Source organism: Nannobrachium achirus (genome assembly GCF_963921795.1).
Source record: "Nannobrachium achirus genome assembly, chromosome: 4".
Classification (NCBI taxonomy): Eukaryota; Metazoa; Chordata; class Actinopteri; order Myctophiformes; family Myctophidae; genus Nannobrachium; species Nannobrachium achirus.
In genome coordinates this window covers 15,580,718-15,869,075 of record NC_137813.1, presented here as the reverse complement: position 1 = coordinate 15,869,075, position 288,358 = coordinate 15,580,718, and the positions used below count along the sequence as shown (strand labels likewise).

The 288,358-nt window shown below is 42.3% G+C and overlaps 12 protein-coding genes across 15 annotated transcripts; 4 read left to right on the top strand and 8 right to left on the bottom strand.

The window, feature by feature from the left end:
- Positions 1-27,530: 27,530 nt before the first annotated feature.
- Positions 27,531-28,940, top strand: LOC308282685 (E3 ubiquitin-protein ligase TRIM39-like; the record flags this gene model as incomplete). The annotated part of the gene is made up of 1 exon (XM_080723075.1): positions 27,531-28,940. One exon carries the CDS (start codon positions 27,531-27,533, stop codon positions 28,938-28,940), a length of 1,410 nt encoding a protein of 469 aa, XP_080579201.1.
- Positions 28,941-44,365: 15,425 nt separating this feature from the next.
- LOC308282684 (nuclear factor 7, ovary-like) lies at positions 44,366-45,721 on the top strand (the record flags this gene model as incomplete). Its single annotated transcript, XM_080723074.1, has 1 exon — positions 44,366-45,721. The coding sequence occupies one exon, from the start codon at positions 44,366-44,368 to the stop codon at positions 45,719-45,721; it is 1,356 nt and encodes a 451-aa protein (XP_080579200.1).
- Positions 45,722-56,516: 10,795 nt separating this feature from the next.
- On the bottom strand, positions 56,517-84,314 carry mvp (major vault protein). 2 transcript variants are annotated; one of them, XM_080725004.1, is made up of 17 exons: positions 84,105-84,314; positions 79,704-79,864; positions 78,668-78,863; positions 77,253-77,373; positions 76,803-76,934; positions 74,692-74,786; positions 73,452-73,688; positions 70,428-70,553; positions 67,286-67,516; positions 66,651-66,886; positions 65,697-65,894; positions 64,742-64,883; positions 64,211-64,422; positions 62,228-62,344; positions 60,971-61,097; positions 57,857-58,045; positions 56,517-56,989 (listed from the first exon to the last, which is right to left on the bottom strand). In XM_080725004.1, the coding sequence occupies exons 2-17, from the start codon at positions 79,862-79,864 to the stop codon at positions 56,870-56,872; spliced, it is 2,640 nt and encodes an 879-aa protein (XP_080581130.1). In that variant the 5' UTR covers positions 84,105-84,314; the 3' UTR covers positions 56,517-56,869. The 2 variants fall into 2 exon arrangements, with proteins under 2 accessions (XP_080581130.1, XP_080581129.1); XM_080725003.1 differs by having other exon boundaries at positions 84,118-84,314.
- A 6,049-nt stretch (positions 84,315-90,363) lies between these two features.
- LOC308282683 (ceramide synthase-like) lies at positions 90,364-107,774 on the bottom strand (the record flags this gene model as incomplete). The annotated part of the gene is made up of 6 exons (XM_080723073.1): positions 90,364-90,613; positions 95,269-95,378; positions 95,984-96,079; positions 97,116-97,350; positions 101,023-101,106; positions 107,656-107,774. The coding sequence occupies 6 exons, from the start codon at positions 107,772-107,774 to the stop codon at positions 90,364-90,366; spliced, it is 894 nt and encodes a 297-aa protein (XP_080579199.1).
- Positions 107,775-125,077: 17,303 nt separating this feature from the next.
- On the bottom strand, positions 125,078-140,087 carry nlk1 (nemo-like kinase, type 1). Its single transcript, XM_080724381.1, has 11 exons — positions 138,666-140,087; positions 136,916-137,045; positions 136,754-136,809; positions 135,773-135,879; positions 134,344-134,429; positions 133,641-133,850; positions 131,523-131,624; positions 129,834-129,920; positions 127,494-127,692; positions 126,689-126,782; positions 125,078-125,209 (listed from the first exon to the last, which is right to left on the bottom strand). Exons 1-11 carry the CDS (start codon positions 138,986-138,988, stop codon positions 125,161-125,163), a joined length of 1,443 nt encoding a protein of 480 aa, XP_080580507.1. The 5' UTR covers positions 138,989-140,087; the 3' UTR covers positions 125,078-125,160.
- A 4,821-nt stretch (positions 140,088-144,908) lies between these two features.
- On the bottom strand, positions 144,909-161,502 carry LOC308283449 (vascular endothelial zinc finger 1-like). 2 transcript variants are annotated; one of them, XM_080723883.1, is made up of 7 exons: positions 160,366-161,502; positions 157,525-157,651; positions 153,985-154,487; positions 150,651-150,901; positions 149,696-149,759; positions 149,004-149,175; positions 144,909-146,705 (listed from the first exon to the last, which is right to left on the bottom strand). In XM_080723883.1, the coding sequence occupies exons 1-7, from the start codon at positions 160,396-160,398 to the stop codon at positions 146,377-146,379; spliced, it is 1,479 nt and encodes a 492-aa protein (XP_080580009.1). In that variant the 5' UTR covers positions 160,399-161,502; the 3' UTR covers positions 144,909-146,376. The 2 variants fall into 2 exon arrangements, with proteins under 2 accessions (XP_080580009.1, XP_080580010.1); XM_080723884.1 differs by having other exon boundaries at positions 154,024-154,487.
- Positions 161,503-164,753: 3,251 nt separating this feature from the next.
- cdipt (CDP-diacylglycerol--inositol 3-phosphatidyltransferase (phosphatidylinositol synthase)) lies at positions 164,754-172,244 on the bottom strand. Its single transcript, XM_080723823.1, has 6 exons — positions 172,059-172,244; positions 171,528-171,662; positions 170,149-170,302; positions 168,476-168,557; positions 167,996-168,077; positions 164,754-166,655 (listed from the first exon to the last, which is right to left on the bottom strand). The coding sequence occupies exons 1-6, from the start codon at positions 172,099-172,101 to the stop codon at positions 166,510-166,512; spliced, it is 642 nt and encodes a 213-aa protein (XP_080579949.1). The 5' UTR covers positions 172,102-172,244; the 3' UTR covers positions 164,754-166,509.
- A 1,114-nt stretch (positions 172,245-173,358) lies between these two features.
- On the bottom strand, positions 173,359-182,040 carry jmjd8 (jumonji domain containing 8). Its single transcript, XM_080723591.1, has 9 exons — positions 181,794-182,040; positions 181,193-181,291; positions 180,356-180,404; positions 179,064-179,160; positions 178,244-178,312; positions 177,660-177,779; positions 177,395-177,462; positions 176,838-176,972; positions 173,359-175,561 (listed from the first exon to the last, which is right to left on the bottom strand). Exons 1-9 carry the CDS (start codon positions 181,919-181,921, stop codon positions 175,481-175,483), a joined length of 846 nt encoding a protein of 281 aa, XP_080579717.1. The 5' UTR covers positions 181,922-182,040; the 3' UTR covers positions 173,359-175,480.
- Positions 182,041-183,669: 1,629 nt separating this feature from the next.
- Positions 183,670-217,970, bottom strand: taok2a (TAO kinase 2a). Of its 2 annotated transcripts, none has more exons than XM_080724232.1 (21): positions 217,239-217,970; positions 209,585-209,732; positions 207,794-207,865; positions 205,999-206,100; positions 205,338-205,383; positions 204,229-204,325; positions 203,930-204,043; positions 203,484-203,575; positions 201,791-201,884; positions 201,420-201,501; positions 200,433-200,603; positions 197,601-197,810; positions 196,854-196,982; positions 196,022-196,258; positions 195,421-195,549; positions 194,836-195,039; positions 191,841-192,080; positions 191,104-191,316; positions 190,229-190,411; positions 189,316-189,622; positions 183,670-188,397 (listed from the first exon to the last, which is right to left on the bottom strand). In XM_080724232.1, the coding sequence occupies exons 2-21, from the start codon at positions 209,717-209,719 to the stop codon at positions 187,658-187,660; spliced, it is 3,597 nt and encodes a 1,198-aa protein (XP_080580358.1). In that variant the 5' UTR covers positions 209,720-209,732; positions 217,239-217,970; the 3' UTR covers positions 183,670-187,657. The 2 variants fall into 2 exon arrangements, with proteins under 2 accessions (XP_080580358.1, XP_080580357.1); XM_080724231.1 differs by having other exon boundaries at positions 209,585-209,728.
- Positions 217,971-223,189: 5,219 nt separating this feature from the next.
- LOC308282682 (transmembrane protease serine 9-like) lies at positions 223,190-251,070 on the top strand (the record flags this gene model as incomplete). Its single annotated transcript, XM_080723072.1, has 14 exons — positions 223,190-223,244; positions 230,789-230,951; positions 232,140-232,417; positions 233,890-234,029; positions 234,753-234,960; positions 239,407-239,572; positions 240,412-240,689; positions 241,848-241,999; positions 243,518-243,722; positions 244,928-245,090; positions 245,637-245,917; positions 247,098-247,183; positions 247,815-248,010; positions 251,048-251,070. The coding sequence occupies 14 exons, from the start codon at positions 223,190-223,192 to the stop codon at positions 251,068-251,070; spliced, it is 2,394 nt and encodes a 797-aa protein (XP_080579198.1).
- A 3,195-nt stretch (positions 251,071-254,265) lies between these two features.
- On the bottom strand, positions 254,266-271,449 carry LOC308283874 (E3 ubiquitin-protein ligase CHIP-like). Its single transcript, XM_080724390.1, has 8 exons — positions 271,334-271,449; positions 268,980-269,215; positions 267,747-267,945; positions 266,517-266,682; positions 263,699-263,786; positions 261,609-261,665; positions 259,697-259,813; positions 254,266-258,829 (listed from the first exon to the last, which is right to left on the bottom strand). Exons 2-8 carry the CDS (start codon positions 269,097-269,099, stop codon positions 258,704-258,706), a joined length of 873 nt encoding a protein of 290 aa, XP_080580516.1. The 5' UTR covers positions 269,100-269,215; positions 271,334-271,449; the 3' UTR covers positions 254,266-258,703.
- A 12,484-nt stretch (positions 271,450-283,933) lies between these two features.
- Positions 283,934-285,643, top strand: LOC308282681 (serine/threonine-protein kinase RIO3-like; the record flags this gene model as incomplete). Its single annotated transcript, XM_080723071.1, has 1 exon — positions 283,934-285,643. The coding sequence occupies one exon, from the start codon at positions 283,934-283,936 to the stop codon at positions 285,641-285,643; it is 1,710 nt and encodes a 569-aa protein (XP_080579197.1).
- Between the last annotated feature and the right edge of the window lie 2,715 nt (positions 285,644-288,358).

Genomic DNA, 288,358 nt, shown 5'->3' with positions numbered 1-288,358 from the left:
AAACAGACAATAATATATTGTATGTTTAAAGTGGTTCAACTGATTGTAATGCTATATTAACTCATTTAGCTTGGGAGTGGGGACTTACCGGAGCACCACCAAGTACCCCTGGGGGTCCCCGGACCGCATTTTGAGAACAACCACCGCTCTGGGGCACCGCAAAACTGCTGAATCCTCAGGTATGTTTACTGTCTTTCTAAACAGAGGAAAAAAATAGAAAGAGAAGGGATTTGCTGCAGTGGCCCCCATACTCTGATGCTGGTCATCTGAAACCACTGAGAATATGAGACGAGGGGGGGGGGGAAGCAATCGAACGAGATCCAATACTGAACTAGAAAGATGTAATTGGAAATTACAAGTGTGGTTGCTGCATGTGAATAAAGTCGGAAAGTACTATTAGTCTGGTCGCCCTTTGAGGGCAACCACACTAATTAGTATTTCATGGCATACGCTCAAGAGTATATATACAGTAGGCAGTGCAGATGGACATTAACAAAGTACATTTACTTGAGTACTCGAGTACATTTTTGAGTATCTACTTATCTACACGGGTCACACAGTTGCATGGCGCATACATTATCCAGTCAGCTAAAGAGCCAGGGCTCGCTAGCGAGTGGTAATGTAACACCGTACATTGCGTACAAGCATACAGTCGTATTTTTGTATACTCGTGACTTTCACTCCACAACAATTCAAAGGCAACTATTGTACTAAAAGTGCAATATGTACTCCACTGCTGTACATGTCTAAGATGGGCAAAGGTACCCCAAAGGGCTTAAGATAACCACTTGACACCCTATTTCAAAAATAGTGAAAGATTTTGGAGTGGAAATTTCAAAATTTGAATACAGCAATGTATCACTATCAGCATTAAAAATAAAATGCTCTTTCTAATTTGTACTTTTGAATACTAATGCAAGTTCTCCGGTACTCTTAACTCAAGTAAATCTTTTATGGAGCAACTTTCATTTCATCACTGTCGGGCAGAGGCCTTCAATTGTATCTCCGAGTTTCACATTTTCGTAAAGTAAAGCCCTGCTTCATCATACAAGACTGTCGCTCAAAACTAGTGCAAATAGCAGATATAGCGATGCGAGGCGTTGTGTGCTTGTACTTGTAGATCAGCAATTTTCACTGGTTTCAATCTTTTTTTAAATGATAAATACAAATTGAACGGTTTTGGACATACAAGGTTTCCACCGGACAACAATGTTTTGTTGTTGAGTGATATTTGGCCAGAGTATGAAATATTTGACTCACATACTGGGGTTGAGTACAGTTTGTCCACCTGACAGTACAGTAAGTGCGTGGCTGTTGGTGAAAACACGTTGCTCCTGAATGTGTATTTTTGCGAGGCTGTACAGCTATGCGGGAGGTCGTCTATTTGCACCTCTGTAAACAGCGTTTAGATAGTGAATTAGAGCGGACGCGAGAGAAAGGCCATAAACTGCTGGCCCGGAGCGCTGCAGCCAAGTCTACAGGCTCATAAATTCTTCTATTATACTATTATGAAGCAATAGAATGCTGAGCCAAAGACTTCCTCACACATAAGATTAGGTCTCTCGCTCGCAGCCTACTGTATGTATGTTAAGTCCAAGATAGCAAAGGATGTGGTTGGATTACATTCAGGGACTGCGTGGAATTGAACAGTACGGTGGAATAAGTACTCACAATGCTGCAAGTAAAAGACCTGGATTCCGTATAGTGAGAGTACAAAAGTTTTTTTTAAATATAGGTAGGTCTAGGTACATTGTGATTTATGGAGGTATGCAACACTTATTTGCAAATATTTGATCATATTGACATCAAAACGCGACTTACTGAAAAATCGTGGTCACAGTCTTCAATTAAAGTGGCTCAGGAGGCACAATAATTGCAACTCTTTCACTCCATTTTGTTACAGTATATTCTTCAAAAGAGGGCTGGTCATTTATTCATATCATCCTATACTATTATACTAGCTGTGGCTTCCTCAAATGGGGTCTTCTCATTTCTAATCAAAATTTAGTAAAAGGAAGTAGGATTCAGATATCAGGGAAAGCAGCACTGAAGCCAAACAAGTTTGAGAACCACTGCTGGGCATTCCAAAGTGTGAGCATCAACATTGCTATTGACCATTGTCAGATAGCATTTGGTATGATAACACAGCATCATCGCATGTTTACGTTCCTATATGCAGAGGTCTACACAGTATCTCACACAAATAGAAAGGGCTCTGTAAGTCCTGGATGTGTATGTAGCCTGATCTCAGACTCATACTGTATGTGTACTTTAGCCGAGCTGGCGGCAGAGGGCAGCCTTATGCAAAGAATTAATGTGAATTGGGCCGCTCCGCTTGCCATCCATTCAGAGCATAGAAATGCATTTTCTAGATCAGATCCACAGAAAACAGCCAGGAAGTGATTTGGGACTCCATTATTGTGCAGTGAATTTTTGAGAGCAGCGTTACGGGAGATGTTTTTACTGTACACGTCACGGCGGCGCGACCCCTCATCAGCTTACAGTCATCAGACAAGGTAAAAAGAGCGAGCCGTATTGGCAGCGCGCTTGGGTCAAAATTGGGGCGAACGGGAACGTCCGAAGCAGTAAAAGAGTTAATACGAAACATTCAAAAATTACAAAAACAAATATGTTATGCTACATTCCCATTGAAATGCATTGGCAGAATCCACTTATCAGTTGGCAACCATACTGCAAACTACCTATGAGAGTGGATTCCCGATTCCGCCAATGTATTTCAATGGGAATGGAGCGGTTTCCTGCCAGTATGAGGAGAAAAAAAAAAAAAAACGCTCCATTCTCATTGAAATGCATTGGCGGAATCGGGAATCCAGTCTTTAGGTAGGTGTGATCGTACCCTAACAGAGAATTTCTACATTGTGATATTGATGCTTCTAAGTAAAAAATACATTTTACTTTTTTGCACCACTGCTCCTGACTAACCCTCACCCTAACCTTAACCTCCGTGGAGTGAGTCGCTAACGCTCCGGTCGAAATGATGGGTGTTCGGTTGTTCGCAAAAGCGAGATTTCCCCACACTTTCAAACTTTTACAACATTTTGAATCACAGACTTTTACTTGTAACAGAGTACTTCAATATTGCAGTATACTTTTACTTAAAGGAGTAGTTCACCACTTTTCAACCTGTCTTCATATAATAGGTCCTCACTAATGTTCATGATAAAATATCACAATTTTTTTCTACTCAGTCCAAGTCTCCTAGGAGAGCTGTGGGAAGTTCAGAATCCATCGTCTTGTGACATCATCATTTTCCAAAAAAAAACTTTAATCAAATATTTGAAAAAAATATTTAGATTTTTAATATCGCGAGAACAATGGCTTCCACTTTAAAATTGCAACTTTTCAGGAATAGAAAGCCTGCAGTTTCTATAAGCTGGATTGGTAATCGATGATGTCACAAGACTATGGGTTTCTGACCAGCCCACAGCCCTCCTCTGAGAAAAAAAAAAAAAAAAAAAAAAAGGTATTTTTGAGTGAGGACCAATTATATGAACATAGGTTGAAAAGTGGTGGAGTGCCCCTTTAAGTAAAACATTTGAGTACTTTTTCCACCACTGTCCGAGAGCCTATGAGAGGAATTCGCTTCTTTAAAGCCCTCTGACTTTAAACTTCATCGTAGGACGACGACGCGTGCCAAGAACAACCGATGCGGTGTGTCAGGAGCTATTTTCAGCACGACACGCCAGCGTATGTCAAAGTGTGAATGAGGCATGCATGCACGAGGAGGAGGACGCTGGGAAGAAAACACTGTTGTCACAACCACTGGGCTGAACATCACCAGGCTGCCAAGAGACACAATTAATGACTTGTGGCATAATGAGTGCCCGCGAGGACAGGCAGCCATTATGTTCCCCACGCCGTAATTTCTCCGCTAAGACGACAGCAAACAGGAGGTAAAGCCCCGACAGGAGTTTGTGTGCTGTAGTAATTAAAAGGTGTGTGGAGAAGAAATGAACACAAAGTCTTAAGCTAAGATGTGAAATAGGGCTGAAGGGTGGCGGTGACTGTTATGAGTGACTCCCAAAGCAATTAACCTGCACTCCTTCTGTACCACCTCTCTGTGTCACTGGTGTCAATTGGAGCCTTGTATTAGAGAGTTACGGCAACACGGAAAACAGCGCCGGTCACGTGGTTCATGTAACTCAAAATAGGGACAACCGCTCATAGACACTGCATTCCATAAACTTCCGGTTCAGCACTATGTCAATATTCACCAAAAGAAGGCAATGTAGAAGAACTGGCCCGATGAAGTCAACAGAGTCAACGGAGGTGATGCAACTGTGCTTAAATGGCTATGGTATCGACCAAAGACAGCAATTTTAGATTGAGGTCCAGAGGGCGCTTGAGGTATAAGATTAGAGCGTGAATCCCACATAAATGGCTAAAACAAGTCATAAAAAGCATCTGTCGGTGAATTACCACCCCCACACTAGTTCACGTGAACGATATCTATGTCACTAAGATATTCGATTGGGTACATATATTTTATATGCGCAGAATTACAATTAAAATACGTTGTATGTTGAAGCTACTTCCTGGTCAGTGCGAGGCTGTGCGAGGCAGTGCGAGGGACGCTTGAGGTATAATATTAGAGGGTGAACGCCACAAAAATGGCTAAAACAAGTCATAAAAAGCGTCTGACAATATTATTTTTGGCCCAGGCGTGAGTGAACACAAGAGTTGTATGATGTTCTATTAATAAGCCTCTGTGCTTTAATGTTCCCATGGATACGTTATGGTCTGTAACAACCCAGAGCCCAGGGGGTCTTAAACCACCCTTGCATTTTACTCCATGCATTGAGTCCCTAATAGACATAATTAACCAGAAATCACCAATTGATATTGCCTCTCCTATCTTTCCTTTTTGGCTGAAATGGGGTAAATTAAGTCATATGATTCTGGGCATATCATAACAGGTGAACATTCGAACTTTAGGCGAAAGTCACTGATGTCCAGGCTCACTACATGTTGAGTCGATAGATCGCTTTCTTTTTTTTTCCTTTTCTTCTTTTTTTAAGCAAAGAGATTTGGCATAATAGAGGGACAAATGGTGAGGGACCAGCCAACAGCTGCAGTACGTGTTTTTTGTTGAGTGGTGTAAAGTAACTACTGTAAGTACATTTACTCAAGTATTGTACTTAAAGACAATTATGAGCTATTTTTTACTTTCTTCAGTATTTCCAATTTTCAATACTTTTACTTTTACTCCACTACATCTCAGAGGCAAATGTTGTAATTTTTACTACAATTATTTGACAGCTATAATAGTTAGTTACTTAGCACATTTTGATTATTATAACAAAACAAAAAATTAACTTATAACCTAACCAGACCTATATTTCAGCCTTTTGAAAATAGCCAATCTACAAGCTCACAATGCACCGTGATGCATATTTGTGACTTTTGTACTTTTGTACTCAAGTACATTTTGAATTCTGGACTTTGACTTATAAGGGTGCCCTCACACCAAAATACCTAGAGTGGAATCCGCCAATGCATTTCAATGAGAATGGAGCGTTTTTTTGCAGAAATCCTCTACTGGCAAAAAAAAACGCTCCATTCTCATTGAAATGCATTGGCGGATTCCACTCTAGGTATTTTGGTGTGAGGGCACCCTAACAGAGTATGTCTACATTGCAGTGTTGGCACTTTTACTTAAGTAAAACATCACAACATCAGTGGTTTTGTTGAGCAGTCAGTGTGTCAGCGGTGTCCTGTGTCACATTCATAAACATGCACACAGTTGCACCTGGGAAGGACACGGTCACTGTACGTCCAGCCTGTGTCCTGTTGTCCAGACAGATTGCTCAAGGGCACTGCGTCACCGAGGGAGGAAACCTTCCCGAGACAAACTTTTCCCAGGATCTCCACTGGGGACATATGGCAGGGGTTTTCAAACTTTTTTTGACTCAGGGCACCCCTGCAAACAGGGACGTGCTTGGGCCCCTGATTCAGCCCGGGAAAAAGAGTTGCAGAGGCCCTCATTGCGCGCTGCTGCTACTCAAAGATTTGCCATTTCAGATCATGACAAGTGACAAGCCAGTGGGCCAATTACATGAGTTATATGTCGTCGTTGTTGGGTGGAAACCAAAACCGTTTGTTTATCATTTTAAAATGATTTAAACTAGTGAAAACAGCCGATCTACAAGCACACAACGCCTCGCACCACGAGGCGTTGTGTGCTTGTAGATCTGCTGTTTTCACTACTTTTGTGCGACGGCCTTGTCTGATGAAGCAGGGCTTTACTTTGCGAAAAAATGTACAAATTTGAAACTTGGATGACGTTTCTGACAGACAGTGACGATTTACTTTGTTGGCCGCCCAGCCCCCAAAATGGAACGAAGGCCGACATTTTATTTTTAGTTTTTTCCTAATGGCCGGCCTGGACCGGCCGGGAATGAACCGGCCGTTCGGGAGTTGTCCCGCTTTTCCCAATGGCCAGCACGTCCCTGGACTCAGGGCACCCCTGCAAATAACGTTTTCATCCACGGCACCCCTGAATTATACTGTTATTCTTTAGAATCTTACATCATATTGGAGAAATCAGAACTGAGTGAAAATAACTTTATACTTGACGTTTAACCACTTGAACCCCAGCATTCCTATTCTGGGGGGGAATACAAGCTCACAACGCATCACAGAGCTTGCAGATCTGCCATTTTTGATGAAGAGAGTTGCTGTAAATGGAAAAAGACCTCATCAACAAATGCCAAATATTATCAAATTATTTGCAGCACCCCTGGACTGGCATCACAGCACCCATCACAGATCTACAAGCACCCATCACAGATCTACAAGCACACAACGCCTCACGGTGCGAGGCGTTGTGTGCTTGTAGATCGGCTGTTTTCACTAGTTTAAATCATTTTTAAAATGATAAATACAAAACAAACGGCTTTGGACATACAATGGTTTCCACCCGACAACGACGAAATATAACTCATGTAATTGGCCCACTGGCTTGTCACTTTGTCACAAATCTTTGAGTATCAGCAGCGCTATAGAGAGAGATCTCTCTCTATAGCGCACAATGAGGGCCTCTCCAACTCTTTTTTTCCCGGGCTGAATCAGGGGCCCAGCACGTCCCTGATGGAGGATGTCACGCAAACATCCGTCTCCATGCACCTGGCCAATCCCTCAAATGCTTCAGTCACGTACAGTACGACTTCTCCACAATTCAAAATGGCAAAATGGACTGCAGACAGATTTGAGTCTTTTACCGTTCCCCGTGGTGTGATTAAGTCGACTTCAACAAGCCACAAGATTGATCCCTGTCTCTGACACTGATAGTTATTCACGGAAAGAGCTACCGCTGTAGTTAAGTCATAGCAGCTTCAACAGGCCAAGTTCACAATTCACACGAAACAGAAAGACATCCTTTCTGATTCCGTTGAGGGGGAGTTGCAATCTAATTACTTTTTGGATGTCTCATGTCTTTGCCTGCAGAATATTAAGTTAAACATTGTCACACTTCATAAAAAGAACGAAAAAAAGGCTGACTATGTAGTTTGTGTCCATAAAGTGACAAATTGATTTTGCTACCGTTAAAACGCTTTTCAATTCAATAAGTTCAGGCACTTCCTCAGTGGTTCAAGTAAGGAGATGTCTGCGCACTTCAGCCAACAGTCGGTAGAAGGACTCGTCGGGGCTCATCAAGGACAAACTGTATCAAAAAGCATACTACCTGGGCTCTTCATAAATGCAAAAAAAAAAGAAAAGAAAAAGAAAACGACCCAAATAAAAGAATGGAGCACTCGACTGGTCTGCACATTGTTTTGACCATGTACAGTGTGTATGTATCATATCGTCGTTGTCGGGTGGAAACCTTGTGTATGTCCAAAACCTTCCTTTTTTTGTTATTATTTTAAAAACGATTTAAAGTAGTGAAAATAGACGATCTACGTAGCTCTGCTATTTTCACTACTTTTGTGGAACACTCTTCTATGAAGAAGCAGGGCTTTACGTTATAAACATTTTTTTACAAATGTGATACTTTACAACATGGGTCTTCAACAGGGGGTCCGGGACCCCTAGGGGGTCCTCAGAGTTACTACAGGGGGTCCTCCAAATCTTTGAGTGATAGAAACTTTTTTCTCCTTTTTTATATTAACCACTTGAATCCTTGCATCCATATAAAAATAGCAGATCTACAAGCTCACAACGCCTCGCAGCACGAGGTGTTGTGAGCTTGTAGATCGGCTATTTTTAGCAAAAAGGTTTGGTGAATAGGGGAAAAAGAGCAGACTAAGTACAGAGTGAAAGGCCAAGTTTATTAAGTATTGACGGTTCAAATGGTTAAATATCTGAAAACGCAAATTGACATGAATCCAAAATACAATGTGCTGTCAAACAATGAAACTATATGGAATCTATGAAAAGGTTGTGGGGATCCCTGCTTCATCTCTCTCTCAACTAAGGGGTCCTTGGCCTGAAAATGTTGAAGACCCCTGCATTACAAAGTTTCTGCCCGACAGTGACGATATCATTCATGTTTCTATTCTGAGCGGGGGAACGGTTGAAGGTTGTCCCTCTCTCTGTACATAGTACATACATATAGCTACCTGTCTCTAGGGCAGGAGTATTTTCAGGCCAAGGACCCCTTAGTTGAGAGAGAGAGATGAAGCAGGGACCCCCACAAACTTTCCATAGATTCCATATAGTTTCATCGACAGCACAATCATCAGTGTATTTTGGATTCATGACAATTTGTGTTTTCAGATATCTAACCACTTGAACTGTCAATATTGAATAAACTTGACCTTTCACTCTATACTTAGTCTGCTCTTTTTTCCCCCTACACCAAACCTCTTTGCCGAAAATAGCCGATTTACAAGCTTGTAGATCTGCTATTTTTTGGCTAAAGTTCTCTGAATATGGACGCTAGGGTTCAAGTGGTTAATATAAAAAAGGAGAAAAAAAAGTTTCTATAACACAAAGAATTGGAGGACCCCCTAGGGGTCCCGGACCCCCTGTTGAATACCCCTGCTCTAGGGGAACTATTCTGTCTCTCTATAGTTTCAAGCAAAAATCATATTAAACCTAGTGATTTGTTGATATTCAATCTAGGAAAGCACCTGTGTCATTTTACTATATATGCAGCAAACTGTTAGGACTTACCCTACATTTTAACAGTGGGCAACAGCCGGCGACTCTGGGCGATGTCTCCAAAAGCAGGGACAACCAAAGTGTGTAAACTGTGAAGGGAACCGTCACACAGGAGAAATGCATCACCAAATGGTAGGAGCAGATGAAAAGATTGGGAAGAAGTACAGTCCATCACAGAGACAAGTACGAGTTTAGGAGGAGGAGGAGTACAGTCCATCGATGGGAGGAAATGAAATAGTTCGGGAGGAGGGGTACAATCCATCGCCGGAAGACGTAACCGAGGAGTGTGGTACTATAATGGAAGTGGCGTTGGAGCCAGACAGCGCAGTCCAAAAAGAGCGATATTCAAGAGGGCTGGGAAAGAAAAGGAGGAGAAACAATAGAACAATAGATCAAGCTCAGAAAGTGATTGCAGGGGAGAGGAAACATTCGTGGTTGGAATGAAATCTGAGGGTCTAAACGACGGGGTCTTCAGAGATCCTCACGGGGTAGGCAAGTATATTAGGAAAAGTTGGAAGAGTAAGTAAAGTAAGGGTAACACGGAGTGGACTGGTCATAATCAAGCTTAAAACAGAGCAGCAAACGGAAGAGATCTTGGGGATCACAGAACGTCACAGTGAAGGGTTTTAGACCTCCGCGTCATCAGCAACCATACTCTAGGTGGGGTTGGCAAAAGGGCCTTTCTGTGTGGAGTTTGCATGTTCTCCCTGTGTCTCCTAGAGTAGATACCCTCACAAAAACATGCAGTAATCCTGGTCTCTATAGTGCCTCCCCCTGGCCAGCCGGGGCGCCTGATGGAGGGCAAAGGAACTGGTTGGAATAACGTGTTCCTTCCACGCGTTACGTCCAACGGGGTAAACTCCCCCCTTCAGGTCGAAAGAAGTGGCCTGCTCACTCCTCATGCACTGAAGGAAGCATGAGCTCAGTTCGGGGCTCTCCCCAGGCATGGCAGAGGGAGAGCAGAGCCCAGGATTACAGCTTAGGCAATTGGCACCGGGTGAAAAAATGGGTTGCAAAAATTGTGGGAACCAGGGAAGAGGGGGGTGATCAGTGGGGTGCCACTGGAATTAGAGAGTGGGCACTTTCTTCACTTTGAAGGTGTATGTGAAGCTAGGAGGATGGAACGGAGCAGAAAGATTGGGGGGAGAAGTACAGTAAAGTCCATCACCGGGAGAAGTACCAATGTTTCCTGTTGAGATTGGCACATTTCACCCAGGTTTTTTCATCTCACTCACGTCACTTTGTCTGCTGACCTCACTCAGCAACGAAATAAACAGAAAATAAACAAAATAAAATAAAACAAGGAGGGAAGCAGTGATCACCCCATGATATGCACTGCAATGTAGTTTCAAATACACTACATTGCAGGCGCTTTTTGAGAGTGAAAAAATAAGAAGACACGTGTGACATGTGTGATCTGGGCAGCTTGCCCCAAGAAATGTGCCTCAACAACGGCACTTGCATGCTCTGCTGGCGCACAAGTAGGCCATACCGCATGGCTACGATTGCACAAGGCACAAAATGACACCTCGACAGAGTGCAGTCTAGTTTTATCTATTTTTGCGCAACACTCTATGGCAAAGTATAAACAATAGGGCTGAAGTGGGTAATCTGACTTTTTCCGCATCGATTTTTTATTTAATTATTGGATAACCTTTTCATCGCTAAGGAAATAATCGAAAGAGGCAGCACTACAGTCGCCAGTCTTCCCCCACCAGTCACGAGAGAAGCCAACGAGGCAGAGGAGTCAGTATGCTACTACCAGTGCGGAGAACTGGGACATGCCCGGCCAGCCCTGACCCCTCCGAGTACACAGCCATTGCCGCTCTCCCTCGCGGGAACACAGACTCGGTCTGATTAGCTATATCTGGACTGCGATCTAAGCCTTTATCAGCGCGGGATCTTCCCTCTACCTGGTCCGCCAAGGCGGTGATTCTGAATCTTTTCTTTTCCAGGACCCCCTGGTTCATATGCATTAGGATCCCCATGCACAGACCCCCCTCTCCCCACATTTTATATCTCTGGGACCCCAATCTTCCTACAGTCAAATCCTCACCGTTGATTTAGATCTGAGAGCGTACAAATCCAACCAAATGGACCCGTAGCGGTCTGATTTGTTTCATGTGTATATGCTCTCAGCTACTGACCTGTAGAGGTCCATTTGGTTCCTGTATATCAATCATTTACGGTAGCTGTCGACTCAGCCACCACTCAAGGACCCCAGGGGGGACCCAGACCCCATGTTGAGAGCCACAGCACCAAGTAACCCTGCCTTACACACACACACTCACAAATCCAACGTCTGTTTTCAGATTTTAGAATATTATTGTTATCTATAACTTTTTTACCTAAATATTTTATGTTCCCAAACCTTTTAGCTCAAGACCCAAAAGAGAGATTAGACTTATGCCCGGGACCCAAACTAGTGTAAATAGCAGATCTACAAGTGCACAAGCTTCAAGCTGCATTGTGAGCTTGTAGATCGGCAGTTTTTGTTCTTGATTAGAAAGCACTTTGGGCCAACTTCTGTTGTGTTTACTTCAAATATGCTGTACAAATAAAGATGACTTGACTTGACTTGAAGCCAGTCAACACCCCGCTAAGGTCCGCAGTAGCAACCTTGGATAAAGACAGTTATGCTGCGTTCACATTAGCGGTGACTAATCTGCAAAACGCGGCCAAGCGAGACCAGCCACATTGCTGCCAAGTCGCCATATAGGTGATGCTCAAGCAGTGTCGACTTAAAACTACGACAAAAAATGTTCGTCGACTCACTTGACGAAAACGAAATAGAAACTAAGCTATGATGACTAAATCTGAGACTACATATACTGACAATTTCGTCAACAAATAGAAACTAGAAAAATATTGTTCCTTCGAAACAATTGTGGGCTCGCTTCAAGCCAGAAAACAATGGCTATAAAAGTACAAAATGTCAAGATCGCAGGCAGTGCTCTCTTTGACGTTACTGACGTCAAAGATTGGTCCATTTTGTTCCAAAAATGTGTTGTGCAAAAGTTGACCCGCTGGTGGCGCTATAACAGGCCAATGTGAGAAGGTTGGTATCTGTTCCTTGACCTATTGGGAATGTGCTTGCAAGATTTCACGCACATCCCAGGCTGTGTTCATGATTTGAGGTGTTTTTGGCTTTGGACACTTTATCGCTGCTTGCAGCTATATTTATTATTATTATTTTATAATTTTTTTGTGTGCACTTCATAGGCATGTTAGATAAAGGTCCTTAGATTGTGTGTAGAATGTTTCATGCAAATTGCAAAAAAAATCCTAGAATAAAAACGGGTTTAAGCGTTTTACAAACTGCTCAAAATTATATAGCGCCCCCCTTTGGCCATTTGGGGTAAGATTGGTTTCAGTGATATTTGAACTAACCCTCTACACTATTTTGTCATGAAAATGTGACTTTGCTTGTATGTTTTAGAGGCAGAAGAATAATTTGCATAAAAATGCAATATTGTTTGAATTATTTAAAAAAGCATGTTTCAATGTTAAAGAAATCCGATCTGACAGATCTTTAGATATCGGTCCAAAGTTCACGTAAAAAAAGTTTTGTGCACGTGACGCGAAAATTCCAGAATAAAAGCGGGTTTACGCGTTTTACAAACTGCTCAAAGTGGCGGAAAATCGAAGGGCGGAGCTTACTTAACAACGACACAGATGTCTTCCGCTTGAGTCAAAGCACGCGTGTAACAAGTTGCATGTCTTCAAACGAAACGAGTCATGACTTATGCCCGTTTGAAGTTTGAATTTTCAGACGCTTCGTATAGCGCCCCCCTTTGGCCGATTGGAATAAAATTGGTTTCAGTGATACCTTGACTAACCCTCTACATCTTTGCCAAATGCCATGAACGTGTAACTTTGCATGTATGATTTAGAGGCCGAAGAATAATTTGCATAAAACTGCAATATTTATTGAATTATTAAAAAATTATATTTCACTTTAAAAGAAATCCGCCGAGATTAGTTTGACCGTATTGGTCCAAAGTTCATGTGAAAAAAGTTTTGTGCGCGTATCGAAAAAAACCCAGGAGGAGATAGATTTTTACTGTTTTTCATATAATTCCGAATTGTGGGAGATCTAAAGGTCAGAGGTCAAAAGTCAGAGGCTAAAAGTTGTTCGGCATGAGGAGACGCATACGTGTATACAGGTTTCATGCCTGTACCTCAAACACAGCATGAGCTATACCTGTTCAAAGTTCGCACTTTCGAAGGCTTCCTACAGCGCCACCATTTGGCCGATTGCTGTAAAAAGTAATAGCACACTTCGCCACTGTAAACTGAACACATTGATGTTTTTATTTTCATTTTCTCACTAAGTATGTAGGAGTAGAAAGGAACCGAAAATCCCGTCTACTTACTAGATAAACAAATAAATAAATAAATAAATAATGACAATATCTAAAGTGTGCTCGCCAGGTACTGGCGAGCCCACAACTAGACTAAAATGGAGAAGAGATCCAGCAGAACTAAAAGACAAGTAATCTGGTAGAGCAAGCTCACAATGCACCCCGCTGCGACGCGCTGTGAGCTTGGAGATCGGCTATTTTCAGCACGCAACCAAGTGTAAAATCACGCCATTAGTCTTTGCAACGCCATCAAGGCCCGCCAAAATAAAAATGTGTCAACATAAATCAACTGTAGATTTAGTCTACTAAAATAGCATGATATTTAGTCAACTAAAACTAAAACATTTCAGATGACTAAAACCTGACTTAAACTAAATGTAATTTTATTAAAAAGAATATGACTAAAACGTTGCCGCCAAAACACTGTGCGCAATCCACGCCACAGTACGTAAACAAAAAGACTTAAATGACTGGTTAATGGCAAGAACAAGGTCCTCGTCCATTTAGGAAATGAGGTGTGAGGCGAGAGAAGGAAGGAAGAGTGGAGACGGCAAAACGAAACGGTGATTGATGTTTGACGCTTTGTAAGCATGTCTGTCAGGTGTCACTCTGTAGCTTCATGGTCACTGCAGGCTTCCATTGAAATGCTGCCTGTCTGTCACTTGGTTGTCCCTGGTGTGAACGCCATGCATTTGTGTGTTATTATTCCTAGTGGGACAGCCAGGGGTGTCGCACCAAATTCTGGGCCCTGGGTACAAGGGTTCACTGTGGGGCCCCTGTGCTTTAACTATTGAAAAATAGCAGATATACAAGCTCACAGCGCGGCACCGAGTGCCGCGCTGCGAGCTTGTAGATCTTCTATTTTTGAAAAATCATGAAAATCTTTGAATATTTCAAATCCTTCTAAGGTTTTTTTTTAAAACCTATGTTTCGATGTCAGTGGAGCTCAAACCTTTTCATGTGCAGGACCCCCAAAATGGTATGTATTTCACGGACCCCCATCTCAAAATATTTAGTTCCAGGGACTCCCCCAGAAGCAAAATTTGAGTTACAAATGTTCACTTAAAAAAACACATATATTCAAAGATTTTCGCGCATTTTCACGACTTTTCAAAAATAGCAGATCTACAAGCTCGCAGCGCGGCACTCGGTGCCGCGCTGTGAGCTTGTATATCTGCTATTTTTCAATAGCTAAAGTTACTAGGGCCCCTCCACCTTGGGCCCTAGTAACTCAGTCCCACTTTCCTACCCCTTGTGACGCCCCTGCTTGGTTGTCCCTGGTGTGAACGCCATGCATTTGTGTGCTATTATTCTCAGTGGGACAGCCTCGCTGACTGTAATGGACGGCCTGCTGCGCGGAAGTAACAGCTAGGGATGGGACGATATCAAATATCAAGATTATTGCGACAAAATAAATCGCGATTTACGATATTATCGCAATAATCAAAATCCATTATCCTGGGGCGGCTATTTTTTGGCTTAGACATTTGATAGAGAGTATAATAATACAGTAAGAAGTTAGGGCCTGGGTTTGATGCCTGGGGATCTCCATATATGGGCATAAGGGGGTACCCAAACAGGGCATCATCTGGGAATGCCCATACTGTATATGGACATATTATTTCATCCTTTATTAATTTATATCCATATACATATATGGACTTAATATTAACGTTTTCGGGGAAGGTATAGGGTGTAAGTCAGAGTAAAGCAGGCTCTTGGGCCTGGGATTGATGACATCAGAAATCTCCATATATGGGCATAAAAGGGATTTTGTTTATGGGAATGACCATATATGGACTTTTTATTTTATTTTATCCTCTATTAATAATAATATGTATCCATATACATACAATATATGTTATGCCCATACATGGAGATCCCTATCTGAACCAGCCACACAGATATGGGCCATGCCTTTGCCATCTGGCCAGTGATGTATATATCGATGACATCAGGGATCTTCATATATGGGCATAAAAGTGATATCACCCATGTAAAAGTCCATATGGGTATCCTTTGATATCACCTGTGATGTCACAAAGACATTGATGAGGTGATGTCACGTGACATCACTTCCTGTACGGACGCACTTCCTGTGCGGACAGGCCACGACATTTCAATATAATGATTATACTTTTACCAACGCCCCCTTGACAAGCGTGGCAGAAACGGGACTGTGACTAGTAGTACCGATGACAGGGGGAGAACACGCAGGGGCATCACATCTAATTCTGGGCCCTGGGTACAAGGATTCACTGCGGGCCCCCCATGAATGTTAGCTAGCAAAATAGCAGATATACAAGCTCACAGCGCGGCACCGAGTGCCGCGCTGCGAGCTTGTATATCTGCTAATTTGGAAAAATCGTGAAAATGTGTGCAAGAAACCTATGTCAAGGACCCCCAAGATGATATGTATTTGGTCACGGACCCCGATCTCAAAATATTTCGTTCCAGGGACCCCCAGAAGCAAAATTTGAGTTAGAAATGTTCGCTTAAAAAATAAATATATAAGATTTTCACACATTTTCACAACTTTTCAAAAATAGCAGATCTACAAGCTGTGAGCTTGTATATCTGCTATTTTTCAATAGATAAAGTTATTAGGGCCCCTCCACCTTGGGCCCCAGTAACTCAGTCCCACTTTCCTACCCCTTGTGACGCCCCTGGTAGCTACAGTACACACTGCAGCCTCCTTTCTGTGCCCTTGGAGTTGAGTTGGTCTGGTCTGCTTGTTGTGCTGCTGTGTTGTGTGTTGCAAATATAAAGCGTTATAAAAAGTTGTTGTCCTGGCTACGCCTTTGCATCAGCAAGCCAGCGGTGATAACATCAATCTACTGTATGTCTGGGGTCGGTTTGACCTCGGACCGAAACAAAATGTTTTAAAAATACAAAGACAAAGGCAGCAAAGGACAATGGATCTATTCATGGACTTGTGTCGCCCTGACTACGCCTTTGCATCAGCAACCCAGGAACACTCACGTCAAAGTAGATTTAACCATTTATTGCAACAAAATGGAATACAGTTAAACTTGCTGTCAAAGGCTCCGCTTTCTGAGATGTTCCCTGAATTTTGTCCAAGCTTCTTGCTAAGCAAAATTTGCTTGAATCAGCAGATAAATAAAATCACAAGTATTTGAGCCTATCCACGAGTTTCCAACGCCCCATAGTGCATTGCGCAAACGTCTGCATCGAGGTTCCGCCGCCGATTTACAAGCTCACAACGGGTTGCATCTGCGACGCGACGTGAGCTTGTATGTCTGCTGTTAAACCCGGAAGTTTGGTCCTGATAGTCTCCAGTAAACCCCCGGGGAAACTTGTGGATATGGCAGACTCGGATCAAAAGGTGGAGGCTGGGGTGGAGGAGGCAGCTAAGCATCAGCTGATCCGAAGCTTCGGATCCAAGACAAGCAGAGCTATAGTGAATGCAAGCCGTATTTAAAGGACCCTCCCTTATAGAGTGCATGTGACGTGAGGAATAGGAATAGGCGTGCTTCATGGTCTGTCTGGGGTCGTTTGGACCTCAGACTGAACAAAGCGTTTTATAAATACAAAGACAAAGGCAAAAAAGGACAATGGTTCTGTTCGGCAACTTGTCCCAACAACTACGTATGAATGTACAGTAACAGCCCATTCCCTCCCAGACCACCATTCCCCATAGTGTTTCCCTAAAGCGTTTCTCAAAATCTTTCACGTCAAGGAAAATATTTTGTACCAGGGACCCCCACAGAGGTATTTGTATTGATCATTTCTTGCAGATCTACAAGCTCACAATGTGTTGCGAGCCTGTAGATTGTCTATTTTCAAATCCGATACAGTATATTGGGTTCAAGGGGTTAAAACCCCTCATTAATTTAGCTGGGATCCCCCATCAAGGACCCCAGGCAGAACCACTGTCCTCTAGCACCCTGGCACAAGATGCTTGAGGTCTCTAGCCCTGCAAGACGCAAAGCTGGGGGAGTGGGGGGTGGGGGTCATATTATTCAGGATCTCTGCAAGAGAGAGAGAGAGAGAGAGAGAGAGAGAGAGAGAGAGAGAGAGAGAGAGAGAGAGAGAGAGAGAGAGAGAGAGAGAGAGACAGACAGAGAGAGAGAGAGAGAGAGAGACTCTCTCTGAGAGAGAGACAGAGAGAGAGAGAGAGTGTGTGTAGGGGGGCTGTTTATGTGTGCATGTACATTAATCTGTGCACGTGAGAGTGAGTGAGTGAGTGAGTGAGTGAGTGAGTGCGTGTGTGTGCGCTTGTGCGTGTGTGTGTGTGCATGCATGTTTGTTGCCTGAAATATTTTAATCAATGTTATTTTATTGGCTCACTCATTAGGTTCCTCCACATTACGTGTGCAACATTAAAGTCTCTAACCCAGTGGGAAGGGTTATACATTAGCAGCATATTGGTGATGCTGCCTGAATAGAAGGGTTATACATTACCAGCATCTTGGTGATGCCTGAAGGGTTATACATTACCAGCATCTTGGTGATGCTGCCTGAACAAATCCTCCTACTGGCTTTACTGTAAGATGACTAAAGCGGCCACATTCTGCTAGATAAACCTTTCCTGATCTCCGTGGGGACATCCAGGTGTCATAGCAGCAACAGCAGCAGTGGTGTTAAACACAGCAGAGCTAACAGGACAGGTAAGGTTAGTATAAGTGTGTGTGTTTGTCTATTTCCCTTGGGTGAGTGTGTTTGAAGGCAAGTGATACAAAGACAAAAGGAGAGGTCTCTTGGTTCTCAACCTTTTTCATGTCGAGGACCCCCAAATTGACACGTATTAGCCCGCGGACCCCCATTTGAAAAGAAATGCCATGCAGGGACCCCCATAAGAGAAGATTTTTTATGGCTCTAGCAGTGATTCTCCCCCATTTTAATTTCAAGGACCCCCAGTTTGACATGCATTAGGGCTACAGACCCCCATTTAATGGCATTTCTATATCTGAGACCCCGATTTATACTGTAAAATCAATGTTATTTTAACTCTGAGAGTGTATAATGGACCTATAGGGTCCATTTGGTTCCGTTTGTACACTCTCAGAGTATCAGATCCATTTGGTTCCATTTGTACAGTACACTCTCATAGTTACATATCCATACGGTCCATTTGGTTCCTAACTATCATTTAACTGGGGGCCCATTGGGGGTCCCCGGACCCCACTGTGAGAACCAATGCAATATAGAATAGGAAAAAAGGAAAAAACAGCAGGAGAGCTGCGTTGGGTTTTGAAGAAACGCGGCCACTGGAGCAATAAGCAGCACAGCCCAGACAGAATATAGGTTAGAACTCCATGAATGTTACATGGGAGCATGTCTCTCCAACCAACATTTTATACATAATTCAAACAACCCAAATGGACACGCGCGCGCGCACACACACACGCACACAGCCTACAACCGCACCACCACCACTATAACATCATCAGCGAGGGGGGAAATCCATGTGAACTCCATCAGTCATAAGTCATAAGTGAACCCACACACACACATACACACACACACAGGGGACTGACACTGACACACCCACTCGGTCCATCAGCCCACTCCACATGCTGTCTCTCCGCCACAGAGAACCAAACTAACGAACGAACGGAATAATGGGAAACGTGTTGGTCGTTAACACGCAAAATGATCCCCAAGCATATAGCCTAATAATAGCCGATTAACACTTACCTGGTCTTAGAATATGTGATGTAACGCGATCATATGCATTTTGTAGTTGTTGTTGATGTTTTTTAAGCAGCAGGAAAAATCCAGCACTTTCTACAGAGACAGAGTAGTATCAGCAGAGGCAATAGTAAAGGACATGCTAATACACGGCGTTAACTGGCGCAAATACTATAGCCTATACACTCAGTTTGGGCTGCGCTTTCACTTTGCCTGTTTGTATGCTTATGTCGTCCGATGGCGCAAAGACAACGCTGTGATGTTCCCAATGCACTACTCCTACCATCTCCTCTCTCTCTCTCTCTCTCTCTCTCTCTCTCTCTCTCTCTCTCTCTCTCTCTCTCTCTCTCTCTCTCTCTCTGCCGTGATAGAAGAGGGAGAGGTGGGGCTGGAGTAGGAGGAGGAGAAGGGAGAACCTTTCCTATAGTAGGAAGCCCCCCCCCCCCCCCCCCCCTCACCCCACCCTGCCTGCTTCAGGCGGTCTCTCTCTCTCTCTCTCTCCTTCCCTCTCCGCCTCTCTCTCCCTCTCCCTCCCTCTCTCACTCTCACTCTCTCTTTATGCTGACGACGCACAATCAGCAATGCGCCAGCAGCAAGACACCCCCCCCCCCCCCCTCCCTTTATTGGCGTTCCCCAGTAGGCCTACACTACACTGCACTCCACTACGGTGTCGCTTGTCCTTCTCGGCATACGACACCAGTCCCAGTAGGGATTTTACGCATTGAAGGACCAATGGTCCAATCGGACAAACCACAATCAATCAATCAAAAATGAATGCAGCGTTTCGGCTGTTGCCTAGTGGATGCACAGCACGGACCCGCATCCTCATGGGTGGCAGCAAAGAATAATGCATTGTGTGTTTAATTCATTGCCTTTCTCTCGCTGCATTACAAGTGCAATCATATTATGACACGCACCCACCTCTTCTTTTTTATGACTAAAGACCTCAGTCCTCCTCCTCTCCCCATCGCTTCCCTGGTGTGATTCTGGTCCAGGATGCTCAAATAGCTGTGGCTCCATACGGTGGAGGGAAACTGTCATTACAACCCATAGCAATAAGAGGTGGACATAATGGCATAATAGTTATTATTACACCTTATCTCATCGAGATGTACAACAACCTTGAATTGCGGGGTTTATTGTTGAATAAATACTGGAAATACTGAAGTCAGAATGTGTTGTACATTCAGCGCCATGGATAGCGCTCTGACAAGTTAAGGAGAAAACTATCAGATTTCAGGACCAAGGATAGCGCTGTGAAAAGTTAAAGGAATAGTCTACTTAATTATACTTCACCAAAGACATTTCTAATGTTCTGTGATGTATTTGACTCACAGAGAATTTCCTTTTGTAAAACATTGTTTAACGGTGAATGGAGAATCCCAAAATTAAGAAAAAACATGATGAATGGAATCAACCAGAGACCAGAGAGGTATAGGGATCAAATATCAAATATCCATTCATAAACTTCAAAAACACAAATCATGTAGGGCTCTGTTCATTGCTTTAAAAAAAGAAAATTAAAAGAAGAAAATAAACCTTTCCGGATTTTTTTGATATAGCTTTGCTGTTGTTAAATTCGGTATTTTTTTTCCCCCCTTTATTTTTGGATTCTTCATTCACCTTTAAAGAATCTAGGCCTATTACACGAAAAGTCTCTGCATCACCGGGTGGTTAAACGATAGAAAGACATTTCTTGGGTGAAGTATAGCGCTGCTGTGACAGTTATAGCTGCAGTCTGCACTCTGCAGATGAGACTGCAGCTATAACTGCAGTTTTCTTTTTTTGAATATAGGTTAATTAAACAATTGTACTCCAATATTAATGTTAAAACTCATTGTATGCATGATTATTTATACGATTACAGTGCCTATCTAAATTAAATGCCTGGAAGTGTGTTTTAACACTAAACATTTTAAAACATAATTGTTTACATGGTTACAGTGGATATATAAATGAATCATAATTCATAATTCATGACGCAACACCCTGTAGGCCCCCCATTTGTGCCACACTAGATTTTCCTCCTTTCAGCATTTTCTTCAAAACTCACTTTTTGCTACCACACATTGATATATATTCATAACAACTATTCTCTTATTTTTTCGAGGTCTACATGTAATCAAGAGTTCAGTGATCTTACTTTGTGGGTGAAGGTCCAGGTTCAGCTCCACAAGTCAGGAGGTCTTTCTCTTGACCATGCAGGAGGTGGTCTCTCCACAGCTGTCGGTTGGAGACTCATGATAATGACCTCTGCAAGATTCAAGAACGGTTTCCCCCCTAAAACAAGATCATCAGGTATTATGATTATACTTAAAGGAAGATTTATTTCAAAAATGTTTCCAGAAAGTGTTAAAATTGTGTTTTTATGTGGCCACACCCACGTGTTCATTAAGTACCTGGTTTTCAGGTGGGTGGTGACCCAGCTGAAGTTAGCCACACCCACAGCTGCTGCTGTATGGTAAAAAAAAAGGAGGTTATGATTTTATCATTAAAGTGGTGTATTTCAATCTTTGTGTCATTTATCAACAACGTCCATCCGACCAAATCAACTGCCTTGGACAGGTGACCTGACATGGTTCAGTTAGTTATGTTGGGGCAACAAAACAAAAGACTTTGCAGACGACAGTGTTACTTGCGGACAGGAGATCAAGTTCGACCAACTAAACTAGTTTTTGGATGAGCAAGGTTCTTATGTTTTTTATCAAGGTGAACAGGTATTCCATATCTCTGGTCACTCGGTCTCTACCTCTGTCAGGTTGTGAGTCAGGTGTGGACCCAGACAAGTAGACAGGCAGAAAAGGTCAAGTCCAGTAATATTTATTCAACAAATGCTTACACAAAGGACAGGACAGCAAGACAGAACAGACAAAGAACACATCCACAAGTTTTCCCAACAAGCTTAAAATGGGGAGTGTATGTGGGCTTCACTTCCTTCACACAGCTGATACAAATCACTTAACAAGCACCATGTAATCACCATGCAGAGATTCAGGTGTCACAGGCTCACAGACAGCAGCAACAGCAACCAGTCAGAATGAAACAGCTCCAACAGGAAGGGGCTCCTGTCCTTGGACACAGGAACCTTGTGGATAGGATGTAGCAGAGAGCGTTGAGCGAGTGGTATTCAATTCATCAACATATAAAGTAGCATCAAAAACATTCAATATCATCACAAGTGGGCCTATAAAACACTATGTACAGAGTAGGGGGAAAAGGTGGGGGTGGGGGTAAAGAAAGGGGGGGGTGATCACTTCTCACCTTTCTAAGGGAGAAGTGATAACTACCTCCGCCTTTGGCCTCCTGAAAGGTGAAGTTTCAGGGCAGTTTTGAAGGAAGCCAGTGAACTACATGTTTTAAGGGAAGGGGGGTCAAGGAATTCCATTCTTGGGTGGCAGTGCTGCAGAAGGAGAATTGTCCCATATTTGAATTATGGGTGCATGGGTTTTACGAGATCATTGTTAGCACTCCCTCTAGTATTGTGGCTGTCGCACATTTTTTGGAAGTGCTTTTTTTCTTTTTTTTTCCAGATATGTGGGTATTGAGGGATTGAAGGGTCACATTAACTATTTTGAAGGCAGATCCCATTTTTTTGTCTTACCCTGAGCCCTTAGGCTAGCAAAATGTGTATGGAAAAGGTGGGTCATGGGCCCCAGGTCGAGAAGTAGTAGTCAAATTTGAACAACTCTTAGATTATTATTATTATTATTTTAAATCAAACATTTTTAACATAAATCTTTGCTTCTGGGAGGTCCCTGGCTCAAAACATTTTCAGATGGCGGTCAACAACCAAATACATTTAGTCCTAGACATGACAAAGTTTGAGAACCACGTATGGTGTCATTGCCATGGTCAGTATCATGATCAGTGTGTGTGTGTGTGTGTGTGTGTGTGTGTGTGTGTGTGTGTGTGTGTGTGTGTGTGTGTGTGTGTGTGTGTGTGTGTGTGTGTGCGTGCGTGTGCGTGTGTGTGTGCGTGCGCGTACGTGGTGGTTTCTTTCCTCAGTGTGATGCGCAAAATCATTTTACAAAAAGAAACATGTGGTTCAATATAGTTCTGCTGTATGACTCAATGACCAAATACACCTCATTCAAGAATTCAAGATTCTGTAACTTTGTAAATACTGTATACTGCTATGCTACAACTGGACAACTGCATTTCCCCCTTGGGATAATAAAGGTATCTATCTATCTATCTATCTATCTATCTATCTATCTAGATGTGACCAAACACCTGGACAACCTGACCTTCAGAGTCTGGAACAAGATGAAGGACATTGTCTCCTACACTCCTGTCATTCTGGACCCCAACACGGCCCATCCAGAAAATATTCTGTCTGATGATCTGACCAGTGTGAGACATGGAAAGAGACAGCAGCTTCCAGACAACCCAGAGAGATTTGACTGGTACACCCGTGTCCTGGGTTCTGAGGGCTTTAACTCAGGGTCTCACAGCTGGGATGTTGAGCTTGGAGACAATACAGACTGGTCAGTAGGTGTGTCAGCAGAGTCTTGCCAGAGAAAGGGAGAGAGAGGGGATCGATCTTGGAGAATAAGGCTCTATGGCGGTAAACACAGAGCAGAATCCTCATCGGGGTCAGACACTGATCTCTCAGTGAAGCAGAACCTCCAGAGGATCAGAGTCCAGCTGGACTGGAACGAAGGAAAGCTGTCATTCTCTGATCCTGATACTGACACACACATACACACCTTCACACACACTTTCACTGAAACACTCTTTCCATACTTTAACACTCGTCATAGTCTGAAGATTTTACCAGGGAAAGTCAGTGTAACTCTTGAATAATGTCATTAGACTTGGGGGTGATGATGATGATAACAAACCGTTTGTCCCATTTAGACCGGGAACCCCTAAACGTTAACTATATCTTTTAATCTGGGAATGTACAGTTGCTATGTACAGTATAGCAACATCATTTGTTTTGTTATTTATTTGTATTAAATATTTGAGGTTTTTCAGAAAACAGGATTCAGATGTTTTTAGATCTTCAGCTCTAAATGGCTTTAAGGGAACCCAGTTAAGTCTATAATCAATATGGATGTGTTGTGTCATTCAACATGAACAAGTGTCTCTTAAAGCAACAGTCTGATCTGTGGCTCTTATCATTATGGTTCTTATCTAAGATCTAGTCAATAATTCATAATTACAAAGCTATTGGTCACATCTGGTGCCCACTGTCTATTATACATGTTATGTGTAATAATATCAGTTATAGTATCTAACAATAATTCTAATATATATTTTTTTATTTGTGTTAATTATTGTTGTGTGTAGAGACTGAGACATGATCCACTCTGTGATTATTCACCAACCAGTAACTATTCATCAATTATTCAGTTCATGTCAGTGTGATGGTCACTATTCAAAAGAAATTAGGTTTTGTTTATGGCACTGCTAGAAAATGCCTTTCATAAATCTTTTGCTCTTACGAGAAGAAATAATAATTTCGCTCTGTGAGTTCTAATGAAATTAGATTTGAAAATAAATGTCTACCACACTTGAGTTCAGTTGCATCAAATAACAAATATCTGTTCCACATGTGTGCATTATAAAGTATGACATTTTATATGATGGTTATCAGAGGTCAGTATTTTAAACATTACAGTTTATGAAACTACAAGGAGTGAAATAGGCTAGGAAGTAGAAACCCTGCAGGACACATTGACAACACATTATGACCTGTCAGAGAGATATGATCCCTGCCTGCTAAATATCTATTTTGTCATATCAGATTAACATATCATATGAAGATGTTTTATTTTGTCATTATGACAGGAATAATAGCTGGGGTGTCTGCACTAACAAGGACGAAGTCCATGCAATAATCATAAAGTGATAGCTTTGTGTTCACCAAATTCACTTAGACAAAACCTTTCTGTGTCTTTCTGTCACACTCCCTGGGTGGGTTACATCTTAAAGTGCCGCTGACACGCCCCGCTACGGGGAGCCGGGCGGGAAAAGGTGGCAAGCCCCCCGCTTTTAGAGCCCCGCTGCCCGGTGAGAGGCAACATCCCCTCCCGGTGAATTTTAGCGAATCTGCCACTTCAACAAATAAATATAAACAAACATATTCTCATGAACAATGGGAATGTAACAACCAGATTTGTGTGGAAATATAATTTTTATATGCACAGATTTATATACATTTTGTGTCTTTAGCTTTAGTGCTAGTCCAGTATCCCTGTGGGAGGAAGTTGCTTTCTGTGGGCTGCGAGTGCGACCCTTTGGGCGATGGGAAGAGAATGTACATTGTAGGTACAGCACATTATAACTCTATAGTACAGTACGGGCGCACCGTGACGCGTCAACAATTTTAGTGACATGCCCACTTTAAATGTACATGACAGTATCAGTATGACAGTAGTACAGGGCCTTTGGACAGACAGATTACATTGTCTCACAAATGTTTATTTGATCTCCTTGCTGAATGCCTCAATGATGGACTTGACTCAAGACCATCACCGAGGCATTCAGCAAGGATACCTTGCTTGCTGTCAAGTCACTTGAGGACCTGGTCGTGTGTCCGGGCATAGCACTTCTCACCCAGTGCCTTTTGGAGGAGCTGCTGGAGATGTGCTTGAGAGACCCTGTCTTGTTCAAACAGAAGGAACACCTTTTTACACATTCCCATAACTCATGCTAGCCAACAAGAGACATCTCAACCACAACCAGTTCATGTCAGTGTGATGGTCACTATTCAAAAGAAATACAGTAGGTTTTGTTTATAGATACTGCTAGAAAATGTTTGGTTTTCGTAAATAGCATGCATATCTAAAAGCTCACGTGACACAATGCGACACTTGCAGATGTGCTATTTTTACACCATTGTACGACAAAGTACAAAATGGTATAACGGCTCTCATGGATATCATAGTAGTAATGGCTTCTATGGTGGGAAAGAAAGGTTCTGTTCAGGTACAGTTCCAAACTATAACCCTTTGAATTTTTTCATTTGAAATATTAAACAGTTGAGTTGAACCTACCTACCTTGAACTAGAAGCAATTGACTGCTGTAGAAAATATAAGTATTACAGTATACCATCACAAAGTGAACAAGGCTGGAAGTGGAAAAGACTGGTTAGTTAGGAATTAAACCACCTTCTTACAGTACATCCTTTCCATGAAATCAGGAAGAAAATGCAATAGAAAGTGCAATAGAATCTAAACAAGGTCAAGTATGTGAATGAATGTGCATCAAAATGAACATTAAGCTAGAAATCTCAATACAAATCCGGCTAAAGATATTGGACTGTCATAGAACCCATCTCCCTCTATGATTGCAAGATCTGGGGACCTCTTGCCAACCAAGAACCTGGGAAATGGGAAAACACAAAACTGAGACTGCATGCAGAACTATGGAAATCCATTCTCCGCACCCATGGAAAACATCAAACAATTCATGCAGGGAAGAATTAGGATGATAGAGTCAATAACATTTTAAAACCACCTAAAAGAAAGCAACCCAGAGACGCTCCATAACATAGCCCTCAACCATAGAGAAAACCCCCCTTATTATTTTTTTTTACATTTGTTTTTATTTGTTCTGACCTGATTAGTAGTAACATATTAATTTTCTTATTGATGTTTGTATGGTTTTAGAGTATAGATTTACCATTGTAAATAGAATAAAATAAAAAGTGATATGATGTATTTTAGTAGACTATATGTGTAGGTTACTAGAAGCATCTTGAACAAGACAGCCAGACAGGTGACTTGCATGTTGTCTGTGTGAAATGGGAGAGGTGTACAGTACAGTACTTGTGAAGCAATTGTATTTGAACTGCCCTCTGAGACAATAAAATACATACCATTCCATGTTGTCTTAAATGAAAATATACCTAAATGTGTACACGCACGTGCTTGAGTCTGTGTGTGTGTGTGTGTGTGTGTGTGTGTGTGTGTGTGTGTGTGCGTGCGTGCGTGCGTGCGTGCGTGCGTGCGTGCGCGCGTGCGTGCGTGCGTGCGTGCGTGTGCGCGCGTGTATGTGTGCGTGCGTGCGTGTGTGCGTTTGAATTTGTAACAGCTTTGTGGTGTATCAAAGCTCCACCTCCCTTTCCAGACTATATTGAGTCAAAGTGAAACCTTGAGTGAAACCAGAAAACATTCAGTTCCTCACTAACGAAACACCGCGGTAGAAAGCTTGGTGACACAAGGTTAACACGCGTCCGATAGACGATCAGATTTACCATCAGATCAAACACTCAACTACAGGAGGGAATTCTGACCCAGACCACAGGAACCTGTTGCTGACTCTGTCATCTGAATGGACTTTAACAAGAACCACGATTGAAGGTGAAGTAAACGTCAGGGAACATTCTAGAAGAGGGACCGCTAGCACGACCGATTGCTTCACTCAGAGATAAAATGGCTTCCAGGTCGTCTCACCCAGAAGAGGATTATTCCTGTCCTGTGTGTCGTGACATCTTTAAAGATCCTGTTCTCCTGCCATGTAGCCACAGCTTCTGTAAAGCCTGTCTGCAGATATGGTGGAGACAGAAGGTAATAAAGGAATGTCCAGTTTGTAAGGAGAGACATTCAGTGGATCCACCCAGAAACCTGGCTCTGAAGAACCTGTGTGAGGCCTTCATATGGGAGAGACAACAGAGCGCTTCAACCTCAAGGCCTGAGGTTCTCTGCAGTCAGCATGGTGAGAGACTCAAACTGTTCTGTCTGGAATGTCAACAGACAGTGTGTGTTGTGTGTCGAGATTCTAAAAAACACACCAACCACAGATTTAGACCCATCGATGAAGCTGCACTGGATCACAAGGAGGAAGTCCAGAAATCACTGAAGTCTTTACACAAGAAACTGGAGGTCTTCAATAAATGTAAAACAAACTATGATCAAATAGTAGGACACATTAAGGTCCAGACCAGGCGCTCAGAGATGCAGATGAAGGAACAGTTTACGAAGCTTCATCAGTTTCTACAAGAGGAAGAAAAGACCATGATCAAAGCACTGAGGGAGGAAGAGCAGCAGAAGAGTCAGATGATGAGGATGAAGATTGAGGGTCTGAACAGAGACATATCAACCCTTTTACACAAAATCAGAGTCATAGAGAAGGAGCTGAGAGTTGAACACATCTCATTCCTGCAGAACTACAAGACCACAATGCAAATAGTCCAGTTCACACTGCAGGACCCACAGCCGGTCTCAGGAGCACTGATAGACGAGGCCAAACACCTGGACAACCTGACCTTCAGAGTCTGGTACAAGATGAAGGACATTGTCTCCTACACTCCTGTGACTCTCGACCCCAACACTGCCCATCCACAATACACCCTGTCTGCTGATCTGACCAGTGTGAAATGGGGAGGGAGACGGCAGCTTCCTGACAACCCAGAAAGGTTTGACTACTATGGCCGTGTTCTGGGTTCTGAGGGCTTTAAACCGAAATCAGGAACTCACAGCTGGGATGTTGAGGTTGGAAGCAGTCCATCCTGGGGTGTAGGTGTGTTAGCAAGGTCTTACCAGAGGAAGGGAGAAGGATCTGGACAATTCTGGAGAATAGGGTTAGATAAAGGTAAATATTATTCACACACCTCATCAGAGAAAGTCACACTTCACATCTCTGTGAAGCAGAAACTCCAGAGGATCAGAGTCCAGCTGGACTTGAACAGAGGAATGCTGACATTCTCTGATCCTGATACTAACTCACACATACACACCTTCACACACTATTTCACTGACACACTCTTTCCATACTTTAACACTTGCCATACTCTGAGGATTGCACCAAGGAAATTCAGTGTAACTCTTGAACAATGCAGTTAGACGTGATGATGATGATGATGTTAATTTTAGAACGATTGTTGTGGTCGAGGACATTCAACATGAACAAGTGTCAGTTGTAAAGTAACAGTCTGATCTGTGTGTGATGTCATGTCATCAATATACAGGTAGATGTTGATGATGTCAAGTTATGGATCTTAATATAAAGGTCTAGTAAATAATCAATAATTATAAAGCTGTTGATCATATCTAGCGTCCACTGTCTATTTGATGTGTAATAATATCAGTAATAGTCATTCAATAATATCATGGTTATTTTAATGATGTTAGTGTGGTAATATTATTCAAAGAGTCTCCATTGAGTCTCTGCCGGTTATCAAATTATTGGCTTAGGAATGGAAAAAGAAATGAAAAAAAAAGAAAAAAAAAAGGCTTCATGGGGTTTGTAAAATAAGTATTTTTTGGGGTGAACTACTCCTTTAAGGTATAAATTTAATTGAAGAGTCTAAAACTTTACAATTGTATTAAATGTATCAGACGAATATGATATTTTTACTCCTGTACTTCTACACAGTTTTCTTATAAAATGGAATCCCTTTTTTTTATTAATCTCAAAATGCTTTTAATGCTTTCAATTATGTTAGTCAAATAAATAAAAGTCTATCACACTATATTTTGTATGATTCGAGTTCAGTTGCATCAAATAACAAATATCTGTTCCACATGTATGACATTATAAAGTACGTCATTTTGATGGTTACCATCATCATAGGTCACAGGTCAGTATTCTAAACATTAACGTTTATGATACCACAAGGGGGAACTGTATATTATGTGAATGTACAAATCAACAACAGATATGTTTAGAATGTGTTGGTGTGAAAGAAGAATGTGTATGCATATTATTTCATATGCTTCTTGAATCCAAAATTAAATAAATGAATCGCTGTCGCATTCAGAGTTGCTGAATGGTATAATTCAGAGAAGCAGTTGGTTTTTGAGATGCAGCTGTCTGCAGCAGGATGTGTGTGGTTTCCTCTGTGTTTCTCAGTGAGTGAAAAGCAAAGTGAACTGAAGTGGGGAACCTGTTTCCTTTGCATCAAGATAGAATTGACCGAGACAGTGACAACTGAATTTATAGGTTCAGGCATCAAGGGGTTTGTAATTGATGGAAAATAAGTAATTTTTGGTATAAATTATATTGAAGAGTCTAATACTTTACTACAGGGGTCTTCAACGTTTTCAGGCAAAGGACCCCTTAGTTGAGAGAGAGATGAAGCAGGGACCCCCACAACCTTTTCATAGATTCCATATAGTTTCATTGTTTGACAGCACAATCATCAGTGTATTTAGGAATCATGTCAATTTGTGTTTTCAGATATTTAACCACTTGAGCCGTCATTACCTAATAAACTTGACCTTTTACTCTGTACTTAGTTTGCTTGTTTTCCCCTCTAGGCCTCTACACCAAACCTCTTTGCCAAAAACAGCCGATCTACAAGCTCACAACGCCTTGCAGCTCGAGGCATTGTGAGCTTGTAGATTGGCTATTTTTGGCTACAGTTCTCAGAATATGGACACTATGGTTCAAATTGTTAATATAAAAAGGATTGGAAGTTTTGGAGGACCCCCTGTCATAACTCTGAGGACCCCCTAGGGGTCCCGGACCCCGTGTTGAAGACCCCTGCTTTACTATTAAAATGTATCAGACGAATATGATATTTTTACTCCTGTACTCGCTCCTTCTACACAGTTTTGGAATCCCTTTTTTTATTCATCTCAAAATGCTTTTACTGATTTTTGTATTATTATTTAGTGGTAGAGAGACAAGAACTGAGGGTAGACAGACATGCAACAACTTGACTCATACTGGAGACAATGTAACCATATGGTCCACTCTTTGACGGTTCACCAACTAGTAACTATTCATCAACTATCTTTCAAATATTCTTTACGAAATAAAACTCTATAACTCATCTATTTTGCTTTATTTTTGCTCTATTTTGAGTTTTAATGAAATTGTAGATTTGAAAATAAATGTGTAAATTAAAGCTATACTGTGTAAGATGCCCAACTAGTGGTCATTAGCCCTATAGCAAACCGCGGTCGCGTCCGCGTCTTTCGGCCGTTTTTCGTACCTTCAGACCCCCGCGTCTGCCTCCACCTCGCTGAGATCTATCTTTTGAGGGGTCCCTTGTTCCTGTGCGTTCAGTAATTCCAGAGATACGGACTCCTTCACCCTGCCTGGTAGGCGAAATTACCTAGAGAAGGGATGGTACAAACGGGCGACAACAAATATGGCTGCCATAGCGACCCCACTTCAAGATGCGCTGTGATTGGCCGGCAGTTGTATAACCCTCGCTGTGATTGGCCGGTAGTGTGATGACGCAATTTTGGCGCGAGATCCGGTCCCCGGCAAGGATCGCAGTTTACATATAGAGAAGGCTTTACAGGCTGAAATTCACGGAGTGGGTGTTCTAAAACTTTAGCGATTTAACAGTTAGGACAATTTTAAGATTTGTTTTATAAAAAAAGTTACATGGTACAACTTTAAGGAATTATGTAAGTCAAATAAATAAAAGTATATCACACAACATTTTGTATGATTAGAGTTCAGTTGCATCAAATAACAATTATCTGTTCCACATGTATGACATTATAAAGTGTAATGTGATGTCATTTTGATGGTTACTATCATAGGTCACAAGTCAGTAAACATTTTAAACATTACAGTTTATGATACCACGAGGGGTGAAGTAGACTAGGAATGCTGGAGTCACTTGACTCACTGATAATACAATGATAACACCTAAATACTAAAACGGGTTACTTGGGATAACAGGACCCTTTTGAAATGTCACGTTATTGTTTTAAATCAAAGTTTTTTTTTAATGATATTCAGCTGAGATAACATCCTTTTCTCCCATGTGGAACCTGATAAATACATAGGAATAACAGCAGGGGAACGTTTTATACGTTATACTTAATAATTATTTAGTTAACGTTTATATTGATATAATCGGATCCAGCAAGTACAAAAATATAATCTTTGAATTCACTGATGTCAGTTTAAGGCTGCCGGACACATTCTATGACCTGTCAGAGAGATATGATCCCTACCTGCTGAATATCTATCAGATTTAGATATCATATAAAGATGTTAGCTATAATATAATAGCTAGTACAGTATTGCTTTCAAGTAGAACAGGATACGTTGTTAAATAAAGCACATGATTATGAAAAGTTGTTTTGATTGATTGATTGAAGACTTTATTAGAAGTTTGCATAGGAAAAGGTACAGTTTCATGACGGTACAGTTCACTGGTACAAGGTCAACTAAAAGGAGATCCTAGAAAAGACTAAGCTTATTTCCACAGGAAACCATTAAAGTATCTCATATAACATTGAATGACAGACGAATAGAACACAGTAGGCTATGCAGTAGATATAGTCAGTAACACAACTAATCATAATAATGATAATTATCAAGTAACCTTTTTTTTTTATTGTAGGCCTACTTAAAGGATGGAAACGTGGGACAATCTCTTATGGCCAATGGAAGGTTATTCCATGCTGAACAACCCTGTACTGAGAGGACATTTTGTCAGAATGTGGTTTGCATGTGCTGCATGCATTTCACAATCCGCTCTAGTGGATTCCTCTATCAGGCGTCCTCTTTATGAATTTCCTGAGGGGCGGTGGGCACAGACCATATAAGATCTTGTAAAACATTGACACTGAGTTAGTGTGTGTGCCAGTTCATGCGGGTTCATGTGGATGCATGAGTGTGCATGTGAAAGCTGGTTAAAACCAACCTGCAGTGTAATCTACAGGAAGTGATTCTGAAACTGTAGGCCTATGTGTCTAACTGTCTATATGTGATTTGTGAATGTACAAAGCAACAACAGATAGGCCTATGTTTAGAATGTGTTGGTGTGAAAGAAGAATGTGTATGCATAAATATTTCATATGCTTCTTAAATTCAACATTAAATAAATTAATCACTGTTGCATTCAAAGTTGCTGAATGGTATAATTCAGAGAAGCAGTTGGTTTTTGAGATGCAGCTGTCTGCAGCAGGATGTTTGTGGTTTCCTCTGTGTTCCTTAGTGAGTGATAAGCCAAGTGAAGTCATGGGGTTGACAGATTTAAGAGGCTAAAAACCCACTGATCTCACTTTTAACAATTTTTTCTTCTAGTTAAACTTATTACATTGTTTTAACCTGTGTTGAATGTAAAGCACTTTCAACAGCATTTATGTCTGAAATGTGATCTATAAATATAGATATTATTATTATGTTCACCCTGTTGTCATACATGACCAGACAAGTGACGGGTGCTCAAAGACTGGACCTTGCAAAAGAGGGAAAAGTAAGAGCATCGGTGCTGCACTGGCTGATTAAGCTATAATATTCTTCAAGGCTTTAAATCTGATTGGAAAACCGTGTGTTATTGTCCTTATTTCTGTGGACGTATTGACCTTGGCCTGTCAAAGGTTGAGCCAATCTGAGGTTGAAGTTTACAATGTCCAACCACAAGAAAACTGTGTAACACACATGAATGAATGGTTATATGGGGAGAAATGAGCATCTATCTGTGTTCCTTTTCTTGCACAATCTGTCTGTGGTTCCATGAATCTGTTGACTCCAAGTACAGAAACTACTGCAGTTCAGCAGTCGAACCTAGAAGACAAGGGTGGCAAGGAACCTATAGGGGGGTAGGCCTACCGCATTTCCTACTTCAATTGTAACTATGCCAAATGGTGCTGAATGTTGTAATGATGTAATGTAGATGTACTCTGTTACAAGTAAAAGTCCGTAATTCAAAATGTACTTGAGTAAAAGTATGAAAGTATTGGCATCAACAAGTAGGTCTACTTAAAGTACCAAAAGTAAAAGTACAAAAGGTTTGAAAATAGCAGATGTAAGCTCACAAGGCGTCGCATCGCGACGCGTTGCGAGCTTGTAGATTGGCTATTTTCAGGCTATTTTCAAATAGCCAAGGTATAAAACAGGGCTAAAGTGGTTAATGTACGTTTTATAATATTATGCCTATCTGCGAAAGAAACTAGTAACTAAAGTTTTCAAATAAATAGTGGAGTAAAAGTACAATATTTGGATTCGAGATGTATAGTGGAGTAGAAGTAAAAGTATTGGAAATCTGAAACACTCAAGTAAAGTACAAATACCTCAAAAGTGTACTTAAGTACAGTACTTAAGTAAATATACTTGGTTACTTTACACCTCTGCTGTGATCCGCCCTGCACAGAATCTGAAATATAAGAACCTTGTGCAAACACTAAAAACAATCAATGGCACATAGGCTAACTGGGTGGGTGTGTTCAACGGTTTTTTGCAACAGTTATGTGGTTTGAAAGCTCCATCCTGTGTTTCCTCCGAGGTGGAAAGTCTGGTGATGGAGGTGTTGCATAATACAAATGAATTCAAACATTGCCATTTGAAACATTTTACAGAGTAGCGCTAAACCTATAACTACCTTGAACAAGAAGCAATTGACTGCTGTAGAAAATATAAGTAGGCCTATTGCAGTGTACAGTATAGAACCATTCCTAGCATTAAACAGAAATGATAGGGCCATTGGGCCAAAGAGCAGAGTCAAAACCCCCATGTGAATCACATGGTCAAAGTGAACAGGGCTGGAACAGTCTGGTTAGAAAATTAAAATTCCTTCTTGCATCCTAGAAAATGGAAAATGGAGAAGTGCAATAGAATCTAAACACAGCCAGCCACACAATCTCCTATGAAGAGAAGTGAAGAGACTCATTGAGTCCTCATTGCCCCCGGTGGGCAGCGCCCCCAGGAGGCCATTGGCGGTGGTGAACAAGTTTAGACTTCAGGGTTCAGCCCTAAAGACTATGTCTGTCTGTCTGTCTGTCTGTCTGTCTGTCCGTCCGTCCGTCCGTCCGTCCGTCCGTCCATCCATCCATCCATCATCCACCCATCTAACCTGATTCTTCTCAGTAATCATGGTGTGTGTGGGCATGTCAAACAAAGCCATTGTTGTATTTTTTAGTGGGATTATATTGAGTTTCTGTATGGGTGGGTTATTACAACTTATAAGAATAATAAGAATCATACGTGATAAATGTAAAAACACAAATACATTCAAGTGAACACACACACACACACACACACACACACACACACACACACACACACACACACACACACACACACACACACACACAAAAGGGCCATCTCAGGGCCAGCCCATCTCCTTAATGGTATCACTGCACAGACTGTCCACCATCTGTTTGAAACGCTGGCTTGACCATACGACGCCTGGTATTCTTTTAAACAGAGAATTTTTTTTGTCGTTTTTGAAAATCTCTGCATCTACACAAAGACAAATCTCTCTGACCACATGACAATAGAACGTCGCTCATCAATCCAAAGCACAGAAGTTGATCATCAATCATCATCCATGGGGAGTTTAGCAATCTCAAGCTCATGAGACAAGCTATGAGATCTGTGTGAGAGGACTTGTTTTCAAGCCTGTACTCGTAAATGAATACATCCCTGACAGCCTCTAACTCATCTACTATGGATACCTTTTGGGTTGGTCTTAGAATCTTTGAGTGTGACGTCTGTCTGATGCTTGACCATTACTGTACATGTTCATGATGTCTTTTACACCATTTTGACTTTATAGCTAACACATTTTGACATATTTCACTTTCTGCATTTTCACAGAAAAACATTTGTAGGCCTACGCTAGATATTGACCCATAGGAGTCTAACTAAATGAGCTCAGAGTTAGGCTAAAATGTTATAATAGTTTCTACAATCTGAGGATGAAAAGTCTCTTCCACTGTCATGTTGGTGTAATATCTGCTGGTCTTTCTCTTACAGTATAGAAGCTGGCTGTGTGTTTCCCACTGACATTTAGCCACGCCCACCAACACTACACCACTGATGTCATGGCGATGCGTACATTGTAATCGGTCAAAGTTCAGTCCGAGATCATAAACCTTGTTCATGCCGTTCTCTCTATTGTTCCCTGTCTATATAAGTGTGTGTGTGTGTGTGTGTGTGTGTGTGTGTGTGTGTGTGTGTGTGTGTGTGTGTGTGTGTGTGCGCGTGCGCATGCGTGCAAACATTAGTTCTGTAGTGTCAAAACTCCACCTCTTATAAGCCTACCAGGTGCTGAGATAATCATTTTGAGCTTTCACCTTCAGATCAAACACACAACTTCCAGTGAGGGAGGACAGACTGTCTTTCCACAGAGGGAACAATGACCCAGACCACAGGAAACTGCTGCTGACACACCTGAATGGACTTGAACAAGAACCGGGATTAAAAGTCAAAGTAAACTTTATGGAACATTGTAGAAGAAGTGTTACCACGACTCACTGATTGAATTCCTGTCTTGAGCAGAGTGTTTCATTTCATTTGAAAAGACAAAATGGGTACCTCAGACAGCCGACCTCGCAGACCTCGCAGACCAGGTGCCTCGTCCTCCCATTTAGTCGGTCACAGTGGCGCTTCGTCCTCCCATCACGCCGTTCAGAGTGACGCCACGCCCTCCCATCACGCTGATGAAAGTGACGCTGATGACAGTGACGGCGATCACAGTGACGCCGATCACAGCCAACCTCGCAGACCAAGTCCCCCCCTGTGTCCTGTGTGTGATAACATCTGTACAGATCCTGTTATCCTGTCATGTGACCACGTGTTCTGTAAAGCCTGTGTGGAGACATGGTGGAGAGAAAAGCAAATAAAGGAATGCCCAGTGTGCAAGAGGAGACAGTCACAGGATCCACCTGCCAACTTCCAAAGATAACAGGTGTGAGAGACATAACTTCAACAGGGTCTGATGTTCTCTGCATTCTGCATGCTGAGAAACTGAGGATCACTGCACTGAGGGAGGGAAGAGCAGCAGAAGAGTCAGATGATAAAGGAGAAGCTTGAGGGTTTGAACAGAGACATATGAACCCTTTCAGACACAATCAGAGCCATAGAGGAGGAGCTGAGAGCTGAACACATCTCATTCCTGCAGAACTACAAGACAATATGGAAATACTCCAGTTCACAATACAAGATCCTCACGTGGTCGTCTTGGGAGCACTGATAGCTGAGGTCAAACACCCGGGCAACCTTCAGAGTGTGGGACAAGATAAAGGACATTGTCTCCTAATACACTCCTGTCATTCTGGACCCCAACACTGCCCATTCAAATCTCATCCTCTTTGATGATCTGACCAGTGTGAGACTTGCAGAGAGGCGTCAGCTTCCTGACAACCCAGAGAGTTTTGACAAGTTTGAATATATCCTGGGTTCTGAGGGCTTGCCTTTAACTCATGGGACTCACAGCTGCGACGTTGAGGTTGGAGACGATACGGACTGGTCACTGTGTGTGTTAGCACAGTGGTTCTCAACCTGAGGGTCGGGACCCCCAGGGGGAGTCCCCAAATTATTTTAGGGGGTCCCCAGATGTTTAGCTAAATGCTAACATTGTTTTCTCACTCAACAGTAAACAGACCAACATACAGTTTAAGTGTATACAGGGTATCTGCACATTTCTAAAGTGACAATTTAAGGACTTTAAAAGCCTTTTTAGTACCTTTGGTCAAACAATGGTAAAATTGTCAAATATTAGAGGCAGATAGAAATTGTGAAAATAGCAGATCTACATGCTCACCACGCCTCACATTTTCATAATGCAATAGATCGAGTCAAACTAAATGTAATGCCAACTCCTACAATTCCAAGTGCTTGTGCAGGGTGGGGGTCTCCAGTTCAAATATGATTATTTGGCGGGTCGTGGCCTGAAAAGGTTGAGAACCACTGTGTTAGCAGAGTGTTTTCAGAGGAAGGGAAGAAGATGGGGTTAGATGTGGAGCATATGGTTAGACAAAGGTAAATAGGACAGACTGTCTTTCCACAGCTACAGGAGGGAATACTGACCCCAGTGTTGTTTTTGACAGCAATTTTTTATTTAGTTTTAGTCATAGTCTTTTGAATACAATGTCATTTGGTTTTAGTCATAATTTAGTCACCTGTAAAGTTTTAGTTTTAGTCAAATTTTAGTCTACTATATACAGTATCATAAGATTTTAGGCGACTAAATCTACAGTTGATCAAGTTAATTTTGGCGTGCCTTGAGGGCATCCTAATGACTGATTTTACCCATGGTTGTGTGCTGAAAATAGCAGATCTACAAGCTCACAACGCGTTGTGAGCTTGTAGATCTGCTATTTTCAGCACCCAACTCGAGAGCAACCAAAGATAAAATGATTCTCTTCTCCACTAGTCCCTCCCTAACGTTTTAGTCTGGTATTTATTTTGTTGACGAAATTGTCAATATATTTATTCTTAGTTTTAGTCATCACATGCAGCTTAGTTTTTATTTAGTTTTCATTAGTGAAAAAAACGCAGTCGACAAACATTTTTCGTCATAGTTTTAGTCGACGAAATCAACACTGACTGACCCAGACCACTGGAACCTGCTGTGCTGCCGATTCGGACATTAGCGTCAACATGTCAGTCTTTAACTTTTTGTACGAGCACCTGAATAAAAGGCTTGAATTGTCTGAGCTGCTCCATTGTCACTCTCCCCTGCTGCTGCCGACTGTCACCCCAAATGGACTTTAACAAGAACCAGGATTCACAGTGAAAGTAAACGTAGGGAACATTCTAGAATACGGTATGGAGTGAGTGTTACCATGACTCACATCATGGACTGAATTCATGTCCTGAGCAGAGTGTTAGTCATTAATTCTTATTACCGCACAAAGCTATTGATCTAGTGCCCACTGTCTATTATACAATAATATACATGTTATGTGTGTAATAACATCAGTAACAGTAATTCTAACAATAATAACATGGTTATTTTAATGACGTTAGAGAGGTCATATAATATTTTGATTCTTATGTATGAATTATGTTGAAGAGTCTGGATACTTAGTATAATATTTATCAGACTAATATGATATTTTTACTCCTGTATGTCTACAGTTTTCATACACGTTATAATAGAATCACCATTTTTGATTAATCTCTAACTACTTTTACTGAATAATTTCATAATTATGGTTTTGTGTGTCAATTGTTTTATTTAGTGTTTAGAGAGACAAGAAACTGAGGGTACATGCAACAATGACTATTAAGGCCTCTCCATACTTCGACCGAAATGTTCGGTGAGTTGTGTTTTCCGACATGCAAATTTCCGAACTCTCGTTCGGTCCAATGCTTTTCAGAAGTCCCGAGGGATATAATTTTATGGTAGAAAAGGACCTTTTGCGTTTCGGTCGAAGTATGGAGAGGCCTTTAGAATCAAACTGTAGACATTGTAACATATGGTTCACTCTGTGATTATTCACCAACCAGCAACTATTCAACAAACTATCTTTTGAAATATTCTTATGGCATTAAATAATTCAGCAATATGACTGCTCTAATTTGAAAATAGATGTGTAAATTTAGGAATCATATAAGTCAAGTAAATGTCTACCACAAATCTTTTGTATGAGTTCAGGCGCATCAAATAACAAATATCTGTTCCACATGTGTGCATTTTAAAGTATGACATTTTATATGATGGTTATCAGAGGTCAATATTTTAAATATAACAGTTTATGAAACTAGAGTGAAGTAGACTCGGAAGTACTGTAGAAACCCTGCAGGGAAATGTGGTATCACTTGACCTCCTGATAATACAATGATAACACTATAAGTATAATAAAATAATAAAACAGCTTACTTGGGATAGACTTCAGGGGTATTGTGGGTCCAAAGGTTAATACACGGGTATACAATGACTCTTTTGAAATGTCACGTTATTTAAATCAACAGGTTTTTACTGATATTCAGCTGTAACTACCACATTTTCTTCCACGAGAAACCTGATAAATACATTGGAATAACAGCAGGGGAACATTTACAATGATATCAATGGATCTCGCAAGTACAATTTTCAGTTTAAGGCTACAGGACATATTGACAACACAGTATATCAACTGTCAGAGAGATATGATATATAAATATAATAGCTGAGGTGTCCGCACCATCAAGGACAAAGTCCATACAATAATCATAAAGTAATAGGCAGCTTTGTGTTATTCAAATTCACTGAGAGACAAAACCTTTCTGTGCCATTTTGTCACACTCCCCGGGCTACAGGGATACATCTTAAATGTCATGTACAGTATGACAGTAGACAGTACAGGGCCTTTGGCTAGACAGATTACATTGTCTCACACATGTTGTGTGTCCAGTGATAGCACTTCTCACTCAGTGCCTTAGAGCAGCTGCTCGGGATGTGCTTGACAGTACCTGTCTTGTTCAAACAGAAGGAACACCTACATCCCCATAACTCATGCTAGCCAACAACTAGTTCATGGCAATGTGTGATGGTGCTCACTCATCTATTCAAAATAAATAAGGGTTTGGGACACTGCAGTTGTTTCTACTTTGCTCCATGGAGGTAAACAGGTAAGGTTGGATTTTCATAAATAGCATCTAAAAGCTCACGTGTCACAATGTGACAATTCTAGCTTTTGCTATTTTCACCACAGTACATCATCATACGACAAAGTGCAAAATAAGTCTTAAAGTGGTTAAACAACTCTCTTGGATATCCTATTAGTATTAGGCTTCGATGGTGGGACAGAAAACTTCTGTCAAGGTACAGTTCCAAACTATAACTTTGATCGCCACCTCTATTCAGACTGACAGAACATCTCTTTGATTTGTTGACAAAAATAGGAGCATCAGTGGTCTTTATATCACTTAAATCCAAGAGACAGGTTATGAAAAAATCATAAATGAGAGACAAGACATGTGAACCGGCCAGTTAGTCTATAGTATAAGCCTTGCTGAGCCATGTGGTTCATAGGACAATTTATCATCACACTAAATTAGCTAATTGCCTCATTGGTAATGCTCTTTGACCAGTATTATTGTCACTATAGGAAGGAACAAGTAAAAAAAAAACGGGCCTGTTCATACAAAATTCAGTTTTCTTTATATATATTATACATCTGTAACATTATAGGCCTACAGTAGAGTTGAACCTAGGTATACAGTAGGTTTTACAGTATCGAAACCAGAGAGCCAATGAGAAGATTCAAAAAGCCCTCATGAATCACATGGTCATAGTGAACGAGGTGCACAAAACACAGGCAGCCACACAATCTCCTGAAGAGAGAAGAGGATGATGAGGTGACTCATTCATTCATTCCTCATTGTCCCTGGGTGGGCAGCGCCCCCAGGAGGCCATTGGCGGTGGTGAACAAGTTGTGTATTGGGGAGTGACAGTGATAGAAGAAGTTGTTATTATATGTTCAGATTGGTCTCTCCATGTCAACTGGGTAATAAGAAAAGCCATTTAAAGGTGATACACCACGCATTTAAAAAGTATTTATGTCATATTGTTTATGTCCCAAAAACGTTTTTCAAAAGGTTTGAGGCTAAATTACCACTCCTGAATAGAGAGCATCTCTCATTTTTGAATGGCTCTCAGGGACCCCAAAAAAAGGTTTTAAAATAGGAAAAGTGAAATTTCATGGTGTAGCCTATCACCTTTAATAACAGTCCTGAGCACCATCAGCTGCTAGACTAGACTTATACACTTATGAATTGGACTACTACAGTCGTTAGGCTATATTACCAAATCGCTCGCTCGCTCGCACGCAGGCACGCACGCAAATTCAGCACCATATGGATAGAGCTCTGACATGTTGTAATGTAAACAATCGGTCAGTCAAATCAAAAAGTCAACTAAGCAACCCAGGGACGTTTTCTTCTTTCTTTTCTCTTTTTGCTAAACTTGTTTTTTTATTTTTCTATATTTTTATCCCACGGTTTTTGCAACCCATTTTTCTCACCCGGTGCCAACTACCTAACCTGTTGTCCTGGTTCCCTCGCTCTCCCACTGCCGCGCGCCAGGGAGGTTGGGGAGCACCTGGCTGGCTAGGGGGAGGTGGTATATTAGAAACCAGGACTACTGCATGTTTTTGTGAGGGCCTATACCCAAGGAGCCTTCGAGATCACTGATTCCACAAAATGTTGGTATATAAATAATACGTTATAGGTCAGTGGTTCGTTTTCATTTCAAGGACCTCCAAATTGACACTTATTAGCCCGCGGGCCCCCATTTGAAAAGATATGCCAGGGGGACCCCCATAACAGAAGGCTACGGACACCCATTTATTGCCATTTCTATCTCAGAGACGCCAATTTATATAGTAAAATCAATGTTAATTCAACTCAAAAAGTGTACAAATGGAACCAAATGGACCCATTTGGTTCCATTTTGTATACTCTCTGAGTTAGAGACCCATAATGGTCCATTTGGTTCCTAACTATCATTTAGCTGGGGACCCCCTGGAACTCCCTCAAGGACCCCTGGGGGTCCCCAGACCCCACTTTGAGAACCAATGTGTTAGGCCATGTCACCCAGACCACTGGAATCTGTTGCTGACTCACCTGAACCTTAAACATGTGAGAGAGACATAACTTCAACAGGGTCCGAGATGAGGTTCTGTGCATTCTGCATGCCGAGGAACCTGTTCTGTTCTGTCTGGAATGTCAACTGGAATGACAAGAAACCCGTACAGTCAACTGACTGGAAAGGCAACTCACAGACAAAAAAGAAAGACAACAAAAGGTCAAGCACAGTCTCGGACCCATTGATGAATCTGCACTGCATCACAAGTTGGACACAGTACACCATGGCAGCTGTGTGTGTTAGCAGAGTCTTACTAGAAGAAGACAGACAGAGAGGGTCGGTTCTGGAGAATAGGGTTATGTGAAGGTACTGTTAATCCACAGCAAGTTTCCTCACGAGGATCAACCACTGATCTTTCAGTGAAGCATGAGTCCAGCTGGACTAAAATGAAGGGAAACACATTTGTTTTATAGTTGGTGTGAACTCTGCCATCCACTTAACTTGGAACGAACAATGACGAACAAATCATAACATTATTTAATATTAGTTTAATTGTGTTAATGTTAATATTACAATATTGGAGTTTTAATGTATACATTAAATCAGTAGAAGTTGAGGAAATACTTTTACTACAGTTTCCATAAAATATAAAAAAACACTTCAGTGAATCCTAAAACATTTTATTGAACAATTTCATTCATTATGTTTTAGTTTCTTTGTAAACATGTAGTCCACTATTCACCAACCAGTGAACACCCATTCATTACCTTGGCTTTTAACATATTTTGTCGCACAAAAAAGTCAAAGTGGAATGAAGAAACTGACAAAGCGCGAGCGCAAACACACAAATGAGAGACACTGGATGGATGACCTGCATCAGGAGCTAGGCCATTTAAACTTTAAAAACAAAATGTATGGATGCATACATTTATTACTGATAGTGTCTTAACTTGTCAAATATCACACCTGTTGGGCTTAGAAATGTTGTGATGTGTTACTTTAAAACAAGCTTTGTTTTAAGGCCTACAGATGTCCTCATCTATCTGTATCTGGTGAAAAACACTACGAACTGCTTCTAATGACAGTATAGACTGTATTGTTCTAAATATTATAACTAATAAACCCTCTTTGATGATTGATTGATTGAAGAATTTATTAGAAGTTTGCAATAGAAAAAAGTACAGTTTCATGACAGTACAAATCACTGGTACATGGTCAACTAAAAGGAGATCCTAGAAAGCCGAGGCTTATTTCCACAGGAACCACACTTTAAGTATATCATATAACATTGAAAGGCAGACGGATAGAACATAGTACTTTATCTAGGATAATATCAGTTTCAAAAGCATAACATCAAATACAAAGGCAGAAAAAAAAGAAAGGGGGGGGAGCAGCAACTGCAGCATGGGGGCTTAGTCTATTTACAAGTCACGGGTAGCAGTTGTCTGAAGGTGACCTTTCATACCAATTTTGAAGGAGGCTAGGGATTTGCTCTCCTTTAAGGCTTGTGGAAGGGCGTTCCACATGTTGATGGTATAGCAGGAGAACGAGTTATTAAGCAATTAATTCAACCAATTTATTTTAGATTCAGGTTGAGTGAGTGAGTGAGTGAGTGAGTGAGTGAGTGAGTGTGTGTGTGTGTGTGTGTGTGTGTGTGTGCGAACTACTGTATGCAACAATTCTGTCATCTGATAACTCCACCCCTTGTCAGACTCACTTGACAGAAACCAGGTTACTTACACTACCCACTTATGGCACACACGCAGAGAGACACAACTTCCAGTGAGGGAGGACAGACTGTCTTTACACAGCTACACAAGAGAATACTGACCCAGACCACTGGAACCTGCTGCTGAAATCAAATCAATGAATCAAAACACTGTCTTGGTTAAGATAAAGCAGCGCTTGTTTTTGGTGGAGATGACAGAGGCGCGCCCAATGGACTTTAACAAGAATCAGGATTCAAAGTGAAGGTAAACTTCAGGGAACATTCTAGAAGAAGGACTGTTACCACCACTGACTGGCTGATTACCTAGCAAAGTGTTTGTAGTTCAAATGGCTTCCACATCGTCTCGCCCAGAAGAGGATTATTCCTGTCCTGTGTGTTGCGATATCTTTAAAGATCCTGTTCTCCTGTCCTGCAGCCACAGCTTCTGTAAAGCCTGTCTGCAGGAATGGTGGAGAGAGAAGGTAATAAAGGAATGTCCAGTTTGTAAGGAGAGACATTCAGTGGATCCACCCAGAAACCTGGCTCTGAAGAACCTGTGTGAGGCCTTCGTAAAGGAGAGACATCAGAGAGCATCAACAAGGTCTGAGGTTCTCTGCAGTCTGCATGCTGAGAAACTCAAACTGTTCTGTCTGAAATGTCAACAGCCAGCGTGTGTTGTGTGTCGAGATTCTAAGAAACACACCAACCACAGTTTCAGACCCATCGATGAAGCTGCACTGGATCACAAGGCGGAAGTCCAGAAATCACTGAAACCTTTACAGGAGAAACTGGAGGTCTTTAATAAAGTTAAAACAAACTATGGTCAAACAGCAGAACACATTAAGTTCCAGACCAGGCGCTCAGAGATGCAGATGAAGGAACAGTTTAAGAAGCTTCATAAGTTTCTAGAAGAGGAAGAGGAAGCCAGGATCACTGCACTGAGGGAGGAAGAGCAGCAGAAGAGTCAGATGATGAAGGATAAGATTGACTGTCTGAACAGAGATATATCAACCCTTTCAGACACAATCAGAGCCATAGAGGAGGAGCTGAGAGCTACTATGGAAAGACTCCAGTTCACACTGCAGGACCCACAGCTGATCTCCGGAGCGCTGATAGATGTGACCAAACACCTGGACAACCTGACCTTCAGAGTCTGGGAAAAGATGAAGGACATCGTCTCCTACACTCCCGTGACTCTGGACCCCAACACTGCCCATTCAGAATACACACTGTCTGCTGATCTGACCAGTTTGAGACGAGAGAAACAGCCACTTCCTGACAACCCAGAGAGGTTTGACCACTGGTCCCGTGTCCTGGGTTCGGAGGGCTTTAACTCAGGGACTCACAGCTGGGATGTTGAGGTTGGAGACAGCACATACTGGACAGTAGGTGTGTTAGCAGAGTCATCTCACAGGAAGGGAAACAGACGGGGTCAATCATGGAGCATAAGATCACGTGAGGGTAAATTCACAGCAGAATGCTCAGCGTCAGTCAAGCTCTCAGTGAAGCAGAAACTCCAGAGGATCAGAGTCCAGCTGGACTGGAACAGAGGAGAGCTGTCCTTCTCTGATCTTAAAACTAACACATGCATACATACCTTCACACACACTTTCACTGAAACACTCTTTCCATACTTTAACACTCGTCATAGTCTGAGGATTTTACCTCGGAAAGTCAGTGTAACGCTTGAACAATGCTGTTAAACGTGGTGATGATGATCACAACGACAAACTATTTTGTCTTAAAGAGAACCCAGTTAATTTTAGAGATCATTGTGATGTGTTTGAGGAGATTCAACATAAACGGGTGTCAGTTGTAAAGTAACAGTCTGATCTGGATCTTATCTAAGGTTTATTCAATAATCAATAATTATAAAGCTGTTGATCAATATCAATAGATACTGTGAGTGCACGAACTGTACCTAAACTGAGAAGTTGAAATATACTAACCTGTTGCACATAGAACACACTGTGAATGTGAAGTTGTTTACAAAAAGTTAAGTACAGTAGCAACTACTGGGGGAAAAAATGCTGTTGGTGTCAATATACCAAAATGTATGCACATGTACATTTGAGGATTTATTCTCTCTTCGCTCTTTTGCACTCTTTTCCCAAATCTTTCTAAGTCATTATCATTATTATTACTCTTTTTTGTTGTGTTGTTTGCTGTTATATTGTTTGCTGTTATTATATATACCACTGCATTGTCTGAAGGAAGCCAAACAAAATACATCTTACTCTTATGTACCTGTACAAAAGATAATAAAGTACAACCTTGAACCTTGATTATACAGTACATGCTGTATGTGTAATAATATCAGTAATAGTCATTCTAACAATTATGATTATAGTCTTCCTCTATATATGGGCAATGGGCATTCCCATTTGAAGTCCTGTTAGATATGGGCTTAATATTGATGACATCGGGGATCTCCATATATGGGCATACAAGGGATTCAGTTAGAGTGGTTCCCATGACATCACAACATATAATATCTTTTATGCCCATATATGGAGAACCCTATCTGAACAAGCCACACTGATATGGGCCATGTCTTGGCCATCTGGCCAGTGATATATCGAAGACATCAGGGATCTTCATACATGGGCATAAAAGGGATTCTGGGGAATACCCATATATGGACTTTTAAATAGGTGATGTCACCTGTGATATCACCTGTGATGTCACAGTGATGTGTCAAGGGAACCAGTGTCAGGCGTGACCTTCAGAGATAAACGCATACGTGGACAAGATGTGTCGGACATCACAGTGACATCAGAGCATGATGTCAGAGCGGCAAACCCATAGACTGTAAAAATGTGTACACGTCTACACACAGACAAGCTGTGACATGTCTCATGGTAAACTGCGACCTTCGGTTGCAAAAAAAAGAAAAAGGTGTTAAAAAAAGCTAACATTTTCACGAAATAGTTTAAATCAAATGTTTAAAGAAGTAGTGAAAATAGCCAATCTACAAGCCACAAAGCGGCGTGAAGCGACGAGTTGAGAGCTTGTAGATCTGCTATTTTCACTACTTTGTTAGTTTGTGTCCCAGGCAAACTTCTTTGTCTAATTTGTCTTTTGGATCACAGGCTAAAAGCTTTGGGAACCACTGCTCTATTAAACGCTCCCTAACACGCAAAGACAAATTGGGCTTGATTGGATTCAATGGCATTGATCCCCTTCCCTCCCTGTACTTTTTGACACCAAGGAAATGGCATGGAATACCAATTATGAAATGGTATGGAATATCAAAGTCCTTTTATTATAATTGTCTAGTCTGAACATGAAGCACATTTTTAGCGTGCCTTGGGATGTTCAGATAACGGAATAGAATAGAAATCTATTCTGGTACAGGTGTCCCACAACTGCAGTTGATTCAGAACACTACTGCCCAAGTCCTTACCAAGAATGTGGACCATATCTCAGTCCAATTAGATCTTTACAATGCCTCCCTGTCTGTCAAATAATTGATTAAAAAAGATACTAGCCTATAAGTACAAATAAAAATAAAGAAAGCAAAAGGAGCGGGGACCCTCCAAGCTACAAGCACTTGGAATTGTAAGAGTTGAGGCATTACATTTAGTTTGACTTCGTTCCACAGATTACATTATCTTTCATTTAAGCCTTTTTCACAATCTGGACAAGTAAATGGCTTTTCCCTTGTGCGAGTCCTCATGTCTATTTTCAACCGTAGAGTTTCGTTAAAGCTTTGACTACAAACTGAACAAACATGGCCTTTCCCCTGTATGAGTCCTCATATGCATTTTCAGACCTCCTGCTTGGTTAAAGCTTTTGCTGCAAACTGAACACATAAACAGCTTTTCCATGTATGAGCCTCATGTGACATTTCAGATTTGAAGCTTGGTTAAAAGTAAAACCTTTGTTGCAAACCGAACAAGCAAATGGCCTTTTCCTGGCTGTATGAATCCTCAGGTGTGTTATCAAATATTGAATTTGGTTAAAGCTCTTACTACAAACTGAACAAGCAAATGGCATTTCCCTGGCTGTATGAATCCTCAGGTGTGTTTTCAAATATTGAATTTGGTTAAAGCTCTTACTTCAAACTGAACAAGCAAATGGCCTTTCCCCTGTATGAATCCTCATGTGTGTTATCAGATTCTCTGCTCTGGTCAAACCTTTGCTGCAAACTGAACAAGCAAATGGCTTTTCCCTGGTATGAGTCTGCTTGCCTTCAGTGTCAGATTCAGAACAGTGTGAAGGCCAGTCATCACTGTCCTCAGTAACGTCAGATTCAGAACTGTGAGAAGAGAGGAGCTGGTCGTCACCAGGTGGTTGTGTTGTTCCACAGTCCTCTACATCAGCTCGTGTTTTCATGTTTTCAGTTGAGCTGCTGGCTAGAGGCTCTGTCTCTCCGTTTTCACCATCATCTTCACTTTCCACTGCTCGTAATGTCAATGATGACCCTGCAGCCTCCTCTGGTCTTAGAAGTAACACCTGTTCCTCTTTAATCTGTGGAGGTTCTAGTTTCACCTGGACCAGACTGATACTAGTCTCCTGCTGTTCCTCTTTAATTTGTGGAGGTTCTAGTTTCACCTGGACCAGACAGGGACTCCCCTCCGGCGGCTCTTCTTTAATCTTTAGAGGTTCTAGTTTCAGCTGGACCAGACTAGGACTCCGCTCCGGCGGCTTTTCTTTAACTTTAAAGGTTCTAGTTTCACCTGGACCAGACCGGGACCCCGCTCCGGCTGTTCAGGGGAAACCTCCACTTTACACACAGGAAGGAGTGAGGGATCTGAGGAGGAGAGAACAACTCAATGTCAGATTTATACTTCAACTGATTGAATTGTTTTGTATTGGTCATTTAATTTACGGTACTTTAAAAAATACATGTGGATCACCACACAGCAAAGCAAATAGCCTCAGGAAACATTGATTCCTGAGACATGTGGGCCATGTGGCAGGAGCCTATCTGTAGCGTGAGGCCGTTTGATGTACAAGTTGATCCCTCGACCATGTACAAGAACACTGCTGGTCAACATGTTTTATGGCATCCTTGACTTGAGTGCAGACTTCACATACAGTAGATGTACTCTGCTCTTGACGAAGTCAGGATTACATTTTACGAGCCCTGAAGAAGCCAAGTGTGAGCGTGTGTGTGTGTGTGTGTGTGTGTGTGTGTGTGTGTGTGTGTGTGTGTGTGTGTGTGACTCACAGCTTGTCTCAGCATCAGAGCAGTAGATGGCAGTCATGCAGGGGACAGCAGAGCTCAGGTCCTGACTCAGGGCTGCTGAGTCATAGGAATTCATGCGATTCTGAGGCCACATATTGTGACTGGATAGATGGACATCACTGATAGACACCTGCTTTATACAGCACACACACACACACACACACACACACACACACACACACACACACACACACACACACACACACACACACACACACACACACACACACACACACACAGTACAAAACAAGTGATTATTCCATTTAGACTAGAGATACTTCTCCGTCAGTTGATGCTTCACATCCATACGAGTAAAACCGCAAGGCTGATGTGATGGGAAAAAAATCTTTTATGACGCAAACCAAGATAACCCTATGGGATTTTTGATCAAAATAACTCTGGGAGCCAGGGGGATAGCTGCCTCTAGCGGCAGTGATGTCAGACTTATGTTCCCTATATCATAATTGAAATACATTTAGTTGCACAGTCAAACACTGAAGAGGAAACAAATATATTCAATTAAACACTTTCACGCGGCATTACAGGTGAACCTTTCCAAAAGGAAGGAGATCACATTGAATGGAACTAACCTCTGTTTCACTGGGATGTCCAGCCACTGTGCCATCACTGTGATCCTCCAGGACATGGAGGCTGATAGGTTCTCCTCCGGTGCTGATGCAACACACTGTGAACGTCTCCAGACCAGTCTGTCTGGTCTCCACAGCCCCACAATGCATCCATGCAGCTCCTTCCATCTTGTCAAGCAGCTGACAATGTTACGCCCTGAAAAGAGGAGACATCAATGCACTTGCTGCCTTTCTCTCTGGCAGCTTTATAGAGCAGGGCAGGGATGGCCAACGGTTAACCGTTACCGGTAAACCGATAAGAAATTGGTTACCGGTAAGCACTAACGGTCAATTTTGACCGATAAAAAAGAAAAGAAAAAGGAAATCAACCCATGTGTCACACCAAAAGCCCCGTACACCAATATCTACGCAACATCAAGTCATCAACCATGCAACTATATATATACACGCGCTGTGGTCACACATTTCTGGGACACCAATATCTGTGTAACATCCATGCATTCACGCAACTGGGAGTGTGCGACGCTGCTTGATTTTGGAGTCGTACACGCTGACTTGTTCAACACATGCTCCGTCGTCGTACAAAACAGACCCCCGTCAGCGTCACATTGAATCCCGTTAAGAAGAGCTTAAAAAAACACAACTTTCTAATGTTACATGTTTACGACGTGAGGAGCGCTAAAGTCGTCTTGGTTACAGAGAGTTGCCTAGGATATGCGAAAATAACACAGCTCAGAGTCGCAAATTCAATGATCGCTGCATCAGCACACACAAAACACGGTCGAGAGAGAAGAAAATGAATGAAATGGACATCACGTTTAGCCGATTCAACCATTCCAAATGTCATACGATTGAAAGTTATTGCTCTACATGCGAGCATCTCGTTGCTGCTGTTTTTAGGCGAGAGCCAGGGAGTGCACAGAATTTTAGAGAGGCATGGGCTGAAGGGCCTTTTGGTGGACAATTCTGTTGATAAAAGTTAAGGGCTCCAGCCCCCTTTGCTGTATGTGCGCACGTGCCTGGCGGAAGCGCATCACATTACAGATTGATCATTTCAATCCCACGGTTTCTTTGCAAAAACACATTTCTTTTAGAAAACATTTGTATTCTTGTTTCTCCTAGTTTTATTGTTTGTAATGTGTAAATATGGCACTTTATTATGGGGAAAAACGGGTGTATTTTCCTTTTTTTTTAAATCGCAAAAATAGCGCATTTTTGAACACATTTCCTTAACGGTTAACGGTTAATTAACTGATAAGGCCTTTCGGTTATTGGTTAAGAAAAAATCTCCATTTGGCCATCCCTAAGCAGGGGTCTTCAACGTTTTCAGGCCAAGGACCCCTTAGCTGAGAGAGAGATGAAGCAGGGACCCCCTCTACAAATTGTATAAATGTGTGATGGAGATTCTTATCGATTTCATAGATAGATTCATAGACTAGAGTTTGACACTTAACCACTTAAAATCTTCCATACTTAGTAAACTTGACCTTTCACTCTGTACTTGGTCTGCTCTTTTTTATCCCTACACCAAACCTATAAGCAAAAAATAGCATTGTAGATCTGCTATTTTTGGCTAAAGTTCTCCTCAGAGTATAGGGATGCGAGGGTACATGTTGTTCATTTAAAATAATTATCCTATCACACAAGGATTTTACAGCCCCCCTGTTCTAACTCTGAGAACCCCCTAGGTTCAGAAATGTACACAGGTAGATTAAGATACCCCAGATGATTACCTTAATGTGCAACATTGTTTTCTCTCACTCAACAGTAAATAAACTAGTCCGGGAAAAATGGGGGTGAACGTGGATTTGCCTGTAAAAGTTTTTTTCTCAACTGATTCTTGTAGCTTGGGGTCACCTCTTAAGGATTCAAGAGGATGACCAGTGATATCCATTGAGCATTTTTTATTATTAACCCCTTAATGCCTGAAACATGGGCTCCCATTGACTTTCTATACAGGAGGAAAATACCCAGAAAAAGATAATTTTTCTGGGTATTTAAGGAGGATCTTAGGGGTCTAACTAGGGGTTTGTCATGATGCTGAATCCATTGCAGGCATTTGTTTTGCACAAAAAACATTCCGTGGGCTAGAAATAGCCTCAGAAAACAATACACGTATGGGTGAGTATTCATGTTAGTCGGAGGCCTTAGGGTTTTTTTTTCTCGTGCTAATCAGTCTAAAAGTGCAAAATTTTGCACAGATGTAGCTCAGGGCTTGCTCTAATGATTTAGCTAGGGCGCCCGAGTCTGCGACATTCGGGGTCGCCACAGCGGCCAAATCAAGTTGGGCTTCCATCGACTTTAGTGATGAAAAGTGATGAGTCATCACTAGCTAAATCATTAGAGCAAGCCCTGAGCTACATCTGTGCAAAATGTTGCACTTTTAGACTGATTAGCACGAGAAAAAAAACCCTAAGGCCTCCGACTAACATGAATACTCACCCATACGTGTATTGTTTTCTGAGGCTATTTCTAGCCCACGGAATTTTTTTGTGCAAAACAAATGCCTGCAATGGATTCAGCATCATGACAAACCCCTAGTTAGACCCCTCAGATCCTCCTTAAATACCCCGAAAAATTATCTTTTTCTGGGTATTTTCCTCCTGTATAGAAAGTCAATGGAAGCCCATGTTTCAGGCATTAAGGGGTTAATAATAAAAAATGCTCAATGGATATCACTGGTCATCTTCTTGAATCCTTAAGAGGTGACCCCAAGCTACAAGAATCAGTTGAGAAAAAAACTTTTACAGGCGAATCCACGTTCAGCCAAAAATCACCCTTTTTTTCCCGGACTAAACCAACATATAGCATACATGTATACAGGGTATCTGCACATTGAGCCAGCCTGAAAATAGTCAGGCTACATGCTGCAAGTTCAACGGATAGGATAGCCTAATTATAAGATGTATCTGTGGAATCGAGTCAAACTACATGAAAAGCCTCCAAGTGCTTGTGCCCAGTTCAAATATTCTGTAGCCTATTTATTTTGAGAGGTTGTGACATGAAAAGGTTGAGAACCACTGCATTTACGTATAAATCTTAATTAATAAACATACATACATAAAAATAGTCAAATTAAAATAAATTGTTAATAAACTAAGACATTGGTAACCATCTTTGTCATGTCAATGTTATATTCAAAGCTTGGATGCGACTTGTTGTGAGCTTGTAGATCTGCTCATTTCAAAACAAATATTGGGAGGGGGGGAAAAGAGAACGTTTTGTATATTTACAAGGGGGTCCTTGACAAGAAAATGTTAAGACAACCACTGTTTAAACAACATTAGCAAGAAAGCCCAAATAACTACTACACTTCAGAGACAACAAGTCAAAAGACACAATCTGCAACTAACTAACATCTACAAGCTACTTTAGAGAAAAACAAGCCCAAAGTAACAACACTATGACAGCTTCATACATAGTGTGTTCATGGAATCCACCCATACAAACATAAACAAACGCCATTGTAAAGATAGCATTGTTGTAACGTGTGTTTTGCAGCACAGTGCAGTAGAATAGTTATAGAAGCTGATGATAAAGTGGGACAAGCTTTTATTTGGCTCTCCGGTCTCCACAAGTGTTGTTTGATTTATAAAAGCTAGCCAGACTTGCCAGCTACCGTTAGCATAGCTGCCAGACGCGTTATTGGAAATGACACCCGGGCTCCAGACGGAGCCGCTCGATTGTCCACGACCGCGTGTTACCTGAGACCAGACCAGACCGTTGTAGCTACTAGCTAACAGGAAGCAGCAATATTAAATCATGTATTAAATACAGCAACGACCATAATTATCAACCAATGAACAGCAGTTCCGCGGACAATAATACACACCCTTTTGACTCACCAAATGAAGATAATAGTCAACACAACAACGTTACGCAACGTAAACAAAGTTGCAAACGAGATGTCTCGGATGGACCAATCAGAAATTCAGAATTGACCACGTGATATGGGTCACGTCAAAGTGACACGTCACGTGTCATTTTTGTTGACAGTTGCGCGCGCAGCGCTCCAGCCCATAGCAACGCGACCACGACGTGGCAACAGCAGCGACTCTGTGATTGGCTGATCTCCTGGATAAAAGGCCTGTCAGATCAACATGAGTGTCAGTGTGTTTAGAAGCCACATCATTGTTTGTTCCGTCATGGTGCCATCAGGTGTGTCTTCTTCTCCAATGAATACTAAGAGCGTGAGGTCCAGAGTGGCTGCTTTCTTCAGGTTCTGCAAGATCCATCTGTGCTCGCCTGACACCAGGCTCAGCGCGCTGATCCGACGGGTGGCGAGGGAGGAGCTGCTCATGCAGAGGTCCGTGGTGGTCAGACCCGCGGAGCAGTGTGTGGTGTGCCTGGAAGCCTCGCCTCAGGTCATCTTCCTGCCGTGTGGACACGCGTGCTGCTGTCACAGCTGTGCCGAGATGCTGGCAGTCGTGGCTGAGGCAGACCGCCTGCCACATGAGTGTGGTTCTGTAGTAATGACACAATGTCCTCTGTGCAAGAGCACCATCTGCAAGAAGATAGTGCTCTACTAACGGTCATTTAACCCCCCAACGGCCCTTTTAAGGACCACCTTCCTCTCCTTTTGCTGTGACCTTGTCGTGGTGGAGAGGCTTTAGTGACTCCATGACCCTGATTGATTGGTCCTTTATGCTGGTGGCAGGTTGCTTCAGCCTCACCGGATTGGTCCACACGGGAGAGAGTCCAAACTAACGACAGCAAACTTTTATTTTTTATTTTTCACATGGGGCGATTTTTGCAAAGCAAATCTGTGGACAGTACTTAGTACTACAGATTTTGTCCAAAACTCACCCGACATATGGATCTGTCCGATTAAGCCTTATTCACGGCCCGCCCACTCAGCAAATTTCTCAGCATCCCCCGGGTGCTGACATCAATTTAGAAGGGGAAACTATAACAGAAATATAGCCGCAAATTGCAACACTAGATTTTTTTATACTCGTATGAATCTAGGGTTGCAATACCTCCCATAGGGATCCAATGCATGAAAACAGTTTTTTGCTATCTGATTGTATTAAACGACTTCAAACTCACCAATATTGTAGCTCTATGGAAAGCTTGGAATTTACTCTTGCTATCTGCAAAGTGTTTGTTTCTGAAAATTCCACCGTGGAATTGTTATGATTTATTTTCTGTCAATAAAATCCGAGCAGCCATGTTTTTTTTCTAAGTCTTGAACTTAAGAAGCGCTCGTCTTCTATAACACCATGCCCGCTGCCTCCTGCATTAGGCTATGTGACAGAACCAGCTGGTACACAGGACTGCTGAGTGACTTCCCACGAGCGCTTCCAAACTCCAGCACTTAGAAAAAATAATCACCCGAACAGAAAATAAAATCATAACAATTCCACGGTGGATTTTTCAGAAACAAACACTTTGCAGATAGCAAGAGTAAATTCCAAGCTTTCCATAGAGCCACAATATTGGTGAGTTTGAAGTCGTTTAATACAATCAGATAGCAAAAAACTGTTTTCATGCATTGGATCCCTATGGGAGGTATTGCAACCCTAGATTCATACGAGTATAAAAAAATCTAGTGTTGCAATTTGCGGCTAACAGAAATAGCTGGACTTAAAGCCAACAAATCATTATTTCGAACGGTAAAGTAAATTATAATGCTTTGTGCCTTTTACTATCTTGTGTTCTTGATCATGCTAGCTGTATTTTATACTTTACTATTCGGAAATTGCATTAAATTTGCGATTTCTGTGTTAACTCTAGGCTATAGTAGGATTTTCCCCTTCAAAATGTGACTTCAGCATCCAGAGGATGCTGAGTGGGTGGGCCGTGAATAAGGCTAGTTTTGGACAAAACTCATACCATGCACACAGCGTGCACTTTTGATGAAATTGTGCACAAACATTCCCACTAGGCCAAGGAAGAACTGTCACTTAAAAATGTTCAAATAAGCCTCATGGTGGCGCTATAACAGGCAGATTTGTGTTTTTACCTAGAACTCCACCAATCAGTGTAAAACTATGTATGCGCACTCCGTAGAGGCCAAGGAAAAACCTTTGCCCTGCATTTTGCACATCTGCCTTTTAGAGCGCCACCAGGAGGTCGATTTATGTAAAACATTGCTGCTCTCGATTGGAGCAAAGGAGACCAGAGAATTAAAAACCTGACAGTGTCCCATTGTACCAATTCCATACCTTTTGTTAAAAGCTCTCAATATCAGTGGCAGTTTTTTTATTAACAGCCTTTTTTTCTACCTTCCCAGTTGGGTCTGGTTATATGGAAACGTAAGCAGAAAGTAGTTCCAAACAAGCCCACATGACACAATGCGACACTTACTATTTTCACCGCAGTACACCGTCGTAAACGACTCTTGGATATCAGCAATAATGGCTTTGATGGTGGGACAGATACAGTTCCAAACTAGAACCCTTTGATCACCACCTCTATTCAGACTGACAAAACATCTGTTTTGTTGACAAAAACTAGGACAAAAAGAGCATATCAGTGATATATCACTTAAAGAGACGAGATATAAATTATATATAAGTATAAGTTATAAATGATCATAAAAGAGACAGACAAGACATGTCAACTGACCAGTTAGTCTGTCTCTGTTGAAGTAGGAGTAGTGTAAGCCTTGCCGAGGAACCAGTATTATTGTATCACTATAGGAAGGAACAAGTCTAAAACAGTTATGCAATTTTCTTGTATTCATTAAAACAAAAAAGTCAAGGTGTAGGCAGATTCCAATTTTATTCAAAACATTGCCATTTGAATCATTACACAGTAGAGTTGAACCTATACCTACCTTGAACAAGAAGCAATTGACTGCTGTAGAAAATATAAGTATTACAGTATGCAGTATAGAACCAGAAGTGAACAAAGCTGGAACAGACTGGTTAGAAAATTAAACTTCCTTCTTGCATCCTGTCCATGAAATCAGGAAAAAAATGCATAAGTGCAAAAATATAAGTATTACAGTATGCAGAACCATCACAAAGTGAACAAGGCTGGAACAGACTGGTTAGAAAATTAAGTGCAATAGAATCTAAACGCTGCCAGCCACACAATCTCCTGGCAGGCGACTCATTCAGTCCTCATTGTCCCCCGGTGGGCAGCGCCCCCAGGAGGCCATTGGCAGTGGTGAACAAGTTGATGGGCGAAGAGCCATCTGTGATCAAGGTCGACTTCAGCCCCAAAGACTGAAGGAGTTTGACCTGGAGGATGGAGGGATAATAAAGAGGTGTGTTGGGGGGACAGGGAGGAGGGATATAAACTTATGATTGGACGGTAACAACAAGGTCTAACCATGTCAACTGGGAAATTCTAGAACAGTGGTTCTCAAAGTGGATTCCAGGGACTGTGGGTTTCTTTAGGGCAGTGGTCTTCAACAGGGGGTCCGGGACCCCTAGGGGGTCCTCAGAGTTACTACAGGAGGTCCTCCAAATCTTTGTGTGATAGCGTCACATTTTATATGAACCACTTGAGCCCTAACGTCAATATTCGGAGAACTTTAGCCAAAAATAGCAGATCTACAAGCAGATCTACCGAGCTTGTAGATCGGCTATTTTTGGCAAAGAGGTTTGGTGTAGAGGGGGAAAAGACCACACTAAGTACAGAGTGAAGGGTCAAGTTTATTAAGTATTGACGGTTCAAGTGGTTAAATATCTGAAAACACGACATGAATCCAAAATACACTGATGATTTTGCTGTCAAATGATGAAACTATATGGAATCTATGAAAAGGTTGTGGGGGTCCTTGCTTCATCTCTCTCTCAGCTAAGGGATCCTTGCCCTGAAAACATTGAAGACCCCTGCTTTAGGGGGATCTAAATTGACCCATACAAGTCTGTAACTCTGACAGTGTACAAATGTCAAGAGTTAAGGAGAGACCTTTTGAGAAACGCTGTTCTAGAACAGTCCTAACCTGATTCTTCTAAGCAACCAGGCCGCTTGAAGCACGTAAACAAAGCCAATGTTGTCTATTTGGTGGGATCTTTTATATTTTGTGTATGGGCAGGTTACATAGACTACTTCATACATGATGAATGTAAAAACACAAGTAAATTCAAGTCAGTCTGTACCTGCATCTCAGGCCCTGCCTGGGCCATTGCCTTAATGGTGTCGCTGCCCAGACAGTCAACCATCTGTTTGAACCGCTGGCTCTCAATCTCTGCCAGTTTGTGCTGTTTGTCCACCTCCAGATTGTTCACTTCCTTCTTGTAGTTCAGCTCCTGTTCCCGAGCCTTGGCAAGGCGCTGCAGCTCTGCCTCCTGCACACACACACACACACACACACACACACACACACACACACACACACACACACACACACACACACACACACACACACACACACACACACACACACACACACACACACACACACACACACACACACACACACACACACACACACACACACACACACACCAACTAAGATTAATTAGGTTATTACTTTACTTCCCAAAAGCTCCTTGCAGTTCCCAAAGCAAGCCTTAAAGGAGTAGTTCACCCCCAAAATGACTTTTTTTCTATTGATTACGCATGCCATGGAGAGTAGAGTTCAATAATATTTTTTGGTTTTTGTCACATTCCTAAGACAAAAATTTGATTCGAGTAAATTTACCCCATTGATTCCGGATGGGGACCCGTTTCGAAACGGGTCCCCATCCGGAACGAATGGGGGGTATATTTATTGTTATCACATTTTTGTCTTAGGAATGTGACAAAAAACAAAAAATATTATTGAACTCTACTCTCCATGGCGTGCGTAATCAATAGAAAAAAAGTCATTTTGGGGGTGAACTACTAATGGTGACCGGGCCCTTTCTCTATTGCCCTCACACACTCGGGAACAATCTTCCATTGCACACTAAATACAAAAACATAAAAAAAGAGAGAGAGTTATACAACAGTTCCAACCAAGTAATTTACTTGACATGAGTGCTGACTACTCGAGTATGACAGCACTGGATGCATTACCAAGCCCCCAGAACCCTGGGGGCGCCCTGAAACCAAATGGACATGGTAGCCGTTTTGAGGTACTGCAGTTGGGTCTACTCACATGAACACGCGTCTAGGCTTCTTTGTATTGACGCGCGTTCATACTGGAAGTGCTCGTTCATGAAAGCGCATCCATGAACACAAATTAGGACGCAAAACGCGTCACAGTAGACCCACTACGTCACGGTTTTACTAACCGGAAGGAGGGGTGAAAACGCCTCATGCGCTGGGTGAGCAACTCAATGCAAGTGGACGGGCGGGGATATCTGGTGTCCTCTCTATTCTTATTATAACTCTATGTGCATTACTCTTGTCCCAGTGTTCCAATAAACGGTATATCCATCTTAATCAAGCTGTGATGTCAGTGTTGTCGTGTTGCGAGCTTGTAGATCCGACTATTTCTGGTGAATGCTCCCCGCAGAGTAGGGGGCACTAGGGTTCAAGTCAGGTGGTTCAAATTGGAAAAAAATGGGCAGGGCAAACACATTTTCAACCACACATAGCACAGAATAAGCCTTCAACGAATCCTTTTTTATTTTATTTGAAACGAAAGTCTGGCTTTTCATATTTCTGTTAATAAACGACCCGAAAAGATATAACGAATGTGCGTGCGTTGTAACACCATCAATGTGTCCATCAACAGACTCTTATTTCAGCGGTTGCACACTCATACAGACATGGCATGCACATGAAACAGAGTAGCCGGCCGGCCTTCGATAATGAAAATGTTTGTTGCTTGGCAAAAGTCCAGTCCCAGTCGGAGAAATACTTCAGCTGTCTGAAATGATTAAATAAACAAACATATCATAAACTGTTAACTAATACATGGAGCTTGTAGAACGGTTGTAGAAAAGCAATATCACACTGGAGGTAGCATGTCTGTCTCTATTGTTGGCACTGTGCCTACGACTCATTCACAACTGATGTCGTTGCTGTCGGGAAGGAAACCTTGTCCAAAACCTTTCCTTTTTTATTATTATTATTATTTTAAAACATGTAACAATGTTAAAATGCAGATCTACACAATCACAACGTGTCGCTTCGTGTAGCTTTGTGAGCTTGAAGATTTTCACTACTTGTGTGTGATAATTGTGAATTTACAAAAATAATATTTCTGTTTCTGCCCAACAGCGACGATATACAATGCACAACCTCTAGTCTAGTGTTATATACAGTACAAGACTCCCTCTCGTGATATTTTTTGTAAGTGGCATCACTGAGCAACTATTGATCATAGCGATTATTCACCATCAATAATCACACTTCTTGAAAAATCAAGAAGGGTAATCAACAAATTCATTATAATACTAATATTTATTTTAGAATCACACGATCGACAGTCGCAATGCGACATGTTGTGAGCTCGCAATGCGACATGTTGTGAGCTCGTAGATCGTCTATTGTTTGTATTGCGTAATAAAATCACAATGAAATGTTCGATTCAATTCCATGCATCAGTGAAGATCATCAATCTCACTTTAAGGTCACATCCTTATTTCAATGTCATATTGATTTCCTGCTTGCTCAAGCAGTGGCTGCCAAGGACTGCTCTTTTTACTGATGTTCCATTGTCTGTCTGTCTGTCTGTCTGTCTGTCTGTTTGTCTGTCTCTCTCTGTCTGTCTTCTCTGTCTCTCTCTTTAAGCAATGTAAATAAGCATTAGAGTACGTTCTTGTATATGCATTTTTGGTGATTAAAATGTCAAAATGTCAAGCTGGTGTAGCGCCTAGGCCACAAGGTAGCCTGACAGCACGTCACAGGTTCTCGTCCCAATCCCGATGGCCTTCGCTTCGTGTAACCCCCCCATCTCTCTCTCCCTGTTCCCTGTCAGCCTACTGGCCTATACAGTATGTGGACCCCAGGAAGACTAGCTGGTTGCTATGGCATCAGCTAATGGGGATTCGTAATAAAAATAAAATCAATCCATAATAAAAACATCCACATAGTTACACAATCTCGCACGCACGCACAGTTTGATTGATTGACAGTGGTTCTCAAAGTGGATTCCAGGGACTAAATTGACCCATACAAGTCTGTAACTCTGACAGTGTACGCCGGGTCCAATTGGTTCCATTTGTACACTGTCAGAGTTAAGGGGAGACCTTGGAATAGGTCTCTCTCTCTCGCACGCACGCACGCACACGCACACACGCGCACACACACACACACACACACACAGGTACTGTACGTACAGCCTCAATCCTCTGGGCCTCTGCCTTCAGTTTAGCCTCGTTAACAGCAGCTTCTCCATGGATACGAGCTGCCTCCGCTCTGGACTGAGCTTCAGCCTTGGCAGCACCTGTGCTCTCCACCGCCGCACTGGAAAACAAACACGCACGCACGCACACACGCGCGCACACACACACACACACACACACACACACGGAGAGTCATACTTCCGTAACTCTCATTACGCCTGTTAGAGAACTGAAATCAATAATGTAATCCACTGACACCATTTTCAGCAATTTACAGGTTACTTTGCCACCACAAACAGAAAATGCTGAGAAAAAAGCATTTGTGCATTTTTAATGCATGAATGGAAAGCTGGTGCATACTGTAAACATAGCCAATAAGAACAGTTAAAGCATTACATTTGGGACTGAAAACAATTTGAATGTTTAGGCGTAGGCTATAAAAAAAACCATCTTGCATAAGGGGATTAACTGCATTCGGTTACAACCACGCATAATGATTTCTCAACAGCATGTTGCATCATTGGTTTCATGCCAACATGTTCTGCAGAATAATGAGCAATAAAAGTTGAGTCTGCCCAAATCTTTCAAACAGTTGTATTGATTTATGAAAAAATAGGCCACTCACAGGTATGGTCAAGTGGATAGCAGTGGCCATATTCTTTTATTAATCACTCAGCATGAACTATTATTGAACTAAACCCACAATTAGTATGTCTTTTTTATTTGAATAACTTAATAAATAGCTGCTCTTTTAATCCATTTAGGACGGGGACCCCTTTTGGGGTTTTTACCTTTCAAGACTGCTATGTACTGTACTGCTATGTACAGCAGTGCTTCACAAACATTTCAGGTCGAGACCCAAAAGAGAAACCAGACATTTGCCCGGGACCCAAACTAGTGACAACAGCAGATCTCTGGCGTTGTGAACTTGTAGATCAGCTATTTCCACTACTTTTTAAATGTTTTTTTTTTCTTTTTCTAATTTATGGAATTTCTTATTTCTGTGCCAGCTAACAGCAGCTTATTAAAAAAATATACTGTATGTTTATTAGCACACAAATGATATTCAATTCAAACCATGTATATGGAGTGTGTGATGAGATGTTAGCGTGGCATTAAGTGACGTGCTGTGAGCTTGTGTATCTGCTATCTTTGAATAGCCAAAGTATGAAATAGTGGTTAAAATCTAAAATGACAGATGCTTTCCCGCTCCTCATGAGTTAAAACAACACTATGAGAGGCTGTGTTCACCTGAGAGCCTCCAGCTCCAGTAGTTCCTTCCTGGCTTTCTCTGCCTCCGCCTGGTCTGTGATCTTCTGTCTCTCCAGTTTACCCCGCGCCTCCTGCTCCAGACGCTCTGCCTCGTGGCTGCACGCACGCACACACACACACACACACACACACACACACACACACACACGCACAAATTATATATTAATAACACTAATGGTGATCTACGCCAAACCCTGATTTTCAGTGAATGCACTAGAGGGCTCTCTATGCCAACGTATGAATGGTGCCAAGTTGCTAAGAGACGGATACAACTGGAGATGACGTCATCCCAAAATCTATCAGTACAGGCTCTATGTTATCAGATTTAGAAAAATCCATTCATCTCAGAGTATTTTTTCCCAGGAGCTTCCTGACTGGACCACACAGAGACATAGAAAGGTAGACGCCTCCATCGGCTCTGGGGCATATGCATCGAGGGACGAGGGAATCTGCATCGCTTCCACGTGCGTCACAGAAACTAAGTTGGTAGGCCAATCTGAGGCAGGTTGGGGCGGGTTTTTTTCCGTACACAGCCTCTAAGAACAGCTGAGCCTCGCAACATCAGGAACTGGATGCCAATAAAGCTTTGTTGAATTGAATTGATGAGTCCCGGAAAAGACACGCTGTGATTGGCCAGTACTAGTCACTTTGACTGGCAGCTTTCGCTCAGTTTTTGCGGACGTCAGGCCTCCAGTTTGTTACACGTCGCTCCAATGAACTGCAGCGGCGGATGAGGTAAAAAAAAAAAAAAGACTGTATCAGGTACGTTATTTACAGGTCAGTTTTTACCAAGTATGGAGGGTTTGTATAAATCTCACTGAATGCCACCCTTTATTAAAAATCTACAAAACTGGTGCCAGCCATTTTGTTTAATTTCAACTTTTTATGGGGGCCAAAATCATATTTTGTACTTAAATTACATATATAAATCTATGCTTCTATCGAAAGCCACACTACCCCTCTTACAAAGGAAAAAATGTATATTTATATATCATATCATTAGATTTGGGCTTCAATAGAACATGTGTAAGATGACCTAGATCATTATGATATATACTGTTATTATGACTGTGTGTGTGTGTGTGTGTGTGTGTGTGTGTGTGTGTGTGTGTTCTAGAGTGCAATGGCCATTGAAAACCACCAGGTGGTGGTCTCCTACTATCTGATCACCATTTAGAAGACACGAAATTTTGAAATTAAAATTAGGTTATGAAAGATAAAACATTTGATTAATTAAAAAGACGTAAAGTGCGTATATGGCACTACAGATCAAAGACGTATAGTACGTTTATAGCATAATATGAGTAAAGAGGTACTGGATATGCAGCTCGGACAATAAAACGTGAATTGATGACAGAGGATCATTTCACGATAAATGTAATCTCCATGATACGATTATTATGATTTTTTTTTAATGTTTTTTTTTAATTACCATAAACCAGGGGTTCCCAAACTTTTTTGCACCCCATAAATATGTTTTTTAATCCGAGGCACCCCTACATTATAATTTTCACTCCCAGCATCTTATATTTATAGCATATCGTTGTCATCTATAAATTGTACTAAACTAGTGAAAACAGCAGATCTACAAGCACAAATCAATCCAATTGTAGATCGGCTGTTTTCACTAGTTTTGTGCGACAGACTTGTATGATGAATCAGGGCTTTGCTTTAACAAAATACGTACACATTTGAAACTTGGAGATACGAGGCTTCTGCCCGACAGTGACGATATTTTAGTGATTATGTTGTGAGGAAAACGTTGAGATGATAGCCATTTTGGTTAGAACTGACTGGAAATAAGTGTCCAAATAAATTCCAAATATTATCAAATGATCTCACGGCACCCCTGGACTGCCGTCGCGGCACCCCAGGGTGCCCCGTCACCCACTTTGAAAACCCCTGCCATAAACGATGATAGCGCGCTCCCTAGTGTGTCGTGTGCGTGTCTGTGCGTGGTACCGTGCGGCAGCCTCCTGGGAGTTGGTGGTGATCTCGATGGCCAGCTGGACGCTCTTCTGCAGGGCGTCGCGTGTCCTCTGGTCCACGGGCTCCACAGACTGGATGTCCACGCTGCTGATGACCAGGTTGTTCTGGTTGAAGCGCAGGCTGGAACGCACCGCCAGCTTCTCATCGAAGCCGAAAACGGCGGAGCAGATGATGCGGTTGGAGTTCTGCGACCAAATGCATAGGAAAAAGGTCTTTAGATGCCGTTTAGAAGCACACCATACATACTGGGCTGGAGCTTACATTTTTGATGCACAGGTTTGTGCATGAAGAATTCAATGGTTAACAGATGAACCATCAGGACACATTGTTGATATAGTATAAATTATGGATACATGTGCAATTTATTGTTTGTGTGTGCGGACAAAGTACCAAACGTTAAGCTAAGATAGCATTGGACGATCACTTTGGAAGGTGGGATTTAGCCTGTAGCATGCCATTATTAAACTTGTGTGTTGCTTTTCAACGCTCCAGGAGGAGGCAGACCTTGTGGAAATCGTCAAACTGCACAGAGGCGACGGCTCCTCTGATGCGGGAGGCGATGGCCTTGGAGGCGTCGCCCACAAAGTCAGGCACTGAGAACAGAGCGGCTGCATCTCCTTCTGAACGGCTCTTCACTTCAAAATGCCTGAGACACAGAGGATGGGTGGGGGGGGGGAGAAAGAGAGAGAGAGAAATATTTACATTAAGACCACCTACTCTAAGAGAAGCATTCAACATACTCAACATGCTGGCCTCTCATCTAGGGCACTGGTTCTCAAACAGGTTCATGTCAACGACCCACAACTTGATAGGTGTTAAGTTGCAAACCCCCCATTTGAAAATGGGGGGGTTGTGCTAGGGACGAATACAAGAACGCTCGCACAGGGTCAAATGCATCGACACCAGGTATTCCTAAACGTGATCTCAGTAAATCTGTGCCTAAATCTAACCTTATTCTGTGTCTAAATCTGTGAGCATGCGAAATGGCATGTAAACAAAGAGCTGAAAGTTGTGTATGTGTAGGCATCGTTTGTGTTGACAAAATGTGGAGGTCATTGTCTCACCAACTGCCCTATTTTGGAACATGCGTCCTTAGTGTCAACTAGGGTCCTAGAAATGCAAGCTTTTGTACTGAAGGAACTCAGTATAGCAAACACGGCAGGGTTTGAGTTGAACAAAAAGCATGGCACACAAACACTAAACCTAATCTGCGCAGGTCTTAACAATATTTATTAGAAGGAGAAACCCCTTGAGCTGCATCTATTTTTCGAGATGATGAAACATTGTACGAAAATAGGCAAACATGGTGAAAATAGCAGATCTACAAAAGGAGGTAACCAAGAACAGACTTCCGGGGGACCCTGGTTAATGAAGCATATAGGGTTTAAATGGTTAATCTGGCGTCTTTAGCCAACTATTAAATCCATTGCTGTACCAAAACATGGGCGTTGTGTTTTACCAGTTGTAGCTCAGTTGGAGCTGCAGGCGGGCGTGGTCTGCCGTCTCGATGACGATGATGTCAGTGAAGAAGTCGGGTCCCAGCAGCAGACACACGGCCTTGATGACGTTGGCCCTCTTGGGTTTGTCCCCGGACAGCGACAGCACCGTGAACTGCTCGTCTGGTCCCAGCATCACCATCTCTGGGCCGAACACCACCCTGTCAGCGCACACAGAGACACAGGTCATGATCTTCAACTTCATGGTGCTCTATGTCAATGCTTCTCAGCCTTTTCAGGCTGTGACCCCCAAATATAATCTGGGGACCCCCCATCCTGACAAGCACTTGGAATATAGGAGTTGAGCATTACATTTATTTATTTTTTGACTCGATCGGTTCCATAGATAAATATTGTGGAAAATAGCGGTTCTACAACTCACACAACACCTCACTTTGTGTTGTAGATTTTTGTCCTCTGACAATTTGGCCAATGTTTTTCAATTCTTTTGTATAGTTTGTTGATTACTTTTGATGCAGTCATGGCTTTTTTCTTTTCTTAAAAAAGTCCTCAAATTGTCACTTCACTGTCAACTGGGGACCCCCTTAAAATCATTTGGGCTGCAGAGGAGACCTTTTGTCACAACTTGAGCATTGGACAGTACCAGTATTTAATTAGTTTATCTTTCTAAATAGTAAAATTAACACTCAATATATTATCTAGGGGTGAATGTGTTTTCATCTTGGCTAAAATAGGCAATGTAAAAGCTTACCCCATGATTTGAGCTTCTAGACTTACTATTTTCATCTGACAACACTATATGATGAACTATAAAATAGGGCTTACAGTAAGTGGTTAATCAGTCTCATCAATTTAGTTTATAATTAAAATTGTAGAATGGGAAATACTCATTCTAATTGATAAACAAAGTAAACACTTAGAACATATACTTTACTTCCCACCAGTGCAGTGCATACCTGGCCTTCTTCTCCCTGTAGTCGTAGACCTGCACAGCAGCGTTGTGAGGCACTCTGTACGACACCACCCTGGTCTTGTCCCGGGGCCTCCCGCCTGCCCCGTCGCTCCGGTCAGAGCGGTCCGCCAGGGGGTCTTTGGTGGACAGGAGCAGGGCCTCCACCTTCTGGGGCAGCTCCTTCTCCCACAGCTCCTCGTCGTGGGTCAGCATGTAGCTGTGGCCGATCACCGCGCGCACCTGCAGAGTTTGAGAGACGCCAATGCGAACGCTGCGATTGGTCAGACTCTGGATGTGCTTGTGATTTACATGGCAATCTACACACTTTCCCCACTGTGTCTGTCGCCGGAAGTGGCAAAATCACAGCGGCAAAATGATGCCTGCGGAGATCCATTGTAAAAATGTACCCAGCTCTGCGCCTTGCTCAAAGGCAAGTACGAGGCCCATCTGTGGTCATATGGGTCTGTAACTTAACTTCATGGGTCAATTTGCACATTCTCAGTTAACACTTAAGATTTTACGTCGATTCATTGTCCAAAAATGGTCATCAAATGTGGGTCACCCTGGGGAAGTGATGCAAATGAAATGAAAAGGTTTGGGAATGGCTGCACTCGCCACCCTTTTGAAACTGGTCATCACCTTTCCGGTCTTGATGTCTCTGACGTAGATGCCCTCGTTCTCGTCCAGAGGGATGGCCTTGCGTTTCACCAGCACCTCCACGGTGGCGGGGGGGACGTACTCGATGGGACCCCGCAGCATCCAGCGGTCCCCGGGCCGACGCAGGACTCCGCTCCGGCGTGAGCGCTTGGCCCTCTCTGCTGCCAGCTCCTCCTCGTCCTTCTCCTCCTCCTCATCCTCCTCTTCCTCACCCTGGCAGAGAGAACGGGGGAGAGACGTGAGGAGCGAGAGAAGGGTTAGCGTGGCAATGCACCGGAGGGAGGGAGGGGAGGCCGGGCAGGGAGGAGGAGTGGGGATGGGAGACATGCACTGAGGGAACGCAGGACGACAGCAGGAAAGAACAAGAATGAAGGGATATAAAAAGAAGAATATGAAAACAAAAGTCCAGACGAGTAGGATAGGCAAAGTGTCAGAGATAAAGTAGAGGATGGAGAGAACCAGAAGGGGAGGAGTGGAATGATGGGGTTTCAGAAAAGGGAAGAAAGGAAGAGAAGAGGAGAACAGGAGTGCGATTTATCAGTCAAGTTAGGAAAGGGAAGAAGCTGGCCTGGAGCCAAGGATAGAAGAGATCATTGTGCATTAGAGTGGATAGGTTATGGTTAGCAGGACACCAGGACAGTACCATGCATGCATGCATTGTCTCTCAGTTACTAAAGCCTCGATCCCACACCAAACATAATATGTCAAATAATGATAACAAAACTTCAGCATGTTTAAACCAAATATATACACACACAGAGAGAGTGAGAGATATTTGTCCTTTACATTCTTGGTACATCCAAAATTCCATACTACCAGAGTATTTAGTAATTATTATTTATTAAATAAATAAATGCATCTAGATGGAATGTACAGTAGTCAATGGTTGAAAAGGAGTGCAAATGTTTAACTGTTATACACACAGCTGCTATACATGAAACCAGATGGCCACCAGATGGGGCACTTTCCTAAGATTCCATGTGGATAGTTGCCAGGTAATTATGTCTGAAATGAAACATACCAATACTCTGTGTATGCACTCAAAAAGTATGCTGGAAAAATAGCATCCTGATTAGTATGTAGCATATCGTTGCAGAAACCAGCCATCTCCATTTTCCCTTTTTTTAAAGGACAACTTTAGTTTTTTACAACAAGGGTTCATATTTCAGATTGTAATAAGAGAAAAGAAAAAGTGAGTGTTAAAATGTTTTCATTTGCTTCGTTCTATTGTTTTATCGCGTTTACCGTGCTAAAATGTTGGGCATGCGTACGCATGGGGGCATGCGTACAAGTGGCTAAATATGTATTTTTAGACACAATAAGCCTGCAGTTTCTTTATTGCTATTTACAGTAACACTTCTAGCACCCATAAGTCACATCCAACCATGAAAGGTTGCGTTGTATCTTGGGAATGGGCTTATTCTATGTAAAATTACATATTTAGCCACTTGTACGCATGCCCCCAACCACTGAAATAAGAATCTCTAAAACAATAGAAAGAAGTAAATGAAAACATTTTAACACTCATCTTTTATATTCTTTAATTACAATCTAAAATATGAACCCTTGTTGTAAAAAACAACTTTAAATGTCAATTAGTGCTATTGAACACGCTTTACGTCTGTGTGTTGGTTAAAAAGATATTGAACCAATGATTGAAAAGTATTAAAAAAGCACTTCTGACTCCGTTGGATCCTCAAACTCCAACCTTTTTCCATCATTGATTATCATTTATGGCAAGGGTCTTCAACAGGGGTTCTGGGACCCCTAGGGGGTCCTCAGAGTTACTACAGGGAGTCCTCCAAATCTTTGTATGATAGAAACTTTTTTTATATTAACCACTTGAACCCTAGCATCCATATTCTGAGAACTTTAGCCAAAAAAAGCAGATCTACAAGCTTGTAGATCGGCTATTTTTGGCAAAGCGGTTTGGTGTAGAGGGGGGAAAAAACAGACTAAGTACAGAGTGAAAGGTCAAGTTTATTAAGTATTGACGGTTCAAGTGGTTAAATATCTGAAAACACACATTGACATGAATCCAAAATACACTGATGATTGTGCTGTCAAACGATGAAAATATATGGAATCTATGAAAAATCTCTGTGGGGATCCCTGCTTCAGCTCTCGCTCAACTAAGGGGTCCTTGGCCTGAAAACGTTGAAGACCCTTGATTTATGGTCCAAAACCTCCTAAATCCACTTGAGCTGTATTTGGGTAAAGTGATAATATAGAGAGTAGGGACACATTCAAGTGTCTGACAATGCATAAAGTCACCATGGCAACATTGATGGTATTGTTCTAAGAACCGTTTTTCCCCCTGAAAAGTTAATATTTTGGACCTAGCTTGTTTCTGCCCGACATCAGAGATATACTATGTGATTTTGTTCACAGCCCCTGTGTCTCTATGACCACTGCTGTTTCTCACCATAAATGCATGTTTCTTTGACATGTATGTATTAAAGTTGTGTGATGAATGGAGCATTCTGTTCCTTTACACAACCAGTTTTACCAGAATGGCCATTCAAACCAGCAAAGAGTACAACTATGTTTGTTCAAACAAACTGCTTTTTCCCCAGCAACCATTTATCATTCTCTACATGCCTGTAATGTCCACACCATAGAGATAGAGGGAGAGGACAAGAGCAGGTGTAAAGAAAGCAAACAAAGGATTAAAGTAGGACGAAATGAAATTACAAAAACCAAGAGGGCGTGGCAAGGGGTGTCACAAAGGGTTGGGGAGTGGGACTGAGCTACTAGGGCCCCAAGGTAATTATAAGGTAATTGGAACAAAATATTTTGAGATGGGGGTCCGTGGCCAAATACATATAATTTTGGGGGTCCTTCACATGAAACAGTTTGAGCACCACTGACATAGAAACATAGGTTTTTCAAAAAACCTTAGAAGGATTTGAAATATTCAAAGACGCGGCTGTGAGCTTGTATATCTGCTATTTTTCAAGAGTTAAAGCACAAATTGTGCGTTCCTAGTCAAAATGGGTTAAACCCCCTCCGCTTAAGAAGAACATTCATGGGGGACCCCGCAGTGAATCCTTGTACCCAGGGCCCAGACACTCCTGTTTCCAGGTTCAGTGTTGAGGAACCACAGCTCTCCACCTCTCCTCACCTGCTCGGCGTCAGTGAAGGCCTCCACGGCTCGGAGGACCAGGCCCTCCTCTTCAGACAGCACGTGCACGTCCTGGATGCCCTGCTCCAGGTGCTCGCCAGGCTGCAGGAAGAAGGAGCGCTCGCCCTGAGGACACCGCAGGAAGACAGCAGAGAGAGGGGGGGGTGAGATTCACTAGCCCATTTAGGGCCTAGAATTATTGAATGCTTTAACCAGTGAAAAATAGCAGATATACAAGCTCACAGCGCGGCACCGAGTGCCGCGCTGCGAGCTTGTAGATCTGCTATTTTTGAAAAAGTATTTTCAAAGCGAACGTTTGTAACTCAAATTTTGCTTCTGGGTGGTCCCTGGAACTAGATATTTTGAAATGGGGGTCCATGGCCAGATAAATATCATTTTGGGGGTCCTTCACATGAAAAGGTTTGAGCACCACTGACATAGTAGTCTCTCAAGAACAGACTAACTGAGCTCCAGTTAAGTGAAAAGGACCTTTTCTTTGACGATGGCTGGCCAGATTGCTGACATAGAAAAATAGTTTTTTTCCAAAAACCTTAGGATACAAAAGACACTTATAGAATCGGGTCAAAATTCTAATTTTCACGATTTTTCAAAAATAGCAGATCTACAAGCTCGCAGCGCGGCACTCGGTGCCGCGCTGTGAGCTTGTATATCTGCTATTTTTTTTATATTTAAAGCATAAAATATTGCGTCATAATGTGTTCAGGCCAAAATGGGCTAGGCTTCAAGGAGAATGAGAGATGAGACTGGAACCAGTTCAAACACAGGGGGAAGCTTTTCTTTTGTTGTATGGTTCATCTAAAAAACATGAGTACGTGTGCGGATGTTTCATTTCATTTCATGGAGGGATACTAGTGTCTCAATGTATGGAGGCATTGTAGAAAATATCAAAGCATACCCGTGAGGCAAAGAATGACAATTAGGGAAACGGCCAGCTTATCCTTTTTATATATATATATATTCTTTTTGGTAGTCTTTTTCTGCCTACACAGTAGGGCTGACCTTCGATTACTTTTTTCATAATTGAAGCTTAATCGAAGCTTTCTTTCGAACTTCGAAGCTTCGATGACGGCGACCGGGGGGTGGGTGGTAGGGAGCAAAAGTTTATCGGTTACATAAGTGATAACCGTTAAGGAAATGTGTTTAAAAATGCGCGATTTACACAATTTTAAAAGGGAAAACACACCAGTTTTTTCCTCATAATAATGCTCCTTATTTTCATTAAATAGTACAACAATACAACGAGGAAGAAGAAGATACGAATGTTTTCTACATTAAAGAAAGGTGTTTTTGCAGGACAAGTAGGATTGACATAATCACATCACGTCAGTAATGTAACAAAGCGCGGCTGCAACAGCAAACACTGCAGCGCGACTCGAGCCCTATATAACAAACAGATTAACTCCCAAGTCCCAAGGTGTTGTACACGCTAATGTAATAGTAGATTTTATAGTAAATAATTGCACTGCACTGTGTCTGAATTAAAGTTCCACACTCATCAACCGAAAGCTGATGGTCAGGCTCAGACAACGTAGCCTACTCTATGCGGGCGCGAGCCGCGCGACTATTGAGCTTGCAGCAGATCCGATATAAACTTCATCAACACCACGACAACGTAACCCTAGCAAGTTGGGTTTTAAGCTATTTTTTCCTCTTTAAAACGGGATCGACGCTGACGGGGTCCGTTTTGTAAAATCCAATTTTCGCTGTTTGTTTCCTTGCGTTGAGTTGTGTGTCTGTCAGCGAGTGGAAGACAGCAAACGCATGCATGATCATGTTACACCGACAATGGTTTGATAACGAAATGTGTGACTGCATCGCATAGTTGCATTGGGTGATGTTACTCAGACATTGGTTTCACACATTTCGGTGCCAAACGAGAGGAGGAGGGGGTGACGCTATCACGCTAGAGTGGAGCGAGGCGCATGCAAGCTAAGGCACGCGGCCCCCCCAAAGGACAAACGGCCGCGGCCGATTATTCGAATTTATTTTTCAAATTCGAATACCGTGCCTTCGAACGAAGCTTCGAATATTCGAATTTTTTTGGTCAGCCCTACTACACAGGGAGAGAGAGACACGCAGCAAAGATCGTTGGGAGCGGGACTCGAACTGGGGACTACACAGAGCCTATGTGGTATGCACCTGGACCACTAGGCCAGCGGGCACCCCTCGGCCACCTTATCCTGACTACCGTATTATGTTCAAGCCCCCGACTGAACCAAATGGACCCTTAGAGGTCTGTTACTATTAGAGTGTTCAAATTGAACCAAAATGGTCTGGAAGTCTGGAATTATGAAGAAACAGTGAAGAAGTTGCCAGCACACAAGGAATCTCCTTTTCACATGATTTATTTACCTCTGTGGACAGAGGCGACAAACGTACGTTTCGACCCCCCAGAGATGTAGTGGACTAGAAGTAAAAGTATTGAAAATTGGAAATAATGTTAAGTAAAAAAATTGCACATATAAGTACAGTGTTTGAATACATGTACTTGGTTACTTTACACCACTGCCCTTGACACAGTGCTCCTCCCAAGGCCTGTCACAATTATTACATAATCGTCTAATCTGCAATTATTTGACATAATCATAATCGTTTCTATGTTGAAAAATGTTCATATATTTTCAAACATTTTCAAAAATAGTAAAATAAAAGCTCAAATCTACAAGTGTGAAGTGAAGGTCTACAAGCTCATCTACATCTACAAGCTCATCTACAAGCTGCGACCCGTTGTGAGCTTGTAGATTGGTATTCCAATCGCCAAAATAAAAGCCTGGGTTCCAGAGGCTAGTAGATCGGCTATTTCCACTACCAATGTTCTTTAGTATAAAGTTGTCAAATGTGTCATTCATTTCTTTGTATATTTAGGTTGGTGTCATATCGGCCATGTGCAACTTCAAACACTACAAGCCAAACAGAAATGTAATTGTCAACGTCCAAAAACACAATTAAATCGTTAATCGCAATTACTTGAGTAAAATGTCATAATAATGGTGACGGCCCTACCTTCACCACTCTCTTCTGTCCCAGCTGGGGCTTGCCGTCGGCGCCCACGGGGTCCAGGATGACGCAGTACTGCCTGCTGGTCAGCGTGGTGACGTGGACCACGCCCACCACCTCCTCCGCCACCGAGGGGATGTGTGCCTCCCGGTCCGCCATGGTGACCAGCCACTCCTCGCCCGTGTGGCGGTCCCGCCCGCCCGCATCCCGGAAGGGCCGCAGAGCACGCACGTGAAGCGCTTTCTAAAAGGGGAACGAGGAGACGGGAGAGAGGGAAAGAGACATCTCGCTGTCAGGCTACTTAACACTTAAGTTGCAATGATTTTTTCTCTTCAATGTCCTGCGATGCCATGGTCTCCATAGACTTCCATGTAATTTATAGTGCACGGATCGTGAACGCCCATGCCTAGATGACGCACCACGTGTGTGCACACTGTTCACAGCTTTCAAACAAAAAAATCCACTTGGACAGGCATTCATGATTTATTAGCCATTATGTTTTCTACAGATGTAAACAAACATGGCTGCCATGTTTGAAAGAATGGGTTGGTATGGGGGTTAAACATGCAATTTCGCGATTGCGATCATGCCTAATATATTTCTGGAGGTCCAAAAAACATTTTTGGAAAAAAGAAAATTGAAAAAAAAAAAAAAAAAAAAAATCTTCAAAAACGGCCCAAACTCGGGGTTGGCACCAGATGTGTTAATAAAGCAGTGGTGGTTCTCAAACCAGCGGTCTGGGGACCACCAGTGGGGGTCCTTGAAGGGGTTCCAGGTGGTCCCCAGCTAAATAACGGAGAGTTGGTAACCAAATGGACCCTTATAGATCTTTAGCTCTTGAGTGTAAAATGAAACCAAATGTTACAGATCCATTTGGTTTCATTTTACACTCGCAAGAGCTAAATTATAGTTAAACACATGCTTACTTAATTTACAAGATGTTTACACAATTAGAGAATGTAGAAGAATTGTTATTATGATCAATGTTTGCCTTTTAGTCCTATGATACCACATCATCAATACAGAATGGAATAGGATCAAATCCTAGCAAACGATAACAAAATGGTACAATAGTCTATTTAAGTTTTGGGTCTGAGAGGCTAAATCTCATCAAATGGTAGTCCATGGCTCAAATACAGAATAAATAAATGGACCTTGACATAAAAAAGGTTGAAAACCACTGTAATAAAACATATCTTAGACTCTAAGATTTGTTTTATTTAAGAGAGACAGACACTGCGCTTACCTTGTCAGTGAGGATGAAAGCATTGACAATGTCAATAACTTCTTCATGGGCTCCGGGTAAGTATGCTCCGACCTTCCTCACCAGCCATTCCTCCCCTAACACACACATTTGGGGAAGAGATTCCAAAAAGGTTTTAAAAAAATAACAGAAATGGTGATCTACAAGCTCACAATGCATCACTGTGTTAGGCGTTGTGAGCTTCTACGTCTGCTATTTTTGCTAAGTACATGGGGCTTAAGTGGTTAAAGAATATTTCAGTCTTCTGACAATGCAGCGCCGCCGCTACTATGAAACGCATGATGCAGTGAGCGTCAGGCATCACGTTGCCAAAAGGTACCAAAAAATGAGAGAGAAAAGAAAAAAAGAAGAGCCAAACCGATCCATTTGATCAACAGCCTGTTGTGAGTCAGGCACCAAAAGGGCTTGTGGCGCCCCTGCGACAATGATAGCAGTATTTCCCGTTACTATTTGGCAGGTGGTGAAGGAATGTTGTCTTCTGTTTGAAATTCTAGAGTGCAGGTATAGTATGTTATTATAATACTCTGAATCACTGTGGTACTTAGGGATGTTTTAAACCTTTCACAGCCTTCCATTACAAATACAAAACACATGCTTGCCAGTTTCACTATGGCAAGTAATTATCAAATCAAATGTATTTACATAGCACATTTAAAAACAACTCTCATTGTACTAAAGTGATTTACATATCAATAAAAGATATTTTTGGGGGGGCTTTTTATGCCTTTATTGATAGGTTTACAGTAGGTTGACAGGAAATGAGGAGAGAGATGGAGGATGACACGGTTTACAGTAGGTTGACAGGAAATGAGGAGAGAGATGGAGGATGACACGCAGCAAACATCAGGACTCGAACCCGCGACACGTTTCAGGCCGGATTACCAGTCTAGGTGCCTGGAACACTACGTCAGTGGCCCAGTGCAGATCAGGATAAACAACAAAACAGACTTTAACCGCATCCTGCACTGAGTCACCTTATGCATTATGATATAGGCGCAAGTGTGTAATATCATACTAGCCTTAATTCAACTCTGGGAGGGCTTTTCACATTGGATCAGATGACGTGCTATTCAGTTCTATTCATGGAAGAAGAGGAAGTCTGCACACTGTTCCAGGGCTCCAGCAAATTTTATTACATAGATACAATGTTTCAATCCCTACGGGTCTTCATCAGGTATGATCTCAAAACAGACAGTAGGCGTGTTAAATAGGGATGAGTCTCAAAACAGCAACAGCTGTGTTTCAATTCGGGACCAATGAGGGGAAGGGCTGTAATTTGTCAGACAGTATGATATAATAGTTAGATAATAGTAGGTTTAAATAATGACAAACAGTTTTTAAGAGGCAATGAAGCCAATGCATTAGTCACAAGGCAATCAAGGGTTTTTAGATTCTAAAAAACACACAATAGGAGTAGAAAAATAAAATGAATCTGTAAACTCCTAATAAAGATAACTCATCAAGGGCCTAGATGTAAGGACCAAAATACAAGTGATTAAAAAAGTAGGTACAGAAATTCAGTACAAAACAAAAGATAAGGCATAAACAGATAAGGCATAAACAGAAAGAATATACACTAGTACAATAAGACATATTGTCTTATTGTAGGTCTACTATATACTTGTCTTTTTGTTTACAGATTAGTTTTATTAATTTTATACTCCTATTGTGTGTTTTTTGGATCCTAAAAACCATTGATTGCCTTGAGACTAATGCATTGGCTTCATTGCCTCTTAAAAACTGTTTATGTCATTATTTAAATCTATACTGTCTGACAAATTACATCCCTTCCCCTATAGAGGTTCGGTGTGTCACTGATCCCGAATTGAAACACAGCTGTTACTGATTTGAGACTCATCCCTATTTAACACGCTTAATGTCTGTATCGAGATCATACCAATAAATAGGGGTTGAAATGTTGTATATATCTAATAAAATGTGCTGGAGCTCTGGAACAGTGTGCAGACTTCCTCTTCTTCCATTGTTTGTATTTTTGGTTCAGTACTTTGGAGATGTGCGTGCTTCCCTTTTTGCTCTTAATTCAGTTCTATTCAACATTGGCGTTGGTGTTGTGTAGCTGTAGCACACAGTACCAGTGACCCTGCGCACTCCGCTTCGGTCCACGCCCTCCTTCCGAGCCCTCAGCCGGATGGCCTGGTTCTCTCTGATGACCGTGGCCTTGATGGTCTCCAGCACCGCAACCTCCTTCCTGGGGATGTAGGTCCCTGTGGCAGAGCGGGGCTCACATCAACTGCGCTCACATACACCATACACGGGCAACTGGCAGCCCGGGGGGGCCACATGCACCACCTTCACTTCACACAAGTTAATATCAGAATACTGATATATTATTGATTTCAGCTCTTACAATTCCAAGCGTGCAAATATGAGCCGCGTTAATTACTTCTCTATATTAATATTAGTCTAGATTAGTAGCTTAATGACTAGAATTAAAATTGTATTATCTTCTTTTGTGTCCAATGTATTAGTATTTAAGTTCATACAGTTACAGTAACATAAGTATAACTTTGCAAAGTCCATACCTGGACCTTCGAAGAGCCACTCGTCTCCTGCCACCCTCTTCTCTGCTCCATCCTTAAAGTCCAGCAGAGCCTGCAGCCTCAGTGCAGTGTCAGGATACACTATCTGAAGAGGAGTTACGTCCTGAAAGACACAAGATTTCACGTCACACACTATCACAGACCCCAATCTGCAAAGCCTGGTTTATACTTTGCTGTAAGATGGTGACATGTCCTTTTGCTCATTTTGAATTTGAATCTTAAAAAGGTCACAGTTCTGGAGATAGGCGGTTTCCACCCAACAGAGACGATATAGTACTTGAATATGAACTTTATATACTACTAGTCCTTGCTCGTGGTTGTGTACTGAGGTGAAAGTATTGGCTCGTAGGATAGTAGGATTCAAGACGTATCAGTGATGTCAGTTATCTCCAAATTTGGGCACTGTTTCACCCGTTTAAGTTAGTAGTAGATTATTTAATGGCTTTGTTGTGTTGCTCAATTCTGATTGATCATTGAGGGCAATCTGTCGTTGCTAGTTAACAAAAGCAATTAACTGAGCCACGAAACTGTGCTAAAATATTGTATGTGCTTGTGGATACTTAATTATGTCACTCTGTCAATTTGTCCACCAGAGCGTTCTGAAGTGGCTCAATTGTGCACGCATCTAAATGAAATCAATATTTTGTGTCAACCGTATGTAGTCATGATTTTAAAGGATGATGTAAGATGGAATTCTGTTACTTACAGTACCTTCCCCTGTCTTATCAGTAGGTATGGCTTTGTGCCCATACTGGCTACCTCATAAAATGTGTTATAAATGTCTCTAATCTGTGTGTGCACATGGAAGTTTGAATGAGCACTTCAGTTTTTTCACCTCTAGATGCACACCTGGAGTTGTACATGTGTACATTATCTACCCAGGTCACCCACCCGTCACGAAAAAATGAAACAAATATCAGCCGAACAGGGCGCGGCCATTACAAAGCGTGAGGCTGTAGAGTAAGCCTCGTTTGCAACCGTTGTAGACATAGACATAGAGAAGGTAGATCCAGGGCTGAAACAACGAACAGACAGGTGATCCCGCTGCCATTGTTGTTTACGTCTGCTCAATATTTCAGAGCATCACTGCTGCTGCTGCTACTGCTGCAGACAACCCCCCTCTCCCCCCATGGCGGCATGGGAAAAATGACGAGTTCTCGTCAAGGCAGTAAAAGAGTTAATAGTTAAAGCATAAAATAATGGTTAAAGTGGTTAAAATCTAGAGTGACACAGATGCGTTGCAGGACTTAATGGATTAACTGGACGAGGACAAGACCTTGTCCCACTCCATGATGGTAGTACAGTAAATTGGTTGGGGGTTCGTGGATAAGATAATATTTGTGTCCCAGTGCTAAACCAGCAAGGAACTATTTCTTTAGGGCCTGCCCTGCACCCACCTGTTGGATCTCCTCTCCTGGGTAGAGGGGGAAGGGGTCCTGGGTCAGACGGATCTCCAGGTCAGCATGGCGGAGTTTAGCCTGACCTGCCTGGTCAAACAGGACCTGACCGTTGTCGTCGCGAGCTACAGGGTTGATGATAACGCAGTAGTGGCGCGGTGGAACCATGGTCATGCGAACGGGACAGAACAGCACCCTGGGAATGGAACACACACATAGTATTCACTTAACACTACACTCTGCTTGTCGGGAGACCTGTTGCCTTGTGGCCAATTTAGCTGAACAGCGTTCTTGTTGGTGTGTGCCAATAACAAAGTGGAAATGTGAGTACATTGTCCTCCACTGATTTAATGTTTTGGATGTGGTAACTTTTTGGAATTTGTAATTCCTACTTTTTATGTCAGCTGAACAATGCTCCGTCTCATTAAGAATGAAGCTTCCCATTATGTGGTATTGAGTTCCTTATTATTAAGTCCTGGTTTTGACCAAAGGTTACATGAATTGAAACAACCTAGAATGGTAGTTGGGTGTCATGTAACAAAAGTAAAAATCACTCCGCCTCCAGTGACAACAGATATCAATGAACTGACTGACATAGACAGACATACAATTAAACCATAACTTGCATTTTATAACACAAATAACCACATGTCTTGTGGGATATCCTATCCTCTGTAATTTTGACAAATCAGCATACGCAACTAGGATGCATCTATTTACAGTGTAAATTGGTGTCCTCCTCGTCCAGTGGATTTGGGACAGTCCTCTCCAGGAGCTGGCATTGGTCGGGGCCACTCTCCATTCCGACGTGCTGCCATTCAGACATTGACTTCTAATTGTCTGAGTGGCATCACTTCCATAGAGGTTAGGGTTAGGAACTGTATAGGGTTAGTGTCAGAATGGGGGGATGTCTGAATGGCAGCATGTTGGAATGGGGGGATGCACCCCGTATGCTGATCACATGGGCTCACCTAAGTTCCCCACAGAGCTGTGGGGAATGAAAGTGCCAGGCTACCTTATGCACCCTGGCCCTCACCTCTCATTGTCCTGGCGGATGTAGGTGAGTGGTCCGATCTCCACGCGGGCGATGTTGGTGTTCTGGTCCAGCACGTGGATGTAGTGGTGAGGCGGGATGCGGATGATTGAGCCCTCCACGTCAACCTCCGGCCCTCGGTTTCCTGACTTCTTGGACGCCATCTAGAGGACAGAAGAGATGTTGCAGTCACAGGTAATAAACTGCATTCATCGCTGTCGGGTGGTAACGTTCCACCAATGTTCCACCCCAGGATAATGGATGTTGGGGGATATTTTGATTATCGCGATAAAGTCGCAATTTCTTTGGTGACAATAATCATGACATAACATTTTCATATCGTCCCATCCCTACTCTCTTCTCGCTATTGTTAATACTTTTCATTGGTTAAATATGCATAAAACACACAGGTTTAACTACTTTTTTGGGTATGTCATTATAGGCAAAGTGTAGTGATTTGTGAGCTTGTAGATCAGTTTAGGATTAAGAAGGTCCACTTTGTAAAGGACAAACTGTCCTTAACAGTCTGGGTGTGGTACTGATGTAATTTGTGTTAATCCATCATTTGTGTTAAAAGGATGCATTTTGTACAAAGCTCATGTCAAAATACTGTAGATGACAAACAAAGTGCAATCCCTCTTGTAATCCTACATTTGCACTGGAAACCACGGTATTTGACCAGAGTGAGGAATGCTTTGAAGGACACTCCCTTTAGGTATGAATATACCAAAGGGAGGCAGAGGAGTGGTGGAGGTGGAGATGAAGTACAAGGCTCATGGTTAACCTCGCCCACCCCCTCCAGGAGAAAATAGTGCCAGCAGCATACGAAGATTCCTTAACACACACGAACACACAAATATGTGATGTGAGCCTTGCTCCGCGAGGCCGAGGACTTGTGTCTGCATTTTCGAGCGCTTCCCTAGTATTTACGTCACTTCAGCACAGTTCTCGGCAAAGGCATTGAGCTGGGTGGCTTTCACCAACCCAGCTAAATATCAAAATGAGAGGACAAACTACTTTAAGTCACTTAAAAACTGAGATATTATTAGGAAAATACAGTACATACAACAAGGCATGGACTCTTTTCATGGTGGCCATTTGACATATGACATGAAACCTAGCATCTCTATATCTGCAATCGCACAATTCACAACGTGTATCAAATACATTTGGTGTAGAGGGAAAAAAGAAGGGGACCAGTCGACCAGATATAGAACCCTGGGGAACTCCGGTCAACAAATTACAATATATATAGGGTTCAAGTCAAGTGGTTAAACACGGCAGAGAGAGCTGGCGGTTTTACACTGATGAAGAGTGGTTGGTCGTAGAGAAGGACACAGGTGCACTCCACTAAATGCTCCTTTACCTTTAACACAAATGATGGACACACCCTTAGGGATGAACATACTGTACCGCACAAACACGCCTTCTGCTCAAACAAATCTGAGCTTTACATAAACATTACACACCACCTAATGAGGAGATCTACCTCCATCACCACAGCGCACACACACCCAGACAGGGCTGTCCCTTAAGTAGTACTTGCTTAAACAGAAACTATTGTGGTGCTACCGGTGTGTGATGGGAGTGTCAGTACACCTTTAGCCTGTTCACTGAAGATACTGTACAATATCTGGGCTACTGACATGAAACGATCATAGATACATAAATAGAATTAAAGGACAATACTTGTCAGATACATGATCCTTGTAGTATATATTATAATTGAGGTGGGTAATTGTCTTCCTGGGGCTGTGCGAAAAACATTCCTACCTCATTTTTAAACCAAATTTCTAGATGATTGAATATGACTATGGGTTCACACCTATTTTATATTTTTAAGTGTAGCAACAGTGAAAACAGCTCATTATATCTGGTGTATTGTTTATAGCCGGTTGTGTCCCTGCTCAAACAAGCACTTGCCTGGTTGGGCAACCTGAAAGTAAACTCCACCTGCCCTAAAGTTGTATTTACCTGCAGCAGGTGGGCAAGCCTTAGTGTCAATGTCTGTCATGCTTCTTTCAGTGCATGAGGAGTGAGCAGGCCGCTTCTTTTCACCTGATAGGGGGGAGCTTCCCCGGTTGGACGTAGCATGTGGAAGGAACACGTTATTCCAACCAGTTCCTTTCCCCTCCATCAGGCGCCCCGCGGCCCCGGCTGGCCAGGGGGAGGCATCATTAGAGACCAGGATTGATTGATTGATTGAAGACTTTATTAGAAGTTTGCATAGGAAAAGGTACAGTTTCATGACGGTACAGTTCACTGGTACAAGGTCTACTACTGCATGTTTTTGTGAGGGCATCAACCCTAGGAGACACAGGGAGAACATGCAAACTCCACACAGAAAGGCCCTTTTGCCAACCCCACATAGGTTGTGCCCGCTGATGACGCAGAGGAGGGAACACGCTCCCAGCGCCCCCCACTGGGAATCGAACCCAGGACCTTCCAGCTGTGAGGCGACAGCACTACCGACTGCACCACCGTGCCCCCTAACTGGATGATTTCTCAATGTAGCTGTTCAACCACCTCAAACTAAATCCAAAATGTATACTTTGGTATAAGAATGCCAAACATACTAAGTACTGTATTACCACATTATTTGCAATTAAATTATCTGCTAACTTGTCCTTAACACTACAACTCTCAACACAAACCAATAGTGCCGTTTTAGGATAGTATGTGAAGGAAAGCTCATCTTTTGAAGGCAAAGCAGGCCAGGCATTGTCAGCCCAGCCCAGCACTGCAATACGACGCCTGCATACAGGGCTAACCTGTTTTTTAAGTTTGTTTGATTTAAAACAAATACTTTCATCGTTTTCCATGATTAGAATTTGAGTTTTTTCAAGTTCAAGTACTGACAAAATTCAAATCTCAGCATGCTTACTTAACAAAGGTTATTTGAATGATTTGTGCATTTCATCTATAACTGAATAGAGCAGTGAGTCAAAATTTGAGTAACTATTGACCTCTTTCTACTTCAGGGGGAGTTCAGCGTGGTAAACCAAACCATGTCAGTTATTCAAATGTAACTGCCCCCTCAGAAGCAACATTTCCACCCTGCTGTGGTATTTCTTTTGTATGTTTTGTGAAGCAAAATTGCAAAGAAAAAAATCTACTCTGTCCAAGTCTCTTAGGAGAGCTGTGGGAAGTTCAGAAATGGATACATATTATTATTAATAAAGGATAAAATCAAATAAAAAGTCCATATATGGTCATTCCCAGAAAAAAAATGAGAATGTTAGCATTATACTTACGTACGTTTTATGCCCATATATGGAGATTCCTATATTGTCAATATTAAGGACATTAATAAGGATATTATGTTAGCAATATTAAGGACATATATGGGCGGCGTGTTCCTTCCTCCACGTCATGGTAGGTGGGGTGGGGTTGGCGATAGGGCCTTTCTGTGTGGAGTTTGCATGTTCTCCCCGTGTCTCCTAGGGTTGATACCCTCACAAAAAGATGAACAAACTCCCCCCAGATTGACAACAACTAGAATCGTCAGAGAAACGCTGTGGTTGGCCAGATGGCCAACAATTGGCACGAAAGCACGACCCACCCTGAGGCGTCTTACTAGTTATAATACTAAAACACAGGATGTTTTCACATGTTTTGCCATCTTCTGTTAGGTATCAATATTATCACTACAGATATGCTCTAAATGTGTGAAAAACATATTTCTATGAGAAATATGTTTTTCACAGAGATCTACAGTATGAGAGTACAGTAACGCGGTGGTTCTCTTTTTTCACAATTTCTGCCTCTAATATTTGATAATTTGGCCAATGTTTAATTTGTCATTTAAGAGGTATTCAAAAGGAATACCTTAAAAAGTCCTTAAATTGTCACTTTAGAAATGTGTAGATACCCTCTACAGTATGTTGGTTTGTTTACTGTTGAGTGAGAAAACAATGTTGCACATTAAGTTAATCATCTGGGGACCCCCAACAAAATGTGGGGAATGGGGACCCCACTGGGGGTCCCGACCCACAGGTTGAGAACCACTGCAGTGCCATCATAACCAGGGCGGGGGGGTTCAAAGTGCGTCAGCTCTGCCCAGCCCATAATAAGACACTACAGTACTGCTTTATTACACAGATAGATACCGATCCGGAGCGGACAATATCAAACATAATACATTTCAGAACATTGCGTTCTCGGTGTAACCCATAGAATCTCTCAATTTAACGAGTTTAGATGCATTCGTAAATCTTCAATTCAAGCTGTAATAGCCTACTTTAGACCAGGGTATAGGGATTCTGTCAAATGCGAAGTTTTAGACATGTGTAACATTATTCGCATAATACAAACGCCGAGTTAATTCACTTTATGTTATGATAAACAAGATGCCCCTTTAGTTGCGTGACTTGCAACTACTTTCGTTTCCAGTCCCCTCGTTACCTTGTTGTGTTACCTTGTTGGTGTTGCTCAGCAGAGAAGACAAACAGTTGTGGAGCAGGTCCTGTGGTCCACAGTCAGACGGTGCTCTTCTGACTGTGATAGAAGTAGAATAGTGTTCCTCCTTTTTAAACACAACAACCACATGTACAGTACAGAACAGTACCCTACGGTCTGCTGATGAATGAGGAAGGAACAGCTGAGCCTGGAGGAGTGGAGGGGCGTGTCGTGTCAGATTCCAGGAAGAAGGAGAACCAGTCAACAGTCACGTGCAAATCGGTGTCCCCTTAAAGGAGTAATTCACCCCCAAAATGACTTTTTTTTTTCTTCTATTGATTAGGCTACTCGTGCCATGGAGACTTGAGTTCAATAAAAAAATGTATTTGTAGCATTCCTAAGACAAGGATTTGGATATAGTAAATTTACCCCCATTGATTCCGAATGGGGACCCAAATGCATTCGGGTCCCCATCCAGAATCAATGGGGGTACATTTATTGTAATTAAATTATTGTCTTATGAGACAAAAAACTAAAAATATTATTGAACTCAAGTCTCCATGGCAAGAGTAATCGATAAGAAAAAAAAAATCATTTGGGGGTGAACTACTCCTTTAAGGCAGTGGTTCTCAACCTGTGGTTCAGGACCCCCAGGGAGGTCCCCAAATCATTTTGGGGGGTGTAGTTTAGCTTAATGTTAACATTGTTTTCTCACTCAGTAAACAGACCAACACACACAGTGGCAGTGGTTTCTGCACATTTCTAAAGTGTCAAATTAAGGACTTTTAAGACCTTTTTAGGGTCACCAGCACTTTCGCCTATAACATATTCGCCTACACGCATTTGGTCCTTTCGCCTGGCATTTTCGCCTTGGAGGAGAGTCTTTTCACCTACCTGTCTGAGCCATTTCGCCTACCCTCAATTCTGCTGTCAGACTGTCCATGTTTGCAAATTATCTCTTTGTCATTTAAATATTATAGTGACTGTGACAGTGGTGTCAAGTGAATCTAACAGTTTACTTGACATTTATTAGTTACATCACATTTTATTCCTAAAAAATGGCAAAATAGTTTTTTATGCCTGTTGACAGGCAAGGTTGATTCTATAGGCTATTTAGGTGTAGCATATCTTATATAGACCTATATAGGCTAATAGCCTACATATATATTTTGTATAGCCTAATGTTAAAACAATATAGGCCTACAATACTGTTCATTTTACAATACTGTTCAATACTGCACCAAAGAATGTATAGTATCGGGACATGGATTAATTAATTATTTGGGCGCACCTGATTCCAATAGCTCTGTATTTATGTGATTACTATGGAGTGCATAGGATAGCCGTGTGTAGGTTTGACATGTAACACCACTGTCACAGTCACTATAATATTTAAATGACAAAGAGATAATATGAAAACATGGACAGTCTGACAGCAGAATTGAGGGTAGGCGAAATGGCTCAGACAGGTAGGTGAAAAGACTCTCCTCCACGGCAAAAGTGCCCCGCGAAAAGACCTGGCGAAAATGTTATAGGCGATTATGCCTGACACCCCTTTTTAGTACCTCTGGTTAAAGAAAATAGCAGATCTATATGCTCACACCGCCTCGCAATTTTGCAGATCTGCTATTGAACAGATGGCGTCAAACTAATTTAATGCCAACTCCTACAATGCCTGTCAGGGTCCCCAGTTGAAATATGACTATTTGATCATTTGGGTATATTATGGTAATGGATAGGCTACTTACTGTATGTGCACATATTTTAAATCATGATATATTTTTTTCTTTCTGTATGATAACTATATCTTAAACAGGTAGAGTTGTTTGTCACAGTTGTTTCAAACTGTGACTTGATGATGTGATAAACAACTTGTTTGTCACATCATCAAGTCTCGTCTTGTGATGCCTGGGACACACGCGCCAACACAAATTCATAACCAAAACATGATGGCAAACACTAGCTGATTGGCCCCTGCTTTGACGTCAATGTACTCCGGCACTCCGCATGCCTTTACACTTAATTATGGGTTACTTCATGACATGCAAACGCACAACAGAACTGTTCAAAACATAGACCCTGCCCCAGGAACAAAACATCAATTAAACCATTAAATGTAGCCTAATCCTTTTCGAACTTTAGAATGTAGCTCAACTGGGTAGCTATCAGAACAATGTCCAAGCTGTGAAGATCAATCATAGATGATAAAATATGACTCAGGGCCTTGATTCATATGACTTTCACAGACTTTTAAAAGATTATTAATAGTTTGGATGAGCTCCTGCACATGACCAAGTCTGAAACATGTTTTCTCCTACACCCTATGATCCCAGCACCATACCCTGGAAATTAATCTTGCTTTCTCACCAATTGATATGATTAGCTGTTTTGTTATGGTTATAATGGCTACTGTTAAGTACATGGAACGATGTCACCCAGAATAAGGCACTAATGTCCCTTTTCTGGGGCTAACATTTGGCAAAATAGCAGATCCGCGTTGGATTGGCTGTTTTCGACTAAAGGGATTTGTGTATAGGGAAATACAAATGTACAAATGTACCTCGGTTAAGTAGTTGGGGTTTAAGACCAGAAAGTTCAGAGCATTATTTGATAGTAACAATAAAATAAAAAAAGTACCCTATAAAGTGAACAGTCTCTGGAAGACAAATTGCCTTTTCTTTTCTGTACGAGCCAGGGCATGGTTTATTCATCAATTGTCAAACCGAAGGGAAAATAAAAATCGCTTGCTACATTTGAAGAGAATCAGACAACCCTGTAAACATGCACAAAGCTATATAACAGATTTGTGAAAATCGGTAGCCTAGCTTTTAAATGCTTGTCAACACCTGTTTCCCTCCCTCGTCCTCCTGTGATGTGATGCCATAAGAGTTCAGTAGAACCAGCAGTTCTCAACCTCTTCTGGATCAAGGGCCCACTTGAACACCTCGAAAGCGTTCCCGCCTTCCGGCCCACCCATCTGACCTCTTAACACTGCAATAACCATACCTTCGGTGGTCAGAAGAGCGGGCCGATCAGTCAGTCGATTGTGTTCCGTCTCCCAATATACTGGTATCACAATGAAAAATAAAGTTTTAAACAGGTTTTAACCCATTTGGACCTGGAAAGCATCTGTGTCACTTTAGATTTGAACCACTTTAACCATTATTTTATACTTCAAAAATAGCAGATCTACAGGCTCGACTAGATCCCAGAGTGCACATAGTGCTGCGCTATGAGCTTGTAGCTCTGCTATTTTTGAGAATTCATTAATATTTGTGCAAATCTTTGAATATTTATATATATTATTTTTAAAGCAAACTTTTGTAACTCAAATCTTTGCTTTTGTCCCTGGGACAACATATTTTGAGATGGGGGCAAAATATATATAATTTTGGGGGTCCTTGACATGAAAAAGTTTGAGAACCACAGATCATAGAAACATACGTGTTTTTTTTTTTAAACTGTAGAAGGATTTATAAGACATTTTGTAGAATCGGGTCCTCAGGTCTATTTTATTAATATTTATTAATATTTTAGTAGTAGTAGTATTGCCAATTATTTGGAGGCCCACTTGCAATATACTCACAGCCCACCAGTGGGCCCCAGCAGAATCGCTGTGGTAGAGTAGCCTACTCTCTGACTTGTAGTCCTCATTGTACAGCCAGCGATATTAAGGTTGCACCACATCACCTTTCCAGTGTCGACGGCATTCCTAGTGCTTTAGTTTAACTACCGAGGCCATTCTCGTTTATTACGTTGGATGAACAGCAGGATATAGAGCACGTAAGCTTGAGATCTTTGGGCTAAAGAATATAGTGAGAGGATGATATTTTTATTTTCTCCCATATACTGTATAACTGTAATGTCACTAATGTATTTGTACAGGTAGGCCTATATGGGCACTTTGCTAAGGCTTGTGGACCTGGGTTATTTATACTTAGGTGAGTGCCGAATTGCGCACCGAAAACAGCCAATCTACAAGCCGTGAGCTTTTAGAGCTGCTATTTTCAGTGTGCAGTTAGTGCAGCACACACAGAAGTATAACACAGGCTTTATACAGTAGTCTTTGTGGCTCTTAGCAATAGAATTCTCTATTTAGCTGTATCCTATTTTTGACTGGTATCATAATTTGATACTATAATGTATCCGTTTTTGCAATGTACTGTGAACTTTAGTTCAATTCTGCTGTCTTAGTCCAGGCACCATACTGAGTGCTAGGGTGCCTGTTCGATGTACATACTGCTTTTAGCAACACTATGAAGTAGCACCCAGTCCACTTCTCCATATAACCACATGAACCCTAGCGTCCCTATATCTGGGCATAATAGGTGAACATTCTGCGAAAAATAAGAGAACATTCGGTGAAAATATGCGAACATTCGACGAAAATATTGGATATACAAGCTCACAACGTTGCATTGCAACATGTTGTGAGTTTGTAGATTGCCTATTATCGCTATTAGACATACAACTAAGTATATAGGATTTAAGTGGTTAATATTCATGTCTATATAGGTAACTGAGCAAAGTTGCATAATTATTTCCCATCATTTTCCTTTTTTCTTAATTGTAAAGTACATGTCATTAAAAAAAACAAAAAAACAATCCAAGCACAAAGAATATTAAAAATTAACAAAATAAATAAAATAAAACGACAACATCAGAATATAAGGGTGGGTGGGAAAAAACATAAACCAACTATAATTTTTTAACACTTCTCTCAGAGAAGCCAGGCAAGTTCAAGTGGTCACGGTAAAACTATAGGCCCATGCCACAAATTGGTTCACAATTAAACTTTAGTTAATCGTCTTCAAAATAAAACATTAAGTTCTGGGGGGCAAACCTTTCACCGACATCACTCTCGTAAGAGCGTCCCACCTGTTTAAATAAATAAAAGCTATACTGAATTCTGATATCTATATCCTAAACCACTTCACGTCCTCGGGCAGTTTTCCCTTCAAGGGACTGCAAAGCTCTTCCTGAGAGCTTCGGCGCTCTCTCTTATACACACAAACACACAAACACACACACACACACACACACACACACACAGACGCAAGCACGTAAGCGCACACGCACGCATGCACGCACGCACACACACACACACACCCTGTCACAAAGGACTTCTAAGGCTCTTATGATGTTCTTAACCCATTTAGGCCTAGAATTATTGAATGCTTTAACCAGTGAAAAATAGCAGATATACAAGCTCACAGCACGGCACCGAGTGCCGCGCTGCGAGCTTGTAGATCTGCTATTTTTGAAAAAGTCGTGAAAATTTGTGCAAATCTTTGACTATATGTATTTTCAAAGCGAACTTTTGTAACTCATATTTTGCTTCTGGGGGGTCCCTGGAACTAAATATTTTGAGATGCGGGTCCGTGGCCAAATGCATGTCATTTTGGGGGTCCTTCACGTGAAAAGGTTTGAGAACCACTGACATAGTAGTCTCTCAAGAACAGACCAACTGAGCTCCATTTAAGTGAAAAGGACCTTTTCTTTGACGATGGCTATAGCCAGATTGCTGACATAGAAACATAGGTTTTTCAATAAACCTTAAGAAGGATTCAAAAGACACTTAGAATTGGGTCAAAATTCTAATTTTCAAGATTTTTCAAAAATAGCAGACCTACAAGCTCGCAGCGCGGCACTCGTGCCGCGCTGTGAGCTTGTGTATGTACTATTTTTTCAATAGTTAAAGCATAAAATAATGATACACAATAATGTGTACCCATTCTAAATGGGTTTTTAATACATTAGTCCAACCCCTCCTCCTCGTACTAAAGACAGTTTGTCGTTGTCTCTCGTTAAAAGTGTCCATCTCTCCCTCTTCTTTGACTCTCTCTCTCTCCTCCCTCTCTTCCTATCTCACTGTCTGTCTTCTCTGTGGAATAAGAGGGAGCCAGGAGAAGGAAGTGAGCCACGCCTGCCCGCCAGTGTCTCGTGTCATAGTGGACAGAACCAGTCAGTGCTTGAACATTTCGCCATGTCCTTCAATTTCGTTTCACCCCACAGACCAACACTTAATACACTGTATGCTCCATTGCGCGACAAGCGCCGCAAACAGAAAATAGCAGACCTATAAGCTCTCAGCGGCACGCTTAAAGCTTATAAATCAGCTCCTTTTTTTGGGGCGCACAGCACCGCCACAACGTGAAGCCTGGCTTTAAGCCCTTGTTTGTCCGTCTCTCCCTGAAACTGTCCTGTCCTACTGACTGTCCTGCTGCGCTCTCCCTTCCGCCTGACCCCCCGCCACCACCCACCCTCAGTGCATTTCAGTCTCTCTCTCCGATCCTCCGTGTGCGTTGTAGCCATTGGCCGGGGTCAGGTGGCAGTCCGCACCGCCTGCGCCCTTGGCGGAGGGCGAGGAGCGCGACGTCCTGGTGAAAAGACGGAAAGCGCCCCTGCAGATGAGGCCAAACCAGTAGAGCTGCAGAGCCATGAGGAAGGCAGAGCCCAGGTTGCACTGCCACGGCGCCACCAAGGGGACAGAGTAGAAGGGAATGGAGGCGTACCTGCAACAAAGAGGCCAGAAGGGGGTGCTGTTGTTAAAACCAAGTGCAAGTAACCTGACCGAGCTGCCACTCCACAAATCATATAAAACATGTATAATCACCAGCAACGCTAATCACTTACCTTTAGTCAGCAGTGTTTCCCATACTCAACATTGTGGTGGTCCAGGGGGAAATTCATTATATCTAGACTATGTTTTTGTTATAATATTTTAATATTCTTAAAAAAGAAAAAGAAATATATATATTACCCTATATCCTACTAATAAACGACAGAATTTCTGTCCAGTGCCCACATTTGGAGATAACGGACATCACTGACACCGCCGCCTGTACTGCACATGCGTCGCCGCCAAGGTTTGGATAGACAATCTACAGTACAAGCTCACAAGATGCGACGCCTTGTGAGCTTGTAGATCTACTATTTTCAAAGAACTTTAATACATTTTAAAACATGTGAAACGGGACATTCTACGTAACGAGTACTTTTACTTTTGAACTTTAAGTAGATTTTGATACCAATAATTTTGTACTTTTAGTAAGTAAATATAAAATTCTGAACGTTTACTTGAAACAGAGTATTTTCTGCATTGCAGTATTGGCACTTGTAGGCTACTTATGTAAAATATTTTAGGAATTCTTTCACCACGGCACATGACCAACATACAGTATGAGTGAATTGCATGTTTGACACCCTTACCTGACGTAATCAACTGAAAAAGCAGAACAGTACTTTGTAACTATAATCCATTTACAGTTTTGTCATTTAGCAGACACTCTTATCCAGAGCAAGAAAGTGCAAGTAAAGGTCAGAAGTGCGAGTAAATGAATCCCCTAGTCAACAAACAGCAGGGTAAATGGTCTCTATAAGGTGCCGGGCCTGCCGGCTACACGGAGCTGGAAATTTCTGAAGATAGACATTTTTTTATGCTGTTGGGGCTTGCAGCCACACAAAGCTGGATATTTTTGCCGCGAAGCTGGATATTTTTTAAACAGGATAAATAAGTGGAGACATTGAAAAATATCTGGATATCTGGATCCGTGTATACATGGAACCCGGATATCTCTGACGACTTAACTGTGTGTGTGCTTGTCCCCCTAGTGGAGGTCTGGGGACTCAGATTATTTTAGACCTAGATATCTTTGCCATGTGGACCTAGATATTTCTCTATCTGAAAAACCGGGATATATGAAAAATCCAGCTCCGTGTAGCCTAGGCCTTAACCCAAAGACCTGAGGCTTCCGATTCTACAAATGCCTTGTAAAGCACACAAGTTCTCACACTTTGTCTTGCCAGGGACCCTCAAATTGAGTTTAGAAGAAAATGCAAAATGGTGGGAAATCTGTGAGTCAAAACATATATATATATTTGTCAGTATAAAAAATAGCACATGTACAAGCTCGCAGCATGGCACGAAGTGACACGCTGTGAGCTTGTAGATCTGCTATTTTTTAATAGCCGACGCCGGAATCTAAAATGATACAGATACTTTCCCGGTTTAAATGGGTTAAGTGGAGTTCAAAGAAAATGTATTAACAAGGATTCCAGGTAACAAACGCTCCTTCTATCTGTCAAAACAACATGCTACATTATCAGTATTAAATATATATAATATAAGTGACTCTGGGCTTGTTTTCCTATAAAGTCGCTTCAGTTTAACTACGGCGCATATTCAAACAAAACCATAGCAACTAATTAGGCTTAACGTCCTCTGATCAGATCAAAGCGTATCACCTCAGACCTCTGGTAAAAGTTGCAAGAAAATAAAAACAGGATTCAATGTTAGGTAAGGTCAGAACAACAGCCACCCTGTATGCAATCATTCTGATCCAATCACTGTTGTGATCAAAGAAGACCCCAAGAAGAAAGAAGCACTGTAACTGTGGTACAAATGAGGACAAATCATAGCCGAGAGAAGACAAAGAGAAGCTGATTAACTGAGCAAATAAAAACTCAGAAAGTACTGCTCAGGCTGACACGACCAGTGACCACCACACCATCTAAGAAGTCGAACCACGGTCCTCTGGGCTCAAACAAGCACCAACTCTCTTTGGATTTAGATCTCTTTACAGGTTGCCGGGATCAAGACCACCTTACACTCTGTTGTGTCTTTGTGTCTGAAAAAGGTGAGTTATATTAAAGGAGTAGTTCACCCTCAAAATGATTTTTTTTCCTATTGATTACTCACGCCATGGAGAGTAGAGATCAATAATATTTTTTTGGTTTTTGTCACATTCCTAGGACAAAAATTTTATTCGAGTAAATTTACCCCCATTGATTCCGGATGATGACCCGTTTCGAAACGGGTCCCCATCCGGAATGAATGGGGGTACATTTATTGTTATCACATTTTTGTCTTAGGAATGCGACAAAAAACTAAAAATATTATTGAACTCTACTCTCCATGGCGTGAGTAATCAATAGAAAAAAAAGTCATTTTGGGGGTGAACTACTCCTTTAATGCTATTTGTTGTAGCAGCACATTCATCCATCCATTTGATACCGTACAGATACTGTGAAAAAGCAATGTGGTAGCCGGTCTTCCATTCAAATATATCCTTGTCTGTGCCGACCATTGAAAAAGTAATGCCATAACTTAACATTTAACTCAACAAATCAAGAGTTCTGGTAGTCCTGAGCCAGAGGGATGAGTTTAATGTTTTAGGTCCAGTGAATATTCCAAAGAAAATGTTAAAAGTTATCACCTGTATCACACAATACTTATTTGATTAAATTAAAATGGCTCAAACAATTTGTGTAAAATCACCACTGGCCACTGTTATCATTAGGAAAACAATCGATACAAGCTATCGCGTGGTGAGTGTGGTGAGCTTGTGGATCTGCTATTTCTGCTAAATGTTTGCAAATGTTATGGCATAATGCAAATGTTTATGCTGCTGTTCAAGTGGTAAAAGAATGGATAGCACATTTAATGAACATTCTTCTCCACAGCCTGACACGTATCCTGCAGTCCCTGCACCACAGCTGTGAAGATGAAACTTCGCACCTGCAGTATAGAGATTCACAACAACATATCTGGGCCCTACGCCCTTGCCAACCCAAGGTAACGTATCATGTCTGTTGTCTAAGTAAATGTCTGTGGGCCTTTTGTATCATATATTAATCATTCTGTATCTCTGAAACTCCAAAATGTACATTTTTCAGGAATTGAAAAAAAAAAAAAAAAAAAAACATCTAGCTCAAGTGGAGTTAGGAGGTAAAAAAAAATTAAAAAAAAAACATCTAGCTCAAGTGGAGTTTTGGCCGAAGCGTTTTCTTTCTTTTTTAAGATTTGTTTTTAGGCTTTTTATGCCTTTATTTGATAGGATAGTAGACTGACAGAAAATGGGGAGAGAGATGGGGAATGACATGTAGCAAAGGTCGTCGGGATCGGGAATCGAACCGGCGACACCAGCAGGCATCATAGCCTGGTATGTGGTATGTGCCTTGACCCTAGACCAACGGGCTCCCCTGGCCGAAGCATTTTGACTACTTTTCAATATGTTTTTAACCAATACACCAACATAAAGGGTGTTCAATAGCACTGATTTTTGAAGAAAAAAAAAGTTAGCTGGTTTCTGCCGGACAGCGACGATATAAATAATTCATGATATATACGTACATCGTGGTACATAATATATTCATTATAAATGAACACTTCTACTGGTTACTTCATGAAGGACTTACTATAAGGAATGGCATCGATCTGTCCTGTGGACATGAATCCTTTTCTGCATGCTAGGGAAAATGTTAGCTTATTATTGCAGCAGAGCTGTAAATAAGATCTCTGCCAATATTCTTTGGGCACAAAATCAATAATCTGTTCTGCACAGTGAAATCCTGAACTGAGAGTATACACCAAATGGACCCATAAGGTTCCATTTGGTGCAGAGGTAAAAAATAAAAAAAGCGAACCAAGTACAGAGCTGAAGTATTTGGTTGACCAGAAAATATTAAAATATAAAAATGTATCTCACGTATGTCCAGTGGCGTAAAGTAACTAAGTATTTCTGCATTGCAGTATTGGTAATTTCACTAAAACGTTTGACTACTTTTTTCCCCATCACTTGTGTACGCTATGTCCACTCAGGGTGTTCATAGAGAAAGGCTTCTGCGGGGTGCCACTGCCACCGGCCGTGGGTCCCTGTTCGACGGGCAGCGCCTTTTTCAACAAGGCGGCGGGCATGGCCGGCTGCGCGGGCGTCTTCACCTACGACCTGGTCAACCCCGAGGACCCCGGCGGCCGCGCCGACGTCCTGGCCGCCATGTTCTCCGTGCCCTACGACCGCAAGCTCTACTCCAACTGGTTCGCGGTGGGCATCTTCGGCGGAGACGCGCCGTGCGACGGCATCCTCTACGATATCATGTACGACGGCGCGCCGGGCAACGACTTTCTCCGGCGGAAGGCGGGCGGCTCCTGCACCATTGAGTATTCAGGGGATTACGTCACCACAGGGGCCTACATGACGGATTCGGGCGAGGCCGAGTTGAGGGTAGTCGTCAACAACACTGGCTTTAACGTTTAAAGCAGACACACACACACACACACACACACACACACACACACACACACACACACACACACACACACACACACACACACACACACACACACACACACACACACACAGTAGAGGGAGGGGGCCAGAGGACATACCTGCCGTACGCGTAGTAGAGGTAAGGGAAGAGCAGCACTCGGCAACTGAAGAAAGTGACCAGCATGACGGCTCCGTTCACTTTGTGGAGGAGAGTGTTCTGCTTCTTATACTGACCAGAGGAGTACACCATGTGGAGAGAGAGAGAGAGAGAGAGAGAGAGAGAGAGAGAGAGAGAGAGAGAGAGAGAGAGAGAGATACATGGCGCATGTGAGAGAGAATTCACACTCATTCGTTTTTTCTGTCTTAGTTTTGCTGTTTTCGTTTCACACTGCTGGTCCCCTTTGTAAGCTTGCATTATTTTGCATCGTTCTTATTGATCTTTTAATGTATGTTAACAATCTCTTTCGATTCTAAATGTGTTTCTTTCTTTTCTTGCACAATACGTTGTTTTCTTTAGATATGTATTGCTTCACTTCCCAATGTATGAATGAATGGACCATTGTAAAGCAGTTTGAGTTTGCAACTTTGCAAACTTTTTTGTTGTTTGTTTGGCTTGATAACTTTTTGATCATCTCTCGTTAGTAACTAAAACTAAGGGAGGGTACTACGTTGATGATAGATTTTGTTGCTGTATGATTTCATTGACACTGTGAAGATGATGAAATAAACTAAACTAAACTAAAACTAAATCAAAATGTGTCGTCTAAACCGACGCTGCTGTATGAATGGGAGAGTGAGACGTAAGGGGGCGGGGCTGCCATGTGGACACATTACCTGGATCAGGACTTTGCCAAGACACACGGACGGCGTACTGAGTTCAGCCAGGAACAAGACACCCTGGAAGTAGTCTCCTCTTCCCTGCCTCAAGAACTGAAGGGAGAGAGAGAGAGAGAGAGAGAGAGACAGACAGACAGACAGACAGACAGACAGACAGACAGACAGACAGACAGACAGACAGACAGACAGACAGACAGACAGACAGACAGACAGACAGAGTAATTAACCACGGGAATAGCAGATCTACACGCTCAGAACTTGTCACACCTTAAATTGTTTTTGGTAAAAAAGTTAAAGCTCATTGGTAATCAGAAAACGTTTTTTCTTTCTTTTCTTTTTTTTCAAATGTAATAAATATTCTAAGTTTTGGTTCTGACAGGATAAAACAAATGGTGGTGTACGGCTCAAAAAGGGTTGAAAACCACTGCCCTGAAGTAAACTTTAAAGGAAAACATTTAGGAATTGGACCACTAAAGGGAAACACACGTAGATCTGCTATTTTAGAAGTGTCTTTGAATATTTTTGATCCGATTCTACAAATGTCTTCTAAATCCTTCTAGGGTTTCGATCATCAGCGCTTCTCAAACTTTTTCATGCCCCCAAAATTACATGTATTTGGCCGCGGACCCCCATCTCAAAATAAGTTGTTCCAGGGACCCCCAGAAGCAGAGATTTGAGTACAAAAGTTTGCTGTGAAAAATACATATTCAAAGATTTGCAAAAAAAAAAACACGATTTTTCAAAAATAGCAGATTTACAAGCTCGGTGAGCTTGTAAATCTGCTATTTTATAATTCCAGGATTGTGGAAAAAACCCAAAAGGTTCCCATGCAGCCCTAGTAGTATATCGTCACTGTCGGGCAGAAACCTCGTATCTCCAAGTTTCAAATTTGTACGTTCTTTCCCAAAGTAAAGCCCTGCTTCATCATACAAGGCCGTCGCACAAAAGTAGTGAAAACAGCAGATCTACAAGCACACAACGCCTCGCGGTGCGAGGCGTTGTGTGCTTGTAGATCGGCTGTTTTCACTAGTTTAAGTCATTTTTAAAATGATAATGCGAAACGAACAGTTTTGGACATACAAGGTTTTCACCAGACAACGACGATATGTACGGTTGACCCCACACTGACCACAGAAGCAGGGAAGCATCCGGCCACCATGAAGACGTGGTGCAGCACCATGAGCAGCTCGCGCCGCAGGTAGCCCGGCACGGCGGCGCCCATGGAGCCGCCGCGGGCGCCGCCACCGTCCTCCCCGCCGTGCCCCTTGACCTGCAGCTTGTGCCAGTAGCACAGGAACATGGCGTAGATGTCGTAGGCGAAGTAGGGCGTGGCGAACAGGATGTAGCCGTTGGCCAGCCAGTGGCTGAGGAGGAGGAGGAGGAAGGGAGAAAAAGAGAAGGGAAAGTTTTGACTTTGCCGGTCATCTCCTCCTGCGTTATTGCCTAATACTGTCTTGCCTCAACAGCACCCCCCTCTGGCATGTCTCCGAAATGGGTTCTTAAATGTGGTTCTTAAAAAGGATCCTGGCTAATAAGCCTTATGGGTTATAATCAGGCTTGTCAATGCTCCTGGATTCCCCAGGAGTCTCCTGGATTTTGACCCCATCTCCTGGGAATCTCCTGGATTGGCAAATCTCATGGATTTCTCCTGGATTTGGTATCAAACTTATTCACCAGAACACAGTAAATTACATCTACTATGTTCATTTATTTATGGGGGAGGACCCCCAGACCCCCCGCTTTAGGGGTAGGGCCAATGCATGCAAGAAAAATCATACAGATATTCACCTAGATGAAAAGTCATTATTAAAGATGTCTTACTTTGCTTATGTATCAAATCTATACACCTACATTTGGCATTTTAAGGCTGAAATTGTACCCATGCTAGTAAAGCAAGCCTGATAAATGTATCAAACATGCACAAAATTCAACAAAACACAGAAAAATATATCTATTAATACGTTTTGGGGAGAGGACCCCCAGAACCAGGTTGGGGAGTCCTTTGCACCCCCCAAAAAATAAATCTCCTGGATTCTGACAGTCCAATGTTGACAACCCTGATTATAATTGCCCTACAATTCAAAACACATTACATTTATTTCACTCAATCCAATCCAATGTATTTATATAGCACATTTTACAAACACAGGGTTACCAAAGTGCAAAAAATAGAAAATACATAAAACAATCAAGAAAAGTAATATCTGTAGATAGTAAGAATTTTGATAAAAATAAAGTAAGATAAATACAATTATAATAAAAAACATAAACATAAAAAACATTAAAAAAGTAAATAAAAGCATCAGCTATCAGCAGGAAACATCAGTTCAAGCTGGATTAAAAGCCAAAGTAAAAAGATGGGACTTAAGGCGGCATTTAAAAGTTTCAACAGCCGTTTTGATATGGAAAGATAGCAAATGTAGGGCTTCAACAGAAAAGGCGCGGTCCCCTTTAGTTTCCAACTTTGTCTTTGGGACAATAAGTGAACTTATTTCTGAGTTGCAGATCTTACGGCCCTAGACGTAAGAGGTCAGAGAGGTACTGGGGTGCCAGCCTGCTTAAAAGCAAACAGTAACATATTTAGATTAATTCTAAGACTAACAGGAAGCCAATGGAGAGCGGCCAGGACTGGAGTGATGTGATCATACTCTCCGGTTCCCGGTTAAAAGGCGTGCTGCAGCATTTTGGACAAACCGCAATCGTGAGATAGAGGCCTGGTTTGCACCCACATAGAGAGCATTGCAGTAGTCCAAACGGGTTGAGATAAAAGCATGTATAACTCGCTCTAGATCCTTAAAAAACAAAACAGATTTAATTTGAGATAAAAGCCTCAAATGATAAAAAACTAGATCTAACCACAGCGTTTATCTGCTTATCAAGTTTAAAAGGATTATCCATTTTTACTACCAGGTTTGAGACCACAGTACCACGTAGGGTTGCAGTGGACCCAGGTCTAAGGCCGAACTCAGACATACGCGTGAGACATCTTCTCTGTATCGTTTGAGAATGAGGGGGGAGGGGAAAGTCCAATGCATTTTCTATCTAAGTCACGTGGTTTCATGTCGTTGCCATGTCTCTTGCTCAACCGAAGGCTGTCTTTTGGCCAAGAGACACGGCAACAACAACAAAAAACACGTGACCTTCATTGACGATGAATTGGGCCCCCTCCCCCACTCATTCTCAGACACTCATTCTCAGACGATACGGACACGATAGCTGTCGCAACTGTCTGTAGCGCGCCTAAGGGGGGAGCATTGGAGATGGCACCTGGCCCAAACCCAGCATGTTGTTTTGTTTAGATTTGTGAAGTGTCAAATGGCAATAGAAATCATAAAAAGGAATGTCTCCTAGATCAAACTCAGGTCAATGCAATCAATGTTAGTGTCACACACACGCACGCACGCACGCACGCACGCACGCACGCACGCACGCACGCACGCACGCACGCACGCACGCACGCACAGCACGCACGCACGCACGCACGCACGCACGCACGCACGCACACACACACACACACACACACACACACACACACACACACACACACACACACACACACACACACACACACACACACACACACACACACACACAACGTAGCGTAGTACACAACATGCAGCACAGAATATGAACGAAGGATGTATTCCACAGGTTTCAAAACGTGACCAGGGAGTTCGTTCTTCGTAATAAGATGCAGTGATTTGTTAATCAAATGGGGCTCCAGCTCCAGTCAGTCCTCTCCGTTTTGACTGGGAAATGAGAGGCCCGGCAGCCCCCCCCCCCCCCCCCCCCCCAACCCCCGCCGCCCCCCCCCCCCCCCCCCCCCCCCCCCCCCCCGCCCAACCTCGTTAGCCATGGGGCCCATCAATCGTCCTCCCCTCACTCGGTCTATCGCTTACAGTTTTGGGACTTTGGTCCTGTACGTACTCATTGCTTTTGACAGACTAGAGTCTCCCCTTCGCTCTCTGGCCATCTTAGAGGCACTAAAATAGCCCTTGTCACTGCTGGCTAATTAGGCTGAGATCTGAATTAGATTAGGTGGGAGGGGACTGTGTAAGCCACGAGAGGCTACGGCGACTTCGTTCATGGGCACAAGCTTGCGTGTGGCCACATGCTGCGCAAAGTAAACAAGCCCAAAGAGCTGCAGAGAGAGAGAGAGAGAGAGAGATACTCTCCTGGCGCTCTCTCTCTCTAAGTAGCTCTGACATTACAAGCATTAACATTTGAAGAAATATAAATCATGATTTGTACTCAGTGTTTGTGTCAGTGTCAGGCGCTGAACAGATATATAAGCGATATACAATGCGATCAGCATTCTTTCTGTGCTAACAGCAAAGTGAGAGAAAACAGGTTGGCCCAAGCAACATGGGACCAACGGTTTTAACCTTTTTTTTTTTCTTTGTGTATTTTATTATTATAAGAAAAGAAAGTTGATTTCTGTCTATTCCCCCTGAAAAGCAAGTTAAATCACTTAGAAAAGCACTATATAAATCTGAGTATTGTTGTTGTTATTATTATCATCATTAGCACTTTTTTTAATATATATTTATGGGACTTGTCTGCCTTTTATTACAGTGGAGATGGACAGGAAACGGGGAGAGAGATGCAGTAAAGATCGTCTGGAACGGGACTCGAACCCGTGATGCACTGAAGTCAGACTACCTTAGAGCCTAGGTGCCCGGACCGCCAAGTCGTGATCCGGGCCCTGACTAGGCCTGTCACAATTATTACATGTTGAAAAATGTTCATATATTTTCAAACATGTTCAAAAATAGTGGAAATAGCAGATCTACAAGCTCACAACGCGTCATGATGCGACACGTAGATCTGCTATTTCCACGATCAATGTTCTTTTTTAAGTATAAACTTTGTATATTTAGGTTTATGTGTCATATCTGCCATGTGCAACTTCAAATCCTAAAAGACAGAAATGTAATTGTCACCGACACAAAAACACAATTAAATCGTTAGTCGCAATTAATTCAGTGATAATTAATCGTCATGTAAAATGCATGTAGAGGAACTTTCATACTTACTGGTCGTTCATGACATCCTTACAGGAAGACATGATGATGCAACCTGCTGAGGAGGCCATCACAGCCTGGATGGAAGACACCACTCTGACAAGAAGAAAACGTTTTGTTTAGTTTTAGTCATGGTCTTTAGAATGAAATTGCATTTAGTTTCACTCCTAGTTTGGTCATCTGGAATGTTTTGGTTTTAGTCCACTGAATATGAATTTTCAATTCAAATGAGCTTTGTTGGCATGAGAAAACATACGTCTTCATTGCTAAAGCAAGTGTCCAAAATACAATAAAAACAGTTGAAAATGGTGTGCGTATAATTATATACAGTTGGATGGGGTACAGCATTGTGTAAACAGAGCTATGTCACATTGTGTCATTACATAAATATATACAGGGTATAAACAAAGCTTTTTGAAACAAATGGCAGCATTTATTTTATCATACGATTTTAGTCGACTAAATATACAGTTTATTTTGTTGACAAAAATGTATTTTGGGGGGACTTGAAGGCATCGTAATGCCTGACACTTGGTTGTATTCTTGATTATCTATTCAGTATGTATTTTCCTTGCAATGTATGTAGCATTCTGACATTCACTGAATGGAAAGTGCAATAGGCCTAAAAAAAATATTATTAATATTATTAGTATGCTGAAAATACAGCACAACACTGCTGGCACAACCAAACTTGTCTTTTTAGCGGGGCAGTTAAGGAGAACAATACTTCAGTTCTGGAAAGAAGCACCAAAATTTTACAGAGTGTACCTCTTGGGTCATTCTTTAGAAAAATCACATTAGACACTTAATTTTCAAAATGGCCGCCAGTTTTAAAGATGGCCGCCTTTTCGGATATGTTTTACAGGACGCCAGCCAGTTAATATCGAATTTTCATAATATTAAAGTTGTTTTGTAGGTTTTAAAACATCCAGAGTTCATTTATTACACTTTTAAAGCAGCCAGAATAACCTTTCTGACTTTTGGTTGGGGTCTTTCCTCACCTGGGACCACCTGGACAGACCCCTGAGCCTATTTCAGTAATCGCTCTGCTCCTGCTCCAGAACAATGTTAAATTAGATCTGAAATATGCTCTGAAATAAAAAAATGACTGGTAGCAAATAACAGAGGTCTTCCACGGGGGGTCCGGGACCCCTGGGGGGGATCCTCAGATCTACTACAGGGGGCCTGCCAAATCTGAATTTATTTTTGAAACTTCGAATGTTTTTATGTATCCTGGTTTTATGTATTGTACTTTGATGGTTTATTACTATTCTCAGTATTATTTATAATGTTTTTTTGTGTTAAACAGTTATGGTTGACAGCTGTTACTGCAGGGATTGCAATAATGAAGGTATTGCAACTTTTCACTTTGGGTGCAGAACATTATTTCCATTTATTGCACTGCACTCACACTGACCACACACACACACACACACACACACACACACACACACACACACACACACACACACACACACACACACACACACACACACACACACCTCTTTGTTATTGTCACCCCAAAACCCTCACCTTATTAGAGCCCATGGTCAATTACGCCCAAAGAGATTCACTACAATACAGTAATTTCAGACATGCAGGATATATTCGTCTTCATCATCATCATCTTCAATGTCCAACCTAATAGTGTTGACACAGTCTCCACCATAGCATAGAGTGAAAGGCAGGTTATTTGAGCAGCTGCACCGTCCCTTACAACCTGCTTTGCAGACACATTTGATGAGCTCAAGTACTGCCTTTGGAGCAGGGAGAGCAAGAAACCTGACTGGAATATACCCTACACTCTCTGAATTCCATCTATTTTCTTCGATTGGTGGAAGCACAGGGTATGGTATGGTCAGGTATGATTTATCCTGCACAGAGTTGGCGCGGAGGTAATGTGGTAGCAGTGCAGCACGAGTTGGAGGTAGCATCTCACCCTCCAAGTTCTTTGACAGAAATAGTTCCCATCTGAGTAATCCCAGGGTTGTTGGACCTTTTGAACTGTAAACATGGCATGCAAAATGTTCCGACTGCAATGTTGCAATCTTTTTGGTGATTCCAACAAATGTTCTTCCCCAGTCAGCACCTGAAAAACTATGTACGCAAAGGAACCCTTGACATTTGTAACATCCAATAACTTGAACTCACTCAAATATATAAATTTCCTTTTTTTGTACCGGAGGCAAGGACTTGATAAGGAATCGGGGTATCAGCCTCTTCATGTGTTTGCACTTCCTCAAAATCATGTCCCTTGATGAAGGTATCCTATTATGATGCCTACTTTGTCATACCTGACAAATTGCCCTGAGCTTCCATCAATTGAAAAAAATAGATGGAATTCAGAGAGTGGAGGGTATGTCCAGTCAGGTTTCTTGCCCTCCCTGCTGCAAAGGCAGTACTTGAGCTCATCAAATGTGGCTGCAAAGCAGGTTACAAGGGACGGTGCAGCTGCTCAAACAATAACCTGCCTTGCACTCTCCTCCCTGCAAATGCTATAGTGGAAACTGTCAACACTATTAGGGAGGACATGTATAGTAGTGAATTTCTTTACAACAACAAAGAGGTGTGTGTGTGTGTTGTGTTGTCAGTGTGAGTGCAGTGCAATAAATGGACATGTTAGACTGCGCGCCCAAAGTGAGAAGTTGCAATACCTTAATTCTTGCAATCCCTGCAGTAACACCTGTGAACCTGTCTAACACACAAAAATGTAATAAATAATACTGAGAATACTAATAAAAACAGTTAAAAAAAGAAAAGAACTTCCCCATCAAGATACGGCAGGCCCCCTGTAGTAACTCTGAGGACCCCCTAGGGGTCCCGGACCCCCTGTGGAAGACCCCTGGGTATTTGCTACTACTCATTTTTGCTTTCAGAGCCCAGTTACAACAAATTTAATGCTTCAGTTATGATCTAATTTAACATTGCTCTGGAGCAGGAGCAATGCGATTACTGAAATAGGCTCAGGGGTCTGTTTGGGGGGTCCCAGGTGAGGAAAGACCCCAACCAAAAGTCAGAAAGGTTATTCTGGCTGCTTTAAAAGTGTAATAAATGAACTCAGGATGTTTTAAAACCTACAAAACAACTCTAATATTATGAACATCGGACATTAACTGGCTGGGGTACTGTTCAGAGGCAGCCATCTTGGAAACATGGCAGCCATTTTGATTTTTCAGTGTCTAATGTGTTTTATCATAGGAACAACCCCTAAGGAGTACTTGTGAAAAGTTTTAGGTTTCTTTCCACTTCTGAAGTATTTTAGTGCAAAAATGCATTTATCTGCCCCGCTATTTAGTTGAACTGGATCTCTTCTCCACTAGACCCTACCTAACATTTCAGTCTAGTTTTTATTTGTTGACAAAATTGTCAATATATTTAGTCTTAGTTTTAGTAGCTAAGAAGCTTAGTTACTATTTATTTTTAACTTGGTTTTCGTCAGTGGAAAAAAGGTAGTCGACGGACATTTTTCGTCATACAGTTCTAGTAGAGGGAAATTTAACACTGCACAGCATCATGTCTACTGTTGTCTGCTAGTAGTGGCATGAAGCCTCAGGGCCTGGGCGCAGGGATACCCCTGGTAGCCTCGCAACGGCCAGACTCTCCCAGGGGAGAAAGGAAGCACATTGGTGATGACGTAGCTCGGGATGGCCTGCGAGGCTATGCCCCTGGGGCCCGCCAATTATTACAGTGTCCAACATCGCAACATGCATTACTATTATTATGCTTAATTTACATCACTGCATGAACCGAAATGAAGTCTTAGAGCAAACATTTTCATTGTCAAGGACACTACCCCCCAAATTGATACCTATTTGCCCATTTGATCACTAATAACCAACAGCATCGAGGAACATTTCGCCAATATAATATAATAGTATAAATAGAAGATCTACAAGCTGTCCCTTGCGTGTCGCAACTTGTCGCAACGTGAGGAAAAACGTAAAAGAAGTATAAAATAGGGTTAAAGTGGTTGAAGACTTCCACGGAACCCACTTTGAGAACCATCTATACTATAATTTTGCGAATGTCTGAGTGAGTGTCTGAGTGAGTGTCTGAGTGTCTGTCACAGCGTTTCTCCTCAGTGGCTGGAGCAATTGATCTGAAATCGCATCACCATAAGCATATGAACACACCTGACATAACTGTGAAGCCCGTTTGTCACTTTCACAAATCATATGCTGTATATTAGCATTTTTATGGTGTATCTACTATCCATTCTGCATCTAGCTTGAGGCACACATCTATTCTGCATCTAGCATGAGGCAAAATGTTTAACCAGCTCTGTGTGTGTGTGTGTGTGTGTGTGTGTGTGTGTGTGTGTGTGTGTGTGTGTGTGTGTGCAGGCAGGCGGGTGTGTGTGCAGGCGGGTGGGCGGGCGGCCTGGGGGGGGGGACAGTATCTCTGTAGCCATTAAACGAAACGGGTTTCTTGCACGGTGTGATACGGTGTGATACGGTGTGCACGGGGCTAACATTGATGCTCCTACAGTACATCATGCAAGCACCAGTTAAAGTTACTTTCCATCCCTCATATACTGCGTGCACAGTGCACATCCCATAACCCACACACTGCACATCATTTTGGAGCTCATATCTTTGAACGGGTAAGGGCTAGTTATTATAAAGCAGTGGTTCTAAACCTTTTCAGGCCGCAACCCCCAAAATAATCATATTTTAATTGGGGACCCCACATCCCCCACCCGTGACGAGCACTAAGAGTTGAGGCATTACATTTCACGGTTCTATTGTGAAAATAGCAGATATACATGCTCACAACGCCTTGAGTTGCGAGCCGTTGTGAGCATGTAGATCAGCTATTTTCGTTTATTTTTGCAATTTCTGCCTCTAATTATTGCCCATTTTGACCAATTTTAGAGGTATTAAAATGTCCTTAAATTGTCGCTTTGGAAATGGCCATGGCCACCCTGTATACACTTAAAATCTATGATGGTTTGTTTACTGTTGAGTGAGAGGACCATGCATGCCGTTGCCGTTGGGGCATTTCGCTAGTTGGCTATGATTCACTTCCGTACCTGACGTTAACTGCCAACCACTTTGCAAATCATAGCATTGTTTTCTCTTACGGGGAGCCATCCATTCATTTAAGTACAGTATAGAAATCACCCTAAAGAGCCTTTAAACAAGCTTGAGATGGTATTTTCTCTCCCTGCTATTCTAATAAAACATTTTGATCGTGTCAAAGGTCATGTCTCACCTGGACACAGGATCTGACACAAATGTTGACCTGATGGTCAAGATTCAATTTATCCCCTGAGCAAGCAAGCATTAGATCAATGATCACGAGGAACGTTACTTAAGGCTGCTTTAAAGGAGCTATAGTCAACTTTTTCATTGTAGGGCCGACTTTGTTTACATCCCTTATCAATCCATAGAAGAGGAATGTAAACAAAGTCAGTCTGACATGGCCAAAATGATTATTTTATCATTATGTTACGCTTTTTGTGGTCATTTTTTAATAGAAACACATGTGTGAAGCTTATTTTTTTATAAAACATTTTCGAAACATTATTTTTATTTTAGCATCCGTTTTTCAAGAAAAAGTTGACTATAGCTCCTTTAACTATTTGTATTTATGATATATATAGTCAATTACAGAGATCTTCTCTGTAGTTACTGCAATTCAGTGCTTTCTCTACAGACAATAAAATAAAATGAAAACATAATACCCTACATGAAGTTAAAATATAGTGGAACCATGCTGTTTGTTTGCAGAAAGGTGCAAGATGCATGAATGATGGTGACCAAAACAAAAGGTTGGCAGCAACCAATATTATAAACTCTTCAAGGTGCTAAAAGAAAAAAAAAATACCATGACTTTTAGTTTTTGCATAATCCTTTTAAAGTATGAATGTTACGTTATCATTCAAATCGTAGGTTTTGTATTTACAATTATTAGGGGACCCACTTGCAATCTCATCATGGGCCCAGCAGTGGGCACTGGCCCACAGGTTGCGAATCACTGGCATAATGCATAGTTTGTATTCTCTATATCAGGGGTTTTCAAATTGGCACCCTGGGGTGCCGCGACAGCAGTCCAGGGGTGCCGCGGGATAATTTGATAATATTTAGAATTTATATGGACACTTAAAACATATATTTAGTATAATTTTATACTTGAAGTACAAAGTTATTTTCTGTCAGTTCTAACCAAAATGGCTATTATTTCAATGTTTTCCTCGCAACATAATCACTAAAATATGCTATAAATATAAGGTGCTAGGAGTGAAAATGATGAATATAATGTAGGGGTGCCTCGGATGAAAAATATTTATAGGGGTGCCCTGAGCCAAAAAGGTTTGAGAACCCCTGCTCTATATCACTGGTTCCCAAACAGTGGGTCGGGATCCATTTGTGGGTCGCGTACACATTGTCATGGGTCACGAGTAAATGTCAAAACATGAAAATAAAAACATATATAGATATAATAATAAAAATCGCTGGCATGAAAAGAGCAAGGCCAAACAACCCTCTAAATATTGATCTGCTTCAGCAGTTATAGGCAGTTTGTCTGTGTGGAGGAGAAGGCTCCATGTGTATCTTTAGGTGTCCATGGACTATCAAGCCTTTTTTTCCAAAATGAATCATAATTTGTGGATTCAAACAAAGAATTAAAACACGGTCTTACCTTGCAGACACAGTGGCGGCATCTCCCTCGCTCCATCCCAGCACGCGCTTCAGGCTGTGCTTAGACAGCAAGAACAGGCCGGGGAAGAAGACGGAACCGGCAGTCATAAGGGCCAACATGGTACCTGTGTGTGTGTGTGTGTGTGTGTGTGTGTGTGTGCGTGATATGTGTACGTGTACGTATGTGTGGTGTTCAGGGTCTCACGCACACGGCGCGACGTGCTGGGAGCACTGCATTACGCGCCAAGCGGCTGGCGTCTGAGCAGAGAGATCCCAGCTTGACTGAAAGGCTCAGCGGGGCGTGGCATGCTGCCATGTGACACAGCCGTGGTGGGGGAGGGACCTGAGCTGTTATCCGCTCGGTGGGGGGGCAGCCGCGCTGTCCAGGATTCTGCCAACGGAAACCAAGCAGAGCGAGGGCTCAACACCGCCGCCACCGGCTGCCTTGAAGACACCGAGCAGTCAGGAGGATGGCTGCGGCCGGAGGGCCAGGCTGGGGAGATCTGAGGTGGAAGCAGGGAGTAGGGATTCAATAAGTGGTGTTACACTCAGTGGTGTGAATTAATTAAGTGCATTTGCTCAAGTGCCGTGCTTAAAGGACAACTTTGGTTTCTTACAACAAGGGTTCATATTTTAGATAGTCATTAGAGAAAATAAAAGATGAGTGTTAGAATGTTTTCATTTACTTCTTTCTATCGTCTTAGTGATTTTAACGAGCAGAAATTGAACATTGTTCTGACAAAATTGTCAATGCTGCTCTCAGAGCACCTTAAATTATATGCTTGTTCAATTTCTGCTCAGGGGCTGCATGCACATCAAAATCGTTAAAATCACTAAAACAATAGAAAGAAGTAAATGAAAACATTTTAACACTCATCTTTTATTTTCTCTATCTAAAATATGAAACCTTGTTGTCCTTTAAGTACAATTTTTAGGTACTTTTACTTTACTGGAGTATTTCCAATTTCCAGTACTTCTACCTCTAGTCCACTACATCTCAGAGGTGAATATTGTATTTTGACTCCACTACAATTATTTGAAAACTTTAGTTACAGGTTACATAGTAGATTTAGGGCCCTATTTTCGTCCGTGCCTTACCCCTAAACTTCTTTGCCCTTTTTTACTATTTTGAAAAAACATTTAAAAAATAATTTAACTAGCCGATCTACATCGACATGTTGTGAGCTTGTACAACGGCTATTTGAAGTATTATAAAATGTTTTTCAAAATAGTAAAAAAGGGCAAAGACGTTTAAGGATAAGGGGTAAGGGTTTACAAAACATGGAGAAGAGGACGTTAAGTTAAACCAAAGTTTATTCTATAAAAATTGCCAACGTGTTTCGACCAGTAAACTGACAAACATACAGTCTCATTAAATAGTGTCTGTTCACATGCAATTACAAGTGAACGGGCAATTGGTGAGTAGTCAAATTAGTGAGCACTGCTTTGCTTGATAACTACACAGCCATACAGTAGCTTGGGCCGGCCATAGCTGAATGGTTAGTGAGCCTGCCTGGGACTCCGGAGGTCCCAGAAGTCCCAGGTACGATTCCAGCTCCAACTATGTGTCGAAGTATCCATGAGCAAGACGCGTAACCCCTAACTGCTCCCCTCCCCCGCGCTCCTTGTGGGCAGCACTAAGCCGGGTTAAGTTGAAACTGAATTTCCCCCGTGGGAGAATATAGGTAATTAATTACACAAGCCTGCAAGCAAGGGACTTCAATCCCTAGTCCCTTTTTACCATAATTGAATATTACTGTATTGGATGTGGGGTTTTAATGCAGTTCTATTACCTTCTTTTTTAAACCTGTGCAAACTTCTACTTTTGAAAAGTGCCATACGTTGTGAATAATCGTATTACTGTCGCGTAATATTGTGACTCAAGTTCTTGATGTGATTGTACTGTGAGCGAGTGGTTTCCGAGAAGTGAATGAACGTTACCTCTGAGTGTTGAGCAGGGTGTGTAGAGCAACGACGAGTCTGGCTTTCCCTTTAGTGCGGTTAGTCGGCTGGTTGGTAGGCAGGTTGGTAGGCTGGCTGGCTGGCTGGTTGGTTCGTTGGGGGGGAGGACATGCAATAGTATAAAGGCTGCAGGCTAATTTGGGATGGTTCCGTGGGAGTAGAACAAGGCTGCCGCCGGGGTTTTAGGTTACACTACATGTGCTGAGAGTATGCTATGTACACAGAGGGATGCTGTGACTGACAAGCCTCCTGCGTCGGCGGTGTTTCCTACACCAGGTGAGGCCGTCTCGCCGCCACCGGACACTAGAGGGAGAGAGAGAAGCAGAGAGACCCACCTGGTCAGCATGGTGGGAAAAGTACTCATATTTGTTGCTCCCATTTAGGCCTAGAATTATTGAATGCTTTAACCAGTGAAAAATAGCAGATATACAAGCTCACAGCGCGGCACCGAGTGCCGCGCTGCGAGCTTGTAGATCTGCTATTTTTGAAAAATCATGCAAATTAGAATTTTGACCCGATTCCATAAGTGTCTTTTGAATCCTTCTAAGGTTTTGTGAAAAACCTATGTTTCTATGTCAGCAATCTGGCCGGCCATCGTCAAAGAAAAGGTCCTCTTCACTTAACTGGAGCTCAGTTAGTCTGTTCTTGAGAGACTACTGTGTCAGTGGTTCTCAAACCTTTTCATGTGAAGGACCCCCAAAATGATATTTATTTGGCCACGGACCCTCATCTCAAAATATTTCGTTCCAGGGACTCCCAGAAATAACATTTGAGTTACGAATGGTCGCTTTGAAAATATATATAGTGAAAGATTTGCACGCATTTCACGACTTTTTCAAAAATAGCAGATCTACAAGCTCCTCGCAGCGCGGCACTCGGTGCCGCGCTGTGAGCTTGTATATCTGCTATTTTTCACTGGTTAAAGCATTCAATAATTCTAGGCCTAAATGGGTTAAAGTAAAAGTATTAACTCATATAGTGCCAATCCCGCGAAGACTCGTGAAAAGTACTCGAGTACCCGGAGTGCCAATCCCGAGTATACTCGTGAAAAGAAATATATTACTGTAACGGCGGATACATTACCGAGTACAATGGCCGGAGGTCCGGAGACGAAATCCGTCGCTGATTTCGCATCATCACGGCTCCACGAGCACAAAATAGTCATCCCATAACATTGAGGTGGACGGGCGATCTCATCTTTAATGTCCATTATCTCAAAACTACCCTTTAGAAGCGAAGATGGAGGCAGATGCTCGCTTATGTTACACATGTATAAAAGCTCTGGTCCGCCATTACACAACTCCACGTGGACAAAGATCGGTTCCGGCGCAGGACGCGATGTTTTAACTCATTTAGTGCCCATGAAATTAACGGATTATAAAGTCCACGATGCCAGTCTCAGGTTGGCATCACCCCCGTTATCTTATTTTGAAGGCCAGAAGTCCACAGCGCAAACACTTCCGGTCTGACGTCATCGCGTCCTGCGCCGGAACCGATCGTAGATAAACCCCCGGAGATAAAGATCAGGGACACCTCTTGGCCGCAGCTGAATAAAAGTCCTGAAATATGAAAATGAGTGATAGTGATCCACAGATAAGCCCTAATCATTTTGATAGTTTAATCTGTTAAAAAGCCTGTGAAAAGAACCTACAGTAGCAAGTTCACACTTTTGAGTGTTACTTGCATAATATCCTATGTAAACCACACTTCACAGAAGTTCACATCCAATTATGTCTGAGAAATGTTAACATTTCCTTCTTCTGCTGCATGGTTTTAAAAGTGTTGCATAGCTAATAGCCTTCTGAAAACTTAATTTGATATTTTCATGCCCTCTGGTTTTAACAAGAAACATGGAGACTGCCATGCTCGACTAAAACGTTTTCAGACTTAAGGCCTATTCCCACTGGGCCAGTTAAACAGATTTTTATCTGTATCTCACCATCCACTTGAGTGGAGAAAGATATTTTTGTATCTGTTTATCTGGCCCAGTGGGAATGGGCCTTTATCAGGATGAGAAAGAAAAGCAACCTAACCTACAGACATTGTATTGAATGAGAGCAGGGTGGAGAGCAACTGTGGTTCAACAAGACCGACATAGATTTATTTTTTTATTATTATGCATTGTAATGTATTTATTTACATGTTTTTATAGGATATTTGTATGTATCTTATATGGACCCCTGGAAGATTAGCTATCACTCCGATGTCAGCTAATGGGGATCCATTAAATCCCCTGCAATATGTGTGCACCTGCACCTGATGGAGGCAATGCATGCTGCACAGGTCACAGGTTAAACTGCATGCTACACAGGGACTATATAGGGAGTCGGTTGCTGCAAAAGACATTAGTGCTGAATTGTCAGATGTCATGAAAGCTGTGAAGAAGCTGTGAAGAACACACTGCTCTACTTCTACTGAGGCTTGATGGATTTTACATTGTCACGCATTTTAATGTTATGTATCTCGTCAGGAGTTTTTACTTCTCCTAATTAACTGCACAGAGCTGGCTGACAATTTCAATGACAATGTCTGGGTTGTGAGCTGCACAGAATGTTAAGGTTCTATGCAAGGCTACAATGCAAGCACCATTCACGTTTCTGTATGACAGAATGGAAAGCATTCTAACAAATACAAATATACAGGGTATATTTGCGAAGCAACACGTTTCGAGCTTGTAGATCAGCAACTTTTGCAATTTTTTTAAAATTGATGTTGGAAATGAACAGTTTTGGACATATGAGGTTTCAACAAAAGGCAGCAGTTTCTTCCCTAACTTTCTTCCCAGTTCCCAGCCATTCATTACACAATAAGACTGTAGTTTACTCTACGCAACATAAAAAGACATAGGTCTAATCTTCACGCCTTAATGGTACACATGTGAGCTACCTCTCCCATGAAGTCATTAATGTTCCTGTAATCCCACTATCAATTTAATACGGCATTCAAACAAAACAAAACAAACCCACGGGTCAACATTGTGAGTAAGACAGACAAAATGGGCTAAAAGAGGAAGGCATGAATTAAGTCGATGCTAGTAGTTAGGCTACTAATCCATTCAGGGTCTGGCGGTGTCCCACCCTGAACATTTCTGACAATGCACTCGCCATATATAATAAGGCCTGTCTTTCTGTCAATTATTTACGTGTTAAATTTTTCATAGAGTGTGCGAACAGTGAGGCGAGGGCTGATTGGGACTTGTCGCAGCTTCATCCTCACTGAGAGCCATGTGTCTGATCAGGAGCCTAAAAGCTCTTTACTTTGGAAGGGATTAGAAAAGAAGAAAAAAAAAAAACGAAAAAACAACAACAACTGAGGGATTAAGATAGATTACAGTAGAGAGAGAGAGAGAGAGAGAGAGAGAGAGAGAGAGAGAGAGAGAGAGACAGAGAGACAGAGAGACAGAGATAAGAGTGGGGTGGGGGTGAGGCTGGGGCCTGGGGGGATTTTAGGCCAGAATGGTAGGCCTTTAAAAATACTAAAAATCTCTAATTTTATACTCCACCATACGACGGTGCCCTGCGCCAAAAATAGCTAACTTACAAAGCGTCACATCAACGTGTGTGACGGGGCTGCCTGTGTCGTTCAGCTCTTTTCGTGTGCAGGGCAAGGTCGTGCGGCTAAGTATAAATACGGCTTAACAGATGAGTACAATGAATGCAAACAGAAGAGGGGGCAGGCAGGCAGTGTGACGGGGTGGGGTTTGGGTGGGGTGGGTGATGTATGTGGGTGATGTGGAGGTCTATTGTTCCAGCCAGCGTGTCCTGGTCTGTTTATATTCCATGAGTCCCCTCCTGGCTGCAACTAGGGCTGTCATTGTGACATTTTACATGACCATTAACTGTCACTCAAATAATTGCGAATAACGATTGAATTGTTGTGGGGGTTTTTTTTGTCGTTGACAATTACATTTCTGTTTGGCTTGTAGGCTTTGAAGTTGAAGCACATGCATGGCAGATATGACACATGACCTAAATATGCAAAGAAATGACTGACATATTTGACAATTTTATACTTTAAAAAGGACATTGATAGTGGAAATAGCAGATCAACAAGCTCACAAGACGTACCTTTGCCTTGTGAGCTTGTAGATATGCTATTTTCACTATTTTTTAAAATGTTTGAAAATATATGAATGTTTTTCAACAAGGAAAATGTATTATGACGATTATGACAAAATAATTGCGATTATGTCAAATAATTACGATTAGACGATTATGTAATAGGCTAATTGTGACAGGTCACAGGCCTAGCTGCAAAAAAGTAAAATAATAATAAGTCCAGTTTATCAATATGATGTGTGGTGCAATATGTGTCCCATTTGGTTCCATTTGCACCCTAGTTGGCATTCAACAAATTAAACTGAGGATTTTTGCTGTCTGTGAGAAATTGGGAGGCAAAATGGGGTGTGGATGACTGGATGTGATTGATGTACATCTAACTTATTTGAACCTATCATGTTGGTCCTATCATGTTTGTTCCATTGAAAACTATAGTCATATTAGAGAATGCATGGGCTGGCACTATAGGCTTATAGACTACTGTACTGCCTATAGATGTGAGCCCAAATGAAGGCGTTCTACACCACAACACCGTCCCTTTGGTGGTGGCAATCAATCAATTAATCAATCAATCAATCAGAGAGCGCAGAGCCTCTCTAAAAATGCATTAACCAATTAATATTTAGCACAGCAGTTACCAGACAGTTTACAATTAATTTAATTTGCTCCCTATGGCACAGTTCTCCAAACCGCAACATGTTTACAATTTCCACTGCGACTGTCGCTTGATCGCGTCCGTCCGTCCGTCCGTCCGGCCTGCACGCACACACACACGCGCACGAAAACCCCTCAGCGTTAATATTATGTATCCATTTCCAACTCTGAGGGACTGAGAGAGCGTAACCAAATGGATGATGCGGGTCCATTTGGTCACGCTCTCTCTCAGGAGTTAAATTGACAGCAAATTGACGGGCGATCCGGCGATGACAATTAAACATGCAAAGCGAAATGAACTGTAAATGGATTATAGCAGGCATGTTTTAGGATAAAGTTTGCGAGGGAGGGTGGGAGGGGGGGTATTTAAGCAGCAGAGAGACATTTACATTTTGGGATCAGATGTCGCAGCGTTCCCTCTCCTCTCGTCCTCTCTTCTCTCCTCTCCTCTCCTCGGTCAGATCAGATCAGATGATGGTCAGTGGCTTCTTCTTTGACGATCGGCCAGATGATGATCAATGGCGTTGATGGGTTTCCCAAACGTCCCCTGAAAGGCAGTGCATGTCCAAAACGCATCGTTGGGTTCTGTTGTCACTGGATGTAGATATCATCATCATCATCATCATCATCATCATCATCATCATCATCATCACCAGTAGCTCCGTCGACGCGTCGTCCCCGGGTGGTGAATGATGCTGCTGCTGCTGCTGCTGCTGCATGCTGCCCATATGCCTCATCATCGAGCGTTACGCACGCATCTATGTCCTATCGAAATCTGCGACTCCAGCTGTAGACCTTTTTTTTGCCATTGTTTATCAGGCACTTGCACACAGACATCAAAGAGGGCTTGAGCCCCTGTGCCCTTATATTGTTCTGTAAAAAAAAGTGCCCTCTCCAGACCATGAATGCAGTTTTTACTATGGTGAAAGAAATGCAAATAGGCCTACTTGAAGGCAGCATTTAAGTGAATTACCTCTCCAAACTCTCATGAACGTGAATGCAGCATTTTATGTTCAAAGAATTGCCCTCTCTGTGTATAAATCTATGCCATTACTCCACATATTCACTTATCATACTTAGTTTAATGTGGTTTCAAGTAGGACCGAAAATAGCCAACGTCCAAGCTCACAACGGTCAGCTATTTTCGATATTTCCACCAAAAGGCCCTTTTAGAAATGTCAGCCCCTGCCTCTCAAACATTCTCTGCACGTCCCTGTTGTTTAATATATTCAGGAGGACACACCTTCTGATGTAACGTGTTTCCAGACCATTTCTGCTAAAACGCCAGGGTGGGGTGTCGATTTCTTCCCACCCCCGCGGCTACAATCTAAAGCGCTGGCTATAAAAATGTGTAAGGATTCTATCAGTTGATATCTATTCCTCCATTGTGCTAATAGGCTATGCTGATGCATGATGCTCCCGGTCCCGGACAGTGAATGTGCAGATATTGCAAAACAGCGACCTCTGCTCAAAGTCACCAATGTCGGTGTGACGTTGGGCCGGGGTGTTGCAGGTGGTTCCGATGGCTCTCTGCAGTCTGCAGTAGCTACACTGTGCACTGCTGGCCAGCGGTGTGCATGTACACCTACACTAAGCATCACACTAACCAAATTCTGGGCTCTGGGTACTAGGATTCACTGTGGGGCCCCATGTGCTTTAACTATTGAAAAATAGCAGATATACAAGCTCACAGCGCGGCACCGAGTGCCGCGCTGCAAGCTTGTAGATCTGCTATTTTTGAAAAATTATGAAAATCTTTGAATATTTCAAATCCTTCTAAGGGTTTTTAAAAAGAAAAAAAAAAAAAAAAAAACTATGTTTCTATGTCAGTGGAGCTCAAACCTTTTCATGTGCAGGACCCCCAAAATGGTATGTATTTGGCCACGGCCCCCCATCTCAAAATATTTAATTCCAGGGGCCCCCCCAGAAGCAAAATTTGAGTTACAAATGTTCGCTTAAAAAATACATACATATATTCAAAGATTTGCACACATTTCACAACTTTTCAAAAATAGCAGATCTACAAGCTCGCAGCGCGGCACTCGGTGCCGCGCTGTGAGCTTGTATATCTGCAATTTTTCAATAGCTAAAGTATAAAATAATTAAGGCCCCTCCAACACCTTGGGCCCTAGTAACTCAGTCCCACTTTCCTACCCCTTGTGACGCCCCTGAGTGCATATATGAACTGATTGGATTTGCATAGCATAGTCTGACTGTAGATCTATGTAGTGATTTGATTCTGAGTAAAGTTCGTATAGGCTATGGATGGGCTATAGTGATTTGATTTAGTGTGCATAGTCTGTGAGGCTATACATTTATTTCATTTCACACACTGTATAGTGATTTGATTTACAGTAGTTTATTACCATGTATTAGGGATTTGTTTTACAGTCTACATGTGTGGTTTGATTTATAGTCCACAGAGTAGGCTATAGATATAGGGCCTAGATAAAGCGTTATATTTTATATAGTGTTATATATGTTATATTTAGCCCTACTTGTATAATGCACACATGATGTAATAGAAAAAATATATTAGACTACTGGTGCAGGGCAAGTGTATAAATGCAATTTGTGTCAGAGAGTGTGTGTGTGTGTGTGTGTGTGTGTGTGTGTGTGTGTGTGTGTGTGTGTGTGTGTGTGTGTGTGTGTGTGTGTGTGTGCGTGCATGCGTGCGTGCTGTTTCTGAATCACACTACCACCACAGGGAATTAACTGTTCAAGTTGTGCAAGAACAAGGTTATTATAAGAACCCCTCGAAATCTCGATAAAGATACATACAGTATATATATAGCCTATTATAGATTTTCTATAGTCTGTTATGTTTTGATAAATGATGGATGATACTGTTTTTGATATACGGCTCGCTGAAGGGTGAGACCCAGTGCCACCGTAGCATTATAGTTTCAATACATATAGAAAACAACTTCTTGTTTTTGTTGAACCTGAAGGTGAAAAATGGTTAAAGGGGCACTCCACCACTTTTCAACCTATGTTCATATAATTGGTCCTCACTCAAAAATAGCTTTTTTTTTTTTTTTTCTCAGAGGAGGGCTGTGGGCAGGTCAGAAACCTTGTGACATCATCGATTGCCAATCCAGCTTATAGAAACCGCAGGCTTTCTATTCCTGAAAAGTTGCAATTTTAAAGTGGAAGCCATTGTTCTCGCGATAATACAAATCTAAATATTTTTTTCAAAAATATTGATAACATTTTTTGGGGGAAAATGATGATGTCACAAGACGATGGATTCTGAACTTCCCACAGCTCTCCTAGGAGACTTGGACTGAGTAGAAAGAAATTGTGATATTTTATCATGAACATTAGTGAGGACCTATATAGGTTGAAAAGTGGTGAACTACTCCTTTAAGGGGAGGTGGGGAGGAGAAGATGGGTGGAAAATAAGAGAAAGGAAGGTGATGTGTTAATGTTTAAAATGCACTTTTTTGTTACTTGTTAACTTTAATGTTTACAAGTCATTGTTTACAGAATGCACTGGCTGCCATTGTTTTCAGAATGCAGCACAATCTGTCACTTTATTATTATACTCTCCCAGCAAGATTTACAGAGCGTGTGCATTACATTAACCCATTCATACACATTGATACACCAATGGCAGAGGAAACCATGCAAAGCACCAACATGTTCACTGGAAGCAACTAGGGGTTCAGAGTCTTGCTCAAGGACTCTTCGACACCAACTCTGGGGGAGCCTGGGATCAAACTGGGAACCCTCCGTGTTCTGATGACGGTATCTCTACGCCTGAGCCACTGCGGTCCCTGATGCATCACATCAGTTTGGAAACCAACCGTGGACCTATAAGACGTGTGTTTGGTGGGGATCTTTTAAGTTTAATAATTCAAATTATGTATAACGTGAGGTTGGCTTTGCACAGAAACATCCGGTAAAAATGCTTTTTACTTTTCAAAGCCTGTACTTTTTACTTGAGTAATAAGCCTTATTCACGGCCCGCCCACTCAGCAAATTTCTCAGCATCCCCCGGGTGCTGACATCAATTTAGAAGGGGAAACTATAACAGAAATAGCTGGACTTAAACAAATCATTATTTCGAACGGTAAAGTAAATTATAATACTTTGTGCCTTTTACTATCTTGTGTTCTTGATCATGCTAGCCGTATTTTATACTTTACTATTCGGAAATTGCATTAAATTTGCGATTTCTGTGTTAACTCTATAGGCTATAGTAGGATTTTCCCCTTCAAAATGTGACTTCAGCACCCGGGGGATGCTGAGTGGGTGGGCCGTGAATAAGGCTAATTAGTTGAATGAGTACTTTTACCAAAGTATTTTTCACAACTACTGAATGCGAGTACTTCTCCCATCTCTGGTCATCTTTTCACAGCTCATCAATGTGCACGGCTCATCGCCAGATGACCAGACAAGCTTTCCAATGCAATTAGTCTCATTTCAAGTTCATTCAATTCCCCTCCTTAACCTTTGACCACCAAATTGTGATACATTTCAAATATTGAGTTACAGGTCTAAGATGAAAAGGTCTTGTGTTGTGATTTGATGAGGATACAGTGTAGTGACTCATACTGCATTCAAATATGGCTGTCCCTCATATGGACAAGAACACATTTTTGTGCTTTTACACCTCAGGCCGGGAACACATTTTTGTGTAGTACAGTACATACTGTGTACAGTATATGTAAAAACAAACTTTTCGAATAATATTTGAAATATTTGAAATTAGGTCAGGCTTTAGAATCGGTCTCAGGCCTAAATGGGTTACACCAAACATCTACTGCTCATCAAAGTTAAATCTTGATCTCCTGAACCAAGGGCATAGGCCAGGGCTATTAAGATTCATCAGAAATTAAATTAGAAAATTGGTCTTAAATTGCCCGAATATCACATATATTCAATTATTATTAATTCAATTTTATTTTAATATATATATTTTTAACATTGTTTATTTGACAGGGACATTATAAGTTTATAAAAAATATTGGATCGACACGCTTACAACACCTCGCTGCCTAAGCCTGTCGATCTGCCATTTCCTGCGAAAGCTTTCCCTACAATACGGATGCTAGGGTTTAAATTTAGGCCTAGAATTATTGAATGCTTTAACCAGTGAAAAATAGCAGATATACAAGCTCACAGCGCGGCACCGAGTGCCTTGTAGATGATCTGCTATTTTTGAAAAAGTTGTGGAAAACTTGTGCAAATCTTTGAATATATGTATTTTCAAAGCGAACGTTTTTAACTCAAATTTTGCTTCTGGGTGGTCCCTGGAACTAGATATTTTGAGATGCGGGTCCGTGGCCAAATACATATCATTTTGGGGGTCCTCAACACGAAAAGGTTTGAGAACCACTGACATACAGTAGTCTCTGGTAATACTGTCTGGTAATACCATAGACTGTATAAAAGATAGGGGGTAATACACACAATGTTACAAAAATGAGCACACAGGGCAAGATTATTTTATCCAGTGTCTATTCTTTTATTCATCATTCACTAATTAAACTCTAAACCTTTTTTGTTTTTTAAGAAATTCAAGTATTTGTTGGGAACGAGTCAAAAAAAGAAATCCTCTTGCTAAAACGTTATGACAAAACAGAACATTGGTATTCATATATTCATAAAACACAAATATCAAGTTTTCCTTCTCGTTATCTGAAATAATAAAAAATAAAAACAAAACGTCTACCGTAGATGACCGAGTGGCCTGTCCACCCTGCTCCACACAGTTCACACCACTTCAATATCTATTGGAAAACTGAACAGACAAGAAGTGAAAAGAGAGAAATATGCACTTGGCTTTTTTTATACTTAGTCACGCGATGGTGTCCTGCGCCGACAATAGCCGATCTACAAGCTCTCCGCATTGGGAGTAGTAGAGTGTACAAATGGAGTAGATTATAAAAAAGTAACTGAATGGTTGATTTGTAGAGTACGCTCTCAGAGTTATGGTGGTCCTTGGGTGGTCCTTGAAATTAAAGGGATATTTCACTTTTATTTCACTTTCAAAAACATTTTTGGTTATTTTATAGTCTAATCATGCAGGCTTTTATGAACACCCGGAACAGATTTTAATTTCCTTCATTCAATATTTAGATATTTGATGTAAATGTTATCAGTCCTCCTCCAGGAGGGCCCCATACACACCCATTGTAACTTCAAACTCCATTTTAACCATGATAGATTCATTAAAAACACCCTTTATCTTTTCTAGCGACTCATAATACCATCCTAATACGTGAGCAGGCCGTGTTTTTTGATAACCTTTTTTAATTTATTTTTAATAATTTCTTATTGTGTTTTTCTTTTCAATTTTCCCAAAGAATTATTTAAAATAACTGAAAAAAAAAGTTATATAAAAAAAACACAGTCTGCTCACGTATTAGGGTGTTTTTAATGAAGTGAAGAAATCTCCATACAAGTTGAAACCTGTTGCGAGGCATGGTCTTGCTGAAGAAGGGGGTATTTAGTGTACCAACTTACACACTTTAATAAAAGTGCCTTAAATGACAGTTCCGCGAGTGCTGGTATTCTATTTTAGAGATGCTCTTGCTCAAAGTATTTAGTGTAGGCCAGTACATTCCTAGCTCAGGCTTATGAATGAGACCAGTGAGAAAAAAAAACAGCCCTAGGAAGCTTTTTAGTTCTGGAACGGTGAGAGCTTTCCAGTATTTCGTTCTAGAATATGTCTGGTTAATAGTTTTAATGCACTGCTCTGCACAAGTTACGATCAACAATATCCTGGAGCAAGCTCATCAGTAAGGAATAGCTCAATAAAGTCAACTGGTTGATCTGAATCAAGATCAGCAGCACCATTGATAGTTTCTTTTTTTTTCTTTTTCTTTTTTTAATGGAGTTTGAAGTTACAATGGGTTTGTATAGGAATGGGCCTTGGATGGGGAGTGTTTTTTTTTAGTTTTTTTTTTTAAGTGAAATATCCCTTAAGAAAAAGGTTTTAGAACCACTGGTAAGTATTGTAATTGTATGATTCTAGAAGACGTGAAGTCCCAATACCAGCTCGGACAGTGTAGATAAAAGCTGTTTCAGAAACAGTTCCAAAATGTGATGGAAACTATTCTGGTTCCTCAACGTTGGATCCGGTTCCTTTGGTTCCCAACGTGATAGTTGTGAGCTTGTAGATCGTCTATTTTTGCCGCGGGAGTGAAAGTCAGTCAGTTGAATGTTTGGATGCTAAGTGCAAAGGAGGGAGCGAGAAAGAGAGAGAGAGAGAGAGAGAGAGAAGGGGTGAAGACCAAATTCAGGCTATCTATATTAAAACTTTACGAGCCTGAATCGTGTTCTACTAACAAATAAAAACAACAGCTGAAGGGATAAAAAAGGAAAAAAAAAAACTAAAAACTAAAAACGGGATCACATCAAACATCAAAAAAAGCTCCAGAATAAACTCATTTCCTAAAAATAATTAAATAAAATTACCACAAAATGCACATTTCTTTTTTGTTAGTTTTCTTTTTCTTTTTTGTAATTTTTCGTCAACGTCGACAAACTCGACCATTGCACAGCATTCAAACCCAACCGCTCTTTGTGGGATAATAAATACACACATGCAGATATACAAAGTTAAGTATTCTGGCAGTCCCTATAGTGTCATCTAGTGTTGGGGATGACGGCGCTTGCAGTCTGCAATGAATCGCTGACCTATATACGTATTAATATTTTTTCATACTGTAGCAGTATTGTGTGAGGTTTCAAGGGTTTAAGAATCAACAGATCCAATTCCGTTCTGTCAGACAAGAGGTGTGAATGCCCGCCATCCTTCCTTTTTGCACTCAGAGATGCACGGATACAGATCAAGTCACTCCGCAATAGACTATTTGGGAAGATGGACACAAAAAAAAAATCTATATATTCCTTTCTCCTCCATTATATAGAGATCCAAGATCCTTCCGTGTGCGCGAAAGCTGATTAACACAGCTGGGACACATTCCCTGGATATATTTGGAATGAATGTGTGTCTATTGTTGGCATTAAAGTATATCCAACTAGAACACAAAGCCATTCTTAATTTGTTAGCCTTACTCTCTGCCTGATATACCATGACAGGATCAATACCGGTGCATCCCTGTCTGAGGTTTTCACCATGGCGCCGGCAAGCAAGCGGCCATTGAGGCATACAAAATGCCAAATCCCGGACAGTCATGGACGAACTGCGAACGGCGCATGCACGAAAGGCTGACTGGCAAAACACCAGTGTGCCATGGACTTCAATCATGTACTCGTGCGGTTAGAATTCATAGTCTGCAATTGGGACACCTGAGCGAACAGGAACTCAACAAAACAAAACATATCAAAACAAAACAAAAACAGCAGCAATTTTTACACCGACACGGATCCCCTACAGCTCTGCATCTCCCCCGTAGCAAGACTCGTCCAGTGGGGTGAAAGCTTAGGAGAGCCAGAGGTAAAGAACGAAGTCGACGAGTCCAAAGGAATGACGTCACGTTGCAGTGAAGATAAAAGGGTTTGTGTGTTTTTTCAGTCCGTAGATATGTCCACAAAGTCCCATGTGCACTCCAGACTAACCCTCTTTTTTTGCCCTTTATTGGTTTTGAGGTATCGAGATCTCAGAGCAAAGGGCTGCATTTTCTAGCTTTTTACAAGATAAGACAGAAGGACAGATGCGCACGCACGCACACACACATTTCCACAAACAGTCAATAAATTAGGAAATAAAATAGGAAAACCATGGTATGCGCAATGCCCCGCCTTGTATCTAATAATAATCCTTGTTCACAACCTTCATGGTCGGAGGCCGACTTCTTTTTTTTCCCCCCATTGGTTGAGATTGGTCAGAACAATGTAGTACAAAAGATGGACTAATATGTTTGCGGGGAGTGTGGGGGTGTTTGTGTTAAGAGGGTGAAAAGAGCAAAGCGGTAAGTGTTAACCTGAGCCTTCTCTACTTAGTGGCTGGAACACTGCAACACAAAGCCATGTTGGCTCAATATTAGGGATGAACTGACACCAATGCTACGCTGTCCATACTGCCCCAAGTGATCAATCCATTTCCTTCAGTTCAGACATCACCACAGTTTCAACACTTGACTTATTTCAACAACTAATGTGTGCTTGTTGGGTCAGATTTAGCTGATTTGATGATATCCGGTTCCATGAACTACAACCAAAATGCAGTGTGGAGCAGTGTCAGTAGCTCTCTCTGACTTCATGTGGCGAACCTGTAACGTCAGTCATCCATGTCGTCTGAGACATATCTATGACATATGGCTAATACAAATGTTCAGTCCGATCAGAGCCTTGCAGAGCCCCATTGAAATTATTAATTCAATAAATTAATCGTTAATCATTTAAAAAGTATAAAACGTGTGAGTGGAGGTACAGTCCTGTGGCCTACTGGCAGTGGGCCACAGGACAGACCGAACGCCCCACTGATAAGACGGCTCGACTCCTGCAGAGCCACACCGTTAAAAATGGATGTCATGATCTAAACAAATACTTGGCTTGGATGGAACTCAACAAGCAGGGGACAAGGATGTATATTTTCCCTGCTTAGTGCTTCCTCTCCCCATGCTGTGTACTGGTGTCAGTGCATCCCTGTCAAACCTTCACCCACTTCCGCAATACATTCCCAGACTGTACATACATGGTCTTTGATGTTTTGAGGAGGAAAAGTCGGAATTATGCCCGGACAATACTTAAGTCGCGTGCCAGTGTCGCGCAGCGGAAACAGCTAGTCTCTGCTCCATTTTCGGCACACAACGTACCGCGCGACCATGTGTAAATCAGGGATTTTACGGTTAACCGGACCTGGTCGCTGCGACTCGGGTTATGCTGAGGGGACAAAGTGAGGGATGGATGCTCTGCTTTCACCCAGGGACTCGGCGCCCCCGCGGTAGAAACAGCTACATCTTGGGTCTATTGCATCGCCGTGCCCGTTGGACACTTCAGACGGGGCATCCGGCAGGGAAGGCCGAGCTGGAGGAAACACAGTGTCACATGCGTGATGTGCGCCGCCGCGATCGGTGCTGCATATACATACAGCGGTGACTAATCAGCGGGCATCAGCAGCGGGAAGAAGAAAATAATCCAGAGGAGATAACATTGCCCCGGATGGGGACTCCGGTGAGATGGGGAGTGAGAGCAGGCGATGCGGTGATCTGACATGCATCCGGTTGCTGTTGGGAAGATTTGGTTTGCGAGCGCACTGGAAAAAGTGTCGACTTCTATGGTGGGTTTTCTGGGAGAACCTACTCCAGTATGTGGATAACCTTTTGTGTGTTTATATTTTTTAAACCATATTGCACATGGCTGGAATGACTTCAAAAATCAACTAGGCAAACATTATTCTACTTAAAACAATTAAAAGTTCCTTTAACGTCGCCAATATCAACAAAGTGTGAAATGTGAAACCAGTCTAGCACTGGTTTCAGGGATGTTCCTGGCTTTGCGCAATTTCTCTTCCTTATCCAACCTCCAGAGCTTCAGCAGCATTGTTGTTGTTGTTCAGCACCAGAAACAACTATGGCATCGGCTGTAACCCATAGTTTTCATACTTGGATTGTTGGGGGTGGGGCGGCTTGTCTTTTGTAGATCTCACTTCTCGTTCAAAAGAAAAAAACAACTTCCCTAACTTTCTAAGAGAGGAGGAGGAGCACAGAAGGGTAAGCAGAATTCCACTATGGGCCAGCTTGTACAATGTCTCTCCTCCATCACCTGAACCCCACCCCCCACCCCCCTCCCAATGTTGCAAAAGACCCCCCCCCCCCAAAAAAAATGTACTTCCTCTGGAGCGTTTCTGTGGCCAATAAATCCTTTGTGAAACCTGCCGTTGCTCCTCTGGACACCCAACACAGTATGTTCCTTCATCTCTCCTCCTTCCTGGACACCTTGGAGGAATGCCACGCCGTGGACCTGCGGAGAGGAGGGTGGAGGAGGGAGAGCTGATGGGTTTTGGGTGGTTGGAGACTAGGGCATTCACAGAATATTCAAATATCAAAGTCACTATTCAACGTTGTTCACCAAAGTCGAATATTCGCTTTTTTTTTTTGTTTTGTTTTGTTTTCTCTTTAAAAAATATATAGTTTATAAAGCTTGGCTAGATAGGAAGTCATAAGAATGAGTTGTTAATGCCCCTGGTGGATGAATTTGTTAATGCTCTATACCAGGGGTTCTCAAACCTTTTTAGGCTGTGACCCCCAAAATAAACATATATGAACTGGTGACCCCCACCCTGACAAGCTGTTGGAATTGTAGGTATTACATTTAATGTGACTTGGTTCTGCAGATAAATATTGTGAAAATAGTAGATCTGATATGATGATGGGCGTTCGCAAAAGCGAGATTTACACGATGGGTTTTGGGCAGGTGGAGACTAGGGCATTCACGGAATATCCGAATATCAAAGTCACTATTCAACGTTTTTTTTTCTTCGCTCTCTTTAAATGGTTTATACAGCTTGGCTAGATAGGAAGTCATAAGAATGAGTGGTCAATGAACCGGGTGGATGAATTGGTTAATGCTCTATCTATACTGATGTCATGCATCACGTTTCCTCTCCCGGACATAATTACCAGTGGGAAGAACGGCGGCCAAGCAGCAAACTCGCTGTCACAATGTAGGAAGAGCCAGCTAATGCAGCTGTCACTACTAGACCGAGCATTGCTCGTTTTTATTGGATGCAAAAAAAGATATATATATATATATTTCCTGTAGAATATTTGACTATTCGAATACTTCGAGGTTGAATAATTCGAATACTAAAAATCACTATTCGTGAATGCCCTAGTGGAGACTCTTATTGGAGCTCACACACAGCAGCACACGAGTGCTTATTCTACAATTAGCCCTATGAAGGTGTCACACGTCAGAAATGGCGGTCTGCTTGAAAATAGCTGATCTACAAGCTCACAATGTGTGGTGAGCTTGTAGATCAGCTGTAGATGGGCTATTTTCTAAACATTTCTTTTTAATACATATTCAACTTTTTAATAAATTTTTTATCGGACAATCTGAATAATTAGTACTTTTATACTTTTGTAATTTTGATTACCGGACTTTTTTAAAGATTTGTTCTTGGGCTTTTTGCCTTTATTGGATAGGACAGTAGACTGACAGGAAATGGGGGAGACAGGGAGTGACATGCGGCAAAGGTCGCCCGGATCGGGAATTGAACCGACGACGCCGACAGGCATTGATGCCAAAATGGCAATGCCTATACTGTATGGTATGCGCCTGGTCCACTAGGCCACCAGGCGCCCCTGATTACCGGACTTTTAACCGAGTGTTTTTACATTGCAGTATCGATACTTTTACCTAAGGAAAAATAAACAAGAGTACTTTTTCCCCACCACTGCTCATTTGTGGCAGCTGAGACCAAGTCTGTCCCCTCACCTGATGAAGGTCTTGAAGGCAGCGCTCTGAGGGTTGATGCAGAGCGGCACTCGTTTGCCCTGCTGGTGCTCCGTGATGAAGCGATGGATCAGCTCTGATGAAAGCATGGAAAGGTACAAAGTTACCTCGCAGTCTTGTTAAAGCCCAGAACATAAATGACGTCAAACAATAGATACCATAACAAATCTGTCTCCTGTGTCCTAGACAGTGTTGGGCGGTAACTAGAAGTAATGTTCCCCTGGAACAACACATTTTGAGATGGGGGGTCCGCGGTCAATTTTACATATAATTGACATGAAAATGTTTGAGCACCACAGATAAAAAAAAACATACGTTTTCCAGAAAACCATTAGAATTTAGAAGACTTTTTCTTCTCCTTCAGGTCGTTATTTTTTAACTTATTATATTATGTTTTTGTATGTATAGCAAACAGGTCATCTTGGGCAGCAGAGTTACTTTTCCTTCAAGTCTTAATGGGATAAATCCATAGAGTATATATAAAATAGAGAGCGGACGAGCCCCGCCCCCACTATCATTTCAATGCAAGTGCTCAGTGGCGTTTTGAAGCAACGGCTACGTGCTAGCATGTAGCTAATCCAGGTGCATTCTGGGGAATGGCTCCACTACGCAGTGGAGCCAAACGTCACGAATGACGTCACGAACGACGTCGACGTCCATTGAACCCTATTGTAGACCCCCGCCTGAAATTCCAGCTTTGGCCAGTAGGGCGGCTGCTTCAATATTTACAAGCCGTTCTGGGGGCTTGGATAAATCCCATCAGACTTATTGCATGTGTCTCTCCTACCTTTGCCCTGCCACACGGACAGCAGGCTGTTCTCGTAGCTGTGGCTGAACGGCCGCTCGGCCGGAGGCTCGAAGTCCCGCGTGTACACGCGCCCGCTGGGCACCGAGTAGCAGCACTGGCACATGCAGGTGTGGTAGCGCAGGCGCCCCTCGTCCAGGTAGGGGTGAGAGAGGGCATCGCTGCCAGAGATCCGCTTGGCCTGTGGGCACCGCCAGAACAAAGAGGGTCACAACAGGTCTGCCGCAAAAGCACTGTGTGTGTGGTCTGCTTTCTTTCTTTTTTTAAACTTAATTTTTATTTGCAGATTATCACAAGCGTCACAGTACAATCTTTGTGTGATAGATACATTGTTGTATCATTTTAAATGTCTAATTTCAGTCCATTTCAAAGTTCGTTATCGGTGGTTTCATCCTGTTGGGTGTTATACACAGTAAATGTTTCCCATTTCTCCAGGAACAGCTCTTCTTGCAACCTGAGTTTGTGGATAAATCTCTCCATCATATATATTTCCACCACAATGCACAGCCACTGCTCACAAGTTGGAGGGTCACTTTTATAATAAATCTTGTGATTGCTTTTTTGCTGGCTGCCAGCAGCACCTTGAACAGATACATATCATCTCTATGCATGTTGTGTGTGGTCTGCTTTCCAAGCCAGTGTTTCTCAAACTTTCACATTTCAATGTCTCCCCTCAACTATGACAGTGTACAAATGGAACCAAATGAACCCGTTAGGGTTCATTTGGTTCCATTTGTACACTATCAGCTTTGAGAACCACTGTTCTAAGCCCTACATATGACACTAAGGTCACCATTTCCACACAACCAAGCACTTGAGCCTAAAATAAATCAAAGTCATAATGGCCAATTTGTAAAACAAATCGGAAGCAGCAATAGATTGTCTGTGTCCTGTGCAGCAAATTGTCTCTGTCGGGTGGAAACCTAAACATGTCTAAAAGACTGCACAAAGGAAACTCATATTGTTTCATTTGAATGTTGTGTATCGTCGTTGTCGGGTGGAAACCCTGTATCTCCAAAACCGTTCGTTTTGCATTTATCATTTTAAAAATGATCTAACCTAGTGAGAGCAGCCGATCTACAAGCACACAACGCCTCGCGTAGATCTGCTGTTTTCACTAGTCTTGTGCGACAGTCTTGTATGATGAAGCAGGGCTTTGCTTCATGACAAAACGCACACATTTGAAACTTGGAGATACAAGGTTTCTGCCCGACAGTGACGGTATGCTGCTGCCAGCTTTCTCGTACTTCATGAGACGTCGCCTGATGGGAGGCGGACAAGTTAGAGAAAGTACATTTTGTATAGAAGCATTTCTAGTATTCGTCCAAACATAATGTGAAAGGGATCCGACATTTCTGTTTGAGAATACACTTTTACAGATCTGCTAGTTACATTCATAATGCACATACAGTACGTACGTGAAATGTGCTCTGCATTTTCCCCATCCTCACTAATGAGGATGAGTAGTGGATGCTAATAATACAGTGCCAAGGGAGCAGATAGGGGCTAAGTGTCTTGCTCAAGGACACATTAACAATAGGCTAGGCGAACCAGTGACCTTCTGATTCCCAAGTGGCCTCTCCCTCCATCCACTCAGCTACTGTTGCCATCGTTAAGTAGGAGAATGTCGTTGAAACCTCTTATCTCCATATTCTACCTTTTTATTTTGTGATCCGGTCAAGCTTGTAGATCTGCTACTGAGACGATATAGTGCTTTAAAACCCATTTAGAACAGGTACACATTATTGTGTATCATTATTTTATGCTTTAACTATTGAAAAACAGCAGATATACAAGCTCACAGCGCGGCTGCGAGCTTGTAGATCTGCTATTTTTGAAAAATCGTGAAAATTAGAATTTTGACCCGATTCTATAAGTGCCTTTTGAATCCTTCTAAGGTTTTTTGAAAAACCTATGTTTCTATGTCAGCAATCTGGCCAGCCATCGTCAAAGAAAAGGTCCTTTTCACTTAACTGGAGGTCAGTTAGGTCTGTTCTTGAGAGACTACTATGTCAGAGGTTCTCAAACCTTTTCATGTGAAGGACCCCCAAACTGATATTTATTTGGCCACGGACCCCCATCTCAAAATATCTAGTTCCAGGGACGCCCCAGAAGCGAAATTTGAGTTACAAACGTTCGCTTTCACGACTTTAAAAAAAATAGCAGATCTACAAGCTTGTAGTGGTTATACTGGTTGTACTGGTTAAAGCATTCAATAATTCTAGGCCTAAATGAGTTAAGTGGTTACACAGTCAGTGCTGGAACTCTTCCCAGCATCGAGCAGCAACAATGTACCAAACGGTTAGTTCTGTGAGCACTCACCGGGTCAAAGACCAGCATGCGACACAGCAAGTGAACGGCCTCGTGTGTGGCACCGTCAGAGAGCATGTAGAGCACCGACAGCGACGGCTGGGAGGAAGACAAAGAGAAAAAGAACGTCAATTGATTGTTTTCCGCAATCAGTAACTTTTAAGGTCACGGTTCGAAAAGCAATTTGCCAATTCTAAACCTACCTCCTGGCTTTAGCAGGATAGGAATCTCAGGCTGTTGTAAACTAAAGTACCCTTCTCTTCACATCATTCAAACTCTTGATGGCAATTTGACATAGTTTCCATTTTGAGGTCACAGATTTGATTTAGATTTTTGACATTTTGTTCATTTATGCATTTCATGTACAGTATATGTTGAATGGCAAGCTATTTATCCATTAGGCAGGCATATGCCTGACCTTATGGAATTCTGTTGCTCTGCTGCAAACTGTGCTGCTTCTGCTTTTAATTGTAATGTTGTATCAACTGTTGTTTTTAAATTGTTGTTTTAAATTGTTGTTTAGCGACCCCGAGTGTCTTGAAAGGCACCTTATAAATAAAATGTATTATTATTATTAATCTATTAATCACAGCCATTTATTTCTTGCCCACCTTTGCCGTTACATCATGGCAAGGCAACTACACAACCCAAACCTTAACCAAAGTGTCCTACTCCTAGCCCTTTAACACAACTAGTGCCTCTTAATCTGAAGGTTGCTTGGTGCCTCGGAACCACGCAGTTTCCTCCATAGGCCGCCGCTATTATTTTGAAGGGCTGGAAGGGGGTTGTTTTTGTTTTTTTGGATTATCACTTGACGGCAACGATTACGTCATCTAGTCACATGACAGTCTGGGACAAGAAGAGGAAGATGGCTGCGCCCTGCCTTGTGCCTTGTTTACATTTAGATCTGCTGCAAAATGTCTCAAAATGGCTATTTTGTTTAAATGAAGTTTCTTTATGGGCCTCTCCATTGACTTAACATTGAGGAGCTTCACTTCGCGTGCACGCCCAACGTGCGTTGTAAACAAATCGCCGACATTACCGATGCGGGCGGGACCGGAGCGACGTACAGTAAGTAATCATATCTTTACTGTATATACAGTAAGATTCACAGTCCTCACCGTCAACGGCGCCATGGTATTAACCCTTTCAATGACGGTGAGGACTGTCAACGGCAGCAGAACAGTTAAGCCCAAATTTCTAAACAAATCCACAAGCTTGTAGATCGTTTTTCTTTTTTGACATACCCAAAATAGAGACACCACAGCTTTGTTTTTTACAACAAGGGTTCATATTTTAGATTGTAATTAGAGAAAAGAAAAGATTGTAATTAGAGAAAAGAAAAGATGAGTGTTAAAATGTTTTCATCTACTGCTTTCTATTATTTTAGCGATTTTAGTTATTTTGATTTCATTGGGTGGGAGCATGCGTACAAGTGGCTAAATATGTATTTTTAGACACAATAAGCTCATTACCAAGATGCACCGCAATCTTTCATGGGCAGATGTGACTCAAGGCGACCAGACTTAAGGGGGCTAGTAGTGTTACCGCAAATAGTGATAAAGAAATCGCACAAGTGGCTAAATACATATTTAGCCACTTGTACACATGCCCCCACCCACTGAAATAAAGATTGCTCTAATTAAAAAAAAAACAAAGTTGTCCTTTAAAGTGGATGAAAACATTGTTTGCAGGACCTACCGGTTTGTGAGGTCCCCTTAGGATGTGGGCCCTGGCCCCCTCACAGGCTGAGGCCATGGCGGAGAGAGGAGGGGTGCCCAGCAGGTCTGTGATCAGGTCCAACTACAACAGCAGGGAGGACAACAACATCCAAATGAAAAGCCGCCAACAGTGTCAAGCTGCTTTAGCACGCTCTGGTGGACACATTTACACACATAATATTAATACTATAATAGTGCCATACAAAGGTCGACTTCCCTCTCAAAAATACTGTATATACCGGTATATTAAGGTTTTCAATTACTTTTGTGTTTTAGATTGAAGATTGGATTTGTCAAAGCCACTACACATATGATTCTCAATTATTGGGTGCATAATCTCAATACAATTCAACAACAATACAGTCCATACAGTACACGGGGATGCACACTGGTAAGCTTGTGTAATAGGAACTGGCAGCCACTCTCTAGATTTTGAGAAACCTCACTGACAACTTTAGTTATGACCATGAAAATCAATTTTGCAGATTGCTAAATAAATTCTGCCATGGCGCATTGCTGATCTGGCACAACTGTGCCTGTGTGTAGATCTGCAGTAAGGGTGACATTAGCCCATTTAGAACGGGTACACATTATTGTGTATCATTATTTTATGCTTTAGCTATTGAAAAATAGCAGATATACAAGCTCACAGCGCGGCAGAGCTCTGCTATTTTTTTTAATTATAAAAATTCGAATTTGGACCCGATTCTATAAGTGTCTTTTGAATCCTTCTAAGGTTTTTTTGAAAAACCTATGTTTCTATGTCAGCAATCTGGCCAGCCATCGTCAAAGAAAAGGTCCTTTTCACTTAACTGGAGCTCAGTTAGTCTGTTCTTGAGAGAACTACTACGTCAGTGGTGCTCAAAACGATATTTATTTGGCCACCCCCATCTCCAAATATTTAGTTCCAGGGACCACCCAGAAGCAAAATTTGAGTTAAAAGCGTTCGCTTTGAAAATGCATATATATTCAAAGATTTGCACACATTTTCACAACTTTTTCAAAAATAGCAGATCTACAAGCTCGCAGCGCGGCACTCGGTGCCACGCTCGCGCGCTGTGAGCTTGTATATCTGCTATCTATTTTTCACTGGTTAAAGCATTCAATAATTCTAGCCCTAAATGGGTTAAAGGAGAGCACATGGGGTCACCAAAATCAGCGAGGTTTCATCCTCTTTGGAGCAATAATGTGGTTCAGCATGTTCATGGCAGCCAGTGCCTTAGGGTTAGTCAAGATATCTTGTGTGGAAATAAGACATTTTTTCCCCTAAGGGTGGCACTAAAGGAAAGGTCGTGAGGTTACCAACATCAATACAAATCAATACCCTCCAGGGAGCATGAAGGCGCACTGAGAATTCCTCAGCAATTATATCTTGTTTGTGTTGGATGGATGGACGGGCAGACAGACGGACTGACCAACTGTCATTGCCATCCTCAGAGTGCCACCACAAGCAAGGCTAAGAATTGGCATCTGATGACAGACTAAACTATGCATTGGCAACACTAGAGGATCCTTAAGTACTTTATGACAGGGGTCTTCAACAGGGGGTCCGGGACCCCTAGGGGGTCCTCAGAGTTACTACAGGGGGTCCTCCAAATCTTTGTGTGATAGACTTTTTCTCCTTTTTTATATTAACCATTTGAATCCTAGTGTCCATATTGGGAGAACTTTAGGCAAAGAAATAGCAGATCTACAAGCTCACAAGATGGTAGATCGGCTATTTTCAGCAAAGAGCTTTGGTGTAGAGGGGGAAAAGAGCAGACAAAGTAGAGTGAAAGGTCAGGTTTATAAGTATTGACGGTTCAAGTGGTTAAATATCCGAAAACACAAATTGACATTAATCCAAAACACACTGACGATTGTGCTGTCAAGCGATGACACTATATGGAATCTATGAAAAAAAGGTTGTGGGGGTCCCTGCTTCATCTCTCTCTCAATTAAGGGGACTTGGCCTGAAAACGTTGAAGACCCCTGCTTTATGAGTATCATGTCCATCTACAAGCTCAGGGGACACGTTGTGAGCTTGTAGATTGGCCATTTTCGGTAATAAATCAGGCTTCACACCACATGCCGTCTCTGTCCCCTTTGGCCCCCTTACCTGCTGGATGGGGCTCTGGGCCTGGAAGAGTATCCGCCGGCCAAGCAACTCAGCGAAAATGCAGCCCACCGACCACACGTCGATGGCGGACCCGTAATGTCGGCTGCCCATCAGCACCTCGGGGGCGCGGTAGTACTGCGTCACCACCTCCTGGGTCATGTGCCGCGACGGGTCGGGCTCCTCCACACGGGCCAGCCCAAAGTCACAGATCTGCTCACACAGCAAGACAGACGTTAACAACACTTAGGAGGGTTAAGATGTCTCTGGTAGCCTACAGAGCATGGTGGCCACGGACCCCATTTGATACCAGTGTTCATTTTGACAGCAGTTTTTTGATTCAGTGATAGTCTTTTGGATAACATTTTACTTAGTTTTAGTCATAACCATTCATCTGGAATGTTTTGGTCGACTAAGTGTACAATTTATTTTGTCAACAAAAACATATTTTGGCGGGCCTTGATGGCGATGGCGTCGTAATGCTTGGTTGTATGCTGAAAATAGTCGATCTACAAGCTCACAACTTTGGGAGGTTGTAGATCGGCTATTTTCAGGGCGCAACACCGGAGGGCGAAACCTAAAATGAATTGTCTTTGAGCACACATTAAGAACCACTGCTATAAATCATGAGGACTTTACCGAATGACTTCTACTAACTTAGGGATCCAAAATATGAAACAAATATACACGCAAGAACAACGGTTACCTTGAGCAGGCAGTTGCTGTTGACCAACAGGTTTCCAGGTTTGATGTCCCTGTGCAGGATCCCAGCAGAATGAAGGTACTTCAAGCCTGATCCAGAAAGTAAATTAAATTATATAAATGTGTATCTAATCTCACCACATCACATTCACATCATGCACATAGGGCTAGGCGATAGGGTGATAATTATCCTTGAGACGATACAATGTCTCCACGATATGCCTTTTCAGAGATATCGTATATATTGTGATACAATTGAGGGAGCCTTGTAAAAAATCCTGTTTAAGCGTTAATACAGAGATTCGTTGCAGAATTCAATTTAAACCTGCATTTTGGTCTAAATCAGTAGTTCTCAAACTTTAAAATATCAAGGTTTCCACTCTGACAGTATACAAATGAAACCAAATGGACCCGTAAGGGTCCATTTGATTTCATTTGTATACTGTCAGTTACATACTTGTAAAGTTCATGTAGACCTCCCAAAAGGAACCTAGAGAGTCTATATTTTGTCAAGTAACTTGAAAAATAACCATAAAAACCAACGCGAAAAAGAATCGTGATAAAATCGTGTATCGTGATACAGCTTGGGAAAATATCATGATATTGTATTTTTCCATATCGCCCACCCCTACATGCACACATTATTGGAATAGCACAGCGACCATGAGAATTCCTCAGTTGGGATCATAGAAAAACCACCATGAAATTTAAGTCTTGTCATAAGCCATGCCTTAATTTCAATATTTAGGAACAAGGAGTGCTTCTCCAGAAGGCAGCCAGCTGTTTCTTGCCGACACAGAACAGGTTTGTTTTGCGTCTGCAACATAATCCACTAAATACTTTCTTTCACAACCAGAGATAATTCATCTCAAATGAGACAACGTGTGCAATCATTTGGTTTCCTTATCTCACGTTATTGCTTAATTCTAAGTCTTAAAAGCTTCCCATAATTTGGATGTTGACATTTGTTATTCTCTGCACTTTTATCACACATCTGTTTTGTATGCTCTTTGATTTATTATCATCATGATGCAGCAATGATTTGGGAGGTGCACTGCATAGTGATACAAAAGTACGGATGGGACGATAAACAGTATTGTTTATCATGATAAAAAACACTCACGATAATCGTATCGTGGATATGTAATTTATCGTGATATCGTCCTGCTTCATGCACTGGGATCAATTCGCCTTTTATTTGAGCTGCATATGCTGTATGACTTAAAACCTCTATAACTGGTAAAATACATACTTGACGCAACGCAGTGTGAGCTTTTGGCAAATATTCTGCCTCAGGATAATGGATTTTGATTATCGCCAAAATATCATAAATCACGATTTCTTTTGTCACAATAATCGTGATATGAAATGTTCATATTGTCCCATCCCTACCCAAGTGTTTTGACTCTGGGTCACTACACTTGGCCACTCACCTCGAAGGATCTGATAGAGGAAGACCTTGATGTGATCGGTGGTGAGAGGCTGTGGAGACACGATCACCTTGTGCAGGTCACTCTGCATCAGCTCTGTAATCACGTAGCTGTGGGGTTTCAACGGTCAAGGACAAATCTCTGACACGCCGATGGATTCATCTCCAGACTACGATAAGATTCCTAATCAAACTAAATAGATTTTTTCCACTTCATTGATGAATAAATAAATGACAGCTTGACAACTATTTCCCCCCACTGAGGACTGACTACTGAGTCTATGGATTCTAGAGTCTGTCAGCTCTATTCTAAATATTTCATGATTTAAAAAAACAATCAATAGTCATCTTAAAAGAAAAGAAAAAAAGACTCAAGTGCCACGCACGTAGCACAAATCAATTTGAACATCAATCATAATGTAGGGCTTTACCAAAAACAGCATAACTGCAACACAATGATAAATTAAGCTATGAACTTAAGTAACATTACAATTGTATTTGACACAACAGAAGTGTCGGGTCAATCTCATATTCAGTGGCCAGTCTCAGACCGCAGTGATGTACTGAATATAGACTAGCGACAAGCAGCTAAATTAAACTAAGGTGATAAAAAGGACATGACAGGGGAAATTAATGAAACGAAACTGGGACGAGGCGTGAGTGAGTGAGGAATCTAAGGTGAGCCTAAAGTCTGACTTATACTTTTGTTGTATGAGAGTGTCGCATGGCAAAAAATAACTCATCTACAAGCTCACAACATGGTGTGAGCTTGTAGATCTGCCATGTTCTGCATTAAAGGGTTCTGGTGGTAAATGCAAAACAGTCCTAATGGACAAACAAGTACCATGCTCAGTCTGTGGATAACATGTCAAAGTAACACACAGCACAATCTTCACTAAAGAGAGAGTGTGTGTGTGTGTGTGTGTGTGTGTGTGTGTGTGTGTGTGTGTGTGTGTGTGTGTTCATGTGCATATTTATAGGATACATCTCCTCGAAGCAATCAATCTGTGGAGGCTGCAAAATGTCCAAGGCTGACAGCACCTGAAAAGATATAAAGAACAATCACCAATTATGCCAACTAAACCCTATGTTTCATCTAATGCAACTCCCCCCAGCTCCTACTTCCTACTGTGTTGTGGGATATTACATTGTCGTGTTTGAAGAAGCACAGCATCCTCAGTTCCCTGAAGACCCTTTTGCAGGAGACCAGGTTCTGGAAGACATTGGGCATCTTCTTCAGGGCCACTTTGCGGCCATCTCTGGGGTCTGTAACTGACCTGTGGGACATTTGAGAACGGGTCAAAACACAGCATTATCAAACAGCTTCGCGTTCAAGGAGAGCAGTTAGCTGTGTCTGTGCTAGGGACGGGACGATACGAAAACGTCATATCACGATTATTGTGACAAAACAAATCGTGATTTACGATATTATCGCGATAATCAAAACCCATTATCCTGAGGCGGAACATTTGCCAAAAAATAGCAGATCAACGAGCTCACAACGCATCGCAACATGACACGTTGTGAGCTTGTATCAAGTCTGTATCAAGTACATATATTATAAAAGTACCTTTTACAAATTATAGAGGGTTTTAAGTAGTACCGGATATGCAGCTCGGCAAATCAAAGGTGAATTGTTCCCAGTGCATGACGGAGGACGATATCACGATAAATTAAATCTCCACAATACGATTATCTAGATTGTTTTTAATCACAATAAACGATAATATCGCTTATCGTCCCATCCCTAGGCTGTGCATTAGAGAGGTTTTACTCTAATGGATATAGGGGTGCAGATTCTACTACAAAGTAAAATCCTCAGAGTCCCTTTAGTCAGCATTCTGGTTGGTCCCTGACTGACCAACCAGTGGGCTCTTTCTGCAATGTTCTCCGCCTTTTATGGTTGAATTTGCTAAAAACATAATATTATGCCAAGTGTCACAATAATACACCTGAGATCTTCCTTTTTACTGACCTCAAGTTTAAAATGAGAATTGAATACACAGAATATCAATATGAAGCAACTGAAAAACATGTTATTTCAATGGTAGTGGATGGAGAGAAATAATTGTTGTCCAATCAAGAAGAAACCAAAACCAATGGGTGCGAAGAGGGGCATAACCACAGGAGGGACTTGATAATAGCTTTTATGAGCTACCCAGGATTCAAACCCGGGTTACCCACATATAAGATAGAAAATGTCCAAAGCTCACTCAAGAGCCAATCCCTGCTAGGCCATGGGAAATGTTGTTTATGAGATTCAGGCAACACTACTTGTCTAAAATGCTAACATACAGTTCTTGATTAATTGGCTTTACGTGTTATCCTTTATGCATTGTTGTAGAAGTCTACCTCTGTACTTTTTAAAAGTATTCAATCAATCAATCAATCAATCAATCAATCACCACATGGGTCAACATTTTTTTATAAGACCGTCTTGATCCAAAGCTACATCCAATTATAACAAATTGGGTCATTGGATTCTGGACACCAAAATATTATGCTTGATCTCATTTTTAGGTATTTGTACTTTACTTGAGTACTTCCAATTTCAAAACTTTTACTTCTACTCCATTAGAACTTGGATCCCAAAATTGTACTTTTAATCCACTACAATAATTGTAAAACTTTAGTTACTAGTTACTTTGCAGGTATACATTATACATTTTATAATATTATAAAAACATGCATAAACAACTTTAGCCCTATTTTATCTAGAAGCGATCTTCACTTTTGGTACTTTAAGTACATTTTGATGCCAACACGTTCATACTTTTACTCAAGTACATTGTGAATTCCGGACTTTCACTTGTAAAAGAGTATATCTTTATTCCAGTACTGATACTTTTAATTAAGTAAAATGTGTGAGTACTTTTTGCAACACTGATCGCACTTACCACACGACACCAAACGCGCCGTAGCCGATGGGTCGATCGGGCTCCATCTCGGCCGGGCTCGGCACCTCGCTGGCCGGGTTGCTGTACGGCTGGGGCACCGCAGCCCCGCCGCCGGCGCTGCCCCCGAGAGCGGTCGGGTGGCGAGGCGTCCCCGCCGGGGCCGTGGGTCCGGTCAGACACGGTGTCGCACTGAGGCCCGTGGAAGGCGTTCCAGAGTTCGTGTTGACACAGAAATACTTGTGGCCCCCCAGCTCAGCGGAGCCGCCGGGGAACAAGCTGCCGCACACCGCCTGTCGGCCCGCACCGCCACCGTGGAACGCCATTCTACTTTTTTAAAACAAAAAGTCAAAAATAAATAAAACCTCTCCGTCCGTCAGCCACGCCGAGCTACTCGTTTAATCGCGAATGGGATGCATTTCTCTGATGGTGATCAGATACGATGCTGTGCGTGCATGCATGCCTGGAAGTGTGGCGACATCCACCCGGTGTAAACAACAACCCGACGGAGGAGGAGGAGGAGGAGAGCTGCGATCCACAGATGATCTGAGCTCCAACCACCAAGCACATCATCCAGTCCACTAGTAGTTACTCAAAGATACCCCTTTGGCCCGGGTCTTATTAGGAGGAGGAACCGGGCAGACTTGCTCCAAGAACCGGGGGATCTTTAATAGCAGTTCACTTCAGTGAGTCACTTCCAGACTGTTGTTGATGAACAGAATGAACCATCCAATCCATCCCCCCTGCGCTGACATTTAGTAGCAAAAACACACAGTCTCGAACAAAAGTTGGGCAATCACCGCTGCGAGTCGGCGTAAATAAACAACAAAAAAAGTGTCGTTCGCTTTAGACGTTAGCTCCCATGCTAACCAGCTGTTCCCTCAGGCTAACGGCCAACAAACGAACGACCAGCCTCAGCTGACCCACATATAGCGGCTAACGGTTAGCTCTAATGCCGCTGGTACTGTGACCTAGATATTCCCCCGGAGAACAGGCGTTAGGCTCGGGGAAGAAAAGGCCGGGGTTGACATGGCACGGTGCCGAAGCGAGGAGGAGGCGAGCTACGGCGAAAAAACAACAAAAAACAACCTAAAAAGAAGTGGAAGCTTCGTGTTGTTGTGTTGTAGTCTTATTAGTCCGTCGCCGCGGAGCTCCTGCAGCAACAGCTAAACGGCTAGCTTCTTTAGCTTCAAGGCTAGCACGGTTTAATGAAGAAGGACCCAACTAGCGCTCTCTGTTAGCTCCGTGGTTGCTCGCTGCTAGCCTGTAGCTGCCTGGCCATTGTGTCGTACCCGTCCACTGCACTTTTATGTCCCGCAAATACACGGTCTCTTCGCCCCGGAGAGTCGTGTAAAGTGTCCCAGTGGAGGCCCCGCTGTCCTGTCTTCTTTGGGGGTTCTTTCTTTTTGTTGCGCGCTGTGTTAAAGCTGTAACTCTATGTAATGTAATGTGGTACAGTCAGTCAGTGTACACAGTGTTGGTGGCTGTAGCTTCACTCTGAGTTCGGTTTCCCAAACAGTGGGTCGGGGCCCATTTGTGGGTCGCGGGCAGATTTTTTTATGGGCCCTTTTAATTAAAAAAAAAAAGAGTTATATTTTATTTCTTCATGAAATGAATGAAGAAAATAATTTGTTTTTGGATTTATGTGGGGAAAAATGCCTTTTCTGGATTATAATAATAGTATATATATTTTAAACATTTTAAAATATATCATTTTATTTTTAGGAAATACATTTAAACAAACAAACAAACAAACAAACACAAATAATTCCATAAATACAATATAATAATTTTCAAGCTTGTTTGAGTGAGTCCCTAGGGAATATTTGGGAAGCAGTAGTAGTCTAACCTCGCCTACTAGTAGTCTAGTCTGCAGGACTAGCAGCTAGTATAGTTATCAGAATACCTGTCAAAGCTCCATTGGAGGTGGGCTCAGGTCTGCAGCAATGTCAAAGCTGGGAATAAATTCCTTACCAAACAATTTCTTCACCAATGTGTTCGTAAAGGTGTCTAGTAACATATCTAACAAAGATTGAAATTCAACATCCCTAGGAGAATCTTTGAGAGTTAGGGTAATTCTGGGTCTCATCACTTACTATACACTATACTATAAGGGAAAAAATGACTCCCACAAAATATGCTTTAAGTAGCATGTGAGGGGTCTAACTAGGTGTTTTTAATTATTCTGAATCCATTGCAAGCATTTGTTTTGCACGAAAAACATTCCTTGGGACCAAAAATGGACCCCATACAATTGTGAAAAGTGATGACTCATCAGTAAACCATCGTTTTTTTGGGGCTGTTTTTAACCCAAGGAATGTTTTTTTTGATTGATTGAAGACTTTATTAGAAGTTTGCATAGAAAAAGGTACAGTTTCATGATGGTACAGTTCACTGGTGCAAGGTCTACTAAAAGGTCTACTTTTCGTGTCAAAGATTCTCCTAGGGATGTTGAATTTCAATCTTTGTTAGAAGATATGTTACAACTAGACACCTTTACGAACACATTGGTGAAGAAATTGTTTGGTAAGGAATTTATTCCCAGGTTTTATTAATATCCCCTGACTATAGTAGCAGTACCTGTTGCTGCTTCAGTAGGAGGAGTTGAGGAGAGCCGAGTGGGGGATGGTTGGATGGATGGATGGATGCTTCCCTTGGATGGGTCCATTATTATAAAAAAATGCCATTATTAAACACAGGCCAGTGGTTCTCAAACGTCATTTCAATGAACATAACATAACTCTGAGAGCCATTTTTATCCTGTAAAAACTAAAGTAAGTGCCCTCTCCAGACCATGAATGCAGTTTTCACTGCGGTGAAAGAAATGCAAATGCCCTCTTCCCATGCCATAACTGAAGGCAGCATTCAAAAGAATTGCCTCGTCCAAACCCTCCTGAACTTGAATGCTGCATCTTATGTTGAAAGAATTGCCCTCTTTGTGTATAATCCATGCCCTTAGACCTCATCTCCTGTATTCACTTGACTATGCTCAGTTCAGTGGTAACACACACTGAAAATAGCCATCCTCCAGGCTATTTCTCCTCCTTGTAGGTCTGCTATTTTCAATATTTCCACCAAAAGGCCCTTTTAAAAATGTCAGCCCCTGCCTCTAAGTCTGCACATCCCTGGCATGCATCATATCTTCTATGCAATGACTCAGAGAATGGTACAAAAATCAGTCCTTGTTAAATCCACACATGCATTCACTGCCTTTTAATACAGTAGTAACGAGGCGCTATGCACTATGCATCATCACATACAGTCAATATGCACAGCCACAGAAATTGTGTCACCAACATAGCTACACATTACATGGCAATTTAAACTTTTCAAGAATTACAAATCAGCATCCAGATTAAGAACAAAGATCATTATGAAGCAAAGAGGTTATGCACATTCAATGTCCATGGGGAATATACACAAACAAACAATTCTTTCATCTTTTATCAGTTCTATAAAAAAAATGTATGTACATATTAATGGGCAATCTTCAATAGTTGGTTTGTCCCATGTCATTCCATGGTTCCCTGCTCTGGACATAGTCTCATCTGACAAAAGGCAAACTAGGAAACCATTTCAAAAACATCCTGGGAGATAAACTGAGATAGCCATGTTATCATTAGAGTATATTATGTTTTTTCTTTTGTGTAGATTTCCCACCAAAAACCAAACATTGATATAACATGAAATAATTATCTACAAAACAGCAATTGCTTTAAGAAATCGATATAAGCGGTGTAATTAATATAAAATAAAAACAAAACAGAAGCTATAAACCAAACTACTCGTAATTGTATTTTTTTTAATAACTATCATGGCAAATTGAAACAGCAAATCCACATGAATAAAAATACACATAACTTTTGCTCATTTAAGGTCACAAGCCACAGTTCCCCTACAGTCTCTTCCCCCCCAGAGGTGTCGCACCAAATTCTGGGCCCTGGGTATACAAGGATTCACTGGGGGGCCCTGTGCTTTAACTATTGAAAAATAGCAGATATGCAAGCTCACAGCGCGGCACCGAGTGCCGCGCTGCGAGCTTGTAGATCTGCTATTTTTGAAAAGTCATGAAAATCTTTGAATATTTCAAATCCTTCTGAGTTTTTTTTTTTTTTAAACCTATGTTTCTAACGGAACCCCATCTCAAAATATTTAGTTCCAGGGACCCCCCAGAAGCAAAATTTGAGTTACAAATGTTCGCTTAAAAAATACATATATTCAAAGATTTGCACACATTTTCACGACTTTTCAAAAATAGCAGATCTACAAGCTCGCAGCGCGGCACTCGGTGCCGCGCTGTGAGCTTGTAGAGCTTTTCAATAGCTAAAGTATGAAATAATGAAGGCCCCTCCACCACATTGGGCCCCAGTAACTCAGTCCCACTTTCCTAACCCTTGTGACGCCCCTGTTCCCCCCCCTTGGCTTTGACTCATATTTTGTGATACAGTATCTGAAAATCTCTCCATGGGAAATAATACATATGTTCTGTATGTGTTCTTAAAAGGATCCCTGGCTCATAAGCCTTATATGCCTTAATACATTATTATTGCCCTATGTACTGTAACTAAAAAAAAAAGAAAGAAAGAAAAAAGAAACTTAAATATTTTATCAAGTATGTCTTTCAACCAATAGTGACCAATCGCGTCGCAGGTTAATGATGTCATTTGTCCATGTGTGGACCAGCCCTATGGAATGTATCAAATGCATGTGCAAAAACAAAACAAAAACATAATACTTCCTACAGTTAACATGAGCATCAAAGCAATATATATATATGTTACAGTATGTTCAAGAAACCAGTAAAAGTTGTCAAGGAGCACTCGTTTTGACGTTCACCACACACTAATCACCACCAGATGGCGACGTCAGCCACTGCTCTGCCATTCACCAGAGTGTATATAAGAGAGTTACGTCACGCTTTGAACTCGCCGCAGACCGGAAGTGTTTACTCTTTATTTACTAGCCTAGCCTAGCCTAGCCTAGCCTAGCCTAGCCATTAGCTCCATTGTAGTCACTTGGACAGGGCGTTTAACGTGCGCTTGCCCAGGCCATAAATATAACGATTGCATTCACCACGGCTTCGTAACTCGCGCGGCGCTCCGCCGGCCGCGCGGCCCTGGCCCGCTCTTCGCGGCCACTCGCGCCTGCGGCGCTCGGGGGCGAAGAGCAGGACCAAGGTCCGCTGGCCTTCGCGCCGCTTGGGGCTTCGTGGACCCAGGGGGGCCTCGTAACTCGTTTGGGCTTCGTGGATACAGGGGGGCTTCGGTAGCCGCTCGCAGTGTCGTGGACAATAGAGCGGCGCACCGCCTGGAGTACGTTGTTGTGGCGACCGCTTGCTCCGCCCCGTGCCGCACCACGAGTGCTCCGCGTCTCGAATGTGCTGTTTCTCTAATATACTATGACATATATATATATATATATATATATATATATATATATACTGTATATATATATACTGTATATATATATTTCTTTTTTATCCCACGATTTTGTAACCCATTTTTCACCCAGTGCCAATTGCCTAAGCTGTAATCCTGGGCGCTACCTTCTCTCTGACAACCTGGGAAGAGCCCCGAACTGAGCTCATGCTTCCTTCAGTGCATGAGGAGTGAACAAGCCGCTTCTTATCACCTGACATGGGGGATCTGCCCAGGTAGGACGTAGCGCGTGGAAGGAACACATTATTCCAATCAGTTCCTTTCCCCTCCATCAGGCGCCCTGGCTGGCCAGGGGGAGGCATTATAGAGACCAGGGTTACTGCATGTTTTTGTGAGGGTACCTACCTACCCTAGGGGACACGGGGAGAACATGCAAACTCAGCACAGAAAGGCCCTTTCGCCAACCCCACAGAGCGACTCGCAGCAGGAATCGAACACGGAACCTTCTAGCTTCTAGTGAGGTGACAACGCTACCGACTGCACCACTTTGCCACCGTATTAAAGCAATAATGGACACATGGCATCACCTACTTGCGACGGGAGTTGTCCCTATTGAGTGAAGGATGAACTATTTCTGAAACAAATAAAATATCGAATGTGTTTTTATTTAAAATGTAAGTTATAGAGGGCAGTTATAATGTATCAAGGCAGTGGTTCTCAAAGTGGATTTCAGGGGCTCTCTAGGTTCCTTTATGGGGGTATAAATTGACCCTTACAAGTCTGTAACTTTGACAGTGTACAAATGGAACCAAATGAACCCTAACGGGTCCATTTGGTTCCATTTGTACACTGTCAAAGTTAAGGGGAGACCTTCAAATTTCAAAGTTTGAGAACCACAGGTATTAAGGCATATAAGGCATATTAGCCAGGGATCCTTTCAAACGAGCGCTGCAAGTCAGCATGTCTAACATGGCTGATGGAGGCAGCCAGGGCTCATTGAGCGATGTGAAGGTTCAAACGGGACACTGTCCCAAAGTCAGGCTGAACTTTTGTCGTCTGGTTCCACTTCTTTTTTGGCAGTTGATGAAGAATTTATTTGTGGAAATGATGGAAATAAAAACAGAGGAGTAATTGATTAACTAAGACGCCATGCAGGCAGTACAAAACATATACACTATAAAATCCTCTCAGTGTTTAAAGGTAGAGTAAGTTATATTCTTTTGGTTCGAAACTAAAAGGGGTTTATAAAAAAAACTCTATCCACGAGTTTCCTACGCCCCATAGTGCATTGCGCAAACGTCTGCACCGAGGTTCCGCCGCCGATTTACAAGCTCACAACGGGTTGCATCTGCGACGCGACGTGAGCTTGTATGTCTGCTGTTAAACCCGGAAGTTTGGTCCTGATAGTCTCCAGTAAACTCCCGCGGAAACTTGTGGATAGTCTTTCTGATAGTAATCATTGCTATAGTTTGTTCAGTAAGAGTAGTCTTTCCATCTCTCCAGCTCTTCAGTAAACACAAAATACATTTCATTCAGATTGAATCCACAGAGAAAGTTTCACATTTTGTCACGGGGTGTGTGGAGCCCATGTTTGGGTCGCGTACCAATTGTTATGGGTCATGAGTAAATATTCCCTTTTTCATTTATATCAGAATTTCTGGTGGCAGGTCCCATGTTTAATGCCTTTGAAGACACTGCACCGATACGTTACATGCTTAGTGTACTGAGAGCTGCTCAGGGTAGCATAGCATCTACTAAAATGTAAAAAATTACAGGTTCAAGTATATTCGCTTTTGAATAGATTAAGACATTTGAATTAATTACTGTCCCCCCTTTTTCTTTTACAATAGAAGACAAATGTTTTAGTTTTCTGTGAGACTCAAATTGAATGTGCCAACCTGACACAATGTATTTTCTTTTTACTAAAGCCCTGGAGAGACAGAGAGACCCCCTGTTTACTGAACACTATAGCATTGATTACTTTCGAAATACACACATATTCAACCGTATGTCTTTATGAGCAGTGATAGCTGAGTGGTTAGTGTCCATACCTAGGACTCCAGAGATCGCAGGTACGATTCCCCGCTGCAGCTATCACTGCTCCCCTTCCCTCGTGCTCCTTGTGGGCAGCACTGGGTTCAGCTGGGTTAAGCTGAAAACTGAATTTTCCTTGTGGGATGATGTAGGTAAATTCTTTTCTTCTAACACTTACTTTAACCAACAAAATGTAACTTACAGCACCTTTAAATGAACCCTCTGGACTTCACAGTGCACACATCTGTCCGTGCACACCTGTCCTGGCTGCTGGCTCGCCGCCCACCCAACCCCACAGGGTGCTAGCTGTGGGGCTGCGGGGCGATGCTGGAACAGTCGGTCACCAGCAGTCCAACCGTGCCAGCGCTCGACACGGTGACCGGTGCCACGCTGGTGGTCCCCGCGGGACTCTCGCTGGTGGGGCCGGGGTCGTCCGCCTGATGGCCGGCGTGCGTGCCCATGTGCCCCTGCAGCTGGGTGGCCGTCTTGCACTGCACCCCGCACAGCTGGCAGAGCAGCACGCCTCCGGCCCCCGTGCCGCCGAAGCCGCCCCGCGCGCCGCCGCTGTCCTTCCACTCCTGGCCGTGGTGCTTCTGGGCGTGGACCCGCAGGTAGGTGAGGGTGGTGAAACCTGGAGCGGGCAAAGAGCGGGAAGAAGGGAGAGGATTTGAGAACGTGTATGAAAGCTGACACGTAGGGCTGTCAAGATTATTACATAAATCGTGATTATTTGACATTATCGCAATTATTTTGTCATAATCGTCATAATCATGAATGTTGAAAAATTTCAGAAATAGTGGAAATAGCAGATCTACAAAGTTGTGAGCTTGTAGATCGGCTATTTCCACTATCAATGTTATTTTTTAAGTAGTAAGTCGTCAAATATGTCAGTCATTTATTTGTGTGTTTAGGTTATGTATCATATCTGCCATGTGCAACTTCAAAGCCTAAAAGCCAAACAGAAATGTAATTATCAACGACAAAAACCCAATTAAATCGTTAATCACCAATTATTTGAACTAGAAGCTTTCGGGCGGCCCAGCGTCTAGTCGGCGACCTGGCCAACTCGGAACAATGTAAATAGGGAATGAATGCCCCGCCCTTTAATGCAAACCCCATTATACCTGTTTTCATAGGACCCATTTTGACCATTTGTCTGCCTGTGTCCATTTATGCCCATATATGGAGATATCTGTATCTGTCTGTCTGTCGGTGTCCATTTTATGTCCATATATGGAGATCACTGCAGTTATAGTTCTGGGTCCATTTTATGCCCATATATGCCCATATATGGAGATATCTGTCTATCTGCGTCCATTTTATGCCCATATATGGAGATCTCTGTATCTGTCTGTCTCTGTCCCTTTTATGCCCGTATATGGAGATCTTTGTGATTCTGCATCCATTGTATGCCCATATATGCCATATATGGAGATATCTGTTTATCTGCGTCCATTTTATGCCCATATATGAGATTTCTGTCGCTTTTTCAAACAGATGGTCAAAACGGGTCCTATGACAACAGGTATAATGGGGTTTGCATTAAAGGGGGAACCGGCACTGTGTCTGCAACACAGTCGGAGGCACAGACAGATACAGAGATCTCCATAATGGGAATAAAGGGACACAGACAAACAGATGGAGGAGGAGACAAACTTAATGCAAACCCCATTATACCTGTTGTCATAGGACCCGTTTTGACCATCTGTTTGCCTGTGTCCATTTATGCCCATATATGGAGATATCTGTATCTGTCTGTCTGCATCCACTTTATGCCCATATATGGAGATCTTTGACCATCTGTTTGCCTGTGTCCATTTATGCCCATATATGGAGATATCTGTATTTGTCTGTCTGCATCCATTTTATGCCCATATATGGAGATCTATGCAGACACAGTGCCAGTTCCGGAAAATCCTGATGTCAGACATCAGAATCCGAACCTTTCGTGCTGGTTCCAGAAAATCGTGTATCGGGTCGGGTCGAGGCCGAGCACTGCACTACCTGCTGCGGTGGGGAACGCACGTGCCGAATTTGAAATAGGGAATGAATGCCCCACCCTTTAATGCAAACCCCACTTATGCCCATATATGAAGATCTCTGCACACACAGTACCGGTTGCGGAAAACTCTGATGTCAGACTTTATGCCCATATCTGGAGAACGCGCGTGCCGGTGGGAAGAAGGGTTCTCGAGATACACGGATTACATACATACATACACATTCACAGAGATTTTGTGTTGACTCATGTGGCGTACGTGATGTCAGAGCCTTTTATGAAGTGATGTCACAATGACTCAGCGCTTGCGCCGATTTCCTCCGGAACAGCCTGATGTCAACAATCAGCTCCGCATAAGGAGATTCCGAACGTTTCGCGCCGGTTTCGGAAAACCGCGAGTCGGGTCGGGTCGAGGCCCGGCACTGCACTCCGCGCGGCGGCGGGGAACGTGCGTGCCGAATCTGAAGCCGGTGGGATGAACGGTTCTCGAGATACGTGGATTACAAACAAACAAACAGACAGACAGACAGAGATTTGTCGCATTTATAGATAGATGACAATTAATCGTCATGTAAAATGTCATATCGTGACAGCCCTACTGACACGTCGACTGCCCGTTTACCCGTTTAGGCCTGAAAAATACACAGTTTTCTGAAAAAATTATGTTTCTATGATCAATGGTGCTCAAACTTTTTAATTTCAACAACCCCTAGAAGTATGTGTATTTGACCGCTGACCCCATCTCAAAATATTTTGTTCCACCCCCCCCCCCCCCCCCAGAAGCAAAGATTTACAAAAGTTTGCTTTAAACATTCCCCCGAAATTTCATTGAAAGAATATAAACAAATGCTTTTTTTTTCTCCTTTTTTTTTGCAAATATTTTTTCCTTTATGCACAAGCCTCGCTCTCTTTCCTGTCTGTCAAACTTACTGCGGTTACAGAGGTGGCAGGCGTGATGCTGTGATTGGTTGTGGACCCTCATGTGATCGGTGATGTAAGCGGCAGACAGCAGCTTCCCACAGATGTGACACGGCACCTTCTCCTCGTGGCGGATCAGGTGGGCGCGGAGGCGGTCCCTCGTGGCGAACGCAGACGTGCAGGTCTACGAAAGACATCGGCATGTAAACAAACTGTATGTGTGTCGTAGGGATGGGACGATAATTATCATGTATCGCAATAAAAAAAAACACTCACGATAATCGTATCGTGGAGATTTCAATTATAGTGAAATCGTCTGGGATGCACTGGGATCAATTCACCTTTTATTTGCCGAGCTTCATATCCGGTACCACTGTACCCTCTATAATTGGTAAAACATTATTTTTTTTCTCACTCTCTACCAAATATCTTTACGATATTATCGCAATAATTAAAATGTCCCCAACATCCATTATCTTGGGGCGGAACATTTGCCAAAAAATAGCAGATCTACAAGCTGCTATTTTTTGGCAAATGTTCCGCCCCAAGATAATGGATGTTGGGGACATTTTAATTATTGCGATAATATCGTAAATCGCATATTTTTTTGGTCACAATAATCGTGACATGACATTTTCATATCGTCCCATCCCTAGTGAGTCGATGCAAAGCAAAAATCTGGTTAGGTAGAAGGGGGTCGTTACCGTGCATTTGAAGGGTCTCTCTGTCGAATGCACCTGTCTAACATGACTGTTGAGATGGTCAGGTCTGAAATAAACACCAGACATACATTAAGAAAAGAGTCTGTAAGAAGTACAAAACAATATGTGAAAGGAGACTCTGGAGATTAGAGTGACCCAAAAAGACATTCCTTTCTAGCTTTATGAATGAGTCATTCATTTTTCCAAATATGATCCCCACGTTAGTGTGAGTTTGGGCCTTAAAGAGGTGGTGCCATAGTTTTAGAATCGGGTCAAAAATATTCAAAGACTTCAAAGACAAATGTTCATGATTTTTCAAAAATAGAGGATCTACAAGCTCGCAGTGCGGCACTGAACTTGTATATCTGCTCTATGTTTTAATAGCTGAAGCATAAAATAATGGTTAGAGTAATTTACTGTGGGCAAAGTGCTGGAGTAGGGCATTAGCGAAAAAGTCGACTAGTCGACTCAGTCGACTTCATTACACAAGTCGACTCCCACCAGAGAAAGTAAAAAGTCGAAGTAAAAAAAGAAAAAAAAGACTTTCTATTGTGAAAATAGCAGATCTACATGCTCACCACGCCTCGCGTTGCGAGGCGTTGTGAGCATGTAGATCGGCTATTTTAACAATTTCTGCCTCTATATATATTTGACAATTTGGTCAATGTTTAATTTATCATTTTAGAGGTATTAAAAAGTCCTTAAATTGGCACTTATAAAATGTGAAGAGACCCTCTATACACTTAAACTTTATGTTGGTTTGTTTACAGTTGAGTCAGAAAGTAATGTTTCACGTTAAGTTAATCATCTGGGGACCCCCCAAAATAATTGGGGGGACGTGTGTGATGTGATGACGTCATCAAACGATAAAGTCGACTTCAACTCAACTTTTAACTGAGTCGAGTCGACTTGCAAAAATCACAAGTCGTTAATGCCCTATGCTGGAGAACCCACGCACCGCGAGAAGGCTTTGGCGCAGTGAGGGCAGATGTAAGGCTTCTCCACGCTGCCTTGGTGCGAGCGCACGTGGTAGCTCATGCGGTCTTTCCTCTTGAAGCGCTGCTGGCAGATGGGGCAGAAGTAGGGCTTCTCGTCCGAGTGGGACAGGCGGTGGCGGTTCAGGTGGTACACGTCCCTGAAGGCCTTGCCGCACGCCTCACACGCGTGGTTCTTACGAACCTGGTTGGAGTTGGGGTTGGGATTGGGGTTCTGCAGGAGAGAAAGATTGAAGGATTTATTAGGAGGTTGCATAGGAAAAAGGTACAGTTTCATTACAGTACAAATCAAGGTCTAAGAAAAGGAGATCCTAGTATGCTTTTCTGCTTATTTACGTAGGAACCACTTCATGTATCTCATATAGCATTGAAAGTCAGACGGATAGAACACAGTACTTTGCATAGTATAACATCAATAACAAAAAGGGAAAAAGCATTAAAAAATAAGGAAAAAAGGAAAAGAAAACGAAAAGAAAAGGGATATATTTACAGTGGAAAAGGGGAGGCAAGTATGGGCTTAAACTATTACAAGTTTCGAGTAGCAGTCTGTAGGTGACTTTTCATACCGATTTTGAAGGAGGTTAGGGAGGTTTAGGGCTTGCGCTAGGACGTTCCACATGTCAGTGGTATAGCAAGATGCCAGGGGTCATCAATAAGTCCATATACGAAACGTGACCGTGGCAAGCAGTGGTGCTTTGGGATTTTCTTTTCAGGGCGGAGGGGTATTTATTGACGTCACTCTCTACACTCTAGAGGCTATTTAGAAAGAACGGATGTCCGCAGATCTAATGGTACAAACAATGTTTTCTAGTCTTAATTATATCATTGTTACTTAGGATTTTACTTTCTAGTTCAATTAGAAAATACAGCGCTACAGTAGAGAAACAAAGTTTGCTTTGAACAAATCTCAAACAGTAGCCTACATACCACAGTAATGGAGCCATGCATGAGGATCACACACATTTACATGCAGTCACGCTGGAAACTTTAGGTGTTAAAGTAAGTATACATATAGAGTAGCCTGGGCTTGTGACTGCACCCCACTCACTGGTAAACCTGGTAAACGTGTTATGCAAATAGCCATGTCATTAGATAGGTTATATGGCGCGCCGTCACTGAAATCTATGGGGACGCATTCTAGCATGCAAAGCGCAAGCACTGTTCCGTGCCGTCCTTGTGCGTGGCATGTGGGAAATACGTATATTGGCCACACGGCGTCCGGTCACGTCCGGCCTCGAAAGTGCTACTGGTGGCAAGACTAGGTTTTGTCTGTGGTAATGTTCTTTTTTACACACCATTATAATATTCTTATTTTCATCATAAGACACAATTACTGAATGTCTACTGAAAGGCTTCAGGTTTTCTTCAGAATATATATGACACTTATTTACTTATGACACTTATGGCATATTAAGAGTCCAACTAGTACTAGTGGTTCTCAAATGTTATATTTGCAAGGACCCCCATAACACTGAGAGTGTACAAATGTACACTCTCAGTGTTACAGACCTGTTATGGTCATGCTTCATGGCTATCTCTTTGTGTTTCTGGTAATATTATTGTCTTCTCATTTTGCATGTCCGTGACAAAAATTATATTTTCACAAACATGTCCACCACAAACTAACATGGTGATGATCCCTGAAGATAACAATTCAGGAAGTGAACTGACTTTGTTAAGCTCTGCCAACAATTTCAGAGATCTTATCCCAATACCACACTAAAAACAGGGCTATCAGTATGAGAAAAGGTCCCTAAAACTGAACCTCATTGAGAATATGGGTTTAGATTAAAACTTAAATAAAATGAATTCCATGCAGTGTTGATTTCATCGACTAAAACTATGATGAAAAATGTGTGGCGACTGCGTTTATTTCACTGACGAAAACGAAATAAAACAAAATAAAAACTAAGCTGTGATGACTAAAACTAAATATATTGGCAATTTCGTCAACAAAGTAAAAACTAGACTAAAACGTTAGGGAGGGACTAGTGGAGAGTTATTTTATGTTTGTTTGCTCTCAGGTGTTGTGTGTTGAAAATAGCAGATCTACAAGCTCACAACGTGTCAACCAAGTGTAAAATCAGTGGCATCAGTTAAATGCCATCAAGGCCCGCCAAAATACATTTCAGTTGACTAAATCAACTGTAGATTTAGTCGCCTAAAATCTTATGATATTTAGACGACTAAAATTAGACTAAAACTAAATGACATTTTATTCAAAAGACTATGACTAAAACTAAATCAAAATTTGCTGTCAAAAACAACACTGATTCCATGTTATATCCGTTTATAAACTGAAGGTAAACCTTTGGATGATAGCCTTGGTGCGAGCGCACGTGGTAGCTCATGCGGTCTTTCCTCTTGAAGCGCTGCTGGCAGATGGGGCAGAAGTAGGGCCTCTCGTCCGAGTGGGACAGGCGGTGGCGGTTCAGGTGGTACACGTCCTTGAAGGCCTTGCCGCACGCCTCACACGCATGGTTCTTACGAACCTGGTTGGAGTTGGAGTTGGGATTCGGGTTCTGCAGGATAAGAAAGATGTGAAGAAAGACCCCAACTCCAACCAGGTTCGTAAGAAGTACCACCTGAACCGCCATCTGCCAGCAGCGCTTCAAGAGAAAAGACTGCATGAGCCACCACGTGCGCTCGCACCAAGGCTATCTTCCAAAGGTTTACCTTCAGTTTATAAACGGATATAATATGGAATCCATTTTATTTTATTTTAATCTAAACCAATATTCTCAATGAGATTCAGTTTAGGGACCTTTTCTCATACTGATAGCCCTGTTTTTTAGTGTGCTATTGGGATAAGATCTCTGAAATCTTTGGCAGAGCTTAACAAAGTTGGAAGATACTTTCACTAAAATGGCTGGGGAAAACAAACACAATGAACATTTTTCTGACTAATGACTCATGCATTATGTTTTTTGAAGAATTTCGCCTAATCACCACATGTCTGAAATGGGATTGATTTTCAATATTTCATCTTAAATTTTCAATTAAATCGATTAATTTGATTATGGGGTGGCAGTGGCTCAGGGGTAGAGTGGCCGGTGGATCTGCCAGATGGAGAACCGCAAGGTTCCCGGTTCAATCCCGAGCTCCACCAGAGTTAGTGTCAAAGTGTCCTTGAGCAAGACTCTGAAGTCTGAACTCTGAACCCCTAATTGCTCCTGATGAGCAGGTTGGTGCCTTGCATGGTTTCCTCCGCTATCGGTGTATGCGTGGGTGAATGTAATGCACAATCTACCAAATATACCAATAAAGCGCTACATAAATGCACCATTTAACATTTACCGTTAATTGTAGCGAAACAGAACTCCACAAAGAGCCCACCTGTTCCATCGACCCCACGACGACGACGGCAGCCTGCATGGGCTGGGGTGGCGGCGCGGCCATGGTCATGGTGACAGTGGCCGGGGCGACGGACACAGCGATGGGCTGGCTCCCCTGGTTGGCGTGCTGCTGCTGCTGCTGCGGCGCGGCCTGGGGGAGGTGCTCTGTGACGACGACGGCGGGTGGGGGTGGCTCCGGGGGAGGGGGGGCCTGCGGAAGAGGAGGAGGGGGCAGCGAGAGGTGGAGGAGGGAGAGAGGCACCGTCTGCCGCTCCAGCCGCCCTCCTCCTCCTCCGCCCCCCTTCCCCCCTCCGTCCTCCCTCTCGCGGGCGGCGTGGCTCTTCATCTTGATGCCCGTGTGCACGGACTGGTGGCGCCGCAAGTTGTAGCTGTTCTTGAACTGCTTGTTGCACGTGGCGCAGATGTGGGCCGGTCGGCCCGGTTTGGCGACGACGACTGGCTTCACTGGAAAGAAAGAGAACGAAAGGTGGATTCAAAATCGAGCCCCCGCCTCAGAACCACGGTAGAGCCCTGTTTCCCCAACAGTGAGTGGGTCGGCGGGACCCATTTGTGGGTCGCGGACCAATTTTCATGGGTTGTGAGTGAATGAATACCTCTTTATTAATTGTTATTTCATTTCTCAAGGTATTGTGTAAGCAATTTCATGAATAGATAATAAATAAAAACAAAGAAATTCCATAAATTAGAAGATTAGTTTTTTATGAAGTAGTGAAAATAGCAGATCTATAAGCTTGTAACGCAGTGCAAATCGACACGTTGTGAACTTGTAGGTCTGCTGTTTTCACTGGTTTGGGTCCCGGGTAGGGATGGGACGATAAGCGATATTATCGTTTATCGTGATAAAAAACACGCACGATAATCGTATCGTGGAGATTTAATATATCGTGATATCGTCCTCCGTCATGCACTGGCATCAATTCACCTTTTATTTGCCAAGCTGCATATCCGGTATAACTTAAACCTTCCATAATTGGTAAAAGGTACTTATAATATACGTACTTGACACAGTCTTTTTTCACTCTCTATCAAATGTCTTTTTGCGATTTCTTTTGTCACAATAATCGTGATATGACATTTTCATATTGTCCCATCCCTAGTCCCGGGCAAACATCAAGTTTCAAGTTTGAAAACCACTGCGGTGGAGCAGTGAAGCGGCCGTAGCTACTGCACGTGCTTCTATAATCTGAAACGCCAGCTATTGGCTAAGAGTTAATGGCCTCAATATTGAGGCCAACTCCTTATTTGGGGCACTTCCGGCAGTCTTTCCTGGGTGCTTCATAAACAAACGCCACTGAGCAACTTTCATCGAAGTGAATTGCTGGGGGGCGGGGCGGTCCGTCCTCTAGTTTTTATATAACTCTATGATTTAAAATGTAGCCTGACGCTCTTATCCAGAGCCGTTTCCAGAGGCGTCTAACTAGACATGTCATTACAGGCGAAAACTCGAGGGAAAATAGAAAATCTACACGCTCACAACACAATGTGTCACGAAATGTGTCATGAGCTCCACAAAGCTACGACGCTATCGCCGAATTTTCGACACAATGCAAAGGGCGGGCCGTGCGCGAAATTAGCGGCAATTTAGAGAGAGAGAGAGAGCGAGAGAGAGAGAGAGAGAGAGAGAGAGAGAGAGAGAGAGAGAGAGAGAGAGAGAGAGAGAGAGAGAGAGGAATAATGAGTGGATTGTGGGAAGACTGTAGCAAACCATGTGTTTACCTAGCCTGGGGCCAGCCTAGATACTAATGCATCTAGCTAACTAACTGCAGTATCTATCCCTACCTTGTTTTAACATGGCTGGGGTGTCTAGCTCAGCTAGGCTAGTGTTTACCCACTGGTGGCCCGGAAGTTGGAACCAAGGCTGTGTCACTTGTGGTTAAGCACACCCTGGCCACAATATAACTTCCGGTTGATTCTAGCGGAAGTGGCGGAAGTGCTGTGTTTAAACGGACATTACGTCATTAGTTGCAGTCTTCCGGTGAAATTCTCACGGCGGAAGTTGAGCGGTCTCTGCCTGATATTGTCACCAGGCTTTTCTGAGATGAGTAAGCCTGGCTACGTGAGGCTAGGTTAAGCATGGTGATGAGAAAGAATGGCTTAAATAAAATCTGGGCCTACGGGTCCACAGGACATCTCTGTGGCTCAGCCTCAGCTGTCCTACTGTATGTGTATTGGTGGTGCGGCATGTTGGGTGTGTTGTCATGTGGTGTTACATCCCCCATCCCCCGTTGTGCGCCCTGCCCTCTTTTCTCTCTCGGCCGTGAAAAACACATGCAGATTACAGGCTGCTAAGCAGGGAAGCACGCAAGGCCATTGATGCACCCTGAAAAAGAAACAGCAGTCTTCAGAGTGCTCTGTTGGGGGGACTTCTAGCTTTGATATGCAAAGAAAGAGGAACAAAAGTGCTTAAAAATAGGCTCATCAAACTGCCCTTATGACCTCACCTCAGCCAATGCTGCTGCTTAGTATATACTGTATTGGCACAGCCAAGCGCACATTGGAACCTAAATACATTTGATCAATTCTGTTTGGTTGTTTGAACTTGAAGCTAAAGACATTTTTTGTTTAATTTATGTTGACAAGCCATTATTCCATCATTCATTATTTCACCATTCATTCATCTTTCCAATTTAACTAACTAGCCTACAGCCCCTTGGTGTGAAGCAGACAGACGCTTGTTGACGCCCATTTGTGATGTAAATCGCATCACAGGACAAAGCCGCCTACAGGCCAAAATTTGGGGAAATATTTTAAACATTTGGGGATTATGAGAAGTAGAGACACATTTGAAGGTGATAAAGTTGATGTTGGGCAAGGTACATGCATTATTGATTTTTGTATTATGTTTTTTAGACAATTGAACAACTGCTGAACGTGGAGTTACAGATGGAAACACACACAAACACACAAACACACGGGGCGATTCTAATTAAGGTTGTGGGATACCTGATCTACAAGCTCACAACTTGTCGCATCGTGATGCATGGTGTGCTTGCAGATCGACTATTTTCGATGAAATAAAAAAAGAAATTACATTAACGTTTTTGTTAGACTTGGCCAAAACAGAGAGGCCAGGTTGAAAGTGGTAAACGTTCTAGTCACTTTGAACTGTATGCAAATTCCTCCATCAATATCACCAAGATAAAACCTCAGACGCAAGACAGATTCTCACATCCCCACTCATGAACATCCATCAGTACTTGGAGTGCAGATAACCAATACTAGTGGGCATCATGATGAGGTTTGTCCTAAATCTTAGAATTATCTCTGACGGAATGCAAGCCAATGAAGCCAATGAGAAGCTGTGTTGTTAACATTGGTATCAGAACAGCATTTGGTGTCAGCAGATACTCAAGTTGACAGGCTAATAGGTTTGGAACGAGTCATTCAGCCCACGATTCGATTACGATACTGGGTTGATGATTTTTTGGTACAAAATGAGATTCCAGAGAGATTCCAGACCCCCCCCCCCCCCCTTGCTCACCAGGTAAAGGCTCTTCATTGAGGGCAGCTGTGTCCACGGTGGAGGGGTGCTCTTCCTGGGGACTCTGGGAGGAGCCGGTCAGCTCTGGCAGCAGCTCTGCTTCAGGCTGGCTCTGTGTGGACGGGGTCTGAGACAACACAGGAAAACAATGCTTCATTAATGACATTCACAATGATTACTTGAGCAGGACATTTTTAAAGGTGTCCATTCCATTCATTCCCAAGTCACCAATGGACGATACATTTTGGATATTTGAATATGCAGATTGTGTGTAGGCCTACGTGATTAATTTACCGTACCAGTGTTAATCTCTTAAACCCTATAGAATGAGTTGTGTCACGGATAGCAAAGGTTCCCAATACTACTCACGTGAGTAGTATTGGGAACCTTTAGGGTTTTTTTAACGATCCAGTTCCTCAACGATTCCCTCAGTCCGATTCCATTTAACTCAGGCTCACCTCACCACTACTCATCAGTCAAGCGTACTCAAGCGTGGGGTTGCTCAGAGTAGATGACAGAGTACAGCATCTTGCAATGGACCTGGTGTACAAGATACACTACACCACTAAGATACCCATGTACCTTACAAAATACTTTGAAAACGTCATGGATGTCCACAATTACAACACCAGAGGCAGCGCCACAGATCACGTTCAACCCAGAGTCAACTCAAACAAAGGGTCAAAAGGTGGATTCCTCTGGTTCCGGTTAGAAAGGTGCAGTTCTGGAAATTTGCAAGTGTGGTTGCCCTGACTCAAGTTGCGAGGAATCCTCTGGGAACTGAATTCCCTCTTAACATTTATATTCAGTTTTCAGCATCATCACCCAGCTGATGACCGTTCAGAGGGAGCAGTTTAGAGGTGTCTTGCTCATGGACACCTCAACACATACACTCATACAGTAGCTGCATGGGGCTGGGCATGGAACCTGCCTGGCACCCTCTCTGCCCACTCAACTATGGCAGCCCAGCAAGGAATTACCAGGAGGACCATGGGATGTGAAGCCTTGGACATTCTGTTTCAAGAAGATTGTGATCAAAGGAATCATCACCTTGATAACACGGCGTGAAGTGACGTGTTGTGAGCTTGTAGATTGGCTATTTTCACTAGTTTGGGAGCAAACGTCTAATTTTTGAATTGCACTTGAATTGAACATGGTCTGTTTCCTAATATTCAAACAGGAACTATAGTTTTCCAGAGTGACCTTATCAGCATAAGTAGGCCAACACTAACATCTTCTGACTGTAACTCAGAGTACAAATGAAACCAATAACCAATAAACGGCTCCATCCCATAATGCGAAATTAACATTCAGGATTTTACAGTGTAAACCAGTGGTTCTCAATGTGGGGTCCAGGGACCCCCTGCACGGGTGATTGATTGACAGTTAATCTTCAGGAATTCAGGAATGGCAAACCCTATATCAGACAGAAAATTAGAATCAGATCGATTGCATTCAATGTGTGGCCTATAAATGCATAATGCATTGAATTGGATGTCCTTGAAATTAAAAAGGTTGATGAGGAAGACTCATTGGTGTGCAGACAACTGGATTGATTGATTGATTGTTTGTTTGATTGATTGAATACTTTATTAGAAGCTCGCATAGGAAAAGGGACAGGACATACAGTATACAGTTCACTGATACAAGGTCAACTAAAAGGATTGAAAACCACAAGAATGCTGTTAGGCTTGTTTGCTTTGGGGTCCCTTTGTACCGATTCATACACTTTGGATAAGAAGGCCCAACACTGATGCCCTGACCCCACTCACTGAACTCTGACCTCCCCCCTACCCTACCCTACACGCACGCACGCACGCACGCACGCACGCACGCACGCACGCACGCACGCACGCACACACACACACACACACACACACACACACACACACACACACACACACATACACACACACACACACACACACACACACACACACACACACACACACACACACACACACACACACACACACACACACACACACCACATCATGACAGCCTAGACCAGGGGTCTTCAATCTTTTTCAGGCCAAGGACCCGTTAGTTTAGTTGAGAGAGAGATGATGAAGCAGGGACCCCCACAACCTTGTCATAGATTCCATATAGTTTCATTGTTTGACAGCACAATCATCAGTGTATTTTGGATTCACCACTTTCACTCTGTACTTGGTCTGCTCTTTCCCCCCCCTCTACACCAAACCTTTGCCAAAGAGGCGTTGTGAGCTTGTAGATCTGCTATTGTTGGCTAAAGTTCTCAGAATATGGACACTAGGGTTCAAGTGGTTCATATAACAAAGGGGGGAACAAAAGTTTCTATCACACAAGGATTTGGAGGACCCCCTGTTGAAGACCCCTGGCCTAGACCAGTGGTTCTCAACATGTGGGTCACCCCCAGAGGGGGTCCCCAAATTATTTTGGGGAGTCCCCAGATTTTAGCTAAATGTTAATTAACATTGTTTTCTCACTCAACAGTAAACAGACCAACATACAGTATACAGGTAAGTGTATGTAGGGTATCTGCACATTACTAAAGTGACAATTTAAGGACTTTAAAGACCTTTGTAGTAGCTCTGGTAAAACATTGGTCAAAATGCCAATTAGAGGCAGAAAATAGCTGATCTACATGCTGAGCATGTAGATCTGCTATTTTCACAATGGACGTGATCCAGTCAAACTAAATGTAATGCCAACTCCTAAAGTTCCATGTGCTTGTCAGGGTGGGGGTCTCCAGTTCAAATATGATTATTTTGGGGGTCACGGCCAGAAAAGGTTGAGAACCCCTGGCCTAGACAGTCACATGCAGTCAAACGTGCAGGTTTGATCACACATCAGACTCACCTGAAATAGAAAGTTGCTCCAGGAGGTATCCATGGTGGCCAGGTTGGTTGGAGTGGGGAGCCACTCAGCTTAGATCAGCCTGGGAGCAGTGATCAGGGGTCTGGAAGGGAGGGAGGGGGCGAGGATGGGAGCCAGGCAGGCAGGCAGGGAGGGAGGCAGGGAGGGAGGGAGGGGGCACAACCCAGCGGTGCCAATCTGCTCTGCTATGAAAACACAATCTGAGGCCCGTACGTGTTGTCACACTGTTTCAGTGTCAATAGTTGTTGTTCTGCGCCTGTTTAAAGTCAGTGGAGGCTGGTGATTATTGTTGTCCAGTAGTAGCGATGTTCGGTAGGTACTGACAACCCTAGCACTGTGTTAAGACGTTGTATCTGTGATCAGCCTTGTTATATTAAGAGTTTTGATTTCATATAATAATAATCATAATCATAATAATCTGTTGGCAGTCTACAGGCACTGACGATATGCTTTGTAAACGCGACAAAATGGTTGGTAGTAGTGCCATGCTTTTGTTTCTTAATGGTGCATTTGAATATAGAGTTGCTTATGTTTTGCATCTATGTTATCTATTGTAACAAGATTCGGTGCAAAAGTGCATGCAACAAAAAAACTAAACCATAAGGCTATATCACACAGAAACACATGAATAATAACATGTAGTCATAACAACGTAATAATAATCATATAGTCGGCAGCTGTTGCTGATCATTGCGTGGGGGAAAGGAGTCATTTATTTTTGTTCGATGATAAGCAGCTCCAGAAAGGCCGGGGGGGAGAGAGAAAAAAAAACGCCGGATCCCCCACAAAAGCCTCGGTGTTGCGTGAACCGCGTACCCGGACTAGAGCGCTCCTCGTCGGCCGCGATCCGTGGCTCCGCCTCGGCGTTTCAATCCAGAGGATGACATCTTTCTCTTTTTTTCAGATTCTCTCCCTCGATCTCTCCCCTCTCCCTCTCTCTCTCTCTCCCTCCCACCCTCACTGTCTTTCTTCCCTTTCTTTTTTTTCGTATCTCTTCTCCTCCTCTCCCCCCTCTCTCTGAGTGTGTGTGTGTGTGTGTGTGTGTGTGATCCCCCGCCGCTGTCCCCCTTAGTTTAAAGGGAAAGTGTTTTTGTGTATGTATGGTATGGACCCCCGTCCTCCTCTGCCTCCTCCTCCGCCTCCTCGGATCGTGCCGTCCCGTCCCCCCCTTCCTTCGCCCCCGCCCCGCCGGTCGACCCGCTCCGCTCCTGTATAGGCCGACAAATAATCTTTAAGTCCCCGGTCGGTCGGTCGGTCGGTCGGTGGTCCCCCGGTCGGTCGTGCCCGCTGGCCCCGCTTTACGAAGCCGACGCACCGCGCGGAACCGCCGTCATAATCAGGCGATGATCCACAATCTAAGATGGTGGTGTGTGTGAGTGTGTGTCGGTTTAAAACAAAGCAACAATGTCCCGTTCGATCTTAAAGGTAAAGATGCGCGCAAGTGCAACAGCTGGATATGGCTGCAATGACGACATTAGTGGACCCCCCCAACCCCTCCCTTTACATTCACAAATGTATTTATAGTCCAGTGTTTCTCAAACTTTCAAATTTCAAAATATCCCTGACAGTGTAGGCCTACAAATGGAACCAAATGGGTAAATTTAGAGTTACACCCTCCTAAAGGAACCCAGAGTCCCCGGAATCCACATTTTATAATGCAGTGATTCTCACTTCTCATATGTTTTCATGTGCAGTAGGAGGAGGACCCCCCAGGGACTCCCAAATTGCAGCAGACCCACATCTGGAAGACTGGGACAGATGTTGTACGACCACCAGCCAGGGACCCCCCCATAAGAGAAGTGTTGTGTTGTTAAAATATTTCAAAATGATTCCAAATGTTTCACAATCAAATACCCCCCCCCCCCCCTCCTTCTATAAATAGCAGATCTACAAATGACTTGTGGATCGGTTTAATTGTTGTGAACTATAAAATATGAACTAGGGTTTAAGTGGTTAACCTCCTGGGGATCGTAACCCCTCGAGGACCCCTGGTGGTCCATGAGAGGAGAACCAGTGTTCTAAAGTTGTGATTCGAGGGTTACTTGACCTCCACTCCAGTATATCTACCTGTCTGTTACTACCTGCTTCAACACTGGTATACTTATGTGATTAAACCGAATGACCGTAATAAAGTGGAAAAAATAAAAATCCAATATATTAGAACAAAAGTAACGCCTAGCTGTCATGTGTGTCAAGAAAGAAATGCTCTAGTAAGCTATTAGGACAAGACCTTATCAGCTTAATCAAAACATAAAAGCTATTACAATTGTGAGACTGTGCTCCAATTTGGATGTTTTCACTTAAAGGAGTAGTTCACCCACAAATTGACTGTTTTTCTGACTTGAGTTCAATAATATATTTTTCATTTTTGTTGCATTCCTAAGAAAGAAATTTGATTATCATAAATGTACCCCCATTGATTCCGGATGGGGACCCAAATGCATTCGGGTCCCCATCCGGAATCAATGGGGGTCTTAGGAATGCAACAAATACAAAAAAAATATTATTGAACTCAGCATGAGTAGTCAATAGGGAAAAAAAGGCATTTTGGGGGTGAACTACTCCCACACATTCACATCCACAGACTGTAGAAAGGAAGCATTATTCACAATTTGGTTCCAACACCTTTATTGTGTACCTCCTGTCAGGTGAACGCAACACTGAGGGGACTGCATGGGAAGTGATGGCCTGAATATTTCAATACAATCATTTGAAGATATGGCAAGATATACCATCTTTTAGATGATATGTGTGTGTGTGTGTGTGTGTGGCTTTTAACTATATTCTTGGTGTTGGGATGTAGAACATTTTACAGTACATTTTCAGCAAGAGTTCACCAAAAACAAATGGAAGAGGCTAATATTCATAATTCGGCTTATCACAGAATTATGTACCGCAGTGGTTCTCAAAGTAGGGTCCGGGGACCCCCAGAGGTCCTTTAGGGCAGTGGTTACCAAACCTTTTAGCTCAAGACCCAAAAGAGAAATTAGACATTTGCCCAGACCCCAAACTAGTGAAAACAGCAGATCCACAAGTCGCTTTGCGCCGCATTGTGAGCTTGTAGATCGGCTTTTTTACTACTTCTTAAACATTTGTTTTCTAACTAATGGAGTTTATTTTATTTATTGTATTGATGTTATTACTATCATGGAAATCTTCGCTTTTTGGGGAATGTTTTTTGAAAATGTTTTGAAATAATAATTAAAAACCAAATAAAGGAAACGAAAAAAAAAAAAAAAACTATAAATAAGGTACACATGAAAATATCCGCGACCCACAAATGGGTCCCGACCCAGTGTTTGGGAACCAGTGCTTTAGGGGGTCCTCTGCTAAATCACAGATAGTTAGGAACCAAATCGACCCAAGGAGAGTTTGTCTAAATGGATCCATTTGTACACTCTCAGAGTTAGGGCCTAATGAAAGTAAAAATCATTTTGAGAACCACTACTGTACAGAACTTAATCTAAAAATCAATCAGCAGCACGGCGCACATAGCACCTACACTCATACAGTATATACTCACGGTCAGACAGTGATGAAAAGAAAGAAAACACAAGTCAAATGATCACGAATGATACAAAACCACAAACTAATACTCAGCTGCTGTCCTTCATATGAGGTAAGAATTGTGCCCTATACAACATACTTGGTTGGAATATAAATAGCAAAAAAAAAAAAAACATCTCTTCTATCACTCCTACCACAGTTGGAAAACAAAACATCTACATCATAAAATATCATTTAACGATGTATAGTCAACAGTGCAACAAGTTCAACCTATAACACCCAACTATACTAATATATATATATATATATCATTATTAATCTTCGTAAAGTAAAATTTAAGAGCTTTGTAGATAGTGGCTCGGATCTTAAGAGCTAGGAACATATACTCATATCCTTTGTAATAAAGTCAACTTACAGTGAAAGAAAGGTATAAGCATAATGTGAATAAAAACAAAAACAAGGTATAGCAAATAAAAACAACAAAAAGCATCAGATTGTTGACATTGGAAAGGGTTAGCAAGACGCTAACATGTGCCATTTGTATTTGTTGGCCTGTATTGTTTTTTAGTTGATTTCATGAATGACACATTTCTTATTACTCGCTCAATTTTACATACAACAAATGTCTGGAAAGAGACGTTTACCATCTCCAAAGTCATCGCAATAGCTGGTGTCAATCCCTTTTTAAATGTTTTAACAGCGTGCTCATGTGAGCTCATTAGGTAATCCTATAGATCAGTGTTAGTTTTCTGTGTGGTTGTTGTGTTGCGTGTGTATAAGTGGGGTTAGGAAAATCAATAAATAACGGGGTTTTTTTTTTGGGGGGGGGGGGGGGGGGGGGGGGGGGGAATGGATCCGAGTCTAAAAAAACATACATTTCTAACATAAATCACATTGTATGAAGTTCAACGGTGGTCAATATTTAGTCAAGTAAATGTCCAAAAAGAAATGGCAAGATGTCACAATGGACAGACTGCCTGAATTAATAGAAGTATCTAAGCACACCCTACAGTACAGTAGAATCCAATACAATCCGCTAATTATTGTACTTTTGAAATCAATCCCCCTAGCCAAGGGGTCCCGCGCTCTGTATTTCTCTGACTTTGCTTAAGTTCTCCAAAAATGACTTGAACATTAAAAGGCAGAAGTCACTTAAGCCCTAAATATGTATTTGCACGACAAATAGCAAATAAAGAAAATAAAGTGATCTACCAGCTTGTAGATCCATTCTGGGCACGCCATATAGGCGACAATCTTCAAAAAATTTCCAAAATACTGAAAATATCAGAATCAGATTACTATGATCTGCTATGTTTTGCATTGTGACAACACCTACTTAACAGTTTCCCAGGCGCTGTATTAATACCACCTACATAACATACTTAAATGCAGAGGACACATTCCACGCATGTGCAGATGTACAGATGACAAATACCCGCAGCAACAACAACTACTGTAAAAGGGGACTGAACTAGGGCTTATGTGGTCAAAGGACATTTTTATCAGTAAGCATGCTCGACTCCAATCCTGCAACGAATGAACGAAAGCGTGAACAACACATTTCAGGGATTCGAACGGATCGTTCACGAGTCTCACTAATGATTCGATGCTTATGAAAGAATCACTCATGAACGACACATCACTACCATCAGGCCCTGTACCTGCACTGTACACCAGAGAGGAGACGAGAGAGAATCAGATAGGCATCGACAACCCAAGTCTCAAGAGGAATGTATTTGCCCTGCATTTCCCTCCTATACAATCCTTTCAGACTGATGCAACATGATTATCATCATTTCTCTGGCCATCGGTGGGGTGAGTACAGCGCTGGGTAGATTTATTTGACTCGGCGGGGAATGCTATTAATTATTATGGCTTAAATGGACAATGCTACGTAATGCTCTCCCAACCCCTGGATCATCATACAAAAAGAGTCCTTTGTGGACACAGAATCAGTCACAAGTGCAATGAAAATGTTGCAGAGGGGACTGTATGCGTTAGGACTTTTTTTTTTTTTTGAGCCCAGCCTGCAAGACAAAACAAGCAATGCACCCCAGTTTCAACTGAATCAATGTGCTATACTGCTATATGTCAATGGTTCTCAACCTTTTCAGGCCGTGACCCCCAAAAACAATCATATTTGAACTGGTGACCCCACACCCTGATAAGCACTTGGAATTGTAGGAGTTGAGGCATGACATTTAGTTTGACTCAGTTCCACAGATAAATATAGTGAAAATAGCAGATCTAACAGATAACGCCTCGCATCATGAGGTGTTGTGAGCTTATAGATCGGGTATTTTCACCTCTTTCTTATGTTATTATTTTGAAAATGTCGCCAATGTTTGACCAATTTTTATAGTGTAGTTTGTCGAGTAATTTTGATTATGATTTTTGTTTTCTTGCTTTTCTTTTTTAAAGGCATTAAAAAATTCTCAAAAGTCCTTCACTTTTCTCTGGGGACCACCCCCCAAAATCACGTGGGGACTCCCCCCACAGGTTGAGAACGACTGCTGTATGTGAGTAATAGTCCACCTCATATAAAAAACAAACAAACAAACAAACAAAAACGAGCGCTGTGACAACTTGGTATGGGCGGTTTCTCTGCTCTTTGGGTCCTCACTCGGCCTTGGCTCTGGCCTTCTCGCGCTCCGCTGCGTCACACGCTACCATGTTCTGAGAGGCAGTGATCAGGTGGAGGAGGCTGATGCCCGACTTGAGGAGACAGATGATGGCACAGACTCCCTGGAGCCAGTACAGCCAGGCTGCTCAAGCACACAAGCACGCACACACGCACGCACGCACGCACGCACACGCGCACAGACACACACGTCAGCTTCAGTACACAGCACTGGTGAGGTTTTCAACACACTCATCAAATATTAAAAACACAGCTTATTTATTCATCTCACATATGTCCATAAAACAGTTTAACAGAAATCTTTAAACAGTGTGCTTTGACATTTAATCAGTCTGAATTTGTCCTAAAATGTTGGTCTAAAAAGCCTCAGTTATAGACGCATGCATAATATAGTTTTTTCATTGTTTAGCATTTTGTTGAAATACTAGTAGTAGTAGAGTGGGTTAAACAGTAGGAATTGAACATCAAAACCACTCATTCTATGAACCCATGGCTTTGGTGAAAAGCTTGATTACGACTAGTATTCTCTCGTAAAATGCAGACAATGCACTAAGCCTAGGGACTTTTAACATTCATGGACCTGACTACAACATCAAGAAGACAGAAGGAATGCTCGCACACCAACATAACAAAAAGAAATGTCCACAGAGGTTAGGCAGTTGCAAAGATATGGTTATATTAATGATGATCCATAGTGATAAAATTAAATAAGTGCTACCCGAATAATTCTGATTCGCTTATCAATCAGAACTGATTTACAAGCCATACTAGAAAGGGTTAGCATAAATTAGGCCACGCTTAGTCTCTGGAGAAAACTGCAAAGTTTCGTTGCGTTCTCACTTTTTACTCTGCGTTTAGACAAGACTCAACAGTGATTGAAAGCGCTGTAGTGTACATGCCATGTGATGGTGGTGACGCACTGCCAGATCAGACCAGTCACGCGTTTTTTGGAAATGACACCGCAGTTCTGGGCGGAGCCGTTTGATTATTGTCCACAACATTGCAAGCGGCGCGAGTGCCCGCGAAGAGCGGGCCAGGGCCGCGCGGCTGACGGAGCGCCGCGCGAGTTACGAAGCCGTGGTGAATGCAATCGTTATATTTATGCCCAGGCCGTAAGGCCTGGGCAAGCCCACGATAAACGCACCTCCGTGCGGTCCAAGCGGACAAATAGGAGCGCTCCCTAGCGCCAGTTCAGCCAATCAAAAGCTTCCATGGGCGGGGTTTGCCTGGAGCTCGGGTGTCATTTCCAATAACGCACCAGTCACACACTTCCACCCTACTTCCTCGTTTACATTCATTCACTAGTGCAGTGTGGGTCTACGATCAAACTTTTTTGTTTCCTCCGTTTTTTTACTGTTGAAGTGGAGACGAGAGACGGAGCGTCTCCAAAAATTTCCACTTTTTTGCGGATTCAACCCCTCGTCTCAACGTGGCTTTAGGCTGAACACAAGTACCAAGACTTACCTGCTGGTTCTTCAATATGATGGAGGACGTAGAGCAGGCAGAAGAACAGCTCATTCCCCATGCACATGACAAACAGCACTGGCTACAGACAGAGAGAGACAACACCGGTACATGCATCATGTGAGAAACACTCTCAACTTCAGCATTGACAGTAATTGCAGCATCTGAGAACCAGATTTGAGTTGCAATTTGAATTGGCCTTGAAAGTTTTCCATGCTCAAATAGCACGTTCAACTGGACACGAACACACTTTTAAGGCCTTTAGAAACGGGAGGCATGATGAATAAACGATGAGTATTTAACATCAATACTATCCATATTAGTACAGGTTGATGCCTTCATTTCCACTTTATCGGCACTTTATCGGCACATTGATATTTTCTTTCTGTGTGGACTGCATAGCAGAGTGAGTAGACTACACATGACACAAAAAACTGGTAAAAAAATTATTGAGTAAATGATAGTTAAACTAAATATTACCTTGGATGTGTAGTAAAGACGCAGGATGGGGTTTCCAGAGAGGTCAATGGTCTTGTGGCTGGCAGATCCCTTCATCATTGAGCTGAAGAAGAGACGGTTGAGAAAGAGAACACCATTTAACCACTTAAACCCAGTAATACTTAGTCAAAAAGACCCAACTTAGCTCCTCTGGTCCTGGGCTTGCTCTTGTTAGCAAATCTTTAGTTTTCACCAGAAATAGCATATCTACAAGCTCACTCTCTCTCCCAGAATAAGGTGCTAGGGTTCAAATGGCCCCTGTTCAGAATTTGGGTGAATCTGTTATTTTCGCTGGCGTTGTAAAGGGCTGATTTAACTCTATTAAAGTGAAGTGGGACGATACCTTCAGGCCTCCGTGCCACATGCTACAGTAGTCAAAGCAACGCTCGGTTTCAAAACAGCTCCCAGCATGTCCAACTGATCTTTCAAGGTAAGGTCACACTTATTTCCTTAGGCTGCAGCCTGCAACATACCTCAGCAACCCAGAGAAGATGTCATTCCAATTCTATTATATAATGTATATTTGCTATTGAGCAGAAACCTTGTTCTCCATGTTTCATCCTATGTTTATTGCCTTAAGCAGAGGAAATAGCCAAACTACAAGCTCACAAAACGCTGTGAAGCAGCGCCTTTGTGAGTGGTTAAAATGTGTACATCTGTCTGTGTCTACTTATGAAGAAATAGAAAGGTTGAAAACTCTTTGAACTATAACGACATTCCCAAATAGGGTCAACACCAAGTTGAAAGTGGATAATTCTGTCTGTGAGTTGTTTTTTTAGATTTGACAAATCAGAAAAGTATTGAGAGCTTGTGATTCAAAATAACTACACTGGAACACAGGTTATGTTCTCAGGTAGGTTATAGGTTCAGGCTGAAAAGTAAAAGTTTTGGACATACAAGGTTTCCACCCAACAGCAAAGATGAGTCTATCTAGGGTCATTTTAGTGGCGAATGTGTTTGAGGCCGCAAAAAAACAGCATCAACAGATATTGGTGTAGGCCTATGTCTGTGTTGAAGCAGTTTTGTGCATGCCCATAGAGCAGGGTTCCCCTATTAGTTTTCCCCAAGGGCCAAAATTATGTCTAGGGTACCAAGCATTGCAGGGGGCGATTGTGGCGTTCCCGCTACTCCAGCGACAGTTCAGATATCGTCGTTGTCGGGTGAAAATCTTGTATGTCCACAACCGTTTGTTTTGCATTTATCATTTTAAAAATGATTTTAACTAGTGAAAACAGACGATCTACAAGCACACAACGCCTCGCGGTGCGAGGCGTTGTGTGCTTGTGTGCTTTACTTTGCGAAAGAACATACAAATTTGGAGATACGAGGTTTCCACCCGTCAACGACGATATACTAGTGTTGCTGCTGCTCTTATACCACCATTATTACTGGGGTTGGTGGGGGCCAGACAGTAGCCCCCCGCGGGCCGCAAATGGCCTGCGGGCCGCCTATTTGGGAACCCTGCCATAGAGCATCGCAGTGGACATGGTTTACTGGTTCCACAAAAAAATCTCCTGTTAATTTCCTCTTAGACTTATAATAATTATGTTAAACCTAGAACCAAGCCATCCAGGATGGTTCAAAATCTAGTGAAAATAAGCGTCTGCAGCACGCTGGATCATGCTCCAAATTGTCCCAAGGTGTGTAGAAGGTACCTGTGCAGGTGCAGCCAGTGGCTGGCGATGTCCAGAGACATGCTGACCTGGAACAGGAAGGTGTAGGAAGGGTACAGCAGCGCCAGGTTGACCAGCAGGCACATGGTGGCACAGCGGTCCGTCAGCATGTCCAACATGGCTCCGAACTTTGTAGCTGGTTCACAGTAATTAAAGATTTAATTGCGTTTCAGTCGTTGAACATGGGAACGTTGTGATCGTGAATTAAGATTACATTTCCAGTCGACTTTGTGAACAAAAGTTGTGCAGTGCAGATTATGACAAATAATTTACTCCATTTAATAACTTTGTACTTAAAATAAAATAAATTAAAAAAAAAAAAACACACACACACACACACACACACACACACACACACACACACACACACACACACACACACACACACACACACACACACACACACACACACAGTGTGAAGTGAGCGGTGCCATTTATGAGTTAATTTCATTAAGCGTCCGGCGAAGCTTGGCCAATGTGGAGTACAGACAGACACAAATTGACCAATCGCATTCCGGACAGGCACGGGACAAACAGACAAAGCCACATGTAGGAGTGGTAAGCAGGTGATCCTGGATCAGACAGATACTGTATAAAAAGTGGGAGATCTGGGCACTCAAGAGCACAGGCGTCAATTGGATATGGCAAGATTGGCTACAGGGGGGAAAAATGGCGTGCGACACCAATCATGTTGCCATACCTTGGCATGACTTAAGGCCCATTCCCACTGGGCCAGATAAACAGATAAAAAAATATCTTTCTCCATTCAAGTGGATTTTTGACTGTATCTTACCATCCACTTCAATGGAGAAAGATATGTTTTTTATCTGTTTATCTGGCCCAGTGGGAATGGGCCTTAATACATGTTGGTTTAATAACGGCTGTTCCTTCTTTTAACTAATAGCTAAATAATTGTGATGATCTAAAATTTAGACAAGTATGTAATACTTGCGACTACAGAGGAGAAGCCACGTTAGAACTGGAGCAGTGATGAACACACAGGTATATATATACGTTCCGGTGGGAATTCTCTGGCAGAATGTACCCTCTAATGAATGAGAGTCTAATTCATTTATGCTTTAATTAATCCAACTCACATGAGTGGGATTTAATGTATGTCAAAATGTGGGGCAGATGTAAGAGTTACATACACGTCATCTCCCTCTCTCTGTCATTCTGTCACACACAGTCATCATGTTTATCATCATCTTATCACACACACAGTACGCACACACACACACACACACACACACACACACACACACACACACACACACACACACACACACACACACACACACACACACACACACACACACACACACACACACACACACACACATTAAAGTGGTTTCTCTTACACTGATTGAGCGCCCTGGCAGCGTGGCCGTCGAAGGCGTCCAGCAGGGCACTGAGCAGGTAGCAGAACACAGCGGGCATCGGGCAGCATGGCATCAGGAAGAATGACAGGAAGGCCAGCACGATGCGGGCATACCCTGAACAACAACAACAACAATAATAATAATAACAACAAGCCTGCGATCAAGACTATTGAATTGATTGATTGATTGAAGAATTCATTAGAAGGTTACATAGGGAAAAAGTACAGTTTCATGACAGTACAAATCACCGGTACAAGGTCAACTAAAAGGAGATCCTAGTAAGCTTTGATCGGCTTATTTACACAGGAACCACTTTTTGTATGTCAAATCAAATCGATTGATCGATTTTGAAATGTCAAAATCGATCAAATACGTCTATGATAGTCTTGGTCCAAAGCTATATAGGCCTATATACTATACAATCTTGTTTTATTTTATTTTTGGGCGAGCGCCACGCTTCATACATAGTCTACATACAGTACAGACAAATATATTAAACACTCGACTCACCGATCAAATTCGGCACGAAAAGGAATATGTTTTCCTCGGCCATCTTCTCTTCGAAGCTCCGTGAAACGTTTGATCTCGGCGGCGGCGACACAAGACAAGGCGGCCGGTGTGTGTGTGTGTGTGTGTTTAGATTTATGTATTTAGCTTCTGGACACTTCTTTTTTGGGTTACACTTCACTTCATGGAATGTTGTCTTCCTCTCCTGCGGCGTGACGCGTTCAGTTCCGGTGTGACGCACAATGCACGTGCACACATAGACATCAAAGGGGACTTGAGCCCCTGCCTTTTTATCCGTCTGTAAAAAGTGCCCTTTCTGGACAAGAAAAGCAGTTTTTACTATGGTGAAAGAAATGCCCTCTTTCCATGGCATACATACCTGAAGGCAGCGTTCAAGAGAATTGCCTTGTCCAAACTCTCCTAAACTTGAATGCAGCATCTTATGTTGAAATAATTGCCCTCTCTTTGTAGAAAATCTAGAAATCGATGCCGTTACGCCACGTCTCCTGTCATATTGACTTGATGATGGTTACAGTAGTTCAGTGTGGTATCGTGCACCGAAAATAGCCGACTTGTGAGCTTGGAGGTCTGCTATTTTCGATATTTTCACCAAAGACCCCTTTAGAAATGTCAGCCCCTGCCTCTCTAACATTCTCTGCACGTCCCTGCGACGCTCAATGCAGGCCACGCCTTCCCTTTAAACCCCGGTTTGTGCTTCGTCGCACGGCGGTGTCGCGCGCCGAAAATAGATCTTCATCCTGCTTGTAACGTTGCGTAGGTTGGCTATTTAAAGATAAAGACATCTTTGTTGTCCAGTATTATTAAATTGAACACTATAAGATGCATTTCTGGGAAATACATATATACTGTATGCTGCACCGTTGTAGAATGAATACAGACAGACAGTAGGCCTACAAACCAACCAGTGGTGGGAAAAGTATGTTTTTTTACTTGAGTAAAAGAAAAGTGTCAATACTTATTACTGTAGAAAATAGTAAAAGTCCACAATAAAAACTCCAGTGTGGATACACTGTGTCTTCAGGTGATCTGAGTGTTTATAATTATAACTATAATTTATATGTATTATAAATGTTTTTTTATATATACATAATGAGATGCATAGCAAGCAAGAGTTCTACTACAATGGACCACAATGTAAACAAGCCCCCTGGGGCTTTTTGTGTCATCCTTTTAGCACTGACTGTAATACCTTAACAATCTTGTTAATAAATTATTCAATCAAAACCCTGACAGTTTTACTCTGTTCATTGAATACACTTTTTTTTTTTTCATTTTCATTTTTATTAAATTAAATGCAGAATGTGAACATTCAACAGTAACAATCAACTCCATGATAAACAAAACCCTCATTAATTATTAATTCAGATGTGCAAAAGGCACCCTTTCCTAGAAAACAACACATGGCTGACGGGGCGTTCACGCCAAGTGGGAACAGATTAGTTCTGACTTAACCTCTTAAAGGGCCTACACCATGCTTTTAAAACTATATTTTTTGTATAAATATATGCTCAAAATTGAGTCTTAGACAGGTTTTAACCCTCAAAAAACACTCTGACCATTCTTTTTGTTTGTTCTAGCTCTACTATAATGAGGCTCTCCAGCTGCAATACCAAAACGGCCTCTGTTTGCTCAGGGGCGCATCTAGTGGGGTTTTTCCAGGAAAAAAAAGAAGTTTTTTGAAAAAAAAAAGTTTTTAAAAAACTTTTTGAAAAAAAAAAAAGAAAAATATTTTTTTTTCTAAAGCTTTGAAATTTATTTTTATTTTTATTTTTTTTTAACTTTGAAAAAAAAAATTGATTTTTTTTTTTTTTACTCTGAAAAAAAAAACGGGAAACGAGAGTGACGTCACTCTCGTCAACTCTCAGAACAGCACTGTTCTGAGAACCCGTGGAAAGCTTTTCATCTCTGTCTGCCCAAAACCAGAGAAAGACACAACGGTCAGAAATAGGACTTTGTGAGGATAGAAGGTGCCAGTGGGACCCCAAAAAAAGGTTTTAAAATAGAAAAAGTGAAAATTCATGGTGTAGGTCCTTTAAGGCCTCTCCATACTTCGACCGAAATGTTCGGTGAGTTGTGTTTTCCGACGTCTTCGCTGGAACAAAACGTTTTCAGATGGAGGTCCACAGCCAAATACGTAATACCTTGGCAGTTGGCCACGAAAAGGTTTGGGAACGACTAATGTAGCAGGCATTTGTAGAATGTAAGTAAGAGCACATTGGATGCGTGGGAAGCAGTGTTGATTTTCACCGCAAATTTTCATTTAGTTTTAGTCATAGTCTTTGCCAGACCCATGAAATGGGTAGGCCTACATAAGCAAATGTCGGTCTGTCCGGTTTTTCTCCATAGATGGTCATGATGATGACATGATGATGACATGAGGGAGGGATAGACCGACAGACAAAGCCTTCATGTCATCACAATGACATGAGGGAGGGACAGACCGACAGACAAAGCCTTTTGCTTTGTCTGCATTTGGTCACAATGATGTCACAAATGATGATGACATGAGGGAGGGACAGACAGCCTATAAAGGGACAGACAGCCTATAAATGTACCATTAAATTTATAGGCCCAGAGGGTTGGCAGAACCGGGGTCTGGCACAACCAGGTTGACCTGGTCTTGTTTGAATACAATTCCATTTAGTTTGAGTCATATTTGAGTCATCTGTAATGTTTTACTTTTACTCTTGTTTTAGTCGACTAAACACCATAAGATTTTACACTTGGTTGCATGCTGAAATAGCCGAGCATCTACACGCTACAAAAGTGTGGGGTGGCTTACAGTAGCTGACAGAGTACAGCATCTTGCAATGGGCCTGGTGTACAAGATACACTACACCTCAAAGATAGCCATGTACCTGACAAACTACTTCCTAAAGGTCAAGGATGTCCACGATCACAACACCAGAGGCAGCTCCACTAATCATGTTCAACCCAGATTTAACACTATAAAAGGCTCTAATTCGTTCTCCAGCTATACCACCAACATGAGGAACGCCCTTTCCGCAAGCCTTAAAGGAGTGCAAAGCCTCCTTCAAAATGTATCTGAAAAGTCACCTTCAGGCGGCTGCTACTCGAGACTTGTAACAAGACTAAGCAAGCGCCAATGTTTCCACCCCCCATCCCCCCTTTATTTTCTCCCAATTTTTCTGCTTTTGTAATTGATGTTATCCTATGCAAAGTACTTTGTTCTATCCATCTGTCATTCAATGTTATGAGATACATAAAGTGGTTCCCATGTAAATAAGCCGTAATGCTTACAAGGATCTCCTTTTAGTAGACCTTGTACCAGTGATTTGTGCTGTAATGAAACTGTACTTTTTCCTAATGCAAACTCCTAATAAATTCTTCTTCTTCAAGCTCACAATGACGCGTCGCAGTCGCTTCCACCTGAGCAGCCCAGCTCAGCCCAGGAAGGTAGATATGAAGACACTGGTGTCCAGGTTGAGAGTAGCGTGCCACCAGTGATCTGGGAAATACAGCACCTGTCCACAAACGCGCACACACGAACACGCACGCACAAACGCACACGCACATGCACACACACACACACACACAGACCTTAGAAAGGCGTGGCAAAAACGAGTGTAAGCCACTTAAACCCGATCTGAGGAAAAAAGAAAAGAAGAAGCAAAAAGAGCAGATCTACATGCCCTTGTGAGCTTATAGATCTGCCAGTGTTGAAGAAAGTAGGAAAAAGGAAGAAAGAGTACTGAAGAATACTGACATGCCCAAAACAGGAAGACCAGTTTAAAAGTAATTAATGAATTTATGGTTGCAGAAAGAAAACAAGTGTCTATATAACAATCTACAATCAGATGCATCTGCAAAAACATTCAGAGGTGGAGGAAAAAGATAGCCGATCTACAAGCTCACGAGTCACGGCGCTTGCGCGTGATGCGTTGTGAGCTTGTAGATCGGCTATTTTCGCTGCAAGACACCAACACAGAGTATAAGTCTGCTGAAAGGGATGTTTCACTTTAAACTACTTCTGGTGTCACTGTAACGTATATTTGGTCTTTTGTGTGCACCCCAGACAGTTTTTGTGGCTTAGACTATTTTAAAAACGAACACCCCTCCCTGATTCTGGTGACTGATGTTGTCCTTCTAATGCACAAGGGGTATTTTTCCCCCCTAAAATAAAGTAATGTCTGATCAAATGAATATCAAATATGTTAAATAAAATAATGTCTCACCAAACGAACAGCAAACATCCAAATATTGAGTCAAGCCACTTAAAAACTGTCTGGAATGACAACAAACGCGTTATAATTAATGATGACCCCAGTAGTGTTTTATTAAAGTGAAACACTCCCGTTAGGGCACGTCACACAGCACTAATATTCTACCTATGAGAGTGGATACAGCATCTGCGTGGATACATTTTCCACGCACATGCTGCTTTCCCCCCTCTGTCCAATTAGGTGAGTCGAAAGGCCAACCTGGTGTTGATTTCGTAGACTACAACTATGATGACATTTTTTCTTAGTCTACCTTTTTACACTGACGAAAAAACGAATCAGAAACTAAACAAAAACGAAGCAACTTGACTGCTGTATTTTCAGAGCGCAACCAAGAGTAAAATCAGCAATTACGACGCCATCAAGTCGCGCCGAAATACATATTCGTCGACAAAATCAACCATAGATTTAGTCGACTAAAATTCGACTAAAACTAAAACATTTCAGATGACTAAAATGTGACTAAAACTACATTTGTATTCAAAAGTCTATGACACTAAATGAGAATTTGCTGTTCTACCTCTCCGGGGCGGATGGTGCACTCCAGCGGTGCCTCCTCCAGGGGCAGGTGAGGGTAGGTGTCAGTCACCCAGGTCAGAGTGGTGTGGTTGGGGTGGAAGTGGGGCTCCTTCTCTGGGGGGTACAGGAACCACCGCTGTACAAAGACACATTAATGATCACTATGGTCAGATTGGTCACAGTCAGATGGAAACCTTGTACAGGTACCGTATGTCCCGTTACTTTTCATGGGGGGAAAAAAAGAACCTGTAATATTACAACTATTTTTGTCAGTCTGGCTACCATAAAAAAGTTCTTATTTTGCTTTCCTGGGCTCAGGGCTAGGGATGAGCGATTAACCAAAAACATATCGAAACGAATAACCAAGAAGCAATGGTTTTTGCATATATTTTTTCTTATATACTGTATCAATGAATTGACACAATTATCCACTTAGCCCTGTATTAACCTATACTTCCTTATACAATATAGTGGCATGCAAAAATAGTGAAAATAGCATATTTACAAGCTCACAACGCTCTGTGAGCTTGTAAATCTGCAATCTTCACCACTAATTACCTTTCTGCCGTAGATAACTTCGGAGTAGCCGGGGCCATGCCAGTGGAAGGGAACACCTGTCCCTGGACCTGGACACAAACGGCACAGCTCATGCAACTGATCTGTCACTAGGCCTGTCACAATATACAGTATTACATAATCGTCTAATTGCTATTATTTGACATAATCGCAATTATTTTGTCATAATAGTCATAATGTTCAGATAGTTTCAAACATTTTCAGAAATAGTGGAAATAGCAGATCTACACTATCAATGTCAACATACCTGCTATGCCAAAACTGTAAGCTCCTGTGGTGTGGGGGAGGACATAAGGGGGAGACTTGTACTGCTCAAACAAGGCTTTCCACTCTGTGAAGTTGTTGTCCCCAAAGAAGTACAGCGTGTCTGTTGAAGAAAGATTATTTTACAGAGTAAAGAAATGTGATCAATAAAGAAATGTGATCAATTGCCAAACAGAACCAATCTACAAGAATAAACAGTGCACCACTGTAAATTGGTTCTTTTCAGCAAGTGATACAGTTGTGCGATGGAGTCTACATGAATTAAACCTAAACTGCAATTTGTGAAACTGTGCAAAAGGAGCCCACCACACACCAGTGCCATTGTTCATGATTTTTGGTGAGATCAATCAGGGTTTGCTGGAAGACTGAACATGTATTCTATTTCTAGTATAACCACTTTAAATACTCCTTAAGCTTAAAATAACTGAAAATAGGCTATCGACTTGTAAGCTTGCAGATAGCCTATTTTTGGTGCGTGACATGCTTCCATTAAAGACATGCTGACTTAAATGACTGAAATCCGTTGCCACGACTTTAACCCATGAGCCTAAATCAGTTGTTACTCACCACTGCCCAGAGTCTTCAAAGACTGAGGTCTCAGCAACAAATCCACAAATTCATGGAAAGGCACATCAACTGCAACAAACGGGTCAGGAACAAAAGAATAAAATGGTAAATGGTAAATTTATATAGTGCTTTTATCCAAGGCGCTTTACATAGATTGCGCATTACATTCATCCATTCACACACACATTCATACACCAGTGGCGGAGGAAACCATGCAAGGCACTAACCTACTCACCGGGAGCAACTAGGGGTTCAGAGTCTTGCTCAAGGACTCTTCGACATTAACTCAGGGGGAGCCCGGATTCAAACTGGGAATCCTTCTGGAACCCTTTGTGCTCTAATAACGGTTTCTCTACCCCTGAGCTATGCCGCCCGCAAAGGATATTGATGATGTATTGTATAGTATTGTTTGTCTTTATGTGTCTTGATGAATTGAATACACAGGACCACAATGGAAACAAGCCCTTATGGCTTTTTGTGTCATCCTTTTAGCATCATTGTATAAATGTACTGTTTTACTGTTAATAAAGTATTGAATCAAGACAATCAATCAATCAAAACAAGAGGGGTTCATCTGTCACTCATACAGGTACAAAACAGAGAAATGTTAATAATCACCACTCCAAGAGATGGGTCAAATGTGGACGGAGAACTAATCTTGCATACAGCAATGTACTGTATGTGACAAACAGGACTTTAACTTGAATTAACCTTATAGCACCTCTCCTTGGTCTAAGTAGATTATGTTTTAAATCAATCAGTGGGACATGTTCCCGCAAAGACAGTGGTAACACAGCAACACAGTAACAAGAAGAACTACCTTTCTTGTAAGAGTAAGTGTTGGCTGTACTCAGCCTGACTCTCCGTTCGCCGTATTCTTCTAGCAGATGTGACCTGGAGCACAATGACCTGAACTTCTGAAAACAGAAAACAGTGAGAAAGATTAAAGCATTGCATGTAGTACACACGACATAGCCTTTTGTGGATCATCATCTGTGTACAGAATGCAACCATAAATAATGTAAATATAAATGCAAACATTATTGACATAACTATTCACATTTTATTGTTTTTATAATAATGTAATAATTTGGTGGTGATTGGTCCAGCGAGCCCCGGATACTCAGACACACAGATGGACAGACCCTCTTTTAACACTCGCATGACTGAACCTGATTTTGAGATTTTGAGGTGGTTTGGGTTTGCTCAGGTAACTCTGAGAAATGTTCCCTTTCATGATTTTTCCTTATCATACAAGCAAAGTCTTGTTTCTTTTTACCATTTGAGACGTTTTGTAAATATGAAATAAAATGTTTTGAGTGTTTCCTGAGCATTCCAATTCCATTTCTAAATCTCAAAAACAGGTCAAAATAACCTGTTAGTCATGCGAGTGCTAAATGGCCAGGATCCTACAGAGTGATGCCATCAAATGTGTGTTGAACCTAATGTAGCTTTTAAACACTTAATATAAATATTTGACTGGGGTCGCAAAGGGCTCTATACCTAGTCCGCTCCCTTTTTTCCTTCTATATCAAATAGCTGTTCTACAAACTCCCAACACGACACAATGACACATGAGCTTGTAGATCAGCTATTTTCACTGGATGTATGCTAACGTTTGTGTAGTTAACTGGGTTGCCCTGTGCAATTGAATTTACAGTTTCAATTTAGGCATTTGGCAGACACTGTTATCCAGAGCGACTTACAAGTGCAAGATCGGAATATGCAGAGAAAGCAACAAACAACAGTACTAATTGTTATGGGGTCACAAGTAAATATCCCTTAATTTAGTTTTTCCTACATTTTCTTTGGAATTGATGAAAAAAAAAGTTATGATTCAAAATAATGCAATACATAGATTTAAAACATCTAATAAATTCCATTAATTAGAAAACTAATGTTTTAAAAAGTAGTGAAAACAGCTGATCAAAAGCTCACAATGCAGCGCAAAGCGACGTGTTTTGGGCTTGTAGATCTGCTATTTTCACTCGTTTGGGTCCCAGGGAGACATCCCATTTTTCTTTTGGGTCTCAACAAGCTAAAAAGTTGAACCCCTGAATTGCTGTGAGATGCTATTAAAGTGCTTTCCTTAGAAACTTGAATGCAACAAACCGTGTTATCGGTGAGGCCTCTGAGAATGACTGGTCTTCTGTATGCGTATCTAGGGCCAAGCAAGAAAACAAAACTGATGAATATATTGGCTAATCAGCAGAAGCTTGGAACCGATTTTGAGCTCAGGGGGTTACTTATAAAGTAAAAATAATGTTGAAGCAAAACTCATTAAAAAAATAAATAATAAAATAACAGAACTTTGAGGAATAGACTAAAGCCTGAATTAAATATATGTGGTAACGGCAGTGTGGAAAACTTTCAAAAGTGTACAAATGTACTCTCAAAGTTAAGTGGGTCCTTGCAAATGAAACATTTGATAACATCTAGTACTAGTCGGACTCTTATATGCCATAGTGTCATAGTAAATTAAGTGTCATGCATATTCTGAAGGAAAACTGGAGACCAACATTCGGTAATTGGGTCTTGTAATCAAAATAAGTTTAATGATGTGTAAGAACGGACAAGACCGTTCTCTCACAAAACAGTCGTAGCACATTAATACTGTATTAACCCATTACAAACAGGAAAGCATCTTGGGTTTCTTGGCTATATTAAAAAATAGCAGACATCACTTCGTGCCGTGCTGCGAGCTTGTACATCTGTTTTTTCTTTTTTTTTACATTTTTGAAAAGCCTTGTGTGATAACTCACTGATTAAAAAGGCATTATGCTTCTTTAACAGACTCTGTGGTGAGGTACTGGGAAATAGTCTATGACACCTCAAATGATCCTTATGTGCATCTTAAAATTTGACAAAAGATCTATGTAGGCCTACATACATACTACATAGGTCTGTTACAAATAAAGCTGACTGAGCACATAATGTTTGTATACATACTGTTCAATGAACTCTCGATGTGACAGCGACGTGCGGTCCAAGATATCTATGTTGCAAGGACCTTCATCTTGCAACCTGTGATCGGAATCTGATGATGACCTGCACAAAGAAGGATTAGAAATTCACATTGGATTAGAACAAAGCACTAGCTTCACAACAAAGCAAATGGGGCGTTCATTAATCTGGAGCATTTACACCAGTAACATTTTCGAAGGGAACATTATTTTGGTGAGAAAACATATGGTTGGTCATGCACAGTCAGTGATTCCAAATCACATTTTAAGAAAGAAATACAAATAATAGTTTCAATGAAATGTGCCATTCTGCAAAATGAGCACTCTTGTTTGTCAATTAAACAACATTTTTGTATTTCTAAACAGTATTGGGACTTGACATTTTTAATCGAGTTAAAAAATGATAATAAATAATCCTATCCAGGTACCACTGTCAAAAACAAGCCTCGTTGCTTTAATGTGTTCAAACTTAGTGTGCACTTATAGCGCAGTCCACCATCACTTGCCAAAAAAGAACAGATCTACTACACAGTACACTACATATTAACTTCTGTTCTTCAAAAAAGAGACCGTTTAACTGTACTCACCCCCAGCCGCCTCCATCATCTGCCGTCCCCCCAGCAGCAGCAGCAGTGCTCTCCGTGCCCAGTGCTGTTCTCAGGAGGACTAACAGAAAGTGTATGCATAATAAGTGCAGTGTACTCTGATGTTCCATTCACAACCTTGTTTGAGCCCGCAGATTTCAAATGAATGTCATACAGGACTGTATGCAAAGAAACGTAGCCTGCCTGACAGACTCTACTGAGTCTACATTCATCCATATGTTTGTCTTGAACGTCGTCACTTCTCTTCCTGTATTACACCCAATCAGAAAACACCACATTACTGAGACGTGCGTAAATAAACCACGCCCTCAGGGGAGGAGAGAGAGAGAGAGAGAGAGAGAGAGAGAGAGAGAGAGAGAGAGAGAGAGACACAGACAGACAGACAGACAGACAGACAGACAGACAGACAGACAGACAGACAGACAGACAGACAGACAGAGAGAGAGAGAGAGAGAGAGAGAGAGAGAGAGAGAGAGAGAGAGAGAGAGACAGACCACAGATAGATAACCACCCAAGGAGAGTTTGAAAACATGATGATAAAGAAAACTCCCATATCTGCTGGGTGAAGAACAACAATGTGCAAACACAGCAACAAGATTTGTGAGCTGCTGTGATAGGATATCAAATGGAACCCAGCCACCTCAAGGACTATTAACCATTGCATGTACCTCTGCTGGCCTGCTCTGCCTGCATGTAACCTTGATTCACGAAAACTGTTACACTACTTTCACTTGTACATATTTTCCAGGGTCTATTAAATGCCAGCCTTGTCATCAAGATGAAAAAGAAACTTTAGTAGAAAATGCTGGATGGATAGATAATATAGACCTATGTATGACACACACGTGTTGATTTTTCAGAAACTGAAAAAAAAAAAAAAAAAAACATCCATCTCAAGTGGAGTGTTCAATAGCATTGATTTTATTTTATTTAATAATAATTTAAATATATATATATATATATATATATATATATATATATATATGTCACGTTTTTTTTGCGTCTCAGAGAATTAGAGAAACGGAGCGCTTGCCGTGCCGCACAGGGCGGAACAAGCGGTCGCCACAACAACGTCCTCCAGGCGGAGCCACTCGATTGTCCACGACATTGCAAGCGGCGCGAAGGCCAGCGGACCCGCGCGGCCGGCGGAGCGCCGCGCGAGTTACGAAGCCGTGGTGAATGCAATCGTTATATTTATGCCCAGGCCGTAAGGCCTGGGCAAGCCCACGATAAACGCCCTGTCCAAGTGACTACAATGGAGCTAATGGCTAAGCTAGGCTAGGCTAGGCTAGTAAATAAAGAAAGAGAGTCGCAAACGAGTGACGTCAGCGCCTTCACTATTGAATGGCTGCGTCGCCATCTGGTGGTGATTAGTGTGTGGTGAACTACAAAACGAGCGCTCTTACCACAGTCTCCCTGAGTTACCCAGTTACCCTGTAACATATATATATATATATAGTAGTTCACCAACCCCTAAAATGACATGTTTTTCTATGGAATACTCACCCCATGGAGACTTGAGTTCAATAATCCTTTGTTTGTAGGAAGAAGAAAAAAAAAGAAAACTACTGGGGGTGAACTAATCCCTTAAAAAAAAGGGGGAGGGGTCTGATGTCTCTCTGGATGTATTTTGCACTGCAAGAATAAAAAATAATAAAAAAAAAGTCAGACGGCTAAGAGAGAGAGAGAGATAAAACCTGTGATTACAATAACGGACTCAATAACACAAGCATGTTTTTCCCTCGTTTATTTTTCAAAATTATTTTTTTAAATGTTTCTGTACATCTAATCCTGCGATGCTCCTTCTCTCACGTTTTGCATTGAACCTGAACATTGAACTTGGCCTCTGTAACAAAACGGTTTGTGAATTCAGCCACACCACTTCCAGACACACATCAACTCCTAGACACCTTTTGACCACTAGTATGTATGGACATCATTGCCATCATCCTCACAGATATTCTAGTGGTCAAGTTGGAACATGTCAGATCTAGTCTCATCCTCCATTCATTCTGCTGGCCAGGGGGCCAACAGCACAACAAAGACCTTTGAATTCTGCAGTTTGTCAGAAAAGTTGAGAGATCGGAAACTTTCTGTAATTGAAAAAAAATAAAAATAAAAACATAACTTGCAAAAGAAAAAGAAAACATTCAACATTGGGTTCTTGATCTAAAGAACAAATGCATAGGAATAGATTCAAAATATTAACTTAATGGTCGTGTGAAATGTTGACTGTCAAATTCCTTTTAGGTAGTCAACAATAACTCAACTCCAACTTAAAGTTGGACCATGTGAGGTCTAACAGGGAAAACCATGGGTGTGAATAAACCTTGCCAATGCCCTTTACTCTGCCCGTTTACAAACTAAGTCACTAATCTCGACTCTTCCAAGGATCTCATTCTATAAAGAGTAAGACTAATGAAATCAATTACATTACGGTGAGCAACCCCGTCATACAACAAAGTATGAATTAGGCTCCAGAGTCAAGACTACACTACAGTATGCTTCATAGTAGTGTAAATGGTGGGTAAACCAGTGAAGCAACTAAAAATGCAGTTGGACATCCAGCATATACTGTAGAAGAGCGGGCGGGCTTCCAGCTAACACTGTAAATCTGCTCGCTGAAGAGCGACATACCTTTAAAAGGAAGCGGTTCTGTCCCCTATACTCATTCACCTCTTACCAACATTTGCACAGATGTGGATTAGTTAAAAGAAAAACTAAACGATTATCAAAGCCAGGTCCACAAATACAAAACTTCTTTCACCCATTCATTCTTTTTACCAGTAGTGCAAATGAGGTAGACATGACAACCCAGATTGATATCTTTTTCTCTCCGACAGCGATGGTGGTGTTATTTTAGATGACGTCAATAAATTCTTCCTTCCCATGATGACTGAAAATGCTTGGAAAAAGGGGATATCTTACAAATGACCATGTTTCTCTCACCGTTCAGACCTAAAATGGTTAGGTGTTTATTCATATAGCCCCGAGGCTGGGGGGGGGGGTTGGAAGGTACAGTGTTTTTGGAGGCAGGGAGCCCAAGCCGTTTCTGTGCTCACTGAGAAACAACAACAACATGGCACCAAACAGCCTAAATGAATAAAACAACATGAAGACAACATGGAAAACATGGCACCCGACAGGCTAAATGAATCAAACTGTGAAAAATGCATCTATTCCGGCGAAACTATGGACGAGTACGGTCCACATTTTTTAATACTGGCTCAAAAAAAAAAAAAACGAAAAAAAAAAAAAAAGTAACAATGTCCTGCCCAGTAGACTCCGACTCTGAGACCTAGACAGGAATGCTGGGAAAGGTAGTCCTTTTTCCTCCTTTAAAAAAAATGTAACATTTTTATAACTCTATCACAGTAACATTGCTCTTAATTCCCACCTAGTGGTCAAAAATTGGCAACAGAAAAATAAAAATAAAAAACTTAAAATTAGCATACAACATAAATATTACAACTGCAGTAGTAGTAATAATAATGAATAGCCTCTAAACTTTTTTTGTCTGCATCTATTACAAATCTGTATAACTCACGTGACAAAATAATCATTGTTATTACTAACACAGTTTTTTCAAAGTTAGTGCCTATTATGTACACTCATTAAGTACAATGTAAGTCAAAAGTGTTGGACAGTGAACAATCTTCAGCTTTACCTGTTACATTTTGCACAGGTACGTTACATTTATATGCATCTATATAAATAGGTAGTGTGCATGTTATCGATACAAATGCGGTCTGTACAGAGGGTCCATGCACTCAATTGTACTAATTTGTATGCACATGTACAACTTTTATCTACACACAGCCATGGATGGGTAATAATGCCCAATTTACACTTAAGTCGTGCGCCGGTGTCTCACACCGAACATTGCAGATCTACAAGACTGTACATCTTGTGTTTTTGGTGTGAGACAAGCGCGCAACTTAAGTATAGATCAGGCTTAAGTTGTTGGTGAGAGAAGTACTCTGAAAAGAGCTCTGTACACTCAGCCCACTCTTCAGACACACGGTACATGTAGTGCTTGGCTCACGCAAAACAACACTCTGGCAGCATCCCTTTAAAGTGGACTTTAAGGGCAGTGGTAGAGTCGTTTTGGGTCAACCCAACAAATAGATGGCAGTGTTTAAAATTTGTCGTTTAGGATTTGTATAGCCACAAATAATAATAATAACGGAGGAAAAGAAATAAAGAAAAGAAAATAATAATCTGCCCATTGTCAACTCCTGTGCTGTCGTTCGCCTCTTGGTCACTGAGCAGTTTGAAGCTGGCTAGGCTTTACAATTTAGCGTTATTTACATAGTTAACAGTGGTTCTTTAAAGCACCGCTAATAGCCGAGTGGAAGCTGTCACAGGCTGTCCTCCTCAACGAACGCCACACTCTCTCCTAAGCTCAGGTCAATGTGTCACTGAGCTCCGCTCCAAATCTAAAACCTACATCTTAATACAAAAAAAAACATCCGGCCACACAGGCAATAAAAAAAAGAAAAACAATAATACTTAATGGTTTCTGCTCTGGTTTAAGCTGGGAGTCTGCGGTCCAATCACATTCTCTACCATCCCAGAACAAAGAAAACACTGTGCAAAAAAAGACCAAGAGGGTAAACAAAACAAAAAAGGATTCTTTGATACAAAAAGCTAAACATAATTTACTGAATTCCAATCTACTTGTTTTGTAAGATCAGGATGTTCCCGCTCTGGGCACAGTGTTTCTGACACTTTTGGACAGTTTAGTCTCAAACCTGTGCTACGGCCCACATCTCAGCTTAAACCAGCTCTTGAATAAACTGCGTCCCACAGTAATGTGGGCCAAGATTACATTGTGGAAATATGAATTCAACACTTAATAACTATAACAAGCACTGCAGCCTGACCAGACCACTCAACGCATTGTCTCCGTCTTGAAAATCCCTGCACTGTTCCAACAAAGGACACCGTAAGATTGTTTTTTTCTTTTTTAAATCAGGGGACATCAGTGTTTGCCAGAAATCAAAATGTCCTGAATAAAGGTCGCTTTGCTCAAATCCTATGAAACTTGTTAAAAGAACAAATAAAAAGGTAAAATTGTCCCATGTTAAGGGGGTGCAATGAGCGAACCCCTCTCAGCCTCTCAGAGTGTGCTTAGTTCTGCTTCTTCTCTCTCCCCTCCTCCCACACGATGCCTTCTTTCAGAAGCACAACTTGAACACACAAGGGCCTGTTATACTCGGTCGTGCAGCGGTGTCGTGCACCAGAAATAGCCGATCTACATTTTTATTGTAAGGTAACCGTGACCAAGACATTTCCCTGCCTGCAGCTAAAATAACTGTTATTCGCTCTGCCCCCGGTCTCTCCATCCATTACCGCACAACCTCCACTTTGAACTCCATTCTTCTAAAACACAATGGACCAGATGATGGAAATAAGATGCAAGAACCTAAAGAGCAACCATCTGTTTAAGCTCTCTGTAGGAAATGTAACATGTAACATGGTCACGCTTGCGACGCTCAGAGAATAGTTTGGCCATTTCTGGCTAACACCGGTGCGCAACTAAAGCCCGATCTATTTCTTGCCATACAAACTTCCACAAATAGCAGATCTATAAGATTCTGTGTCACTTTACATTTTAACCACTTTTAAACATTATTTTATACTTTGGCTATTAAAAAAATAGCAGATATACAAGCTCACAGCGCAGCACTCGGTGCCGCGCTAAGACCTTGTAGATCTGCTATCCTTGAAAGATCTCGAAAATCTGTGCAAATCTTTCGATAGATCGGCAATCTTTCAGCGTTCACCACCGACCGCACGACCGAGTACGGATCGTCCCCCTTTTATTTTTCGATTTAATTTTTTTACGAGTAAGAGAGGTGCGAGCCGTTGGAGATGTGCGAGGTGACCGACGTGCTCCGGCTGAGGCCCCCCTCGCTGCCGCCCCCCCCGCCGGGCCCCCCGGACGCCGTCCTCCTCAGCGGCTGCGGGCTGCTGTTCCTGAGGGCCATCAGGCCGGAGGGGGGGTGGGGGCCGCCCCGCAGGCCCCCGTAGCCCTGCGAGGAGGAGGAGGAGGAGGCCGAGGAGGAGGGAGGCGAGGAGGAGGAGAGGGAGATGGGCGGGGGCGGCGGAGGGGGCAGCAGCGCCAGCGACTGGGAGGAGGCGTGCGAGGACAGGTGGTGGTGCTGGTGGTGGTGGTGGGAGTGGTTGTGATGGGAGGAGGAGGAGGGGTGGCCCTGGTGGCCGCCGTGGTTGTGGTGCGAGGAGGAGGAGTAGTGGTGGCGCTGCTGCTGCTCTCCGGCCCACTCCCGCCCCCCACGCTCGACGCGCTGCTGTTGCTGCTGCTCCCGGACCACGTCGTCGCGGTACAGCTGCGGCGTGCTCTGGTGGTGCTGGTAATGCTGTGGAAGGTAGTGCTGCTGCTGCTGCTGTTGCTGCTGTTGTTGTTGCTGCTGGTGGTGATGGTGGTGGTGATGGTGGTGGTGATGAGAAGAGGCGGACGATGATGATGAAGGGTGTCCCCTTCCGCTGGCGTTCGTCTCGCTGTCCCTCGCCATGCCGTGGGAGGAGGCGATGGACTCGGCGCGGCTGAAGTTGCCTCCTCCTAAGGGTTGTCAAGATCGTGACTTTTTAGTTGGCCATTAAGTGTACAATGTGATTGTGGTTTTGGCATTGAACATAAATTACATAAATTATGACAACTAACTTCAATCTACAAAGAAATGACTGACGGTACCAATGATCAAAATCAATGATGTACTTATGGCCACATCATTTTCTACTTATAAACAATCTTTTGAACAGTTGACTTTATACAGAAGAATCAATGGAAACGATACTCACGACAATGAGAAATAATAGGCTCTGTGCACAGCAGCCATATTGGAAGGACATTGGTGCTCTTCCTTACTTCCTTCACAGGTCTTACCAATTATACTAATTAGGGCTCTGTTCCATTCTGGTCAGACGAGTCAACGAGTGTCGACAGTGTGGATGATGGCTCACTGGAAACACTCTGCTACACCAGTGGGTCTCAAAATGTCCATGAGGGGTTCCAAATGGCCCCTTATGGGTCTAACTTTGAGAATGTACAAAAATGGACCCGTATTTGGTTCCATTTTGTACACTCTCAGAGTTATGGTGGTCCTTGAAATCAAAACCTTTGAGAACAAATGGCGAGGAGCAAAATCCAAAATCTTTTCTTCTTTTTCTGTATAGGCCCAGTACTGTGATTTGTCTGTCATTCTATATTACAAGTTAAAAAAATGACCCAAATTGCTTGACAAAAGCTTTTTTGAGGCATCCTTTTAGTTGACCGTGACACTACCAGTGAAGTGTACTGTCACAAAACTGTAAGGGGGCGTCAACTTTGGTCGCAACCTGCACGTATTTCGCTCCTCGCGAACCACTGTGGTACACTAAACAGAACCGAGGCTTCTTTAGATTGGCATTGGCAACACATGTGAAGGAAGTAATGATGCTGCCCAATTTTTAGATTGTGTAATAACTGAGCCAGGCCTACCTCCTCCTCCTCCACCCGTGGCGTTGCGCCAGGACGGCGGCGCGGCAGAGTTCTGCACGCCGTGGCTCCAGTGGCTGCCCGAGCGCGGCACGGGCCGCGAGGGCCAGCCGCCAGAGCCCGACGACGGGCTGGGGTTGGGGTAGCCCTGGTTGTAGGCCTCGGCGGGGATCCCCGACAGAGCCATGTTGCTGAAGCCCAGGCGCATGCTCTCCGAGTCGAAGGCCTCGATCTCGTGGGCCTGGCGCTCCAGGAGCGTGCGGATGCGCTCCGTACGCTCGTTCTGCAGGGAGAGCATCTCCTCCTCGATCTGAGGCACAGGCAAAGAGACATGGAGACATTTAGAGCAGTGGTTCTCAACCGTGACCCCCCAAAAATAACTGGGGAGTGGGGTCCAAAATAATCATATTTGAGGCATTACATTTAGTTTGACTTTGTTCCACAGATAAATAGTGAAAATCTACAAGCTCCCAAAGCCTCGCAACAACGCGAGGCTTTGTGAGCTTTTGGATTGTTTTCCTCTTTCTTATTATTTGACAATTATTGTTTGATCAGTTTATATAGCATCATTCTTTGATGTTGGAGTAATGCTATTTTTTAAAGGTAATTTATTTTCTTTACTTTCCCCCCCTTCTTATAAAATAAGAACGTTTATTTTAAAAGTCCTTAAAGGGATAGTTCAAAGGACACTCTTTGTATCTCCATAGGGAACTGCTGTTAGGTCAGCAAATTATTTAGCAAAACGTAGGAATGCGACAAAAACTAAAGCATATCCATGAATCCAAGACTCCATGGTGTGAGTAATCTATAGAAATAAGTCATTTTGAGGGTGAACCATCCCTTTAAATTGTCACTTCACTGTGATCAGTGGGGCCCCCCCAAAATCATGTGCACAGTGGTTTTACAGTGCTAGTACCCTTTGCTCCAGCAGTGCCCTGCGAATGGACACCCTCTGCTCCAGGTCCTTGGCCTCCCGCTCGTGCTGGGAGTCCGTGTGGATCTTGATCTTGCTCTGGTAGGCGTTGAGCAGCTCCAGCTCCTGCTGCAGCTGCATGCGCAGCACCTGGTACTCTGCCTCCTGAGTCTCATCCAGTCGCAGCTGTGATGACCATGGGCGAAGAGAGAGAAAATAAGCCTTCAGTAGAATACAACCTGCTTGCGGTTTCAAGAAAAAGGCCTGTGTCCTCTGTTCTATTGTAAATCCTGAATGTTCAATGTAAATCAGTGGCTCCTAAATGGTGTGCCTTGTGACATGTGAGCGGTGTCATGGGGTTTTGTGACAACCACACAGCATTATTGCAATATAGGAAATTATACAAAAGTTATTTTATTTTTAATTCACTGTATCAGTACTTTGTGTGCACTCATTTTCCAAAACAGCAGGAAACTCTATAGTCTATACCCTAAAAATGTATAATAATTAATACCCATCTGGCATCCCTATTTTGGGCATGCCAACAGGTTTTAAAAGTGTGTTATCTCCTTGCAGATCTGCTATTTTTGGCTCAAGTGGTTAATTGTTAACTGTGCGCGCCGACGTGCTGTCGTTTTATTCAGGGTATGTGTTTGTTCTCCAGCGTTGCGGTGGTGTACTCGTGCCCGGAGCGCAGGGCGTTGCGGTGGTGTACTTGTGCCCGGTGCGCAGGGCGTTGCGGCGGTGTACTTGTGCCCGGGGCGTTGCGGTGGTGTACTTGTGCCCGGTGCGCAGGGCGTTGCGGCGGTGTACTTGTGCCCGGGGCGTTGCGGTGGTGTACTTGTGCCCGGTGCGCGGAGATTCCTTGCCTTACTCACAGCCTGGGTGGACAGCATATCGTTGATGGAGTGGTCGTACTGCTCGGCCAGGATGGCCAGTTTGCGCGTCTGCTCCTCCTTCAGCCTCTTGAGCACGGCTTTGTGGTCGGCCTTGGGCGTGCTCTCCAGCAGGTGGTTGCGGAGCGCCTTGTACTGGCGCGTCTGGATCTTACACGTGTCCTGGAACTGGCGCTTGATCTGCAGCTCCTTGGACTGAGCGGAGGGCGAGGACAAAAAGAGCGGCGTTAGCGAGGAATGAAGCCATTTTTGTCAGGTGAGGGATACGCAACAGGACGATCGAACGTCATTAACCTTCTGGTTGGAAAGAACAGAACCTGGACGTAATGGTACGTCAATGTCACATTGGCCACTTAATTTTACTTTACAGTAAGTTAAGCCATACTGGCCCTAAGTGTACTATGTATGTATCTGCAGACCAAAACATGTTACGGTTACTATCAGTTAGATAAAGTGGTTTGGTATGAAATCCCAATTATTTTATTTAACCAAATATCGTGACCTGCACCTGAAAATTGATTGAAATTTCTTGAGTTACAATTTCAAATGATGATAGACCTTTCTCTGACCGACCAACACGGCAGCCGGGCTGATGCATCACTCCAATGAACAGCAGTGGCAACTACGTGTATATTATCTACACCCAAGAGGGGCAGCATGGGAGTTCCTAGAGGACTGTAATTAAGTGTGGCTCTGGGAGGTCGCCCCTTCCTCCTTACCTTGAGGCTCTTGGGCTGCTGCCGGACCTCGACGGTGTGCTTCTGCCTCAGCTCCTGCTCCCGCCGCTTGTTGTACTCCATCTGGTTGGTGAGCTCCGTCTGGTGCTGCGTGCGGATCAGCTCGGCCCGCGTGCGCTGCACCGAGCCCAGCTGACGGAACTCCAGCTCCTGGGTGGACTCGTGGTGCCGCAGCAGCATGGCGCACTCCAAGTCCTTCTGGGTCTGCTTCTTGTTCAGGTCCTGGCGAGGGGGGAAAGATAGCAAAATGTTGAGTGGGATGATACTAGAGCCTGACATGCATCGTCTAAGGCAGTGGTTCTTAAAGACCCTGTGGGGTTCCTTTAGGGGGGTCTAAATTGACCCATACAAGTCTGTAACACTGACAGTGTACAAAAGGAACCAAATTAACCTGTTGGGGTTCATTTGGTTCTATTTGTATATTGTCAGGGTTCATTTGGTTCCATTTGTATACTGTCAGAGTTAACTCATTTACTGCTATCCCCGATGAAACGCCGCTGTACCTCTCTGCTGCGCCCGAGGAAACAGAAGATTTAATATGCTTTAATCGTTATGTAACAATTAAAAGTATGATCGCTGTTTATCGCCGATCCAGACTGGATCGGCCCGTCGAAGAACTGTTTCCTGCGTATTTCTGGTTTTCAACCGGATCAGGTTTCCGTATCCGTTCGGGAGGCGGGACCTGCTAGCAGCTTCCATTAGCTTACATTGTAACACTAGCAGATGCTGCGCAGCGACAGAAAGGTTGTTTTTCAATCGATTTTTTTGTATTTGGAAGCTGTGATCGGCTCTTAACACGCCTGGTACATGATCCGTGCACACATCGTGCGCACATGCCCACGTTAAAAGGTAAGGAAGACCTGGCAGTTCATTAGTTCAGCGATGTTTTAAATAGCAGTAAATGAGTTAAGGGGAGACCCTGAAATTTGAAAGTTTGAGAAACATTGGTCTAAGGCAGCGGTTCTCAAACTATGGGCAGCGCACACACACACACACAAGTTCACAACACAAGCCCTTGAACTGATTTTACTGCTGATGAATGACATTTAGAAGAAATGTTGTTTGAGGTGGTTCGTATCTTAACTCATTTAGTGCCACCCCTTTCACCACTAGAGGGCGCCCAGTGGCCAGAGAAAATCCCATAGAGATATGCTGGTATATGCAGAAGCCCTGCAGCCATGACTTGCCTGAACACTTTCCTTTGTGCATGACTGCATGTACAGGAAGAGGATGAAGTTAGCTTGAAGTTAGCTATTGGCTACCAAGCATTTTAGAAGCCTTATTTTCGTCAACTTAGCCATGATTAAACCTTGCACACCTCATGCATGGGAAAAAAACAGAGAAGAATGAGCTCTGAAAAATCCAATGCAATCCGTGATTGCATTGGAGTGGATTTGTGCAGTTTGTTCACAGCTTTCAAACAAAAAAATACGATTGGAAATCCGTTCAGGCATTCTTGAGATAATCGCCCTTATGTTTTACATGTAATGTAACCAAAAATGGCTGCCCTGTATGTTAGATGGGGTTGTATGGGGGTGGAACATGCAAAATCGCGATTGAAATCATGTTCACCAGATTTGATGGGGTCCAAAAAAAAAAAAAAAAAAATCAAAAAAAAATATTTTTTTAAAAATTTTTTTTTTTTTTTTTTAATATCCCGAACTTGTTCGGGATAGGCACTCTGTGATACGATAATATATCCCGAACTAATTCGGGATAGGCACTCAATGAGTTAAAAGAGCCGCTTTGTGGAAGAAATGGATTTCTTACTGGGTACCACAAACCATGTTATGACTGTCCACTAGATGGCGCCTTGTCACCAGACTTGTACCAGACTTGTAACTCAGTGAATGAATGAATGTTAAAAAAGAAAATGTAATCCATTGATAGGTCTACGTATTAATGGATAATGCCCACCTCAACACAACTCTGTTCTTTTGTTTTCCGGTTTTTATTCTTTATATACATTTCTTTCCTTTCCTTTTTCATGTTGTATGTGCCTTTTTCACATCTGTATGTCTATTGACATTAATAAAAAACCCATCAGAAAGACCCATCATTTACAGATAGCCATGTTGCCATGATATTGCAGTGTGCTGGGGACGTGCTGCTGCCTGACTGCTGCTCTCACAGACAACTCCAGTCACTCCACCTGTAGCTTACAGCTGCCCGGCCGGGATGAAAAGAAAAACACGCTGTGGGCAAACCTTTGGCAGCGTTGCGGCAGCGTCGCAACAGCGTTTTGGGGCTGCGTTACAATATCATTTATTAATTTCATCCATCGATGAGATAGGCTTTTAAATCGGCAGGCATCACTGCTTTAATTTCATTTTTAATTGTCTAGTCTCTCAGAGTAAAATCCAACTGTTTTGCATCCGGCAAGTGTCTACGCCAGTGTTTCTCAACCACTGTGCCTGGGGACCTTTGGTGTGCCCCTGAGAAGGGTCAAGTGTGCCCTTTGAAACTGCTTGAAAGCCAGTATTGTATTTATCATTTTAAAAATGATTTAATGATCTACAAGCACACAACGCCTCGCACCGCGAGGCGTTCTTCCCGACAGTGACGATATTTACACCCCCGTATTATGTTGGTGTGCCCATGGATTCTTGGGACATGAAAAGTGTGCCCATGCAGAAAAAAGGTTGAGAAACACTGGTCTACACCATTTCCAAAACATAGCATTTTCTGTCAACCTTCCTCGTCAAAACACTTTTGTCAAGCACAAACGAGGAACGGGTTCAGCATGAGCCGCGTTCACAAGCTGAATCAGGCGCTCACCCAGCCGTGTTCATCCCAGAGGAGTTTGCGGTCAAACACAAAGCACTGCTTCTCAAACATTCGAGTTGGTTTGGGGCTGACACAGAGAACATACCTCTCTGAGCAGGTCTTATTTGAGTTGGTGAGGGCTGACACAGAGAACATACCTCTCTGAGCAGGTCTTATTTGAGTTGGTTTGGGGCTGACACAGAGAACATACCTCTCTGAGCAGGTCTTGTTCCAGGTTGTGTCTGGCCAGCAGCATCTTCCTCTTGTACTGACGACACTGCAGCTCGTAGTATTGCCTCTGCCTCCGCAGCAGCCCGGCCTCCTCCTCCGCCTGCATCTGCTGCAGGCACTCCTTCTGGCGGACCAGCCACTCCTGCTTCTCTCGCTTAGGGGTCGACTGGTTCTCGTTCAGCTCCTGCTCCCACAGACCAGGAGGCAACAGTTAACTCATTTACCACCAGAATATATGTAACCAAACTTCTTGAACTATCACGGTTATTTTTTTAAGGGCGCAAGACAGGATCAGGAAACAGAAATATTTGCGTTTTCCTGCCAAATCTAATATGGGAGCCAATGGAGATTTGTTTTTGTTTGATCACGCGTATTTACCGTTTCCTGTTGGGAACCGGATGAGATTTTTTTTTAAAGCAGTCGAGCAGCATCGCAAGTTTTTAACTAAATAAAATAAAAAAGAAATCCGTCAGATCTCGTCATTGGTAGTGGGGGTTTATAAAATAATCTGTCATCTCTCTTATTATGTATTTTTTTATTGGTTGTAACTTGAGAGCCATCATACTTCTTTGAGCTGTTCCTTGCGCTGGCGGTACTGGCGTTTCTGGGACTCCAGTAAGCTGGTGAGCTCCTTCTTCTGCTGGCCCAGAATGTGCTGCTGGAATTTCTTCTCCTCTGCCAGTGCTGCTTTCACCTGCAGGAACACACACACACACCCAAATGTTTATGGTCAGTGTCAAACTAACCCTGACCCTGATGAAAATAGGCAGATCTGTACCATCATTACAGCATGGGAGTTGTAGGTATTGAGCATTCTAGAAGAGTATCTGCCTATTAATCAGTCCGTCTGTGTATGACCAATCAGCGACAAACTTCTTGTGGACGCTCTCAGCAGCCCCACAAAGTTTTATATTTCACTTTAATTTCATAGTTTATCGAAGTCAATTGGGGGTCAGATCGGCCTGAAACAATGTCCACATCTGGAGTCACACGGACGAGTCACGTGGGGGTCACGCTGTTATTAGAACGCACACATTTGGTCCATTTGATCCCATTTGTTCCACACTTCGGAACACTCACGATTTGACTGTGTAGCATTATCAGTACTAGTAGTGGTATCAGGTGTGATCAACATAACTGTGACAGGCCTACTCTCTCCTCCTCACCTCTTTCTCCAGGATGGCCTGGGTCTTCTTCACCAGCTTGTCTCCCTCGGCGGAGAAGCTGTTCCTCTGGCTCTCCAGCTCCTTGTCCAGCCTCAGCTGGTGCTCGTCCATCTCGGCCTTCAGCTTGTTCTCCAGGCCCATCAGCTGCTTCTGGTGCTGCCGCCGCATGCGCTTGTAGCCCGACATCTGCTCACGCAGCGCCGAGCCCTGCTCGTGCTCCTGGATCTGACGGGTCACCTGCAGACGGATAGATGGATGGTAATTGTCAATATCATGTAAGAAAGAGGCAAACATTGTGGAAAATGGTTGATCTACAACAGGGGTAGGCAACCTTAGGCACAGGTGCCAACACTGGCAAAGGGGAGGGTTATCACTGGCACACTGGCAGAAGTGTGAGAGGATTTTTAATTTAAAATCAAATATAACGTGGTCAATTAATAAATGTCACCTAATTTACAGCAAATGACATCCTGCACATAATTCTACACTCATTAAAACTCTGCACTCTGACTGGGGAAGGAGTCGGGGAGATAGGTGGATCATTATTCCAATTTCCTGCCAATCAGAATATGTCAGAATCTTTGATGGCGTGTCATTAAAACGTATGTTGACATGGCACACTGACCATCTAGAAAATGGAAACATGGCACTTCATTTCAAAAAAGGTTGCTGACCCCTGATCTACAAGCTCACAGCGCCTGACAAGGTTGGGAACCGTTGCCATAGAAGACTGCTATTGGAAACCAAATTAATGAAATCAGTCACGATGACTGAGAACTTGAGTCGTTTGACAAAGCATAAATTGACCTTCAAAGAGCCGGCTCTAACTTACCAGGGAGGCGGTCCGGATGGTGGCGAAGTGGTCCCGGTTGCGATAGTAGGCGCGTCGCCGGCCCGCCGAGGGGGCCTGGGGTTGGTCCATCTCTGGCTGGTAGGGGTCATCATAGATGTTGTCCTGGCCCTGAGCAGAGGGACAAGGGCAATGCATGAGTCAAACCACGCATACGGTACACATTAAGTGAAAAGGACCTTTTCTTTGACGATGGCTGGCCAGATTGCTGACATAGAAACATAGGTTTTTCAAAAAACCTTAGAAGGATTCAAAAGACACTTGTAGAATCGGGTCAAATTCTAATTTGCACGATTTAAAAAAAATAACAGATCTACAAGCTCGCAGCGCGGCACTCGGTGCCGCGCTGTGAGCTTGTATATCTGCTATTTTTCACTGGTTAAAACATTCAATAATTCTAGGCCTAAATGGGTTAATACATGCACTGGATTCTTTTTTTTTCATCCCCCCCTCCCCTGCTGAAATCCAAATTTGGGTAAGTTAACCTGCGAGAGTGTTTTTTGCAGGTCTTTCAGTCCGAGTGTATCAAAAAACCATCTACGTGTGAGCACGTAGATCAGCTATTTTCAAAATGTTCGCCTCTTGCTTACTTAATATTTGACAGTTTGGCCAGTCATGTCGAATATTCGACTATTCGAATACTTTGAGGTCGAATAATTTGAATACTAAAAATCACTATTCGTGAATGCCCTATTTCCTAGCGGTGGCGGTGGTGGTGTGTGCGTTTACCGTGGGCCGGTGGATAATGGAGCTGTTGGAGGCCACGGTGTGCTCTCCCTCCTGCATCATGGCCATCTCCGTGCTGCTGTCATCGGAGCCGTCCGCCAGGCTGTTGACGGAGCTGCTCTGTGAGCTGGCCGAGATGGACATGCTGGGCACCGACTGGGAGCTCTCCATGCTGTTGACCGTGCCCGTCCGGAGCACGTACTGCTCCGCATCCTGCGTCAACACAACACACACACGTCAGACAGGGTGATCATTATTCGCTCCCATACCCCGTTAGGAGGCAATTCACCGATTGCGGCAATGGTCGCGCAAGAATCGGGACGTTCATAATAAGCTTGTGACCACGCGAGGGCTGTGACCACTAATATTTGCTCCCTCCCTGCCAGTGTTGTGCGTTTACGCTCAATTAACACGCTCATGTTTTGGCAAAATTAAAGGAGTAGTTCAGCCCCAAAATGACTTTTTTTTCCTACCAATTACTCACCCCATGGAGACTTGAGTTCAATAATATTTTTTTGTTTTTGTCGCATTCCTAAACCAATAATTTGAGGAGACTCTTCGTAGGCCCATTGATTCCGGAAGGAGAACCAAATGCATTCGAGTCTCTGGAATCAATGGGGTAAATTTATTATAATCAAATTATTGGCTTAGGAATGCGACATGGGGTGAGTAATCGATAGAAAAAAAGTCATTTTAACATAACCATTTGTAACTAATTGAACTTTGAACATGAGCCTTATTAACACATTCACTGCCAAAGACTGAAGTCGTCAAACAGCCTTTCCAGTGGTTTAGGCTTGATGAGGCTGGTCCCATCCTCTTTTACAGTACACTTTAAGACATAATAAGACAGAATAAAGCCATAATAAGAAATAATGTGTTGGTAATTAGAGCTAATATATTTTATTAGACAGAAACAAAGACAGAATAGTAGAAAGAGCGAATACATTCTCTGGCACCGTCACCTGCCGCGGAACTGCAGCGGCAGACACTGCCGCACGACCGCTAGTTCGACCAGCAGTCGCACTGCATCGCCGGCGATAGGACCAGCAGTCCCGCCAGTAGGACCAGCGGCCGCCGCACGGACCGGCAGGTCCCGTAGCGGTAAACTGCCCGTCCGTGCGGTGGTGGCTGAGACAGAATAGCAGAAAGCGAATACATTATCTGGCACCGGCATCGCTGGTAACTGCCGCGGCAGCCACCACCGCACGGACGGGCAGTTTACCGCTACGGGACCTGCCGGTCCGTGCGGCGGCCGCCGGTCCTACTGGCGGGACTGCTGGTCCTATCGCCGGCGATGCAGTGCGACTGCTGGTCGAACTAGCGGTCGTGCGGCAGTGTCTGCCGCTGCAGTTCCGCGGCAGGTGACGGTGCCAGAGAATGTATTCGCTCTTTCAACTATTCTGTCTTTGTTTCTGTCTAATAAAATATATTAGCTCTAATTACCAACACATTATTTCTTATTATGGCTTTATTCTGTCTTATTATGTCTTATTATGTCTTAAAGTGTACTGTAAAAGAGGATGGGACCATGAGGCTCTCCCGCACCGTGAGTGATCCCAGGACTACACAAATCCCAAAACGCAACCGGAAATGACGTCATCCCAAAACGTTCCTCTCTGCCCAGTCGCTTCAGTCGTTAACTAAAATATCCCTCAAAATGTGTGTGTACATTCATGCAGAAGCCTGATAATGACAGGGAAAACATGGCAATGACTCTTCCAGTTACTAAATGACATACTGGATGTAACCACAGGGTGGAGCCGTATACATTTCAACTGCGGCATGATTTGGTTCAGGCAAAATAAAACCACCACTGCTTCTACAATATACCTTTACCTCTTTTCACATACAGTAATATGATGCATTGTTTCAAGTGGTAAGAAAAACGATAGTCATTGTTCATTTCTTTTATGCCTTTTAAAAGTAATCTCCTTCAGGGATTCTATAGCAGTATACTATATATACAGAAATTAATTTAGGTTGGGAAGAGGGCAGTGGTAATGATTGCGTACTGGAGGGGAATGGCTTTTCTATAGAAAACTAACTCTGAGCTGCTCATTCAACCACTGGAGCCCTGTACACTTTGTTGTACTATGAACTTCAATTCTACGTTTGCCTATAATGCAGGGGTCTTCAACGTTTTCAGGCCAAGGACCCCTTAGCAGGGACCCCCTCTACATATTGTATAAATGTGTGATGCAGATTTTCATCAATTTCATGGATAGATTCATAGACTTGTTTTTGACGGCACTGTCATCAGTCTGTTGGATTTGTGTTTTTAGTTAACTTGACCTTTCACTCTGTACTTGGTCTGCTCTATTTCCCCTCTACACCAAACCTATTTGCCGAAAATAGCCGATCTACAAGCTCTCAACACCTCGCAGCGTGAGGCGTTGAGCGCTTGTAGATCTGCTATGTTTGGCTAAAGTTCTCCTCAGAATAGGGATGCGAGGGTTCAAGTTGTCAATCTAAAAGAATGATCCTATCACAAAGATGTGGTGGCCCCCCTGTAGTAACTCTGAGGAGCCCCTGTTGAAGACCCCTGCTATAATGACATCCCCAAAATAGGGACATCAGTGTTTACGTTTTTTTCAGTCGTTAACTACGTTTTTTTTTTTTTTTTGTTTTTTTGTAGTGAACTTAGTAAAAAAGTGTTAAATGTAAACCATGAAAATGTTCATATAAATCAAACTACAGGGAATTTGAACTTTGGGCTAGCGCTTGTAAAATGTGACCTTGTCCCCTCCCTTTCTTCATACCATTGCACACCTCTCTCACCCTCTCTCTCTCCCTCTCATCACCCCTCTCCCCTCCCCTGCCCCAGTGCCCTACCTCTTCGTCTTCCCCTCCCTCTGACGCGGGGCCGTTGTGCTGGGTCTCCTGGAAGAGGATCTTTTTCATCTTGCGGTACTGCAGGTTGTCCAGCTCGCGCACTGCGTCCTTGGTGCGCGCGATCAGGTCCATCACCGCCGTCAGTGGACGCTCGCGGCACAGGAAGCGATGCTGGGTGGTGGGGAATAGGCATGATGTTAGCACAGCTAGCAGGGCCGTAAAATAAGACATTATCCTGATTCTTATTTCTGAGAAATCGACACAGCCAGGAGATAAAGAAAACAAGCAGGTTAAAAGTAGTTAAAAGTATCGGTGGTGTTCAGGGATCGAACATGAGAGAAAAACAGACGATCGGGGCACAGCCTTTATTGAAACAAGCCTTGCTTCTTTTTCTCCCGATTCTTGTTTCTAATGCAGGGGTCTTCAACGTTTTCAGACCAAGGACCCCTTAGCTGAGAGAGAGATGAAGCAGGGACCCCCTGATTCCATATAGTTTCATCATTTGACAGCCCATTCATCATTGTATTTTGTATTCATGACAATTTGTGTTATCAGATGTGTACCCACTTGAACCGTCAATACTTAATAAACTTGACCTTTCACTCTGTACTTAGTGTGCTCTTTTTCCCCCCTCTACACCAAACCTCTTTGCCGAACATAGCCGATCTACAAGCTCACAACGCCTTGCAGCTTTTTTTGGCTAAAGTTCTCAGAATATGGTTGTTAGGGTTCAAGTGGTTAATATAAAAAAGGAGAAAAAAGTTTCTATCACACAAAGATTACAAGGAACCCCTGTAGTAACTCTGAGGACCCCCTAGGGGTCCCAGACCCCCTGTCTGAGCAACCTGTGGAAAATAATGTTACTCTTACGTATGTACTCATACACAAGACGTAATAATAAAAACATCTGTGTGTGTGTGTGTGTGTGTGTGTGTGTGTGTGTGTGTGTGTGTGTGTGTGTGTGTGTGTGTGTGCGTGCACGCTTACGTTCAGCAGCACATCGGAGGTAGGCCGGTCCTGGGGAATCTTTTGTAGACAGGAGTCTACAAAGTTGCGGAAGTAGTCAGACCTGACGAGAGAGGGAGAGGATTTTAGTCATCCGGCTTCCAAAAAGAAGAGGAAGAAGTTCAAATAAGGAAAGATGCGCCCAAAAAATATTATAAGATGGAAATAAATAAATAAATAAAAGACATACTAGAGAGTTATGCCGAATTGATGTGGCGTGGCGTGCCTACACCTAACATAGCAGCTCTACAGTGCATCACAGCCGTCACTGTGAGCTTATGGATGTACTATTTTCGACATGTGACACCATGGTACAACAAAGTAGGCTTTTAGTAAAATGTGCGTTGTCTCACCAATGGTTGGACTGCAGGATTGGACTCTCGTTCTGGGCGATGTGATATAAGGCACTCATAGCATTCATGTTGAACAGTGGAGGTTTTCTCTCAGCTACAGAGGGAGGGGGGGGGGCACAGAGAGCTATATGAACAAACACATTCCAATAAACAGCCTTCTTTTATTCAGAGCTGACACCCAGTAAAATGATCAACGTTCAAGTCAAACTTTTATTACTAGTCTTTTTGGCAACACCACTGGTAGCTACATGGTCATTACAGTATCTTTTAAAACTGTGATTCCCAGAAGTCCATTTGAAACTAAATTAGACTCGCCCAGAAGCATCTCTCTAGTACAAAACAAAGCATGGTCTGAGTCTGAGAGCAGAGAACATTTCGAGAAGCAACAACAAAGTAAAAATGTATGCATTTACTGGAGGAATGCCAACACGATACATTCCCGGTAGCAAGAAATGTGAACTACCTTTTAAAGCTAGGAAAGTTTTAACTCAATTTAGTGAGTTTAACTTTCTTTCGATTTGGACCCTCCCTTAACATTTTGCTCTAACTACATTTTTTTCTTTCAATATTCACGATCGTGTTATTGTGCAGATTTAAGGCATGTACAGTATGGTACCATATGCAATAATTCACATTGCATTGCATTGCAGATGCTATTATCCAGGATGTCTTCCTAGAGCAAGATCAGAGAAAATTGCATGAAACCGAGTCAACAGTAAATAGGCACATAAGCTGTGAGCAAAGAAAAACAATGCTGTGCTAAAAACTTCAAAACTAGCACCTGTCTTAACATTCCCTCTAAATAACATTGAGATCAAAGTGCGATTGCTTGACCACCACAAATGTGTTAACATAAGTGAAGAAATAACCAACATACTGTACATCTATTAATCTATTTGCATTATATAACCAGCGTCTATCAAAAACAGGCAACAAGAAGGGATACTAAGCATATATTGAGGAGTGCTTGGAGGTGAGGTGGAGTCTGAAGAGGTTAGTATTCTGCAGCATAACATGGGGAGTGAGTCTGCAGTTCTTGGATGGGGGGTGGGTGGGGGTGTTCATTGCTTGGAAGCCAGGAGGGAGAAGAGTCTAGACATGTGGAGGGTGTCATGGGGAAGGCAGATACAGAAGTCCTGTGTTAGCTGATCTAAGTGAGCGGGAAGGAGTGTGTGGTTGGATCATGTCCTGAAGGTATGGGGTGCCATGCCCTTGATTGCCTTGTAGGTCATCATCAGTGTTTTGTACTGAGTGCGGGCAGCAAGCAGAAGCCAGTGAAGGGAACGCTGGACGTGAACACATTGGGAGGTTGGTGCAGCATTCTCGATCATTTAGAGGGCTTTGTGTGAGCAGGCTAGCAACCCAGCACAAACAGGCTGTGCATATAAATGTTTACATTTGGCTGGCTAAAACCTTTCCTTCTTCTTTGCACTGTGTATTAGGCCAAGGTTTACCACAAAAACCCTTGCAGCCCTAATTTGGGCATATTATTTTCTAGATTTTTGTCTTTTTCCAGATGCACAAACTCTACAAGATCTAGCAGATAAAAAAATATCACGGTGTAACAACACATTGTGAGCTTGTATATCTGCTATTTTCACTATTTGTCATCTGACTAACTATAGTGGTTACGCGGTTAATGCAGTAATTAGGCGGCGCGGTCAAACTTGGCTCATGTTACAAGCATGCTTACCTAGCTCTATGCAGGTGATTCCCAGGGACCAGACATCCACCTTGCCGTCGTATTGACCCTCATCCATGGCCAGGATCACCTCAGGAGCCATCCTGACAAAGAACACACAAGAAGCCAGCACCTTTTATGTCACAGTCGTGTTTAGAGGCAGCTGCCAAGTTTGCTGCGTCGTTTTCCTTGATCAGAGAGAATTAACCTCTGATTCAACAGTATGTTCAATGTATTACAATATATTCTCGAAGGCAACCACAACTAAAAACCTTGATGGCTTTATTAACCTCCACTACCAGTGGAGATTTATTTTAGAAGGCTAATATGACCATGCCATTACAATAATAGCATTTTAAGTGTTCTTAAAAATGCACCATAGGGAATGCCTCCTGGCGGAGATTTGAGCCCTAGTGAGCGGACTTTCCTAGTTTAAGGACTGCAGCACAGACACTCACCAGTAGGGCGTTCCCACAAAGGAGTTGGCTGGGGCCACGATGGAGGCTGAACCAAAGTCCCCCAGCTTGACCTGGCCCGGCTCTGTCAGGAGGATGTTGCCTGCCTTCACATCTCTGATGAACAGAGAAGCCATAAATACATGTCATAACGCACACACAACTTTAACCAACTGAACCCTAGCTTCCCCATTCCGAGGCGAATATTCTGCCAAATAGCCGATCTACAATCAAACAGAGCTGTAATTGTGTGGAACAACATCAATGTATCATAAGCCTAGGCGTTGTAAAAAGTGGTTTACCTGTGAATCATATTGTGAGAGTGAAGATACGCTAAGCCTTGTAGTGCACCATGGGTAATAGCAGCTATTTCCACCTCCTGGAGTGGCTTCTTGTGAACTGCAAGTCAAGGAGACGGTAAGGCAAGATGAGCAAAAAGAACATGAAAAACGAACATCTCCGGACCGGAGGGAAGCAGAGAAGATCGCCCAACACCGAACTAGCTGGAAGAAATTCATAAATGACCTATGCTCCCCAAAGAACAAAAGACTTTAAATTAAGTAGTCATGAGAAAAAAGAAGCAGACTAGAGTAATCTGGTTGTGTGCAAAGTGAGCAGCGCAGCTTGAGCTCCTCGATTCATTAATCCCAGACTCATTATTTAATGTAACCCTCCTCCCCCTAGTTCAACCTGGAGTCATTAACACATTGACCGCCATTTTAACATACCTCCGTACTCCCACCTGCCATTCGTCTCCATAGACTTCCATGTAATTGGGTGTGCACGGATCATGCACACCCATGCCTAGATAATGCACCACGTGTGTCCACATTGCTCACAGCTTTCAAACAAAAAAATCCGAATGGAAATCCGTTCAGGCATTCATGAGATAACAGCCACTATGTTTAACAAAGATGGCTGCCAAAATGGCTGCCATGCTTGAAAGATGGGGTTGCTATGGGGGTTAAACATGCAATTTCGCGATTGCTATCATGCCTACTCTATTTTTTGGGGTCCAAACATTTTTTTGAAAAAAAAATTTTTTTGAATTTTTTTTTTTTTTTTTTTTTTTTTTTAATTCTCGGGACTATCGGGCCTGGCGGGGAAAGACATTGGAATAATCTCGGGACTATCGGGCCTGGCAGGGAATGAGTTAAAGGCAAACATTTATGTTCTTTTAAAAAGTAACGAGAATAGGAGATCTACCAGCTCAAGGCACATCAAATCGCAAGCAGGTATATGGACAATTTTCGCTAATGTGTTACAATATGCAAGGCTTAAGTTGTTAAGTTGTCTAAAGCAGTGGTTCTCAAACACTATTATTGTCCTATGTGAAGTGCTATACATTTGGAGTGTATGTAACATATAAATACATGGTGGTACGTGGTACGAATGCAAATGCTGTACTGACCTTCTAAGAGATCTGAGGCAGAGCCTAGACAGTACTCCATCACCAGCTGAGAAAAGAACAGCGGCATAAATTATGTCACAGAAGACCCACGGGTTCTCACATGTACACCACATAAAGTTGCATGTACATGTAAATACTGTATAAGTTATAAGTATAAATCAGGCCTAAGATGAAAACATTTTGAGGTATTTGCCTGACAGATAAGCTCTCATGTGTATAGATGAATGTATGAAAACAGGCAAACTTCAGGTAAACATAATGTACAGGTACAGCCACACAGTTCTTCCCTGACAACTAAAGTCAATATATGACATGACAGGTACTCGCAAAGGACCCTTTTTGTAGAAATTTTCCTAGATAAACACAGCTCATGTCAACGTAACGTTAATTGTGGATGCAATTCTTGATGTTAATTACAGGAGCCAACAGTAGACAACAGAAGACAACAGTTTAGTTCTTCAAATAAACCAGGGCACCAGGCAAACATTAGACCTAGCATCGATCTAAACAACATGCAATGTAAATAACATTAATATTTGTGGTCAAGCAAAACAAATCTAAATACAGCATACCTTAACATACCAGTATATACAACACCATATATCTAGCACCTAGAAGGAGTCCTAGGGGGTGAGAGGTGAGTTTACATACACATACATACCCATGCTGTGTGCTCTCTCAGGTAACATCCTCTGTATTCAATGGTGTTGGGATGGCGAAGCTTCTGCAGAAACTTCACCTCCTTGATAATGTCCTGCCATTTCTGGAGACAGAAAGGGAAAGGGAGATTAAACCATGGAAATTAATTAAAAATGAGCGAGCCAGTCACACACCCCTATTTGTCCTGGACAAGAAAAACACAATCATTTCTGTTGTTATGATTGCAAAACCCACATTGCACGATAAGGTGCCATTGTTTATTCGGTTGGCAGAACATTGAGCATCTCCGATTCTCAGCACGAGTGCATAGTCTGAATTCCTTTAACCAGTTTCAACCTGGAATCGCTATTTTGGGCATGTCAACACAATGTGGTGGGGACGGTACAATCATGATTATCAACCTTGTCACACAGCTGCCAGTTGAATTGACACTGCCTGTCAGCTGTCACATTGCTCAATGAAACCACAAGCTGCATAAGCTGACGTATGCCAGGGTGATTTTCAGCTCAACACAACAAAAACAATAAAAAGGCCCCGGCCTCGACTTGGCCGAAGAAGAGGACATGGGCAGGCAATTCTCCAAAAAGGAGTTGTAAATATCGACAAGCCATTTTTCACAAAACTGCGTTGTAGACTAGAGTGATTGATTCCCCGTGCTTTAACCACTTTAACTTTACACTTTAAAAAAAATAATTGCTAAATTAGCCGATGACCAAGCTCAAAACACATCCCGATGCTTAACCACTTCAACCACTTTCATACTTTCAGAACATAAACAAAAATAATATATATTTACAACGTGCCGAACGCAATTCTTTTTTTTATTTTTCGGAGATCTTATGTGGTGGTAGTGGTTATTACAGGGGTCTTGCATTGCCCATCATCATAGCACCAGCTACGAATTACGATGCTGCCAAAATGTCTGACATTACTAGAACTAAGGCGTGGATGGGCTTGTATGGCAACCGACTTTGACCGCGCCACACCGAACAACGCCCGATAAGCTTGCGAAAGACAATTGTGCCTATGTCCACGGAAAGCAGTTATCAGTGGATGAGCACTTTGGCTACCATGGGCAGAGCACTCGCAGTCTGGACGAAGAGAACACTGAAACATGATGAGCGCTACAGCGCATCTGTACCATAGACATGGGAGGAAGGCCCTGACAACTCAAAAAAGTGATTTCCGTGGACATACAGTAGCCCCTTTATGCTAACGTGTGCCAATTCCATCTGAGACGGCACCAAGATGGTTGTTGATATGGTACGGTGTATGTATGTTTGTGGTCACTATAGCCCATTTTCCACTGGCCCAACACCACACCACTCCACACCACACTGCCCACTTGTGACAGGTTTTCCACAACAAGGACCTGGGTAGAGTGGTTTGAAAGGGGTACTAAACGTGGTACTAAAAAGTATCCAATCTAGAGTAGGTCTGAGCTAGGCCAAACAGGGCCAAACGCTTAATAATGACAGTTCACTCACTGACTTTTCATTTAGACCACCAGGATATAGTTGTAATACATGATAATAGATTCTATTGTGTTATAACCACTATTATAATCTATTATAGTGTATTATAATTATCATAATACATTCATACTTTATAGTGTATTATAATTTAGGATAGTGGTAATACAAATTTATATTGTATTATAATCAATTTGTTTCTTACCGGTAGGGGTACTTTTGTGTAATGGAAAATGTATATATTTTTTATGTGGTGCGGTGTAGTGTGGTGTGGTGTTGTGCTAAAGCTGCAGTCGAAAAGGCGCTTATGACAACACGCGTTACCTCATTTGTTTGCTTGCCGCTGTAGGACATCTTCTTGATGGCCACCACCTCATTGCTGCGCACATCTCGGGCCTGTGGAACAATGGGACAGATTGTTGAAACGCAGACAAACCTAGGGCAAACCAGTCAGCCAGACAGGGTGTGGAGAGTTTAGGGAGGTGATTGATGTTGTGTTACATGTTAATTGTATTGCAAAACATCGCAGCAACACACATATTGTATGCAGGCATGGTGGCCATTAACCACCTCTTTCTGATCTACCAGGCAGTCGGATTGAGCTACTGAGGTGATTAATTGAGTTTATTAGAACAAAAAAATTGTGTTATAATGCATAATGAATTATTGACCCATTCTTTGTTGGGTTTCAATATTAGATTATCGACTTATTCTATGCTTTTATTACTCTTAATAGCAGCATAAAGATGTAAAAGATGGTGGTTTTCAATGTCTGGCACTGGATGTCATGTACTAGATAGACTCTAGTACATGACTTAGAGGATTTGGTGTTCTCTTGAAGTAATATTTAACTAAACTCTCTCTCAATCTAGAAACTTCCCAGTGTTTCGTCTTCAGGGTATTCCGTTCTTTGGTAGGTGATGAAAACCAGCTAAGCAGCTGCTGAAAGCTGCCAAGAATTCACTTCCATTCATTAGAGACGTTATACCATGAATGCAAATGAATGCACAAAAAGCCATTTTTGTGACACACCCCTTCCCCTGAAATGTTGATTGATTCACACTGAACTGTACTGTGAATGAGCATTATGGCCATTCTTAAGACTTTCAATTTAATTTGTATGTAGAGTTGCTGGAAAAATAATAGGCTAATAGGCCCATCACTTCGCTCTTAAACACACAACGTATGAGGACACTCACACAAGTATGTAACGTGCTATTGAGGAAACATACACAAGTATGAGGATGCACGTTCTTTGGGAGGTCAGGCTGCTAAATTCATTGAACTTCCCCATAAGCGGGTTTATCATCAGGAAACAACAGCGATTGGATTTTCCAAAACAGACCCCCGTCACTCGTCGAAATGAATCCCGTTTTAAAGGAGTAGTTCACCCACAAAATGACTTTTTTTCTATTGATTACTCATGCCATGGAGAGAAGAGTTCAATAATATTTTTTGGTTTTTGTCACATTCCTAAGAAAAAAATTTGATTAGAGTAAATTTACCCGCATTGATTCCGGATGGAGACCCGTTTCGAAACGGGTCCCCATCCGGAACGAATGGGGGTACATTTATTGTTATCACATTTTTGTCTTAGGAATGCGACAAAAAACTAAAAATATTATTGAACTCTACTCTCCATGGCATGAGTAATCAATGCAAAAAAAAGTCATTTTGGGGGTGAACTACTCCTTTAAAGAGAAAAGAAGAGCTTAAAACAAAATTCTCTAGTGCTGTTACGTGTTGATGGCAAAGGTTTATTGCCAATCTGCAAGCTCAAAACCTGAGCGTCCGCGTTGCGTTTGATTGAGTGTGAGCTTACTGTTGCAAAAAAACATTTGTTATAGAAAGCATTTGTATTCTTCTTCTTCCTCCTCGTTGTCTTGTTGTTTTTAATGTGTAAATAGGGAACTTTATTATGGGGAAAAACTGCAGTATTTTCCCTTTTTTAAATGGGTGAAAATAGCAATTCTTTTTAACACATTTCCTTAGCGGTTATCGGTTACTTAACCGATACGGCTTAACGGTGACCGGTTAAGAAAAATTCTCCATTTGGCGATCCCTAACCTAACCCAAACTGCCTCAGCACCAACACTAGGCCTGCTCCATACTCACAAAGTAGACGGCGCCAAAGCTGCCATGGCCGATCTCGCGGAGGTCAGCGAACAGCTTCTCTGGGTCATCTCGGTAGAAGAGCTCTGCCACCTCTGGGTCCTTCAGGTTGCCTGCCCGCGCTGCACTGGAGGGCATGGCCAGGGCCTGGCTGGGGGAGAGAGAGGGGGTCAAGGTCAGTGTCGCCATCTCCTCTTATCGTTATAAGTGACTTTGGGCTTGTTTCTTTCTGAAAGAGGTGCTTGTAAATGTTAGTAGTTGCAGGTTGCTTTTTGTTTGGGCTTGTTCTAAAGTGCAGTAGCTTATTTGGGCTTGTATCCTAATGTTTAACATTTTCATGTCAAGGATCCCCAGGTTAATAAGAACTGTAACTGATTTTAATATTACTTTATTTTACTCAAGATTTGTTTTATTCTTTGGGGAAAATAGAAGATCCACAAGTGATGCGTCACGTTGTTGTGAGCTTGCATATAGCCGATTTACAAGCTCACGAGACGCCGGGTCTTAAGCTTGTAGATCGGATATTTTCCGCAAAGATTTCGTATAGAGGGGGAAAACGAGGGGGCCTAAAATAGAGCCCTGGGGGACTAAATATATAGGGTTTGTGGAGGTTAAAGGTTATCTAGAAAACTGGTACAGGCAATGTCACGACTCACAAGACTGATATGAACCTGTGATAAGACATGACATGGCTGGGAGGTGCACAAACTCGTTGAGGCACTGTCTGGGCCAGCTCCTGTGCATTAGCAAGACCTTAAAGGGCCTCTACAAACTAAAGGGCCTCACAGATGAGAGGCCGATGTTGGGTCAGATCAGATCTCGTGCCCGGGGTTTATCGGTGTTCATTTCAAACGACAGCGATCCTCTGTCTTGCGACCGGGCCCGGTATATCCCGCTGTGCCAAGTGAAATATCTCAGACCATTACAAATGAGACCGACGTCTCGCGATTCTAGCCACCCACGATCTCGGGGGGGTGGTGCCATGAGAGACGTGACTAGATGAAGATTCCGCCCCCTCAAGAGGGATAAAATCAAGAGTGTTTTTCTCTCTCTCTCTTCACGTCAGTTTAATTGCCATTTGTTTAATGTTTTGACAATGAGGGTGTTCCAGGTGATCCCCAGCTTAATGATGGAGACCAAATGGTAACCAAAAGGACTATTATTTATACTAAAGGGAATCTTTCTCCAAAATAATCAATTAGGCCTACCGCATGCCAGCAAAGTCAACGAGCCAACGACCCAATTAGCGCAGAAGTCCTGCAGCTGCGGTGTTCTGACTCGCTATGCTCCAAAATCCATTTTATTACCTAATTCAATATTAAAACAGCGAAATTAAACAAATATATTCGCTATAGTCTATAACAAAGAGTCTCTCTCTCTCTCTCTCTCTGTCTGTGCCATATTTGTAGCTAATAATGCAGTATTAATACTTTTACTTAAGTAAAGAATGGGAGTATACTTTTTCCATCACTGCGCAAATTAGACTACAGAGGCGCACATGGGTATGGTATAACGTACCTTGATTACAGGAGAAAATAATAAAATGAACTTCTTAAAATGAATTCATCATGCTTGTGCTTGTTGCTAAAAAGTAGGTACAGCCATGTTACCATACCTTAGCATTTGCAGAACTGACGCTGCTGGCAGCCGGAGGAGGAGGAGGACATTATGAGCGAGTGTGCAGGCCTATTCGTGGACTCTTTTTATTCTGACTTTGGTTGGTGTTATTACTGTTATGTTGATATGATTGATCTGAACCAAGCTGGACCCAGTGGATTATGTAGTCTACAAGGAAGCACGTTGGCTGTCTCACCCTGTCTGTCTGTCACAGCAATGGATTAATTGGTAGAAGTTGGTGTTACATTCTTCTTTCGTGTATCATCGTCCTTTGCACACAAGTGATAACTGCGCCATCATGACAAAACATTATAAAAACAAAGGTAGGTTGGTAGTCTTCTAGGTAGGCTACTGTGCGCACACTGGCCGCTGCTCACTTTATAGATATTATAATTATATATTCAGTTATGTTTTTGGCAAGCGAGACGCGAGATGTGATGCGCATCCAGCAAGACACGGCTGAGAGTGTCGCATCTCCAATATCATTGATTGACCAGTGTCCACTCCTAAAAAGCATCAACCAGCATTTTAACGGCAACCAGCCAGACATTAAACAGACATGAGCTTAATCAGCTAATAGCAATTATGAATGTCCAAACCTCGCCGTGGGCGTGCAGTCGCAGAAAAAAAAAAGTTTAACCTCTCGCTTTTTTTTTTTTTTACTGTCCCACCAACATCCAAGCATATAGAATAGGGACAGGCCTAGGTTCCTCAATATCATTTAGCTGGGGACCCCCTGGAACTCCCCAAGGACTGGCGGTCCTCTTTGAGGACCAATGAACAAACTGACAGAACGAGAGGCGCAATGATGTGTCTGCAGCCCGCGCGTAAAAGTAAAAAAAAAAAGGAATGCAATGGAATGTCTCTGACTTTGAGTATTACATTATATGAATAAGATATTATATATAGGGTGTCTGTCTGTCAAGTTGCACAAGGTCAATTTAGAGCCCTTATAATACACGGATAGAACAGCACTGCCCTAGCCAAATCTGCGCAGCAAAAAAAAAGACACTGCCTTGTTGCCAAATGACTGCGCAGAAGAAGAAAAAAGAAGAAAGAACGCTATAGGCTATAACGTTTTTGAACAAGTGATTACAACAAGGGAGAGAGTAGGCTAAAGTAAAAAGTAAGTAGGCTAATAATAATAATAAAAGTGTAGGCTGAAAAAGGGAGGAGCTGGCTTCATATAATCTGATGCAATCCCGTGAGCTCATTCAGACGACAATAATTGTAAAGGATTCCTACCCGATGACCCGACAATATCAAGCTTTTTTGATATTATCGTGAGTGCTCCCGACGAGTCCCGAGGTCATAAAAAAGCTAATTAACATAATCCGATCGTGTCGGGGTACTGTTCAAGCCCAAGACCGATTCCGGGGCCGACCAAACGATTTTCCCGGGGGGTCCTCCCGAAATCTGGTCGGGGATCCTCGGCCCCGAGATCGGCTCAATGTGAACGGGCCCTAAGCTGCCTTGTCCTGACAGTCCTGACTACATCCGGAAAGCAGATCGGGTGGCGTGAGGTGAAATCTCACCTTTGAAGATGCTCCAAACACCGCAGAGACTACAGCTGATGGTAGTGAGAGATTAAGTAAAAAAGTATCATACTCTCTCCCACCGCCTGTAGTATACTCTAACACAATACATTACAATGTCTCACTTTAGACGTGTCCTGAGTGACAGAGCCAGCCAGCCAGGTAGACAGATCAAAGATCTAATAACCAAGACCTCCTCTGGAGATAACACATTATTGATAACGAATATACGCAAATCCATGGCATCTACAACTACACAGTATGCATACCATGCAATTAATTAAATATTGGCCGCCATGCACATCTAATGAGGAAGTAAATACATACAAAGAACAAGGTTGAGAGGTAGCTGAAATCATGAACTTAAAACTGACTAGGTGTAAAATAAATGCCATCAAAGCCAGGTCAAGCAGGTGTGAGCAATGCAACATAATGTCCCAAAAAATTATCATTCTAATAAATGTAATTTATAACTCATGAGCCTCCAACATATTATACATATTGGAGTGGAGTCATATTTTAATGTCAGGTTAATGTATAATGGATAATATCTAGACAGAATCTATGCGAGACATTCAACACTGTCAGTAGGAAATCTGGCTAAATCTGGGCCTTAATGGCACAGCTGGATGTTAACCAAGCAGGAAGTGAGAACACAGAATGAATTGGGTTTTCCTCCAGTCCATTCAGAAGCAACGACAGCCAGCCTGTTGTGAGCTTGCAGATTGGCTATTGTCGCTATTTGTCGTACAACAAAGAAGAACACCCCCCTCCCTTTGGTTCTTTTCTTTTACAAATCGAACTGGCTAGGACAGTGATTCTCAACCTTTTGAATCAAGGACCCCCAGTTTGATATGCATTATGCCACGGGTCCCTACTGGATAGTACTTTCTATCTCTGGGAAGACCCAATCTATCTATAGCCGTAAATACCGAGATGGTTTATCCATTGGGTTCCATTTGTTACCAATTTCAGAGTCAGGCCGATATTATAAGGGTCCATTTTGACCCGACGTCGAGAAACGGTGGAGCTCGGACGAAAGCATCATTAGCATGCGTCTATGATTCAGTGACTGCATGAAGACACGGCCTTGGGGCTTCCATTTAATGCAATCCCTCATGGGCCACTTCCTTGAACCACTTAAGCCCTATATAATTTGACGTATGAGGAATAGCCACGAAAATAGCCAGCCTACAAGGTCACAAGGCATCCCAACCCATTGTGAGGAACCTTTGGGACGTTTATTTAATCCTTTGAAAATCTTTGCCAATAATGATGCCAAAACAGGGAGTTACAGTTGAACGTGGTAAACATCAGTATGCAAGGGCACCACAGTCTATGCGTGGCATCTGTGAAGTACCCATAAAACAATTTCATGGCATCATGGAGTAGTTTGCTGGTGGTAAATCCGAGGAAGCTCAACAGAGGCGTGTCTTGTAATGTGCATGTGTGTGTGTGTGAAGCCGCACACCCTTCAGCATTTAGTACATGTTTAGATTTGACAGAGTCATCGCTATCGGGCAGTAATCTTCTATCGCCATTACCCATTATTCACTCTTTTTTTTCATGAATGTTTGTTCCTGTTTATTTATTTGTTCTATTTTGTACTTCCTCGTATTAGTGCCATGCAATAGTAGCAAAAATACTCATTGGTATCCGCTCACAACGCATTGCATTGTGTGGGCAGGTAGTTCTGCCATTTTCAATATTTATTATGAAAGGTTTCACCTGTAGTGACAACTTGACAAGTCCAAAACAGGGCCACCAGGTTGAACGTTAAGGCAGACTGATCACTTTTCATTTAACCAATAAAACGTATTAACACAAGCTTGTAGCCAAATTCAGTGGATCCATTGGAACATAGGTAAAGTAATGTGTTTGAACAACATACAAGGTTTCTGCCAGACAGTGACGATATTATATAACCTGTGACAAATGCACAATCAATCTGGCTTTTAACACTTGCTCAAACTCAAACATGAGACGTTTGCAAAGCAAGCAACCAACTCTTTCCATTGCAAGTGGCAGAACATTCTTTCAAATAAGAGTGTGAAAGAGAGACGTTTCTTGTTCAACAGAAACGGCGAGTCATAATTTGGTGTGTCAATGAAGCCTGATGACCATGATCACATGGCTGAACCAACTCCGAGCTCCCAGACTTGGCTGGCTGATATGCGTTGTCATTCTAGACTGAGGGAAGCAAGGTTGTTACATGTGTACAGACTGTACACTATAAGTGTTACCTCTTAACAAAGAAGTATAATACAGTACATACATATTTGTTGTCTGATTAACTTGTGTAGCTACAGTATGTGTGCTCAGTCTGCTCACAACTTACATATGTTATCTATCTTGTCTAGTAATGTCTACTGTGTAGTCCATTTCATGTCTTATCATGTACTGGAGCTTCCCGACCAAAGATTTTCACAATGAATGCGCCTGCCTGTACATCCAAAGACAAAGTGACAATAAAAATCTGTGCGCACCGATAAACTGATAGCGCTGCTGTGAGCTTGTAGATCTGCTATTTTTGGTTAGGCTTAGCCACTAAGACAATGTACACACCCAAAATCAGGCATTAGAACGGAGCCAAGTGCTCGCAACTCCAACCAGGTTCTGAAATTAATATTCTGCCTGCTATTACTGTAAGCTTCATTTCACTCACATGCGCCTACAAGAATTGGGTCTCTGGTTTCTTAACTTTAGAGAAATGCAACAGACAGTATAGTGTTTCACTCAATGTGGAGAAGGCATTCCTTCTCTCCTCCTGACTGATGTACCATCTGGTGATAAATAACGGACAAATGTGTCAAGCTGCTCCGTCATGATACCACAGCTAAGTGGTCATTGACTTTGCTTCGTCCCTTGATGAGAAGCTAGAGTTCTATTTTCTTCACAGACCCCCAACTAAAGCCAACCCACCCCAGAACTGTGGAAAAGGGGCAACATAATAAATGACACATCATTGAGGCTAAAGATCAGGCAGGTTTAACGACTAAACCCTATACTTCATTGTATGTCACACAGGAAGGTGTGCCTAGTTTTGCCAAAATGTTTGACTTTGCTGACAAGCCCAGAATAGGGAAGCCATGGCTCTGGCTTTGCTTTTGAATACAAAATGACCATCCTTTTTCTGCACCGCTGCCACTGTCCTCTATCTGTCCTTATCCTTATATTTATCCAGCAGCTTTCCCCATCACTGCACACAGGTTTCCCCTTCAATACAAATCTTGATCACCCACCCAATTATTCATACAAGTTAGATGACGATGGATGCACAACATTGGTTTGGTATATAACCACTTTCCCCCTATGGTTAGTTGACCACAGTTCCCCGGCGGGTACCAAAACACTCGCCCCAAAACACAGTCATCCCGGGTGCAAATCCGGCAGCCTAGGAACAGTCTCTACCTGGTATTCTTAAACGTATTCTCACCTAAACCTAACCTTATTTCTAACCTTACCCTCAGTAAAACAAATACAAGCGCTGGGGTGAGCCTTCCGGTTAGCCCTCAGACCAGGGGGCTCTGTAGTCTAGAAAACCTGATGTATTCACCAAACATAGCCGACTTCCAAGCTCACAACGCCTCACGTAACGTTTTAATGCGAGCTTGTAGATCTGCTATTTTCACACAATGTTCTCTGCAGAATAGGGATGCTAGAGCTCATGTCATTAACTTTGGAGAGACGTGAGATTGCATAATGCTTTTTGGATTTGCCTACCCCGGCAGGCCGAGGCCAAAATCACAAACCCATTAGGAAAGAGAAGACCCATTCCAGTTTACAAGGTCACCAATGACTTCTGACTGCTTCCTCCCAATAATGGACTTACTCTCTCAGAGACTATAAAGTCTTACAGGAACATAATGCAATTGGGGCTTGTGGCTGATGTTTTTGGTTGACCTTTTAAATCTCATGTGAGTAGATGATGTTGGAGGCACAATCACTGCATTGTCCCCTCGTCAATTATGTACAGCACAGTAACCTTTGTCAGGGTGAGATTGACACAGAACACAACGACACATCTCCCTAACGTTACAGTACAATAAATAACACAGTACAATACAATACAGTACAATAAATAACACAGCAAAATCCTCTGGAACTCTTGAGTGTACACATCACGAGATATGCGGTTTCAATTGAACACTTTAAATTAACAGCCGGGATCCAATACAGTGCAAGCGTAATAGCATAATATATCACACTGAACAACGTTTCAGTGAACATAGATGGAGAATCAGCTTAAAATCTCGGAACATTTGAAGCTGGTTAAGAGCCAGTTAGCTTCTTGTTGTGATCCAGTGGGGGAAGTAACATCTCGTTTTGAATCAAAACGGGTATTGACGAATTCCAACGTCCTAACTGTGTCGGCAACCACCGTTGTATTATTATTAGCCAACTAATAGCTTATTATGACACATGATGATAGAAAAGCAAACCCAGAAGTCATTACCCCCACCAGCTGACCTACCTGACTAGCGGTTAGCATAGCGTTCACTTACCGCGGCTTATTGTGCCACTCGCCCCTCTTCCGCCACGAAAAACAAGCAGTTAGCACCGAGCGGCGGCGGCGGCAGCTAGCGAACCACGGCGGTCCTCCTCATAGCCCGGGGGTCCCTGAAGAACCGCTCAGTCTGTCTCCATCACCGAACGTCTCCTCGGGGCGGGGGGCGAAGCCAAGGGGTTGTTTCGGGGTGACTACGGCTAACGGCGACTCCCTCCCTGGCTGTAACGGGCTCCTTAGCAGCCGGGCTAGCTTAGCTTTAGCTCCTCCGGGGCCAGCAGCCAGCAGCTCAGTTGTTAGTGTAGCTTTAGATTAGCTCAGTTGTTAGCTTAGCTTAGCTTTAGCTTAGCTCCTCCGGGGCTAGCAGCAGCGCAGCTGGCTGCTGCTGCTGATGTTCGCACCGCTAGCCGCTGCTTCCTCCTGTGGGGTGTGGCTGCCGCTGCTGCCGCGTCTCCTCCTCGGTGCTTCCCCGCGTCTCTCCCCGCGCATGCTGCTGCTACGCGCCGCCGTCACATGCGCTCTGCGCCGGGCTGGACAGGACGGGACGGGACGGGACGGGACGGGACGTGTTTGTTTGTTACGAGGCTCCTCGGAGACACAGAAGCTCCTTGTTGTTGTTGTTATAACCGTGGTGGTCTGGTGGTCTCTCTCTCTCTGTGTGCGTGTCTGTCTGTCTGTGTGGACCCCGCGCCGCGCGCACCGCGTCCTGTCTGTCTGTCCGTCTGTCTCGCGCTTCGTTTAGGACGGACGCCGTTTTCCTTTCCTTTTTTTTTTTTTTTTTTTTTTGTAATGTTTTCTTTTTTTTTTTGTTCTAAAACAAGATGGCACTCAGTCACCGGAGGGGCGGGGCTAAACACCATGTGGACCGGAAAGTGTTGTTGTTCTGTTTCCTGTTCATTGTGGCGCTTGCCGACAAGAACAGATCTAAGATTTTTTTTTTTTATTAAAAATATCTATAGCCTATTTATTTATAGATTTGTATTTATTATTATTAAGATTTCTTGTAGTTTTGTGTTATTGTTGCGAGTTGCGACTGTAGGTCGCTACTTAGTATGAAAACCTCCAGCTCATGTCTGTCTGTCTCCATCTGTCACTCTTCTGACATCACAATGACAACTCATCCCAACTCAGCAGAAGGATATAGCTGACCTGTTATCAAATCAATGTTGCAAATTAATTATGTCCTTTCTCCTTTGTCCCTTGCCCATATATGGAGATCCCTGATGTCATCATATCCTCCCAGCTCGAGAAGCTAACGGTTGCAGCCTGCGGGAAGTCTGCAGCGTCTGCAGACCAGACCCGCGTCTGCAGACCCCATACTACTTGACTTTACTGCCCCCTAGTGATTCGGGGCTTTCCTAGAACAGCGGAAGGAGGAAGTGTCGTGTGGTCTCACATGATTTACAAGCTCACAATAAGTTGCACTGTGTAACTTTGTGAGCTTGTAGATCGGGTATTTATCTGGTTCTCAAAGTGTGGTCCAGGGAACACATGGACGCACGCACGCATGTATGCACACATACACATGCATACTCACACGCACGCGCACACACGCACACACACACACACACACACGCGCGCACGCACGCACGCACGCAGGCACGCACACACACACACACACACACACACACACACACACACACACACACACACACACACACACACACACACATGATTGGTAGATCTAATTCTAAAACCAGTCCCATCCCAATGATTTTTAGATCTAATTCCATCAGCAGTTCCATACCATAATTTGTAGCTCTAAATCCATCACCTGTCACATCCACATGATTTGTAGATCTAATTCTAAAACCAGTCACATCCACATGACTTATTTGGGGTGTTCCTTTTAGGCAGGGTGTATAACTGTAGGCTACTTGTACTGTTCTTCATTTTGTCTAATAAAATATACAATCAATCAATATCCATAACTTATGGATAGGAGAGGATGAGGGGGACAGAGAGGAGAGGATGAAGGGGAGAGAGAGGAGAGGAGAGGAGAGGAGGCTTACTAGGATCTCCTTTTAGTTGACCTTGTACCAGTGATTTGTGCTGAGAGGAGAGGAGAGGAGAGGAGTGATTTGTGCTGTGATGAAACTGTACTTAATTCTTCATTCAATCAATCAATACACTGTGCAGACCTGTCTGCAGCATAGAGTTATAATAAGAATAGAGAGGACACCAGATATCCCCGCCCGTCTGCAGACCCTACTGACTGGCATTTCCGAAGGCTGCCACTGGTAGCAGTAGAGAGGTTGACCTGGGTCTGCAGACGTCTGCAGACCTGTTTGCAGACCCAGGTCTCGCAGACGCCTTCCCGCAGGCTGCAGCCGTTACTACTTGCCCAGCTCAGCAGAAGGATATAGCTGACCTGTTCTGACAACACAACACAATGATGTTGCAATGATGTTGCAAATTAATTCCAGCCATGTCCCTTGTATGACCATATATGGAGGTCCCTGATGTCATCAATATTAAGCCCATGTGCATCACAGTGCATGACACCTATATCCCAGCTCATTCATATTTGGGAAAATATGGACACATTTTGGCCAAATTAAACAACCAACCGCAACACGAGTCACACTTGCAAATTCATTTGGTCCATGTCTCTTTTATGCCCATATATGAAGATCCCTGATGTCATCAGTATTAAGCCTCTTGGAATGCCCATATACGGACATATTGTGCCATTCTCATGTGGTCTATGACATCTCTCCCTTAGGGTGTCTTACTGGTATTATAGCTTTGTTTATTTACTTTATTGCATGATGGTGACACTTTCCAAACAGAACAAGAACAGCTCTACAGACTGGTGACTGGTGATCAGACTGGTGATCTAACAGTTCCTCTGTGATTTTAGATAGTTTTTGGTACTTTTGTAAACACACAATAGTCTACACAGTTTCAGTCAGTGTTTATTTTATTATTATATATCGTTATATAATAACCTACACACACACACACACACACACACACACACACACACACACACACACACACACACAGAGAGAGAGGGAGAGAGAGAGACGCATATTATTTTTGGCCATATGTCTATCAGGCCTATAGCGCAATCTATAGTGTGCAAATGGACTTTGTGCAACACAATGCAGCTTTAAAATTAAATACGGTAAATGAACCGAAAAATATACAAAAATAAAATTAAGTTAGTTTTACAATGTTTAGATGAATTGCTTTCATATGATTTACTTAATTATTAGTTGGAAGGAGTCAAAGCCTATCGTTTTGATACCATTGGTATGAGCCATTTATTTATTTCATCTTTTATTATTGACTTGTGAAAATGAAGTGATCAGACATGATTCAATTGACATTTATTTCAATTATCTGCAAAGGAGCCAGTGTAACAGGACAACTTCTAGCTAATCATCCCAACAGCTGTGTGCACTTGAAAGTAAAAATAAAAAGAGAAGGAAGTGACTGCTAATGGAAAGCATTCATTCAGTCATTAATCAGCGTGCTGGAGTTGTCTCTGTTGTTGTCGTCATGGAATACAATACAATACAGTCACGTCAAAGGATTCTGCCAACTCATGTTGCACATGATGGTAATAACCAAGTGCTCTCATGTACGTGGCATGTTGTTGAACCTGTCTACAGACTTTATTTTAAAATTATATAATTACCGGCAGGCAGGAAGCTACTGTATGCTTTTATGATACCATAGAGTAGTGGTTCTCAACCTGTGGGTCGGGACCCCCTGGGGGGAGGGCCCAAATTATTTTGAGGGGTCCCCCCAGATGATTTAACGTCCAACACGTTTTTCTCACTCAACGGTAAACAAACCAACATAAAGTTTAAGTCTATAGCACATTTCCAAAGTGACAATTTAAAGACTTTTTAATACCTTTGAAACGACAAATTAAACATTGGACAAATTGTCAAATATTAGAGACAGAAATTGCTGCGATGCGTTGCGATCTGCTATTGTCACAATAGAACCGTGATATACAAAATATAATGCCTCAACGCTTAGTGCTCGTCAGGGTGGGGAGGTCCCCAGTTCAAATATGATTATTTTGGGGGTTGCGGCCTGAAAAGTTTGAGAACCACTGCCATAGAGCAGTCAAAAACATATTACCTACTACTACATACTAAAAACATATTGTTTAAAGCATGAGAAAACAGAAAATGTATATGAAGGCAAAAAAGTGGGCAGAGACACATTAAATCACTGAATGAGGACACCCTGTGGTCCTGGACAGTCAGCTGTCCTTCAAGCATTGCAGTGATCAATCGGCCCTGTAGGTTTTACACTTTACAACATGAGACTCTTCCCCACCACAGAGTCTGTCCAGCTCTTTATCCAAGCGTTATCTCCAGGCTTGACAATTGCAACTTGCTCCTTGCTGGTCTGCCAACATAAAAACACTGGTGGGCTGAGCCTGTGAGGGTATTGTAAATGGCAATCATTTGGGGGGGCCACATGATTGGTAAAACACTTTTAGATTTTATTATTAGATTTTATTGACAATTAATATAAATAAACATTAATATAACTAGAGGTTTGCGCCCACTCCACCCGTTCTATAGTAAGATATTATGAATCTCCATGACAATCATGGAGATTGCCCTATTTATAGTCTGGTTGGCTGAAATGTCATGCGAAGCTCACCAATACCCCAATCCTCAAAATCTTCAGACATACTGTACGCCCGTTTATGCCCATCTGATTGGCTACTGGCATAGACAGCCCCTCTCGTGGCCCTTATATATATGCCTCGATATTATGATGTCACCCTTTTCCCTGTGGAATGACCTCTGACCTCAATCCCTCAGTCAGGAAGACTGCACACTCACTTCCAATTACAGTCTGAAAACTCACCTCTTCAGACTAGTGCTGTCACGATTATGACATTTTACATGGCGATTAATTGTCACTCAAATAATTGAGATTAACGATTTAATTGTGTTTTTGTCGTTGACAATTACATTTCTGTTTGGCTTTGAAGTTGCACATTGCAGATATGACACATAACCTAAATATACAAAGAAATGACTGGCATATTTCAAAATGTTATACTTAAAAAAAGTATTTTTTTTAACATGTAAGGATTATGACAATTTTGATAAATACATCATTGCGATTATGTATAATAGTTGCAATTATGTCAATTGCGATTAGGCGGTTATGTAATGTTGTGTCCCTCCCTTCCCTACCACACCCTGGCCAAACGCTCCAAGTAAAAGCCCCCTTTAGTCTCTTCTCCCTCCTGGCTCCTAAGCTGTAGAATGACCTCTGACCTCAATCCCTCAGGAGGACTGCACACTCACTTCCCATTCTCCACCAGCCACCACAGTCTGAAAACCCACCTCCTCATTCCTGGCACACCTCAGCCAGTTATACTAGTGTGCGCATACAGTACATATTTGTTGGTTACTTAATTGTTCAGATAGTATGTACTGTAATGGTATTTACTATAAATAGACCTATGTACTTTTTGCTTGACCAACCAACATCTTCATTTAGATATGTGATGATGATCATGATGATAGTGTTTGATGTTAACTGCTATCCTAGTTGATTTTTAGCAGTTAATTGTTCATTATTATAATTTTCTTTGAAATCTATTTACTTGGTCGTTTACCCTGTAGTTGGTTGACTACTAGGGTTCATGCCATTTACTCTGAGCTTGCACTTTGTCTGTTAAATGCTTAAATTTATGGTAAGTAACATATAACTAACTTTAATGACCTTTGCGTCTCTGGTGAGCAGTAAAGAAATACAAAGTTGATAAGTAACTTGAGAGACCTAGTGGTAGTGGCAGTGATGATGGATGTTGTGGCAGTGTTGGTTGAGCTTGACAGATGCCACAGATAACCAATTGCAGAAGACAGGTTTTGCAAGGACAGTGTCACACCTCCACCTGACAGAGACTAGGCTACTCCCTCGCACCCGTGGTTACACACAGTTGGGACAGGGGACGTGATGGAGTCGACGCTGACCGTTTGTGCTGTAGTGATTCTAGCTTTACTGGTTGACGGTAAGTGTCACGATATTCCACATGCTATTCTAAGAATATTAGTTTATGTAACGTCTATCTCTCAATAGTCATTTACAATATAGGCCTAAATAAAATCTGATGTAGGCCTAACGTAACGATAATATATGTAGAAAGTCTTAGGTTTGTTCAGAATAGGTTATGCAATGAATGTATTGATCTATTGTAGAATGAGACACATGTTAATCCATGTACATTATTCTATAATGTATTCTTTATATATAAAATCTTGCTAATATTAACTGGGGCCTCTCTACAAATGTCTGTAGTCTGTGACTACATGAGAACGTTTTAATTGTTTGTCACAAGACAAACAATGCAAGGTACTTTGTAGTTTTTATTGTATTTTAGTTGTATTTTTAGTTAAGTCATGTTTATTTCGACTATATGTAAAATAAAAACAGAAAAACTATTTTGCAAGCAAAAAGAAAGAAAGAGAGAAAATGATCTTATCTTGTATAAACTCCCACTCCTTTTGTACTTGACTTCAAATTATTATACTACGAATATATATATATATATACACACACACACACGCACGCACGCGCACACGCACACGCACACGCACACGCACACACACATATCTATTCAGACAATAGTTACAGTAAGTATGAGGAAAACACGAAATACCAGATCAGTGTGATTACGGGAAAAAAACCTGTTTGATTTGTTTCTGTCCCCCCGCGGAAGATAATGTGTGTTGATAAAACACATGCCAATCTCATGACGCTGCATGCAGGTCAGTTCCTACAGTGTATGCATTATATTGTGTAAAACACTGAACAACATGCTAATAATAATTCTTGCAATTTCTCAGGGGCCCAAGCGCAGGTGGATGGTGAGTACATCTTTCATTCATTCATTCTCCTTTTGTGAAACCACTTATGCTCTGTACATCCCTCTACACTAGTGATTCTCAAATGGGGGTACGCGGAGGTACTGCAAGGGGGTACTCAGAGAAAATGCCCCCCAAAAAAGAATAATAGTAGGCCTATAAATCACTGTTATGTTTAATGATGACACTTGGAGAAACGTGTTGTGAGCCTGATAGTTGCTAACCCAAATTATGGTACCAGGCAACTGGGATGTGTTTGAATGATGTTTGAATGTAAGTTATTGACAGGAAAACTGGACTGAAATGTTATGGCCACAGTGTTGAAAATACATCTGTTCAGGAGGCACCGTTTGAAACTCACTCCCTTTAATTCTTATTTGTGATGGTTTTAATTGCAGTTTTATAAGGAAAACGTTTTCTTTTTGTCAGATAAAGGGGGTAGGCTACTTGGATTCAAAAATCTGGGAAAGGGGGTACTCAAGCCAAAAAAGATTGAGAAACACTGCTCTACACCAAATGTGTTTGCTAAACATAGACAATCATTTGCATAGGCAAAAGCTCACCTGAAGGCAAGGAAAAGCATGTGTATAGCACATTTCAACAACATGGAAATTGTAAACAATACATTGCAAAAGAAACACGTAATATAGTCTGGAGTAAGTCTGTTACGCCACCAACCCATTCTCACCCCCTTTGCTTCACCCTCCCGACGCCGTGTCTTTCTTTCCTTTTGGGAGTGACTATTGCGTCTAGGGTGCGACGGAGACGGAGAGTTTTTGGACGAGACAGAGTCTTAGTACGCATGCGCCGACATGTGTTTACTGGAATATTTTTCACTGACGGCCGTCACGGGGAATCGAACCCCGGTCCCTGGATTTGTATTTCCACGCTCTACCGACTGAGCTAACCAGAGTGACTGGGAAGTTACTTTTTTTTTGTGCTTTTACCTTTGACAAAACGTGGAATGCTAACGTAGTCCCTTCTTTGAGCCACATTCGGAGGCGGAAGCAGTCCCCTGGTCAAGATTTACTATTCTGTCCATAACGGCACGTAATTCGGTAACGCGGCTGAGTCGGCTCATGCGGCGTTCCCACCGCTCGTCGCGGCAACTCGGCTCGCTATCGCTCGCCTCGGTGGCGACTCACGGGGGTCATCGCCGCCTGAGACGGCGCCGCTCCGTCGTTTATAGTGGCGTGAACGGTAGCGACGGGTGGCTGGTAAACCAAGAAGCCTTCAGAGCGGTATCGAATCCCGCATCAGGAACTACTTTTTTTTCTTTCTTCTTAGACCACCCAATGCGTCTGTCCCTTGAGACATTAGGCAATCCGTCCGCGTCTATGGTGAGAAGCATTCGGTATTTAAGATCGCGTCAGTTGTATGACGCAATAGGGGTGAGAACCTGTTGACGCCACAAATAATTTGGCCCAAGTCATTTAATCCATGTTACATAACTGACAGACAGCGGCATCTTTATGTCAATATTCATATATTGTTGTAAACCTTTTGGGTGATATATAGTTTGTTTTAGATCTGTTTGTTCTGTTTTCTAAAAAAATGATATTTTAAGAAGGTGATATGATAATGCGATAGAATGGAAAGTTAAAGTGCTCCGTAAGAAATGAACCAATAGTCTCAATAAAAGTCATGGCCAACATTAAAGTCTTCAGCTCTGACTTGGAGAGTTGTACCAGACCTGAGTTTGTTCCGGAAAACTGAATGTTGCTTTTCCCTTACTTTCACTTAGTTTTGACTGGTAACATAAAGCAGTGGTTCTCAACCTTTTCAGGCCGGGACCCCCAAAATAATCATATTTGAACTGGGGGCCCCTCCACCCTGACAAGCACTAAGAGTTGAGGCATTACATTTTGTATCACACGGTTCTATAGTGAAACTAGCAGATCAACATACATTATGTTGGTTTGTTTATTGTTGAGTGAGAAAACAATGCTGCACATTAAGTTAATCATCTAGGGACCCCCCAAATTAATTGGGGACCCCCTTGGGGGTCCCGACCCACAGGCTGAGAACCACTGACATAATGCATACAGTACCTGTCACATATGAGAAGTCTGACAGGTTCATAATCAGAAGATCATGTGGCCTAGGTATTTTGGCCCTAAGCCATTCAAAGCTATAAATCAATAGTAATTTGAAATAAGGAAGTAAGACGGTAAAGATCTGAGAACCATGTGATATGATATGTTCACAATCTAGACTAGAGCACTTGTCATTTTGACTATGCAAGTATGCATGCACCTCATAGTACTCAGTGTTTCTCAACCTTTTCAGGTCGCGAACCCCCAAAATAATCATACTTCAACAGCCCCCCCCCCCCCCCCCCATCCCCCCCATCCCCTCACCCTGACAAGCTCTTGGAAATGTAGGCGTTGGCATTACATTAGTTTGACTCCATCTGTTTCATTGTGACAATAGCGCAGATCTACATGCTCACAACGCCTCGCAAACGCCAGGACAGTTTGGCCACTGATTGACCAGAGGTACTAAAAATGTCGTAAAAGTCCTTAACTTGTCACTTTAGAAATGCGCAGATACCCTGTATACACTTACAGTATACTGTATGTTGGTCTGTTTACTGTTAAGTGAGTAAACAATGTTTAAGCTAAACGGGGGGTCCGACCCACAGGTTGAGAACCACCTCTCTAGCTCCTCAAAGGCACTATAATCAAAACTATATATATACATCCAGTGGTGTAAAGTAACAAGTACATTTACTCAAGTGGTTTACTTAAAGGGGCACTCCACCACTTTTCAACCTATGTTCATATAATTGGTCCTCACTCAAAAATAGCTTTTTTTTTTTTTCTTTTTTTTTTTCTCAGAGGAGGGCTGTGGGCAGGTCAGTCTTGTGACATCATCGATTGCCAATCCATTTTATAGAAACTGCAGGCTTTTTATTCCTGAAAAGTTGCAATTTTAAAGTGGAAGCCATTGTTCTCACGATAATAAAAATCTAAATATTTTTTTCAAAAATATTATTACAAAACATGAACAACTTCAACCCAATTTACATTTCAGTAATGCGACACATTGTGAGCTTGTAGATCTGCTATTTTCAACAACAAAAATATGTTTTATACATTATACATTTTATACATTTGAAAACTTGTGAAATGTGACATTCTGCATAATGAGTACTTTCTATTTTTGGTACTTTAAGTAAATTCTGATTCCAATACCTTTGTACTTACTCAAGTAAATTTTGAATTCCGGACTTTTATTTGTTAATTTATACAGAGTATTTTTACATTGCAGTATTGATACTTTTGATTGAGTAAAGAATGTGTACCTTTTCCACCACTGTAGATATCTGAAAACAAACTAGTCAGACCACTAAAGCCCCTTTTCCACTGGCCCAACTCCACACCACACCACTCCACACCACACCGCCCACTTGTGCCAGGTTTTCCACTACAAGGACCTGGGTAGAGTGGTGTGAAAGTGGTACTAAACAGGGTACTAAAAAGTATCCACGTCTGAGCTAGGCCAAACAGGGCCAAACACATCATAATGACTGATCACTCACCGACTTTTCATTTGGACCACCAGGATATAATAGATTATATTGTGTTATAACCACTATTATAATCTATTATAGTGTATTATAATTATCATAGTAATACACTAATACTTTATAATGTATTATAATCACAGTTATAATCCATTATAGTGCATTATAATTAGGATAGTTGTAATACAAATTTATATTGTATTATAATCACAGTTAAAAGGGTAAATTTGTTGGAATGGAAAATGTAGATATTTTTATGTGGTGCGGTGTGGTGTAGTGTGGTGTGGTGTGGTGTGGTGCTAAAACTGCAGTCGAAAAGGGGCTTTAAAGACCTCACACCTCATGACACTCACCTAACCAACCACTGCTCAGTATGCTAGGGTGGGATGGCTCAGGGTAGAGGACAGATTACAGTAACTTGCAATGGGCCTAATCTGGGGGCAGGACACATGTACACAGATTCTTGGGGAACTCTGCATGTCATTTTTGTCCTCTCAGATTTATAATTAGCTATAGACCCAAAGTAGTCCCTGTCCTTTAAGTAGCTTGTGATTCAAAACATTATAGTACTACTATATCCTAGAACCAGAATTTCCAGTTGGTCTAGTAGTACATTGGTTCTGAAAGTGGGGCCCGGGGATGCCCAGGGGTCCTTGGGGGGGTTCCAGGGGGTCCCCAGTAAAAGTAGTTACGGTAGCATCACAATCATTTCATCCATTGACTTTATATGTTGGCTATTTTTGAAAAATCTTTGAATAGGGGAGAACGGGGTATGAACCTGAGGGTAAGATGAACCACCCCCTGTATCTTTAAAACTATACACATGAGTTGTCATTTGACCTTAAAATAAGAACACAACCATCATTTCCACCTGGCTGTGGAGTTGACAGACACATGGGCGAAGTGGCAAGCATATTTCGACACCATTTCTTTTTTTTTTTGCTGGTCGAAGTAAATGTTTTACTTTTATGGTATAATGATTTTTATGTTAAAGCAAATGTACCCAGGTCTAAACGTATATATCATGCCTTAAGCATTAAACTAGCCAGGGTTAGTCCTTTGTCTTAGATAACTCATCATTTCAAATGGCAGACATCCTGAATATGTCTAGATGTTTTAATTTTACTGCCATCTCACTTTTTCTTGCTTCCAGGGCATCTCAATTAAAAAGTGGTTCATCTTACCCCGTTCTCCCTATACATATTTTAAAGCGAACATCTTTAACTCAAACCTGGCACCAAACAACGTCAGTAAACATAATGTTTACGTTTTTCACAGGGTGCGATCCAGTAAACTGAGAATTAGCAAGCATGACAGTCACAGAAAAGGGGCGAAATAGAGTGTTTGCTTTGAGGGGTGGTTCAAAAGCATGGCAAATGTTTGTTTGTATTCCAGGAAAGGCCAGCAGAAAGGCCTAAAAATAAATGAAGCAAGCGAGGCTTCACAAAGTGAGATGGTGTGTCATGGACTGGTTATTATGTCACTGGAATGTAGTTTGTCTGGAATTTGTTTTGATGCATTCTCTCTCTTCATGAAGCACTTGAGGGTCCCTGCCTTTTGCCAGCTGATTATGTTAACCCGGAAAAATACTGGGCTTCTATTGTTAAAACACAGCTAATGATATCAATCTAATATAGATATAGATCATGACATATACTCCCCTACACCATACAGTTACAAAATAAAAAGGTGTGTGCACAATTGCAAGATTAAAGGACTACTTTTTTTTTTACAACAAGGGTTCATATTTTAGATTGGGATTAGAGAAAAGAAAAGGTGAGAGTTCAAAAATGTTTGCATTTGCTTCGTTCTATTGTTTTATCGCGTTTACCGTGCTAAAACGTGGGGCATGCGTACGCATGGGGGCATGCGTACACGTGGCTAAATATGTATTTTTAGACACAATAAGCCAGCAGTTTCTTTATTGCTATTTACAGTAACACTTCTAGCCCCCATAAGTCACATCCAACCATGAAAGGTTGCGTTGTATCTTGGGAATGGGCTTATTCTGTGTAAAATTACATATTTAGCCACTTGTACGCATGCCCCCAACCACTGAAATAAGAATCTCTAAAACAATAGAAAGAAGTAAATGAAATAATCTTTACACTCATCTTTTATATTCTTTAATTACAATCTAAAATATGAACCCTTGTTGTAAAAAACTAAAGTTGTCCTTTAAGCACATTTGTTTTAAACTCAAATAATCCACAGACCACAGTTCACAACAATCTAACAACAAATAGTCTGCAGGCCATGGCTTAATTCGAGTGCTACGACAAGAGCAGGCTGTCCAAGTGCATGGTGCACAGAAAATGAAAGGGAGGGGAATGAGAAATAAACAAACGATACATGCACTGGTAGCAACGCAAGCATGCCAGACAGAGAGTGGATGATGTGAAAACCTGATGGGGAAGAGAAAAGGCAACAAGTGAACAAAAAATGAAAACATTTTTGGATTGGAGCCTACATGATTCTCATGTTATCGCAGGGCGGAACTCTTGTGTTCAAAACAATTAGATCCAATGTTATAATTTAGCAACAGGATGTTTTGTTAATTCGTTTTATTGGTTAAATATTTCTAGAACCCGCAGACAGACATAACCCGTTTCAACCTGGCATTCCTATTTTGGTACCAACAGCAATGATGTTTTACACTGTTGTCTCATTGTATTTTCTTGTAGTGGCGTACTGTAGTAGGCCTATTTCCAATTTTCAACACTTTCACTTCTACTCCACTACATCTCAGAGGCAAACATTGTACTTTTACTCCAGTGAAAGTTTTTCAAAACGTTATCTTCTAGTTACTTTTGGCGAGGTCGCTTCTCGCCCTTATGGCGTCTTACTGGTTATTATTACACAACATACATTAACCACTTCAGCCCTATATACTGTACATTTCGGGCAATTGAAAATAGCCGATCTACAAGCTCACAGTGCAACGCGATGCAATGTATTGTGAGCTTGTAGATCAGCTATTGTCAAAAGATTGAAACGTGTGAAATGGGGTATTCGTCATAATGTGTGCTTTCTGCTTTTGGTACCTTTTGGTAGCAATACTGTTGTACTTTTACTCAAGTGCATTTTGAATGCCGGACTATTACGTGTAACAGAGTAATTCTACATTGCAGTATACCTTTCCCATCACTGTTATCCTTGCAGTGTGCGGCAAGGCTCCACTGAACACCAAGATCGTAGGAGGTGCTGACGCCCCAGCAGGAACGTGGCCGTGGCAGGCCAGTCTGCACTACCGGGGGTCCCATCGCTGTGGGGGGTCCCTCATTAACAGCCAGTGGATCCTGACGGCTGCTCATTGCTTTGCACCGTGAGATTTATTTATGCTACTCTCTCAACGCTCCACAATCTGTCTGATTCCTTTAGCACACTGGCTCCCAGACAGTGGGTCAGGACTCATTTGTGGGTCACAGACCAATTTTTATTTAAGCAAAACTTCTTTCATTATTTTTACGTTTATACAGTTAAAACAATTCTAGGAAATTCCATAAATAAGACATTATAATAGTAGTGAAAATAGCCGACCTACAAGCTTGCAAAGTGCCCGTTGCTCACTAGTTTGGGACCCAGGCAAACATCTAATCTCTTTTTTGTGTCTCGACCTGATAAGTTTGGGAACCACTGCTTTAACCTGGACCATGATTGCCTATTATTCTGGGGATGACAGTATAGGGAAACCTGGTGAACATTTAGCTAAAATATTGTAGATTGGCTCTTTTCAGCAAAGAGATTTGTTGTAAAAAAGGAGGGGAGCAAGTATTTACCCCCCAGTGTTTTATTACACAAGTATTACTCTCTTATACACATGCCCCCAAGACTAATACAAAGATGTATGTGATTTAATTATTAAGAGAGATCAAATGTGTCCTATTTTATTATAATCAACCACACAGTGACTGTTGGGAATCGAATCAAACCAATGTGTTCATCCAGATTAAAGCAAATAAAATAAACTTATGCCATTAGATTGTAAGATGTTATTATTTCACAAGTGTTATTTATTAAACTCAATGTAAGGCCATTTTCTCCTGTACACATTAATGTTCACAGGGCTGCTACTACTGTATTTGTAGTTGACCGAGAGGCGTCTGGTTCACTCAGAGTTTATAATGGCTATTAGGTGACCTTTGCTGGAGCCAGTTTAACAATCACAACATGTTAAATCAACTGGTGTTTACATGATTAATCTAATTATACACTTTGAAGTAGTAATAAATAGTGAGTATAATGATATATATGTTCCTCATAGGCTTTATGGGGGTCCTTGAAATCGAAAGGTTTGAGAACCACTCATAGAGTAAAGGAACCACTATGCTACATGAAATGGAACAGGGCCTTCATTAGTATCATTGGTAACACCTGTGAAGGAAGTGAGGAAGCAGCCATATGTCTTTCCAATATGGCTGCTGTGCATATTACACAGGTGATTTCTCCGTTCTGCTGCATAGAGCCTATACCACTGACATCGCCCTCTCTCTCTCTCTCTCCACACATTCAGGGATAGTGGTATCGGCGCCAGTGATATCACAGTGTACCTCGGACGAGACACCCAGCAGAGCATCAATCCCAATGAGGTTTCCAGAACCGGGTCACAGCTGATCAACCACCCGAACTACGATACCTCCACCAGCGACAACGACATCGCCTTGATACAACTCTCCTCCTCGGTTGAGTTTACCGATTACATCAAACCTGTCTGTCTGGCGACGGACGGTAGCGTCTTCAGCGCTGGCACCATCAGCTGGGTCACCGGTTGGGGCACTATCCGCAGCGGCGGTGAGACATAATTACCTTTCAAGTGGTTGTACTATGAAGCTTCACATTCTCACTCCCAGGTCATAATATGGTGGTGGTATGATGAATGGGGCAACATCTTCAGGCTCCTGTGTCGCATTGCTTTTCAATCAAGTGCCAAGGAAGTTCTTAGAACAAGTTCATACGAATGGCAGCTAGTTTAGCTGTTTCCCCCCTGCTGGATTGTGGTCATCTTTGTGAAATACCGTGCTGTGTTTACTCGCTGAGCGAGTGTGTTTGTGTCTCACCGCGGCGCGGTCCCCGCTGACCCAAACGGGAGCAACCGCGCACCGTCTGAAGGGCCCTTAAAGCTCCATTCAAGTGGATACCAATCTTTAAACTTGATTTTATTAACTTAATGAGCATAAAATAGGCTACTTTATGCTTCCAGTAGAAGTTTAAATTCTTCTTTCAATCACCATGATATGCGTTTTGTTAACTTATGGTCCCATGTATTTTAAAATTGATGATAAAGTATAGCTATGCTCTAGGAAGGGCATGGCTACCTTGAATTGACACGCCCCCAGTCTCCAATGGCATTTATTAACTCACTCCCTGCTCTGTCCCAACCAATAGAATTCTGGTTTCATTTCCATTTCAGGACAGGAAGTAGAAAGATGGCGGAATACAGTACATACGCTTGCCAAATAGGCTTCATTTACGCTCTGCAGAAACCAATGGGTGACGTCACCGTTCCCATAGTCCATCTTTTTACAGTCAATATGTTTTCAACACCATGCAATCACTTTTCAAAGTCCCCACATCATGTGACTGACAAGGGAATGCAGTCGTGCATTCATACTATCAGCTCGTAATAGGTTGATGCACCAAACATCTAAAACAGGGGTCTTCAACAGGGGGTCTGAATCAATGTTTCCTTTTATCTCTATTATGATAACACATAATACAGCATGGAATTCTAAATCATGTTTTGGATCTGAGAGGCTAAACCTCATCAAATGATGGTCCGTGGCTCAAAATAATGCCAAATAAATAATGGATGTGTTATGAAAAGGGTTGAACAGTGAAAACCACTGCATTATACCTGTATGAAACATAATAACTGGACAATCTGTGGCAACGTTTCTCAGTCATTGGGCCGGAACATCGAAAGACAACATGTACATTGTCAATTGATAGATTGTATATAACTGATACCTTTCTCTTTCAATGTTTTTATTTGATTTTTTAACCTTTTGTGTACACATAAGGACAAACTTTGGACATGCACATACACATTACTAAACATAATATAAACAAAACAAACAAACAAACAAGCCAGCGTCCAACATTTACGTATTTAGAGTTAGGCCTGGGACTCAAAGAAAAAAAAAAAATAATAATAATAATAAAGATAATAACAGCTCGACACTCAGAAGTCAGTCGCATGTATTCACATGAAGCCGAACTGATACCTTTCATCTTATACTGAACAACATTATCTTCTCTTCCAGAGCCTCTGCCTTTTCCACAGAGGCTGCAGGAGGTGGATGTGCCCGTTGTGTCCAACGAGCAATGTAAGAACAGCTATTCCACCCTCACTGACAACATGATTTGTGCTGGTCTTACGGAAGGAGGAAAGGACTCTTGTCAGGTATGTCATCTAAGTGTCATTCATTCCCCCGTTAGACACAATGATTGATTGATTGATTGATTGATTGATTGAATACTTAACATATTAACAGTTTGCAGAGACAGGTAACGGAAAAATACATTGATTAATGCAGTAAACAATTATTTAGAGTTGTCCCGTGCTTTGTTTTGCACCCTGTCTGTCCGTGCGTCCGTCAGTGTGTCCGTCTGTTACCAACTAATCTCCGGAGGGTGCCATTGGCCCGGTCGCAGCCAAATTGTGCACACACACTCCCTGAATGCCTTTTTTTTCTTAACATGGGCCTGTTCTAGCGCCACCATGAGGCCGATTTTTGCTAAACGCTTTTTAGATTTTTACTGGAATAGGTAGACAGTCATGTGATCGACATGGATCTGTCCGATTTTCCATATTCCATCCTTTTTTAACAAAATGCCTCAAATCATGAACACAGCGTGCAATTTTGGTGAAATTGTGCTTGCACATTCAAAATAGGCAGAGGAAGAAATTCCACTTAAATGCGCTATAACAGGCCGATTCGTATTTTTACTTACAACTCCAGCAATCAGTGTAAAACTTTGTATGCACACTCCCTAGAGGCCAAGGAAAAACCTTTGTCCCGAATTTTTCACATCTGCCTTTTTATTTGTAGCGCCGGATTTACACGCACACAGAGAGATGCACAAATAATGATAGCAAATATCCATTTTGTGTTTTCTTGCACAGGGAGATTCTGGAGGCCCTATGGTTTCCAAACAGGATAGCCGCTGGATCCAGGCTGGTGTTGTGAGCTTTGGCCAGGGTTGTGCCCAACCTGACTTCCCCGGTGTTTATGCCAGAGTGTCCCAGTACCAGACTTGGATCAACAGCCATATCACCAGCGACCAGCCAGGATTTGTGTCTTATGTCAGCTCCACTAACGTGTCCTCCAATGGTATATCCCATCTATCGTTTACTGTTTCTCTCCTTGTATCAGTTTTACCCCTCGTATTTGCTCTAGTGTTCTCATAAGCATCAGTCAATGTAAGGGTCATGGTGGGCATGTTTTCATTGTGTTAGTTCATTCCTCAAGCTAAATATGTAAACAGCACTTAACAACTTGAACACTAGCATCCTTATTCTTATCCCTATTGATAGTTAGCATGCCAGATCAACATTGAGTTTAAATATTGACACCACACCAAAATGTAATATTTCCAACTGATTCTTTTTTTATATGTTTTCTTTCACATCAGGACATTGTAATGATAATTAGAATCAGGGCAATATTCCACCTATTTCAGGTTCAGAGTTGAATGAATGTAGAATTTGCATACAGATGTGAGGGGACTTATGCCAGTGAGTGTCGTCCTCTGTGCCAATGTTGGCAGCCGTGCCTAAGGTTGCCTACCCCTTGGCTTTACTGAAGACTCATTGAAGTACATTGATAAGAATTACAGGAATTACAGCTTTTTAAATGTATTTGTCTAAATAAATGGTTTGAGAACCCCTTATATGGTTTAAGTGCAACCACGTGAATCTCATAGCATTCCTGTTCTGGGGTGAACATTTGGCAAATAATATACTCGCTCACAATGTGTCACGTTGGTACTCCTGATATGTATACACTATAGAGGGGCTCTTTGATGTTTAAAGTTATAAGTCTCTCTGGTAATTGCAACGTGTCCTAATTACAATAAACATGACAGTCAGTGGTGCAAACTGCAAAGTAACTACGTACTTGAGTGCAATTTTGAGTTAGAGTTTGAGTAGTTTTCAGCACTTTTACTTCTACTCCGCTACATCTCAGAGGCAAATGTTGTATTTTTACTCCACTACAATTATTTGAAAACCTTAGTTACCAGTTACTTTGTAGATTGTGATTATTATCACTCAAGTACATTTTGAATTCCCGGAGTTGTACCTGTAACAGAGTGTTTCTACATTGCAGTATTGATACTTTTACTTTAAAATGTGAGTGTTTTTTTCCACCACTGCTGACAGTGCACGACGGTGTCCAATCTGGGGCAGCGTCTGCTTCAAATAACTTTATTGATAGTGTCAGTGGGTGTCCTACCCGACAGCAAGGGCACCACCTCCAACCACTGCACATGTACTGTAGCAGGGACGTGCTGGGCCCCTGATTCAGCCCGGGAAAAAAGAGTTGGAGAGGCCCTCATTGCACGCTATAGAGAGAGATCTCTCTCTATAGCGCTGCTGCTACTCAAAGATTTGCCATTTCAGATCATGACAACTGACAAGCCAGTGGGCCAATTACATGAGTTATATTTGGTCATTGTCGGGTGGAAACCTTGTATGTCCAAAACCATTTAAAAAATGATTTAAACTAGTGAAAACAGCCGATCTACAAGCACACAACGCCAACGCCTCGCACCGCGAGGCGTTGTGTGCTTGTAGATCAGCTGTTTTCACTACTTTTGTGCAACAGCCTTGTATGATGAAGCAGGGCTTTGCTTTGCGAAAAACTTTACAAATTTGAAACTTGGAGATGCGAGATTTCTGCCCGACAGTGACGATTTACTTTGTTGGCCGCCCAGCCCCGAAAATGGAACGAAGGCCGACATTTTATTTTTAATTTTTTCCTAATGGCCGGCCTGGACCGGCCCGGAATGAACCGGCCGTTCGGGAGTTGTCCCGCTTTTCCCAATGGCCAGCGCGTCCCTGTACTGTAGTAGTTATATTTACCACGTCATTGTTCACAAGGTCGTCCCACATTAACATACGTGGACGTACTCAAGAAAGATGCAGGAGCACAAAGTACCGACGAGCTGGCAGGCCAGAGCAGATGTATGGGGAACCGGGATGACTGGAGGCGACGATGGACGGCTTGTCCAAGGACACAGAGAGAGAGTTATATTGTACAAACTGTATTAACTTACTCTACCCTACCATACAGATTGGTTAAAAGTAGGCCTGGGACTTTAACTGATTAATTTCGACGAATGAATTACCGATAATACAAATTCGTTTTTGCACCATAGAGCCTTTCTCACTGGATGAGTTTCAGTCGTACCGATCATACCGGTGCACCAACCAACAGTCAACAAACTGCAGAGAAGCCGCCAATCAGACCACTTATTTGCTCGGCCAGTCGATGGGACATTTTGATTTAAAAAACTGCACTCACATGTGATTCATTTTGATTCATTAATTACAAAGCCTCTAATTAGAGTCCCAGCCCTAGTTAAAATAATGATTGATAATTTCAAATAAGTCCCAGATTGTATAGCTTTAACCAAAGTTGAATGTATAGCTTTAAGTGTAATAATACGTGTATTGAATTGCCTATTTTGTTCAAATGTGCTATACAAATAAACGTGCCTTGCCTATCTAAATGATGTTTACATTCCTCTATAGTGTAGTGGTCCCCAAACGTTTTAGCTCAAGACCCAAAAGAGAAATTTTATGTTTGCCTGGAACCCAAACTAGTGAAAATAGCAGATCTATAAGCTCACAACACGACGCTTCGTGCAGCATTGCAAGCTATCGTATTTTCACTCGTCTATTTCCGGTCACGGCTATTTTCACTACTTCTGAAAAAAAGGTAATGTATGTAATTTCTTAGATTTTTTTTATTACATCGTAAAAGTACTGAAAATAAATAATTGAATTTTGTTTTTAATTCATGCTTTTTTGGGGAATGTTTACTGAAAATGTACAACAAAAAAAAATTGTAGGAAACAAAAAATATCTTATGGAGAGATAAAGCCTGGACAACTATACCCAAAGTGCTTAACTGGATGTACATTGGACTACTACATGTTGTCCAGTACCACACTTTCGGCAATAGTTCTCCAGCTTACCTCTACTGTTGTTCAATATCCAATAAAAATAATATGCCAATCAATGTCCATGTATATTGCTCATATGTCATACACCTACACCTACAGTATACATTTTGTCTGGCTTTGTGTGTATGTGTGTAGCACAACTGATTAGCAACTGATTACAACACAAACAGCACTGCTGTGCCAATTAAAAAGACAATAAGGAACAACAGGCACTAGGGAATCAGTAATCAGGCTGCATAAGGCAGTAGGGAGTCACTATATATGGGAGCATAATGCCAAAATAAGGGCAGTAATGAGGGAGCATACACTGCAGTAATGAGGGAGCATGATGGAGTCAGTAATAAGGCAGCATAAGGCAGTAGGAAGTCACTATATATGGGAGCATAATGCCAAAATAAGGAAGCATATAAAGGGCAGTAATGAGGGAGCATGATGGAGTCAGTAATAAGGCAGCATATGGCAGGAGGGAGACAGTAAGGTAGGGAGTCAGTAATACGTAACTATAGGGCCCCCAAGGGGACATTCCTATGGGGCCCCCAAGGGGACATTCCTACTGTACTATAACAGAGACTATAGGGCCCCCAAGGGGACATTCCTACTGTACTATAACAGAGACTATAGGGACCCCAAGGGGACATTCCTACTGTAATATAACAGAGACTAACTAAGGGCCCCCAAGGGGACATCCCTATACTGTAATATAACAGACTATAGGGCCCCTAAGGGGACATCCCTACGGTACTATAACAGAGACTATAGGGCCCCCAAGGGGACATTCCTACTGTACTATAACAGAGACTATAAGGCCCCCAAGGGGACATACTGTAATATAACTGAGACTATAGGGCCCCCAAGGGGACAAACTGTAATATAACAGACTAGGGCCCTCAAGGGGACATACTGTAATATTACAGAGACTAGGCTGCCAAGGGGACATTCCTACTGTAATACAACAGAGATAGGGCCCCCAAGGGGCATTCCTATACTGTAATATAAGAGACTAGGGCTGCCAAGAGGACATTCCTATATAGGAGACTAGGGCTGCCAAGATGACATTCCTACTATAGTATAACAGAGACTATCCCCAGGGGGACATTCCTACTCTAATACAACAGAGACAAGGACCCTAGAGGGACATTCTTAATGTAATATAACAGAGACCATGGCCCCTAGGGTGCATTACTAATGTAATTCTAGAAAGTACAATTCTGGGAAATTGCAAGTGTGGTTGCCTGTAATTATTATATATTGTGATGTCACGTGAAGACCAATCCTCAAATCCATTATATTGGGAGTTTTAATGAGGAAATATAAGGCAATAGAGACCTTGAACAGAGAAGTAGACATTTTGTTGTCATACTACTATACCACTGCAGTAGGAAATGCAGGGCAGATACAGAGGCCTACGAGTAGCAGGATTCAGCTAAAGCTTCAAGAGTAGGCTAAAAAAACGATGAAGGCGTCAAAAGGTAGTAACGAGTATAAAGTACAATAAAACAAAAGGAGATTTAAGGTCTGGCCAGTATATAAGGCTCCTGCCCAACAGTGATGATGTTTTACACAATCCATCTCGTTGCATTTCCTTGCAGTGTGCGGCACGGCTCCACGGAACACAAAGATCGAAGGAGGTTCCAGTGCTCGAAGAGGGGCTTGGCCCTGGCAGGCCAGTCTGCACTACGGACGCTACAGCTTTCGCTGTGGAGGATCCCTCATTAACAGCCAGTGGATCCTGACGGCTGCTCATTGCTTCAAACCGTGAGATTTGGCTCTGGATAATTTATAATAACCCTGTTTATAATGTTGGCTAACCAGTAAATAACCAGCGTCTTACTGGTTACTTACTACTACTTTTATGAGCCTTTGAGAATTGTATGATTCACGGGGAACCCGCTGGCCTATCGGTCCAGGTGAATACCACATAGGCTCTGATGCCGGACAGTGTGCCGTGGGTTCGAGTCCTGATCCTGATGACTTTTGCTGGTTGTCATTCCCCGTCTCTCTCACCCCGTTTCCTGTCTAAATAAAGACAGAAAAGCACCCCCACCAAAAAATAAATAAAAAGATTTGTATGACTCACTAATAGTTTTAATGGTGCTTGGTGACCTTTCTACAAGCCAATTTAGCAATGCTAAAATAACTTAAGTGGGTTCATATGTATTTACAATAGATTTAGAGGTTTATTTTGCGACCGTAGGTTGCAGTTTAGTATGTGAACGTCACAGCTTGACCGTATCTCTGTCTGTCTGTCTGTCTCTGATAGTGCTCACAGTGATGTCAGATCCTCAGAACAGGGATCTCCATATATGGGCATAAAAGGCTGATACATCACTGTGACATCACAGGTGACATCACAGTGATGTCAGATACTCAGAGCAGGGATCTCCATATATGGGCATAAAAGGGATCTCCATACATGGGCATAAAAGGGATTGTATGTATGATGTCAGATGACAGAATCCATATATGGCCAAGACAGAGGGCGAGGTTGCTTTTTGCCCTTAGGCGTTTTACTGGTAATATGTATGTTTATATATTGCTAATAATACTATTATCTAATGCCACTGACATCTCTTTCTCTCTCTCCATACATCCAGTGGCAGCGGTATCAATGCCAGTGACATCACAGTGTACCTCGGACGACAATACCAGCAGGTCCTCTACCTCAATTATAACGAGGTGTCCAGAATCGGGTCCCAGCTCATCAACCACCCTAACTATGACGACAGAACTAAAGACAACGACATCGCTTTGATAAAACTCCGCTTCCCGGTTGAATTTACCGATTACATCCGACCTGTCTGTCTGGCGGCAGAGAGAAGCAGCTCTGTCATCACCGCATGGGTCACTGGTTGGGGCGCTACCAGCAATGACGGTGAGAGAAACTCCACATTCTCACTCTTATAATATGGTGATTTGTTAGGCAACATCTACTGTTGCATCAAACGCTTGATGCGACAGTCTCCCATGTCACATTGATTTTCAGCAGTCCTGATAGTTAGTCACATATCATGCGACTAACAATGGAAGGCAGTATGTGTTTTCACATACTGCCTGCCTACTCCTCAAAAATACATTTAAAATAAGGACCATGTGGTGTCAGAAGTGGACTTGAGCTCAATGACATGCTTGCTGAGTGGGGTGCTTTTGTTGTGCCAGGGCCCTGTTATCTCGTCCAGAGACGGGTTAACTGGTTACCATGGTTACGAGGTGAACAGGTGGCTGGGAGGGAAAACACTACATATCCCATGATGCAACTCGGCCGCCATGGCATCATGGAGCGTCTATTCTCCATAGGCTCCTATTCATTGTTGATGCAAAGAAACAGCTTTATCTCGGAATCTACTTCCACAAACGCAGAGAACACCGAAAGCCGCTTTTTTTTTACGGCGACACTGGGCCGCGACGGTAGGCCGTGGTTAGGATTTTAGTTTCGCGACCGAATGTAAATAAACTGACTTCCATTTTAAAATCGTCAATTTCCACAACTTGGACACGATCATGGCTTACTGGGGGCCAGTGTTGATTTCGTCGACTAAAACTATGATGAAAAACTTTCGTCGACTGAAATAAACGAAATAAAAACGAAATAAAAACTAAGCTGTGATGACTAAAACTAAGACTAAATATATTGACAATTTCGTCAACAAAATAAAAACTAGACTAAAACGGACTTAGGAGAAGAGATGTTTGGTTGCTCTCAGGTGTTGCACACTGAAAATAGCAGATCTACAAGTAGTAGTTGTAGATCGGCTATTCTCAGCACAAAATCAAGTGTAAAATCAGTCATTAAGATGTCATCAAGGCCTGCCAAAATACATTTTAGTTGACTAAATCAACTGTAGATTTAGTCGCCAAAAATCTTTTAGTCGACTAAAATTAGACTACAACTACAACTTTTCAGGAGGCTAAATTATGACTAAAACTAAAAGACATTTTATTCAAAAGACTATGACTAAAACTTAATCAAAATTCCCTGTCAAAAACAACACTGCTGGGGGCTACATAAAGAACAACATATCTTCTCTTCCAGATATTCCTCCGCCTACTGGAGGTGGGCTGAAGGAGGTGGATGTTCCTGTTGTGCCCAACGCTCAGTGTAAAGCTGACTATGCCTTCAATGTGTTGGACATCACTGACAACATGATTTGTGCTGGACGTTCAGGAGAAAAGGACTCTTGTGAAGTATGTCACCTAATTATAGTGTCATTAATTCACCTTTAGACACAATACGAGTTCTTGCATTGCTTTTCCACAATTCTGTAGAGTTCGCTAAAGCCTCTATCAGAGTCCAGGGTGAAGAGCTATCCACCGCAAATTTTAGGTGGAACGCTTTCCACCTCAAGTCAGAAAATAAGTGGAGGCCATCATAGTCAGTCACGGTGAAGTCCTATTCACCGTGACTGACTGGTCCAGGTCGACCAATCAGTGAACGGGGTGAAGAGCCTATCTGTCTGAAAGTAAAAACAGAGAGATGTGTCGGGACTCGCGGTGGAAAGCTCTTCACCGCAAGGAATGACGTAACGTTGTAGTTTTATGACTTAAAAAGACTACACCGCGGTGGATAGCTCTTCACCGCGGTACCGATTCTGATAGGGGCTTTAGGTGTTCATTTGAGAATGGTCTCATGCAGTAGTGGAGATATGGCTCAGTCTCTGGGGGCAAATGCACCTCTACAGTTTTGCAAAATCGTACGTAGATTTATTTAACCATTTGCATAAAGTTTATGTAAGAACATTTGTTCACTTTTAAAGTTAAATGAACGCAGGATACTGCAGTACAATTGGGTGATCTTACACTTTTGAAAATGCATCTGTACAAATATTCCTGTTAGATTACATGTTACAGACTAATCTTTGAGAACAAAAGGAGGAGCGCACACCTAAGTTGGTGAGGTGCTGACCATGCAGATAACAAAGATTGAAAAGAAAGAGGCCGCACCGCACAGGGTTAACCCTGAGGAAGACTGACAACAGTCGAAACGTTGGTTGTTTAAATAAAATATTTGCATTGTGGCTGAAGAGCTGTGCTCTTTCTTTTCAATCAACGGACTAATCTTTGACCAAGTTAATGAAGTAATTTACACAGCGTTGGGGCTTGAGCTTTAGTGTCCCTATCACTTCCTTGAAACAACGTGCAACTTTAGATACCACTCCACCCAATCAAAATACAGAGTTCTTCATTGACTAGAGAGGAAGATGATGTGTCGGTTGGCTAGAAGAGAAGATGGTGTGTTGATTAGCCAGAGAGGAAAATGTTTACATTTGTTACATTTGTGGCGCACCCTATGGGTCTAATTGAAATCACTTTTGACCCTGGGTTGTGTAGAGGCCCTTCGATATGTGATTAAAATTTGGGGTTGGATGATGCTTTCATGATTTTGGGTGATTTTCTGTAAAATAGACTTCTCCCACAATCATTGGTAGCCCATCGTGATCGTAGCCAATCGGTATGGGATATCAAGATGACTGCAGAGACAATGCACCTGCTTCGAATGTTATCAGCCCATTAAATGGCCGTTAAATGGCCCTGATCAGGACCATGAAATGGAGCCCATATGGCCATATTCGACATACTGAGCGAAGATTTACTATTCTGTTTTCGGTGGCGATTTGTGTGAGTTTTGGAAACATAGTCCTCCATCCCTGTCCATCGGTCTTGCAGAGACAATGAGCAAATAGCCATTGTGTGTTTCTTGTGCAGGGAGATGGTGGCGGCCCAATGGTGGCCGAACAGGACACCCGCTGGATCCAGGCTGGTGTTGTGAGCTTCGGTGAGGGTTGTCCCCCGAACTTCTTCGCACCTAAACCTGGGGTTTATACCAGAGTGTCCCAGTACCAGACTTGGATCAGCAGCCAGATCACCAGCGACCAGCCAGGATTTGTCTCTTTTGAAAGCTCCTCCCGTGGTAGGCTAGATGTCTATTTTCCATGCCTGTTTCTTTCCTTGTATTCATTTTATGCCTTGTAGTTTCTGTTCTAGAAAGCATCAGCCGCCATTAGGGACATGGGCATGTTTTTTTTTATTCCAATTTATGAATGCTTTTTTGCCTTGGGGCTGTTTATCTCTCAGGTTAAATCTATAAACAGCCCTTAACAACTTGAACGCTAGCCTTCTGACAGGAAAACCCACTGAAAATAGTAGATCTACATCGTATTTTGAGTTATGAGCTTGTAGATGGGCTATATTTGTTGCAAAATGGAAAAATGAGCAGGCCCAGATATAGGCTATATAGGCTACTTTAAAATACATTGATAAGACATCTGTACATTTATTTTCTGAAGAATTCCTATTCAAGGCTACCAATGCTTTGTTTTAAAATGTGCTATAGTTTCATTTTGAAATTCCACTATAAATCAAGTGTGGGGTCACCCAACAAATTCACCCATAAAATGGGGTCCTGGTAAAGTATATTGTTGTTGTCGGGTGGAAACCGTGTCCAAAACCGTTCGTTTTGTATTTTGTATTTAAAAATGATTTAAAATAGTGAAAATAGCTGATCTACAAGCACACAACGACTCGCGATGCGAGGCGTTGTGTGCTCGTAGATCTGCTATTTTCACTAGTTTTGTGCGACAGTCTTGTATGATGAAGCAAGGCTTTACCTTGAACCTTTACCTGAATTTGAAAACGTTGAAACTTGGAGATACAAGGTTTCTGACCGACAGTGACAATATACAATCTGAGAAGCACTGATGTACAGGGTATATGTGCAACCACATGAATCCTAGCATTCCTACTCTGGGGTGAAGATAGCAGATATACTGTACATGCTCAAAATGCCTCCCGTTGGTACTACTCCAGTCTACTGGGATTCAATCTTTAATAGGGGGCCCTTTGATTTTTAAATCCCAAAGTCTCATCTTATCGTATCTTATCTAACTTAAGTGACAGGTGTCCTGACTCCTAAACAAGACCATGGTCAAAATGTCTCAATGGTAGAGTAGGGAGACCACCTCCAACCACAGCTCAACGTAACATAATCTACCATGCAGATTGTGTGTGCACGTGCACCGGTGTGTAAAATAGGGTGAAAAACAGAAAAAGATGCTACGCTCCCGAATAGATTACAATCTGTTACCCTAACCCAAACTGTACAATTCCTTGTTGCAGTGTGCGGCAAGGCTCCACTGAACAACAAGATCGTCGGAGGTTCCAGTGCCAGAACAGGGGCGTGGCCATGGCAGGCCAGTCTGCACTATAAAGGGTCCCATCGCTGTGGAGGATCCCTCATTAACAGCCAGTGGATCCTGACTGCTGCTCATTGCTTTGCACCGTGAGATTTGCTGTATCCGTTAACATGTCCTTTTCTTCTGGGCATATAATTATAGGCAAAGAGGTTTGGTGTAGAGGGGACCAAGTATAGGCTCCTGGAGGACCCCAGTCAATTGAAGTATATGGGTTTAATAGTTACAGTGTTTTATTACACGCCCCAACCCCAAGACTATTACACATATTTATTTATTTCATGTAACAATTGTTAAAGGAGCACTTCACACGTTTTCAATCTTTCTTCATATAAGTGTCCCTCATTATAAGACAGCACTATTTCTGTCTACTCACTCTGTGTCTCAGAGGAGGGATGTGGGCAGTTGCCTACCAGTGACATCATCAATAGGGAGGTTTGGTTTAATTTTTTTGCATTTTTAATGAATGGAAGAAGAACAATGGCTTCTATTTCAGCATGCTAACTTTCCAGGGAGGAGTGGAAGGCTGTAGTTTCTATTGGAATCCCCATCAATGATGTACAAGTATAACGTAATAATGTACTGTATATGTACTGTATCTCCTAATACCACTGACATTCTCTCCATATCTTCAGTGGTAGCGGGATCGTCGTCAGTGATATCACAGTGTACCTCGGACGACAATACCACCAATATTATGAAAATCCCAATGAGGTGTCCAGAAACGTGTCCCAGCTCATCAACCATCCTGGCTACAGTGACCAGACCAATGATAGCGACATCGCGATGATACAACTCTCCTCCCCGGTTGAGTTTACAGATTACATCCGACCTGTCTGTCTGGCGGCGGATGATAGCGTCTTCCTCGCTGGCACCACCAGCTGGGTCACCGGTTGGGGCGCTAGAAGCAGTGGCGGTGAGACATGCCTCACGATTGTCATTCTCGGGTCATGCTTTGGTGATGATTTGGGCAACATCTGCTGTCACCTCACCATGCGACAGGACAGGTTCCCATGTCACATCACTGTTCAACATTCATTATTTGACCAACAAATATCAGCTTTTAATTGGTTGATGTACTAGTAAAGACATTTAAAACAAGGCAGTGCTGCACAGTGGTGGTAAAAGTACTACATTTTTTTACTTAAGTAAAAGCATCAATGTGGCAATATAGAAATACTCTGTGAAAAAAGTCTGGAATGCAAAATATACTTGAGTAAAAGTACAAAGGTATTGGCATCAAAATGCACTTAAAGTACGGAAAGTAAAAGTACTCAATATGCATAATGTTCAATTTCAGGTTTTCAAATGTACAAACGTCTTTTGAAAATAGCAGATCTACACGCTCACAATGCATTGTGAACTTGTAGATCGTCTATTCTCAAATGGGAGAAATGTATAACGGGCTGAAGTGGTTAATGTATGTTTTGTATTAGAAATCAAAAACTACAAATCAACTATAACTAAAGTGTTCAAATACATTTGTGGAGTATAAGTAGGCCTACAATATTTGGATCCAAGATGTAGAACTAAAAGTATTGAACATTGGAAATACTCAAGTGCAAATAACTCCAAATTGTACATAGTACAGTACTTGAGTAAATCTCCTTTCCACCACACTGGCTGCTACATCAGTGCTTCTGTCCAAAGCGGACTTAAGCCACGTGAGAGCCTCAGTGATGGCTATGTGAGAGTGGCCATGCCCAGCGCTGCGATGTCTGCCGGCTAAGCTTGGAATCATAAACCATGTTGTCCTCATCAACATGTGACCCCACAGGAAGGCCTGTCGCGTCAAACATCTGATGCTTGGAGATTTTGCCCAATTTGTCACTGTAATATGACCTGGATATCAGAATGCATAACATACAGTAGGCTACGTACATTGCTAGAGAATCTGAGGCATAGTTTCTCAATTATTGATCTGGGACCAAAATGGGGTGCAAGACGTTCGCAAAAGTGGACAACAGACCATTGTCCGATATCCTGTGAATAATACGACACCTTTCACTTTAGTTTACAGAACAACATATCTTCTCTTCCAGGGTCTTATCCTTATTGGATTTTGCGGGAGGTGGGTGTGCCTGTTGTGTCCAAAGTTCTCTGTAAGGTCAGCTATGCCACCCTCACTGACAACATGATTTGTGCTGGTCTTTTTCTGGACGGAGGAAAAGACCACTGTCAGGTATGTCATCTAAGACCAGTGCCATTCATTCACCCTTTAGACACAATACGTTTTCATGCATCTATCTAGTAAACAATTATGTCTGGGAGTGATTTGTTAACTTGTACAGAGGCAATGCCATTGATGTGGCTACCTACAGTTTGGTTGACTGAAGTTTTAAGTTAAGTATATTGGAATGGATTTATATTAGCACTTGCATAGACAACATTTGTTCTTTATAGTGAATGATGAATCAAATCAACAAGAGTTGATTGGACCGTGATTGGTAGCCAATTGTAACCAAATCTATAATGATATTTTATTACATGACTACAAAGATTTGTCTGAATTTCAGAGACAATCTATAGGAGGATAGTTTATGTTTTTCTTATTTATTATGAACTTCATTTGTATTTTGTGGACTGCACAAAATTGCATTTCGCTTATTATACTCGTATGAGGGCGGAATCAAAACCTTCTTAGTGGTTAGTGCTTCTTAGTGAAGTCGTTTCCGAGAACACACACAATACACGCTGCACGGACAGGGTCAAAAGTATTATCTCCATGGATGGATCATGGATGGATTGATGTTTTTCCTTTGGCCTGGAAGAGATAATTCTGAGCAAATATCCATTTTGTGTTTCTTGCTCAGGGAGATTCAGGAGGCCCAATGGTGGCCAAAAATTATACCCTTAACCGCTGGATCCAGGCTGGTGTTGTGAGCTTCGGCCAGGGTTGTGCTGAACCTCTCTTCCCTGGCGTTTACACCAGAGTGTCCCAGTTCCAGACCTGGATCAACAGCACCATCACCTTCGACAAGCCAGGATTTGTGACTTACAACGGCTCCAGTAACTTGTCCTTCGGTGGCATATCCAGTCTATTTTCCATGTCTGTTTCTCTCTTTGTATTTTCTCTCTATCTGTTCTCATAAGAATCAGTCAGCATAAAAATGGTCAATAGAAAAAACACTAGGAGGTGCACTCATTCTGCCCCTCCTTGACGTCCACGTATGGTATTGCGTTGCCCCAAATGCCTTAAAAATGGCAGATAATACCATACTTGTTGGTACTCCAGTCTATAAAGAAAATTAAAGAAGAAAAGTCATGTATTGGGGTCCCTTTGATGTTTGATAATACAACCCAAAAGTTGTATTTTCCCTCTCCTAACGAAGAGAGGTATTGCAACAATGTCTAAATTACAATAAACCTGCCAGTGCTTCCATGGTCTAATCCCGGGATGCCCAAATGTTGAACTCAATGGTTCTCAAAATGTTTAATTCTAAGGACCCCATAACTGTCAGAGTTACAGAGCTGTAAGGGTAGGATTTGGAACCCCCCATGGATCCCTGAGGGACCCTGGACCCAACTTTGAGAACGTGTTGTCAAACTGGAAGTACAGGAATTACAGGGCTACTTTAGGCCTATATACTTCCTTCCTGCATGCAGTGACACATAGATAGATAATAGAAATACTTGAAATAAAAAATAAAAAAAATCAGATGGTGTTGTAGGAGTCTTAATCAGAGGAAAATGTAATGTTTTTTTTAAAAAATATGTTTTTGTAAGGTTTTATAGCCATAAATCAAAAATCATAAATCATGCTCTAATTTACATATGGGGGATATTTTTCACAATAATAACATATGTACATGTTCTAGACGTTCTAATGATCACCAAAAAATAGTACAGGCATTTTACTTATGTTTTTGTGAGGAATAGCTTCCATGAAAAAGTGAGATGTTGTTCGTCAAAACTCTAACTCTGGAATGTCAGCGGGTGTGAATGTCAGCCTATGTGGGGGGTATTTATATGCAAATATTGTGGCCAATGGCATTGTAATACTAAACAATAGAATCCAATGGTGATGTTTAGGTGGTAAAGGGAGCTAAAATAAAATGAAAAAAGTAGCGTTTCTCCAGTACCTCTACTGCAGTCTTCTATTTTGGATTCATGTCAATTTTTGTTTTCAGATATTTAACCACTTGAACTTAATAAATTTGACCTTTCACTCTGTACTTAGTCTGCTCCTTTCCCCCTCTACACCTGCCAAAAATTGCAGATCTACAAGCTCACAATGCCTTTCTTGTGAGCTTGTACAGTATATCGCTATTTTTCGCTAAAGTTCTCGGAATATGGACGCTAGGGTTCAAGTTTCTATCACTCAAATATTTGGAGGACCCCCAGTAGTACCTTTGAAGACCCCTGCTCTACTGTATTTAAATTTCCTATACAAATAAATCATGCCAATACCTCATAGATCATACAACTGATGGGGAGACACATGAAGCAAAGATCGTCAGGATCTGGACTCAAACCCACAATCTGCTGTCAGGCTACATTAGAGCCTAAGTGCCCGGACCACTAGGCCAGCAGTCCAGGCCTTTATTTTGCATCTTGAATAGAGAGATAGATGGATACATACCTTTATTGATCCTGCAAGGGAAATGTTGGTATGACCCCTTTAATAATATATGTGTTAGGCTATAAAGTATAACATAATAAATTATGTGTGTGTACGGTGTCACACATGTGACACAGTGCAGGGTTTCCACACATTTTTACCAATGAATTTCCAAAATGTTTCCAGAATATTTAACAAAATTTCCAGGCCTATATAACAATCATTCAGCGCAATGACGACTTTGACGAGTCTCTTACTCCAATGTGCAATGCTCAAATACAGGCAGTATAGCAAAAATAAAGCATATAATGGTATTATCGTATAATTCCATTCCAAATTTCGGAATAAGATTTTTCTGATTTCAAAATATTTCCAGGAATTTCATTACCATGGGAACTTTGACAGTGGGAGTCGGTATAATGAGGAATTTATACATCTATCCACTGTATAAAAAAAGAAGAAGAAATATAACAATGCAATGTATTATATTACAAATGTATTTGTGCAAGCAATGCATTAAATTGGGATATTTATATACATTCACTAAACACAAAGGCAAAGTTACATGGAGAGGAGAGGAGAATGCTACTATACAGTAGCAACCTAAATTCCAATGTCATGATGAAATACCAACATCTCAGAAGCTAGCTGCAGTGCCATCTATTGACACCAGGTGTTCAAAAGAGGAGGGGGAATCTGGATTCTGTTTGAACTTGTGTTGCTGAGCCTGTATAACATGAACAACTGCATAGCTTCCACACTCCTCGTTGTCTGTGATGAAACTCTCATCTGACATTGGCACCAGTGAACATTTTGACAGTATATTTTTTGATTTAATAGTCTTAGACTATTTGACTTGAATACACAATTTAGTTTTAGAATTTAGTCGACTAAATATCAAAATCTGACAAAGTCTGACCCCACCCATGTTCTCTCTCTACGTGCTGCGAGCCGCTGAGAGCTTGTAGATCTGCTATTGGCCCCCCTGTAGTAACTCTGAGGACCCCCTAGGGATCCCGGACCCCCTGTTGAAGACCCCTGATCTAAGCATTTGCAGGAACCTTTATCATTCATTCCATGGCCTGTGGAAGGAAGGGGAGTGACACTGGTGGCAGACAGTGCCTTTCAAATGGTTGCATTTTAAAAACTGCTATCTGATGTTCAAACTGCATCAACAGTCAATAATGAAAGCTAATGTCTGTCATGTGAAGTCTTATCTCTTTTTAAATGTTTGTGTATATGTACCGTATATAGGCCTATGTTATTTTGTATTTATCCCTTTCTCCTCTCCCCACTTGCCTGAGTGAGTGAGTGTCTGTGTGTGCGCCTGCTCAGTGTGTGTGTGTCAGTGAGAGAGAGAGAGAGAGAGAGAGAGAAAAAGCAGAACAGCTAAGCCTCTACATCACTGTCTAGTGTCTACTCTTCTCTCTCTCGCCTGATCACACCCCTTTTAGACGCTGTCATTCATGCTACCCTCTTTCACAGCTGTGGGTGACGCCTCTTGCTGACAGGGCCTCCAAGGCACTTGCTAGCCCATCCCTCACCTGTCTCCCTCCAAAACTACTCCCTTACGGCCGGACTACACCAGAAAATGCGCGCATACGCGCGTACTGTCCGTGAAGACGCTCGCGTATGCGTAAGCGCTCCAGGCTACACCAAAGGAGGGAGTATATGTGAGGAAGACCAGATAGTCTGTGTACAAAACGCATACGCGTGGTTAAAAAATAGAACCGATCCTATTTTTAGGGAATGCGTATCCGTGGTTCGCGCTATCCGTACGCCTGGTGTAGCCGGCTGAATTGATATACATTGGATCTATCCAAAACGCGCTTACGCGCGCACGACCCGCATACGCACTGACGCGCGCAAAACGGCTTGGTGTAGTCCGGCCGTTAGGGCGCGTCCAAACAGTCAGAGGCAGATGTTATGTCTCTGATCGAAGAAGGCAGTGGTATCGGGCTAAAGCCTCACCCTAATATGGAGTTACAAGTTGTAGCTACAGTATGTCATAGACGAGTGGTTCTGGGGACCCCCCCACCCTGACCAGCACTAAGAGTTGAGGCATTGTATTTTGTATAACACTATGTTCTATTGTGAAAGTAGCAGATCTACATGCTCACAATGCCTCGTGTATGCTATTTTCACAATTTCTGTCTTTAAATTGTCACTTTAGACATGTACAGATACCCTCTTTACACTTAAAACTTTATGGTTGTTTGTTTACTGTTTTACAATGTTGCACATTAAGTTAATCATCTGGGGACCTCCCAAAATAATTTGGCGATCCCCCTGGGGGTTCCGACCCACAGGTTTGAGAACTGTCATAGACTGGCCACATTTATCCAACACTAGCTTCTAATCCAACACTTTAATGCATAATAGGATATAATGGCCATATTGTTTTGTGTTTTTGTTTAGAACCATGTCAAATCTAAATGTCATCTATTCATCATTATCCGGAAAATAAATAAAACTGGGTTATTTGATTGAAACCTTGGTTCCTGGTGGTTTCGTGCTTTGTGGCTCCAGTTTGAACTTTAAATCCACACACACACACACACACGCACACACACGTTTCACTCGCCCCCCGGCTCAACTGTGTCAAGTTGTGCAGCAGCAGCGCACCCAAAGTTATGAGTGCAGCTTACACAGTCACAGAGACATTGTGATACCATGCTGCCTGATTAAAAAGGCCCGACCCAACCCAAAGGCCAAAGCCCAACAAATACATGACCAAGTGGGCCCTGCCGACCCATGGGGTACCGTCGGGCTCAGGCTGAAATCCTAAGCTCTAGCGCCTGTGCAAATCTGCACTGTTAAGGCCCATTCCCACTGGGATAACAGATACAAAATTATTTTTCTCCAGATATTTTTCCATTCAAAGTGGATGGTAGATACAGATAAAAAAAAACATCTATCACAGATAAAAGAAATATCTGTTGCAGATATTTTTTGCCAGACCCAGGGGGTCGGCCTACAAAAGGCTTTGTCGGTCTGTCGGTCTGTCTGTCGGTCGGTCCCTCTTTTCCTCAGTGTGCCTGTGTTTGCCTCTGACTGCTCATCTGCCCCTCCCTTCCCTTGCTCGGCTGATTGCCTTGAGTGCCGTCACCTGTACAGGACCAGCTGAGTTGAGTTGGCTGACGAGCTGCTGACACTATAAATTCCTCAGCCCATCTACAAGCTCAGAAACATTTCCAGCTGCTCAGCCTATACAATCCTGTGTGTTCATGTGTTAGTTCAGTGCCATACTAGTGAAAACAGCCGATCTACAAGCTCTTGCTATTAAGTGTTGAAAATGTTCCGCCCCCCCCCCCCCCTTCCCCATGGAGCAACACTAAGATTGATCCACCCCCCCCCCCCCCCCCCCCTTCCTTGCATTCTGATTTTCATTGCGGGTCTGGCAGAACCAGGTGACCTGGTCTAGTTTATCTGTATCTACCATCCACTTTGAATGGAAAAATATCTGGAGAAAGAGATTTTTTTTTAATCTGTTATCTGGTCCAGTGGGAATGGGCCTTCAGGCATGCATGACAACAGTATCTGTTGTGCCAAATCAAACCAGAGCTATAATAGTCAGCCAATATAAGGTGTGAAGTGCCTTGAGATTCCACACTATTATACACAAGCATTACACAGATTCTAATGTCACATAGATATAGGAGTTCAGTGATACAGAAAGAGCGGAGGTATCGATCGAGAGAGAGAGACAGAAATAGATAGAGAGAACTGTATTCCCATTACAGTCCATGCATAGCAGCATTTCTGTCTCTGAACCGCCTCTACTAGAGGGAGTGAGGTCACAGTCTGTCCAGTCTCAGGTTTTCTCCTATTCTGAGTGTGAATGTCCCTCCAATATGAGAATAAACACGGGATGCATAGGAAGTGTTACCAAAGTCTGCCTAATGAAGTATTACATAGTAGTTGACTTTATAAGTCATTATAACAGGCTTTATGTGTTATTATAATTTATAAAGCATCATGAGTATTTTAACTATATGTATATAGATTATATATAGCAGATCACAATGCATTATAATTATGGGCACAATGCAATGTAGACACATAGGATGCATACCAAATAAATACTCCCAAGTAAAAACTGGAATTTATTTTAGTTTGAACGGTCTGTTGCTTGCATCACCTTGAAACAGCAAGCGTTTACAATTTACAATTTGAAATGCAACGTCCCATTTAACACCCCGACAGCCAGTACAGCACTTTAATATTCATACATTTAATAAAAACATAAAAGCAGAAAGGTTTGTATATGTATGTGTGTTTGGTAGATCACTTCTCTGTCAGCAAAACAATGTTTCTTGGCAATAACCTATTATTGAATAGAATGTATCTCGTAATGTAATGTGTATTCATATATATGTTACAGTATGTTTGGGTAACTCAGGACGTTCATTGTAAGAGCGCTTGTTTTGTCGTTCACCACACACTAATCACCACCAGATGGCGACGACAGCCATTCACTAGTGCAGGCGCTGACGTCACTTGTTTGCGACTCTCTTTCTTTATTTACTAGCCTAGCTCGGCGGTGTTTAGCCATTAGCTTAGCCATTAGCTTACTATGAGCGTTTATCGTGGGCTTGCCCAGGCCGTAATAAAGATTGCATTCACCACGGCTTCGTAACTCGCGCGGCCGGCCCTGGCCCGCTCTTCGCGGGCCAAGGTCCGCTGGCCTTCGCGCCGCTTGCAATGTCATGGACAATCGAGCGGCTCCGCCTGGAGGACGTCGTTGTGGCGACCGCTTGTTCCGCCCCGTGCGGCACCACGAGTGCTCCGTTTCTCGAACGTACTGTTTCTCTAACAAACCGTGACATATATACTCATGTCCGAAACAATTACTTCAAATAAATTCAAAAATATCAAAAGTAGCAAATCTACAGTACATAATAGCTGCTACTTTTGTGTGACGCTGTAGTATGATCAAGTAGTGTCACCACTTATTGACCATTATTTTAAGCTTTAAGCTTATTTTAAGCAGATCTACAAGCTCACAGCCCGGCACCAAGTGCCACGCTGCGAGCTTGTAGATCTGCTATTTTTGAAAGATCATGACAATATGAGCAAGTCTTTGAATATATTGACCCAATTCTATAAATGTCTCCTAAATCCTAACAGGTTTCTGAAAAACGTATGATTCAGTGGTGCTCAAACCTTTTCATGTCAAGGACCCCCAAAATGATAGGTATTTTGGCCACGGACCCCCATCTCAAAATATGTTGTTCCAGGGACCCCCCGGAAGCAGAGATTTGAGTTACAAAGGTTTGCTTTGAACAATATATATTCAAAGATTTGCACACATTTTCAAGATTTTTCAAAAAATAGCAGATCTATGAGGCCCTCCCCCAAAACAATGAATCAGCAATGCAACGCTGAAAGTAGCAGACCTACAAGCTCAAAGCATGGCGTGAAGCGACACATTTTGAGCTTGTAGATCTGCCATGTTTGCCATTGACTGAATTTGAATCCTGAAAAGTGAACGTTTTGAAAGTATGAGGTTTCTACCCGACAGGTATGTCATGTTATGCTTCTAAAGGATGGAGGCACCAATTCTTTACAGCACCGCTTATACATACGATTCTCTAATAGAAGTAAGTACGTACATACACTATTTACAATTTGATAGAAACAACCACACGTTATATAGCACAAACTTGTAGATACTAGGGCATTAACGACTTGTGATTTTTGCAAGTCAACTCAGTAAAAAGTTGAGTTGAAGTCGACTTTATCGTTTGATGGCGTCATAACATCACACACGACCCCCCAATTATTTGGGGGGGGGGGGGGTCCCAGATGATTAACTTAATGTGAAACATTGTTTTCTCACTCAAACAAACCAACATAAAGTTTAAGTGTAAAGAGTATCGACACATTTCTAAAGTGCCAATTTAAGGACTTTTTAATACCTCTAAAATGACAAATTAGGCTAAACATTGTCCGAATTGTCAAATATAGAGAGCCAGAAATAGAAAGTTTTCTTTTTTTCCAACTTCGACTTTCTTTGGAGGGAGTCAACTTGTGTAATGAACTCGACTGAGTCAACTTGTCAACTTTTTCGTTAATGCCCTAACATATACTACTGTAGGCCAGGGCAATGGTTCTAAAAGTGGCCTCTCTCTTACAATACTATAGGTGGGTCCCCAGCTAAATTATCGTTAGTTAGAATCCAAATGGAGCCTTACAGGCCAGTAAATCGAAGAGTGCATGAATGGAACTAAATGGACAAGTTCCAATCGGAACTCAGGCCACTTTTCCACCAGGGTTGAACCGGTTCGGATCCCACCCCCCTCCCCCCACCCCCTGCCTAATTTTGAACCATTTCAGAGTGTTTCCACTGAAAAGGAATTGGTTCAAAACCCTAAAAGTTGCTTCAGAACTGGAACAAAAAATATATATACTTGGTTAATCTTGGCCCTGAACTGGGAACCAAAGTGGGCGTGTCACTGTTCCACAGGTTGGAAGATGTAGATGCGATATAAACAATGGAAAAAGCAAGTAAAACATATTTTAAAAATACGACAAGAAAAAGGAGCATCTGCCATTGACTTTCCCCCATGAAATCGAGCGATCATAATCAACACATTGCTGGCCAGGTCTGGACTGGAATTGAACCTGGGGCAATTGGGGACTCCTGCTCCACAGGCGGGGGCCTAAAACTGGTGCTTAAATCTCGTGGAACGCAAGCCGGAAACTCAAGTTCGCGTCCGGTTTCGTAAAAGCACAAACGTTACAAGAACCTAGAATGGAAACAGTTCTAGAACCAAGGTTCCTTTGGTGGAAAAGGGGCCTCAGAGTTTCGGGGGGGGCTGTGGGATAATGCATACCAAACTGAGGGTCCTTGAAAAATAAATAAGAAAAAGAAAATGGAGAATACCTGCTGTAAGGGTTAAAACAACACTACAGTACTTTGGCAACTGGGCCTTCTTTTAATTAACATTCTCAGTCAGATGGATTGTTGCACTTGTGGGTATTTTTCATTCATTTGGTCAAAAGTTTTCAAATGTTCAAGATTTTTCAAAAAATAGCAGATCTATGACCCGAAAAAAAAAACACTGAATCAGCAATGCGACACTGAAAGTAGCTACAAGCTCAAAACATGGCGTGAAGCGACACATTTTGAGCTTGTAGATCTGCCATATTTACTGAATTTGAATCCTGAAAGTGAACGTTTTGAAAGTATGATGTTTCTACCCGACAAAATTGCTGATGTGCAAAAAGAAGCAAGTATTGGCCCAAGCAAACCATGAAGACACTGTATTGACATATCTGCATAATTAAGACACTCATGAGCTACGCGTCTAAAAGCCTGAGTTGTATGCTTAGTTGCGTGCAGAAATGAACCTCCACTCCAAGCTTGAGCTTCTGGATCCACTATTTTTGGGGGCAACCGAGTGTAAATCACCGGTGATACTGACTAAAACTGTAAGTGTAGTACGGAGGAAGGGTCACACTGATCACTGCATACAGAGGCGGATGATTCCATTCTAATTAGCGGAAAATTCAGAATCTAGAGCAGTGATTTTCAACCCTTTTCACATCAAGGTCCATTATTTATTTGGCATTTGAGCGTCCGGCGTTAAGAAGAGCAACGGTAAATATCTGTGGTGGTGTCTTCTGAGCCAGGGCTTTGAGCCAGAGCAGGCTGCAGCACATCTGATCAGCGCATCCAAACACATCAAACTCGGAATAGATATGTTTGACATACCAAACAAAGATGCATTCTACATAGTCAGCAAATTCCTGCTGGAGAAACTCAACCCCACACGTTTTCACAGACATTGACACACACACAACAGTATTGTAATGTTACGTAAAGTTGGATGTTATCCTGACACACACAACACAGGGGCTATGGCTCCCCAGGCAGGTTCTCAGCTATGGCCGCCCCTACTCTGCTCTTTTTCCCCTCTACACCAAACCTCTTCTAAAAAAAAATGCAGATCTACAAGCTCACGACGCCTCGCGTAGGCACGTTGTGAGCTGCTTTCGTCAAATGTTCCCGCCAGGGACACTAGTGGTTGAAAAATACAAATCCTGTCAAATCCTGTCCTGTCGCACAAATATTTGGCACCCCCACCCCACTACAGTACCGCTGAGAACTCCCTAGGGGTCCCGGACCCCCTGTTGAAGATAATCAAATGATAAAGTTGGCGCAAAAAGCACTTTTACAATATGGTCTATATGCACAGCAGAGATTTTGGAGAGAAGTGGAGTCTCTTCTCACTTCCTTCACAGGTGTTACCAATAACACTAATGAAGACTATGTTGTTCTGGTCAAATATAGAGTCAGGGTGCTGATATTGTGCATGTTGGCTCCCTGGAAACACTCTGCTATACCTGTGGGTCTCTAAAGTGTGGTCCAGGGACCCGCATGGTTCCTTGGGGGTGTCCAAATAACCCCTTGAAAAAGGTGTGCAACTCTGAGAGTGTACAAATGGAACCAAATGGACCTAGAGTTATGGGGGTCCTTGACATTTCTCTGCAATATATGGCTGCTGTTCATATAGCCTATCAGAGGGTCAGATTACAGTCACTGGTTCATTTAAAAATGCCATGCTTTCTTCACTAGCCTCACGTACAGCCAGACGATCAGAGAGCAGAGATCTCTGCCTACCGAAGATGCACCTCTGTCGACATTTAAATTCAATGCATGGGCTAAAACCTTTACGGATTTAAAACGATAACCAAACTGCAGAATAAATGACAAGACTTTCGGGGCGGCCCCTCCGTATTTGGGACGGAGATGTTTATTTTTGTTGTCAGCCAGACGTTCCCGCCGCTGTTCTAGAGCGCTGCATTCAACGTTGTTGCTGAAACGTCAGGTGGAAAGAAACCCTGAATGCCCAAACCGATTTTTAAGTAGTGAGAATAGCCCGATCCACAAGCCCACCACGCTGAGGTGTTTTTTACTACTTTTTTCTCTCCACTACTTTTGTGCAACACTCTTGTACGATGAAGTCGGGCATGAATTTACAACGAACATTCAAAAGTCAGAATATGGAGATACAAGGGATCCACCCGACAGTCAGCAACGATACACAGCAGTGAAACAGCTATTTTCGCTCAGTGTTCGCACTCTAAGAAGAGAGATGCACTTTTTTGTGTGTAGCGTGTTCTTGTGCCTGTTCAGTAGTTCTCCACCCAGGAATTCTCCATGGAGAAAGCGTCGATGACTTCCTTCATGGCCAGATTAGGGATGAGTTGGTCTTGGGTCAGCGGGGCGCGGGTCACAGGGTCAAAATGGCCGACCCGCTGGAAGTAAACATCAAGCGATTAAGGGGTTATCCACACGTCCGTACACAGACAAATGTGTCCTTGTCTGTGGCGAATTTTAGACTTTCTGTTTTACACACCATTTTTTTTTTACTATATATACTACATATTATGTACCGGTATACAGTATATACAAGCTCACAGCACGGCACAGAGTGCCGTGCTGCAAGCTTTTAGATCTGATTTTTTTTTAAGTCCTGAACATTTTTGACCCGATTCTATAAATGTTTTCATGTCAATGGACCCTCAAATGTACATGTATTTGGCCGCAGACCCCCGCCCTCCCCATCTCAAAATATGTTGTTCCAGGGACGCCCAGAAGCAGAGATTAGAGTTACAAAAGTTTGCTTTGAAAAATATAATATTCAAAAGATTTGGAAGTACTGTGTAAGCAAATGTACTTAAGTACTTTACAACAACTGGTTCTCAACCTTTTCAGGCCACGACCCCAAAAATAATGATATTTTAACTGGGGACCCCCCACCCTGAGGAGCACTAAGAGTTGAGGCGTTACATTTTGTATAACACGGTTTCTATTGTGAAAATAGCAGATCTACATGCTCACAACGCCTCGCAACAATTTCTGCCTCTAATATTTGACAATTTGGCCAATGTTTACCTTAATTTGTCATTTCGGAGATAAAAAGTCCTTAAATTGTCACTTTAGAAATGTAAAGATACCCTGTATACACTTAAACGTTATGTTGGTCTGTTTGCTGTTGAGTGGAAAAACAATGTTGCATAATAAGTTAATCATCTGGGGACCCCCCAAAATAATTTGGGGACCCCCCTGGGTCCCGACCCACAGGTTGAGAACCACTGCTTTGCACCACTGGTTTACGGTACCTGCAGATGATCGTCGATGTCTTTGCGGTCGAAGGTGATACCACTGGGCGAAATGCACGGCTCCTTCATCAACTCAAAGCTGATCTTTCCACACAGGTAGTCTGGGATGTCCCGCTTCTGTCAGACAACACACACACACACACACACACACACACACACACACACACACACACACACACACACACACACACACACACACACACACACACACACACACACACACGTGTAAATAACAACAAGAAACCAGTTAGATTGACAAGATGTTTGTTTTTCACCACAATAGCCTACTGTAACAGGGGGTCCTCAGAGTTACTACAGGGGGTCCTCCAAATCTTTGTGTGACAGAAATATTTTATCTCAGTTTTTTTATATTGACCACTTGAACCCTAGCGTCCATATTCGGAGAACTTTAGCCAAAAATAGCAGATCTACAAGCTCACAACGCCCCGTGATGCGAGGCGCTGTGAGCTTGTAGATCGGCTATTTTCGGCAAAGAGCTTTTGTGTAGAGGGGAAAAAGAGCAGACTAAGTACAGAGTGAAAGGTCAAGTTTATTAAGTATTTACAGTGGTTAAATATCTGAAAACACAAATTGACATGAATCCAAAATACACTGATGATTGTGGTGTCAAACAATATGGAATCTATGAAAAGGTCCCTGTTTCATCTCTCTCAACTAAGGGGTCCTTGGCCTGAAAACATTGGAGACCCCTGGCCTACTGTATACTACCGACACATCTGGGGGGGGGGTCTAAACTCAATGTGTCGGCTCAGCAAACTCAAACACGTCGCCTTGCGATGGCCTGCGAGCTTGTAGATCAGCTTTTTGTTGTTCTAATTTTATTCTTATTTTTGAAAGAAAAAATAGATGAAGTTACATCATTTTAACCATGTAAATCAGTGGTACTCAACCGGGGGTCTGGGGACCACCAGTGGTCCATGAGGGGGTTCCAGGTGGTCCCCAGCTAAATGATGCAGAGTTGGTGTACACATGGACCCTTATAGATCTTTAACTCTTGAGTGTAAAATGACCCTCAACAGGTCCATTTGGTTTCATTTTTTATGCTCAAGAGTTATTGTTAATCACTTGCGAATTTGCAAGCAGTCTACACAATGAGACAATGTGGAATTGTTATTTTGATCGTTTGCCTGTTATCTCTCTTATACCACATCAATACAGCATGGAAATCTTATCCAACGATAACAAAATATTCGTAGTTTGGGTTCTGAGAGGCTAAAACAAAAGGTGGCCTTGGGGATCAAATGCTGAATAAATAATGGACCTTGATATGAAAAGGGTTGAAACTAGGGTATTAACGACTTGTGATTTGTACAGAGTCGACTCGACTCTGTAAAAAGTTGAATTAAAGTCGACTTTATCGTCTGATGACATCATCACATCACACATTACCCACCAAATATTTTGGGGGGTCCCCAGATGATTAACTTAATGTGAAACATTGTTTTCTCACTCAACTGTAAACAAACCAACATAAAGTGTAAGTGTATAGAAGGTATCTGCACATTTCTAAAGTGCCATTTTAAGGACATTTTAATATCTCTAAAATGACAAATTAAACATTGTCCAAATTGTCAAATATATAGAGGCAGAAATTGTGAAAGTAGCCGATCTACATGCTCACAACAACACAAGGCCTTGTGAGCATGTAGATCTGCTATTTTCACAATAGATTTTTTTTTTTCAACTTCGACTTTCGACTTTCTCTGGTGGGAGTCGACTTGTGTAATGAAGTCGACTGAGTCGACTTGTCGACTTTTTTGTTAATGCCCTAGTTGAAACCCACTGGTGTAAATGGTTTAAACGCCCGCTGAGCATTCCTGATGCACAGGATTAGTTGGTTTGCAGAGAGTGAAGCTCTAATGTTAAGTTAGCAGCTGTCACCAGTACTAACCTTTCGCTTTTCATCGACTTGACAGAACAGCTCCTCCATGTCTGAAATGTATCTATCCTACAGGAGAAAGCACATCAATAGAAACATCAATTCATGCATATGATCATAATCATTAAACTAAGCTGAGCTCCAATCGGTATTCGGGAGAAACAAATTATAACATCATATACACTACACCATCATATCATTTATATTGCTATGATATAAATGGTAAGGTGGAATGGTCAATAGATACACAGCCGATTACGTCACATAATCTCCTGCAAAATGGCATCAGAATTCAGGATATAATAATAATATATACCATCAGACCATTTATTTATATATTACTATAACATAAATAGTAAAAGTGGATTCCACAGGGCCACTAAACTGCTCCACAAGGCTAGTCCACAAGGCGCAAGCTGGTGTAAAAGGACTGTGTCATTTCTTTTTTAGTTATGTTCTTTAACATACCCTTTTTGTGTAGCGGCGGATTCTGAGGGTCATAATGGGTATCTAGAGGGGAGAAATCCTCATGCCCATCTATAGGAAAATTAGGAAGATTATAGTTGGGTTTGTTCCACTTTTGTTTAAACTGCCCCACACTTGCCTTGTACCATAGCCCAACACTGTACTTTGATTTGGGTAATCTGCACAAATGAAAATTACATAGTTCCATCATTCAGGATTTTGTTAAGTCACTATCAGTGGAATTGTTGAATCGGTGTACATAGGACCATTTATTGTTGATTGCTGGGACCATTTATTGTTGATTGCTGGGACCATTTATTGTTGATTGCTGCTGAGTATGATTTTGAGATTAGTCTTCAGCAGGATGCATCCTTGGAAGAAGAAAAGAGTATAGAGCCTGTTTTGGGTTTTGAACAGCAAAAAAAGCTTTTGGTGTTAAAACGGCAACATTTGGTGCTATTGGAAAAATGTAATCAACACACTTGAGAGGTTCAGGTTGGATTGAAGTATAATAAATTAGAGTTGATCCAACAGTCTGCAGATTCACTGAGCAGTGAGCACTGACACTGGCTCACAGGGGCGTTGCAACAAAGTCTGGGCCCTGGGTACAAGGATTCGTTGTGGGCCCCCATATGAATGTTCTTCATAGGGGGGATAATGATATCCTCCAACAGTTCCCAGACCAAGAGGCAGCAACAATCAGAAATGATCTTTCCAACTTCTACAACTTTGCACTCAACTACCTGGAAAAGTGGTATGACTTCACAGAGAACAACTACCAGAACAATGTTGCATGCTTGGCACTGAAGAGCAGGTTCACATTGATTCTCCCAGCTCAATGATGTGGTGGAGGCCCTACAGATCAGAGGGAAACTGGACATGGATGAGCTGTACGATGAGTATGAGAATAGAATAGTTTGTTTAAACATGAATCATTTATTGTGGACTCTGGGTCAGTACAGTGCTAGATTTTAATGATGTGCTGCTATTCTTGTGTTTCACTCACTGCCAGGTGCTTTCTATGGTGCTGAATGTGCATTGCCAAAATTGCGTTTGTAGCTTATCTTTTTCTGCTGTGCATATATCAATGTTTTTATTATATACAAGGCTAAGAATCCCCCAGGGAACATGTAAATGTCTCCTTTGATCAGTAATAGGGGTCCCCACGTCTCTCCCTCTCTTTAGTAAACAGAAAATACATGTTTAGGTCGGGATACCAATTTTATCCAATCAGGAGAGCGATAACTCATACAGGATAAACAAGTGAAATTGGGAGTAATGATCTATTCTAAAGGAACTCTATTGAACCATCCTTAACCGGCTCACTCCGCTCTGGAAATTCTAACTCACATCAAAGGCAAGAAGACTAAGCTTGTAGATCGGCTATTTTTCGTGAACCTTTTCAAAAAGAGCAAAAAAAGGTTGTTTGTTCCAATAACTAGACTTTTAGAGTTTTTACTTTTTTAAAAGGGATAAACATGGATTTGTTTCTATTATATTGCTCACATCCCTTTTCTTTTTTCATCTTAATAGTTGTTGTTTTTTTAACCAAAAAGCAACTTCCAAAACTTGCCAGCCCTCCTCCCTTTCCTGCTGAATTGACTGTGAACCAGTGTGCATCATGGTGACAGACGTACATATTTGGACTGGATGGCGGTGAGGCTGTGTTGACTTCTGCCATTTTCCGACTTCTCATCTTGTTTGTGTCTGCAGTCCTCCAGCTCTCTGTGGAGCAGACATGAACCAATTCATCCACAATGCATGCATCACTTAACACTTTAAACTGCAGGCCACCAGGAGCGTTGGCCCCACCTCTCTGCCTTCACTGTCGGCTAGCTGGCAGCCATAGCGACTAGGCCGTCAGACCAGACCAGAGCCTTGTACAGAGAGTTCTGCGGGATCAGAATCAGCACCGCTCACATGGTTCATGCATGCCGGAAATGTAACTTTTTCCCCCATAGATTCGAATGCATTCCGTAAACTACCGGTTCAGCGCTTTGTCAATATTCGCAGATAGAAGTGTATGTAGAAGAAGTGAACGGAGATGACGTGACTCTCCAGTAGAGGGCTCTGAAACCGGACCAACTGAGTACAGCTAGGTGTGCGGATGATTGACAGATCCATCTAAAAAAATTGAATATTGTGTAAAAAAGCATGGCATGCCAAATCATATTACTAAATACTGAATCAATCAAATTAAAATCTCTCCAGGGTGTTCATAAAAGCCTGATTAGATGATAAAATGACCAAAAGTTTTTTTGAAAGTGAAATATCCCTCTAAGTAAAAGTATCAATAATGCAATGTAGACACTAAAATCTACAAAGTAACTACGGTAGTAACTAAAGCTTTCAAATATATGTAGTGGAGTAAAATAATAATATTTGCCCCTGAGATGTAGTGGAGTAGAAGTAAAATAGCAGATCGACAAGCTCACAACACGTTGCTTTGCACCACGTTGTGAGCTTGTAGATCTGCTTGTTTCCCTACATCTTAGACATTTGTGTTCTAATTTATGGAATTTCTATTTTTCTTTGATTTGTTTTTTTCTTCGTGAAATGAATGGGGGGGATTGATTGACATTGATGTGAAAACTGACATGTTGATTAACCCATTCAGGCCGGGTATACATTTTAGTGTATGGGAGGGGCTTACAGTACATGTACAGTATGTATCAACATATTTGTTTTTGTAGGCTAATTTCCGATTTGGGACTAATAGGTTAGGCCTAAATGTGCTTTGTCCCTGACAGTGCTTTGTCCCTGACAAATAAATAAAAAATAAATAAATAAGACTCAAAGACCGGCACATTCCCCGGTCTCCCGTGACGGAAAAACATACCGTCTCCGTCATGGTGGAAAGCTCCCAAAAACTGTTACTTTTCTGGAATCAAATGTAAAAAGTAGCAAAAGTAGCAGACCTACTTACTAGCTAGCGGATGCTACGGCTGCTTAGGCTGTGGCATGATCAAGACAGGCATTCATTTACGAGAAAAACAACAATTTAATAAAAAGACAAGAGAATCCTTTACATACAGCTCTATAGTAAATCCTATAAAAAAGGATAATGCAGTCAAATTGGGATCTCATAAGCAGTGACCCTATTCTTAGGAAGGTTGTTCCTGCCCCACCTAAGGTCAGTTTTAAGCTGGCCCCCACATTACAGGATAGGCTGGTGCCAAGCCATTTCCCTGCCAACAAGCAATTTACAGACTTTAAGACACAAATAATGTATGACACAAAAGCATTAATCAACTGTAACACTACATTTGTGGTATACCGCTCGTCTTGTCCCTGTGGTGGCTTTTATATAGGTCGCACAACAGATGACTAATAGTTTCAGAGCACAAATATGCTATCAGAATAGGTCATCTGGAATAGCCTATGGCTAAACACTTTTACTTGTACATAACAGCAATCCAGATAGTCTCAATGTTGAAGGCATAGAAACTATGAAAAACAACATTAGAGGGGGTGATCGACCAAAACTATTATTGCAGAGAGAAACCTTCTATTATATACAGAATCATACGCAAGCAACTGTATGTCCAGGATTGAATGATGAAATTGATTTCAGTCCTTTTCTGTATTTGTCCTTATACAGTATATGTGGAACAGTCCTTGCTTTCTGGCAGATGAATAGATGCATCTATTTTCTGTCTTGTGGTTTATAAATATATATTTTTTTACATTTACAATATAATTTCTCTTCTTTGTGCATTTTCTGTTTCTTGTCTTGTTTGGTTTCACACCCATGGCTCACCTATTTTGTAGAGCCATCTAGTGGTTACTCTGTATTTGTCATCTGTGTCTGATTTCCTCAAGGCTGTTTGAAGTTTGCAATCTGTATGTGTGTGTGTATATAAGGGGACTTTTAGTTTTAGGGGTTATACCCCGAAGAAGTTTCTTTCTATTGTGAATTAGCCACCAGAAAATAAAGTCTTGCTTTTTATTTTGTCACTAGAAGCGTGCCTTGGTTTCTTTTTCCTTAGTTACAAAGTTAGAATATGGAGATGGTTTCTGCCCGACAGCAACAATATAAATTTTTGTACAGTAAAGTACATAAGTACTGTACCTCTCAGAGGCAAATATTGTACTTTCCGAAGACTTCAGATAGGCCTACTAGTTACTTTGTCGATTTTGATTATTTTTTACAAGACATAGAGAACCACATCAGCCCTTTCAGCTATCTGAAAATAGAGCCCCAATAGATCCACAAGCTCACAATGCGATGTGAGGCTGATGTTAAGTACAGTTTGATACCAATACTTTTGTGCCTTTACTCAAGTAAATGTTTAATTCCAGACTTTTACTTGTAACAGAGTATTCTACATTGCAGTATTGATACTTTTACTTACTGTAAGTAAAATTTAAAAAAAGAAAAGAAAAAAGGGAGTACTTTTTCCACTACTGACAGCACCAACAATGCCCAAAAAACAACAGCCCTTTTTCACCCACCTCTCTTTCTCGGCGAGGATGAGTTTGGTGAGGTAGGCATGCAGTTCATTCTCCTGGGCTAAGCGTTTCTCCTCCAAGCTGTTCCAGCGCTTCTTCTTGGCGATTCGGAGCGCGCTGGGAATGTCGTCGCCGAAGTTCAGCCGCTGCTCTTTGGCCAGGTTGTAAGCTGCAGCAACAGACAGGGTTGTCGTGACGATCGCGACCTTCCTTTTTTGATTACATTTACATTAAAAGAATTATAATAATAATACTGACAATTGCCATCGACAAGCTCACAACGTGTGTCATTGTGTTGTGCGTTGTAGATTTGCTATTTTCACTAGTTCTGTGCAACACTTAATTTACGAAAATACATAAAAGGTTGAAATATGGTGGCGACACAAGGCACAATCTATTATCTAGGGATGGGCATTTGGAGCTTTTCCTGTAAATGTCTAACCTTTGTAATGTCGGTGGTTAACCGTGGTTATTTATTTTTCTAGCTTGTGGATCTGCTATTTTTACTAGTTTGGGTCCCAGGCAAACGTCTCTTTTTTGGGTCTCGACCTGAAAGGTTTGGGAACCACTGGTCTATGACACCATCATACTGTATCAATAAATAAAGTCCCGGTCCTATGTGTGGGCAGTGCACTGGGATCAATTCACCTTTTTTTGCCGAGAAGCATATGCGGTACCATTTAAACCCTCCATAATTGGTAAAACTGGAAATAACTTATTAGAAACACTTGATAGGGTCTTTTTCTCACTATCTACCAAATCTCTTTGCCAAAAAATAGCCGATCTACAAGCTCACAACGCGCCGTGTTGTGACACGTTGTGAGTGTGTAGATCGGCTATTTTTTGGAAAAATGTTCCGCCCCAAGATAATGGATGTTGGGGATATTTTTCCTTTGGTCCCAATAATCGGGACATGACATTTTCATATGGTCCCATCCCTACACCTCTAACAGTGACAGTTTGAGGTGTTCTGAACTGCCTTCACTAAATGTATGTGTGCCAATCCATGGTTCATTTTATAGAAGAATCTTCTGAAGTTCAGTTGTATTCTTCTATGCTAGTCTGGCCAATTAAAATCTTATCTTGAAATTATAACTGCTTTTTAGTTTTACACCTCCCCATTATTTATTCTTTTGCAGATCTGCACTGATCTCAGAAATAGCCCCTATGGAATCCTCCAAGACTGAAATCAGTCCCCAGGACTGAGAACTTTAACCCCTGGCCTGCACACACCTTTCTTCAGGTTGCCTATGGCTTCGTCGTAGCTCTCCATCTCCAGGTGACACTGTCCCATGAAGAAGTGTGCCTTGACCGACTGGCTGTCCAGCTCCAGCGCGTGTCTGCAGTCCGCTAGGGCCTTGTCGTGCTGCTGCAGCTTCACGTAGCACAGCGCACGGTTGGTGTAGTACGCCGGGACGGACGGCATGTGGCCCTGGAGCAAGGATGGCACGATATATAGAACATTTCATGTCACGATTATTGTGGCCAACATAATAGCGTTTTACGATATAATCGCGATAATCAAAAACATCCCCCGACATGCATTATTCTGGAGCAGACGTTTGTCAAATGTATCTGATCTACAAGCTCACGACTCGCGGCGACGTGTTGTGAGCTTGTAGATCGGCTATTTTTGGCAAAAGGATTTGATGTTCTTTCAACGGGTTTAAGTGGTACCTGATGTGCAGCTTGCCAAACAAAAGGTGAATTGATCCCAGTGCATGACAGAGGACAATTTCACGATAAATTAAATCTCCACGATGCGATTATTGTGAGTGTTCTTTGGAGGGAGAGGAGGGGTGGGAGATTAGATTGGCAGGCGTTGGCATTGACGGTTGCCCGACTGCCCGTGGCGAGTAAATAAAACATCCGGGCAGATGGAGTTTGCTTTCGGGTTGCCCAACGGGCAAGTCTGCTTTTTGTGGGGAAGCAATTGTCTTAAAGGGATAGTTCACCCAAAAAAATAACGTTTTTTCCTATCGATTACTCACCTCATGGAGACTTGAATTCATGGGTATTTTTTGTTGTTGTTAATAATCTTTTAAGCTAATAATTTGAGGACCATCAGTGGTTCCCTAAGGAGACACAAAGAGCCTGCTTTGTTCCCTATGGAGACACAAAAGAGTCTCCTCAAATTATTGGCTTAGAAATTAGAGAAAAACTAAAACATATCCATAGTTTTATAAAATTTTTGGGGTGAAGGAAAGTAAAACAAATAATATAAGTGTTAAAATTTCAGATATTTTAAGATTGAGTGAGTGAGCCTGCCTGGGAAACCAGAGCCCCTGGTTGTTGCAGGTACGATTCTAGTTTTAGGCCAGAAATGTGTCGAAGTGCCCTTGAGCAAGACACCTAACCCCTGATTGCTCCCCACTCTGCGCTCCTCTGTGGGCAGCACTCAGCTGGGTTAAGCAGAACACTGAAGTTGCCCCTTGGGATAAGCATGTAAATAAAATAAAAACTTACGATGGCTTTGGTGTAGCAGGCGGCAGCCTCCAGGTACTTGCGGCCCAGGAACAGCCTGTTGCCCTGCTCCTTGGCCTCCTGGGCGGACACCGAGGCGTGCTTCTCGGGGCTGCCCTCCATCTTGTCCACCAGGCGCGCTGCACCCCTGGCAGCTGCCTCTCCGCTTTGCTTCCCTATCTTGGCCGCTTTGTAAACCCCGGCACACACAGCCGTAGGCGTATGGGTCCTAGGAAGCACTTGTGTGGCATAAATTAAAAACATTGTTTAGGCAGGGAAAGCATCTGTGTCTGGCTTTAGATTTTAAGTGCTTTAACCGCTATTTTAAACTTTGGCTATTCAAAAAATAGCAGATCTATGAGCCTGTAGATCTTTTGAAAAAAGTGTGCAAATCTTTGAATATACTGTGTATATATATATATGTAGCAAACATTTGTAACTCAAATCTTTGCTTCTGGGGGGTCCCTCATACACAATCCCTGATCCCCCCCACACACTCACTCACTCTCTCACACACACACACACACACACACACACACACACACACACACACACACACACACACACACACACACACACACACACACACACACACACACACACACACACACACACACACACACATATGTTTGCATCCTTGTCTCTGACTATATGTATGTATATGTCATGTTACATGTATATGTTTGTTTGTTGTTGTTGCCTAGCGTGGCTTGTGAACAGGAATTCCAATGCATTTTAATGACAATTTTAATGTAAATGGCGAAATAAACTTGAAACTTGACACACACACACACACACACACACACACACACACACACACACACACACACACACACACACACACACACACACACACACACACACACACACACACACAACCCACTTCTATCTCGGGGACCCCAATCAGCACAGTAGAATTATCACTGTGTTATAATTCCCCCCGATGAGATGGACCGTACCTGTTCCCTAGCTCCTTTCGGAACCCCTCACTCCACTGCTACGCAGCTCCGAGATGGGGTTCCTACTGGTAGCATGCCGGAATCCTCCGGCCGGATCGCCGATCCGCCGTTAGGGAACACTTTCTTACCTTTGGTGAACACTCTATCCAAAAAGTGACCGGTCTCTATTCATCTATAATCGTTTTACTTCTTTAAGGTGGAAGAAACTCGAAGCAAGGGGGTGAAATAATGTTTTTATATCGCTCGAAAGACCAGCCGGCTCTGTGTTTTCCTGTGTTTTCCCCCCGTTATAGTCTCGCGTGACTGTGAGCATTTGACCAAATCGCGGAGGCAACAGTCTGGCCACGCGAGACTACAACGGGGAAAACACAGAGCCGGCTGGTCTTTCGAGCGATATAAAAACTTTATTTCACCCCCTTGCTTCGAGTTTCTTCCACCTTAAAGAAGTAAAACGATTATAGATGAATAGAGACCGGTCACTTTTTGGATAGAGTGTTCACCAAAGGTAAGAAAGTGTTCCCTAACGGCGGATCGGCGATCCGGCCGGAGGATTCCGTCATGCTACCAGTAGGAACCCCATCTCGGAGCTGCGTAGCAGTGGAGTGAGGGGTTCCGAAAGGAGCTACCTGTTCCCCAGGTTCTATGTTCCCCAGGTTCTATGTTCCCCACTTTCTGGTTTATGGTCACTAAAACTAATGCTGTGAGGTGGGTAACATAGAACCTGGGGAACATAGGGTGGACCCCTACTTGGGAACAGTAAATGTACTTAGTTACTCTACACCACTGAGGACCCGTGGGGTCCAAGTGTATTAAGTGATAAACATTGCATGATGTGTGTGAGGAATATCAGCCATATAGGCTGCATCAAGCCAGACAGACTGTCTCCATTTTAAATGCTGATTGTTTATAGTAATAGTCTACCTCTTGCCATTTGACAAGTTTGTTGGGAAGTCAGACATTTAACATGTCTTAACATGAATCGTAAACAAACCCTGAAATCGTTATAACTACCGGGTAGTTGTCCAATCATGACACATAGCTGTTACCTGCTATTGTACGATACGCCGAATTGAGTGGCTTATCGAATTACGTGACGAAAGGCGTCGCAATTTCATGCTTTTCCTTTTGCAAACTGGTGACGAGTCGACGATCAAATTATCTCCATACAGTGGTTAAAAAAGTAATACAAATAATTGTACTGATAATAATATATAAATAACATTAATATCCTCAACCTCGACAGTCGAAATAGTAAAACAGTGACCTCTAGAATAACATCATTCGATAGGTCGCCGATTTGATTGCAACAGCGGCTGTGCATTGTAATTGTTGTCCACGAGACAACGTCATTTCTATAGCAAAGTGGTTGTATGTTTATATTAAAAAGGGTTGTGATACCTTGCTAGTTAGTTAGAGTATAGTGCCACCGCTGTCTGTCTGCTCTGTTGAAGAAGATGTAGCCTTGTTGCTGCAGTGACTGTCTGTCGACACTGACCAGCTAGCTCTTTGCATCCTCTATGTTGCATTACTGCCACCTTGTGAGAGGTAATATCAGCCAGTGGTTCTCACAACGTTCTCACAGTGGGGTCCTTGGGTCCTTGTCGGATTTCCAGGGGGTCCCCTAGCTCTGGTCCATCGCGTCTCCTCCCGGAGACGCTCTGACAGACCCGTCGGGAAATGGCTAGACTCGAGATTGTTGGCCCCTCCGAGCGCTCAACATCAGTCAAAATAAACAAAACTGTTTCACTACTCACCAAACCAAAGGTAGTTTTGCGTTGTTGAAAGTCTATTCTCCGCGGTGGTGAACCCCTCAGCACCCCACCTACTCTGTAAAATACATTATTTTTGGCATGAAATAAAGTGCATCCAACTCGACCGCCGCTTATTTCCGGGTTGTGAACCATTGTATCTGCGGTGGCCGCTAGGTGGCCTGAGGTGTGTGCGTTTTATTTCATGACAAAAATAATGTATTTTACAGAGTAGGTGGGGTGCTGAGTAGCCTCGCGTAGCCAGGCTCACTCATCTCCGGGTGCTGAGGGGTTCACCACCGCGGAGAATAGACTTTCAACAACGCAAAACTACCTTTGGTTTGGTGAGTAGTGAAGTAGTTTAGTTTATTTTGACTGATGTTGAGCGCTCGGAGGGGCCGACAATCTCGAGTCTAGCCATTTCCCGACGGGTCTGTCAGAGCGTCTCCGGGAGGAGACGCGATGGACCAGAGCTAGGGGTCCCCATGTGGCCATGCAGCTAAATGATAGTTATAGATTAGGAACCAAATGGACCCTTATTGGGTCTGTAACGTTGCAACTCTGAGAGTGTAGGCTACTCTCAGAGTAATTAGTAGTTCACCCCCAAAATGTTTTTTTCTTTCTATTGATTAGTCATATAGTCACAGTCACCGTGGAGACTTGAGTTCAATCATATTTTTTTGTATTCCCCTCCTGATGGTGTTGTGGATTACAACCATAGATTACAACCCTACACGCCTCCTCTTGCCATGAAAGCTAGCTCCTTTAGAAACCCCTCGAAACAAGGAGCTACATGAAAGCCAGGCACATCATGGCCCACATTAGGGGCGGGCACACACACATGGGAAAAGCAACCCTATGAGTGTACCTGCTAACTATACCTGACGGCAAACCGCAGATCGGGGAGGTAGGGAGGGGCGTCAATTGGGTATGGCAGGGTTATGCAGCTGCCTGCCATACCCTGGGTCTAGGGGGAAAATAAAAGTTACTTTTAAATATAAATCCATGAATGTCTCTTTGTCTATCTGTGCTGGTTATTATGTTGTTAAATTACAGTAAAATAACTTCAAATGCAAAATGTAACAAATGGTCACTTTAACAAGGTATTGTGGCCATAGATTGTGGCACGTTTACTAACGATACCAAGTTTAGCTGCACTTGAACAACCGTTCCAGGCTGCCATACCCAGCCCAAGAAATGGTAGAAACGAGGGGAAACATATAATTGACTTCTTAAAATAAATGTATCATGCTAAGGTATGGCAACATGACTGGTGTCTTGCACTTGCGCGAAAAGACACCAGTCATGTTGCCATGCTTTTTCTGAACTGACGCCACTGTAGCAGGCTCTGCCGCTCTGGATGAATTGGGACCATTAGGAATTTTGCCCCAATGGCCCACAGTGGTGAAATCCTCCTGCCCCAAAGTAATTCACTGCCTTTCAGCTGCATCCAACCTACGTAAACTATTGAGAATTATGTATTATAAATGGATAACATTATGGGGTAAGTTTGGATATGTTTGGATAGTTCGTTTTGTCATAATTGCCAACATTTTGTGTTAATTCTTAATTGTGATGTGATTGAGATTTGTTCCTGGCAGTGGCACACACTATTATAGCCTAGCCCTAGCAGTTGTACTTCCTTTGAGAGTTACTTGAACATTAACATAAGTATTGTATTTGCTGTTTTGTTTATTCTTTTTTGAGAACTCAGAATTGCACTGCATGTATTTTGCTTATTCTTTTAGATTTTGACCAAGTAACAGACAGTAGAAGACAATGACTTGTTCAGAGGAAATTATGTGGTTATATTGAGCCTATGAGAATTAACACTGCATTCTATATGGTAGGCCTACTCTCTATCTACAATCTTATAGCTGCAAATGTGAGTTAAAGGGTAGAACCACCCTTCGATATTGAACAACTGGTATGTCATTAATATAGATATTTGGGTATGGCAGGGGTATGCAACTGCCATACCCTGGCCCCTGGGAAAATAAAAGTTACTTTTAAATATAAATCCATGAATGTCTCTTTGTCTGTGCTGGTTATTATGTTGTTAAATTACAGTAAAATAACTACAAATGCAAAATGTAACAAAATGGTCACAAGGTATTGTGGCCATAGATTGTGGCACGTTTACTAACATACCAAGTTTAGCTGCACTTGAACAACCGTTCCAGGCTGCCATACCCAGCCCAAGAAACAGTAGAAACGAGGGGAAACATATAATTGACTTCTTAAAATGAATGAATGAATTAAAGAACCCCCCAAAAAATGACTCACTACTAGACCTGGCAAAATTCCAAATGAACCGCTACACTACAGTGGAAAGTTGAAAAAGCTAAAGTGTAGCGGTTCATTTGGAATTTTGCCAGGTCTAGTAGTGAGTCATTGTTTGGGGGGTTCTTTAATTCACTGCCTTTCAACTGCATATATACGTAAACTATTCAGAATTATGTATTCTAAATGGTTAACATTATGGTAAGTTTGGATTATGTTTGGATAGTTCGTTTTGTCATAATTGCCATAAATTCTTAATTCTGATGTGATTGAGATTTGTTCCTGGCAGTGGCTCACACTATTATAGCCTAGCCCTAGCAGTTTTACTTCTTTTGCCTATTGTATTTGCTGTTTTGTTTATTCTTTTTTGAGAACTCAGAATTGCACTGTATTTTGCATATTCTTTTAGATTTTGACTAAGTAACAGACAGTAGAAGACATTCAAGACTTGTTCAGAGTTATGTGGTTATATTATAGCCTATGAGAATTAACTCTGAAAAGATTAACACTGCATTCTATGGTAGGCCTACTCTCTCTCTATCTACAATCTTATAGCTGCAAATGTGAGTTAAAGGGTAGAACCACCCATCTTTGATTGAACAACTGGTATGTCATTAATATAGATATACCTTTTAATTGTTATGTGGAAATAAGTAAACAGTCCCCCCGGCACCCCTGCTGTGTTGCCTAGAACTGGAGGTTTGATTTTTGGGTTTGGCTTGCAAAGCACACCGTGTCAAATTGTTGAAAATGGGTGGTTCTCCCCTTTATGTTGTGAGCCACTTCAGGTTAATACCTACAGGGCCACCACAGGGCAAATTAATTGATTTATTGATCAATTGAATAATTAATTAGTAAGTTTGCACAGGAAAAAGCTACAGTTTCAGTTGCATTTCACTGGTACAAGGTCAACTAAAAGGATCGACACCTCAAAAAAAGCTTTGGGCTTGTACATCAGGGGTGGGCAACTTGAGCTACAGTTTCATGACAGTGCATTTCACTGGTACACGGTCAACTAAAAGGATCGACTGATCGACACCTCAAAAAAAAGCTTTGGGCTTGTACATCAGGGGTGGGCAACTTGATGATGAGAGGGCCACTACATTTTCAAACTCACTCCAGAAGGCCGCGATGCATAGCAAAAATAGCCAATCTACAAGCTCAAAACGCGGTGCAGTGCAACGCATTTTGAGCTTGTAGATCTGCTATTTTTGATATTTTTGAATTGGAATCCTGAAAAGTATAACTTTTATTTTATTTCATTTGTTAATATCAAATGCTTTTATATGTTCTTATGTTAACTAAGAACTTAAATACAAATACGGTACATTGGACATAAAAAATACAATAACATTTTAATAGTCATTAAGCTACTAATATAGAATGAAGTAATTAAAGCGGGTAATTTTTCATTGTTTGGAATTGGAACAGTTGAAGTCAATAATATATCAGTACTCCAATATCAACCTGCGGGCCGCATTAAGCGAAGGTGCATGTGGTCCCCGGGGCGCCAGTTGCCCATGTTGTATGCCGTACATGAACCGGATCAAACAGACAAAATCTCTCACCCTCCGTTGCTTGTGTATCCCTGCGGTCCTTATGTACTACTATGCATGGTACTTGATGTGAACCGTTAGGGCAAGACTAAGGGCACATGGGCGCGTGGACAGGGGCGTGTACACGCATCTGCCTGGGTGACAGACAGCGGACTGCCGGGTGAGTGCTGGGTGCTTTGGCATGGGATCAACTTTGACAAAACATTTCACAGACCTGGTTGATTGTTTAAGTAGGACAAAATGTGGCCAAAATGTGGCCATATATTTTCCCAAACATGGAGATGATGGTCCCATTTACACTGGCAGCCAAATCCAGCCTGAATCAGATCTGTGCCACATCCAGATTGGAATCTGATCTGGTTTAAAAGGGTCACATGGTCACATGGAACAAATCAGATTCCAATCTGGATGCAACACAGATCTGATTCAGGCTGGATTTGGCTGCCAGTGTAAATGGGGCCATAGATGTTTGATGTCATAGAATATTGATGACATCAGAGTTCTCCATACATGGGCATAAAAGGGACAAAGACGGAATTCATTCGCAACATCATTGTGATGTCAGAACACGTCTTCTTCGCGCACGCACAGGATCTGCAGGTTTTTATTATAGTAAATGTGATCTACGGTCGCAATAAGGCTGTAGTAGAATCCTGCTGCGCTGCTTTATTGACACATTCAATTGACAAATAACCTGTGTGTGTTTGTGTGTGTGTGTGTGTGTGTGTGTGTGTGTGTGTGTGTGTGTGTGCGCGTGTGCGTGTGCATGTGTGTCAGTCTGTCTGTCTTTGCTCTTTAAAGTTGCAGAAGTCCAGACACTTGGTGATGACGCAGACAAATCAACACCCCCCCACTCCAGTCCAGCCCACTGTCCACCCCCCACTCCAGTCCACCCCTTGACCTTGGCCCCTACAGATGGAGCTGGCTGGAACGTTCCAGCAATTATTGCGATTGTCATTGTCGCTGTGGTTTATTGCATCTACTTGGTAATATTACAAACTATTTACATAATTTTAAATGTTGCAGTAGGACTGCAATATATACACAATGCCAGGCCAGGCCTAATAGCCAGGCAAGGAGGGCTGGCCTGGCTTTAAGGTGCATCCACCTGCTTTTAGGCGTAGGTGGGTAAGATATATTTTTCACAGAGCAATGGGAGTATAATTGGAGACAAGGCTTCCTGCGCTCCAGGAACTGAACAAGAGATGTGTAGTGAAAGCTCAGAGCATCATCAAAGACGGACACCACCCCAGCAACAAACTGTTCATACCCCTACAACGACCACGGCCAGGCAATGATGCCTAGCGCAGTACCATGGACAACACCACCAGGTTCATGAACAGCTTCCGCCCGGCTACCGTTAGACTGACTTCCTGTGGATAGATTTATACCAGTGACAGTGATTTGGAGTTGTTTTGCTTTTCCTCTTGGAACTATAGGATTATGATACCTTATGTGGACTATATGCGACTGCACCTTAATGAATCAAATGTACAACGTGCTGATTTATTATTCTTGGACGTTTTTTATAGTCTTCTTTTATCATGAATTGCTCCAGTTTCCTTAAGAATGTGGCAAGACCTAAATGTTTTCATGCTCATTTTGCTATTTGGCTTTTATATCATCCTTTTGACCACCAGGTGTCAGAAGAACACAGCTTCTGAAGCAAATAATGTTTGTCTGCCACTTCAATCACTTAAACCTTCTATCTACATCTATGCAACCCTTTGCATTCCTTTTTTCCATGTGCACCAAATAACGTGAGGAGTTGCAAGGTTCTAGATTTTCACCAAATATTCACAGCGTTTTCACTGAATGTTTGCCTATTATGTATTATTGAGATGTTATTGAGATGTGAAAACTACTGTCTGGTTTTTTATTTAATTTATTCTTTAACTTTAAAGATGTTGTTTTTACATTATATTGTGATTATGCAATGTCCCTATGCAATGGGGGGACCATTTCCATTTCAGGGACCAGAATGAATGTACAGAATGAATGCACATAATGCTACTATTACATATTAGACACTTTAAATTATATTGACATTATCCCTGCACCAATGTACTGAGTGAAAGCGAAAGCTTTATCTGCAGGCATTGTGCAATCCAATATTGTTGCGGGTATACTTTTTTATACCTGCTTAACACGTATCATCGTCGTACTGTATTAGGATAGAGTCAGGGAATTAAATCTGTATTATGAAATGACCAATACATTTGCACTTATACCTGATTTCAGTGCCTTATCAACTATGCTATATCACAAATATCATGAAGACATCTGGATGTGCCTGTAGATCCTTTATTAGCTTGAAACTGTATAGTGTTGGAGCCAAAATGCCCTTATGTTTATTTTGTTTTGTTTTGAATTTAAATCAATGGTTTTCTTGTTGTTATTGACCGACACAGTGGGTGGCCTTATTATGGTGCCTAGGTGTGGCATGGTTACTCGCCATGGCAACCAATACAGGTTACCTATTTATCTTTGGCAATTGGCACTGCCACAGTGCCACTCAGGTGTGCAAGGTGAAACACCAAACAGTTTTTGACCGTGTTCGTGTCGCCACGCTGGGTTTTTAGGCTTTCAATGTAGTAACATCACGCTGTATGTCTTTGGAGTTATGCATAATAAATGGATTGGCATATCCGACCTGAGACAACACTCTGGACATTGAATTACTCATGCACGCATCTAACTATTAAAGCAATGCCATAGGTGAGGCGTTACATAATGTATCTGTATTTTTGTTGATTGTAATGATTTGTTACTGTATGCTCTGTTTTTGTGTAGGTAATGCTGATGAAAATATGCATCATTGCTAAATCTGCTACAGTAAATCATTATTTACTGTTCAAAATAAACAAATAAAGTAAAAGTAAATTACATATTTATGGGTGTACTCCTTTTGACACAATGGCTTGACACAATGTGGCACAACTGACCCCTAAACTGTAAAAACACAAAGGACACTAAACTGACAAGCTGATGATGAAGGCTATAGTACAGTAGTTGGAAGTAAACATGGACAGGGTCACTTTCTATGGGGTCTCACTGAATTGACAACCAATTGACCTCAAGGACCCCAGGGATTTCCAGGGGGACCCCAGCTAAATGATAGTTGGGAACCAAATGGATCCTTATTTGGTATGTAACATTGTAACTCTGTGAGTGTAGGCCACTCTAGGCCTAAAGGAGTTGTTCACCCCCAAAAAGTCCCCCCCCCCCCTATTGATTAGTCACCCCATGAAGACTTGAGTTCAATAATATGCATGGGCCTGGATGGGGACCCAAATAAGGCCCTGGATGGGGACCCAAATGCATTTGGGTCATGATCAATGGGGGTAAATTTAGGGTCAAGTAAATGTACCCCCATTGATTCTAACACAAATGCATTTGGGTCCCCATTCAGGGACCTGTATTTGGGTCCCCATCCAAGCCCATGCATTTGGGTCGCCATCCAGAATCAATGGGGGTACATTTACTACATTACATTTTTTGTGACAAATATATACTGTATATATTTTTGCCAGACCCATGAAATGGGTAGGCCTACATAAGCAAATGTCGGTCTGTCCGGGTTTTCTATATAAAGGGTATATATGATGATGACATGATGATGACATGCCTACAAAAGGCATGATGTCATAAATGATGATGACAGACAGGGGGTCTGGCACAACCAGGTTGACCTGGTCTAGTTTATTGAACTCAAGTCTCCATGGTGTGACTAATCAATAGAAAAACATATATATATATATCATTTTTGGGGTGAACTACTCCTTAAAGTTAACATTGATTTTGCAATATGAATTGGGGTCTCAGATATAGAAATTCCATTAAATGGTGGTCCGTAGCCTATCCTTGACATTAAAACGGTTGAGAATCACTGCCGGTACATAGATACCGTAGGTGGTCCGTGTGGAGACCTTTTACCCATGTGATGGCCTTATGTCAATCAACGCTCAATAAACTCCAATATGTACAAAACTCAGCCGCCCGCCTACTCACCAGCACCCGCTCCAGAGACCACATCACACCAGTCCTCCATGACCTCCACTGGCTCCCTGTCAAACAACGGATCCACTTCAAAATACTCCTCACCACCTACAAAACACAGCACAACCTGGCCCCCCCTTACCTCACTGACCTCCTCACGCCATACGTCCCGACTCGCTCACTCAGGTCCAGTGAGGCTGGCCTCCTCGAGGTCCCCAAGCCTAAGCGCCGAACCTGGGGTGACAGGGCCTTCTCTGTGGCCGCCCCCACCCTCTGGAACGAACTCCCCAAACATATCAGAGATGCCCCCACCATCCCCACCTTTAAAACCGCCCTGAAAACGCACCTATTTAGCATTGCCTACCCCAGCTGATCTTGGATGTAGGTTGTTTTTATTGTTTTTATTGTTGCTTAGCTCTTATTGTATCTCATAGTTTTTCTTTTTCTGCCACACACACACACTTACACATACTGTAAAGCGACTTTGAGTATTTAGAAAAGCGCTATATAAATTCCAGCTATTATTATTATTATTATTATTAACGCTTCCACCACCTGGTGGCACTCTACTGGTTCAAGCTATGTAAACTATTGAGGACATTTAAGAATTATGTATTCTAAATGGATAACATTATGGGGTGTTTTAATTATCTTAGTCTTTGAATAATAGTACTAAGACTAAAAGACTACTGACTAGACTAAACAATTTCAGAAGACTAATACTAAATGTGTGTTATTCAACAGTTTCAGAAGATTAGACATATGTGTCATTCAAAAGACTAAGACTAAATCTAAGTCTAAGCCTAATGGCTGTAAACAAAAATAACACTAGTACAACTGTCGGAATGGAATTAAAGCCAAACACATATTTTATGTTTAGATTTTGCACAGAGGGTATAGCAGACAGGATCAGATGTGATTGATACTTTTAGTATTTGTGAGCAGAGATGTTGTTCCTTGCAGTGGCACACACTATTATAGCCTATAGCTCTAGCAGTTTTACTTCTTTTGAGAGTTACTTTAACATTAACATAAGTATTGTATTTGCTGTATTTAGGTGCAATGGCATTACAGCCAAACATAGTGTTAATTGTTTATTCTTTTTTGAGAGTAACAGACAGTAGAACTAGAAGACAATGACTTGTTCAGAGTTATGTGGTTATATTTAGCCTATAAGAATTAACACAGAAAATTAACACTGCATTCTATGGTAGGCCTACTGTCTATCTTCAATCTTATAGCTGCAAATGTGACTTAAAGGGAAGAACCACCATTTCAATATTGAACTATGTCATTAATATACCTTTGAGTTGTTATGTCGAAATGAGTCAATTTTTTTACTCATATAAACATTGAATGACCGAAAAAATAAATAAATACAGTACTATTCATAAACTGTTGTAAAACACGTAACAATACACGCATCTGCCTGGGTGACAGCAGACTGCTGGGCGAGCGCTGGCGCTTTGGCATGGGATCAATTTTGACCACAAAATGCACAGACCCAGCTGGTTGATTAAGTTGGGCAGAATGTGGCCATATTTTCCCAAATATGGAGATGATGGTCCCATTTACACTGGCAGCCAAATCCAGCCTGAATCAGATCTGTGCCACATCCAGATTGGAAACCGATTGGTTTAAAAGGGTCACATGGAACAAATCAGATTCCAATCTGGATGTGGAACAGATCTGATTCACGCTGGATTTGTCTGTAAATGGGGCCATAGATCCCTGATGCCATTGAATATTGATGACATCATATACTGTACGTATGTTTATGGCCATAAAAGGGACAAGGGCAACATCATCGGTTATCTATCGGTCTTGACAGCACAGCAGTGAGATGGATGCATCATTTTAACTGAAAACTAATTGTTGGAATGGATTCAGCAGCCAAGAAATACCCTAATTACACACCTCATACGCTCATATTGGCCATTCTTTTATTTTATCCCCTTTAATCTCAGGCCCAGGTATCCCGATACCCCAAACTTTGATTGGCTCCCACAAAGTTTCTGAAGGGAGTTGTGATTGAAAAAGAGGTGATAGTAGACACCTTTATGAACACATTTGTGAAGAAAGCTATTGATTTAGATTTAGTTCCCAGATTGGTCTAACACTCGGCTAACTTTCCCTTACTATTAACAGTGAACTAAACATGGCTCAACAACAACAGACTCTCATCACCTTGGTAAAACTGAATGTATCCTCTTTCTTTGGATCTAGTCAGAAACTCACAAAGTCGCAATTCACAATTAAAGTATAGGTGACACTGTGATAACAAGAAAGAAAAACACATCTGCTACCTGGGTTGCATCCTGGAGGCTAACCTAGTGAAAAAATTACTACCACGGTAATCAAAAAAGTCAATTGTTTTGCCTTAAAGTTAAAGCTACAAACATCCCAGAACAAACTGATTAGGGTCGTGCTTGGTCTTCCTCCTCGGGCCCACCTCTATCACTACATAAGCGTGGGGTGGCTTACAGTAGCGGACAGAGTACAGCAGCTTAATTGCAATGGGCCTGGTGTACAAGATACACTACACCTCCAAGATACCCATGTACCTGACAAACTACTTTCTAAAGGTCAAGGATGTTCACGATCACACCACCAGAGGCAGCTCCACTAATCATGTTCAACGTAGATTTAACACTAAACAAGGCTCTAATTCGTTCTCCAGCTATACCACCAACATGTGGAACGCCCTACCGCAGGCATCATCCCCAGATAGTTGGACAGCATGAGTATCTTCTCTATAGAACAAACAAACAAACACTATTAAAAACCTGCTTGGACATACAATTTAAAAGGTACTTGATTGAAAAAATTGTGTCTCAGTCTAGACACCAATGCTGATTTATACTTTTTCGCACAACCGTGGTGTCTGAAGTAGGTTGTAGATCTGTTATATTTGGCAATGGCTGAATAGAAAACAGTCAGTCCCAAAGATCAGATTTGAAAAACCAATCAGATTTGCCTGCAGTGTGAATAATTTGAGGACCCCAGGCTGGTACTAACTGTGGTGGCTACAATCACCCCCTTGATCTTTGGAGCGCACCCTCACGCTTCACCCTTCACGCCGCGGACCGCTGCACACGACTTGTCTCTCATGTGAGGATATCACGCTCCTCATCCTGCCAACGCCTTAATGTTTTTAATGTCAAACATTATAGGCCTACCTGTTTGACATAGGCAAACAGGTATAATGGAGTTTGCATTAAAAGGTGAGGCATTCATTCCCTATTTACATCGTTCCCGAGTAGGCCAGGTTGCTGACTAGATGCTAATAGTACTAATAATGACATCAGAGTACTCCATATATGGGTGTTTGTCACAGTAGTGTCAGTAGTGACAGAATACAGAGATCTCCATGTATGGGCATAAAAGAGACACAGGTTGACAGACAGACAGATATCTCCATATATATGCCTAATGGGCACAAAGGGGACATTACATGTAGAGAATTAGGTGGTACAACAGGGATTCAGACATTGGTCGGATATGCAGTGTGAGGTACTCTATGAAATAGCCAAATTAATGTATTGGACCACTTCTTTACACTTGTAAACCTGACAATAAAGATCCATTTGCCCTATGGGCCTCAAAGCTCGGCAAGGGTTAGGGTCTATTTGGACCACAGTTGTCCCCAGGCTTGTTTAGTGCTACGTCAGTGTTGTGCCAAGGACCGCCCATACTTTCTTCTGTTTCTTCTGTGGCTGAAATGAAATAACAGCCACTTCCTACCAACACACTTGAGCCATTATGTCAAATACATTTTCTCCATTGACTTGAATGGGAAAATGTAAAAACTAAATTCTTCCCAAATATGGAGATGATTGACCAGTATGTCCATATATGGGCTTAATATTGATGACATCATACTCAAACCATATATAGGCATAAAAAGGGACAAGGACTGACAGAGAGAGATCTCCATATATGGCCATTAATCTAACAGTGAATTCATTTTCCCTATTGACTTGAATGGGGAAAATTCAAATGCTGGAATGATTTGTTCATTTGCAAGTGTGACTTGTGTCACGGCAACCACACTTTCTTTCTAGTTTTCCATGTGATTTCCAGGTCGGCCATGCCCAAATATGGAGTCGTCTGACATCACGCAATAGATGCCTGATGTCATAGTCTTGACAGCCAATGGCATCAGACATGTACTGCATGATGTCAGTATGACATCAGTGCTGTGTCTGGCTGTATATAAGCACCTAGCATTGCCAGGGTGTTATCACTTCCTTCTTCTGTCCCGGATAGGACAGTTGCGACAACATTAGAACCTTTTACTGCCTTTGACACGTTATATTGCAGTATTTGTGCCAGTGTGTCATAAATCAATTGTACTTGTAATCAGTTTGTACTTATCGTGACCGTGTCAGCTTGTTGTTTGGTTCACGAACATGGATCCAGTATCTCTCAGTAACTACGCACCCCAGGGCCCATGGGAGGGGCGTCCTGTCCAGACCACCAGCTGTTCTCTCTCTGATGTGATGAGCGAACAGCTAGCTAAACAACTGGACGACGAGAACCACCGCGACTTAAACACACCGGTCAGGTTTGACCGCGAGTTTGACCACGAGGAGTCTAATACCTTGCTGCGTCGGGAGGAGAGAATGTTCAGTGTCTTGGAGGGTGGCAACCACGACCTAAACACACTCCCCGAGTCCAGTGCAGAAACGGACACCCCCAGTGACCTCATGATGGCTCAGATGCTGCAGATGCAGCCCGAGTCCAGTGCAGAAACAGACACCGCCAGTGACCTCATGCTGGCTCAGATGCTGCAGATGCAGTTTGACCGCGAGGCAGAAGAAATGGTGAAAAGGAAGATGGAGGAAAGGAAGAACAAAGTCAGCAAAGTGTCCACCTCCTATGAGAACCTTGTCCATCCGTATGAGGACAACAGCGAGAGTGTAGAGGACGAGGACGAGGTCGAGGATGACTGGCAGGAGGAGGACGAGCCCTACAGAAGAGTACCTAAACCTCCTGTCATGTCCAGGAGGGGTTACGTGGGAAAAGGAAAGAACATCATAACCAAACACGATGAGGCCATTAGTGGACGTAAGAACACGGCTCGCGTGGACAACTTTGCACCGCGTGTTCGCGTAGGCGACGAGTTGGACATGGATCTGAAGCTGTCCAATCGGGTTTACAACTCTCTGAAGCAGCACTGCAACAGCGAGCAGAAACGTGGTGCCCGCCTGCACGAGAAGAAGGAGCACTCCACTGCCGAACAAGCTGTGGACCAGCGCACGCGCATGTTGATGTTTAATCTGGTTAGAAATGGCGTCCTGGAGAGCATCAACGGCTGCATCAGCACCGGGAAAGAGGCTGTCATATTCCATGCTGACGGCGGGAGTCCGGAGGGCCAGAGCGTTCCTGACGAAGTGGTGTTGAAGGTCTTCAAGACAACACTGAATGAGTTTAAGAACAGAGATAAGTACATCAAAGACGATTACCGCTTCATAAACCACTACAGCAAATTCAACCCCAGGAAGATCGTCAAACTCTGGGCAGAGAAAGAGATGCACAACCTGACCAGAATGAAGAAGGCAGGCATTCCGTGTCCAGAGGTCGTGTTGTTGAAGGAACACATCCTGGTCATGTCGTTCATCGGCCACGACCAACTGCCAGCTCCCAAGCTGAAAGAAGCCATGTTGAGACATGAAGACATGAAGGCCGCCTATGACCAGGTCCTGCATATGATGAAGCTGTTGTATCAGCGCTGTAACTTGGTGCACGCTGACCTCAGTGAGTACAACATGCTCTGGTACGATGGCAAGGTGTGGCTGATCGATGTGAGTCAGTCTGTGGAACCAACTCACCCTCACGCTCTGGAGTTCCTGTTCAGAGATTGTCGCAACGTCTCTGCGTTCTTCCAGAAGCGAGGTGTGGAAGAGGTGATGAGCGAGTACGAGCTGTTCAACGCCGTGACGGAATTGGACCTCACCGTCACTGAAGGCGCTGACCAAGCAGAGTTCATATCCCAGATTGCGTCTCTGGGGAAGATAAGCGAAGACCATGTCCTGAATAACGACAGAGAAGTTCACCGGTTCACTCTGGCAAGGATGACAGAAGAAGAAGAACGCCTCCTCCACAGCGATGATGAATGATGGCTGCCAAGGAGCGTCACAACAAATGTCTCCTTTCGAATATGAAGGGAAACCCAGAACCTTCCGTAATGTGAAACCTTCCAGATCCTATGATGTTCTGTCATCTTTTTTTTCTCTGTTATAACCAGATCCACCCCTGAAGGGGGAGAAGGTATGGCATGTAAAGTAGGGGATGGTTCAGTGGTAAAGTCCTGCCCACCACCACAGAGCCTGTGTTCTGGGGAGGGTGATAATGGTCATTGCATGTATTCCTACAGACTGGCACGGCACCTGTCAACGGGGAGTGTTGGGCAGGAGTATAGGACAAAGGCTCAAAGTCCCCCTGGTGCAGGGGTTCCTCATTGGCAGATGAGCCAGTAGGATGCAACAGCAGTGACAAACACAGAAATGTGGGGGGGAGGAATCAATTGGGATAACAACTAAATTGGGGAGAAAAGGGGGTAGCAATAATAGGCTACTACTCTAAATTATTATTAATAACTAGACTACACTCTGTCGAGGTGCCAACTTGCGCCTTGTATGGCTCTTGTAGGGTGAATCATCCTACATGTGCGCCAACAGAACACGCAAGTAGGGTGTCAGCTGGCTGACAGTACTTGTGGACCGTATTGTATGAGGTGCTGTCATAACTGGAAACGCTTTGCCCTCATTGGCTAAAGGCCCTGGCATTGTACTGTCAGTCACTACATACTGTACAAAAGCACCACCGATCACCCTAGTCGTGCGCTCTGCTGGCGCACGTAATTTTATTTCAAACTTTATTTAAGTCTCGGAGAACAGACTGAGGGCTGGACCCTCTTTTTCAGCAGTGCAGAGATTACAACAATAGTACACAAAAAAACAACAATATGCTAAAACAGAAGACAGCGCACGTAAATGACTAGAATACATGTTATACTGTATGAAACTCTATTTAAGTCTCGGAGAACAGACTGAGGGCTGGACCCTCTTTTTCAGCAGTGCAGAGATTACAACAATAGTACACAAAAAAACAACAACAATATGCTAAAACAGAAGACAGCACACGTATATGACTAGAATACATGTTATACTGTATGAAACTCAATTAAAACAGGTACAGATTTAGATTCACCATAGTTGAAATAATAGTAAAATTATCTATGGATACAAGCAAGGCTTTGTATATTTAAGTTACATGTGTTTGAGGCACCACACTTAAAGGCTGACTTTGCAAACTCAGTTGAAGCATAATGAGTCTCAAGCATCAAATATTCCTGTGAGCACGTGTGATAGCCATTCGTTTTTTTCCACTCCAAAAGAGAAAAGCTGGTAATCCCAATTAAACCTATAAATGAATAAAAAGCAGTGCTGATCTCTCCTGGTTGCAAGAGAGGGCCAGCCAACCTTATTAAACAATATACAATGATGGGTGTTATAGCTGTCACCTGTAATAAATCTGAGGGTAGAATGATAAACTGAGTCCAAGGTTTTAAGTGTCGTAGCTGATGTATTTCTATATACTGTATTATATCACCATAGTCCAGAGCAGATAGGAACAGAGACTCAATTAGCCTCTTTCAGGTGGTAGACCATAATATAGGACCTAAAATCAAGCCTTTGGGGATACCTTTGGAGGTATGAATAAATTTGGATTTTACAGCACCAACTTTGACACATTGATGTCTATCGGAGAGATAATTTTCAAACCACCTACATGCAGCAAGATCAAAACCAATATGAGATAATCTTTGTAAGAGTGGTGTGTGATCTACCGTATCAAAAGCCTTCGATAATAAACTAGTAATATACTAGACTGCACGCTGTCGAGGACGAGGTGCCAACTTGCATCTTGTGCACTTGTGGCCATATATGACCTACTTCTGTGCCAGCAGAGCGCCCAAGTACTGCGATGAGTGCTAGGTATGTGGGTATGTGACGACACTTGTTGTTTGGTGGTTGATATCCCCGAGAACGCTGCTCCCTCATTGGCCAAAGGCCATGCCTTTGTACTGTCAGCCATATACATACTGTACAGACGGCACCCTTTGTACAGTCTGCGGGATACAGACAGCACCGATCGCAGTACTTCACTCTCTGCTGGCGCAAGAAATAAAGCAAAAAATCAAACCTTGGTTCGAAGTGAAGCGGTGAATCTGAGTATAAAATTGTCTAGAGCTACAGAATTCTGAATTCTGAATGAATTAATGATTTTATCTGGGGGGCCGGATTGTCATGTGAAGCTTGACCAATCCTCAAACTATGGTCTCATTGGACATTTTTGAAGCGGTGGAAACCGCTTCCAATGAATGGCTTTGTGTGTATCACGCCCATATATGGTCATTTCAGTCCAGAATGAACAGGCTTTTTCAAAAACAGAATGTCCGTTTAATTACCATATATGGTGATCTCAGTCCAGAATGAACAGGGTTTTTCAAAAACAGAATGTCCGTTACCTTATGTCCATATATGGTCACTCCAGGCCAGAATGAACAGGTTTTTCCTGTCCCGTACGTGTAAAATATCAGTCCAGAATGTATAGGCTTTTTCAAAAAGCAAAATGTGTGTCCCATGTCCATATATGGTCATTTCAGTTCAGAATGAATAGGCTTTATATGTCCTGTACATCTAGAATATGTGTGCGGTGTCCCTCCCGGTCAGATGAATGGATACTTTGAGGATTGGTCAAGCTTCACATGATAATTTGGCCTTCAGGGTTTATCTGTCTTATTTAAACACTTTATATTTATTTATGTA

Excerpts from the sequence above, each read along its gene's own strand:
- jmjd8 (XM_080723591.1), bottom strand. The coding sequence starts at position 181,921 with ATGGAACATCAGAGTACACTGCACTTATTATGCATACACTTTCTGTTA. Across the intron at positions 176,973-177,394 it reads AAGTTATCTACGGCAGAAAG|CGGTGGTTCCTGTACCCCCC; the intron begins GTAATTAGTGGT and ends GTCTTTGTACAG. Across the intron at positions 175,562-176,837 it reads GCACCATCCGCCCCGGAGAG|GTGCTGTATTTCCCAGATCA; the intron begins GTAGAACAGCAA and ends GTTTGTGGACAG.
- cdipt (XM_080723823.1), bottom strand. The coding sequence starts at position 172,101 with ATGGCCGAGGAAAACATATTCCTTTTCGTGCCGAATTTGATCG. Across the intron at positions 168,558-170,148 it reads CACTGGCTGCACCTGCACAG|CTCAATGATGAAGGGATCTG; the intron begins GTACCTTCTACA and ends TCTCTTCTTCAG. Across the intron at positions 166,656-167,995 it reads TCATATTGAAGAACCAGCAG|CCTGGCTGTACTGGCTCCAG; the intron begins GTAAGTCTTGGT and ends GTGCTTGAGCAG.
- LOC308283449 (XM_080723883.1), bottom strand. The coding sequence starts at position 160,398 with ATGGATACCTCCTGGAGCAACTTTCTATTTCAG. Across the intron at positions 150,902-153,984 it reads CTGTTTCGCTACAATTAACG|AACCCCAATCCCAACCCCAA; the intron begins GTAAATGTTAAA and ends TCTCTCCTGCAG. Across the intron at positions 149,176-149,695 it reads AGAGACCCTTCAAATGCACG|ACCTGCACGTCTGCGTTCGC; the intron begins GTAACGACCCCC and ends TGTCTTTCGTAG.
- nlk1 (XM_080724381.1), bottom strand. The coding sequence starts at position 138,988 with ATGGCGTTCCACGGTGGCGGTGCGGGCCGACAGGCGGTGTGCGGCAGC. Across the intron at positions 137,046-138,665 it reads GGCGCGTTTGGTGTCGTGTG|GTCAGTTACAGACCCCAGAG; the intron begins GTAAGTGCGATC and ends AATGTCCCACAG. Across the intron at positions 133,851-134,343 it reads ACAGCAACTGCCTGCTCAAG|ATCTGTGACTTTGGGCTGGC; the intron begins GTAACCGTTGTT and ends CTGTGTGAGCAG.
- taok2a (XM_080724232.1), bottom strand. The coding sequence starts at position 209,719 with ATGCCCTCCAGTGCAGCGCGGGCAGGCAACCTGAAGGACCCAGAGGTG. Across the intron at positions 204,044-204,228 it reads TCTCACAATATGATTCACAG|AGATGTGAAGGCAGGCAACA; the intron begins GTAAACCACTTT and ends TCTGTTCATCAG. Across the intron at positions 203,576-203,929 it reads TTTGTGGGAACGCCCTACTG|GATGGCTCCTGAGGTGATCC; the intron begins GTGAGTGTCTGT and ends GTTCTTTGTCAG.
- mvp (XM_080725004.1), bottom strand. The coding sequence starts at position 79,864 with ATGGCGTCCAAGAAGTCAGGAAACCGAGGGCCGGAGGTTGACGTGGAG. Across the intron at positions 73,689-74,691 it reads CTTTCATCCTCACTGACAAG|AAAGCGCTTCACGTGCGTGC; the intron begins GTAAGCGCAGTG and ends TTCCCCTTTTAG. Across the intron at positions 67,517-70,427 it reads CCTTCACTGACGCCGAGCAG|GGTGAGGAAGAGGAGGATGA; the intron begins GTGAGGAGAGGT and ends TCTCTCTGCCAG.
- LOC308283874 (XM_080724390.1), bottom strand. The coding sequence starts at position 269,099 with ATGGAGGGCAGCCCCGAGAAGCACGCCTCGGTGTCCGCCCAGGAGGCC. Across the intron at positions 266,683-267,746 it reads CATAGGCAACCTGAAGAAAG|CTTACAACCTGGCCAAAGAG; the intron begins GTGTGTGCAGGC and ends CTGTTGCTGCAG. Across the intron at positions 258,830-259,696 it reads ACATCGACGATCATCTGCAG|CGGGTCGGCCATTTTGACCC; the intron begins GTACCGTAAACC and ends GTTTACTTCCAG.